A 238,638-nucleotide genomic window follows, 5' to 3' on the forward strand; every position below is an offset into this window, starting at 1 on the left:
AATATAGGACAACACACACATCACGACAAGAGAGACACCACATATAGAGAGACCCAAGACGACAACAACACATAAACACAGCATGGCAGCAACACATAAACACAGCATGGCAGCAACACATAAACACAGCATGGGAACAACACCACATGACAACAACATGGTAGCAACACAATATGGTAGCAGCACAAAACATGGTACAAGCATTACTGGGCACAGACAACAGCACAAAAGCAAGAAGGTCGAGACAACAATACATCACGCAAAGCAGCCACAACTGTCAGTAAGAGTGTCCATGACTGAGTCTTTGAATGAAGAGATGGAGATGAAACTGTTTGGTTTGAGTGTTTTTGCAGCTTGCTCCAGTCGCTAGCTGCTGTGAACTGAAAAGAGGAGCTACCCAGGGATGTGTGTGCTTTAGGGACATTTAACAAAATGTGACTGGTAGAACAGGTGTTGTACATGGAGGATGAGGGCTGCAGTAGGTATCTCAGATAGGCCTAAGAGGGTTTTATAATTAAGCATCAACCAGTGGGTCTTGTGACGGGTATACAGAGATGACCAGTTTACAGAGGAGTATAGAGTGCAGTGAAGTGTCCTATAAGGAGCATTGGTGGCAAATCTGATGGCTGAATGGTAAAGAACATCTAGCCACTCGAGATTACGTCTCTGTAATCTAGCATGGGTAGGATGGTCATTTGAATCAGGGTTAGTTCGGCAGCTGGGGTGAAACAGGAAACCAAGTCTAGATTTAACCTTAGTGTGCAGCTTTGATAAGTGCTGAGAGAAGGACAGTGTACCGTGTAGCCATACTCCCAAGTACTTGTATGAGGTGACTACCTCAATCTCCTAAACCCTCAGTGGTAGTAATCACACCGGTGGTGAGAGGGGAATTCTTCTTACCAAACTACATGACCTTTGTTTTGGAGGTGTTAAGGGCAGAGAAAGCTTGCTGGACACTGAGAAAGATTTGTTGCAGAGCTTTTAACACAACATCTGTGAGGGGCCAGCTGAGTAAAATACTGTATAATCTGCACATAAATGGATGAGAGAGCTTCCTGCTGCCTGAGCTATGTTGTAGATGTAAAGTGAGAAGAGTGTGGGGCCTAGGATCAAGCCTTGGGGTACTCCCTTGGAGACAGGCAGTGGCTGAGACAGCAGATGTTCTGACTTTATACACTGCACTCTTTGAGAGAGGTAGTTATCAAACCAGGCCAAAGACCCCTCAGAGACACCAATGTTCCTTAGCCGGCCCACAAGAATGGAATGGTCTACCGTATCAAAAGCTTTGGCCAAGTCAATAAAAATAGTAGCACAACATTGCTTAGAATCAAGGGCAATGGTGACATAATGTAGGACCTTTAAGGTTGGAGAGACACATCCATAACCTGAGTAGAACCTGAGAGTTGATTATTGGCAAGTTTTTCCAACACGTTCGATAACCAGGGCAAAACAGAAATAGGCCTATAACAGTTAGGATTAGTTTGATCTCCCCCTTTAAATAAAGGATGCCAAATGGAGTAATTCTGCCAGATCACGGTCGAACCAGGGGCTGTTTTTTCTATATGGGGGCATGTTTGTAAACAATACCACTGAAAATATAGACAAAGAAGGTCCAAGCATCTTCGACAGAGGGGATCTCTGCCAATTTATAGATGCCAGGTCATGACCAAAGGCTTGCACATTCAAGTTTTTTAGCAAGCGTCTATGACACACCAGGACAGATCGTTTCACTGAGCAGACATTACGAACACAGGCTGTAAAACAGTGATCACTAAGGTCATTACAGAAAACGCCAGACTGATACCTATCAGGATTGTTTGTGAGGATAACATCAAGGAGAGTAGTCTTTTTGGGGTGTTTAGAGTCATCCCCCCAAAAAAATTGTATGGAGTCCCATTGCTTTAGGACTTGATCAGGTGGTTTAAACATGTCCCAGTTTAGGTCACCTAGCAGGACACATTTAGACTTAGTGTAAGGGGCCAGGAGAAAGCTTAGGGCAGGTTGGGTATAGGCCGGTAATGATGGTGGACGATAACACAGAGCAACAGTCAACAAAGAGCTATTTGAAAGTTGAATGTTTAAAACCAGCAAATCAAATTGTTTGGAGACAGACTTGGTGGAGACAACTGAACACCACCTTTGGAAGATCTGTCTTTTCGAAAAAGGTTCTAACCAGAAAGGTTAACATCAGTGTTCAAAACACTTCCTTAACCACGTCTCAGTAATGACCAAATATCTGGATTGGAGCTCTGAACCCACACTTTCAATTGATACATTTTAGGTAATAAGCTTCTGGTGTTAACGTGCAGAAAACCCAAGCTTTTACGAGAGCAAAAATCAGTGAAACAGATATCAGAGCACAAGTCAGAATTAGGGCTAGCAACAGCAGATGGACCAGGGTGTACATGGAGAAAGAAGGCTGTGAATGGAGCGTGAAAGCAACATTAAGGATGACTCTGAGAACAGAGAGCTAGGGAGAAAAATGAAAAGAGGCAACGATGAGAAGGGGAGGAGTGGACTGAGTGTGAGGAACTGTGACAGAAGGTGATAGAAGTGAGGGAGAAGAGAGTAGCGAGGGACTTGGAAAATGCATTTATTTTTGCAGTCAATGGCAGGAGTCTGACTGAGGATCAGGTGTTTGTGTTTGGTTTTACTCTACTTGTGGGGATCAGGAGGACATCTCGCCGGTCCCCACAAGGAAAAAGCTATTTTACGCTTAGGGGTTAGGGTTATATTTAGAGTTAGGGTTAAGGTTAGGGTAAGGTTAAAGGTTAAGGGTTAGGATTAAGGGAGATGTCATGCATCCTCTGAATATCATTATTGTTCGTCCACAGAGCACCGACATATCCTCCAGGGAAGGCAGGGGAGAACACACACACACACACACACACACACACACACACACACACACACACTGTGCTGTTGCATAAGCTCCTTGAGATGCGAGAACAAGGGCTCCTTATGGTACTCTTCAGGGTGGCTGATGAGTATGGGAGGATCAGACAGAGGACGAGAGGACGAGGAAGATAGATCGATATCCCCTCCAGACCTCTCGCAAGATCACTAACAGTGATTGTGTAATTGCTGTGATATCACATTAGACCGACAGTGTGGTAGAATGATGCTAGGTTTTCGAGACAAGTGCCACAGCTTAGCACAGCAACTACTGCTATTATTGCTGAGCACTTGAACACTACCAGCGTCATACTACTACTGTTAGGAACAACACCATTACTACTACTACTACTACAATTATTAGTATTAATAGTACTACTGCTACAGCTCTCTCTCTCTCGCTACCCCCTCTTTATTATTGTGCTTAATCTGCCTCCAGCTGTTTTTCTGTCTCCCACCCCCTCCCCTCCTTTGAACCCCCCCCTCTCTCTCTTCCTGCTGCTGTCTGCTCAGCACTAATCATTTTCCCAAGTCATTTTTGGGGTATATGTGGCCATCAGACGTTGACACTATGGCATTTTGGGGAGCACACAATTAGCAGGAATCTTTCTACGCAAATGACAGAGGATACCTCAAAAACGGATATCATTCATAACCTGGGTCTTTGAGCTCTAGATCAAAATATGACATCATCGACGTTCTATCTCGATGATGTCATCTAATTCAGCCACTAGGGTGCCAGACTTCCGCATTTAACAACACAGTATTCTTTCCTTGCTTTGTCATAAGATAAGTAGAAACCTGGCCCTGGGCTAATATATTAAGCAGTACATGTACTATATATTAAGTATATTATATTGCTTTTAGGGAAAGTGAACGGGGATAGCTAAGTCAGTTGCACAACTGAACGCATTCAATTGTGTCTTCCACATTTAACCCAACCCTGTAGTTGTACTTTGTTTGTAGCTTTGTGTGTGGGGGGAGGGAACGGATAGTGTTTCACTGTGCCTTTAAAGAGGTCACGCAATCCATACTAGAGTGGCCCATCACTACCAATAGGGAGTTCTCATACATAATGGATTGAGCTGCCAGCAGTGGTGACCACAATATGGTGTGATTCCATTCTCTCTTTCTTTCCCCCTCTTTCACCAATAATCTCTCTCTCTCTACTCTCTCCTTCTCCACATCTCTCTCTCTGCATCACCCTCCCTAAACTCTCATTGCTACTCTCTTTCCCCATCACTCTCTACTCTCCACCCTCGCTCTTCCACTTTCTTCAGGTTGTCTTGCTCTCGCTCGCTCGCCTGCCCGCCCGCACCCACCCAGCCATCTAGCCATGACACACTGGTTCTGGCGGAGCATGAGAAGTACTGTGAATCACTTTTGGGGAGAGTTTCTGTATTAGTTCAATAATTCACGTGTGTGTGTGTGTGTGTGTGTGTGTGTGTGTGTGTGTGTGTGTGTGTGTGTGTGTGTGTGTGTGTGTGTGTGTGTGTGTGTGTGTGTGTGTGTACCACGTGATCCCACACCCGTTGCACGAGCCATTCAGGTCTTTGGGACTGAGTGCAATGTCGGGTTGGCTCCATGCAAGCTGACGTATTGGATCGACTGACTGACTTGACATAAACCTCTTGGCACCGTTGGGAGCATAGGGCGTCCACCATGACCCTCAACCTCACTCTTTTCTGAGCAAGGGCTTTTTGCCTCGAGCCAGGAGATCCCTACTTTACTCAGTTCTTGAAGAGTGGAGCATCTCCAGTTGGTTTTTGGCCTTCCCTGCTTCCTTTTTCTGTATGGGTTGTAGTCTTATGTTTGATGTGTATGTCCAGTCCATTTCCTTCTCCTGATTACATTGCTGATGGCCTCCTGTTGAATTTATTTTCTTCTACAGGTTGTGGTTGTATATTTTGTTTGGCCACCATATCCTCACAATGTATTGCGGGGAGTTTTCGATAAAGACTACTTTATTGATAAGGGATTGTGTGGTTTTCCATGTTTTACAGCCATAGAGAAAAACAGATTTTACGTTTGTGTTGCAGATGTGGTTCTTGGTGTTTATGGAGATCTGTGATGAGACCCACATTGGGGCGGAGCTTCCTGAAGGCATGTCGAGCGTTGATGAGGTGTACTGTAGCTCGACATCCTTGTCAGTCCCTCGTCAGTGCTGATGTTGCTTCCAAGATAGAAGAAGTCAGGCATGCACACCTGTATTTGGGGAGTTTCTCCCATTATTCTCTGCAGATCCTCTCAAGCTCTGTCAGGTTAGATGGGGAGCGTTGTTGCACAGCTATTTTCAGGTCTCTCCAGAGATGTTTGATCAGGTTCAAGTCCGGGCCACTCAAGAACATTCAGAGACTTGTCCAGAAGCCACTCCTGCCTTGTCTTGGCTGTGTGCTTAGGGTCGTTGTCCTGTTGGAAGGTGAACCTTCGCCCCAGTCTGAAGTCCTGAGCGCTCTGGAGCAGGTTTTCATCAAGAATCTCTCTGTACTTTGCTCCGTTCATCTTTCCCTTAATCCTGACTGGTCTTCCAGTCCCTGCCACTGAAAAACATCCCCACAGTATGATGCTGCCACCACCATACTTCACTGTAGGGATGATGCCAGGTTTCTTCCAGGCGTGATGCTTGGCATTCAGGCCAAAGAGTTCAATCTTGGTTTCATCAGAACCAGAACCATCGTTTCTCATGGTCTGAGAGTCTTTAGGTGCCTTTTGGCGAACTCCAAGCTGGCTGTCATGTGCCTTTTACTGAGATGTGGCTTCCGTCTGGCCACTCTACCATAAAGGCCTGATTTGTGGAGAGCTGTAAAGATGGTTGTCCTTCTGGAAGGTTCTCCCATCTCCACAGAGGAACTCTGGAGCTCTGTCAGAGTGACCATTGGGTTCTTGGTCACCTCCCAGACCAAGGCCCTTCTCCCCTGATTGCTCAGTTTAGCCAGGGGGGGGGGGGGGCAGCTTTAGGAAGAGTCTTGGTGGTTCCAAACTTCTTCCATTTAAGAATGAATCAAATCAAATTGTATTTGTCACATGCACATGGTTAGCAGATGTTAATGCGAGTGTAGGGAAATGCTTGTGCTTCCAGTTCCGACAATGCAGTAATAACCAACAAGTAATCTAGCTAACAATTCCAAAACTACTACCTTATAGACACAAGTGTAAGGGGATAAAGAATATGTACATAAAGATATATGAATGAGTGATGGTACAGAGCGGCATAGGCAAGATACAGTAGATGGTATTGAGTGCAGTATATACATATGCGATGAGTATGTAAACAAAGTGGCATAGTTAAAGTGGCTAGTGATACATGTATTACATAAAGATGCAGTAGATGATATAGAGTACAGTATATACTTATACATATGAGATGAATAATGTAGGGTATGTAAACATTATATTAGGTAGCATTGTTTAAAGTGGCTAGTGATACATTTTACATCATTTCCCATCAATTCCCATAATTAAAGTGGCTGGAGTTGAGTCGGTGTGTTGGCAGCAGCCACTCAATGTTAGTGGTGGCTGTTTAACAGTCTGATGGCCTTGAGATAGAAGCTGTTTTTCAGTCTCTCGGTCCCAGCTTTGATGCACCTGTACTGACCTCGCCTTCTGGATGATAGCGGGGTGAACAGGCAGTGGCTCGGGTGGTTGTTGTCCTTGATGATCTTTATGGCCTTCCTGTGACATCGGGTGGTGTAGGTGTCCTGGAGGGCAGGTAGTTTGCCCCCGGTGATGGAGGCCACTGTGTTCTTATGGACCTACAATGCCGCAGACATTTTTTGGTACCCTTCCCCAGATCTGTGCCTCAACATAATAGTGTCTCGGAGCGCTACGGACAATACCTTCAACCTCATGGCTTGGTTTTTGCTCTGACATGGACAACCTTATATAGACAGATGTGTGCCTTTCCAAATCATGTCCAATCAATTGTATTTACCACAGGTGGAGTCCAATCAAGTTGTAGAAACATCTCGATGATGATCAATGGAAACAGGAAGCACCTGAGCTCAATTTCAGGTCTGATAGCAAAGGGTCTGACTACTTATGTAAATAAAGCATTTATTTATTTATTTTCATACATTTGCTTTGTCATTATGGTATATTGTGTGTAGATTGGTGAGGATATTGTTTTATTTAATCAATTTTAGAATAAGGCTAACGTAATAAAATGTGGAAAAAGTCAAGGGGTCTTGATGAGAGAGAGAGAAGTAGAGAAGTAGAGAGGTAGAGAGAGAGGTAGAGAGAGGTAGAGAAGGAGAGAGAGAAGGAGAGAGAGAAGGAGAGAGAGAAGGAGAGAGGGAAATGTAGATAGGAAAGGACACATGGGATGCAGCTGGGAAGTTTGATAGGCTATGTTTTCTCCCTGCCTCTCAATGCAATTCAAAGGGCTTTACTCTCTCCATTTCCCCTCCTCTCCTCCCCACCTCTCTTCCGCTCTTTGTAAAGCCTTGTCTGATTCCATGACAGAGTTGCACAATGGCAGTGAAAGAGACAGCGGGAGATAAAGGAAGGCTCACTGCAAAATAGAGGTGGAGCTATACTGTACTACACTGAAAATCGCATATACGTATATACGGGCTGGGTATCTGAAAAATGTAAGACACGGAAATAACAAATAATTCAATAAATCAAATCATGTATTAGAACCTCGATTTAACATCACATTATTAAAACAAAAATGTACAGCAGAAAGTTTTTTTTTTTAATATCAAGGCACTCTTCAGATTTTTTGCAACAGAAAAAAAAAAAAACTTGGTATTTTCACAAGGACATCAAAATCACTCTCCTGTCTCTCCTATTCCATTTTTTATTTATTTTTTGCGCTCAGGGATGCATTTCGTGAAGACATACCCATCCGTCAACGTGACGCTCCATTGGAGCGAGCAGCAGCGTGTTGTTGGGCGAAACCTTGAGATGAGCCATGGCTCCCTGAGCTAATGGGGAAGAACGCTGTCTGTACTTGGGAAAACAATACCTTTTGTGTAAGGGCCTGGTCTGGTCTGGTCTCTGTCTGTCTGGTCTGGTCTGGTCTGGTCTCTGTCTGGTCTGGTCTGGTCTGGTCTGGTCTGGTCTGGTCTGGTCTGGTCTGGTCTGGTCTGGTCTGATCTGGTCTGTCTGTCTGTCTGTCTGTCTGTCTGTCTGGTCTGGTCTGGTCTCTGTCTGTCTGGTCTGGTCTGGTCTCTGTCTGTCTGTCTGTCTGGTCTGGTCTGTCTGTCTGTCTGTCTGTCTGGTCTGGTCTGGTCTGGTCTGGTCTCTGTCTGTCTGTCTGTCTGTCTGTCTGTCTGTCTGTCTGGTCTGGTCTGGTCTGTCTGGTCTGTCTGGTTTGTCTGGTCTGTCTGGTCTGTCTGTCTGGTCTGTCTGGTCTGGTCTGGTCTGTCTGTCTGGTCTGGTCTGTCTGGTCTGTCTGGTCTGGTCTGTCTGGTCTGTCTGGTCTGTCTGTCTGGTCTGTCTGTCTGGTCTGGTCTGTCTGGTCTGTCTGGTCTGGTCTGTCTGTCTGGTCTGTCTGGTCTGTCTGGTCTGGTCTGTCTGGTCTCTGTCTGTCTGTCTGGTCTGGTCTGGTCTCTGTCTGTCTGTCTGTCTGTCTGGTCTGGTCTGGTCTGTCTGGTCTGTCTGTCTGGTCTGTCTGTCTGGTCTGTCTGTCTGGTCTGTCTGTCTGGTCTGTCTGTCTGTCTGTCTGGTCTGTCTGTCTGTCTGTCCTGGTCTGCCTGTCTGTCTGGTCTGTCTGTCCTGGTCTGTCTGGTCTGTCTGTCTGTCTGGTCTGGTCTCTGTCTGTCTGTCTGTCTGTCTGGTCTGGTCTGGTCTGTCTGGTCTGTCTGGTCTGTCTGGTCTGGTCTGGTCTGTCTGGTCTGGTCTGGTCTGGTCTGTCTGGTCTGTCTGGTCTGGTCTCTGTCTGTCTGGTCTGTCTGGCCTGTCTGTCTGTCTGGTCTGGTCTGGTCTCTGTCTGTCTGTATGTCTGTCTGTCTTTTCTGTCTGGTCTGTCTGGTCTGTCTGTCTCCTGTGTGAAGTAGGTCTCCCTACTATGGGGTGTAACTGGTTTATGAGAGACTGTACTGTGTCTACCATATGAGTCTGCGGTCTTTCAGACTTGAGTGTCTTTCTTGAGCATCTCTCTCTCTCATTTATGTGCCATCCCTGTAAATGTTTCTCCCTTTTTTCCCCCCAAGTACTTCCACACACAGGGTTTGACTTCCTCTGAGTTTGTCATTCCATCCACGATGATGACCCTGTCCATTTATATTGCGGTGATATTAGTCACACTGTGGTACCCAAAATACTTTGTGTTCTGACTAATCAAAAGGTTCTGGGATTTTCCTGCCACCCACCGGACCAACAAAGCCAATATCTCGAGACAAACAGTCTCCTGCCATGATCCAGAAATAACTGTCCACCACCCATCCTTTGGGAAACCGCCTTAGAGGCAATACTGAACTTTGGCCTTTGGGGGTGATCTCATCTCCCTCTCATCTCCCAATCTCCTGTTTCACTCTCCTCTGCCCCTCTCCTGTTTCACTCTCCTCTGCCCCTCTCCTGTTTTACTCTCCTCTGCCCATCTCCTGTTTCACTCTCCTCTGCCCATCTCCTGTTTCACTCTCCTCTGCCCCTCTCCTGTTTCACTCTCCTCTGCCCCTCTCCTGTTTCACTCTCCTCTGCCCCTCTCCTGTTTCACTCTCCTCTGCCCCTCTCCTGTTTCACTCTCCTCTGCCCATCTGTGAATGAAACAAACTGAGTGACTCAGAAAACAGGAAAAAAAGTTTAATTTTAGCATCAACACGTAATTCCCTCTCCCTTGCCATCGCTTCTATAAATACACATCTATTTTGTAGGGGATGGGGCGAGGGATGGAGGTTGCCTGGCAACCACATCCTGTCTTGCATGTCACATGAAATGGGTTTACTAGCACTGAATTCAGGAGTAGTAGCACACTGGTGGTATACAAAGCTTGGCATAGTTGCTGGCAGCAGGCATCACATCAGAAACCCACACACATTCAAACACACACACACAGCTACTAACAAGAGAGTCTCCTCACATCCATTTGCCATGGGGTGACAAAGAGGTGTCTGTCAACGATTGTATGCTTTTACTGTAGGCTAAATGTTCGATACAACTTTACGTGTTACTTAAGGCTGGAAAATGGAATGAAATGGAAGCAGAGGGAAATAGGGAACTGTGTGTACCAGATGACCTTTCTGCACATCATTCTGGATGACAGCACATCGTAAGTGGGCAGCAGAGCTGATATGTAGATGAGAGAGGAAGTGATTGCTTCACTTTGGTGAAGTGATTGCATATAGGTCGCAAGTGGGTTTGTGGGCATGACTTCGGAAAACTATCTAGCGTCTCCACTCGAAACCCACTCTCTCTCTCCTACTGTGGTATCATCACCACAGAAGGGGACTTTATTCAATGAAGAGCAGCACTTTAGCAGACAAGTGTCATTCGACATGTTCCGAGCGATGTTGAGGCGAGGAACATCGAATAAGGCTCAGCTCAGTCGGCTAGATGTACCAACGAGGAAGTGATCGAGGAAGTGAACGATCACGCCTCTGAGCATTCACATTCACGGCTGACGTCAGGCCCACCGCTCCCATTGGAGGAGAGGTAGAGCCACCGAGCATTCCGATTGGGTGTTAGGGGCCAGCCTGTTGCTGGGCTGTTTCCATGGTGATCGCTGTTTTTCCGCGCCACATCGGGAGCCAGGGAATTCATGGAAAAGAGGAAATGGTGGGCGAGAGAGGGAGAGACTGACACATGGTTCAATTAAGAGAGAGAGAGAGAGAGAATTCTGGGATTGTTGTAGGCAGTTAAGATGGCTGACTCAGATGAGAGACAAGGGGCTTAGCAGATAGTTAGCACTGATCTAGAATCAGTTGTGCTCATTTGCTCATAATTAGTACATTGGGTCTTTCCACTAAATAAGTGCCTTTTGCGTCCCTTTAATATTTTAAGTAGACATCATGCACCAATATTGTATTTTAAAACCATGTTACAAATGGAGTACCTTTTAAAATAGACTACATGAAGAATTCCATAAATCACATTTTTTTATATGAATAACGGCATCTTGACATGTCCCACAGCCAACTCGGTGTCACTTCTAGGAAGATTTTAACCCACGAGATCCCAACATTTCTTCAAGTTTCTCCATCACCGAACTCTCGTTTTAATATGGCAAAACTATCACTTTTTGAATATTTTTTCCCAAAAGAAACATTAAACATCTAATAGTTCTAACATCTAACATCTACTGTTTTTGGCAATTTTCTGGTGTTTTTTTGACCACCTGGGGACATTTTGTTAGTCCCCACAAGGTCAAATGCTACTTCTAGAGGGGTAAGGGTAGAGAAGGGTAGAGAAGAGAAGGGTAGAATAGAGAAAGAAAAAGCAGCTGGAGAGTGAAGCCCCTTATTCCCATTGAAAAAGCAATATGAAAATCTCAAGGCAACTGATTTAATGCCAGTAGTTAATCCTGTGAGATGGTGGGCCACTCAGCTCTACTCCCCACAGAACACAGTGTACAATACCACAATAATAACACAATGTAGCCATTTGTTTCCCTACAAGAAACCACTATTTGGGGGCTAGTCTAGGATTTTAACCCTGGGCCTCTCATAGCCCAGTATGCTGCGAATCACCAGAATGAGTTTGTAATAGTTTTGAAAAAAAACTTCTTCATCCCACTCAAAACATGTACACAACCCTATCATAACAGAAATACCTACTAGGTGTACTGATTGTGCTATAGTTAAATTGAGTGTGCTGCATTGAGGACCTAGTTGAAAACAGCACATGGCCTTGTCATGTGTATGACCGTCGGGTGTTTCCTTACAGACATTTCCATTAACAGAATGAGGTATGAAAAGCATCATTATCTTACCAGTCAACACACCCCGCCTGTTCACATGCACACAACATCATGGTTGATCTCTGCAACCCACTGCTCCCTCTGGTGGCCGGTCTGGGTAAAACGTTTCTCCTCTGATTTGGAATTACTGGATGGCGAAGTAATTATATGATGTATATGATGTAAACGTGATCATTTTTAGATTCTAACCATTAGGTAGTGTTTGTAAAAAAATATATATATACATAATTTAAAAAAAGTTGGATTCACTAAAGCGATAGTGCAGGAAAAGTACATATGTATATATTTGTTTCCTTACCTTGAGAGTTTTGGAGAAGGAAATCCACACTGTGATTTAGCCACTGCCACCAATGGCTAATATTTGCATTTTCAGACCAAAAACCAATCAATGTATCCAGATTAGCATGTTTTAAATGTCAGGCCCAAATATGCTACCAAATACTTTATTTAGTGTCACAAAGAGGAGCGATTTCACTGAAATGACATGCAAACAGAGAATATCAAATTAATAAAATCTTACCACCATATATCACTTCAACATACCAGACACATTCATATCAGTCAGTGTTTTAATTACTAAATCAATTCATTATATGATCTATAGTGTGTGTAGTTTAATGGAAGGTGGATATTGAGGTAATAGGAAGAGCAGGCACAACTATGATCTGAAATAGCTGCAGGCAAAAAGCTATTCCTGGTGATTTTCTTAAACACACCCCCCCCCCCTCCCACCCACCCCCACCCCCCACCCACCCACAAAAAAAAGCATGTTATAATCTGCTGTTATAAATCTGGTCTGTGTTGGCAACTCTAGCCATGTTGTCAAACTGTTGATCTACGGATCAGAGAAGGGAAGAAGTGTTGTTTGACTCCGAGGCCTACTTACGGATACAGCCACTGGTAGTACTTGGGTGAATATATTTCATCTCCATCACTAAGCACTCTAGCCATAATTGAAAGTGCTTTAATATCAGACACTTCCTTCATCTTCAACACAAGGGTTAGTGATGTAGCATTAGCATCATTTTGGTTCCCGTCTCATTTAAAACCGCAATCTGGGATATTTACAGCCATCATTAAGCATTTAAATTAATTATATAATATATAATATAAAATTATATATATATATATATATATATATCCATTGATTCCTGTGGAATATCATTTAGAAATGCATCATGAGTTTACCACAACTGTCTTCTATCATGCCCCAAAATGTAAGGTTTTTTTGTTCCATTATAAACAGTGTCTTTGTTAAACAATGCATAACTTTAAAGTACGTTTACAATTATCATGTGGATGTCAAGGACTGTCAGTCCTTGCAGAAAGAGCCCCGTTTATGAATTTGAGGATTCATTGAAGGGGGGTTACATGACCCCAGCCTCATCCCTCATCTGTATACCAAAACAAGTGACGGGCAGCACGTTTGGCTGGGGGGAAAAAACAAATCCCAGACTGCACCTTTAACGCTCCCTAGTCTGTTTAATATACGCTTCAACACACATCTGCATGCCTGGCTCAGTAGCTCAAAAAAAATGACAACACTTTTCACAAGCAGCACGTCTAGTGGTGCCTAAAACATTTTTTTGCGGCTAAAATAATACTCCTGGATTTGTCTGTGCTTGAGCCTCCGGAGGATATGTTTACACACAAATCTCAGGCATACTGTAATTTGCCATGTTTTATGTTTTTTGGTTTTGTTAAGTGTGAAAGTACCTGCCGCTTTGACATGTGCTCTGGGGCTGAAATGTTGGATGTTGTACTAGCTGAAAATGATCTTAAAACATGTTCTGTGATGTTGATCCCCCCCCCCCCCCCAGGAGGCCTATAACACTAATTAAAGACAGAGGTTAACAAATGCATGGTGACAGTTCTACGGTCAGGCTATATCACTTGGGTGCTGGCTTTAGAATGGTAACAGACACATACTTGTCCAGGGGCAACAAAGGGCAATCAGTGTCAGCTACCACTGGACATTATACTGCCACAGGATGTGATGCTGTCAGTGACACATGTTGGTTGGTCATTTAGGAGCCTTAAAGGACTCAAGGCCTGGAGGTCGTTGTGACTCAATAGAAGTTTAACAGAATACAGCGAGACATTCAGGGCCTTTGGTTTACATTTTATTCGACAAGACAATGATCCTTAAAACATATAATAGGTTTTCAAAAAAGCAAATGACATTTTTTTAAAGGGGGGGGGGGGGGGGGGGGGGAATTAAGAACATGTTTACAAAAAAAAAAAAATCACAATGATCAAGTGTTTGGCTTTCCACAATCAGAGGTTAACTCGTATTTTTTTTATCTCATATTTATTTTCTAAGACAGAAACAAATGTGTAAGTGAACAAGCTAAAAAAATAAAGTAACGAAGGCACATCTGGCTTGGTGATGAAAAAAAATGCGACAATGAATGTGAGATCATTAAACAAGCGGGGAATGAAGAAGACCGGATTCAGATTAGCGTTAATCGCTAACATTCACAGTTTGTATTTTTTGGCATTAAACCTATCGGGACGGAGGCAAAGCGCTTGGCAAACACACACTGCAACTCATGCTGCAGCGAGAAATCGTTATCAGATGCCTTGACTATAAAACAACAGAACTAAACAGAATGCTGACTCATTGGTCTCTGATAATAACAAACCCAAGGGGCCCAATGATTGTCGTTTTCTAAACTCAATATATCAACACATCTTACATTTTGAGGCTCTTTTTATAGGCAAAACACAAAACAGTACAATATATTTCCGACGGCAATATGAAGCAATAAATAAAAAAATAAGAAGATGGAATCACAGTTTATAAAAGCAAATTAAAAAAAATGCACAGTTAATTTCCCTTTGAACTCTGACCTGTGTAAGGGCTATAAAATTCAGATGTGATTGTCTGATACTGCACCACTTTATGCGAGCCCGCCGCCCACAGTCATACGTTTTCAAAAATGGCGGCACGAGTCTTTTTGCACAGAGAAGAAGTTGAGCTACCCATAGTTCCATGCAGCATGCAGACATTCTTTTATCTTTAAAAGAAACACCATAGAGACCCGAAGTGCCACCAAAAGCCAATGAAAGTTGTTTTCAAAGTGATTGTCACATAAAAAAAAAAACGACAATAGCGCAGTGGAGCACTGACTGTGATTGAATAAAGAACCGTGAGGTAGGCAGTTACTACTGTGTTCTATTTCTCTGTGTCCATATGCCCACCTAGCAGTCTATATACCATATCTATTTTTTCTACATCTGTCCAGCAATCATTAGTGTCATTGTATCTATTTATTTACTTACAAAGCTACATGTGCTTTTTTGTTCACGTTGTCTTTTTCTTTGCGTCTTTTTTTTATTATTCAACAAGCTAATGTACTTAGCGAGTATAGCCTCGCTTGCCTCTGTTGAGGTGACGCGGACAGATCAATGCCCTCGTGGAATTGTGCGACTCAAGCTCTTTGGAACGGCCAGAACCAATGATTTTTGTTCCCATTACTCAGCAAGAGTTACATACAACTCTTTGTTTATTGCGCCCTGCAGTAAGCACTCTGGACAGAACATGTATGCTGACTGACTTAGTATCAGCTAAAAGCTATCTCATGTCGTGCTGTGCGCCTTCTATACGGCCTAAATCACCCCGCTGCTCCACATCCATGTGTTTGTGCTTGAAGTAGACGATACAATGAAGGAACGCAAAGACATCGACAACATTCAAAAAGTATAAGCCCTGGTGTGTCTGTAAGTAGCCTTGGGGGGAAAGTGAGCCAACTGATTGAAACAAGCCACCGATCATGCCATGCAGAGTTACAAGGGCTAAAATCCCCACAGCATTTTTAGATTAAAAACATAAGCCTTGTGACTGACAACCTCAATACCCGTTAAAGTAAAATGTATACTTTTTTTTTTCCAATTTCACATGGAAACTGACACCCCTATACATAGAGGTTCTGAAAACACCTACACTCTTTTTTTGTTTTGACATTTTACACATTTCACCGACAATATATTAAATCAGCATTATTATTTACAGTGTTCGTTGATAATTTGGTTCACTTTGACATCTTTGACCAACTTGACACGGTCTCACATAATTGTTCATCAATGACGTTTTGCACATTTGTGTTTCGGTACATAAAAGAATAAGACTAAAATAGAAAAGATTTCAATTCATATTTTACTGCGTGTAAAATAAACAGCATATATTACAGCGTATAATAGCCACTTCATCTACATAAATTGGTACTAATGGCAGTATTTTCCAATATATGCTGGGTATTTTGACACTGAAAATACAATCGTTATAATTTGAATTTAATTTGACTTAAATGTTCATCTTTCCTGTGTGTGGGGGGGGGGGGATTGCACGCTCATTGATAATTGTGTTTGCATTGTGTGCTTTGCTGGAAACAAAGATGTCACACTTCGTTACCCTAACAACGTAGTATTGCCAGCTCTTGCAATTTAGATTGAACCCAAAACATGAGTTAGATTCTTAAACTTTGTCATGTTGCAATGTTATAAAGCAGTGACAACCTCATTCTGTTCATACTGCCATAAAACGGCATTTTGGTCTGAGGATGCTTACTGTACATTATAAACTGGGTGGTTCAAGCCCTGAATGCGGATTGGCTGAAAGCTGTGGTATATCAGACCGTATACCACAGTTCTAATTACGTTGGTAACCAGTTTATAATAGCATTAAGGCACCTCGGGGGTTAGTAGTATATGGCCAATATACCACGGCTAAGGGCTGTACCCAGAAGAACAGCCCTTAGCCGGGGTATATTGGCCATATACCACACCATCTCTGGTCCTTATTGCTTAAGTATAACACTGCAACATTCAAACAAACAGTTTCGAGTGATAATTCTGATGATATTTTGAATTGTGTTTCTGGTGATATTACCTTTCCGGAATCACAAGAGTAGTAAACACTGCATTTAGGTTCTGATCACATCGGGAGGCTGGATCGGTCCAGAGCCTTCCTGGGTCTACAGGCACGTTGTTGTTGTCGTCGTCACGGAGGCTAAAACGTCATCTGCTAAACATACATGGCTGCCGACACAAAGCTTTCTCCGCGGGCCACAGTGGTCGACGGCGGCTCATCAACGTGGTGACCGCCCGCGCCGGAGTACGGAGGCAGGGCTCCGTCATTTAGCGTGTCGTCGACATCGGCATACCGTATCGAGCCCTCCAGGACAGCAGGGCCGCCGCCATTAGCAGCCCCACCGCCGGCAGCGTTGTCATCGTCATCGTCGCAGGCATCCAGATCCTGTAACAGCAACAGATCCCGGTTGAACCAGCAACAACTCTCGAGAAAATGTCATCAACTGTGGTATGGTAGACAAAATCCACTCCTTGACCATGCACCGTTCAATAGTTTCACAATAGGTTCAAATAGCTTGTTTTGCTTACAAAATAGTCAAGATGTTGAGGGACCATGCAGGCAGAATGTTATAATATAGTACAAAAGGGTGAGTAATCGGACGATAGAGACGAATCCAGACTCTAGAAAGCAGCCGGCTGTACCTCATGAAGGGTAAAGGTCGTACAGGTAGTAAATCAACGACTATAAACAGCACTGTGTGAAAATGGAGACATTCCGGGTTGTGTTCATAAGGCACCCAATGGCAGACAACAGACTGAAACATGGAGCAACTACCTGGACTAAAGTACGATAGGAAACATTCCATTTTTTTTGGTTTTCTGGTGTGACCTAAAGATCACAACCCGGAGATTGGAGGATGTCCTCTTACCGTGACAGGCTCTCCGCTGGTCTCGTAGTAGACCTTACTTAAAGGCTGGGTCTCCGTCAACTCCTTCGTCACTGGGTCCGTGACATGCTTGTTCAGCTGTGGGTAAAGTCAGATAACTGGGCCACTCATCTCCAATCAATAGCCATTAGCCCCATTACGAACTGCACTCCGTGTGGTTTATGACCTTCAATAATAACGAGCCCTGAGTGACAGGGAACGTGGACCACTCACCATCTCTGTGGAGCTGCCGGTCTTCACAGGCGGAGGGGGCTTGTGCTTGGGAGGACCACTGATTGGATGAGAGAAAAGGAGGGCAGGGGGAGAGGTTAGTGCAACTCACTCTGTCCACACCTAACAGATATGGAGTGAGTAAAACTTAATTGATTGGAGGAAAGATATGGATTTGCTAAATCGTACATATTGAAAAAAAAATATGACTGAGAAATCGCTAAGAGTGTCCTGAAAGGACAATTTGCTGAGAGCGGGGACACTCACTCTCCGTTCTCTGCGTTCTGCTTGCGTTTGCGGACCAGCACGATGGCAGCGCCCACGATCGCCAGCAAGAGGACCACACCAATGATGCCTCCGATAATGCCAGCCGTCGACGGCCCTGCTGTTTTCTTTCGCTGCTCTGAAAGAGAAGACGACGCGGGGGTACTTAGGATTTCGTCCAATTCAAATATACGTGTCATCACACCTTGCGATAAGAGCTGGGGGGAACATCAGCTGTTAGAAATCAGAATCCAATCAGAAGTGTTAAATGAAAACAGCTGTACTGAAGAACAGGGGCCTGTTCAGGAGGATGTTACAGAACATTCAGATACAAACGCGTCACACAGAACAGACATGACTGTTCATTCTATTTCTCTCTGCAACATTCAGAACGTTTCTCACCATCGAACGCACGCCAGGAAATGAGCTGTTAGGCATTTAAATGCCTGCCACACATCTTATCATCCCCCGATGTTCTGCGTTGACCTCAGTCTCCTTGCTCAATTATGCCTATGTTTGTGATTTCCAGAGGGCATTGAGGCTGAGTGAGGCGTCTAAATTAAATGTAAAAGCCTCTCATTATGTTGGTTTTAACCAGCTTGCAGTTTCCACAGACTGCCACTAGTCCACTATTATCCTCAATATCACATTGGAGGATAATGGCGGTCGACTTCCTCTTTTCAGCCACATGGTGGTGTGCTGTTGCCAAGCTAGCACCTCGCTGCTGAGAGTGAGTGAGTGAGAGCATAAATTACTTTGTGGATTCTCACTCCGGCTTGCGTCCATATCACAGATTCCGACTACGGGTGATTCCACTGGGAACGGCGCAGACCCGCGCATCTGTTAGCTGTGTAGGTGTAGTGGAGTCTGCTGTTTCTACGCCGGGGACACGTTCAGAGACACACACTCATACAACCTCAGTCACAGCCGAAAAGAGACCGGTCAGCGTCAATCATTTGCTATCGCATAAACATGAAATGGAGAAGGGAAGATATGGGGCGGTGGCCAGGGCTCGGTCCTGAATTGCTCGCTCTCTCTCTTTCTTAAAGCTGGATCCACAGACACTCACACACACAAAAATCTATACAGACAGAAGCCCCCCCCTCCCCCAACCTTGGCATCCCTCTGTGGGTACCCTAGCTGCTGATCTGATGTGCTGTGCTTGATATCAGCGTTTACATTAGCAGCGTTTACCATTAATGTTCTCAGTTAAAAAAAGAACTGTATTTTCAATAATGAGTCATGTTAGTTACTGCATCAAAAACAAGCCGTCTAACATGGAGGAAATGAACTGGTCTTAAAACAATTATTGACGGAAAAAGAAAAACAAGCTGTTGTTATTGGTCAAGTCCAGATACACCCATCCCTGTTTCAGTCTGTTTTCTTATGTTCAGTCTGTTTTCTTATACCTGATGAATATAACCCTGTTTGAAGGGCGGGAGGGCTGAGTGCTGAGGGAAGGAGGTAAAAGAAACAGACGATTGTATTGGCTGGGAAAAGGGGGGTAACGATAGGGGGTGCCCACCCACCCGATACCCACGGGTTTGGCAGAGAATGAGGGCCAAGACAGGGTGGGGGTAAGAAGAGAGGGAGGGAGAGAGAAAAAGGATTTGGATCAGATTTTGTCAGGGTGGATACAAGAATGGGGCGTGGTGGAGTGGAGAGGGAGACGATGTCATTGGAGACTGATTAGCTCACAAAACAGATGTGATGTGAATAGACAAACCCCTTAGCACACTCAAACACACACTAAGACCCACCCCACACACACACACTCCTACCCAGTCATCCTAACATATTCTACCCCATATCTCTCCCAGTTCAGTCACTTACCAATACCATTCAGTGAGTAAAACCATTCTGTCAGCCCAGATTGAAAGAATGAGACTATCCCGAACCCACATTTTGTTACATTACAGCCTTATTCTAAAATTTATTAAATATTTATTTCTTGTCAATCTACACACAATAAACCATAATGACAAAGCGAAAACAGGTTTTTATAAATATTTGCAAATGTATTAAATATAAAAACAGATACCTTATTTACATAAGTATTCAGACCCTTTGCTATGAGACTTGAAATTGAGCTCAGGTGTATCCTGTTTCCGTTGATCATTCTTGAGATGTTTCTACAACTTGATTGAAGTCACCTGTGGTAAATTCAACTGATTGGACATGATTTGGAAAGGCACACCTGACAGTGCATGTCAGAGCAAAAACCAAGCCATGAGGTCGAAGGAATTGTATGTAGAGCTCCGAGACAGGATTGTGTCGAGGCACTGATCTGGGGAAGGGTACAAAAAAATGCCTGCAGCATTGAAGGTCCACACAGTGACCGCCCGGGCAAACTGAGCAATCGGGGGAGAAGGGCCATGGTCACTCTGACAGAGCTCCAGAGACTGGGGCGAAGGCTCACCTTACAACAAGACAATGACCCTAAGCATACAGCCAAGACAACGCAGGAGTGGCGTCGGGACAGGTCTCTAAATATCCTTGAGTGGCCCAGCCAGAGCCCGGACTTGAACCCGGTCAAAAATCTCTGGAGAAACCTGAAAATAGCTGTGCAGCAACGTTCCCCGACAGAGTTTGAGAGGATCTGCAAGAGAGGAATGGGAGAAACTCCCCAAATACTGGTGTGCCAAGCTTGTAGCGTCATACCCAAGGTTGTAATCGCTGCCAAAGATGCTTCAAAAAAGTACTGAGTAAAGGGTCTGAGTACTTATGTAAATGTGATCATTTTCTTCTAACACATTTTCAAAAAATTCTAAAAACCTGTTTTTGTTTTGTCATCATGGCGTATTGTGTGTAGATTGATGGGGAAAAAATGTAATGTAATCCATTTCAGAATAAGGCTGTAACGTAACAAAATGTGGAAAAAGTCAAGGGGTCTGAATACTTTTCGAAAGCACTGCATATACATAAGATTTGTGAGGCTAGAGAGAGAGAGATGGGAGGGAAGGATGGTGCTATGAGGGAGAGCGACAGGGGTGCGAAGGCTCTGAAGTGGGGCCAATAGAGGCAGACTGTAAAAGGTCCAGCGTCTCTCTGGGATACGGTTTAAGTAACAGGGAGGAACAACTAGCGAAACAACCCCTCACAGTCGGCCTGGCTCTCATTGCCATTGGCATTCTGCTGCTACACTCCTCCGCAAAACTCCCAACTGGGACAGCTCTCTCTATCTCTCTCGCTCTGTCTGTCTCCATCTCTCTCTCTCTCACAGTCCATTGCTCACTTTCCCTTCACTGGCAAGCAAGCTCTGAAATGTTCTCTTTTAGTCACACACTCGGTCAGACACAGAAGTACACACACACACAGCCCTTTGGGCCGAAAAATGTTCAAATTCTACATAATTACCTTATAGTTCAAAAACGAACCACTAAAAAAAAACAATTTCTTCCTCTCCTTTTTCAAAATAGGTATTGTACAGTAAGTGCTGGAGCTAGAGGGGGAACGAAGGAGTGAAAGAAAGGATAAAGAATGGAGAGGGAGAGGGATAGAGAAGATTTCAACGTAACATGAAGTCAAATACTGCCTTGTGCTTAGAGGCCAAAACTGGATTACCCCTGACATCCTCCTCCCTCCATGTGTTTTTCTTTACCCCTTCCTCTCTTCATCCCTCTCTCCGTCCCTCCCTCTTTCTCTCTCCCCGACCACCTTAGTGACCTAGCGTGTTCTCGGCTTCCCGCCTGCTCCACCAACCCAAGCCCTCACACCTTCTTACACACACACTTACTTTGCGGGGCCGTCTGTGATTGGAGAACAGGCTCGCAGGAGTGTTGCTCTCCTGGACTCTTTAGCGTCCAATGAGCCTACATCTTATCTTTCCCCATTGCTCACCAGTGAGCAATACAACGCAAGGCACACACAAAACACACACACACACACACACGGAGACCTTCAGCCCCAATAGTCATTGGATCATGACGCCTCGTGGTAGTACTCAGAAACAAACCCTGCATGTGTACGTGTGTATCTGTGCGCTTTGAGTGTCTCCGCGTTTTATGTCCCTCTTTGTCTTAATAGCTACACTTTTAAACCCTATCAATTGCCAGAGATTCTCTTTTTTTCCCGTGCCGGTCAACTCTCCCCATGCGTTTTGGTTTCCCTCCATCGTTCTTCCACTTAGTGGATTAAAAACACTGAGTTCGCTTCCTCAAATAGCATGACTGGACCAGAAAAAAAGTGTTTCTCACAAAAATAAAACTGAAATGAGTTTATCGTCATTGCAAACGCCTCCAACCATTCCATTCCCAGGGATCAAACTGGGTCAAATAGGCGCGAGACAGCAACAGCCACTTCATTTCGGCTCCAGCGTGGCCCACGTCCCCTGATCTTTGCCTTAAAACAGATCACGTACCCAGTGACTGTCACTTATCTGGGTCAAGTGGACCAGGGTTGGGTTTCGGGGGCCGCGGCTGCCGCCTTTTACCGGGCAACCTTCCGCATAGGTAATGAGGCCTGGGTGTTTGCGGGGCCACCGAGGGTTTGTCAGGTCAAGAGAGCAGTGTGTGTGTGTAGCTCAGAAGGGCATGAAGCAGGTTTACGCTCCACTGAGCTGGGTGTCTTCCAGACCAACAGGCACTTATACTAGCCTGTCTTCATGGGCACCGCTGCTTGTGCCTAGTAGCATCAAGCAGAGCCAAAGCGAATTTACTGCGATCCCTCCCCTGTTGGCCCCTGTGCATTTTAACTGTCTGGAGATTAAGCTGAGGTCAGTCAGTGACACTGCATGTTTGTTTTGTCAGATTGTGTCGCTATATCCTTCTGTCTGTTCTTCTCTGTGTGTGTGTGTGCGTGCGCCCTCACTGTGACACTGATCTCCTCTACTACCTCCATGCCCCCCTCCCTCCCTCCTCCGCAGGCAGCAGTATGCTTCCTGCCATCCAGTGCCACAGTGAATCACAGCCCACACACTCCCATCCAGCCACTGCTGGCCCTCTAGCCCTGGGTAGACAGGCCTCTTACCCCCCCACTGAGTGACCTTCCTCTCGCATACAAACACACACAAAAGGGACACAGAAACACGGCAGAAACACAGTCAGACAGACAGACGAGGACAGCAGAAATACATACTTCCACCAAGTCCCCTCCTCCTGCTGCTACATGCCATATCAGTTTCTGATATAAACATCGGCAGTTGCAACGACACAGGAAACATATCCCGGGCTAAAACGGTTTAATAGGCTTAAACCCTGATACACGCTGTCAGTGTGTAGGCCTTTTTTCCGTTCACTTGATCTTTTTAGAGAGAGGCCGTCTCTTAGGAATTGTTTTGACTGCATGCCGTGGATTCTACGTCGTGTTTTGACACCCCAGGTATGCAGGTACTTTCACTAGCGGTCATACAAAATGGCCACCTCGTTCTTCCCGCAAAACAACATCACAACTTGTTTATCTGCGAGTGATTTGTTGCAGCTGGAGATGCTAGCATTGAACTTTGTAACCTCTCAAACAGAAACACTGCCACTCACTATAATTCTCCTCACATACTGTGAAAACACACACACACACACACACACAATCCCTGCAGGACTAACAGCTGATTTGTCTTAGCCTGCCTGGTATGCCTGTCGAGAACCAGACGTTTCATCATCCTCCACTCCCTCCCTCCCTCCCTCCCTCTCCCCTATACACTCATCCATCACCTCACACCTCTCTGTTCCGCTCCTGTAAAACTCCTCTTGTTTTACCACAATGGAGTTTCAGAGAACGGACAGATCAAGGGAGAAGCCCGGAGCGCACTTAAACCCCATTTCTGTGTCTTTCAGCATCTAATTTGCGTTTCCCGGACTATGGTTAGGAGGGGAGAGTAGGAATGAAAGAGAGAGAGAGAGAAAGACCAGAGAGAGCGCGAAAGAGGGTGAAATGGTTTTATAGAGAGAGAGAGAGAGAGAGAGATGAGCTACCTTGAGTGCATCGGTCTGAGATGGTGGTTAGTGGTTAACAGACTAATAGTGTAGTGAGCCGTGAGATTTTGCTACGCTAACGACGGTAAAGGTCTCTGGGATGGCTAGCCGCGGCGGAACTAAAGGGCAGGCCCTGCGAGGCCACGGTTGGAGTGTGTTTAATGGACAGAGAGAGGTAGAGGAGGAGAAAGATGAGCGGAAGGAACAGGGGAAAGAAAAACCAGAGAAAAGGAAAAGGAAAAAATTGAAATAATTATATATTCATGACTTCTGCGAAACCATCTAAAAAAAAAAAATGAATCGCTAGGAGACTGGAGAAAAAGGAAAAAAACTCTGAATTTCACATTGGAATGAACTGCATTCTTTTCTACCTGTGATTTCCTATAATTGGACTCAATGAAAGGATTGAACCTAGGGGTGAACATCAACTCTGTTGTTATGACAGCAGTGAGAAGCTGTTGAAAAGCAGTGTGTGTGAAAAGCTGGGAAAAGACCAACAGTCATAGGAAAAACCGGAAAAATAGCCATGATCTGTACATATTGATATATGACTGAGGGGAATGTACAACAAAACCATTCCCATGGCAACACCGGCTGTTTTATATACAGAGGAAGTGAGTCATCATTGAATTACAGAATATTGTGTATCAAATGTATATAGAACTCTAAATGCCAATGCATTCTAAACAATATATACCTTTTATATTAAAACGGTACCCCACATTGTTTGCGACAAAGACTGTATTAACTACTAGGCTATTGCTGATTACCAGCAAGCACACAGCAATCTGTATGGCGGTTTACAGCATCAAAAAATATATACTCCACGGCTTATGGTTTGGAAGGTACTACTGAATAGAAGGAACTCACCCAATTAATTCCATCCAAGTGTTTTGATAGAGCATTTCGCTTTCATTACATCAATACATTCTGTGAAAGCCACACCTATTCTCTTGTGTGGAATAAGTGCTTCTGAAATCGGTTTAATTGCAGATAGCATTTTTTCTCTTTGTGGTAATTATCCACCTATGACAACCGCTGCATACTAATGAAATCTGAATCCATATTTAAAAGGCCTTAACTGATAGCAAAAACTCTATTTTCTCTTGTGTCTTTATATAGATCGTCTAACCTCGGGTTGCTGGGGGCTTTTTATTAAAAAAAAAAAAACTGAACACTGATGTTCAGGAGCAGTGTTAATGAATGACAGAGCGCAGATGTCACATGTAAGGTACAACACACACGCACGCGCACTCAACAAAAACCCTGTTAATCACGTCCCCAGAGAAAGAGACCCAACGCCGGTACTCATTCTAACAAAACACACATACCTCTCTGTAATCGACATACTAATCAAAACGCACGCGCATAACATACAGGTTACACAAGCCCGGGCGGCAGCCAGACGTATTAACGTCTTTAAGTGGGTTCCGCAGCAAGCATTATGTTGGGCTGAAAACTAAGCAGCGGAGTAGGAAGACTCAGTAAAGACACTGAGTGCCTCAGAGAGTAAACAGTAGCGGCTCATTAGCCCTGATCAAACCACATTAAGACGAGGATTCTAAAATCACTAGCTCGGAACAACGCGACTGTGTTTTATAACACATCTACAGACTGACTAACAGCTGCTGGCCACACGGTTCAGAGAGATGCGAACTAAATCGATTCAGACACAAAATGTCCACAACATTCAAAGAATGTTCCATCAAAACCTTCTCCGGGGAGCATTGAACCGTTGGTATATTTTGCCATTTAAAACGCCTACTGTTGTATGTAGTACATTCTTCGTAATCAGAGGGATTACGAATTGAGTCTCAGAGTCAAAGGTCACAGCTTTATTAATCACAGACACTTGGTTTATGAGCAGTGCTTGATGCTAATGGTTACTAATGATTGGGCCTAATTACTGTGGTGACTAGGCTGGTGTGAAGGAAAACGAGCCCCCGACTGAAGCAAACAAACACTGGTGTGGTAAAATGGAAGCCGTTTGACAAACTCTACTTGGAGATTGTCACACTAGTGGAAGGAATGCATGGATGTCTATGGGCCCTGACAGATACTTAGTGGCTGCTCTCGATATCACCCAAGACCAGGAGTATCCCGCAAACACGACTCGTGTCAAACACTTTCAGGCCACATTAAATTATGGGCACACAAAACAAATAGTTTTACAAAAATATGAATTTTTGGAATCTGTATGTAAATAGTTATAGTCACCTTGAAAGTAGCTATTTGCACCCCATAAAAAAAATGATTACTTTCCACGAAGCATAGTTAAAACTATAGCTGTCCCAGGTAGCAACACATCTGCCATGCTGATCTTCAACACTGTAGCTCCCCAGGGGCGCATGCTCAGAGTCCCCTCCTGTAGTCCCTGTTCACCCACGACTGCATGGCCAGGCACGACTCCAACACCGTCATTAAGTTTGCATACGACACAACAGTGGTAGGCCTGATCACCGACAACGACGAGACAGCCTATAGGGAGGAGGTCAGAGACCTGGCCAGGTGGTGCCAGAATAATAACCTATCCCTCAACGTAGCCAAGACTAAGGAAATGATTGTGGACTACAGGAAAAGGAGCACAGAGCACGCCCCCTTTCTCATCGACGGGGCTGTAGTGGAGCAGGTTGAGAGCTTCAAGTTCCTTGGTGTCCACAACAACAAACTAGAATGGTCCAAACACACCAAGACAGTCGTGAAGAGGGCACAACAAAGCCTATTCCCCCTCGGGAAACTAAAAATATTTGGCATGGGTCCTGAGATCCTAAAAAGGTTCTACAGCTGCACCATTGAGAGTATCCTGACCAGTTGCATCACTGCCTGGTACGGCAATTGCTCGGCCTCCGACCGCAAGGCACTTCAGAGGGTAGTGCGTACGGCCCAGTACATCACTGGGGCAAAGCTGCCTGCCATCCAGGACCTCTACCGGGCGGTGTCAGAGGAAGGCCCTAAAAATGGTCAAAGACCCCAGCCACCCCAGTCATAGACTGTTGTCTCTACTACCGCATGGCAAGCGGTACCGGAGTGCCAAGTCTAGGACAAAAAGGCTCAACAGTTTTTACCCCCATGCCATAAGACTCCTGAACAGATAACCAAATGGTTACACGGACTATTTGCATTGTGTTCCCCCCCAACCCCTCTTTTACGCTGCTGCTACTCTCTGTTTATCATATGTGCATAGTCACTTTAACCATACATTCAGGTACATACTACCTCAATTGGCCCGACCAACCAGTGCTCCCGCACATTGGCTAACTGGGCTATCTGCATTGGGTCCCACCACCCGCCAACCCCTCTTTTTACGCTACTGCTACTCTCTGTTCATCATATATGCATAGTTACTTTAACCATATCTACATGTACGTACTACCTCAATAAGCCTGACTAACCGGTGTCTGTATATAGCCTTGCTACTGTTATTTTAAAATGTCTTTTTACTGTTGTTTCATTTCTTAACTCACCTACACACACACACACCTTTTTTTCCCGCACCATTGGTTAGAGCCTGTAAGTAAGCATTTCACTGTAAGGTCTACACTTGGTGTATTCGGTGCACATGACAAATAAACTTTGATTTGATACCACAAAATCCACCAGTGAGAAGTGGGTGGCAGTTTTCCAAAACCTAAGCCAACTTGATCAACATGTTCAGGGTTGTCTCATTTGTCCTCAGTGTGCCAGGCTCAAATGCCTTTGTGGAGAGGATTTTCTGTCTGATGAACATTAAATGGTCAGACTCAAGAAACAGATGTAGCAGTGCTTCAAATATCCGTGAACTGTGACTTGTCATGTGAGGACTTCTCTCTGGCTTTGCAAAAGGAGAAAGGACTGCTTGAATCAGTCAAGAGCAGCAAACAATGTGGAATATTATTCAGATAAGTTTACATAATGATACAGTTTTAGTAAAGCTATAGAGTAAATGGAATATAAAAAGGTTTTGCCTTTCCAATTGACTAAGAATATGATATACATACCCACACCGCCATGGCACTGTGCACTGGCACACCACCTTTTGTCCCTTATTTGGTAGTGAGAAAGTTGGCAACCCTATTAGAGCTTGATATCAAATGTTACTGTATTACCTTATGTCTCACTCATTATGAAAATATATTAGTTAGTCATTTTGAAGCTGCAAATGTAGTCTACTCTAATGTTGAGGTGATTCAATGCATTTACTTATAGGCTATAAACCAGTTGTTGTCGATCACCAAACATTTCTGTAAAAAAAACAACATTAAAGCCTTTGTTTCTTTTTTTTGTTTTCGTGCTGTTGGCGGTGCACCTGATTCAGCAGCCCTCGTGCCAGGAAAGCAAAAGTGTTCCCATTTTTAACCAGTTCATGTGTCTGAAGATAGAACTGCGCCTACCAGGCAGGCCCAGAGAGCAAATCAAACGCACCTATATAGGCCTACCGCTGGCCAATCAGAGAGCTCAGACCACCGTGTCTGCACAGTTTCCTCGAGCGGTAGGCTGCAAAAAGAAGCCTAGAGCGCACAGCAAAGTTGCTACTTTGCGATATCACCGTTTTAAAAACCATGACTAGAGAGACTAGATTAATACAGCAAAGAGCTGCTGGTTTAATAAAAATAAAATAATGGTTATGTTGTTATTCAGCACTGTTCAACACTTTTACAAGCAGCTGCAATGAATGAGTATATCAATGTGTTCCGATAAGCTTACGTTGTTATTATTAGCGACTTGTGTTTTTTTTAATATCAAGGAATATTTCAATTTCTCTGGTCATAGGAGTAACAACATTAATTGGTTCATGAGGCAGAAATAACGCAGTGCGACTTGAGTTTCGCCATCAGCTGGAAGACTGTCCCCTTTCCTCAGCAGAAGGGAGGGAGAGAGGAGGGACTGGTGAGGCCCGCTGCTCCCTCCCACCCTTCAGACTGACCATCAGTTGCAGGCCATCAGTCCAGTAAAATAAAAAATAAAAAGCAAATTATTATGCTCCCTCAGCTGTGCCTCACAAGTAATACAACAAATGATCTATTACCAGTGTGATCATATACCTACAATTACAAAATGGACTGAGCGCAACAACATTGGCAGTGCACTTCAAGCATAGCCAATAAGCAGTGATCATTTATTGGGCCAAGAGCAAACTGCTACAGAACTGTTTTTAAATCGGTTAATGTTGCACACAGTAGGTATATGTTTTAAAAAAAGTCATTAAAAAACATTTCCTGAGCGGTTGATCTCGGCTTGCTTTTGGACTCTTGCCTCAGAAAAGGCCACTGCTATAGGCTATATTAAGATTCATATCTGAGAGCCCTACAAACCGAGTGCTATTGTTGATATATTTAGACTAATTAAACTAACTGTTGGAGTTTTTGGTTCTTCATAAAATATATGTCTGCCATCAAATAAATATTTATTGTGTTTTCAAATCGGTATTCAAACACCCTGCGTGTCCCCAGGCACCCTCATTTGTTGACTTCTGTGATCGAAAAAACCTTGGTTTCATACATGTTAACATCAGAAGCCTCCTCCCTAAATTTGTTTTACTCACTGCTTTAGCACACTCCGCCAACCCTGATGTCCTTGCCGTGTCTGAATCCTGGCTTAGGAAGGCCACCAACAATTCTGAGATTTCCATACCCAGCTACAACATTTTCCGTCAAGATAGAACTGATAAAGGGAGAGGAGTTGCAATCTACTGAAGAGATAGCCTGAAATGTTCTGTCATACTTTCCAGGTCTATACACAAACAGTTTGAATTTCAAATTTAAAAAATTTAAGAATCCAGAAATAAGTTTCTCACCGTTGCCGCCTGCTATCGACCCCCCTCCGCTCCCAGCTGTGCCCTGGACACCATTTGTGAATTGATCGCCCCCCATCTAGCTTCAGAGTTCGTTCTGTTAGGTGACCTAAACTGGGATATGCTTAACACCCCGGCAGTCATACAATCTAAGCTAGATTCCCTCAGTCTCACACAAATCATCAAGGAACCCACCAGGTACAACCCTAAATCCGTAAACATGAGCACCCTCATAGACATTATCCTGACCAACTTGCCCTCCAAATACACTTCCGCTGTTTTCAATCAGGATCTTAACGATCACTGCCTCATTGCCTGTATCCGCTATGGGTCCGCGGTCAAACGACCATCCCTCATCACTGTCAAACGCTCCCTAAAACACTTCTGCGAGCAGGACTTCGCAGGACTTATCCTGGAAGGATATTGACCTCATTCTGTCAGTTGAGGATGCCTGGTCATTCTTTAAAGTAATTTCCTCACCATCTTGGATAAGCATGCTCCGTTCAAAAAAATGCAGAACTAAGAACAGATATAGCCCTTGGTTCACTCCAGAACTGACTGCCCTTGACCAGCACAAAAACATCCTGTGGCGGACTGCAATAGCATCGAATAGTCCCCACGATATGCAACTGTACAGAGAAGTCAGGAACTAATACACGCAGTCAGTCAGGAAAGCAAAGGCTAGCTTTTTCAAGCAGAAATTCACATCCTGTAGCTCTAACTCCAAAAAGTTATGCGACACTGTAAAGTCCATGGAGAACAACAGCACCTCCTCCCAGCTGCCCACTGCACTGAGGCTAGGTAACACGGTCACCACTGATAAATCCATGATAATCGAACATTTCAATAAGCATTTCTCAACGGCTGGCCATGCGTTTATCCTGGCTACTCCAATCCCGGCCAACAGCCCCGCCTCCCCCGCAGCTACTCGCCCAAGCCTCCCCAGCTTCTCCTTCACCCAAATCCAGACAGCAGATGTTCTGAAAGAGATGCAAAATCTGGACCCGTACAAATCAGCTGGGCTAGACAATCTGGACCCTCTCTTTCTAAAACTATCCGCCGCCATTGTTGAGACCCCTATTACCAGCCTGTTCACCTCTCTTTCGTATCGTCCGAGATTCCTAAAGATTGGAAAGCTGCTGCGGTCATCCCCCTCGTCAAAGGGGGTGACACCCTAGACCAAAACTGTTACCATCCTGACCTGCCTATCTAAAGTCCTCGAAAGCCAAGTTAATAAACAGATCACTGACCATTTCGAATCCCACCGTACCTTCTCCACTGTGCAATCCGGCTTCCGAGCCGGTCACGGTTGAACCTCAGCCACGCTCAAGGTACTAAACGATATCATAACCGCCAACGATAAAAGACAGTACTGTGCAGCCGTCTTCATCGACCTGGCCAAGGCTTTCGTCTCTGTCAATCACCGTATTCTTATCGGCAGATTCAATTGCCTTGTTTTTTCTAATGACTGCCTCGCCTGGTTCACCAACTACTTTGCAGACAGAATTCAGTGTGTCAAATCGGAGGGCATGTTGTCCGGACCTCTGGCAGTCTCTATGGGGGTACCCACAGGGTTCAATTCTCAGACTGACTCTTTACTCTGTATATACAGTGCCTTGCGAAAGTATTCGGCCCCCTTGAACTTTGCGACCTTTTGCCACATTTCAGGCTTCAAACATAAAGATATAAAACTGTATTTTTGTGTGAAGAATCAACAACAGGTGGGACACAATCATGAAGTGGAACGACATTTATTGGATATTTCAAACTTTTTTAACAAATCAAAAACTGAAAAATTGGGCGTGCAAAATTATTCAGCCCCTTTACTTTCAGTGCAGCAAACTCTCTCCAGAAGTTCAGTGAGGATCTCTGAATGATCCAATGTTGACCTAAATGACTAATGATGATAAATACAATCCACCTGTGTGTAATCAAGTCTCCGTATAAATGCACCTGCACTGTGATAGTCTCAGAGGTCCGTTAAAAGCGCAGAGAGCATCATGAAGAACAAGGAACACACCAGGCAGGTCCGAGATACTGTTGTGAAGAAGTTAAAAGCCGGATTTGGATACAAAAAGATTTCCCAAGCTTTAAACATCCCAAGGAGCACTGTGCAAGCGATAATATTGAAATGGAAGGAGTATCAGACCACTGCAAATCTACCAAGACCTGGCCGTCCCTCTAAACTTTCAGCTCATACAAGGAGAAGACTGATCAGAGATGCAGCCAAGAGGCCCATGATCACTCTGGATGAACTGCAGAGATCTACAGCTGAGGTGGGAGACTCTGTCCATAGGACAACAATCAGTCGTATATTGCACAAATCTGACCTTTATGGAAGAGTGGCAAGAAGAAAGCCATTTCTTAAAGATATCCAGACAAAGTGTTGTTTAAAGTTTGCCACAAGCCACCTGGGAGACACACCAAACATGTGGAAGAAGGTGATCTGGTCAGATGAAACCAAAATTGAACTTTTTGGCAACAATGCAAAACGTTATGTTTGGCGTGAAAGCAACACAGCTCATCGCTCTGAACACACCATCCCCACTGTCAAACATGGTGGTGGCAGCATCATGGTTTGGGCCTGCTTTTCTTCAGCAGGGACAGGGAAGATGATTAAAATTGATGGGAAGATGGATGGAGCCAAATACAGGACCATTCTGGAAGAAAACCTGATGGAGTCTGCAAAAGACCTGAGACTGGGACGGAGATTTGTCTTCCAACAAGACAATGATCCAAAACATAAAGCAAAATCTACAATGGAATGGTTAAAAAATAAACATATCCAGGTGTTAGAATGGCCAAGTCAAAGTCCAGACCTGAATCCAATCGAGAATCTGTGGAAAGAACTGAAAACTGCTGTTCACAAATGCTCTCCATCCAACCTCACTGAGCTTGAGCTGTTTTGCAAGGAGGAATGGGAACAAATTTCAGTCTCTCGATGTGCAAAACTGATAGAGACATACCCCAAGCGACTTACAGCTGTAATCGCAGCAAAAGGTGGCGCTACAAATTATTAACTTAAGAGGGCTGAATAATTTTGCACGCCCAATTTTTCAGTTTTTGATTTGTTCAAAAAGTTTGAAATATCCAATAAATGTCGTTCCACTTCATGATTGTGTCCCACTTGTTGTTGATTCTTCACAAAAAAATACAGTTTTATATCTTTATGTTTGAAGCCTGAAATGTGGCAAAAGGTCGCAAAGTTCAAGGGGGCCGAATACTTTCGCAAGGCACTGTATCAATGATGTCGCTCTTGCTGAGGGCGATTCCCTGATCCACCTCTACGCAGACGACACCATTCTGTATACTTCTGGCCCTACCTTGGACACTGTGCTAACTAACCTCTAAACGAGCTTCAATGCCTTACAACAACTCCTTCTGTGGCCTCCAACTGCTCTTAAAAAGCTAGTAAAACCAAATGCATGCTTTTCAACCGTTCGCTGCCCGCACCTGCCCGCCCGACTAGCATCACCACCCTGGACAGTTCCGACCTAGAATATGTGGACAACTATAAATACCTAGGTGTCTGGCTAGACTGTAAACTCTCCTTCCAGACTCATATTAAACTTCTCCAATCCAAAATCAAATCTAGAATCGGTTTTCTATTTCGCAACAAAGCCTCCTTCACTCACGCCGCCAAACTTACCCTAGTAAAACTGACTATCCTACCGATCCTCGACTTCGGCGATATTAGCTTACAACACTCTATTCAGCAAACTGGATACCCACCACTGCGACCTGTATTCTCTAGTCGGCTGGCCCTCGCTACATATTCGTCGCCAGACCCACTGGCTCCAGGTCATCTATAAGTCTATGCTAGGTAAAGCTCTGCTTCATCTCAGTTCACTGGTCACGATAACAACACCCACCCGTAGCACACGTTCCAGCAGGTATGTCTCACTGATCATCCCCAAAGCCAACACCTCATTTGGCCGCCTTTCCTTCCAGTTCTCTGCTGCCAGTGACTGGAACGAGTTGCAAAAATCGCTGAAGTTGGAGACTTATTTCCCTCACCAACTTTAAACATCAACTATCTGAGCAGCTAACCGATCGCTGCAGCTGTACATAGTCCATCTGTAAATAACCCACCCAATCTACCTACCTCATCCTCATACTGTTTTTATTCTATTTACTGGTGTGGAAAAGAGCAGAAAAGTATCTCTACTTGCACATCATCATCTGCTCATTTATCACTCCAGTGTTAATCTGCTAAATTGTAATTATTCGCTCCAATGGCCTATTTATTGCCTACCTCCTCATGTCTTTTGCACACACTGTATATAGACTTTCTTTTTTCTACTGTGTCATTGACTTGATTATTGTGTTATTGGCTTGTTTATTGTTTACTCCATGTGTAACTCTGTTGTTGTCCGTGTCACACTGCTTTGCTTAATCTTGACCAGGTCGCAGTTGCGAATGAGAACTTGTTCTCAACTAGCCTACCTGGTTAAATAAAGGTGAAATATATATATTCTTTCTGAGACCTGTATTTGAATATCAAAGAAAATAGTTGCGTTTTAGTTGAAACTATCAAAACTATATTCGGCTACAGAGTATTTGTAACTTGGCATATTCAAAAAAAACTACAAAATACAAATATTTTCTTCCCTTGTCTGCCACACCCCTACACTCTGCCTAATCAACAGGGTCATTAGCATAATAAACTGGGCTGCCCAGGGTCACTGCGACTAATTAATAGCTTCATACGCGACTGCTGTGTCACCAAGGTAGGAAGATGGGGCTGGGCGTTCAAGCCTGCAGACAAAGACGTTGCTAAAACAGCAGGGGGGGGTCCAAAGAGGAAAAGGAAGACATCCTGTATGTGTAGACAAGTCACTGGAAATACACCCCTTAGGGTACAACCTGGTTCAACTGCCAAGCCCTGTGTGCTACAAACTGAGAAAATCGCAATCCTCTCCTGTCTTTGCATATGGGGAAAAACACACAACGCGGTTTGTTTTTTTAATGCAGAAAGGGAGCTGCAAAACTCTTCCCCCTGACATCTTGGCAGGTTAGAGCAAGCCTGCCATTCCAAAGCGAGGATTTTGAAGCATGTCAAACCTGGTTACCTGTGGGTAAAAGGGAGGCGCGTGGCGTGTTAACGAGGGGGTGACACGAGCACACACACACACACACACACACACACACACACACACACGATACACACATACTCAAATGCGCATATACTCAGATACACAGCCTCCGGGCTCACAGTAGCAGCCAGGTAGCACCTTGGTAACAAGCACGCAACGCCTGCCACTGGGCCGTAGCCCCAAACATCAAGACTACAACAGAAAATCTATACAGTAGCATCAAAAGCATATTTCCAGTGAATATCATACATCAAAAGACTCACAGGCGCATCAAAGCTCACATTTCCTAATATACTGTGTAATACCCTTGAACCAACTAGGTCAGCTGGTTATGTGTAACACATTACCGTAGCTGCTATTCTGACAGTGCTAAAAAAAAAAAGTGGGGCTATTACCAAATATGGCTGTAATATTTCAAATATAAAAATGACCGTAATGTTTCAAATATAAGTGCATGGTACTTAAATCTAATACAACAGATTGCATTTGCATTGCGTGTAAAGTTCATAACTGGTACGTTTGAATGGGTTTTAACCCACATAAAATGATCAAAGGCTTTTCATAGCCCTCTTTTACAGTTTGTGAAATAAAAGCTGGGGTAAGTACTGCATCATGAGTAATACATTCTTTCTAGAATAATCTCTGCATGCAATTTCTGAGCTGTCTCATAACTGGGGCCAAGTCATGAAAGAATCTTCCGACTAGCTCTCTCATCCCGGCTGAATGGTAATACAATGTGCGCTAACGCTGTTACAACGAACACAAACAAGGCCATCTTGAATACAATGGTCCTCTCCACATAATCAAAACAATTTATTTTTTCTACCTTGTGGCTAAATGTGCCAAAGAAAACAGTTTCTTTCCTTGTTGGAGGAATGCGAGGTAGTGTCAAGCAGTCATGTGAAAACTGGACTTAGAAGGAATGAAATGTTAAGGCATCCGGCATCAAGCAAACAGTGATTTATATTCAAGGCCATGTTAGCGGTAGCCTCGGTGCTCAAACAGCCTAGCTAAGCTAGCGCTAACGCTAAGGCCCGGGGAGGAGACTGGAGCCTTTCAGGGGGAGCCAATGACAGGAGGAGATGGGTGAGAGGAGCGGATGCCAGGAACCTTTCGACGGAGGTGAGATGAAACACACACACACACAGTGAGCAAGAGAGCGACGTGGCTACACACACACACACACACACACACACCGTGTCTCCACCGCTGCTCAACAGTGCAAAGGGTAGATGGAACACACACAGACAAATCGATATCTACAGTTTACACACCCACACAGGCGAATACATAGACAACCTGAATGACCAAAAGGTGTATTCAACAGGTAGGGCACAACACTGCAGCTCCACAGCCCTTTAACAGATAAGGAACACACACATCCCCTTTTCGCCTTCACACTCCACAGCCCATTGGGCAGAGGGTAGAAAGGCTCCCCAGAGACGCAGCACGTTTCCACAGCAAGAAAGTGACTACAGGAGGGAGAAGGGCTACTCAGTCAGGAGCACAGAAGGGGGGTGGGAAGGTAGGGGAGTCAGGAGGGGGAGAGAAATGTGTTGGGAGTCAGGCAGAGAAGACAGGGGGGGGAGAGTTGGGTGACAACTCGTCAACTGGGGAAACGTGAACTGAAGCCCACACCGGCCCCCAATGGCCCCTCAGGTCACACCAAGCGCTCCGTAACCCTCCTCTCCTCCATCTGTCCTCCTCAGCTGCCAGGTTGCTTCAGACATCTCCCTCCTCTCTGGGTCTCTCCTCAGATTTATGTATCCCTTTCCCATCTGGCATGTGTGGAATATGTGTGGATCTGTGTGTGTGCATACAGCATGTAAATGTGTGTGTATATGGGAACTGTCGTGGCACACTTGGGGACTGGTTTCACCCCCATCCTCCCATCCCGTGACACACACTTCTCCCACCATTCTCCCCCCCACTGAATATTAACATGGAATATACTTAAATTGCCAAGGTGTGTGAGAGGCATGCAGAACCATGGGCGCACACACGGACGGATTCAGGCCTGGATAGAGAATGTACAGTAGATACCACGCACAGCAAGGGGCTGCACTGCCTATTCCACACACAGCAGGCAGACAGAGAGCACACATAATGCTCACATGCAGTACACACACACACACACACACACACACACACACACATAGCCGGCATGAAAAGAAAACTAGTCCATCTTGAATTCTCATTGTTCAATTGTTATTTTAAACTGGGTGGTTCGAGCCCTGAATGCAGATTGGCTGACAGCTGTGGTATATCAGACCATATACCACAGGTATGACAAAACACTTATTTTTACTGCTCTAATTATGTTGGTAACCCGTTTATAACAGCAATAAGGCACCTCGGGGGTTTGTAGTATATGGCCAATATACCACGGCTAAGGGCTGTACCCAGAAGAACAGCCCTTAGCCGTGGTATATTGACCATATACCACACCCCCTCGGGCCTTATTGCTTAAGTGACACACACACACAATATGAAGTGGATTTCCTTTACCATTCACACTGCCTTCTGCTGTTGTTCGCACAGCAGCATGCAATCACACGTTGCTAAGAGTACATGCAGCAACAGACACGTACATGTAGACAGAACAAAGCGAGCTGGAACCGACAGACTCCTCAACCCTCCCAGTGAACACAGTACAGCACGTCAACACAAGGCATTAGCACGCTTGGGCGTTTTGCCATTTCATGGCAAGCAGCAGGTTGTTGAATTATTTATAGCGTGTGTGTCTGTGAGTGTGTCTGAGTGAGAGAGAACACTGAAACAGGAGAGAGAGAACACTGAAACTGGAGAGAGAGAGAGACCTGAAACAGGAGAGAGAGAGAGAGAGACCTGAAACAGGAGAGAAAGAACACTGAAACAGGAGAGAGAGAGAGAGACCTGAAACGGGAGAGAGAGAGAGAGACCTGAAACAGGAGAGAACTGAAACAGGAGAGAGAGAGAGAAACACTGAAACAGGAGAGAGAGAGAAACACTGAAACAGGAGAGAACTGAAACAGGAGAGAGAGAGAGAAACACTGAAACAGGAGAGAACTGAAACAGGAGAGAGAGAGAAACACTGAAACAGGAGAGAACACAAACAGGGGAGAGAGAGAGAGAGAGAACACTGCAACAGACTTGACGGATTCTGGGCCTGTAATCATATGCGGCACGCTGAAATTGGTCGCACACCACAAATGACCATCATCGGCAAGGCAGAGCCAACGCTCGCTTAAAGCGTGCTCAGACACTGCGCATGGAAACGCCTTTGTGGGCGAAACAAACTGAAGACGCTCGGAGCACACAACGCAAGTTCAAGTGCGTACTGTGTACATATCCCAACGCACAGAGGACTCGTGTTAAGTACACAGAAATGGTAGTGTTTAAAAAGGTCACAAGCTATATACAGGGCGCTAGGCATTAGTGTGGACGCTGCTACAAAACTGCCCCCAACCCCCCCAATAACAAACACACAACGATGAGAATCCCATGGGGCACCTCAGTAATTATCTCTGTCGTTATGTGCACGGCGCCAAGGACCTGACGGGGAATCTTCTTGGCCCAAGACATGATCCAGACAGACAAAGCGCACTACGAAACACAGACACATAAAAAAGGTCAATAGTGTAATTCCTTTTGAAACAAAAAAATGGGGACTACACTTTAAACCCAGGAGACGTAGGATACAGAGACCCACATGGCAGTTTGTGGGGACTTATGGAAATGTGTGGTAAGCCACTGACATGCCCATTGAGTAACAGGTGTTTCTTCAAATGGGCTTGCAGACGATGCCGAATTCAGTCAGTCGGACCCCCAATGTGAGAAAATAAAAAATGTTAAGGTGCTTCCAAAAACAATGTAACTACAGTCCTTTGAATAAATATGAACATGTCATATAGTTGACTTTCATTTTGTCACTTCAACACAAGGCCTGTTTTCTTTAGTATTTAGCCCTAGGGCACATGTCAAACTCATTCCACAGAGGGCGGAGTGTCTGCTGGGTTTTCGCTCCTCCCTTGTTCTTGAATTAAGGTCGCTAATTAATAAAAGACTCCCTTCACCTGGTTGTCTAGGTCTTGATTGAAAGGAAAAAACAAAAACCCACAGACAGCAGAACCTCAATGAAATGAGTTTGAGACGTGTCTAAAAGGATTATCATTCACGGTAGTCCTGATTTTTATTATTTTCTACAGTACTTCAAAAAATATCCACAGGGAACCCTTTTTTTCAATTTTCTCCTAAAATGACATACCCAAATCTAACTGCCTGTAGCTCAGGACCTGAAGCCAGGATAAACATATTATTGATACCATTTGAAAAAGGAAACACTTTAAAGTTTGTGGAAATGTGAAATTAAATGTAGGAGAATAAGGGGTTCAAACTTTAGAACTCAGTTCCTACATTCGAATCTCAAAATGTATTTTATCAAACAAAACTACATTTTATCTCCGGGACCCATAAGATGACAAATCAGAGCAAGATTACTGAATGTAAGTACATTTACCTTCAGATGTGAATGTATCAAACCAGTTGCCATGATACAAGTTTTTGCTGTTGTGCACTCTCCTCAAACAATAGAATGGTATTTTTTCACTGTAATAACTACAGTAAATTGAACAGTGCAGTTAGATAAACAATCATTGAAGCTTTCTGCACATATAAGACATGTCTATGTCCTGGAAAGTCGGATGTTACTTACAACGTCATTCTAGTCACATTAGCGCACATTAGCAACAACCATCCCGGTATAGGGAGTTTAAATGTTTTATTTTTATTTTTTTACAATAGTCACTTTTGAGGAGTTATTTTCTATGCTACAGGAAGTGTTACTTTTACCAAGAAAAACTTACAAAAGGAATAATTCAAGGTAAAAAAGGAGTTGGATATGGATGAAATTAAGCAAAAATAAATCTAATTGTACGGGATGCGAACAGGTGACTGATGTTGACGTCAAGCTGACGTATTCCTCAGAGTGACCTGACCTTTGCACTTTGCTCCCATTTATAGCCTAGTGGCTCATTGAGACACAACAACGTAAAAAAGAATCCTGTTTCAAGCTAAATCGCAAATTACAGCACCAAATAATAAGAGAAATAGCGTGTGTCAAAATATACATAGGCCTGTAAATCCAGAGACACAGAGACCCCCCCCCCAAAAAAAAAATTATACAAAAAAATCAGGGCAACAGCATCCTTGTTTAGCCCCTTTGGATCCACAATGGGTAAGGAGTGTTGTCAGAATGCCTCTGTGTTAGTTAATGTATGATGTCACATCCTCTTGGTTAAATGTGGATGTGTTCTATGGCTGCAAAGAGCAGGGAGGAAGGGGAGCCATGGTTGGCGTCGATGCAGTGGTGCGCAAAAGCATAGTCCATGTTTTATTTTGAATAGCAGCCTTATGTTCTGCAATGTGAAGTTTCGATGCTCGTTTGGTCCGGCCAATACAAGCAGCCCCCTCAGATTCATTTGAACATGTACAGTGCATTTGGAAAGTATTCAGACACCTTGACTTTTTCTACATTACAGCCTTATTCTAAAATTGATTAAATAGTTTTTTCCTCCTTATCAATCCACGCACAATACCCCATAATGACAAAGCAAAAATATGTTTTTTAAAAATGTTTGCAAATGTATACAAAAAAACCAAACTGAAATCACATTTACATAAGAATTCAGACCATTTATTCAGTATTTTGTTGAAGCACCTTTGGCAGTGATTACAGCCTTGAGTCATCTTGGGTATGATGCTACAAGCTTGGCACACCTTGACTTGGGGAGTTTCCCCCACTTTTCTCTGCAGATCCTCTCAAGCTCGGTCCGGTTGGCTGGAGTGTCAATGCACAGCTATTTTCAGGTCTCTCCAGAGATGTTCAGCTCTGGCTGGGCCACTCAAGGACATTCAGGGACTTGTCCTGGAGCCACTCCTGCATTGATTTGGCTGTGTGCTTAGGGACATTGTCCTGTTGGAAGGTAAACCGTCTCCCCAGTCTGAGGCCCTGAACGCTCTGGAGCAGGTTTTCATCAAAGATCTCTCTGTACTTTGCTCCGTTCATCTTTCCCTCAATCCTGAATAGTCTCCCAGTCCCTGCTGCTGAAAAACATCTCCACAGCATGTTGCTGCCACCACCATGCTTCACCGTAGGGATGGTGGCAGTTTTCGTCTAGACGTGACGCTTGGCATTCAGGCCAAAGAGTTCAATCTTAGTTTCATCAGACCAGAGCATCTTGTTTCTCATGGTCTGGTGCCTTTTGCGGGCTGTCATGTGCCTTTTACTGAGAGGCGTGGCTTCCGTTTGGGCACTCTACCATAAAGTGCTGCAGAGATGGTTGTCCTTCTGGAAGGCTCTCCCATCTCCACAGAGGAACTCTGGAGCGTGCCCATCGGGTTCTTGGTCACCTCCCTGATCAAGGCCTTTCTCCCCCGATTTCTCAGTTTGGCTGGGCGGCCAGCTCTAGGAAGTCTCTTGGTGGTTCTAAACTTCTTCAATTTAAGAATTATGGAGGCCACTGTGTTCTTGGGGACCTTCAATGCTGCAGACATTTTTTTGTACCCTTCCCCATATCGGTGCCTCGACACAATCCTGTCTCGGAGCTCCACGGACAATTCCTTCGACCTCATGGCTTGGTTTTTGCTCTGACATGCACGTTCAACTGTGGGACGTTATATAGACAGGTGTGTGCCTTTCCTAATCATGTCCAATCAATTGAATTTACCACAGGTGGACTCCAATCAAGTTGCAGAAACATCAAGAATGATCAATGGAAACAGGATGCACTGGATGTCAATTTAAAGTCTTATAGATAAGGGTCTGAATACTTATGTAAATAAGGCATGTTCATCATTTTTAATACATTTGCAAACATTTCCAAAAACCTGTTTTCGCTTTGTCATTATGGGGTACTGTGTGTAGATTGATGAGGAACGTGTTTTATTTAATACATTTTTGATTAATTTGTAGTGCTACAATTAATGAAGCTTTGTTTTTTGGTCTTCTTTACCTGTTCTCGCATGGTAAAAAAAACTAAAAAAACTTTAGTATTGGTCATATTGTCACAATGAACACATTGTCCACACTTGTAATTGCCAGTGGATGGGCCTGGGAGCCAAGTCACACGCTTCTTGGTAGCTGCATGCTGTGCATAACGGAATCGGCCTGATTGCCTCCATTTGCTTCTGTGGTACGCTCAATGTCGTTAACTCTAGTAGATCTGGATCACTTGAGGGTGTTCCAGTGTTCCAATACAATGGATTTGACGTGACCGGCACATGGGCTGTACTCCTTGGAAAAACACAAACGTGGGGGAAACACAAACCCCCTGGTTTCTATTAGTGCCAGTGAGTAGAAGTTCAGTCTCTCTAGCACGGGTATAGATAGGCCTGTTCAATGACACTCTTATCATACCCGCCTTGCAGGAACCTGGTGCACATATGAATTGAATTAAAGCCATTGTGTGTACAGTATTGTACCCCACAAGGCTATTGTATCTATAGACAGCGCATGGAGTATAACATTAACCAGATCCCGATCACACTCCTATCACGCTGAATTAGACTGATTAGATTGGGCCTCAAAATGGAAATAAAGCATTGCGTAAGATATTGTATAGCATTAACAGAGTATGGCATTAACAGAGAGATAAAGATCCCTGTTGCGCTCGTCGCTCCATTTCATTTCCCTCTGGCCTGAAGGTCTTTCTCCCTCTCTCCCTCCTCTTTATGGGTGACAAACTGCGAGACGCTTGCTCTGCCAGGCGAGTGTCGAGACTGGCGACCCAGGGGGAATCAGGCAGCCAGAGAGCCAGGCCGTACAGATGGCATCTCAAGACAGACAGAAGCCACCGCATATATCACAACACGGACGCTAGTGTAGTAGCTAATAGGCCTTGGGGCATAATAACGAGGGTACGAGGCGTGTACAATGGAAAGGGTAGAAAAGACATTCAAATATGGTTTTTACCCGTGCTGCCACCCAGTCACGGGGACAACAGGTCATGAATTGTGGATAGAGGCAAGGTTAAGACTTTCCTATTAGTCACTGTGTTAGAGGGGAGGAAGGAGACAGTCTGCTCTCAGTGCAGACAGTCACGAGATGTAGATCTGTGGGGGGGAGGGAGGGGGGAGGCGAAGGGAAGAACGATAGAAAGATGTAAGAGAGAAATTAAATGAGTGTTTCTGTACCTAAAACAAGACAAAGCAATAAAAACACCAACACTATTAACAGGAATCGACACATGAAACCGAGACACGAAAGGCCAAGAATACTTCGAATGGATCTTCGCCTAGGCGCGCGGCTCCGCATGGGTGCCCATTACCCAGGAGTCCGTGCTTTGAGACCGCGGGGCCGGACCGCCCACTCAGGCTTTCGAGTGTAATCAGGCCGAGTAGGTGAGCCACGCTCGCTCGCCGTCTCTACTCGTCAGGCTAATGCAAATGGATGGATGGATGGACGGCGTCCCGGACGGGTGATAGAATGAACGAGTGACAGCTGGGTCAACGGCAGGGAGGGAGTAATAGAGAGAGAGAGAGAGAGAGAGAGAGATGGAGGGATGGGAGTCATAGGACGGACTGGTTTATTAAGACGGTAAAGATGGTGAAAGGTAGTGGCAAGATGTCTCCACGTGTCCTGAGGGAAGAGCCCCCAAGAACCGTAGCCCTGACGTGTTAGAGGGCGGGACAGTGTGGGTGTATGTGTGCGTGAGACAGAGAGCTAGAGAATACAGAAAGAAAAGGAAATGGAAAGAGTAAGAGAAAGAGAGAATGTGTGTGTGTTTACTGCACGTGAGTGTGTGCGTGTGTTAACCAAATAAAGATAGTGGAGATGGATTGAGTGATGTGAAAGCGGATATGAGACTCCATTATATCACCCTCACGTTTGTCGGGCTAAGCCGGTCGCGAGACAAAGACACAGGGGATGAAAGACAAAATGAAACTGATATCCCGGGTGAAGATGTTCTCAGTAAGATCCTGACAATGAGATATGATCTGTCGGCTGGAAGAGAGATGGAGAGGGGATAGACGGACATGACAATGCCTCAGTCTTCAAAATGAGAAAGCGAGTGAGCGTGTTCAAGGAGGTAGACGGATGGATAGTTGGAGAAAATGAGAGAGGGAAATACAAGACATGAAGCAATACGGCGAGCTGCACATGGAGGAGTTGTGCGAGTCTGACTGATACACAGAGTAAGGTGACGGGAGAGAGGTGGTGATGAAGGGAGCGAATGAAAAGAGCGATATGAAAGACGGGTGAAAGGATGAGGAAAGAAATGAGAGCGATATGAAAGATGAGAGTGGACTGAGGGGTTGAGTGGCTATTCATCATGCACTGAATAGATGGGTAAATATTTGAGGAATGAAAAGGCTTCTCTCCCCCTCTCCTTCTTGCTCTCTCTCAGATGGAAAGGTATAGGATAAACAAACCAAGCTGTTTTTGTTCAAACTAATCCTCAAATTCCCTAGAGGCTGATATTGATTTTCAACAAACAAATGCAAAGGCATCCCCACAAATTAAAAACATTTTTTTAAAGGCATTCCCACAAAAGTTAATAAAGGGCATTCACACATACTGTAGAAATGGTTCTGTTCGGTACAAGAGTAAATCCAATGAGACAAACACACACACACACACACACACACACACACGCAATCATCCAGCCACACACACGCAATCATCCAGCCACACACACGCAATCATCCAGCCACACACGCAATCATCCAGCCACACACACACACACGCAATCATCCAGCCACACACACACACGCAATCATCCAGCCACACACACACACGCAATCATCCAGCCACACACACACACGCAATCATCCAGCCACACATACGCACGCAATCATCCAGCCACACACACGCACGCAATCATCCAGCCACACACACGCACGCAATCATCCAGCCACACACACGCACGCAATCATCCAGCCACACACACACGCGAGCAATCATCCAGCCACACACACACGCGAGCAATCATCCAGCCACACACACACGCAAGCAATCATCCAGCCACACACACACGCAAGCAATCATCCAGCCACACACACACGCAAGCAATCATCTAGCCACACACACGCAAGCAATCATCCAGCCACACACACACGCAAGCAATCATCCAGCCACACACACACGCACGCAATCATCCAGCCACACACACACGCACGCAATCATCCAGCCACACACACACGCACGCAATCATCCAGCCACACACACGCAATCAACCAGCCACACACACGCAATCAGCCAGCCACACACACGCAATCATCCAGCCAAACACACACACACGCAATCATCCAGCCACACACGCACGCAATCATATCCAGCCACACACGCACGCAATCATCCAGCCACACACGCACGCAATCATCCAGCCACACACACGCACACAATCATCCAGCCACACACGCGAGCAATCATCCAGCCACACACGCACACAATCCATCCACACACGCACGCAATCATCTATCCACACACGCACGCAATCATCCAGCCACACGCACGCAATCATCCAGCCACACACACACACGCAATCATCCAGCCACACACACACACGCACGCAATCATCCAGCCACACACACACGCACCCAATCATCCAGCCACACACACACGCACCCAATCATCCAACCACACACACACACACACGCACCCAATCATCCATCCACACACGCACGCAATCATCCATCCACACACACACGCACGCAATCATCCAGCCACACACACACGCAATCATCCAGCCACACACACACGCAATCATCCAGCCACACACACACGCAATCATCCAGCCACACACACGCAATCATCCAGCCACACACACGCAATCATCCAGCCACACACACGCAATCATCCAGCCACACACGCGCAATCATCCAGCCACACACGCGCAATCAACCAGCCACACACGCGCAATCATCCAGCCACACACGCAATCATCCAGCCACACACGCACACACGCAAGCAATCATCCAGCCACACGCACACACGCAAGCAATCATCCAGCCACACACGCACACAATCATCCAGCCACACACGCACACACGCAAGCAATCATCCAGCCACGCACGCACGCAAGCAATCATCCAGCCACACACGCACGCACGCAATAATCCAGCCACACACACGCAATCATCCAGCCACACACGCAAGCAATCATCCAGCCACACACGCACACACGCAAGCAATCATCCAGCCACACACGCACACACGCAAGCAATCATCCAGCCACACACGCACACACGCAAGCAATCATCCAGCCACACACGCAAGCAATCATCCAGCCACACACGCACGCAAGCAAGCAATCATCCAGCCACACACGCACGCAAGCAATCATCCAGCCACACACACACGCACGCAATCATCCAGCCACACACACACGCACGCAATCATCCAGCCACACACGCACGCAATCATCCAGCCACACACGCACGCAATCATCCAGCCACACACACAATCATCCAGCCACACACACACGCACCCAATCATCCAGCCACACAGGCAAACCCATCTACACACAGATCTACGCACACATCAATCACCCATCCCACTCCACACACACTCCCACCATTCATCTCATCTTTGATTCCCTCTGCAAAGATGATGATTAGAAGAAAACACAACCCCGGGATATCAGCCCAGAACGTACAGAAGTGCGTCATTTTTCCCTCTCTTTCTTCTCTTTGGTTAGGATCTGGAGGAAGTAGCGCAACTCTAGCTAGAGTGGGAGCTGCCTGTTGGGAATCGTGCTGGCGGGGGAAAGCGCTGGTTTAAACATGGAAGGATCTGCAGAATGCCGGGAGCCACGCACATAACACACAATCACGCGCACACCCTCCACTTCGCATTAAAATCATTTCCGTTTCGCAGGTCTATTCTTAGGCGCTAGAAACCCACTTCCTCCTTCCCAACACGCATAAAGCAGCAGTAGAATGCTGGAGAACCAGAGGCCCTGTTGAATAGCTCTCCTAAGAACGAGCCATCAATCTTCTCCATTACCCTTCTTAGAACGCCAATTAACCGTGGCTGGATCTAAGTGGAGGGAATAGAGCGCTATGCTACTAAGCGGTAGGTAGCCTACCGGCTACAGCGTAGGGCCAGTAACCAGTGCCTCTGGGGTGTCATACTAAACTCTGTCGATAACAAAAATATCTTGGTGAATAAATAATTCTAGCTAATTGGGGGACAGAATATATTGTAACGACCCTGGATTTATAAGCGCGGATATCGACTCTGCCGCACGAGCATGCTTTTACCGCACAGTGGATTGCGCGCCGGATCTCGTGCTAGAAGGTTGAGGGTTTGAGACCTGCTCCCTGCCTGTTTCATTACAATACGTTGAACGGTACACTAAAGACCGTGTTCTGGATGGGGGAGAAAGCATCATGGCTGTGGATTTAAAGGGGAACTCCGTAGCTCAAACAATAACTAAGCAGGCACCCCACCACTGTTTTGGTAAACAGCTGGAGGGATGGGGTTGGATAAATATAACCACTTGTTTACAAATACACAAGCTTATAAGCTTTATATACACACAAAGCTTCAAATGATTGGACAGGTGTATAAAAATTGAGCATACAACCATGCAAATCTCCATAGACAAACATTGGCAGAGGAATGGCCTTACTCAACGTGGCACCGTCATAGGATGCCACCTTTCCAACAAGTCAGTTCCTCCACTTTTTGGACAAATCTTGGTTTGGCGGATGCCAGGAGAACGCTACCTGCCCGAATGCATAGTGCCAACTGTAGTTTGGTGGAGGAGGAATAACGATCTGGGGCTGTTTTTCATGGTTCGGGCTAGACCCCTTTGTTCCAGTAAAGCTAAATCTTAACGCTACAGCATACAATGACATTCTAGGTGATTCTGTGCTTCCAACTTTGTGGCAACAGTTTGGGGAAGGCCCTTTTTTCCTGTTTCAGCATGACAATGCCCCCGTTGCACAAAGCGAGATCCTTTCAGAAATGCTTTGTCGAGATTGGTGTGGAAGAACTTGACTGGCCTGCACCGAACCCTGACCTCAACCCCATCAAACACCTTTGGGATGAATTGGAGCACCGACTGTGAGCCAGGCCTAATCGTCCAACATCAGTGCCCGACCTCACTAATGCTCGTGGCTGAATGGAAGCAAGTCCCTGCAGCAAATGTTCCAACATCTAGTGTAAAACCTTCCCAGAAGAGTGGAGGCTCTTATAACAATAAATGGGGGACCAACTTCATATTATTGCCCATGATTTTGAATTGAGATGTTCAACGAGCAGGTGTCCACATACTTTTGCTCATGTAGTGTATTTCGGATTACGACAGTTGAACTAAGCTCGCGAGGCATGTATAAGTTATATTCTTCAAGAATCACTGGGTATACATATATCATTCATTTAATAAGTAAAAAATGGATGCAGCAATCACAGATTGACCGTTTAAAATATATAATTTCAATTTGACATTAAAGATCTTCTTGATGGGGGAGAAAAGTATATAAAATGATAGTGGATTTAAAAGGCCTCTAGACAGTATGGCTGAGAGCAGTGGGGCAGGACTGAGCACGCCTATCACTTCGCAGCCTACATAAAAAGGGTTCGAGAACTGGTGAACTCTGACCATCATTTCGCAGGGAACGACGGGGACCTGAGAAGCGATGGTGCAGTGGTGTGTTTCAGAGGTGTCAGTCTTATCTTCACAAGCCAGAGAGAGAAGAGAAAGAGAGAGCAGCCGTCTGGTATCGCTCCCTCTGCTTTAGTCACCGCTGTGCAGAGAGCCAAACCGAAGATGACATGTCCGGTCTCCAAGTGCTCCAACCTCCTCTCCTTGGCTCAGTGTCACTTCCCTGGTTCAACATTCTGAACCTTGTCATTGTAGTTAGCGAGCCGGCGCTATCCATTACCCACGGTCCTGGGATCAGTTCGGATTGGCAACTTTAACCCGCTTAACATCACATACCAACTGGTGACCACTTTACTGGGTGGTAGGTAGATGCTGATTCTAGATCAGCTGGAAACGTGTTGAATCCTGTTGCTGCCGTAGCCTTCTCAAAAGCTGCTGTAGCGAGGTGCGCTTGCCGAGTTCTCCCTCGTGCGCACACGTACGACGACGGGACACCCGCGAGTGTGAAACAGGCACAGCTGACGAAGTCACAAGGCTTTTCTTAAGAAACGTGCGTTCTAATAAATAACAGTGAGTGACATGTGATCTTCACACATTACTGTAGGTTTTCCCTGGCAGCTGCTGCACATCGACTCGGTATTGGCACTCTCTGTATGGGGCGGCAGCGTAGCCTAGTGGTTAGAGCGTTGGACTAGTAACCGGAAGGTTGCAAGCTCAAATCCCCGAGCTGGCAAGGCAGTTAGCTGTTCCTAGGCTGTCATTGAAAATAAGAATTTGTTCTTATTAACTGACTTGCCTAGTTAAATAAAGGTAAAATAAAAATAAGTGGTTAAGAGTGTTGGGCGAGTAAACGAAAGGTTGGAAAAGGACTCCTAAATAAGCATTGTACCGTTAGTACCTGTTGTTTACAAAGCATGCGACAAATAACATTGGACTTGAACTCGCAGGTGCTGTGACAACTGACGGCAAAACTGTTCACACAGAGACAAATGTGAGTTTCTGACGAGAAACAGAGAGAACAATTCAGGAGGTGGTGAACTGGACAGGATTTTCTCCCTGGCTGACTATCTGTCCATCTCACTGAGAGACTGGCCTGGAGAAAAGACGCTGTAGGCCATTTATCTGTCAATCTGTGTCAATCCACTCAGCCCGAGTGGCGCGGGAAAGGTGAGAGAGGGGTGTCAGGTCCCAGGGTGGCTCAATGGAAGACCCCCCTGCAGCTGTCCACAGTTCTGCCGGTCTATTAATACTGGACAGCAAGAGCCATTAGTGGCCTTGTCAATATACTGTGGGCAGGGCAAGCAGCCGGCGGGCCCGAACATAGTAGGCAATCAGGCGTTTCTGATAGCCTTGCTCGGACACCCTCTGGTTAAGATCACAAGCCCCAAGGTAAATAACGAGCTACTAGGTCATGTGGGCGAGACACTTATTGACGAGTTGAGCATTCCAGTGCAATTTTATGGGCTACCTAGTACAAACAATGACATTCCACAAATAACAGTTTCGACTTTTATTATCTCTCATTTAAAAAATAAAAAACATGTAAATGATAGTTTGGCATGGAATTTTGACATGCCTGGGAATGCAGACCTGCCCGTCTTCCATTCATACGTGGGGATAAAGGAACGCTTTAAATAAAGAAAAACGATATGCATAGATGGCGGCCGACAAAATACATAATTCACATTCTCTCACACATTGGTCTCGTGAGGAAAAATAGGTCCAACAGTCACTGTTAAAAGAAAAAAAAACGGGGAACTAATAGAATAATATGCACCAAAATAAATAAATAAATAAATAAATAAATAAATGGAGTGTCAGCTAATGACATGATTTCGCATCGAAGCAGAAAAACGACATCCCATTACTATGACATGTGGGTCTACTTCAGTCGTTAATGTGCCCTGCTACATTATTTAACATTCTGCCTGTATGCCCCGCCAGAAACAATTGGTATCCTTCCACTTTGACAACCAAAGGACTGTAGATTGTCTGAGGTACACTAATCGTTTGTTTCTTGCCACAATCCCACCTTCCAAAGCCATTACTAAGATTTACATGCCAGCAGACTTGAGGTAGATTGACTTTTGTAAAATATGACTCTAAAAACAAAATCTTTAAAATAAATTTAAAAAAGTAATTTTTTTCAGTAGCGTTCCCTGAACTAAAACTAAGCCATTTGTGTCACAATCACCTGCATTAGGTCAACAAGGATAAAAGGCCCGAATGAAGAGGGATTGACAGAGTGCTGCAAAGAGGCGTAGTCAAGGCAACAGACGAGGACCTAAAGTGGACTCAGGAGGACCATAAATGTCTCGACTGCAGTCAAGAATTTTGCGGGGCAATGTAGTACCACAGGTTTGGGCTGAATAAGCCACCTTATTTTAAGTCCATACATTTTTTTTTTGGGGGGGGGGGATCTGCAGTCAACAAACATCATCCAGCCCACATGTTGTAAACAACACACTCAGCGAACCACGAATGCATCTATTTTAAGATACTGACAACAACGAGCAGTATTCTTTGCATGGCGGTTACGCTCCGCTAATCACGTCGCATTGTTTCCCCATCAATAACCCTATCGTTTCTCTAGCACTTTGGGTAACTGCACTTGTCTCGATAGGATGGTTGTCGAAGCATGTGATAAAATGTAACCGAACAGACCGTCCTGTGTGTGTGTGTAAACAACGAGAATCATTTCATTCCTGTAATAAAGCTACACCTAATAACCGCAAGGGCCGAAGCAAAAAACATTGTCCATGTGACATACGCAATCAAATCCGCAGACGGATCGCTAGGCTGGCTGAACGTCACACATAACGGACTCAAAAATCATATTTAGAAATCCATCATACTTTAATAAAACACCAGAATACAAAAATAAATTTTGACAGGACGAACCGGAACGAAAGGTTCCAAATGAAAAACCACCCACACACACAGTCAGACGGTGATACAGAAGACATTGTTATTCTAGCAGCTTGTAGTGAGGAGACACAAACATCTTGGAATATAGGAACATTTTAATATTATTCATATTCTCCAGGTCACCGTCCTGTCAATATTGTACACAACAACAACAACAACAAAAAAAACACTGTAGAATTTACCAGAAAAGATGAATATCTTGTTATACCAGCAGCTGGGCAGGACAGATGCACTAACGTAACCACATCAATTAGTAATGCATGTTGCAAGTATGTTGGATTTATTTATACTTTGTACACAAGGGACACGGGGAATAATGCATGTGGCGAAACTGTGAATTTAAGGCTTTGTTTGGTGGTCTTGAGATTAGAGTCGGACAAGAATTGTAGGATGTCGTGACCCATTTATGCTTTTTAAAACCACCACCACCACCACCACCCTTACACAGGGCTGGTAATTGCATGCCAGAGACATTGCTTTTTATTCTGACATGGTCCTTAGAAGCTGGAGCACCACTTCCCACAGAGTGAAATTGGTGCTTGTTTACTTACTAAAAAAACAGGGGAATGGCGAATCAAAGGTTTTAAGACTCTGTAGAGAAAGACGTTGCCTCTCTGTTCATCTTAATAACAAGATGGAGAGTGATGGAGTCACAGGAGCCCAACGAGGAACAATCTTGCCCCCCCCCCCGCTAATGGGAGGCATCGAACTCAAAGTGTGTGGCGGGTCAGGGAAATATAGTGTGTGTGTGAGAGAATTCTATGGGTGAAACAGATCTGCATGGGTGTGTGATTATATGCTCTCTTGTGGGAGTTGATCTGTGGAAGGGAGCGAGAGAGTGTTTGCGTTGGAAAAGATGGTCAGAGCAGATTGGAGAGCAAGGCCCTCGATAATATACACCTCTACATACCAGCAGGCTACAAGATACATGCCTTGACGCACATGTAATTAAATTAAGGTCATTTGTAGTCATTGGTTATTTTCCAACCATCTCCCATGATAGTAGTCTGTGACGTTTACCATTACCCACACTGCACTTATAAATAACATCTCTTAAGGGAGTATTGAAGATACACCTACTTCATTAAATGGATATCTTACATCAAGATATACACAACCAACACCTCACATAAGAACACTTATTTTTCTTAATTTGAAAAAAAAAAAAAAAAAAGGGTACCCATTCGCATAAAACATCATAAGGAAAAGAGTTCATTTGAACACAATGGTGATGATCTGATAATGTGATAGGAATCTGTGATTAGAGGTCGACCGATTAATCGGCACGGCCGATTTCGAGTTTCCATAACAATCGGTAAATCGGCCTTTTTTGGACGCTGATTATGGACGATTACATTGCAATCCACGAGGAGACTGCGTGGCAGGCTGACCACCTGTTACGCGAGTGCAGCGTCAAAAGGACCTTGTGGCTGCAAGGAGTCAAGGTAAGTTGCTAGCTAGCATTAAAAACTTATCTTCACATAATCACTAGTTAACTACACATGGTTGATGATATTACTAGGTTAACGAGCTTGTCCTGCGTTGCATATAATCAATGCGGTGTCTTAATTTATTATCGAATCACAGCCTACTTTAATTTCGCCAAACGGGTGATGATTTAACAAAAGCGCATTTGCGAAAAATGTACCTAGCCATAAATAAACATCAATGCCTTTCTTAAAATCAATACACAGAAGTATATATTTTTTAAACCTGCATATTTAGTTAAAAGAAATTCATGTTAGCAGACAATATTAACTAGGGAAATTGTGTCAGTTCTTTGCGTTCAGTGCAAGCAGAGTCAGGGTATATGCAACAGTTTGGGCCGCCTGGCTCGTGTGAAGACCATTTCTTCCTAACAAAGACCGTAATTCATTTGCCAGAATTGCATTATTTAAACCAAATTGAACATGTTTCATTATTTATTTGAGACTAAATGGATTCTATTGATGTATTATTATATTAAGTAAAAAGTGTTCATTCAGTATTGTTGTAATTGTCATTATTACACACACACACACACACACATATATATTTATTTTTAATTATAATTTTTTTTAAATCAATAAAATAAATTTAAATTTAAAAAAAGTTTTTTAATTTAAAAATAAGAAATCAGTATTGGCTTTTTTTTTGGTCCTCCAATAATTTGGTATCGCCGTTGAAAAATCATAATCAGTCGACCTCTATCTGTGATAAGAAAAAGCAAAGGAGGGGGAATGGGTCACAATATTTACAGAGCAACGGCCCGGACGCCAATACCCAATCAAGTTTCCATCTGGCCGGGGTGGCACAGGAGACCACTCCAAAGGCCCTTTGAGCCAGCCCGGCTTCATCCCGGCTCCGCCAGTGTAATATTCATGTCCACGCGGGTCCCCGTGCTAAGCAGTTTCCTATCACGGTCCTCCAACCCCTTCATCAGTGAGGTTACTGTGCATGAAATGACTGATGAATGACTCAGAGATAGGCTTAGCCATCCATATGTATGACATTATGCAAAACTCCTCCTGCATAACATTGGGCTATTGCGCGATGAATCAGCATGTGGGATATACACAACTCAAATCTGTACAATCACGCTACATACACCCTTGCACAATACACACACACACACACACACACTAGGCCACTACGTTAAAGTGAACTGCGGCAATCTGACAGTGGAACATACTGCGGGTGGGGTTAGCCCCTTAACCTCGTTCCAAGTCTGGCAGCGATTCAAATTCGGTCAACTCAGAACTCGAAAAACACATATGCCAGCCAGGCTTAGAACTAATGGGCCTCGCACATGGTCAGAAATATCCCCACACACAGTCACAGGCGTATTTTGTGTGTTTACTGCCCCCCCTTAGAAGGCCCGGCAGAGATTTGCCCATTAACATACAGCAAAAAAACTACTCGACTCAGCATTTCGCCCTGCTAAAATAATGATAATACTGTATTTTGAAGTAGATTAATCGATCGTTGACGGTCGACCTCATAACACTTCATAACTCCTACTGTGTTCGGGAGTGAAGCTTCGCAATTTCAGCCGTATGTGCGGCTTGTCTTATTATTAATGCTTGGGCTTATCTGCATTAAAAAAAAAAAATCTCAAAAGCGCTCAATACCAGCCAGAAATCAGCCTCTCTCGCTTTATACCTCTACATAAGATAATGCGCAACACTTTTATGCTTCTTCTACTCCTGAATTAAACATGTGGGCTAGGAACAGTTTGTTCTGGTATAAAAAAAATAAAAAACGAGGGAAATATTCCGCCTCCGGTCCCTCGAGCATCAGCGGCGAAACATTTCTTTACCATTAAATAGACGGCGCGTTTATTGACTTGCCGGGGAAATGGAGTCCGCTTCCTTTTTGTTTTTTAATTGGTCAAACTGACAGGCAGAGCAAGAGGTTCAGTTAGAGCTGGGTGTGCATGTTCGATCTGTCTTATGCTATCGCTAGGCAGACTAGACGTGGCTCCGATCATTACAGGAGCTGGCTGGTCCCTCAGCGTGGAAGGTCAGTACAGCCTGGCACTGGGCCCAATACCCTGGGATGGTGCCAGCTGACCCCGCTGCCCTTCGCTCCAGCAGTGACGTTCCACCAACATGAACCGCCAACAGACAGTTGGAAAAACAAACAGATCTGGTCGCACTATTTCTCTCATCCAAACCCCAGCTCCAGCTCGGTCTACCACGTCGCTGGCCTCCCATATGTAAAAGAAAATAATGAAGAGAGAAAAAAAAGAAAGAAGGAAATGGAAGTAGGAAACTCTACCTAAGTCATTATATATGAGTCATTAACACCAAATGTGGTTTCAACAAGGCCTGAAGGCCCAAACATCTTGATAATACAAAATACAATTTTTACGTAACACTGTGCTATGGAACGCCTGTGATGATGCACACGAAGACAACAAGTTACAGCTCGGTTCCTCGTCCTCCGCACGGCGGTCCGCTGGAGGACGTCTTCAAGCAGTAGCCGTGGTTATAGAACGAGTGTGACCGTCTAGGAATGCGTCTAAAAGTTGTACCATGAAGGCGACATTGAACGGTACGTGTCCTTAACGAGAAAAAGTCTTTAGTGTTTGCAGTCCTGTGGATTAGTGGGCTACTAAACGCAGTCACATGGTCACTCTTCACGTTTCACTTGCTAAGATGAAATGGAGCAGTAAGCAGCATTGAAGATGAGTTACATTGTTACAATTTATTTTGGTAGACTGACTGACTTATCGAGATGCCGAGTCATTGACCAGCGCACTCAAGTCATCATTCCGCTTGTTCCTCAGTTACAGTTCAGTTTCAACACCTTCTTTTGTTTCCGTAGTTATTTTTTTGTGTAAAATTACCATAAGCGTAGCATGTCTATTTAGTATGCAGGGGGATGGGTGGTTGTTGGTGGACTCTCCACCCTGTCCTCAGCTCTCCCTCCTGGACCCTGTTGGTTGACCGCCCCTCTCTAGACGTAGATGGCAGTCCGGGAGATGACCGACCCATCCCGCTGTGACTCCATGTCGTCGTCGAGGTACATGCTGACCCCTCCCATCTCTTCGTTGTGCCGGTGGATGTGATAGGCTGGAACCATGCCCACGCTAAAGCTGTCGTAGCGCTCCTCTTCCTCCTCCAGGCTGTCGTCGAGGGCGTCAAATTTCCTGCGCTCCGCCTCGTCCATCTCGCTGCTCAGCAGGATGTCGTGGGCGGTGGGAGTGGAGCCTGGCGGGCCGTGGAAGTCGTTGACATTCTCCGCCAGCGCTCCGGGGTCACTCTCGCGGTACGTATAGATGGGCCCGTTGATGTTGGCCCCCGTGCCTTCGTTCTTGTTGCCAGCTCCGCCGAAGAGGCGGGCTTTGTTCCCGTAGGCGCCAGGCTCTCCGTTGCCGGGGTAACCGCGCCGTTGCCGGCGACTGCGGGTCACCAGCACAGCAATCAGCGAGCTGACCAGCAGTAGGGCCAGCAGGCTGCCGATGATAGCCCCCGCCACCACGCCCGCGTTGGACGGGTCCACTATGGCCTCTGAAAAGGGGGGAGGAGAGGAGCAAAAGGTAGAGGGAGAGACAAAAAAAAATGGGGGGAGGAAAGAGGGGGTTGGTCGGTTTTTAAATGGGCCTCTTTCCATAGGAGTAGTGTTGTTGTTCTGGTGCTCTCCTGGTGAGATGCGGTCAGTGAGGTGGTGTCTCGATTAGTGTTGTAGCGATTTGACTGGGATTGATTCCTCCCCTTTAGTTGCAGTTTTTGAAGCCCCCCGTTGCCCATTTCTACGGTCCTAGTACGGTTGGTGTGAGCCAAGTTTGAGCCGGTCCACTCTTGTTTCGGTAGAGAAACAAAAATGAGGAACACATTTTGTGACCCACGATGTGATGAATCCCTGGTCTGAGACTTTGACCGAGGCGTACATCGGGCACAACAACGCAGAGACGAGAGACAGGGAAAGAGACAGGAAAAGGGAAGTGAAAGGGGACTATCGAAGTGGAAATGACTAGCACACTGTGGTCATGCATGATGGAACTGAAAAATGGAACACGTCGACATACTACTCTGCCGCCCCCCCCCTTGCACCTAATCGGTCAGTTAGTTTAACCCCGGGCTATGAGCGCTCCCCCACTGTAAACCAGAAACCAGTGTAAACGAAGCAACTCAACTCAGAGTCACACGAGGCTATAAGAGGCAAAAACCCACCTGCAGTTTGATCCATTCCAAAAACCAGACCCCATACAGGGCAGCTTGGAATGCACTGCCAAGACAGAGGGCTAGGGAGATGCAAGGCCCTGATGTCCATATCTAAATCTGGGTATAGGGAGGTGAAAACATCAAAGCCACAGCACATGGAGAAACAGGACAGGGGTAGTTGGGAGTCGGGACTAAATTAACCAGAAAGGGGTAATTAATGTCAAAAATGATCACAGCGAGCTTATATCACCGCCTATATTACTGTCACTCATAGAGATTAGGGGGAAGGTGCACAACAGCCAACCTGAACCATATTTTCCTGTTTCAGCGAATCACAATTTAGCGAACAGGAAAAAGGCAGGGGAAATAAAATGGACCTGGAATGGATGTTGAAAATAATGAGGAGTACGATTTCAGGTTCTTGCTGTACAGTACAGGTAAAGCACCCATATGTATAGAACTGTAAATATCCAATAATGTTTATAAGGTTGACGCACTCAAGGCACTTAACGTGTCGAGAGGGAATGTACAGAGTTGGGCTGCCAGTGCTGTACAGTGTGAACTCTATCAATTGGGGTAAGAGCACCTTCTCAACCTCTGCATGCACGTTCACCTCAAATATTCCGCCCCGTCTCCCCCTCCCCTGAAAAGCTCCAGTGTTTCCATGACAATCTCAATCATTTCAATTTCAAGTAGTCTAGTCTGAAGCGACCGAGGCGTTTCTTCAAATCACCCCAATTCCCTCCCTCTCTTTCCGTGTTGGAAGCAGACAAAAACGAGCACACACACTTTTTTTTTTTACTCCTCAGTTTTCCTCAGTTCTCTACAGCCCATTTAATCCCCCTCTCTCTCCGGAGACGTGGAAGTTTCTAAACAATTTATTTCGGAGAACGCCGGGCAGATGTGCTTAAACTAACACACAGAGCTCTCACACACACACACAGAATTTAATTGCGGTGCTCTTTCTTCCCCCTAGAGGTGAGAAACGCTAGGAGGCATCCCCCCACCTCACCCCGGTGACATCCCCACCCTTAAGTCAATCTGCTTCCTCATCCACCGACGCCTTCTTCCCAGCTGCAGTCTCCACGCAGCAGTAACATCGTATTCACACAGACGGCAAGCACTCTTAAGTGGCCTTGCTGGCTGCTGTGAGGATGTGTCGACAGCACACAACAAGGCGGGGGTGGACTAGCGTAGCGCCGAGGGCGCCCCTCCCAGTCTGACACGCCACCACAACAACGTAAGCTAGGAGTTAATGAAAAGAAACGACTGCATTGCATGATCGTAAAATAAAAATACATCCTGGAAAGCAGATGGGTGAATCTGGATCGGGTATTGATTTTCCAGTGTTGGTGTCTGGCGGTACGTGGCTAGATGTAAACACACCGCATTTCATAGCTGCAAAGGATAAGCATCTTGTTAACGGCTATACTCTGCATACTGGATAATATAAACGTTGAGAGGTCCATCAACAAATATTATTTGGTTACCGTCTAAACACATCTGATGGTTTAGCTTACGGCACATCATTTAGACGCCAATGTTACAGTACACGAGGCACACAATTTACACATTTGTTAGCACCTGTTTGTCTTAAGACTCAATAAATTCATAACATGAATTTCTATTCTTAGATAAAGGACTCGGATTCTCAATCAGTTCTGCAACTACTGTACCAAGACTGCATTATACACAGGCATGCATTTCGAGACCAATTCTAAGTTGGACAAATCCTGCTGCGATGATTGAATCCAGGACCTTGGCTGTTGATAGAGCTCAACAAACCGACACACGGTGAATAACAATGCTGCAATCGGCCTCAAAATGAGTTATTCTGTGTTTCCATGAGTCATTCACGAGGGGAAGCTGAAGGGACAGAGAACAGGAAAGAGCGAGAGAAAATGAAGTGTGTGTGGTTCCAGCTTCATTCTTCCAGTACAGAGTGAGGAGGCCCAAAAGCTAGGGTCGAGGGGGGGGGGGGGGGGGGAGCAATCCCAGTACTCATCCTGAAGGATTTAGGGCATTGGGTCTTGCGTTGACTACCCATTGATTCATGATGGGGGATTATTGAGACAGATAGTCATCTGATAAGATGACTGGCTAATTGAAAAAAGGTAGCTTCATGACCCTGGAGGATTACAGAGCTATGCTCCTGCCTGAGGTTATGCAGATAGTGCAGCCTGTTTCTGCTGGGCCAGGCCAGGGGGCAGTTGCATTTACAAGCCTGGGGGGGAAAAAATGAGGAAAATGACAAAGCACAAAATGGCAGGGTGTGAGCGGTTAATGCAACGGCAAAGCGTTCGGGCTTTTAGACTTTATCATTCAAATTGAAATGCAGCCGCTCGCAGGCAAGGCAATCATTGCCCTCTGCTTGGGTCTGTTAGACGTCTGGCAGTGGAATGACAAATCAGGCATATCATTCTGTCGCTCGTTGACGTCAAACGGCTGAGGCAGAGCGGGATTGGAATTGGAGGGGGGGGGGTCTCTCCTGAGAAAGTCTGGCTGCTACCTCAGGTAGGGTTGGTGGAGAACCTGACCACCAGAGTAAAATTTAAAATGTGGCCCAAGTTCAGTGAAGGAAGCACAAGGTGGTTGCTGACATTTGAATGAAAGACAAAGTCTTCCTGACTAGTAAGTCATGAACCACCAATTTCCATCAGAAATATTTAGGAGATATACGGTGCATTCAGACCCCTCCACATTTTGATACATTTACAGCCTTATTCTAAAAGTGGATTAAATTAAATGTTTTTTTCATCATCAATCTACACAGAATAACCCCATAATGACAAACAGCTTTTTTATAAATGTTGGCAAATTTATAAGTAAATAAAAAACAGAAATACCTTTTTTACATAAGTATTCAGACCCTTTGCTATGAGACTCAAAATTGAGCTCAGGTGCTTCCTGTTTTCATTGATCATCCTTGAGATGTTTCTACAATTTGATTGGAGTCCACCTGAGGTAAATTCAATTGATTGGACATGATTTGAAAAGGCACACACCTGTCTATAAGGTCCCACAGTTGACGATGCATGTCAAAGCAAAAACCAAGCCATGAGGTCAAAGGAATTGTCCGTAGAGCTCCGAGACAGGATTGTGTCGAGGCACAGATCTGGGGAAGGGTACCACAAACTTTCTGCAGCATTGAAGGTTCCCAAGGACACCGTGTCCTCCATCATTCTTAAATGGAAGAAGTTTGGAATCACCAAGACTCTTCCTAGAGCTTGCTGCCCGGCTAAACTGAGCAAATCAGGGAGAAGAGCTTTGGTCAGGGAGGTGACTATGAACTCGATGGTCTCTGACAGAGTTCCTCTGTGGAGATGGGAGAACCTTCCAGACAACCACCTCTGTAGCACTCTACCAATTAGGCCTTTATGGTAGAGTGGCCAGACAGGAAGCCACTCCTCAGTAAAAGGCACATGACAGCCCGCTTGGAATTTACAAAAGGCACCTAAAGGACAATGACCATGAGAAACAAGTTTCTCTGGTCTGATGATACCAAGATTGAACTCTTAGGCCTGAATGAATTCCTCCCGTCTGGAGGAAACCTGACACCATCCCTACGAAGAATGGGAGAAACTCCCCAAATACAGGGTTTAAATGGACCAACCTTAGACATCAGCATTCCACCAGACTGGGTTAGCATGCAGAGCTTAAAGGGATAGTATGACATTTTGGCAACTAAGCCTTTTTTCTACTTACTCAGTCATATGAACTTAATGAGCATGTTCTGGTAGACTTCCAGTTATTGCGCTAATGCTAATTAGAGACATAAAAATGGCATCCATGAGTTCATCTGACTCTGGGTAGGTAGAAAAAAGGCTTAGTTGCCAAAATGGCATACTATCCCTTTAAGCTCTGCATGCTAACCCAATCGGGTGGTGCTAATGTCCAAGGTTTGTCAATTTTGCTAGTTCTTTGGGCTTAGTTCTTTGTAACACGCCTCTTCAGGCTACAGGCAAGGTTACTGGGTCACATTGGACTAGCACTGCAAACTACCTCCAGTACATCTAGTATCATTGGAGGCAAATGGGCAGATGTTCATGGTAGATATTCTCTAACTTGTTTATTTGTACCTTCCCGCCAGGCTCTCCATTGGGCAGGCTTAGCCTCTTTCTGAGCACCACGGGACAGTCTCTGATAAACCACCATGGCCAGGTGCCTGCCTCTCTCCTTATCTCCCTCACAGAGATGAAACCTCACGGTCTGGCAGTTCTCACTACAACCCCCTTAACATGGCCTGAGGTGGGAAACAAACATCTGATAAATGGAGGAGGATTAAAATCGGCTCAATGGAGACGGATTAATCAAGATGTGACAATCAATTAAAGGAAGAACTTCCAGTGGCCTGCAGCCATTCCAGCCCTGAGGACAAAACCAGAACTAAGGTTACAATACTAGCACCGGGTTTATGTCAGCAGCCATTCAGTGCCAGCATTTCTCTCTAAGCTAGATTAGTTGATTATTCTTTCCCTGTGGAGGAAAGTCTGTGTAAGCCCAGAGGATGGCTTGCCTGAGGCAGTAGAGGAAGTCATGTGTGTGTGTGTACGCGCTGGTCCCTTCAGAAGTGTTCCAGTGCACAGTAAAAATGGACAGAGCCAGCTGGACAGCCCACAAAGGGAGGGGGGGGGTCAAGGGAGACAAGGGGTCGCGAACCCCCGCCAGGCCTTTGAAAGTCTAGCAGGAGTCATCTAAGAGTTCTATGGAATGTTCTGTTATTGTTTTTCCCCCTCTCTGCCGCTCTCTCTACGAGGACAGATCCAGCTGGCACCTCGTCGACACTAACACGCCATCTCTGGCACGTGCCCGCTGAGCAAGTGTCGAGCGAGAGACCGGCGCATTTTCCTCTCCTGTCAGCAGAACTCAGTTCTGTATTTTACTCAGAGGTCGTGGGTCACATGACCGAGCACTCCTCTAAAACGTAAAGGAGAAACGTCATCTTCTACTTTGTGCTCGGCACCTCCGCCAACCCTTGCTACAATCACAACCTCAAAAGGGGTGTTACGAAAGCCACCCCCAGACAAATAGAGCTTGGCGCTTTCATCTGAAGTTAAAGGGAACAGAGAGTGCTTTTAAAATGGTTTCAGGAGTGAAAATTAAGGGAGCCGATTGCGTTTGTGCTACAATTGGTTTCATTTAGAAGAAGAAGAAAAAAAATGTCTGGCACCATCGCTTGGGATGAAACTGGAGGTTGGACCAGATTCTCTCAAGTACTTGCAAAGACGTGGTGCTGGTGGGAGTGGCAGCCAGCCCTAATACAGTGGTCACAAGGCAACGCTGCTAGCCAGAGCTCACTTCTTCCCCACCCCCACACGTTTCAGTGCCTACAAAGCACCTTGGAGAACAAAGGGAGACAATTCAAAATCTCTGAAAGGATTCCCACGGATTCTAAATGTAGGTTTCACAGCGTCTTTGGTGAGAACAAGTGCTAACTGCACTGGCTCCACTGATCCAAAAGGCAGCACCCGTTTTGACCAGGCAGAATCCAAATGTGACAAAGCACAACTGACATCTTGCAAACCATAACTGACGCCCAAGTCGAGGCTAGCCAATGTAAGGCTGTTTTTGTGTTCATTGGATCAATGTGTGAAAGCAAGAGAGGAGAAACCGCAGCATATATGAATACAGGAGAAATCTGTTGAAAGTGCATGCAGAGGAAGAGCGGACTCTTATTTTGAAGGGAGGGGGGGGGGGGGGGGGGGGGGGGGAAGAGATCCAGACCTACACTAAGGATGTTAGTGGGGAGAAAAGAAAACCCGGCAAACTGGCTCACACCAACTGATTTCCCGCATGAATAGAAGAACCCTTCCAAGAACCCCTAAAAGCCAAACCTTCACCCCTTTTAACCTGCCCAGCAGACGACAGAGTTAGCTGTGAGAGAGCGTTGGTCTCTCTGACAGTGTAAATGATGGAAAAGACCCCTGTGTAGCTCTGATCCCTGTGTGTGTGTGTGTGTGTGTGTGTGTGTGTGTGTGTGTGTGTGTGTGTGTGTGTGTGTGTGTGTGTGTGTGTGTGTGTGCGTCCACAAAATGTCCGCACCTGTGTTCGCTCGTGAGCTGGAATGTGTGCATCAGTGTGTGTTCATAAGACTAAGTAAGAGTACGCAGGCGGCGGTCACGTGCTCAGTGGGCTTGACTCACCGATGACCACCGTGGTGACCTGGTGCTTGCTCACTCCCAGCCGGTTCTTCACCTCGCAGACAAAGGTGGTGTTCACAGCCTCGTCCACCTTCCGCACGATCAGCTTGTTGTCGGCGATCTGTACCGTGTCAGGCATCCGACCAGACATGCTGTGTGTGTGTGTGTGTGTGTGGGGGGGGGGGGGGGGGGGGGGGGGAGCATGGGGTGAGAGAAGGAGGACAGAGATTAACGACTTGGAAGAAGCACAGCCTGGTGACGAGTTCCTAGCTGGTCCCATATTCAAGACCTCAACTGGAGGAGCAGGCTGTAACAGTCCAACCGCCGTCTGTCTATCACCGCCAGACGAAATTAAGACCATGTGGATAATCAACAAGAGAAAAACAAATTAAATATGTTTTTCTTTTCCATATAACCGATGCAGAGATACTTGTGTCCCCCATTAAGAGATGAAGGCAAGCTGCTGGGACCCAGAGGACGGGCAATATTGGTGCTCGAGCAGATCAGATTGGAATTGCTAATTGATTGTTTTTGGATGACTGACTCCCTTCTGTTGTCTGGGATAGATCGGGGAGACGCTGTCTACAATCGTTCTCCATCTCAGGGTAAATAAAGACCAAAACGGGTAGGGATATTCCTAAAGTCTGGGATAGTCATGAGATGGGTAATCACTGAGTCAGGGACTGCAATGGGAGGGATACTCCAAATGCCTGGGACTGTCATGGATACCCCAATCCAAATGCCTGGGACTGTCATGGATACCCCAATCCAAAAGCCTGGGACTGTCATGGATACTCCAATCCAAAAGCCTGGGACTGTCATGGATACTCCAATCCAAAAGCCTGGGACTGTCATGGATACTCCAATCCAAAAGCCTGGGACTGTCATGGATACTCCAATCCAAAAGCCTGGGACTGCAATTGGGGGGACGGGGGTGGGACGGGGGGGGGGGTACTCCAAAGATCAGGGGCCAGCTATGGGAAGATTAACTCACGCTGTCCAAGTGACGTTGGCGGGGGCAGGGTTGCCCGTGGCCTGGCAGGTCAGGACAGCGTCGGTCCGGCCAATGTACCAGTTGTTATCATAGCCCACTATGGACACAGTCGGGGGATCTGAGAAAGAAGGGGAAAGGAACAGAGAGAGTAGAGAGAGAGAGAGAGAGAGAGAGAGGAGAGGTGTTACTGTGAATTGGAGCAACCAAGTGAACACTGATTGCCTACTGGGGTGCAGGAGTGGGAGAAGCTTCAACACAGAGGTTTTCACAGCGAGACTTGTCCTACAAAGCATCACTGAAACTGAAACCTACCGCTGGAGGATTGCAGAGATATGACTGGGGACCGATGAGTCACGCCAGGTAAAAACAAACACAGGGAAGTACCAAAATGCTTCAGAAATGGAGGTGGTGAACCACGCTTGTGCGATGAGTAACCCAACCTTGTCTGAGACCTGAGACCTAATGCAAATATTCTGTGCTCCCCCCCCCCCGCCCACTTGGTTGAATAAGACGGTTATTCAAACATTTTTTATTTGAGTAACGCCGAGGGTTAACAATCTTGTGGTCTGGGTTCGAAACACTTACACTCGACAGACAGCTTCATGGGGAAGGTCTGCGGCTTGTCCTGAGTGCGCTGGCTGATCATGCAGGTGACCTCCTTGCCGTTGTCCTCAGGCGTGGGCACCAGTAGGTACACGCTCCTCACCGTCACCGTGCCGTCCAGACCTTTTTTGGAGGTGGTGTTATCGGTGCCACCGACTTCTCCCATCCACTTGATGCTGGCTGCTGGCTTGCCGTCAGCCGCCTCACACTGGGCCACGACCACTGGTTTGCCGCTTGTGCTGGCTTGGACGACAACGGGGGATGCAGAATTCTTGGGTTTCGCTGAAAGAGAGACGGTAAGCGAATGCATGAGTGAGTTTTTTGTTGTGCATATACAGGAAGTGTGGTCCCTCCTAGAGTCTAATAAAAAGACAACAGTGCAAGAGAAAGGCAGCAGAGATTCAGCTGGCGAGGGGGGAAAGTTGAGGCCATCGTTGCGGCGGCTTAACATGGTGGCCGCTTCGGAGCGGATGCGTTTCGTGACACCGCATTCGTTTGAGGACACCATTAGTCATCGCACCGGAGCCCTCTCTTCGCCGAGAGCAATTAGGGCGCAGACTGAAAGAAAACAAAAACACCAGCTGCTCACCAAGTATGACCAGATTGGTGGTGCCTTGCTCATTGCCGCTGGGGTAAGTGGCGTACTCGCAGGTGTAACGCCCGGCGTCGGCCATCTTGAGGCTGCTGATGGTAATGGAGGGGTTTGTCAAGGTGCCTTGGATGAAGCGGACACGCCCGTTGAAGGGCGATTCGGGGAAGCTCTCGCCGTATATGGGGTGAAAGACGGCAATGTTGTCCCTCTGGCCCTCCGTGGGCTCCCATATCCACGACACCTGCGTCCAAGAATGATAAGGAATTAAGAGGGTTGCAGGATGGCAGGCTATGCACATACAGTCTATTCACATACAGTCTATGCACACGTCCAGTCGATTTCATGAAATAGCATGAAGAACACCCACACTGACAGCATTTCAATGCAGCAACGTTCGACCACAACGGTTGCTACATTAAAACTATAGAGAACATCTCTACAGTACTGTCCTTCCTTTTCAAAGAAATCAGAGGGCAATATTTAATGGTTCCCTGCGTCAAGGCCGACATGCACCGCAGGCTCTCTCGTGTGTTATCTGGCTACCTGTGTGAGCTTGGTGTTTCCTCCGTCGACAAACTGACAGCGCAGGTCGACCGACTCGGTGGGGTACGCCTCCACCTCTGGTACCACCCTCACCCGCTGACACGAAGCAGCTGTGGATGGAGAGAGAAAGAGTGAGTGAGTGAAACACATATCAGCCTCTCCAGTTTCTGCCTGTGGCTCACACGTACAGAACCCCCACCCAACCCCCTCTTATAACCCATACTAATGCTGAGTGTAGTGATTGAGAAGTGCTCTGCCATTTGAACCAGAATTCTCCCCCGCAGGGAGACAATGGGGGCCGGGGGCTGTCAAAAGCAGCAATCAGCCAGTCTTCACAACCCCTCCTCCCCAAAACGACATATTAAAATCACTGGGATCAAAATAGACCTAGATCTAGTTTCAGGACATTATGCAGTGTGTAAAGCTCTCTCGGACTCAGGTATAACTACCACCTGGGCCATAATACTGAAAGAGAAATAACCACTTATCACTAAAGACTGAGCCTATTATTTACAAGTATCGAAATGGAAGGCTCAGATTCACCCCTCACATCCTGATAATGGCTGTCTATGATTTCCAGTAAACCGATTTCCTTGTATGCCAGCGTTTTAGATAAACGAGATATGACTATAGTGGAATTTAAAAGGTGCATTCAGAGGTGACGCTGCATGCAGGAAGTAAACACAAAGCGGATCAATTTCCCCAACAACTAAGAGCGTTGAAGCGCGAAGATCAACTTCTCCGCCGTTTTGGTCCCGTAGCAGCGTAAAGCGCCCCCGTGCACATGCGCGGACACACCGTGTGACTGTGTGAGAGCAAAGTCTTGCATCTCTCTCATCTCAATATCTGCGGTGCGGTTTGTTGCGACGTCATCTCGCCGAGTGTGCCTTTAACCGTGCTCCGCAGTGCTGTGCATGAAAGATCCGAGGAGCACAGCCTTGAACCGGTGCCTACTGTAAGCTAAATTGACATGAATAAAAAGCGACAGATTAAGATCTCTTACGTCTTTCGTTCAAAGCACTTCAGTGTGAGCTTTGAGCTGGCAAGCACGGAAGGAGGAGTTCCTTTGAAAAACAATGACTTCCAGCGTCAACAGAAAACAGGTATTAGATCCGAGTGAGCGCACCGTCGAGAAATCAGCTCGACAGTATCACAAAAGCGAGAGCTGTGCTTCAGCTCAATACGGGCTGACATAGACATATGTTGGAGAACAGCAGAGGAAAACCCACATCATTATGCAGTACTGCACAATTAACCATAATATCATGGAAATGTATATATTTGTTCTCCATGCTATAGTCCTGTGACACTCTTATCAAGGCTACTCCTTTCATGTAGACATTTAATCAAAAAGATTCCTGCATTAGTCAGGAATCATTAGGGTTCATTAGCATCACTAAGCAAACGGGAGTGAGCAATAGCCTATTGTCACTGGGCTCATTATAATAATATAATACACGCAGAGTCAACGTCATATAAATCTTCCGGCTTGTAAAAGCAGCAGTGAACGGGAGAGAAAACACAATTAACACCTCAGCCATAAAATCAGTGGCGTTAACCACACTGGGGCAATTACAGGTTTCAATGCAAACACTTTTCCCCTGCTGCCTAGTTGGCCAAAACGCTGACCTCGTATGTACAGTGTTGATTTGTTTCCCCAACTTCATCAAATGCAGTTTAGGTCAAAGTGAACGTGGGAAGAGAAAAAGCGGTCGAAATGGGAGAAATATTAAGAGGAAGCTTTACGACCTGGAGTCTGGGTCGTTTAAAGAGTGGGATCGGTCAAGTACGTGGAGCACCCTTGATAAACACTCCCGAACTAGCCAAATCAAATCCAATTTTACTCGTCACACGCTTCGTAAACAACAGGTGTAGACTAACAGTGAAATGCTTACTTGCGGGTCCTTCTCAACAATGCAGGATTGGTCATCAGCACGTAAAAACGGCTGCTATCCACTGCAGCGACTAGTCAAGCGCAAAGGTATAATTACCGATATTTCTGCCTGAATGATGTAAAAGTGGCAAGTAACGGGATAAGGGGGGGGGGGGCTGGATTAGAGACAGAAGAATAGGTTCAGGTGCTGGCCGAGTTGAGGCACCCGAAATGAAAAGAGAGAGACCGAGGGAGGGAAAGAAAGCGAGAGAGAAGGAGGGAGAGGAAGATGGAGAGGGAGAGAGACACACAGAGAGGGGGAAAGAGAAGGAGAGAGAGCCAAGGCCCGCAGAGGCAGTACTAGAGGAGGGTGGAGAGCACAGGAACAGAGAAACTACAGAGGGAGCTGGAAGAATTGTATGTGGGCACTCTGTTCTTTCTTTTACACCAAAATAGATGAAGAAAGACAAAGCAGGAAAGAGAATCGAGTGCTGCTGTGTACTTCAGGCCAGAATGTGTCGAAAGCAAAGGCACTTTTCCCACCCGCCACTCTTTATGTGACCCCTGCGATGAGCGTTGGCGCAGTGATGACATCGCTGCCATATTAAAGCAGACCTCCGGTAGTGCCGGCCTATTCGTCTCCCTCCTCCCTCCCTCATCTGAATCCATTAGCTCTGCAGGTACACTGATCACAGCCAAATGGCCATACTAGAGGATTAGGCTCTGGCAGCTAGGGTCATACCTCTCTTTCCCTCTGTCCTTCCCCTTTCACTCTCCCCATCCCTCTCACTTATACAAACACACACATAAAGGCAAACCGCAATACAGGCAGAGCAAACTCAGTAAACACACATCATGCAGAGACAAAGACACACACCTCACAAAAGGACACACACAGAGAGAGACACACAGATTGGACACACACCTCACAAAAGGACACACACACACACTCAGAGTGCCTCCAGCTGTTTCCCTCACTCTCCTGTCGATCTGACAGACACTAAGCAGACTGATCCTCTCAACTCTGGCTGTCACCGACTGCCGGCTAGCTCTTTCGCTCTCCACTGCACTCTTTTTCTCGCCTCCTCTTCATCTCAAGGTCAAAGCAGTGCTCCCTTCCATCTTCTCTGTACTCCCCAATCCTTTTGTCCCCATCTTTCTCATCTCTACCATTTTGCTCCGTGTCAGTGCGCCTCTCCATCTACCTCCCTTCCACTTTTCACTCCCAGGGTCTCAAGTCAGCTCTCTTTTACATCCAATGTCCTATCACGTCATTCACTCTCTTCTTAAGCTTGTAGTCTCCGACTCACTTTTTTTCCCCTCTCTCTTTGTGCTGTTCTCCTACCCCTCTGTGCTGTCTTTGTACAGGGAGGATGGTAATATGTGGAGTGTGTGCGCACACGCTGCGATGCATTGGGAAAGTATTCAGACACTGACTTTTTCCACATTTTCTTACGTTACAGCCTTATTCTAAAATGGATTAAAGGAAAAAAAGGTAATCATTCCACACACAATACCCCATAATGACAAAGTGAAAACAAGTGTATACATTTTTGCTAACGTATTCTACATACATACATACATACATACATACATACATACATACATAACATACATAAACATAGGGGCAAAAGTATTTAGTCAGCCACCAATTGTGCGAGTTCTCCCACTTAAAAAGATGAGAGGCCTGTAATTTTCATCATAGGTACACTTCAACTATGACAGACAAAATGAGAGAAAAAAAAAATCCAGAAAATCACATTGTAGGATTTTTAATGAATTTATTTGCAAATTATGGTGGAAAATAAGTATTTGGTCAATAACAAAAGTTTCTCAATACTTTGTTATATACCCTTTGTTGGCAATGGCAGAGGTCAAATGTTTTCTGTAAGTCTTCACAAGGTTTTCACACACTGTTGCTGGTATTTTGGCCCATTCCTCCATGCAGATCTCCTCTAGAGCAGTGATGTTTTGGGGCTGTTGCTGGGCAACACGGACTTTCAACTCCCTCCAAAGATTTTCTATGGGGTTGAGATCTGGAGACTGGCTAGGCCACTCCAGGACCTGCTTCTTACGAAGCCACTCCTTCGTTGCCCGGGCGGTGTGTTTGGGATCATTGTCATGCTGAAAGACCCAGCCACGTTTCATCTTCAATGCCCTTGCTGATGGAAGGAGGTTTTCACTCAAAATCTCACGATACATGGCCCCATTCATTCTTTCCTTTACACGGATCAGTCGTCCTGGTCCCTTTGCAGAAAAACAGCCCCAAAGCATGATGTTTCAACCCCCATGCTTCACAGTAGGTATGGTGTTCTTTGGATGCAACTCAGCATTCTTTGTCCTCCAAACACGACGAGTTGAGTTTTTACCAAAAAGTTATATTTTGGTTTCATCTGACCATATGACATTCTCCCAATCTTCTTCTGGATCATCCAAATGCTCTCTAGCAAACTTCAGACGGGCCTGGACATGTACTGGCTTAAGCAGGGGGACACGTCTGGCACTGCAGGATTTTAGTCCCTGGCGTAGTGTGTTACTGATGGTAGGCTTTGTTACTTTGGTCCCAGCTCTCTGCAGTTCATTCACTAGATCCCCCCCCCGTGTGGTTCTGGGATTTTTGCTTACCGTTCTTGTGATCATTTTGACCTCACGGAGTGAGATCTTGCGTGGAGCCCCAGATCGAGGGAGATTATCAGTGGTCTTGTATGTCTTCCATTTCCTAATAATTTCTCCCACAGTTGATTTCTTCAAACCAAGCTGCTTACCTATTGCAGATTCAGTCTTCCCAGCCTGGTGCAGGTCTACAATTTTGTTTCTGGTGTCCTTTGACAGCTCTTTGGTCTTGGCCATAGTGGAGTTGGAGTGTGACTGTTTGAGGTTGTGGACAGTCTTTTATACTGATAACAAGTTCAAACAGGTGCCATTAATGCAGGTAACGAGTGGAGGACAGAGGAGCCTCTTAAAGAAGAAGTTACAGGTCTGTGAGAGCCAGAAATCTTGCTTGTTTGTAGGTGACCATATACTTATTTTCCACCATAATTTGCAAATAAATTCATTAAAAATCCTACAATGTGATTTTCTGGATTTTTTTTCCTCATTTTGTCTGTCATAGTTGAAGTGTACCTATGATGAAAATTACAGGCCTCTCATCTTTTTAAGTGGGAGAACTTGCACAATTGGTGGCTGACTAAATACGTTTTTGCCCCACTGTATATATATTTTTTCCCCGATAAGTATTCAGACCCTTTGCTATGAGACACAAAATTGAGCTCAGGTGCATCCTGTCTCCATTGATCATCTTTGAGATGTTTCTACAACTTGGAGTCCACCTGTGGTAAATCCAATTGATTGGATATGATTTGAAAAGGCACACACCTGTCTATATAAGGTCCCACAGCTGACAGTGCATATCAGAGCAAAAACCAAGCTATGAGGTCGAAAGAATTGTCCGTAGAGCTCCGAAACAGTATTGTGTCGAGGCACAGATCTGGGGAAGGGTACCAAAAACTGTCTGCAGTATTGAAGGTCCCCAAGAAGTGTCCTCCATCATTCTTAAGTGGAAGAAGTTTGGAACCACCAAGACTCTTCCTAGAGCTGGCAGCCCGGCCAAACTGAGCAATCAGGGGAGAAGGGCCTTGGTCAGGGAGTTGATCAAGAACCCGATGGTCACTCTGGCCGAGCTCCAGAGTTCCTCCGTGGAGATGGGAAAACCTTCCAGAAAGACAACCACCTCTGCAGCACTCCACCAATCAGGCTTTTATGGTAGAGTGGCCAGAAAGGAGCAACTCCTCAGTAAAAGGCACATGACAGCCGGCTTGAAGTTTGCCAAAAGGCACCTAAAGGACTCTCAGACCATGAGAAACAAGATTCTCTGGTCTGATGAAACCAAGATTGAACTCCTTTGCCTGATTGCCAAGAGTCACGTCTGGAGGAAACCTGGCACCATCCCTACAGCGAACCATGGTGGTGGCATCATCATGGGGATGTTTCTCAGAGGCAGGGACTGGGCGACTAGTCAGGATTGAGGGAAAGATGAACAGGGCAAAGTATAGAGATCCTTGATGAAAACCTGCTCCAGAGCGTTCAGGACCTCAGACTGGGGGCAAAGGTCACCTTCCGACAGGACAACAACCCTAGGCACACAGCAAAGACAACGCAGGAGTGGTTTCAGGACAAGTCTCAATGTCCTTGAGTGGCCCATCCAGAGCCCGGGCTTAAACCCGATAGAACATCTCTGGAGAGACCTGAAAACAGCTGCGCAGCAAAGCTCCCCATCCAACTTGACAGAGCTTGAGAGGATCTGCAGAGAAGAATGGGAGAAACTCCCCAAATACAGGTGTGCCAAGCTTGTAGCATCATACCCAAGACGACTCGAGGCTGTAATCGCTGCCAAAGGTGCTTCAACAAAGTACTGAGTAAAGGGTCTGAATACTTACATAAATGTGATTTCTGTTTTGTTTATGAATTTGCAAGAATTTCTAAAAACCTGTTTTTGCTTTGTCATTATGGGGTATTGTGTGCAGATTGACGGGGGGACAATTTAATCCATTTTAGAATATGGCTGTAAGGTAACAAAATGTTAAGGGGTCTGAATACTTTCCAAATGCACTGTATATAAAAAGAGACCATGTGAGAACATTAGAGTTTGTGTGTGAGAGAGATAGAGAGAAAATGTATTGTGTATCTGTGTAAAACGAAAGGAACAAGAACTGGTGTGTGTGTGTGTGTAGAGGACTGGTGATTGCAAGATCTGCATAATATACAATGTGATTCACTCCGAGTGAACCCTCCTCCCATAGCACCCTGGGTGGTTCTGTAGCCGTGCATCACGTCTGTGGAATGGCTCTCCAGCCCTACGGCTACAGCTCTACTGCCCAGCCCTTCTATGATAAATGTATGTGGGCCTCAGCACCTCACACAAACCTGCTAACATACCCCCAAACACAGTTATCCACACAGCCCATCTATACACACAGAAAATAAAAGAAGCTATTCATTTGGCTACAGACGCATGCTTCTAAAACATGCATGAATGAGGCTGTGCCTGCCACAGTATGTACATGCTCGTCTTCATACTTCTATATACAATTATTTAATCATTCCTCTTCACAAAAGCCCAAACACAGCCCCGCAGCATTCCAAATAGTTAATAATTCATCCGCCTGGTTATGAGCGAGTTCTCCCGCTTATTAAATTATTGACAAGCAACATCTATACTGCACCTGACCAGGGGAGAGAGAGGAAGAGGATGTGGGAGGAATGAGATGAGGAAAAGGGTGGTGGAGTTGGATCGGGGAGAACGCTGTGTGTGTCCCCCCCCCCCATTTGTTTCGATGCCTTGTCGATGCCTTGTTGCCATGGACTCCACTGCTTCTGTCACGAGGGCCGCGATATTCATTTGAGAGCCATTAGAGTCGGTCGCTTGTCTGTCAGGCACACAGCACTGGAAGTTAATGACTGAATGGAACAGGCAGCGCAGAGTGAACGTCGGCTGACGGGAGAGCAGCACTTAAGACGAATGGAGTCCAGGTGCACACCGTTGCAACCCAGTGGCTTTGACAAGCTGTTTTGACGCACGTCAACAATCGTCCCTATTAAGAGCGGTCAACTACAAGCCAGACCCCCACCCATGTAAATGTCTTTGATAGAGGAGGTCTGTTGAAAGAATGGACGTCACACCTTCCTTCGAACAAATATGAAAGGTAAAAGATATGTAGGAGCTGGAGAAAGTGGAAGGGAGAAGTCCTTTTGGGACAATTGACATTGTTTGGACAATGCCTATATTCCGTAGTGGGGAAAACCCAGCGAACCCCCCTCCCATTACCGCATGTCAAAGCCATAAAGAAAAGCCACACCACCACAATTACAGGGCACCCACTTCGGGTTATTTTTGCCAGAAATCCCAGACTGTGGGCTTAAAGTTCCACAATCCATCCAAAAACAAAACTTCCCTGAATCCTGCTTGGGCTGTACATTATTTACAATGACAGTTTGTCTCTACGGATGTTACACCTCCCTTTGCCCTCAGAACAGCCTCAATTTATCTGGTCTTGGACTCTACAAGGTGTCGAAAGCGTTCCACAGGGATGCTGACCCATGTTGACTCCAACGCTCCCCACAGTTGTGTCAAGTTGACTGGATGTCCTTTGGGTGGTGGACCATACTTGATACACACCGGAAACTGTGAAAACCCCAGCAGCGTTGCAGTTCTTGACACACTCAAACCGGTGACCTGGCACCTACTACCATACCCCATTCAAAGCCACTTAAATATTTCGTCTTGCCCATTAAGCCTCTGAATGGCCCAACACACACAATCCATGTCTCAATTGTCTCGAGGCTTAAAAATCATTCTTTAACATGTCTCCTCCCCTTCAGCTACACTGAATGAAGTGGATTTAACATGTGATCTCAATAAGGGATCGTAGCTTTCAGCTGGAATCACGGTGGTCAGTCTGTCATGGAAAGAGCAGGTGTTCCTAATGTTGTGCACACTCAGTGTAGATCCGTCATGTGGCGAGGCAAAGACCTATTTAGCTAGGGATTAACGTCAGGCATGATATTTATTCCTGAATCTAAAGGGTTACCCGTATAATAAAACTAGCTCTGCGAGCGCGAGGAACAGCACCGGGTAGGGGAGGGGTTGGTTTCTAACACCGAATAGGGCGAGTTTCTAAAGAGCACACTACTGTCACCGAGCCACAGGCAGCAGTGTCTACATTTATAGTCAATCATCACGGTAAGAAAAGCCACCCAGGAGGGGAAACGCGGAATTACATTAAGGGCAAGAGACGTATCCACTAGAATGAGAAAAGGCAGCTTAATCCAAGTTTGCATCATAGACCAATCACTCTCCTGAGCGCAGATGAAAAGATCCTGGGAAAGGTTCAGGCAAATACATTGGCGAAGGTCCTTGGAGGTATATTCAGTCCTGCTCAGACTGGGCTTATTTCATTGTTACAGTTCAGACAGTAAGCCATTAAAGAAGGTTGATTAAACAGAGTGCGGGTTGCTGCGTACTCACCCTCTCAATTGCCTGGCTATGGATTTTGTACAACGCTCTTTATTATCTGGTAGACTTTGTAGACCGGAGTACTCCACTGCACTCCATTGGGAGACGTCGGGTTATGTGTATTCTCTTGCCTGAGTGAGCGACCGCACCGCAGAGGTTAGCCAACGGCAGTTGCTTTGTCTTTTAAGTAAGCGGGTTGAAAATACAGCTCAGATATTGCGCAATTGATTTTATTTCTTCTTCTTTTAACACAATGTTCCGTCAATTTTTTTCCCCCGCACTGAGCAAATTTCATGGCTGCTGAGTGCAAACTTCAACATTGTGAGAATTCTGTGTTCTGTGCAACGTTTACTGTGAACACAGGCTATACCCGCTTCAAGCTACAGTTTTAAACGGCGGACAAGTAGGCAACCTGATCATAATAATGTAGGCCTACCTGAGTGGCCTACCATCAAAAACAATGAAGAAAATGCATCCCATAACATTTTAATGGAAATAGCCGTTCTATCATTCAGCCTACAGTAGCAGCCAATGTGGTGTTCAATCTGGGCCTACATTCCATGAGGCTGAACGAAGAAAACATGCAGGGCTTGACATTAACCTGTTTAGCCACCTGTCCTTCAGACAAAGGCGACGAAAATGTTGTGTTTGATGCAAGAAACCACTTTACAAAATAAAATGTATTATTATTATTATTATTATTATTATTATTATTATTATTATTATTATTATTATTATTACCATACCATTATTACAGAAAAATCAGACAAATTATTCTACCCTCTGCCTATTTTCTACTAGGGACCCAACGGCTTGGAAACGATGATGATTCAAATAGCAGGTGATTCGCCCCAAGCAACCGGGCTATCCCTAAGGAAGATACTTCCCCTGATTAGCTTGAAATGGATAACGAAATGTGAGCAATGTAAACAGCCCCAGATGATGCCATCAGTTAGCTAGCTAAATACCAGGAGACTAATGTATTAAGATACTAAGGCCTCTGAATGGGATGTAACATGCAGTGAGTACACTATTCAATTGAAACAGCCTCCGTTTCAACTCCAGACAGCAGTCAAAGGTCACACTGTGCCCACCATTTCTTTTTTGTACTTTTAAACCCTTTTTTCACCCAAATTTCATGATATCCAAATTGGTCGTTATAGTCTCGCCCCATCGCTGCAACTCCCGTACGGACTCGGAAAAGGCGAAGTTCTAGAGCCATGCGTCGACCCCGCCGAGCTGCACTGCTTCTTGACACACTGCTCGCTTAACCCGGATGCCAGCCGCACCAATAATGTTGGAGGAAACGCCATCCAGCTGGTGACCGAAGTCGGCGTGCATTCGCCCGGCTCGCCACAAGGAGTCGCTAGAGCGAGAGTTGGCAAGGACACCCCCAGCCAACCAAACCCTCCTCTAACCCAGACAAAATTAGGCCAATTGTGCGCCGCCTCATGGGTCTCCCAGTCGCGGCCAGCTGCGACACAGCCCGGGATCGAACCCGGGTTTATAGTGACGTCTCTAGCATTGCTATGCAGTGCCTTAGACCGAGAACACTCGGGAAGCCCTGTGCACACCATTTCTGTCAACTCAACAAACCTAACATGCATGCACAGTGTTTTCATCAACATGCCATAGGTATAGATTTGTGGACGTCGGATGTTTAGAACTCCGTCAAGGACGTTGCCGTAAGGGCAACACAGCGGTTCAGGACTGGAGCTGCATTAGAGCCAACCTGGCAGAGGTTTATCTCGGCTGTGTGTCAGGAGTTCTCACAAACACACAGGTGGCGAAATCGTGCCGGCTTTGTGACTTAAGTCCTCAAATTAGGGGTCTTGCTGCTTCAAAAAAAATGACCTTATTGAGGGATTCACACCGATTAAAAATACCCAAATCTCTCGTCTCTGGCTTCGAGGCCGGGGCCGGGCTGCTCTCTCCCGTTGATTACATACATATCTGACTCTGCTCTGATCCCTGGATTTCCAGGATCACAGGCACAATCTGTCAGATGGGTGGGGAGGAAACATAACGGGAGAAATTTAATTAAGTAACAGCAGGTCCTTGGGCTAAAAGATACTCTTTAAGTCTAGCACCCTTTTCACCTCTACCCCGATAAAACTGACATGTGATAGGCCGGTCACAAAGTTCCAGTCACCTCTTCTTGAATAAAGGAAAGATACGATTGACAAGGTCAAGGTCCCTGAATGTCACAGACTAGCTGCTCACACTGTGCGCCAAAATGAGGAGGGCCGTCAACCTTGTCCGATTCTATAAATTCAGTTTTGGTTTCTGGCCACATCAAATGTCTTAACTTTCCTCACAGTTCCATCTGGTTAGTAATCCTAAACTATCAAACACAAACACAATATTGTACCAGTGCCCTTCAATCAAAACATATCAAAATGTCCTTGGCTGAGATTAGTCTGGACGAGAAACTGTCCAAATCCCTCCCCTCTCTCCCGGCAACAATATCAATATTTTCACGACTCACTCAAGCCAACCGTAAATAAGTCGTAAACAGACTGAAATTCGATCCCAACCCAGCTCGTGATTTCCAGGAACGCATGCTGGGCTATTGGTCGTCAAGGAGATGTGATGGAGTCACTGTGGACGAGGAGAAGCAGCTGTGAAGCTGAGCAACATCTGCTATTTCTCAGTCACATCTGGTGACAGCCCCGCTCATCACAAAGCAGACAGGCTGCCAAGAGTGGACCGGGGATGGGGAGGGGCAGGAAAGGGGGAAGGATAGGGAGAGATAAGGGGGTAGAGTTGGAACAGACCATAGTCCTATAGACCTGTACAAGGACAGATAATTGCATAGTAAATTAACATATTTGCGAAGCTGTTATTCCATCCATGACAGCAATCAAGAAAATACGCATTCACTGGCATATGTTACAGACAGATGATCAGGAGCAAGTTCAGAATCTGAGGCATGGCAGTTGTCACGTGTCGATATGCCGACCAGTGAAACTAAATGTACGGATGGCGAAGAACGACTCCGTACAAGACCATACATTTCAAGAGAGAGCAGGTAGGTAGGTACGCTTTCTTCAAGAGCATTGACATTTCAAAAACAGGCTTCTCCCCAGGAAACCTGATCACTTGCTAAGCCCGTCTTCAAGAGAGACTCTTCACTCCTCCTCTACACACTCCCACCCACTGCATCTGTCATTCACCGGCTGTCCTTCCTCTCAGTCACTCGCTTTCATGGTTCCCCTCTCGCTCTACACCACATCAGTCTCCCCTCAAAGACAAACAGAAAATACCACGCCAAGCCTGTAGAATATCCATCCATCTGCATTTCTTTTAACACCTTGCCAAGCCTCTGTCACAGCACGGATAAGGCAAGCAAAGAGATCATCAATAAAGTGACAGGGGAACGCACAAACAGAACAAGAAGGCTGTACATCTGCATTGCTTGCTGTTTGGAGTTTTAGGGCTGGGTTTCTGTACGGCACTTTGTGACATCTACGGATGTAAAAAGGGCTTTACAAATACATTTGACTGATTGATGTGGTTGCTAAATACATTTGATTGATTGACAGGGTACACTCACATGACAGTTTATTATGTACACCCCCCCCCCCCAGGTTCACGGAAATGGCTCGCTCCTACAGACAGTGAGACATATGGCCGCCGTGGCTTGCTACACAGTGCATTCGGAAAGTATTCAGACCCCTTGTCTTTTCCCACACATTCTTCTGTTACAGCCTTATTCTAAAATTGATTAAATTGTTTCCCCCCCCCCCCCCCCCCTCCCTCAATCAACACACAATACCCCATCATGAAAAAGCAAAGAGGTTTTTATACATTTTTGCAAATGTATTAAAAATAAAGAACTGAAAAATCTAATTTACATAAGTATTCTGACCCTTTACTCAGTACTTTGTTGAAGCACCTTTGGCAGCGATTACAAGTCTTGAGTCTTCTGGAGTATGACGCTACAAGCTTGGCACACCTGTATTTGGGGAGTTTTCCCCCACTCTTCTCTGCAGATCCTCTCAAGCTCGTTCAGGTTGGCTGGAGAGTGTCACCGCACTGCTATTTTCAGGTCTCTCCAGAGATGTTAGACTCTGGCTGGGCCACTCAAGGACATTCGGAGACTTGTCCCGGAGCCACTCCTGCATTGTTTTGGCTGTGTGCTTTGGGTCGTTGGCCTGTTGGAAGGTAAACCTTCACCCCATTCTGGAGGTCCTGAGTGCTCTGGAGCAGGTTTTCATCAAAGATCTCTGTACTTTGCTCTGTTCATCTTTCTCTCGACCCTGACAAGTCTCCCAGTCCCTGCCACTGAAAAACATCCCCACAGCATGATGCTGCCACCTTGCTTCACAGGATTCACCAGAGCTCAATTTCAAATCTCATAGCAAAAGGGTCTGAAAACTTATTTACATCAATTAGTTTTTTATTTATTTTAAATACAGCTGCCCTCCAGGGCTTTTCACTCACGATAGTGTCTAGGGTTTACCGAGAATGGTGCAAAACAAAAAAACATCCAGTCAGCGGCAGTCCTGTGGACAAAAACAGCTTGTTGATGAGAGAGGTCGAAGGAGAATGGCAAGAATCGTGCAAGCTAACAGGCCACAAACAGACATAACGGCACAGCACAACAGTGGTGTGCAGAACGGCATCCCAGAACGCACAACTCGGTCCTTGTCACAAATGGGCTACTGCAGCAGACGACCACACTGGTTTCCACTCACATCAGCTAAAAACGAGAAGAAGCGGCTCCAGTGGGCAACACCATCACCAACACTGGACAATTGAGGAGTGGAAAAACATCACCTGGTCCGACGAATCCTGGTTCGTTTTGTGTCATTCTGATGCAGAGTCAGGATTTGGCGTAAGCAGCATGAGTCCATGGACCCATCCTGCCTGGTGTCAACGGTAGGTTGGTGGATGTGGTGTACCGCCATCCTGCGTGATGACATCGCTTCGGCATGGTCCAACATCCCAGTGGAACATTTCTGACTTGTAGAATCAATGCCCCAAAGAATTCAGGCTATTCTGGAGGCAAAGGTGGGCCTGACCCAGTACTAGATGGTGTACCTAATAAACTGTCTGGTGAGTGTACACCTTCACTGTTGTCTACAATGGACTTTACTGTCTGATTGTAACATCCTAATATAAAAATACCAGTGAAGAGGTGCTCTACACAGTCACCCACCTCTTTGGGTAAATGTGCCCTGTGTAGGTATCAGCTTACATAGTTAATGGAACTTGACCCCTTTTTATGTAGCAGTACGTTCACCACTATGACCGTGGGACTGATTTCTCACATACAGTGGGGAGAACAAGTATTTGATAACCTGCAAAATCGGCAGTGTTTCCTACTTACAAAGCATGTAGAGGTCTGTAATTTTTATCATAGGTACACTTCAACTGTGAGAGATGGAATCTAAAACAAAAATCCAGAAAATCACATTGTATGATTTTTAAGTAATTAATTAATTGCATTTTATTGCATGACATTAGTATTTGATACATCAGAAAAGCAGAACTTAATATTTGGTACAGAAACCTTTGTTTGCAATTACAGAGATCATACATTTCCTGTAGTTCTTGACCAGGTTTGCACACACTGCAGCAGGGATTTTGGCCCACTCCTCCATACAGACCTTCTCCAGATCCTTCAGGTTTCAGGGCTATCGCTGGGCAATACGGACTTTCAGCTCCCTCCAAAGATTTTCTATTGGGTTCAGGTCTGGAGACTGGCTAGGCCACTCCAGGACCTTGAGATGCTTCTTACGGAGCCACTCCTTAGTTGCCCTGGCTGTGTGTTTGGGGTCGTTGTCATGCTGGAAGACCCAGCCACGACCCATCTTCAATGCTCTTACTGAAGGAATGAGGTTGTTGGTCAAGATCTCGCGATACATGGCCCCATCCATCCTCCCCTCAATACGGTGCAGTCATCCTGTCCCCTTTGCAGAAAAGTATCCCCAAAGAATGATGTTTCCACCTCCATGCTTCACGTTTGGGATGGTGTTATTGGGGTTGTACTCATCCTTCTTCTTCCTCCAAACACGGAGAGTGGAGTTTAGACCAAAAAGCTCTATTTTTGTCTCATCAGACCACATGACCTTCTCCCATTCCTCCTCTGGATCATCCAGATGGTCATTGGCAAACTTCAGACGGGCCTGGACATGCGCTGGCTTGAGCAGTGGGACCTTGCGTGCGCTGCAGGATTTTAATCCATGACGGCGTAGTGTATTACTAATGGTTTTCTTTGAGACTGTGGTCCCAGCTCTCTTCAGGTCATTGACCAGGTCCTGCCGTATAGTTCTGGGCTGATCCCTCACCTTCCTCATGATCATTTATGCCCCACGAGGTGATATCTTGCATGGAGCCCCAGACCGAGGGTGATTGACCGTCATCTTGAACTTCTTCCATTTTCTAATAATTGCGCCAACCGTTGTTGCCTTCTCACCAAGCCGCTTGCCTATTGTCCTGTAGCCCATCCCAGCCTTGTGCAGGTCTACAATTTTATCCCTGATGTCCTTACACAGCTCTCTGGTCTTGGCCATTGTGGAGAGGTTGGAGTCTGTTTGATTGAGTGTGTGGACAGGTCTTTTATACAGGTAATGAGTTCAAACAGGTGCAGTTAATACAGGTAATGAGTGGAGAACAGGAGGGCTTCTTAAAGAAAAACTAACAGGTCTGTGAGAGCCAGAATTCTTACTTGTTGGTAGGTGATCAAATACCTATGTCATGCAACAAAATGCTAATTAATTACTTAAAAATCAAACAATGTAATTTTCGGGATTTTTGTTTTAGATTCCGTCTCTCACAGTTGAAGTGTACCTATGATCAAAATGACAGACCTCTACATGCTTTTTAAGTAGGAAGACCTCAAAAATCGGCAGTGTATCAAACACTTGTTCTCCCCACTGTACATAAAAAACAACTAGGGCACAAAAACAAACGAGGTAAAACAGACTGAGCAGGAAACCAGGCTGGCCTATTTTCTGTGTGTTCTGACATACTAGCCTGTCCAAGGTCTGAGAGTTGAGCAAATGGCTCCACGCCGCGTGAGGTCTTCACCAGAGGAAATGCTCATGATGCAAAAAAATGGTGTTTTGTTATTCTGTGATTTTATCTGGTGGGGGGTTTATTTAGTAGCCCACTTCCAGAGGTCTACCCGCCTCGGCACGAGCAGTCAGTCTACCCACTCAGCAAGAGCAACAATGGGCATTTCCTCACTGTCCATTTGCTCTACCCTAATTGAATTTGTCTCGTGAAGGCAGCTGGACAGAGCCCTTGCATCACCTGACTCACGGATAGAAATGCACAGTGTCGAGTCTATCCATTTCACTGTCAGAAAGATAGATGGCTAGCTATGCACAGACACAGTTCAATACAATTCTAACCAATGAGAGCTGTGCAAGAATCCTCACATCATTTGGATTTACTGATGTCGATTCACAGGGGGTGTTCGAGTCCATCCGTTCAGCGTCAGATCAGTAGATCTGTGCAGATTGACGCGGAGTTCAGACGATGTGAGACAGCCCCCCCGACTCTCCCCACAGGCTTCTGCGGGAATCTCCCACGCCAGGCCTCCCTAATCATCATCACCCCAGTTTCTTCCCTCTCTGATGTGCGCTCACGAAGCACAGACCTTCATCACTTCAGCTCATTACAGAGAACAGTAGACACCTTCCCTGTCAGCTTAGCACTCCCCCCCTCCCCTCCCCAGCCCCCGTTCCTCGTTTCTAGATTCCATTACTTATAATGAGGCAACCCCACCCCTCTCTGCCTTCTGCCCTCAGTCTCAGTGACAGATCATCTCCTCCATTATCTCTACCTTCTCTAACTACTCTCTTTTGTCTGCTGCGGCAGCTTCTCTCTTTCCTGCTGTTAGCATTCACCCCATTCTGGTTCTTCACACGGTTCCCTCCAGCTCTTCTTTCTCCATGTCCTCTCCTCTGATTTCTTCCTGTCAGATCTCTCACTTTCTCCACCTCCCCATTCATCAACACCTGGGTCATTATCCCAGTGGATAAGCAGCGGCAGATTGCGCAACTGTTTTCTCTAAAAGCACAGTTTTTCCGAGGTCAGCCGAGCATCACCTGATCCAAACCTACAACACAGTATGAAGAGCCTTAGTTCTGATTCTGGGTCAGCCGTTATGGACACCTCTTCAGGAGGATGCCTGTGTGGCGAAACAAAAGCCTCTGCTCGGGCTCCCGGTGTGACCGCTAATTAGGTGCTCGTCAGCGTCAGCCTGTCCTGTTCAATCCGGCACAGTCCCCCCCCCTACAGTGTCCCCAGAGTGTAGGTACTGCCTAATGAAGTCCTGTAGCCATCACTGCTAATGGAGCCGTCACATTGCTTATTCCAACAGTGCCAGGGCCTGGACCCTCTCCAGTATCCGATGGGAGGCGGCACCGCGGCACAGTTTATCTGGCAGACTACTGGAGTGACAAAGATCGAGAGGGACAGTCTGTGTGCGAGTGTGTCTGTCGGGGTCAATGGCAGAGGTGTCACTGGAGATTCCCAGCGATACGGTGACACATTAGCCCACATTTGATTTCCGGAAGGAAGGAAAGTGTCCACTGAGCGATACTATACTGCCGCCGAGACGGTGGCCCTGGGTAGTGTGACTGTTCATTCATAGTCCGACGGCGATTGGGATCTTCGTTCACCAACTACCAAATGCAAAACGTACACCGCCTCCGCCAAGCTCTACTCACTGAGGCTTCACTCATTGAGAAACTGTTGAATTCCGTTGGCTTTAGATTGGAAATCGGTCATCTTTTACCCCTTCTATCTGGAGGCTGACCGTCCTAACGGAGAACGGAATGCCAGAAATGCTCACTTCATGTTGGTTGCTCTGAGGGAGAGCTCATTGCGTTTCCCTGGCTCCCCTCCCTTGACACCCCCACCTTCGCTACCTCCCTCCCTTACTCTCATTTGCTCGCCTTCACATCTGAATAAATAAACATAGGGAGGGGTGGCGGAGTGGGAAAGTAGGGCACTTCAACCTGAAATGTACTGCACCAGTCTAACCAATTTGCAGAGATTGGACAAGGAAATACAGTGGACAGACAGACAGACACACAGAGAGAGAGAGAGAGAGAGAGTGCATGTCTGCTAAAGAGGGGGATGGTTTGAAACAGGAAAATAAACCAGGCAGTCTCTGTCAGGGTGAGCTAAAGAGGGAGAAAAAAAAATGGAAATATGAGCGATGGAGGCCTGGGTTGAAGAGGTGAACTGAATCAAGGGAAGTGGAGAGGTGGCCTGAGAGGAGAGGTAGATGGAGAGAAAAGGAGAGAGAAAGAACAGGGGAAGTGGGGGGAGAGAGAAAGCGGAAGGGGAGCGTTTCGACATGGGGTACAGAAGGGACACATTTCCACAGTGCATTAATAATCTATGCCGGTTCCTGTGGGCATGACGTGCAGGCACCGTCCCCCTCCTCTCTTCTTCTGCTCCCTCCCAAGGCAGAGTCTATTTAAATGTGTGTTTAAAATCGGGGAGTACAATAGCTCTAATGGCGGCTGGCGTCACAGCCCTCCCTTCCCCTCGCTTATCTCCCCTCTTCCTCTCTCTTCCTTCCTCTCTCTGGAAGAGAGCAGGAGAAAAGAGGGCGAACAGGGAGAGGGAGAGGGTAAAGCAGTCCCTCGGCCCCTGAGCGCCAGGCCTTGTGGTGATGATGAATTAATGAATCGCTGACAAACTCTTAGGCTGCAAACGAGTGTAAGCACTCGCCGAGGGGACGTGATGGGGGAGGGGGGGGGGGGGCTAAAAGCATTGCGTCTGAAATTAGGAAATAATAAAGTTGGGTTGCAGCCAACAGGGTGGCGCCTGGGGGGGGGGGGGGATTCAACCCCCCCCCCCCCCCCCTCACTCTTCCAGCTCCCCAAAATACTGGCATGCGCAGCGCCCATGCCCACCAAGCAATCATAAACACAGCTCGGCTGCAACGTGAGGCCCAAATAAAAGGGGAACCAGGGAAGAAAAAGGCCCTTGGGGGCCCACGGGGTGGTTTTTAGTTCAGGGGAGGTCCTCAGCAGCACGCACCAATGCTCTCCACAGGCAGAATGTGCAGCGAGACGGAAAATAGCAAAGCTGGGAGATAAAAAAAAAAAAAGAGGATATATGTCTCTCTTTTACATGCTGCTTCACTCATCCGGTTTCTTCATCGACAACTCCAAGGCACAAACCCCCTCAGAGTCCTCGGGCATCACATTCTCCTAATGTTTCTCCGGTCATCGTCCGTCCACAGTTCTCTGTCGGAGGGAGATTCTGGCGCCCCGCCACCGTGACCTTATCCTATCTGACCTCCGTTAACCTTTATCTGGTATGGTTTCCCCGTCTCCTCTTCACTACACATGGATCGGGGTCTGACTCGAATCCTGTCAGCGCAGTAGCTCCATTAAAGGGATACTTTGGGATTTTGGTAGTGAAGCCCTTTATCTACTTCCCCAGAGTCAGATGAACTTAGGGATACCATATGTCATGTCTGTGTCCAGGACATGCTAATAGATACCTGTAGACTTCCAGTAGTTAGCGTTGGCTCGCAAAACTACCTCAACTGCTTTCCTATACTGGACACAGAGACATAGAAATGGTATCCACAAGTTCATCAGACTCTGGGGAAGTAGATAAATGGGCCTTTGCCAAAATCCCGAAGTATCACTTTAAGCCATAAACGATATCTTGATTTAGCACCGGGGGGGGGGGCATGGTCTGTTTGTCCTCCATTGGGGGGGGGGGGGGGGGGCATGGTCTGTTTGTCCTTCATGGGGGGGGGCATGGTCTGTTTGTCCTCCATTGTGTCGCTGGGAAAGCTCTTCTAATCTGGTGGCAATTCTTATCCTGGGTATATAATTAGCAACAGGGTGGGGAAAATGGTCACAAAACCCAGGGCTTTTTGTCTGGGAATCCCCCCTTTGGATTGCGTCGTCTGCCTCGACTTCGACGGCGCACCAGTATCATTATCTCTCATCGGTAATGGTTATTTCTATGTATCAACAGGGCGGCTTAAATATAAATGTTTTTTTTTTCTCTCCCTCCCACATGAATAACATGTACTTCTCCCCAGTTACGCTGGCCTTCAGCGATAATGAATTAGTGCTACGTTGCTCTTAAGACACGGAGGACTGTTATTTATCCTCACAAAAAGAGAGCGTGAAGTACCGTGGATGCTCTCTACCCTGTCGCCTATTGGCGGTACCGCTTGACAAAAACATGGTTCTTCTAAACCAGGTCCAGATTGAGTGGCTGTCGCTACAGTAGATTCTAGATATGGAACACAGGTGTTCTTTGCCACAAGGACTATCGTTTGAAACGGAATCTCTATGGAAGCGAAGCTCGTCCTTCACACCATAATGGAATAAAAAGGTCTAATGCCCACATCAACAGGCCGGGCCACTTACAAACAGTGATGGTCCAATGGGAACAAAATCCTAGCAAAGTATATATCCACCCCCATTCATGAGTGGCAAAAAAACAGGAAGCTCCTCTCTGGAGTGCTGTTTGGCAGGATAAAACATGAAAAAGAGCCACTCAAAAGGTTGATCTGGAGCCAGTTTGTTTTTGGTTTTTTTTTTTTAAATCTATGAATCCCAGGGGCCAGTTTGGGCAGTGAGAACAGATCCCAGAACAGTGTTACCGTGAACACTGATCCAAATGACTTATGGAAAGCTTGTCTCATACAGGTTAGGCGCACAGGCTTCAAAGGGCCTCCCTCTCAATACTCGGTCACAGCGAGAATGGTGGGAGGGAGAACATTCAAAGTCTATTTCTGTCTGAAGAGGCCAGGGCTCCATTTTCCCAGATAGACTAGGACTACATGATGAATAGGACAGCGGACGACCTGTCACAGAGTCCGCCCGCAGGCACGGCACAGGACTTCGTGGACTGGAAAGCCATCTGTACATCATAGGGGCACGACACTCAGTTTAGGTGGCAATTCAGCTCCAACCCAGAGGGAGTCTGTCTGGCTTCTTCCAAAGGCAGGACAGCAAAGGGCACCAGGAAGAAAGTCTTGCCTGCAGGACAGGTCTGTCTAGATCCGCAGGGTCATCTTTTACTGTCCTCTTAGTGCAGACACACCCTGTGCTGTACAATACCCATCCTCCTGCTCGTACTAAAAGTCTGCAGTCGGAGTCAGGCAGCAGTAGAGGTTCTGAGAAGCTCTGACACACCGTGTTAAATCAATCGTCAAAAGCGACACTGCAAATGAGTCTGTGCTACATTTCATCTGATGTACGGCGCAAAGGCAATGTTTGAGCTGTCATGTGTTTTCTGGCGTAAGAAATGTTGTTCTCCTCATCTTCATTCCTTGCGAATGGGGAGACGCGTCGTCCCAGCTACGCCGGCACAGCGCTGATAAGACGCAACGCTATTGACAATACGTGTTCAAAAACTAAAATGCTAAATTGTGAGAGGAAATCAACATTAGCCTAGCAAACACAGACGGGCAAGAACAGCGATTGAACAAACAATATTAACTGTCCTCATTGTTGGACGTTCTGGGGGGGACAGTGTAGACAGTGTGGAGAGAGACAGCTGGAAAATCAGGGATGGTGGGGGGGGGGGGGGGCAGGAAAGTCCTCAGGGGAAGAGAGTTAAAATAAGCACTTCTTCCAGCCTTTTTGTGCTATAATATCTGGGTTCAACGACTCAGGCTGAAAATCATGTGTCAGAATGATAGATTATTTTTGTCTGCTCCCATAACAGAGAACTGGGAAATTGGAGAACAAGATAAGAGGGGGGAGAGGCGTCTTATCTTTGATAGTACAATATTATGTACATCGTTTGGCAAAATGAGCGCACATGTATCATGACAAGACGGTACACTCAATTGAATTGAGCAGGGGGGGGAAAGGGAGACCGTCAAACTAAACCGCTCTACTGTGTGTAGTCGCCTAGACGCAGGGTGTGCAGAGGAATGGCTTGAAAATATAGGAGAGAGAGAGAGAGAGAGAGAGAAGGGCGGGATAAGGAAATGGTGGCTGGAGAGGCAGAGCAGCACAAAGGGAGAAATATTGGATGTGGTGAGAGGAGGAGAGGGGGGGGGGAGTGACGAGAGACCGTAATATATGGTGGCTCGGTCTGAGGGTCACCGTTACAGATAAGCACTAAAATAAACATGACCATGCCTGACCCTCTCTGCCGCCGAGTCAGCGAGAGATGGAGGGATTTCAGGGGGAGAATATGAAAGAGAGAACAGATAAAAGAGAGACAGAGCGAGCTAGTGAGGGTGCCGGGGATTAATCTTAGAGGACTGGCTTTAATGTGCGAGGGAGAGAGAGACAGAATGGGAGTTGGAGAAAGACCGAGGGCAGAAAGCCAATTTAGCTTTCACAAGTAATCACACTGGTAAGCCTTTTACAGGAAAAGAGGACAAAATTATTTTCTATGACATGGTCATTTCAGGCAGTATTTCTCAGCACTGAGCAGACAACACTCAGTGTGGCGCTCTGTGTGGCGCTAGCTGAATATCAACAACAAACCAATCAATATATACCTAGTCCTGCTATAGAGGCACATTAAGCCTGCCGGGAGGATAAATTCCTGGGAAAATATTCAATGAAACATTTATTCATCACCTTTGTGCAGGGCCAAGGAATCTGTTGCGTGCCTGAAGAGGCACAAGTTAACGCCGTCCCCCATTACTTTTCGCTTGGCACTGCTTATCTGATCGCACTTTGAACAGAGGAGTGGGAGACGTGAACGAGAAGAGATTGAGCACAAGAGAGATCTTGAGATAGAGAAGACAAAAGAGGAAGGGAGGGATGACGAGCATAAACGCGAGAGTAGAGAAAGACAGCGGTGAGGAGAGAGAGGCTGAGAGAGCGATTATGTTAAAACAACCCCGCGGCCCACGGTAATTGTGCTGTCTCGCTCCACTGCCCAAATAAGGCAATGGAATGCGTGAGCAAAGGGGTAAGGATAACCTGTATTCGATTCAAAACCCTTGCTACGGTGCTTTCCAGACAAACAATATATTCACTGTGTACAGAAACTAGTGCACACACACACACAAAAGACTAACAAACAGAAAATGGCATTTCCAATGAACTTGTGAACCTCGCTGCGAAGCTTATCTGGAAATTCTTCAAATTCTGCCAGAAAGGCAGATGACCTCCAGCGGTGACCTCACCAGAGGGGGTGCAATGAGCATCACCCCATGTGACACACACCGACTGAGCGATAGCAACTGATGGAAGTGGGAGGCCTGCCATGTCTTCCCTTAGGCAGTGTCCAGCCTGCATCATCTGTGAGTCACAGACAGACATAAACCTGAATGGAGGAATTCAACCAACAAACAAGCTGGCAGGGAGGAGAGAGGGGGGGCACGGATATGGAGGCATAATGCGCTGTCTGGAAGCAGGCGTGCCAAAGACGCCGTCACTGCCATGCCTTACATAGCATGCAGTCACCTTGGCTTGTTGTGGTCGGTGTTAACCCACCGCCAGTGCAGAATTCTGGGTATGTGTTGCATATCAGAGGGTGAAAACAACCAAGCCTGTTGAGGGTCGCTGCCATCGACTCCGACTCTCTGTCAGAGAAACAGAACACACTAAACGCCTTAACCGTTTTCCCCCTACAGTGCTGTGTGCTGTCATGAGCCTCAGAGCAGTGTCTTCCTCCAGACGCTCCAGTGGATACCTTCCCGAGGCGGAGGCGTCCAGCTCCCTCTGACACTCTCCGGATGGCTCATTCCGGGAAAACCAGAAACATTTTGACACTCAACAGGGTTGCAACAGTGTCACAGTGCAATAAAACCCAGATACTAGAAGAAAAAAAAGTTCCAGGAATAGCGAGAGGCTGACAATCCCCACAAACTTGTCAAGTTCAATGCGGTGTGTTACAGACGGAGACACGATTCCAAATCCATGTAAGGTGAACTCGTAAAAATTTAAAACGAATGCGTTGACAAGAGGATGAATTTTTTTTTTTTCTGGACAGTGTTTCGTTGCCATATGTACACTGAACAAAAATGTTACAAAAGCAACATGTAAAGTGTTGGTCCCATGTTTCATGAGCTGAACTATAAAGATCCCAGAAATGTTCCACAAAAAGCTTATTTCTCAAAAATGTTCACACATTTGTTTACATTCCTGTTAGTGAGCATTTCTCCTTTGCCAAGGTAAGTCATTCACCTGACAGGTGTCACATCAAGGAGCTGATGAAACAAGATGATCATTACACAGGTGCACTTTGTGCTGGGGGCAATAAAGGGACACTAAAAATGTGCAGTTTTGTCACACAACACAATGCCACAGATGTCTGAAGTCGAGCGTGCAATTGGCAAGTTGACTGCAGGAAAGTCCACCAGAGCTGCTGCCAGAGAATGTAATGTTCAATTCTCTACCATAACGTTGTTTTAGAGAATTTGGCAGTACTTTCAACTGGCCTAACAAATCGCAGACCACGTCAGCTCAGGACTTCCACATCAGGACAGCTGATGAAACTGAAGAGTACCTCTGTCTGTAATAACGCCCTTTTGTGAGGAAAATTCTGATTGGCTGAGCCTGGCTCCCAAGTGGGTGGGCCTATGCCCTCCCAAGCCCACCCATATTTTGTTTCAGTATATTTAGATCTTCTTGCAATTGAATTACTGTTTCATGAGTAAATTAGAGCAGATGTTGTTAAACTATATAGCCTTGTTTAAAATCAAAGCACATTCTGCCTAGTAGCCTACAGTCGCATGCTGTTGAGTTTTGACCTCGTTCGATTTTCGTTGTTGGACTATTCAGCTAACAATCACCTCACAATCACTTAATTTCTTCTGAGATTTTAGGTTATTTTTGGTGTAACAGTGACATTATACTCTGCTATTATATGGGTCTCTGTAGAATACAAATGAATCCTTATGTGATCTTCCAAGACATGAATTCATCTTTGATCTTAGACACTCCAGTGGGCTCTGGCAGTACCACTACACCGCCGCAGTGCGCTGCACTGAACTAGCTAATAGCGCACCAGCCGCACCTAGTCTATCCTTTTTCCTCGTCCAAAATGTGAAACGAGACCACGCGTGGCCGTTTGATGAACATCCGGGAATATGTGGACAAGGAAACGTTGGTTGGTCTCAGTGAATGTCAAACAGTGGAGACAAGGGAGACTTCTAAAAACGGGATCGAGTGACGTAGCAGCATATATGTTGAATGAACAACTAATGAGCATGGAGACTGGAGAGCCTCACGGAGACTGGAGAGCCTCACAAGTTTGACAAAAAAAGTACCTTATTGCTTTCAGTCTAATACGGCCAGTGGCGGTTGGTGCCGTTTAAGATTAGGGAGGATGATTTTTTTGTAATGAGCATGTCCTTATTTCTATCACAGCATGTTGGATGACTGTCATTCATATTCCATTCACCCGGTTCAGTGCAACAACGATAGGTTTAGGCTACTACATGATACAAAAATGTTCCCCAACCCATCAGGTTGCTACAACCTAGCCTACGAATGAAAGTGTACAATGTAGGTGCAGAGATCGAGAGACATTTTTTAGTAATCAAGGTGACAGTCAGGGACACATTCAATACCACCTTGCACACTCTTGCCTGCATCTAGCTGATCTAAGGTGTAATCATTAGTGCAAATGAGTTTCTATTAGACAAATTCAGGTATTTTTATCCCAGTTTTGTTTCCGTTTAAGAAACCTTTTCAACAGAATTAGCGGAATGAATACACCCCTATCACCTGCACACGCAGTTCACTTTCATAGCAGCCACATACAAAACAGCATGATCACTTTGCTCGTTGTATAATTCCTTCTCGCATCTGTCCTCTCACCTTTTTCCTTTGATTGTGGACTTCAGTGCACAACACAACAGCTGTCTGTGACCAGGCGAAAAAAAACTTTCCAAGCCAAACCTTCATACCATAACCACTACGCACAGTCTACATCGTTTTCACCATTAGCTAACTTCAAAGTCAGCATAGCTACTGGGACTAATATGTCAGTAAACCTGCTACAATCATGCAGTGCAGTGTACAGCAAGTAGTTACACCGGCAGGCCCCGGTAGCAAAACATTTATAAAAACCAAAAGCTTACATAAACATGGAAGAGTTCCAGTGTTGGATAGCCTTAGCCAGCTAGCTAACATAGCACCCCTCTCTGTTAGAGCCAGGTGTTTAAACTAGCTAGCTGCATTCACTAGCTAAATAAGTGAATCAAATACCACAAAATATAGCTAGCTCTGATACGTTGGAGGACATCCTCTGGAAGTCATCTTAATTACTGTGTAAGTGTATGGAAGGGGGTGAGAACCATGAGTCTCCAATACAAAACCTAGAAGTCAATATACCCAGGGACACCATGTGCTAACCCAGGAAGTACTGTCGAGGCTACAGACGACTTTCATTGCAAAAAAGTATGTTTTAATCAATTATTTGGTGACGTGAATATATTTAGTATAGTTATATCTCAGAAGGATAACTTCTGAAAATGTTTTAACGTTTTTATGAAGTTCACTGAGGATGGGCCTCCCCTGAATACGGCTATTGACTTACTTTTGTAGCTCTGTCAGAAGCACGCTTTTTGTAAGTGGTGAGGCCTAACTGTCCTCTCAAAGTTTAGCCTGAAAGGATTTGAGAAATGTGATAGGTATATCGTCAACCAATGACATTGGCCTACGTCTCCTCTTGCGCTGCGCAGAACATCAGAGCTCAACAACGATTGGAGAAATGTTGATCACCAGTACAACATCCTTATGATACAATATATAGAGTGCGTTCAGAAAGTATTCAGACCCCAGGACTTTTTCCACATTTTGTTACGTTACAGCCTTGTTCTAAAATGGATTGAATAGTTTCCCCCCCCCCCCCCCCATCATCAATCTACACAGAACACCCCACCATGCCAAAAGCAAAAACAGCTTTTTAGACATTTTTGCTAATATATTAACAAAGAACTGAAAAATCACATTTACATGTATTCAGACCCTTTACTCAGTACATTGTTGAAGCACCTTTGGCAACGATTCCAGCCTCGAGTCTTCTTGGGTATGACGCTACAAGCTCGGCACACCTGTATTTGGGGAGTTTCTCCCATTCTTCTCTGCAGATCCTCTCAAGCTGTCAGGTTGGATGAGGAGCATCACTTTCCCATAAGTGCAACGTGACTGCAAGAGACATGTTGGAATGTCTGACTGAAATATGGGACAACTACCTTTTTTTTTTTTTTTTTGCGGTGTTTGAATTTGTTGATAAAATGCGGGAGATGATTGTTTGGTCGCGGGACACGGAACAATGGGCTGAAATGCGGGACTATCCCACACAATCCGGGACATGTGGTCACGCTTACTGGGAGGCTGTTTTGAGTTATTCCAGTTGTTCTGTATTCTAGTTGGATCAGATCATGCCCTTGTGTCTCATCAACGGTGTTCAGTGCCGTGTGCCGGAGGATTCCGACAACCTCCTGTCAATGTGCAAGAACGTGTGATGCTGCGAACAGCAAGTCTCCTTAGCATGTGCCCACATCCCTTCTGCACTCGCGCTCACCAGTTAAACATTCTTAACTGTTTAAACATTTGTGTAGGCCTGGATTTTATACGCCTGGAACATCGGATCGGGCCTGCTGGAAATGGCATGCAAAAAATGTAACCGAGCATACTTGAAAGAGAATGCATCTTATTGGCAACCTCTGCAGCAATCACTCACCCAGTGTGACAATTGGGTGCCTATAAGTCACTCCTCCTGTAAGTAAAAGACCAATAGAAACATCAAGGTATTAGGGTCTCATCGTCACATTTGTAAAAGCCTCTGCACTGAAAATAGACTCTGGGGTTAAGACTGTCAGGCCTAGACATGCCTGTCAGTTTCATTTGCCAAGACCACAGGAAAATGGAAGCAAAATGTTTATCTTTTTGTTTGCTACCCAAGACAGTCATGAAAAAGCCTCGATGTTTTCTGTTTTTCCATGCATATCATTTCATTCCATTTTTGCTTCGATGCCTAGGGAGTTAAGGGAGCTGCCCAAATTAAAATCAGAAGGAGGTGGAAGTGGTAACAAGATCTCTTTACAGGAAGCAACTAGATCCATTTTCGTTTCGCCTCCCGGGTTTAAATTTCGCCTCGACTCCACAAAAGTGAACTGATCCAAAAGTGATGGAAAAAGGGACGGTGCTCAGCTCCTGTTTGAGCCAGACCAGAGACGGGTTACGGCGTCGACCATAAAGACACCATGCGTTTGTCCTGCCTTTTAACAGCCAGACAGAACGGTCGGCCAGGCCTGCAGAGATGACACGTCGTGGTGAACTGCTCGAAGGAGAGCACACCGAAGTGGCGAGGACTTGTTGTGCTGCAGCTGCCAGGCACAATTTTCAATCAACCCTAGAATTACTGAGGGATATAAAAGTAATTAATAAAGATTGCACTGGACCGGCGGGATTTTTATTTTATTATATTCTGTGTCTGTTTTACATAGAGAGGTGCTGTGAATACATTTTCAGCCCGACACTGGTGGAGAGAGATGTCGGTGTGCAGTATGCAAATGGGAATGACATGCTAAACGCAGGGGAGTCGCAGGGAGCCAAGTCAGACATTCTGATTTAGACAGAGGGCACATGGAAGGGCGAGAGTTCTCCTAGCCCACTCAGAAATCCATCTCTTTAGCCTCCGTTTCATCTCAAACTGCAGGTGGGTGGAGGAGTTTGAAAGAATAGGAGGGGGGGGGGGGGGTTATCTGCCACCATCTCGCTTGCATCAGCAGGAGGGGTTGACCTCAACAACTTGTTGCAAGCGATTTAGAAGTTACTTGGTGGTGGAGAGGGTGTTTATTTCCGGTGAACCCATCTCATTACTCCAGCATAGCGCTACTCGTTTATGTTTCTAGTTGCATGGATTACTCCTCTGCATGCATTTGTGAAGGTGCCGTTCCGTTCCGTTTGCCTGTAAGATTATCTGGGTTATTCCACAGTAAATCCTTGAGACGGCTTGACCGGTCAGAAAAATTCTAAATGTATCATTTATCTTTTCAAATTGTTGTTATAATAGAGAGTTGGTCATTTAATTTGACCAGGCCTGAAAACCTCTACATATAAGACTGAGTAAATCAGGAAATCATAGTTGATACCTTCCCCTTCAGCGAGAGGCATGGTTTGGGTGAGTTGAGGACATGCAGGAACTTTTGGCTGCAGGAACCCCCCCGACACACCACACGTCTATAAACAATGGGGCCCAGAACTCCGGTTGGAGAGGGAGGGGAAGGGGGATATCGGACCAATAACTAAAGCTGCTCCAACAAAGGGCCCGGACAGGAGCTGGAGCAAAGTCTGAAAATAGGCTAGAAAGAGAGAATGGGCATACTGTGAAAGGGCTGGGATTTTTTTTGGATGGGGGTATTGGATGGGGGAGTGTGGGGGGGGATAGAAGTTTGTTATGTTCAGTTTATTCAGGGTGCTTCGAATGTTGATTGAGCCCTGAAATCGTAAACATTCAGAAATATATGCGCAAGCAAAAAGCCTGTTTTTTTGGGTTGTTGCTTAAATTCTACTGCAGGCTTTACAATACTGACACCTGTTTGCAATGAGGATTTGTATGGACATAAAAAATTGCTAAATGGATTCCTAAAAAACTGGAATTTACTTTACGCTTACTAAAACATTACACAAAACGGATGTATTTTTTTCCCCACATCCCAGGCCTGAATTCAAGATGTATCAAACGGTATACGAGCAAAGCCACCAGACAAGTTGGACATCTCAATGTCCCAAATTCATGCTGCCACTCAGGAGTATCCATGACAACCAGCTCAAAATATGAACTATAAACCCAGGCAAACCTCTACCCAGAAACTCTTAATAGAATTAAAAGCATCAGGCTACAGTAAATGTACAGTAAACACAAATTACGTAGGCCTATGCAACACTGTGCAACACTCTGCGATCAACCATCAAAAATCAATACATTCCTCAAATCTAGTAGCCCTAAACCCTGAAAGGCTCAAGACATCTATACTCTCTCTGGTCAAACACCAGTCCAACCTTAGGAGAAACCTTATTTTTCATGTCCATGCTCAGGTTTTGGCAGTGATGAGGCTTGCAGTCAATGCACTCTTCAATTGTGCTGAATGCAGGAGACATGACAACTGAATGGTTTAGAAGGCTAACATAACTAGTTCATAGCCTACATTAGCCATCTTCATTTGACAGTTTTGAGGCTACAATAGATTGATATTTGGTTGGTAAAAAAAAAACAGTAGAATAAATACACATGTAGGTGTCCATTCTCGGTTTTTTCCCCTTGTCACAACGGACCAGTCAGTCAAACCACACAAAACGCCCATAACCAAGTGTCTTTGCTGACAATGTCTTGTAGCCTACAGGAACACCCTGTTGCTTTTTCTGACTTCATTTCAGTTCAGTTCTTGTAAAATATCAGCTAGATCACTATTGGCTGAATGAAACTTGATCTGCGGATACCAACAAACAAAACAAAACAAAATCAACCGAGACGGTGTCGAAACAGACCACGACTGGATTAAGGTGATTCGGAACAATCACACCTGCGCTGCAGTCTGCGCGCTCTGAGAAATAAATACCCCGGGAGGCCACACCTTGCATGCATAACATGGCGAACCGAAACTCGGGAGGAACCAGACGGTATTGTGTAGAAATAAACTTCCATAACAAGTCTTGAGAAATCCAATACCGCCACCTCTGAAATCATGTATGACCGTGTTGATGAGCCACACAATGTGCATGCGTTTCATATGGGACTGTGGGTGGATCTATGGCACAGTTCGGTTGCCGATACCGAACATTTGAATGAACGTGACCCATTGAAACACATAAAGAAAACGTAAACGTAATAAAAGGACTGGAGAGTACAGAAAACAGGGTCAATGTCCATGGTTCTTACCTTGAATAATCAGAAGTATCCCTGCTGTCACCAACAAACTGTTTTTCATTGGTGATAGGGGGCAATGTTTAGCGTCTCTCGCCATTCTTCTAAAAAGACGAGGTGGATATAAAATCCCCAGCACCACACCACAACAGACTTAATATTCCTTGACTGATTGCTTCTCAATACAAATATATAATAGGAACTAGACCGCAAAACAGACCGGAGTCCGTAAACTATAGGTTTGATCTTCAGTCCGACGTCTTATTTTCTCGATTTCAAATTAGAGTCGACTTGACAGTCACACAAAAACATTCAAAACCCCTCCCCGTCTGGGGCGGACGTAGTGCGTACAGGTATGTCTCTGGTGTTCGCTAAATGGCACCAGAAAAAAGTAACACTCATGTTCTGTGTGTCGGTTATCTCCACTAAGCATTCGCACGCATTCTGAGTGGGGGAGTGGTTGTGATGTCACAATATGCCGCCTAAAACCAGAGCCATATATTAAGGGTGCGTTCGTAAATTCAATCTGGAGTGCCAGAGTACACCCAGAGTGCCCTCTGGTCGTTCGTAAATTCAGAGCGTTGTCAGATGGTCCGTTCGTAAATTCGTCAGTTATTCTGCGCTCTGACACACTCAGACGAGATTACTCTGAAATCGGAGTAGATAGTCAGAGTGAATTTACGAACGCACCCTAAAATAGTTAGGCAAACTTTTAGAATTGTGAATATTGTTCTAATTTTAGACATTAAATTGCATAGCATGGTTTAAATATTCCCCATGTAATGTTAATGGTAAACTAACATGGCTCCAACAGAACGTTGAAGTATCATGTTTATGCATCGCAATGCTCATTCTATACATTCCGTTTTATAGTATTTGTTTGTATATTCCCATGTAATATTAATGGGGAGCTAAAACGGCTGTCATCGAATGTAAAATGTCATGTAAAATGCACATAATGCAGAAACCGCATTGGCTTGAAGCCGCGTTCAAAATAACTGGAATCTCGGAAATCTCAGACTTTCGAATCCAAAGCGTTCAAGACAACTGGGAACTCTGAAAAAAACAAACTCCGACTCGGAATACCAAGTCGGTAACTGGGGCTTTTTTATAGCGCTCAGACCTGAAGATCACTGACGTCATTATTTGACCTCGTTTTTTCCCGAGTTCCAAGTTGTCTTGAAAGCACGATGAACGTGTCTCTAATGGTGCTTTAATCACCAACTGGGAACTCAGAAAAGAACGAGGTCAAATCATGTAGGCCTATCTTGTTATTCCATTTATTTCAACATTCTGTCATAAAGAGCACATGTTCAACTTAATTTAAATAACAGGTTTTCCCATCTCATGAAGTTACATTTTTAAAATGGCTGTAGAAAGTGCATATTTATGTGCCAAATAAAGGAACAGGGTTGACGATTTCATCTTAAATCACCCATAAATCTTGTGATAAGGGAAACAAATGGAAGATTGTTGTGTGTAACAGGGAGGGGCAAATGAATGCAAGCTTAAAAAAAATACATTGTAAAAATGGTTTAAAAAATGTTGAGCACGTCTAAGACTAACATAGTTGATGGATAACAGTTGTTATGCTGGACCCACTGAATTTTCCAACACAAAACACCATAAAATGGCGGAAAAAAAAGAGTAGAACCAGCTCACCTTCTTTTACACTATGATTTGACTATTAGATGTTAAATGTCTATTTTGAAAAAAGAAAATAAAAAACGAACAGTTTCACCATATTAAAAAGAGAGTTCAGTTAATATAACAGAGTTGACCTTAAAATTAATCACTAATCACATGAAATAAATAGTCATCTTCAGAAATGACTGTCAAAGCAACAAAATAACTAGGGATCTACAATGCCGGTGGAAATTTGGGAGAAAAGTTGGGGTTAAATGGATTCAAATCTTCCTGTATGTCACCGAGGGTGCATGGAGAGGCATGTCAAAAGCCTTTATTCATATACAAAAAAAATGATTTATTGAATTCTCCATGTGGTATATATTAAAGAGAACTTCACTGAATATAACAGGCTTTTAAAATGTCTACTTAAAATATCAAAGACACTCATTACAAAAATGTAAAAAATCACAATAGAGAACATTCTTGCATATTCTGCGGACTTATATGGATGGTTGATCCATTTTCTGTCTATTCGTCTATACATTTATCACTGTAGGATATGGCATGAATGTTATCATAGTGGTAGACTACACAGAGGATAATTGGGCTATTTTGTGGGTGGGACTCATGATGAATATATCTATGCTGAGACCACAGGTTGAGAGGCAGCATAGAAATCAAAATGCTTCAGTTAAAATGATCATGTTGTGAAAAGCAGTGAAGTTTAGGGATTTTCCAACCACGAACATTCATTCCTATGAAACATGACATTCAGGAACTTCCCCAAAATAATATTTGCAGAACAAATTTTATAGCTGACAAGCTATTTCACAAGTATTCAGACCCTTTACTCAGTACTTTTTAAGCACCTTTGGCAGCTATTACAGCCTTGAGTCTTCTTCGGTATGACGCTACAAGCTTGGCACACCTGTATTTGGGGAGTTTCTCCCATTCTTCTCTGCAGATCCTCTCAAGCTCTGTCAGGTTGAATGGGAAGTGTCGCGGCACAACTATTTTCAGGTCTCTCTGGAGATGTTAGATCGGGTTCTACGTCCGGGCAGTGGCTGGGCAACTCAAGGACATTCAGAGACTTCTCCCAAAGCCACTTGTGGAATGATTTTGCTGTGTGCTTAGGGTCGTTGTCCTGTTGGAAGGTGAACCTTTGCCCCAGTCTGAGGTCCTGAGTACTCTGGAGCAGGTTTTCATCAAGGATCTCTCTGTACTTTGCTCCGTTCATCTTTCCTGGGCCTGATTGGCGGAGTGCTGCAGAGATGGTTGTCTTTCTGGAAGGTTCTCCCATCTCCACAGAGGAACTATGGAGCTCTGTCAGAGAGACCAATGGCTTCTTGGTCACCTCCCTGACCAATGCCCTTCTCCCCAGATTGTTCAGTTTGGCCAGGTTGCCAGCTTTAGGAAGAGTCTTGGTGGTTCCAAAATTCTTCCATTTAAGAATGATGGAGGCCACTGTGTTCTTGAGGACCTTCAATGCTGCAGAAATGTTTAGGTACTCTTCCCCAGATCTGTGCCTTGACACAATCCTGTCTCTGGACTCCACGGACAATTCCTTCGATCTCATGTCTTGGTTTTTGCTCTGACATGTACTGTCAATTGTGGGACCTTATAGACAGGTGTGTGCCTTTCCAAATCATGTCCAATCAATATAATTTACCACAGGTGGTCTCCAATCAAGTTGTGGAAACATCTCAATGATGATCAATGGAAACAGGATGCACCTGAGCTCAATTTTGAGTCTCATAGCAAAGGGTCTGAATAGTTATGTCAATAAGGTATTCTGTTTAAATGAAACCTGTTTTCGCTTTGTCATTATGGGGTATTCTTTGTAAATTGATGAGAATTTTTGTTTATTTAATCCGTTTTAGATAAGACTGTAATGTAACAAAATGTGGAAATAGTCAAGAGGTTTGAATACTTTCCAAATGCACTGTACATTCATTTAAATCCTCTGTTGATCAAATGTGGTATTGATTATAGGTTGGTGTTGTTCGTCCTTACCTCATTTCCAAGATGTCACCTATTGAAATATTTGGCATAAACACACCTTCAGTAACCTTCTTATGTATACATGTCGCTCAGAGGAGAATGTTGCCTCAGAATATGGCCCTGTGATTGGTGGTCGTGGCCATAAGCTATGAGATACTTCTCTATCAGCAGTTCATTATCACCGTGGTCACCAGCTGACTCTTTGTCTTGGCAATACTCTCAATCAAACACTCAAAACTGGTGGAGCATCGAAAACCTTCTGTCCTCTAAACTAGTGACCCCCCCACCCCCCTCCCCCGTGTGGGTGTACACAGCATACAAATCACCAACTACAGTGTGCCATCTGTTGTCAGTTCGATGCAATTGCGGCCACATATACCACCTCGTGTTCAGGTCATCCTGGCCTTTGCTCCTCAATCTCCTTCCAGGAGGGAATATAAATCAACTCCCACCCCCTGACTGGCTGTCAGCTTGGACCCCTATTGTGTTACTTACCCAAGATGCTTTGATCCACCGCTGGAGCCAGGCAAGCTAACAAAGTGCTCTCTCCCTTATTGTTTTCTTTATACAGGAGCCCATGAATTTTATATGTGGCCCTCTGTTTTCACTCCCATTCCAAGAAGCCACAAGGCCCATATGGTTTCCATGTGATTTGTGTGGATATAGATTCATATGTTTTTCTATGAGGGAAGGGGACCTGTAGCTTGCCAGATAATCTTTCAATCTGCAAACACATGGAGCGGTGGGTAAGAGGTGGCTGTCCATCACGATAAGGAGCCTGCTGACATGGCTGTGATTGGGGGTCGCAAACAGCAAACGGCAGGGGGCCAGAGCTGTGCCTGAGCAAAATGGAGGCAATGTTCACCATCACTCAATGAAGGGTAGATTGGGTTGGCCATATCATCTGCCACATCTAGCCGGTACAGATGTAGGTCAAAAGGGTCTTAATGCTTAACTTCAGCCCTGGGGTTTATTAGGGTTTGTGTTGGGGTTATCTCCATGGAGACCAAGGGGTCCATAAACAACAAAGTTAATACCTCCAACTACCACTGGAAATGAGTTCTGCTCGTGAACTGTAAACACTGAAATATTGCACTGTTCAATGGGTAATCTTTTTCAACTAATAAAATATTGTGTTTATCTGTCCCAAAGCTTTGCCAATTGTCTGACTGGCAGCACTGATGGCTCGACCCAACATTCTGCAAGGAGGCTTCAATGGAAGACTAGTCCTTCTACTGTGACACGCAGAGCAACAGAAACACCATGCCTACAGTATCTCCGGGGAAACTAACTGCCCGCCAAAAAGTTGATTTGGTAAAACCATGTCATCAAAAGAGATGACTACAGTAAATGCATCTAATGTTTACTGGCCTCTTCCGTCTCCCCCTCTCTGTCAGACCCTTTCCGTGCCATTTGAGAAATTGCCCCTGTGGCCAGAGATCGGCTCAGAGGAATGAGAGCGATTTAACAAGCTGTCGCTTAAATGTGATCGTGTATCAGCCGGAGCAACACATTTAAGCGCCGTACGTCTTAGCCGGTGGCAGCCTCCTTCATTTTCTGAAGCGTTGCTCTCCCATCTCCCTCCTCCTCCCTCCCTCTCGATATGACTTCCGTCTTCCCCCTTTCTTTCCCTTCCGTCATTAGAGTTTACCCCTCTCCCTTTCCCCTCCCCTATTAGCTGAGCTGTAGCTAAGTGTCGCTTTGGTAAACGCACTCCAAGGGAGCAGCAGATAATACTGTTCGCTTTAATTAAAGACATTAAAGGGCTAGAGAGACATGGAGCCCCAGGGAGGAAGTGTTCTCACACCTCCTGAAATATTCTTAATTTCTTCCCCTCCCGCTTTCATCCTCTCTCTCTCCCACTCGTTTCTCTATCTGTTTCTCTCTCGGTGTCTCCGCCACCTTCTCCTTGGTGTTCTCCGACTCGTGAATATCTTCATTAGTTTAGTACCGTGGACTTTGTTTACAGTTAATGAGTGTTTTCCCTGCTCATTTATTTCCAGTACGCTTGTTGCTGGATTTAAGAAACTGTGTGGGTTTGAGTTTCAGGCACAAGGGTGGTAGTTGTGTGTTTGTGAATATATACTGAAGCCCATATGGATGGGTGTGTGTGTGTGTGTGTGTGTGTGTGTGTTTTTACAGCTTCTGTGAGTTGGCATTTGTCTCACCTAAAGTGTAGGCTTTTGACCTCATGCTGAGAGAGCTTCTCCTAGAAGGCGTTGTTGCATCTGGTCCGTCTTGTTTCTCCATATTTTGCCATTTTACCCATAATCATTGTGCATCTGTTCTGTTCCCCGTACGGCGTCACCCGCTTCCTGTTTGTGTGTTCGCTCATCCACTCCTCATCTACAATGCACAGCTCACACACAAACGCAACACCAGGAAGGCACTTTCTGATTGTCTCACGTCCGCTCAACACTGCTCCATAAATAGAAAACCAGCTCCCCAGGGGTGAAGACAATGTTTGGTGGACAGATTAAAGGGTGGAGAGCTCATTGAGTGAGGGGCTGACTGGCTAGATGGGTGAGTCTGGTGAGATAAATTATCCTGTTTCATCTCCTCACATTCTCCCAGTGTGAGAGGGCCTGTGGGTTTTTACATCCCTTGTGCTTGACTCATGTTCGCTGCTTGGCCCCTCTGCCATGTGAAATAGTAGGCCTTTTACTCCCATCTCATATAGACTTAGCAAAAACAATTACTGGGAATGGACCTACCCTCACCGCCCCCAAGTGGTGAGGGTAGGTAACAACATCTCCACCCTGCTGATCCTCAACACTGGGGCCCCATAAGGGTGCGTTCGGAGCCCTCTCCTGTACTCCCTGTTCACCCACAACTGCATGGCCATGCACGCCTCCAACTCAATCATCAAGTTTGCGGACGACACTACAGTGGTAGGCTTGATTACCAACAACGACGAGACGGCCTACAGGGAGGAGGTGAGGGCCCTCGGAGTGTGGTGTCAGGAAAATAACCTCACACTCAACGTCAACAAAACAAAGGAGAGGATTGTGGACTTCAGGAAACAGCAGAGGGAGCACCCCCCTATCCACATCGACGGGACAGTAGTGGAGAGGGTAGTAAGTTTCAAGTTCCTCGGCGTACACATCACGGACAAACTGAATTGGTCCACCCACACAGACAATGTTGTGAAGAAGGCGCAGTAGCGCCTCTTCAACCTCAGGAGGCTGAAGAAATTCAGCTTGTCACCAAAAGCACTCACAAACTTTTACAGATGCACAATCGAGAGCATCCTGTCGGGCTGTATCACCGCCTGGTACGGCAACTGCTCCGCCCACAACCGTAAGGCTCTCCAGAGGGTAGTGAGGTCTGCACAACGCATCACCGGGGGCAAACTACCTGCCCTCCAGGACACCTACACCACACGATGTCACAGGAAAGCCATAAAGATCATCAAGGACAACAACCACCCGAGCCACTGCCTATCCACCCCGCTATCATCCAGAAGGCGAGGTCAGTACAGGTGCATCAAAGCAAGGACCGAGAGACTGAAAAACAGCTTCTATCTCAAGGCCATCAGACTGTTAAACATACACCACTAACATTGAGTGGCTGCTGCCAACATACTGACTCAACTACAGCCACTTTAATAATGGTAATTGATGTATAAAAAAAATGTATCACTAGCCACTTTAAACAATGCCACTTAATATGTTTACACATCCTACATTACTCATATCATATGTATATGTATATATTGTACTCTATATCATCTACTGCATCTTGCCATCTTTATGTAATACATGTATCACTAGCCACTTTAAACTATGCCACTTTGTTTATATACCCTACATTACTCATATGCATATTCTGTACTCTATACCATCTACTGCATCTTGCCTATGCCGTTCTGTACCATCACTCATTCATATATCTCTATGTACATATTCTTTATCCCTTTACACTTGTGTGTATAAGGTAGTAGCTGTGGAATTGTTAGGTTAGATTACTCGTTGGTTATTACTGCATTGTCGGAACTAGAAGCACAAGCATTTCGCTACACTCGCATTAACATCTGCTAACCATGGTGTATGTGGCCAGTAAAATGTTATTTGATTTGATTGAGACAAGAACGCTAATTTACTGTCAGCAGTGGCGCAGATGCAGAGCAAGTGTATCACATAATTGGCAGTTCAATAGACTTCACTCAATCACGTAAAAGACTTAAATCAATTACGGAGAGAGATCTGATACAGCCTACTGGGAGGATGCTTTCGCTTTCTTCATTACAAGCAGCGGATTTAGAGAACATGTGCCACGTAATTGGGTAGTTCAACAGCAGTTTGCCCTTGTGGAAGACGAAGTGGGCACTGCTTCACATCCCACAATAAAGCCACCTGCCATTGCCCCCATTTACTTTCATCCACTGAGAAATAGCCGTGCGACCTGTGGGAAGGTGAGGTGGGAGCCGTGGAATGATAACAAAGACAATTTATTTTTGCATTCCCCAAAACAGAACCCCATAGGTGCAGTTAAGTACAACCTTGTTTTGATGACCCCAGAATTCTCCAACACAGACCCCCGTAGGTGCAGTTAAATACAATCTTGTTTGTGAGATTCACAATAATAATGAACTGCTCTTGCGATGTTAACCTCAACACCCCAGATCACTCAAATACCAGATCACTCAAATACCAAGACGCTGGAGGGTTGATATAGCCAAATTGATTAGAATAATAATGAACTGTTCTTGTGATGTTAACCTCAACACCCCAGATCACTCAAACATTACCGTGCAGATGTAGTCCCATTTGTTTAGAGATTAGGATAGACTGGCGACTGATGGCTGTTCTGTTTACCACCTGTGGACTGAGTTCAGAGAATGAAGCATGCCACCCACTGTGAGATGCTGCTGTGTGAGTGATGGCGTGTGAGTGTGTGTGTGTGTGCGCACACGCATGTTTGTGAGACAAAGCATATGTGTTCTTATGGGTGGCATAACTGGTCATTTCATTACATGCTGTGATACCAGGGTGTGTTGTATGCTTGGGCAGCGTGTTAAACCCTCTCTGATGAGCCTAATGACAGATAGGCTGCCATTAAAGTGGCATGTCCAATTACCGCTACACTTACTCTCCCCTCCCTCTGACACCAGGGCCATCCATCAAAGTTAGTTATCAGCGACATAAAGCCTGGTCATGTGCGATGACCATCCTCCTACAACTGGCATATTAAGGATAAGGAAAAAGGGGGAGACCTTTTTTTGTACAATTGAATGCATTCAACCAAAATGTGTCTCCTGCATTTAACCCAACACCTCAGATTTATAAAATGTTTAATATGTGTTCCAGGCTTATTCGATCCCAAGTTAAGTATCTGACTACAATTTTGGTCAGCTCGAAACAGGGCCATGAATGTATGAATGGACTCTATCCCATTGCCCACCTGTGGCGATAAGTAATGCATACATTCTCCCCTCGGTTCTACCAAAAGTGATTTATTTAAATCTTTTCTAGAATCATACTTTTATAACCTGTTGTTACAGGCCATGTTTTATTCATTATTGAGAGAGTTGCAACTTGGAACCGCAAGCATTATAACCCAGCAAGTCCTATCAGACATTCATTTCCATGGCCCATTAATATTGTCTGAGTGTAATTGATACACTCATTAAATTGAAACACAAGGCTTATGAACAGTACGCTCATTGTGTTCCAGGCACTTACCTCTCAGGCTGTACTAGTGAGTAAAAAGGTTTTCCCCTCTGGAAGCCCACCAAACCAGGGTCAGGATGGGGGTCGGGAGGAAATAGTAAGCGTCTCATATCCTGCGCTGAGGGCAGAAACAGGTTCTTGGGGGAAGTGGCGGCTTCTCCAGTGATCCCATTAGGCTTTGGTTAAGCCTGTGTGTCAGTCACACCACACCTCTCAGGAACCAGGGCACATACGGGCCAAACTCAGTTTGTCTGGGGTGTCTGACAATATTCCGTGGCAATAAATGCACTGCAATCCATCCATTCCAAGCCTATTTTGGCCCACGCAGTAACTTCTCACCCGCATGCGTTCAAAAGATATTGAATTCTCGTTGAATTGGGTAATGAAAACATATGATTTTCATTGAAAATAATTGGGAATGGCTGCATAAATATATCCAGACAGGTAGTTTTACACCAGACACTTTTAAGCCATGTCAAAAAGCCATAGAGTTCACTTAAAAGAACAAGACAGCCCTCTGCTGGTAACGAACAATAACAATGTGAAATAGCTTTTCAGCTCCATGTTCTCGTTACCACCCTCCCGATAACAGTGCTGCATTTTCCCTCAGACTACAATTATCCGAGTCAAATAGATTTCCTCCCTCCCTACCATCTCATTTCCAATCGCCTCCAAGGTTCCCAGAATTAACACTGCCTGTTGCTGTGGCTGGCCGAAAAGTGTTGCCATGGAAACACAGACAATGTTATACTCTCCCTTGAGAGTCGGGCAGCTCTATAATCTATTCCCCTGGCCGTCTGAGGCAGTCTGCAGAGATCTGACTTGGTATCACATTAACCAGGGCTTCAGGGCACACCTCACTAACCCGAGAGGAGACGTACTCCAATTGGTGAAAGAAAATCTGGATGAAAAGCTATTAGAAAGGACAGAGAACGTTACCACGACTCACAACCCAGAGCCATAACCAGATGGATATGTACCCCCAGAGGGCCGAAGTACGAGTCATTGATAATATCATGGTGAATTGAAAAGAAGCTGACACTGGTGATCTTGATGCTCCGCAGAAGATCAATTAAATCCGTGAAGCTGCTGCGTCAAGATCACCAGTGTGCTGAAGTTCCTTTTCAATTTAGCACCGTTTTTTTAAACCGCGCACCTGGTAATTCAATAGCCACAACAGGTGTGCGTTATACTTTCTCAATGCGACTCACTGCGAACAGACGGACTTGTGAACTACAGGATGGAAAATATACTCCATCAACACATTTTTAAATAGATTTTATTTTTTTCCCTAATAACGTTGAGAAAACATCCAAACTGTAACGCTCTCCCGCGAGCTGATCTTTATAATCATCAAAGTGAAGACGGCGTGAAGTCTTTTGTGACCATACATCAGGTGTGGCAAACCCTCCTTCCTGGAGAGCCGGCTTTTACTCCAGCCGTCCTACGTCAGCCAATCAAGATCCGGAAGGAGCAACTGGTGAGCTATAGTAGGGCGGGAACAAGCAGTCCCTGCTCCACAGCTGAAATCTCGTCGTGTTTTGGACCGATACGGATACATCGTTAGATATATGAATCGAAGTCGTCAGACAGAAGAACAAAATAAAGTCGGCATCAACACAACAGAGAATGAAAGCAGAAAACCCACGCTCATCTTTTTTTGAGTGGACATCTTTACCGCACAGGATAGAATCAAGCTCAAGCAGATCGCATTGTGCGATGAGAGCATTGCGATGCACATTGTGTTACGGCAGATAAGAATTTGGCGAATTCTCCCAATACCACCTTCATTTAGCCCCATCAACAGCAGGGTTTACTCACAACCCAATATGAAAGTGCTTCGTACAGGAAGTTAGAAAACCTGCAGCCCGTCACTGTCAGCCAACTCGTTTCGAGACTTGTACTGTTCACCAGAGTAGCCTGTGTGCGGCTAAAATAGTTCAGTTCATATCAGTCCCCGGGGTTACCAGCGCTAACCCAAGTACAAGCTTTCATTGTAATTCCTCAAACCGTTGCTCAGCGTCAGAGCGAGCTTAGATGAGCACTTTGAAACATGTCAGTTAAGGGCAGCCTCTAACCATTAGGTACGAGACCCATCCTACTGTTCATAAGAGCCTCAGTCGCAACTTTTTTTTTTACCTCCACAAACACTGTACAACATCTATTTTGATCATATAATCCCCATTATACAAGAATAACGTGTATTTCTCCCCCCCCCCCATAATTCATTGTGGTATGATTAAGACATTAAGTGTACTCTGGTGTAGGGGTCTGTGACCCACTCCTGCTGTATCAGCGGCAGCCACAGTGGAAGTCTGCGTTGGGGTCCAGCAGGAGGTTCTTGCGGTCGCGGTGCAGGCAGTCCAGGTGGTACCAGGCGTCGCAGTCGTCACACTGGACCCACTGCACTGTGTCCTGCTGGGGCAGGCTGCAGCGAGGTGCGGCACATGGCTCCACCCCCTGGGACACTCCCTCCACCTCGTCTTCTGAGGACGACGACGAGGAGCTCGAAGAGGATGACGACGAGGAGGAGGAAGACAAAGGAGGGGGAAGGGAGGGCCGCGGAGGAGGGTGCTTCCTTGGTCTGCCCCGCAGCTTGCTGGGAGGGAGGGAGAAGAGCGAGGTGTGAGCGTCACATTCGACTTTCAACGTATTCACTATACAACACAAAAAAATACATATTTGAGAATGTGACGTGAGAACGGAGCGTATTCGTTTCCAGAGAAGGAAAATGTACAATGAGAAATAGTCATATATGATAGAGCAAAGTCACTGTAGTTTGGATGCCGTCACACGAGGGCATTCTTACCCAGAGGTGATGTGAAATCTGGCAAACTGCCCTGCCCGTTCTCCATCCTCTTTGCAGATCCTCAAGGATGGAGACCCCAGGGTGTAAGTCTTTCCTCCCACCACCACAGGGGAGTAAACTGGGGCGCTGTGAGCCCGTTGCCTTCCCCGCCCAGAGGATGGCGGCGGAAAAATATGCTGCTGGCGAAACACAGAGACGTTTGGGCCAGTTCTTTGATTGTTTGGGTCAATCTCCCGCCTCTGACTGATGTTGAAGGAAACATGGTTGAGTTTGCCGTTAGCGACGATGGTGTGACAGTTTGCGACCGGTTTGGGCACAGGCACGTGTTTCAGTTCAAACTGGCGTCGTACATCCTGGTCCGTTTTGGGTAAATGAGCGTGGAAACCCTCAGATTCTGACTTGTAGAGGCGCCTTCTCTTCGTCCCACTCGGTCCGTCTTTCACTCTTCGGTGGTTCCCGGGCTCGTCCGAGCTGTCATCCTCCAGAAGGACAGTGTGGGCTGACTTGCGCCTGCTCTTGGATGAGGGCGGGAGTGACTTGGATGAGACCACAGAGGTAGTGGGTGGAAAGGGAGGAGGGGTGGAGGGCGGGACCAAGGATGTAAAAGGAAAGAAGGTGGAGCTTGCGTCTGTGATATTGCCGTCACACCTCCTCTTAAACGTCCAAGGAGTCCCAGTCATCTTGCTCAGGCTTCCGATGGAATTCAGAATGACGGTCGCCCTGTTGATATCCAAGTTGGCCACCGCCTTGCGGTCCAGGCTCGTTCTGATTCGGTTCTTCAGGTCGGAGGAGAAGGTGCCGGCCTTTGGGATGGTGATGGCGTCGAAGTCCAACGGCCGCACGCTAACCTTCTGGAAGAGGAAGTAGAACTCTGGGCTTCCTCTCTCTGATTGGCCTCCGAAGGTGAGCGTGTCACCATCTGAGAGCTCCCATTGGACACCTGGCTGCAGCCGGACCTCATTCACCCAGGTACCTGGCATGGGAAGGTGGAGAAGAAAGCTCAGATGAAAGGCTAGTAGAAGAGTTGAATGAGACCTAAGGAAACGAAACACAAGTGTGTGTAGTTCTAGAATATGTGACAAGAAAAATAACAAAATAAATATTAAATCCCTCCCAAAGATAGAATGACAGACATCATAGACTACATCACAGTTTAATGTCTTTGGTGGTGATTCTTCAAAGAACGGTGTACTGTAATCATGTGGGATGGTGTGGAACTCACTATGGCTGCTCCGATCCTTTATCTGCACCTTCCAGCCCCCCTCGGCTGCTCCCTCCGCATGCAGCTCGGCGTGGATCCGAGACACAGACGTCGAGTCCAGTGTGACGTCACACAGCTCTGCCTCACGGCCCAGCCGGAACACGGAGTGGGTCAGCGCAGGCCGGAACGTGTACAGGTCCCGGGCTGAATCCGTAGAGGACGAGCCGATTCTCAGCAGCTGGAAACACGGCTGGACGCCGGACAGCATGGCCGCGACTAACTGATCCCCACCCCAGTCAGTAACAGCTACTTTCTTACATAGAGCTTTCCATTGCTTAAATAGCACTTAAGTCAGTGAATGTGATAACAAAAACATCTGTCTGTAATGCTGGTAAAAGCTTGGTTGTTAGTATGTGGTGTTGAATGAATTTGAACAGATTAAACATTAAAACTCTCGTTTTAACAGTCAAACATATCGTATACAATCTATAACCTGCACGGTTATTTGCTGAGTAATGTCACCAAAATATCAGTTGTAAGGCCGTGTACATTTGACTAAGCTAAGTAATTCAGAAATTGACACGTAAAAGGCTGGGAGCTAGTGCTGGCAGCTTGAGGTGGTTCAATCTGAAAAGACAGAAGAGGGAACGTTTGTAAGACAGCATGCCCATATGACTCACTCAACCTGTCTACACCATAGATAGTTAACTTGTTTATATTGCTAATATAATCAATTATGACCATTTCATATTTAACAAGTGACAATCTATGGATTGATGGCAATTTAGCATCCTATTGCCTAGTGATGGGGAGCAAAAAAGTAGATAGTTACTACTTTGGACGATATTATATCACTACTTTGGACGATATGTCGATACTTTGACTACAAGTATCGATTTGTACATCTACCTTTTGCTAGGTAGTGTTAGCTAGCGCTAGTCGGCAGGACCGGTGCCAAAACTCTGGTACAGTATTTTTTTTATCCTATAGCTTGTTCTCCATCTTTTTAAACATTAACCTATTTTCATTACTTATTTCCCCGACTGATCAAAGCCAATTTTCTCATGCTCTCTGCAGAAGACATAGTGAGCAATATGTTTGAAACATTGAATCACAATACATATGATATTGGCACCTAAGTATTGTGTTGTGAGGTCCCTGGCAATTCCCAGCTCTATTGCCCTATCTGGCAGCCCTGGGCCCCCCTTTTGTAGGCCCACATATCAATTTCCAAAAACGAATACACACACACTTCCAAAAATATATTTTAGGAACTCAAATCGGGATCTCAGCTTACCGTTGAGAGTTAGAAGACACCAATGCAATTCGAAATGTGGTTGTGCATCAGCAGTTTCTCTTATGATGTAAGTCAGAATTGCAGAAAGGCTACGGCCAGGCCCTGATCACTGTGGCCTCTCATGATGAGTTCAGATTGTGGCCCCCATCAAAGTTGCCCATAGCTGCACCTCAGAAAAGTTGTATAAATTTTAAAAATGCATCAAAATAGACTTTACATGTAGTTGAATTGTAGGTACGACCTTGCCGTTATGAGCGTTCACCAATATGATGCACATTGTTCTACGAAAAACGAACAAACTGCATGTAGCTAATAGCTAACGTTACTGTATGCCTGACAGTGCTGCTGATTTGCTAGTGTAGCACAAGGCTCGTGTGGTGAAATGGCACAGGGACAAAGCAGTGGACAACAAGTGAATCACTTTTGTTAGGTAACTAGCTAAATTACAACGAATAGTTTTGCCAAGATGAATATGCAAATGTCAACCAACTAAACCATCGTTACACCGCATCATATTAAGATGTCAAAATACACTACTTGGGAAAAAGCATTTCACAATCAAGGCGTAGACAGCCGGATAGTTCCTGTAATCCACATTGAAAGTCATACCTCCACAAAAGTGGCTCGAATCTGGCGCACTTGAACTCTTATCCACTGTCTAAATATGATGCTAACGCCGCCGATTGTTTCAAACTGTCTATATACTTTGGTCTTTTGATAATTTATGTCCAATTTAAACGTCGTTGTTTGCTGAACGGAGATTTTCGCGTTCTTTTCCCCCAGGAAGTCCTTTGAAATTTGGCGCGCCATCCAGGCTTCCTTGCGCTTGAATCACGCCATTTCCGCCCGCCTCTGCTCTGTCACTCACAGCTGTGGCATAGTTTTAAATGAAACTCAGTCACTGCAGAGTGACTCGCAGGTGAAGTGTAGGTAGGTAGTTAGTTAATTGACAGGCTGTGGTGTCTGTTGATTTAAGAGTTTTCCTGTAATTAAGACAGGAAATGATTCAAGAAAAATAAATTGATAAGGTTTTTAGAGCGTTTCATACCACGTGGCTTCCACCTTAGAACAGTGCACTGCAGAACCTGCAGTAGCAACAGGTTGTAGGCCTACTACACCAGATGATGTGATATAACCAAAGGTTGTTGGTGTCCATTACTGAACTTAACAGGTTTGCCTATACCAAACAGCGCCATAGATTTTGCATCTAATCTGCAACTCCCTTTGTTCTTGATTCTGGAAAACAATTTCTTATACATGAGACATGGCCACACGTAGAAGTAGGTGACCGGGCGACTAAAACAGATGCATGCAGTAAGCATATCTCACTCGATACAAAACATGTATTTACTATCTTCCTGAGTTTTATATGGTGTTTGTAGAACCACCTGCAATTGGATACAGACATTTTATAAAGTTTTCCTTTATAAACTGTTTTCCTGAATCGAGAACAAAGAAGAGCATCACCAAATGCAGGTTAGTAGAAAGATTGTTGGTGAAGTTTTGTACAGGCAAGCTTATAACATTCAGCAATGGACACCAACAATCTTTGGTTATATCACATCATCTTGTGTAACAATCTGTAGACACACCTCCAGTAGGCCCTAGGTCTACTTCATTATGGAAATGACTTGCCCAACCCTCCTACGCTAAGAATGTTCCCTAATGAGTTTACCTCAGCTCAGTATTTTCATTATATTGGAAGAATATTATTGCAGATATGGCACTGACACAAGACACAATTATGGCATCCTTTTCCATCTGTCTCTTCAAAATCCTTTAATGTACACTGCTCATTCATTACAGAAGAACAAAAATATTCCTAAAAATTCTGTGCATGATGCCAAAAGTATAACATTTTCGAAACGGTTAATTCTAGCACACAAGGGCATAGTTGTTTGTACGTGATAGCGAAGTATTATAAAAGTCAACGATAATATAGCTAGAGAGCCAACAGTATGAATTCTGGACTTAAACCTAACAGGCAAGTTTGGGAAGTAATTCATTTGAAATGAAACAAAACAATAAAATGCAATCATAATAGCCAAGGTTAGCACGCATCATTTCATTTTCAGAAGCAGTTTTCCTGATTACATCTGACATCTTTTCCCACCAAGGTACCTGAACTAAACCTGCCAGGTATACCATTCAGCTGAATTCAGCTATGGACTTCGGCCTTGTGAACTCAACCCTGAAGTAGATCAAATGGACATAGATTGCTGAATACTAAATACTACTAATAATGAATTACTTTGTAATGAATGGTCATACTTTGTTGCCGAAATCCCACGTTTTCTACCGGTACATAGCATAAAGTCACTCCAGACTTACTCTCAACTCTGGTTGACCGTTTTTTTACATACCATGTTGGCTGACATCAATATTAAGGAAATAGAATCATTGTGAAAATTGCAGAGGTGATTTTGTAATGGCTTTTGCGGGCGACGTGTACATTATTCCAGTCTGAGCCATAGTAATATTGACAATGAGAATACCTCTTTGACTGCATGAACAGACACCAAAAAGATAGTATTTAAGTTGCATTTTAAATATGGCAATATTCCTGCTGTCTCACAGGCAACCTACGGCTCAACATGCAGCAGTAGTTTTTGGGTACACTATAGCTGACAGCAGTTATCTGCATAAGAAGAAAAAAGTGTAGTATTAGTTAAAGTAGTCGTGATACTAAGAGTTCTTATGAAATGTTCAAGCATGTCTAGCATTTTCCCAAAAAACATTCTGAGGTTCGGATACTATCGTGTGATACTCTAGGTAGATGATGTGTGATGCAAAAGAGAGAAGAGAACGAGAGACAGAAAAATAGGCATTTTACTGCTATTATGTCTCCTCGATCACTCAGTCTAAGGCATCTCCTACATTACGTGTATCAGTATAACTACTGTGAACTTAGTGAAAGGATAAATTACCCAACTTACCCAAGGGATATAAAATATTGCATAACTTTGCAGTAAGAAACAGTATTGGCTATACACATGCAATATATCTCAGCTATATACAAGAGTGCTTTAAAAGTGAGCTTTGGGTAAGATTTGTAAGGTAAGATTTTTAGATATATATATCTTTGTTTTTCGGTGCTAAAGCGCAGATATTGCTCAAGATTCAATTAAAAAGCAATCCCCTTTAATTAGTTAAAATAGGAATGGGTCAAATATACCTCATCAGACTATGGATTCAGTAGCTTGTTACCTGATATGAAAGGGATAGCTTTAAAGGTGGATTTTACATTGTCTTTAGTCAAAGTTGACATCAATTCTAAATAATTAGTACAAATGAAACACCAATTGAACACAAATCTATAAATAAATGATATTCTACAAAACCAATATAATAGCCGATAGAATAGCAACGATCAAGTAGCTACATCATATATGATGAATTTACACGTAAGACATTTATTTACGCTGTCCGGCATTCTCATGTTGCATTAAAAACGATTTAACCTTCATTTTCAACCAAAAAAAGGAATGTAGAATCATACTTTTTATTTTGTCGGTAGTGTTATTTACAACAGCTGCAATTCAATTCATTTTGAACATTTTTGTTATACTTTTAACTGTTTCTCATGTTATAGTTGTGCTTTTTCTTTCAGACACCAATCATGTCTGCCTTACTCAGTTACTCTTACTCTGTGAGTTCCACTCACAGACATCCTAAATCGGTCACAACACGAGGTAGCGATATTGCTAGCAGACGCTGTCCCCCAACAAATTCCTGGGACTGTTACACCCCTTCATTCCCTTTGTTTTGACCTTTTTAACATGATCATGTGTACACACACCAATTATCGACATACAGAATGCCCTCGTTAATAATATGCCGAACCTGATTGGACTAGAGTTGAAACCAATGGGAATCCTTAGTGGAATGGTTTGTCAGGTGTTGTAATGGGTGTATTAATATAGTGTTACTGAAGAAAATGGATGGTGGATGACTTTACAATATATATTTGCAGCAAATGGACAAACGGACATCTCTCACTGATGTTATCTGAGCGGTTGGCGAACGGTTTCTGCGTTTTTCCTGTTCAGACTGAATATATTGAATAGATCCGGGATATTAGGCCTATTTTACAGTACAATTCTCATAGGATTTAAGACAATACAATAATCTTGAAATTTCAACAGTTCAGCAACCACGATGTTGGATTAAGAATCATGTTCTGTTTCTTATAATCTAGTCGTGCATCCTCACCCATCTGAAATACAATGCGTTTGAAAAAATGTTGTACTGAATTGAGATGAAGTAGCGACTGTTAGTCGTTTAGAGATTCTGGGTGGGATGTTTGGTTCAAATAAATGAATCTGACAGTACATAATGTGTTGAAAGGAAATGTGCAAACCTTCTCCCATAAAGACTTTGATGAATGCAGCGGCAAGTGCATTGAATCGTAATAACTTTGCTGGCTTTGTTGGCGCGCCAATCTCAGTAAGCGATGTGTTTTCAGTCTGTCAGGAAAGTTGGCTTAATCGCTAGCATTTATCAATTTAGCACTCATTTTGGGCCGTGGAGTCAGGCAAAATAGGAATGAAAAAAGGGGGCTTCCCGAGTGGTGCAGTGGTCTAAGGTACTGCATCGCAGTGCTAGCTTTGCCACTAGATATTCTGGGTTTGAGTCCAGGCTCTGTCGCAGCCGGCCGGAGACCCATGGGGCAGCACACAATTGGCCCAGCATCGTCCGAGTTAGGGGAGGGTTTGGCGGGCAGGGATGTCCTTGTCCCATCGCGCTCTAGCAACTCCTGTGGCGGGCCGGGCGCAGTGCTCTCTGACACGATCGCCAGGTGTACGGTGTTTCCTCCAACACATTGGTGTGGCTGGCTTATGGGTTAAGTGGGCATTGTGTCAAGAAGCAGTGCTGTTGGGTTGTGTTTCGGAGGACGTGCTCTCGACCTTCGCCTCTCCCAAGTCCATATGGGAGTTGCAGCGATGAGACAAGACTGTAACTACCAATTGGATACAAAAAGAAGGAAGGGTGACATCATGCAGGTCATTCATTGTCAATAGGTCTGCCTCATCATCTTATCACTCCCGAGTCTGTCTTTATTAAAGGGCAACAATCCAAATGTTTAGGTCCCTTCCAACCAGAAGTCCCTGTTCCAAGGCTTTTTCTGCAGTGGCTGGGGTTGTAATGAGAAACATGCCCTTATGTAGATGGGTTCAAAATGGAGTGATGTGAAGTTGCCGTTGTATTAGTTCCGGGTCATTTGTGTTGCAAGCTAAGGGATGTTTAAAACATGTGTTTTACTGGATGATGTCATCAAAAGTGGCAGAGATTTGGAAACGTTGTTACATGCCCAGGGACACTACAAGCTTTCTTGCATAGCATGGTGATATTCAATCTACGAGGCTTGTATCAGTTATCAAGAATTAGCTCTCTATAGAGGCTATATGCTGAGACAAGCGCTTTCTCTGAGTTGGTGCCAAAGCCTTGCCTGTAATTTCTGTCATGTAATGAAATTGTAGCGGTATAGGCCTATGTCAGAAACTATGGGCTTGTGGTTGTCAGAAGTGTTATTTACCTTTTGTCTTTATTGGTTTTGTTAGTCTAGTATTACAATTTTATTTGTAAAATTAAGTTGGTCTATTACCCTGGGCCTATGTCATACATTTTGCTGCTATGTCTATGGCCCCACATACATAGTATCAGTGGTAGGGACATTCAATGCTAATAAGAAAGATGGATTAAATATGTTGTAGATCTGTCATTTTTGTCATTATAGGAAATCTGGGATACATTTTTACAGGATTATTTAAAACATTTTTTACTTTGATATCAGTGTGCACTCGTTCCTTTTGGACATTTTAATCTTGCATTTTCCCTTAGTCCACCAAGTTATCTTAGATATTATCTCTGAGTCTGTGGTTCTTAATACTTAGTACTATCAGTAATTAATACTATCAATTCCCTCTTGGGCCAGCTAAGGATACATTCTAGCTTTAAGTCTAATTTAAAAACATGTGTAACGGGGGTCACTGCCACATACTGGGCTCAAACCAGTGATCCTCTGCTTCACAACACACGTGACCGCCCTCCTTGACAACATGCCAACGGGTTGAGCCACCCAGAAGGTGCCAAGTGGATGGCTCCATCCGCGACATTTCAACCTAGCTCTTAACACCGTTACACATGCATTTCCTGTATGCACAGAATTCATGTGTTCTAATGAGCTAAGTTCTTGTATTTTTCCTCTTTAGAAAGTCTAGCGCATTTAGACTGGCTATTTTTACACCAAGTATTTTTTTGTAGCTTTAGGTTAAAAAAAAAGAAGCAGTGATCGGGATTTGGGTCGTGTCTGTGTGAGTGGGGGAGTAATTGAGGCTGAAGAGTAAAGATTGTTAGGGTGTCCGGTGGTTTGTGTCTGACTTTTAGGAATACAATGCAGGTGCTCTCAGGTGATGGTGTTCTCTGCGGTGGCACTGGGAATCAATGGGCTGCTTGCTTAATCGCCAGGCTCAGCAACACTGTCGGCTGCCTTAAGTCCTCCAGCCAGCTCGGCGCCCCTGGATGTCATTTCTGGCGTGCTGTCACCCATCAGGTCTTCTTCAGGGGCGTCGGCCTCAGAGCGGGCCTGGGTCACAAGGCTGGGGCTCATGGCCGAGTCGGGGTTCCGGTTGGCGCTTTGATCTCCCTCTGGGATGACAGTGGCTGCCACGCTGTCAGAGTTGTTGAGGAGCAGCTTGTGGGAGGTGAAGGTCTGGGGCACGTCCGTCTCGTATTCGCTGTCTAACGGGAGGCCAGAGGAGTTGAACTCTACCCCCGAGTCGCTCATCTCCAGGAAGTTCTTGTCCGAGGAGAGAGTGTGGTAGCGGCCTGCTTTAGATACCTCCAGACCCTGTGGAAGAAAAGTCGTGTGGGGGGAGGGGTGTGTAAAGAAAGGGTAAGCAAAAAAAAAGAACATGAATGATTCATGATGTTTCTGCAAATGTCGTTTAGGTACTGCTTGGCATGGAGGTTATTTTCAGCCTTTTATGGAAACATTACCCCCTGTATTTCTGTTTATGTCTGTCTTTACAATTACATTTGCAATTGTAATGGTGGAACCTGTTTTTCTGTTGCAACTCAACACGCGCACCGGTAGGCAACTTCCCACCCCATAATGTTTCCCTGAGCCCTGCTTACCTTAATAGTGACCTCCGTGCTTTCAGTGGCATTGCTGTTGTCCCACGTAGACGTCAAAGTGGACTCCTCAGCGAACCGCGTATAGGCCTCTTGAACAACCTACCAACAACAGCACAAGAGGGTCGTATTTTAGCAGGAAACCACGGCAAGCACACATTACAGTAGCAATCACAGGTTCACTTCATCATGTATACTGCGCGTCATAAAAAACACATACGGGTAAACAGGAGTTGGCGGGAAAAAATGTACATGTACTGCACATTAAGCTCTTATATCGATGTATAAGATCGTACGGTGTGTGTATATATATATAGAGTGACAAGTTGAGCGACTGGAGTTGTTGGTGTGAAAAGAACACCCTGGAGGTTTAGAGGAGCAGGCTTCGGGGAGCCATCGTTCTTGAGGGACAAGGAATCGCATTCTAGTGTGTATGTCAGGAGAGAGCGAGAGATGAGGTAGATCAATCGATTTTTATGTCGGAAACGCTCCGGAAACTGCTGTGGGGAGCGCAAAGGCAATCAGACAGGCTGTCCAGGTTTTGTCGACCTAGTCTCCAGAAATCCATAATGAAGTGGGACATGAAGCCTCGCTGCATATTGATAGTGTCGTCTAAGCCTCCAGAGCAAACACCTTACAGGGGAATTAGAACAGTTGAGGCCCCTCACATCATGTCACAATATATACATGTAAGTTATCTACGGTACACCACTTTCAAACACAAAAATGTATAGCATCAGGTGTACAGAAATTACACAGACACACACGTAGACACAGACAAATAGAAACAAACAGAAATGGCACAGCTTTGACACAAATGTCTGTTGGGCTAGTAGCTGATTAAGCAATAGAGTTCCCTTAAATTTTTGGCAATCAAGAATACAATCTTACTTGGACGTACAGTATCGCATACTTTGAATAATTACTACAGTACTTGAATTGGCCCGGCTTCTCGAACCCAGATTAAGCCTGTAACTGGACTAAAAAGCATCCTCAACAGAGATTCACCGTTGAGCATGTGTTTTAGACCAGGAGTAATCTGTGTCCAGAGAATCCACCCAGTGTGTACTCTTAAACTACATGATCTCATAATACCTAATGCTCTTGCTCGATGTACAGTACAGTAGTTATTTGATGCACTAATTCATGTCTATGTACTCATCTCCACAGTATTCCGTTACTAGAGAACACTAATTGCTATAATGCCGTACTGTACAGCTGTGATAATCTTAGTCCGGGTGGCAACTTAATCCAGTGTATTATACAGCCTAAACCCACATTATGTCTGTATACTCTGCATGTAGGCTACTGTAAGTGTGCCACTAACTAGGTGGACATATGTACCACTGCATGTACCACTGCATGTACCACTGCATATAATCAAGAAAACAAGTGGTAGATCTAGTCCAGTATCACCAAGCCAATTGATATGTTAATCGCCACTGCCCCGATCTTAGACAGACGCACAGTAGATTCACACACGCACAAATCAGCACATACTCACACATACACATAAATACATTTTTACCTTGTAACTCTGCCCCCCCCCCCCCCCGAACAACAACATATGTGCATGTGTGCTTGAGAATAGCTGAATCGTATTGGACGGCTGCATCTGTATGCTTATTTGCACTGAGGCTATGCCTGCAGTTATCATGAATTATCATGAATGAGTAACTGCAGTTATTTGTCAGCTTGGAGATTTGGCGAAAGGAGGGAAGGGTGAGGAATGGATGGCACAGACAAATAATCACTGACGGTGGTAGGAGGCCCACACAGCATAGTGACGCTATGACCATCCCCAGAGCGTTAGTACAAACACCAATACAGATTCATCCACTTAACACTACGGAATGAAGCCAGAACACAGTTCTCTCACCAAGCAGAGGCTCCGTCGGAGGCTCCTTTAAGAGGGAGAAACGTAACCAAAGGCAAATCGTTAACTAGATTTTCCCCAAACTTGTAATTAGGCTGACATCTATTGGGTGGACCAAACACATAAGGATTGAGATAAAGATGATGGGGGGACAATGGCAACATTGTGGGCTGCAAATGTAAAAAACACTTCAAGTTGCCACTGATGGGTTCTGCGATATGGAGCGAGCGATGATATATGTGTGATCTCATTGTGTGACAACGGCAACATTGTGGGCTGCAGACAAAACACTTGAAATGGCCACTGTGATGGAATCTGCCGTGTGGAGAGAGTGATGACTAATGATATGTGGATGATCTCATTTTGTGTGATTCAAAGCGCCACACATCCAGGAATCCGACAATGGGCAGGCAGGTTTTGTTCCATGGTGAATTCCAGCGAATTAACAAACGTAAATTAGGACCTTTAAGTGTAGTCAAAGCTATATATCTGAGACTAAAAGACGAACACAGGAATGCACTCTAAGGAAAAGAGAGTGGGACAGAAAAAGGTGCACACGAACACTCACAAATACAGTTAGATGTCCACTGACATCTTTCTTTGACCATATTTAAAAGTGATAATTTTACAGAATTACATGTTGTTTTCCTTACCCTTGTAAGCAGTCTATGGACAAGGGATGACAGCAACCCATGCTTTAGCTTTGTTCAACTTTTTAGCATTTGTGGCACAAATCCAATGCAAGTCAATGGGAACAACGTCAACATTGTCATGTCCAAATCATCTCTAAGTAACTACACGGAGTCGCAAAACCAATTTTAAGATACTTTAGGATGATGTTGTTTGCATGGACTTGCATTGGAGTCGTGCCACTAATGTTAAACGGTTAGCAGTTGAAACAGCGGCCAGGTAAACTAAACCAAAGCATGGGTTGCCGTCATACCTTGTACATAGACTGCTTACAGGGTAAGGAATCCAATATGTCTCACTATCCCTCTAAGAGGGGTTACCATCACCAATATTTCATAGCAATATAGCATTTTCATTTTGGAATCATATTGAGCCATTGTCGCAGTGTGCTATGTTCTACGAGGATATTAGGCTTACAATCAGAATAACATGGTTCCAGAATACTCATGAATAACCAAAACGTGAAAACTGCGCTCTTGAAGAGACAATGGCCGATAATTGTTCATAAATGTAGGTGTTTCGACATGAGAATAGCACACAGGTTTAATAAATCAGATGCTGCCTAACTATAGTAAAAGGGTTGCATCGTGGTGTCTTGAAGTGTTCACCCCTGTTGAGGAAGCGTTTTGGGTGAGTTACCTTGACAAATGCGTCTCCATCCCCCTTGCCCGCCTGCTGGGCGATGAGGGCAATTTGCCTCGCCTTCTCCGCCCGACGGCGCACACTGGTCAGGCAGGAGAACAGGCACACCAGCAAGAGGAGGACCAGGAAGCCCAGTAAGGAGAGGATTGCAACATACAGCGCGGGTAACTTATAAGCTAAAAGAGAGAGGGAGGATGGAGGAAGGAAAGGGAAGACAAGGAGGCAGAAAGGAGGAAAGGAACACCAAGAAAAGAGGAGAGACGGATGACGGGGGAGGTGAATGTGGAGAGTTCCAACATGAAAACAATAGAGTGAAATAGACAGTCCGATCGATGACAATAACAAGAAAGAGAAAGGAAAGACCATTAAAAGGGGTGATACATGGATCCATATGCTAAAGCCCTAGTCTCCTCTCTGACAACCCACGGTTTACCTTCTACCTCCAGGTAGATGTTGGTCACAGGGAACCCCAACAGGTCTGTCACTCTGAAGAGCCCCGTGTCACTGAACCGGACCCTCTCCAGAATGCACATGGAGCCTTCTACAGTCAGCCTGCCGTCCAGTGAAGGGTCCAACGGCACCACCAGCTCTCCTTGCTCCAGTATGACCCGGTCCTTCCGGTCCCAGTCTGGAGTGTACAGGAGGTTGACTTTGGTGTGGTCCACAAACAGGTTGATCTTCAAAGTACTGCCATATGATAGGTGGACGAAGTTCTGGTGCTCTTTGGAACAAAGGGGCGGGACAAAAAAAGGATCAAAGTTGTCAAATAGTTGTTTTTGCTCTTACCTTGGCCTGTGTCTTTCAAGCTTTGTTTACCATATTTTGGCCACACCACTAACCACAATTTCAAAACCCCTGGATCAAGTATTATCTCCCTTCCATCTCTGGCATTGACCACTCCCTCTCGGACTGTGGTCTTCCTCCTCTCACCTTTCACGTTCAGGCATGACCTCCTCCTGACCCTCCCGTCGCGGTCCAGTACGGTGAAGCTACCTTCGTCTGTCCCCTGCACCATGCTTAGAGTCACCCTTTTCTCGGACACACTCAGACGGCCCTTGTACTCTTCCGCTGGGATGGAAGTCTGGTTGAGCAGCACCACCGCCGGTGGCTCCGTGGTCTGATTGGCCTGGGCTTGACTGGGCCTGAACTCCAGGGTGATAGGGCCCAAGATGTCGCTGAGCGGGATGTGGTATGTCTCACCGTACTTAACCACCTGCTCCAGCGCGCAATCTGCCAGGGAGCACACAACGGCACAGTACTGTCACTCTGGGCTCAGGGGGAGTATTTTATTCCTATACAGTTGCACTTGCATCAGAACAGTGATCGTAATCGATTGCAGGCCAAAAAAAAATGCAAGGAACTCTCATTTAGATCGATATCTGCGTCTAAGAAATACAATCTTAGACAGTGAATGTATTGGATAAACCCCGATAAGTAGGAGGTTACAAACAAGTCGATTTCAACGTTAGAAGAAAAGTTAGAAGAATTTAAAAAGGACAGAAGATTATTTAACTGTACGGTGATTGGAAGAACAGTACCCCTGACGAGGAGGAGGATGTGTTTGACATCGGCAGGCGCCTCGGTGTTCTTGATCACGTACATGCCCTCGTCCTCCTCCCCCACATCCTCCAGGATGAGGTGCTTGAGGGAGTTGAGCTGGGCCCGGTGGCCCACCACCCGCCCGTCCCTCATGAGGACCACCTCGGCGGTTGGATTGGAGGCGGGCTTGAAGAGAACCTCAGTGCTGTCTAGGGATGGGAGTGGGATGTGCACATCCTCGCCGAAAAAAGCAATCCTGTGTTCTTCTTTGACTGAAGACAGAGAATGGAAAGGAGGGTGGAGATTGATAAGGGGACTCCAGAGTATAAGGAATAATATGTCTGAATCAGGGAAACGTTAGTGATGGTATTCATATTCAATCTTCAGGTTTTGACAGTCATAGACAGAATAAACTGTAGATCATGCGTGACTTTACCTTTCAGGGAAGCAGTCAGAACTGGAGAGTAAAAGAGAGGTTTATTTTAGTATTACTTTATGTTCTTTGTCAAAGATCCTTCAAGAAGTTAGAAATGCTTTGTTCTGCTGGAAGAGAAACCACAGAACTTGGCAAATATCTCAAAGCGTTTGCAATGTAAATGCCCTAGATTCTCACCGCCAAAAATAGAACTGCTGTCAACAACATCAAACCCTCCATAAATTAATGAGGGGGAAAAGGAACAGATAATAAATGACTCTAGCAATTTTGTACTCATGTGAATCAAATCTGATGTAATCATGTGACTGTGTCAAACTTTGCTTTATGCTCTTTCAACCTCTCAACCTAAATCCCTGGTGACTAATTCTCCAATATACTTACCAGTGCAGAACATGGCTCCAAACACAGCAACACCAATTATTTTCATCTTGATTGAATCTCTGAAAACACCAAATAAAAAGTTTGTTTTTTTTACAGCAGGATATTGCTTATCTAAATATGGATTTAATTATTGTACATGCATGTAGAGATATGAAGATTCACTAAACATAATAGGGTGTAGTTTCAATCTGGACATGAAGAGCTCATATTCAATCATGTACTCCCAGTAAATTCTACTGTAACTGAAGAAAAAAAAGCCAAAAAAAACAAGGTGTCTGCAGTGGTATTGACATCATTTCCTGAGGTTAACAGGAGTGGCTTGTAGTTCCCCAGGGCATTAGTCAGCTCTTTTGTATGATGATGAGGCTGACCACCATTAGACTAGAGTGGACATGAGCCCAGGCTCAGCCCACCATTCTGCTTACAGTGACAGGAGATGGGAAGGAGAAGGAGTTAAGTGGCTCCAAAGATCTAGCGTACAACCATGAAAGAACACAGAGTGCTGTTTAGCAAGCATTGTCTCTTTCAGCGGCATAAATTAAGAAATTACAGCACTAGCTCTTCCCTATTTGCATCTCATATTCAGGACAATCAAAGTGTAGCCAGAGTTTTGAAAGCAAATGATTTACAATGGGTTGTCTTTAGTATCTGAGAAGAAGGATGCTAATCTACGTTCGAGTGAAGCTTGCCTTGAGCCTGTCGCATGCAATAACAATGTACATCAATCAGAACTCTGAAAGGTCAGGAGTCTATTTAACAAATTCAGAGCTGAAATTGTTCACCCCAATTTCTCGCACATATATCATCAGTTTGACATCCCCGTGCTGCTCTTCCTCCACTACACACTCTCGCGCGAGCAGCATCCTCTTTCTTGTGCTATCTCTCAGTAAAACAGTGTGCAGTCTTATACACCCGTGGTGCGACAAGGGTGTGTCACGCTCCGCTGCATGGGCTGTCCCAACAAGATAATACACTGTTGTAATGATGATGACTATATTGCTCTGAGGAATCTGAAAGACATAGAGGAGACTCCTCCTCGCTCCAGTTAGGATTTTTGTCACGCGTGTGGATTTGTATTCTCTCTTCAGTACAGTGAATATGTGATCATACCAAACACTTGCTCAGCGACTATGCTACATTTGCCATCTGTCGTTCCCATTAATTACGAAGCGTAACGATTGGGTGTCCAGGCAGGGTGTCCACGCATTAACGCATTGGGCAGGACATCAAACGAATAATGAAGAATCACCAATTTCACATTGAACTACCATTCGTTCATCAATTACATAAACGATTGAGGGGGGGAGAGGGGTGGACGGACCCTCCTCATAGTGTTTGTTCTGGTGTTCATTGTAAGGATATAGGCTACAATCTGTAGATGCAGAGAGGGCGTTCAACCTTCCCAAATAGCATAAGTAGCCTATGAAATGCTGCCTGGTGCCCAACAATAGTCATTGTCCCCGTTTCTATCTTCTATTATTAGCCTTTGTTTATGGGAAGTGCTATACTCTACATGTAAAATAATAATGCTTTTTTAAAATGTGTTCTAGGTGAAGATGAAGGTAATTACTGTCATCCTACCCGATTCTGCTGCGTTATTACCGGTAACACGCCCTAAATCACGCATATTGGATATAGCTGTTAGACATGCATAAAAAAACAGCCAAAATACCAGCCAGCAAACGAAAAAACTGTCAAATTTAACCCATACATTTCCCGGTAAAATAAAAAACCGCTAGAACTGAGCAGATACCAATGAATCATAATTCGATGCTGGTAAATACCTTTCAGACAGGCTTGGATCCGAAAACAGCAGATGGGACGGGCGGGGCATAGGAAGTAGGGTTTTCTGCTAAATTATTATTTTTTTCTTCTTAATATCGTCCCCCTCTCCCTCACCCCCAACCCGTCAAATAAAGGGACTTCAATGGTGTAACGAATCGGGATGATCTGGAGAGCCTCGGTAGGTGTCGGTTTGTGGTCTATTAATGATCGGTGGAGCTCGTGCAATTTCGTTAGAATCCGGACTCCGGAGGTTCGGCTCTGCATGATATCCCTTTATAAACTAGGTGGTTCGAGCCCTGAATGCTGATTGGCTGACAGCCATGGTATATCAGACCATATACTGTTAAAGGTCCCCAAAGCACACACATCCCTGTGACGCTCCTCTTTTCAGTTCGCTGCAGCTAGCGACTGGAACGAGCTGCAACAAACATTCAAACTGGACAGTTTTATCTCAATCTCTTCATTCAAAGACTCAATCATGAACACTCTTACTGACAGTTGTGGCTGCTTTGTGTGAAGTATTGTCTCTTCCTTCTTGCCCTTTGTGCTGTTGTCTGTGCCCAATGATGTTTGTACCATGTTTTGTGCCCCTACCATGTTGTGCTGCTACCATGTTGTTGTTATTATGGTGTGTTGCTACCATGCTGTGTTTTTAATTTTTTAAATGTTTTAATTGAACTTTTATTTAACCAGGTAGGCCAGTTGAGAACAAGTTGTCTTTTACAACTGCGACCTGGCCCAGATAAAGCACAGCAGTGCGACAAAAACAACAACACAGAGTTACACATAAACAAACGTACAGTCAATGACACAATATAAATATATATATATACAGTGTGTACAAATGTAGAAGATTAGGGAGGTAAGGCAATAAATAGGCCATAGAGGCAAAATAATTACAATTTAGCATTAACACTGGAGTGATAGATGTGCAGATGATGATGTGCAAGTAGAGACACTGGGATGCAAAAGAGCAAAAAGATAAATAACAATGGGGATGAAGTAGTTGAGTGTGCTATTTATAGATTGGCTGTGTACATGTACAGTGATCGGTAAGCTGCTCTGACAGCTGATGCTTAAAGTTAGAGAGGGAGATATACTGCAAGTCTCCAGCTTCAGTGATTTTTGCAATTCATTCCAGTCATTGGCAGCAGAGAACAGGAAGGAAAGGGGGCCAAAGGAGGTGTTGGCTTTGGGGATGACCAGTGAAATACACCTGCTGGAGTGCAGGCCCCCCGATTTGGCACACTGAACTCTATCAGAGAAGTAGTTGGTGAACCTGGCGAGGCAGTCATTTGAGAAACCAAGGCTATTGAGTATGCTGATAAGAACACAGTGATTAACAGAGTTGAAAGCCTTGGCCAGGTCGATGAAGACGGCTGCACAGTACTGTCTTTTATCGATGCCGGTTATGATATTGTTTAGGACCTTGAGCGTGGCTGAGGTGCACCCATGACCAGCTCGGAAACCAGATTGGATAGTGGAGAAGGTATGGTGGGATTCATAATGGTCGGTGATCTGTTTGTTAACTTGGCTTTCAAAGATTTTAGAAAGGCAGGGCAGGATGGATATACAGTGCCTTGCGAAAGTATTCGGCCCCCTTGAACTTTGCGACCTTTTGCCACATTTCAGGCTTCAAACATAAAGATATAAAACTGTATTTCTTTGTGAAGAATCAACAACAAGTGGGACACAATCATGAAGTGGAACGACATTTATTGGATATTTCAAACTTTTTTAACAAATCAAAAACTGAAAAGTTGGGCGTGCAAAATTATTCAGCCCCTTTACTTTCAGTGCAGCAAACTCTCTCCAGAAGTTCAGTGAGGATCTCTGAATGATCCAATGTTGACCTAAATGACTAATGATGATAAATACAATCCACCTGTGTGTAATCAAGTCTCCGTATAAATGCACCTGCACTGTGATAGTCTCAGAGGTCTGTTAAAAGCGCAGAGAGCATCATGAAGAACAAGGAACACACCAGGCAGGTCCAAGATACTGTTGTGAAGAAGTTTAAAGCCGGATTTTTGGATACAAAAAGATTTCCCAAGCTTTAAACATCCCAAGGAGCACTGTGCAAGCGATAATATTGAAATGGAAGGAGTATCAGACCACTGCAAATCTACCAAGACCTGGCCGTCCCTCTAAACTTTCAGCTCATACAAGGAGAAGACTGATCAGAGATGCAGCCAAGAGGCCCATGATCACTCTGGATGAACTGCAGAGATCTACAGCTGAGGTGGGAGATTCTGTCCATAGGACAACAATCAGTCGTATATTGCACAAATCTGGCCTTTATGGAAGAGTGGCAAGAAGAAAGCCATTTCTTAAAGACATCCATAAAAAGTGTTGTTTAAAGTTTGCCACAAGCCACCTGGGAGACACACCAAACATGTGGAAGAAGGTGCTCTGGTCAGATGAAACCAAAATTGAACTTTTTGGCAACAATGCAAAACGTTATGTTTGGCATAAAAGCAACACAGCTGAACACACCATCTCCACTGTCAAACATGGTGGTGGCAGCATCATGGTTTGGGCCTGCTTTTCTTCAGCAGGGACAGGGAAGATGGTTAAAATTGATGGGAAGATGGATGGAGCCAAATACAGGACCATTCTGGAAGAAAACCTGATGGAGTCTGCAAAATACCTGAGACTGGGACGGAGATTTATCTTCCAACAAGACAATGATCCAAAACATAAAGCAAAATCTACAATGGAATGGTTCAAAAATAAACATATCCAGGTGTTAGAATGGCCAAGTCAAAGTCCAGACCTGAATCCAATCGAGAATCTGTGGAAAGAACTGAAAACTGCTGTTCACAAATGCTCTCCATCCAACCTCACTGAGCTCGAGCTGTTTTGCAAGGAGGAATGGGAAAAAATGTCAGTCTCTCGATGTGCAAAACTGATAGAGACATACCCCAAGCGACTTACAGCTGTAATCGCAGCAAAAGGTGGCGCTACAAAGTATTAACTTAAGGGGGCTGAATAATTTTGCACGCCCAATTTTTCAGTTTTTGATTTGTTAAAAAAAGTTTGAAATATCCAATAAATGTCGTTCCACTTCCTGATTGTGTCCCACTTGTTGTTGATTCTTCACAAAAAAATACAGTTTTATATCTTTATGTTTGAAGCCTGAAATGTGGCAAAAGGTCGCAAAGTTCAAGGGGGCCGAATACTTTCGCAGGGCACTGTAGGTCTATAACAGTTTGGGTCTAGATTGTCTCCCCCTTTGAAGAGGGGGATGACCATGGCAGCTTTCCAATCTTTGGGGATCTGAGACGATACGAAAGAGAGGTTGAACAGGCTAGTAACAGGGGTTGCAAGAATTTCGGCAGATAATTTTAGAAAGACAGGGTCCAGATTGTCTAGCCCAGCTGATTTGTAGGGATCCAGGTTTTGCACCTCTTTCAGAACATCAGCTGTCTAGATTTGGGTGAAGGAGAAGCGGGGGGGGGGGGGGGGGGGGGCTTGGGCAAGTTGCAGTGAGGGGGTGCAGAGCTGTTGGCCGGGGTAGGGGTAGCCAGGTGGAAAGCATGGCCAGCCGTAGAAAAATGCTTGTTGAAATGATCGATTATTGTAGATTTATCGATGTTGACAGTGTTTCCTAGCCTCATTGCAGTGGGCTATTCGATGCTAATGCATAACTCCACAGGATGTTTTTGTGCTGGTCAAGGGCAGTCAAATCTGGGGTGAATCAAGGGCTATATCTGTTCTTATTTCTGCATTTTTTGAATGGGGCATGCTTATTTAAGATGGTGAGAAAAGCACTTTTAAAGAGCAACCAGGCACCCTCTACTGACGGGATGAGGTCATTTTCCTTCCAGGATACCCGGGCCAGGTCGATTAGAAAGGCCTGCTCACTGAAGTGTTTTAGGGAGCGTTTGACAGTGACCCATTACGGACGCAGGCAATGAGGCAGTGATCACTGAGATCCTGATTGAAGACAGCAGAGGTGTATTTAGAGGTCAAGTTGGTCAGGATGATATCTAAGAGTGTGCCCATGGTTACAGATTTAGGGTTGTACCTGGTAGGTTCCGTGATCATTTGTGTGAGATTGAGGGCATTTAGCTTAGATTGTAGGATGGCTGGGGTGTTACGCATATCCCAGTTTAGTTCACCTAACAGTACGAACTCTGAAGATAGATGGGGGGCAATCAATTCACATATGGTGTCCAGGGCACAGCTGGGGACTGAGGGGGGTCTATAACAAGCGGCAACAGTGAGAGATTTGTTTCTGGAAAGGTGGATCTTTAATAGTAGAAACTCGAATTGTTTGGGCACAGACCTGGATAGTATGACAGAACTCTGCAGGCTATCTCTGCAGTAGATTGCAACTCTGCTCCCTTTGGCAGTTCTATCTTGGTGGAAAAATGTTGTCGTTGGGATGGAAATTTTAGGATTTTTGGTGGCCTTCCTAAGCCAGGATTCAGACATGGCTAGGACATCAGAGTTGGCGGAGTGTGCTAAAGCAGTGAATATAACAAACTTAGGTAGGAGGCTTCTGATGTTAACATGCATGAAACCAAGACTTGTAAGTTTTCAGAAGTCAACAAATGAGAGTGCCTGGGGAATGAGAGTGCCTGGGGAATAGGAATAGGAATAAGAACTGGTCGTCTAGTGCGTTCGGAACAGAGAGTAAAAGGAGCAGATTTCTGGGTGTAGAAGAATAGATTCAAGGCATAATGTACAGACAATGGTATGGTAGGATGTGAGTACAGTGGAGGTAAACCTAGGCATTGAGTGACGATGAGAGAGGTTTTGTCTCTAGAGGCACCAGTTTAGCCAGGTGAGGTCACCGCATGTGTGGGAGTTGGGACAAAAGGGCTATCTAAGGCTTATTGGGCAGGGCTGGGGGCTCTACAGTGAAATAGGACAATAATAACTAACCAAAACAGCAATAGACAAGGCATATTGACATTAGGGAGAGGCATGTGTAGGCGAGTGATCATAGGGTCCAATGAGTAGCAATAGGTGAGTCAGGGAGCCGTTCAGTAGTCACTACCATGCTAGTCGAGCTGGAGACACTGCGATTCAGACAGCTAACAGACATGGGGCTAGCAGATGGGCCTTCGGCGAATGGACGAGCCTGTTGAAACCACCTTGGACGATAACGTCGGCAGACCAGTAGTGATGGATTGGCGGGGCTCCGTGTCAGCAGTAAAAGGTCCAGGCCAATTGGCAAAAGAGGTATTGTAGCCTAAGAATTACCTGGTGGACCTCTTTGGCTACCCGGGAGATGGGCCTAGCTCGAGGCTAGCTCAAGGCTAACTAGTGCTTGCTTCGGGACTGAGACGTTAGCCAGGAGTAGCCACTTGGATTGCAGCTAGGTAGCTGCGATGATCCGGTGTAAAGGTTCAGAGCTTGCGGTAGGAATCCGGAGATGTGGTAGAGAAAAAGCAGTCCGATATGCTCTGGGTTGATATCGCGCTGTGCAGACTGGCAGGTATTGACCGAGCTGAGGCTGGCTGGTGTCCAAGTTAACGGTGAAGACCGCTAGCAGTGGCTAACTGACTACTAGCTAGTAGCTAGTTAGCTGTGTCATGACGTTGCCCTCTTTGGGGATAGCAAGCCCCATCCCCCTCTCCCTGCCTCCCCCTTTCCTCCTTCAACTAGGCTGCTGTGGTCAGAGAGAGGTCGTAAATTCCTGAGAAGACCCTGCCACATAGTATTATAAGAGGCAGAGTCAATTTCCATAGAGCACAAAGACATTTCTTCCACCTCACAGAACTTGAGGTACGAACAAATTTCATGTTCCGGAGAAAGTATAAAAGAACGGTGAAGAATCCAGCTACGAACTGGTCCATTTGTTACAACTTGGGGAAGCTCATGGGAGACGGTGTGGCCACATTACCATAACACTGTTTATATAATAGCCTCAGATATGAGGTTTACATCTAATTGATATATAATATGAATGAGTGAGTATGATACTGTTTACACAATTTTACAATGTGATTTTGGACTGTTTAATGAAGGAAAACTCAAAAAGGGAATTGGAGTTAACTAAATCAGAGGACCGCCCCTGAGCCCAGTTAGGGTCAGACGTCCCGGGACAGCCCTTTTCTGCCATTCCGAATAAAACCCAACATTGAAAAATTATCATCAGACCATGTTTTTCTCCATTAGGAGGGGACAAAGGTTGTAGACCATTGCTGAATCTTTTAACCATACCACATGGTTAAACTCTTAGACTATCGATACCGACAGAATAAGAACAAGTCTTTGATATTAATTACTAGTCTGCAGCTAGGAATTCGGTATCATTGAACGCGAAGAACAACAACCGCCGAAACATCCATTCTATAACGAAATGAATGAATGTCACTCTGAACTGTCCACTATAACCACGACAGAGAGAGAGAGGGAGAGACACGGACAATTCTACAAAAGAAACAAACTTTTCACCAGCGATCAAGACGACACACTGAGTGTAAATATATATATTGATTGCAATTGTTCCCGAATGAGTGAGCGTTCATGTGTAAAGGATTAGCATTTCAATTGTTATAATTATCACTCTGTAGTGACTTCTCATCTGACCCCCAGTCCCCTTTTGTCTAACAAGCCGCCATGCCAGTTTAGCCCACTAGGGCACATTCTCCTATCATTTCATGTAACCATATTTACTGTTTGTTTATGCATTTCTGTGAATTACTTAGTTAGTAATAAATAAATGATTTAAGACAATTGGTGTATGGATGACTCATAGTGAAGACTGGGTTCGTGCAGATAACCAACAATTTACGAAGTTTGGAATGAGACTAACGTGAGGTAAAGTAAATCATTAATTAATTTGAAGACTAATTGATCAGATAAAATATCTAAAAGTTATTTTAGGAAATGATAACTTTATAATCTGAATATTTTTCCTTGGTGCCCCGACTTCCTAGTTAATTAGTTACATGATTAATCAGTTGATCGCGTAATACTAATTACAGAGAATCTTTGATAAAAACTATAAGTCTTCAATTTAATGATAGTAAAGACATGACAGCTGTCTAGCTGCTGATGGGGGTTCCGGTTCTAAAGTATAAAAATAGCAGATCCGTACCACATTGGGTGAGGCGGGTTGCAGGAGACTATATTCAGTCCGTAGATGGAAAGTGAGATTAAAATATATACGGAAAAAAACGAGGAAAATGATATTTACACGGGACGGGACAAGACAAAACACACGTCCGACTGCTACGCCATCTTGGAGGATGTTAAGTGTTGTCATGTGTTGCTGCCTTGCTATGTTGTTGTCTTGTGTAGTGTTGTGTTGTCTCTCTTGCCGCAGGAGGCCTTTTTCCTTTTTGTATGCCGTCATTGTAAATAAGAATTTGTTCTTAATTGACTTGCCTAGTTAAATAAAGGTTAAATAAATAAAATACAAATATACCAGGGGTGTGACAAAAAAATTATTTTAACTGCTCTAATTACATTGGTAACCAGTTTATAATAGCAATAAGGCAACTCGGGGGTTTGAACTCAAGGTAAGTAACCATTTATATTGCCTACTACACCAACTGAATCAACATAGACTCTGAAACAATAATAATAACAATAATAATAATCCAACATACTGTTACTTTTCAAACAAGGGATTCCAGCAACTCAGCTTTCACTGTAGAAATAACATCTTAACATTTCAAACAAATACAATACCCAAGCATTTCAAGTGAACTTTCAATAACAAGTTTACAGTCTGGAACTCTTTTAGGGCAGCGATCCGCCTACACCCTTTGACATTTCACAGGTCTAGGACAGCTGTGGGCTTGACCTCTCTTCATGACCTTGTGCGATATGATGCTGAGCATGCTTCTGTGTCAGTCAACAGTTCTTGTGGTTTTGCAGGTAAGCATGGTGTATGTTGTGCTGTGTGTGTGTTTAGTCCATCACATTCTCTTTCAGGGAAACTGTTCATCTCATCAGTGTGTTGTTCTTTTGTGTTCAGTAGGTGACGACGATTGTGGCGGTACACCGCTCCTTCTGTGGTGCGGATGTGATATGAACATTCAGTGTCAGCTGGCTGGATGACGACTGCTGGCTTCCAGAGCCCATGCTCCTGGATTCTAACTGACTCTCCATTGATCAGTGGTGGCAGTGGTCTAGCTGACCTGTCGTAGTATCGTTTTTGTTGTTGTTGTCTCTGTGCACGTTTTTCATGCATTTCCTTGTAGCTGACGACCTCAGGTTGCAGCTGCTGGTTGGTGCTGGGAAGAATTGAGCGAAGTCTGCGCTCATCAACAGCTGGGCTGGTGATTTGAAGTTGTCAACTGGAGTGTTGCGGTATTCAAGGAGACTGAGGTAGGGGTCTCTCTTGTCTGCTTTTGCTTTGTCCATGAATGATTTAGCAATCTGCACAGATTTTTCAGCAAGGCCATTACTTTGAGGGTAATGTGGGCTTGTGGTGACATGTGTGAACTCCCATGCGTTTGTGAAGGATTCAAACTCATTGGATTTGAACAGGGCCCATTGTCAGATATTAAAGTCTCTACAATGCCATGCCTGGCAAAGGCTGCTTTCAGCTTGTGTATCACAGCTGCAGATGTTCACCACCATAACTAGTCAGTCTGGGGGCTGTAGCTCGCACTCAGATGTCAAGCTGTGGTACTTATTCAGAGGAATAATGTTTACTTGTGCACCAGTGTCTAGTTTGAACTTTAGCTCTGTGCCTTGTGTTCCTATCTCAATGTCAGCAAAGGCTTGCTCTGTCTCTGATATTTGACTTTTCTGTGTCACTGAATCAATAAACAGTTCATCAGCGTTTGACTTTTTGATTGACATTTCATCTTCACTCACTGTGTGTACTGTTTTTCCACGGTAAGCTCTGCACACTTTTGCAAAGTGGTTCCATTTTCCACATTTATTACACTCTTTACCTTTAGCTGGGCAATTTCCTTGTTCGCCATGCACTTTGAACAAAATAATAATCCCACTTCTGACACCATGTCTTGTTTTGCACACTTTGTACAAAATAATAAAATGCAGTACTACAGGATATTTATTAGCATAGCTCTTTATTAGCTAGCTATAACTGACATGTTCACATATCGCCAACCAGGATCAAACTGACCATGACCTAACCATTTGGGTGGTCACAGTATGATATGGCGGTAAAATGCATCCAATTACAATTCAGTATGTTTACACATATGAATATTACATGGGGGTTGTGGTAATTGGCCAATATACCACGGCTGTATCCAGGCCCTCAGGTTTGCGTGTCGCTTTAAGAACAGTCCTTGTTAGCCGTGGTAATATTTACCACACCCACTCTGGACTTTTTGCTTAAATAATGCACAGAAGGCCTATCTTTACACGGTAGAATTCAATGGCTATACTTCTTACATGTTCTATGTTTGAGCTGCTTTTGAAAGCAAAAGTTGAATTGAAAACATTATTGGCTTTGTTGAATTCGATGTTCATAAATAGCAAGCTAGGACTGATGGTTTGGTTAGCTAAACTAGCAAGTCTATTTGTTTGGTTACCAAGGGAGCTACTACTGTTTCTATCTAGTAAACTTGCTAGCTACTTCAGTGAATGTTGAACACATTTCTACCTGCAAAATAACAGATTTCTAGATTACATTTGTTAAAAAATCGCCATAGTATGTGTTCCACACATTATTTCCCAGAGAACGCATAGCCCGTCGTTGGTTGTCCCTTGCTTATTATGACTTCACATCTTGTTTGCCTTGATGTTTGATTAAAAAAAGAACAAATATAACTGTTTTATACCAACAAATGTTTCAAAATATATAGTTTTACAGCTTTAGATATCCTTTAGGCTACAATATCACACTTATGGCCAGGTTAGTTACAGTGGTGGCTGATGATTTAAACAAATTCAAAATGGCCCTACATTCATGACCTAATTCGTTTTTCATTTATCTGTTTTGACTCTTTTTTTCCCTCCCCTTCTCTGAGTTTGTACTAACATAAGAAGAGCCAAGGTATTCTCCCATTCCAAACCTGTTTTTTTACGAAGCATGATCTGACAGATACAATTTGATTCGTCTGCCACTGCTTGTGCCCTTTTGGAATTAATCACAGACCCAGGCAGAGGAATCTACATATGCTAATCTAGTGTATTAGACAAAGGCAAAACAAGATAGCAATATTTTGGAAGATCATTTGGGTTTATCTGCTGTTTTCAAGTGCTTATTCATATTCTTTTATAATCTCGTTTACAAATAGCCTAAACACCCAAAGGATGTTTTGCCTTTTTCAAACAGTTTATTGATATATATATATTTGTTTCTATATAACTGATTTTCTAAATGTTCAAAGCGAGGGTGTTACAGCAAATGTTTGCAATGGTTTCATTGTGAATGTATTATTGCTTCATTATACCACAATATTATTTTCCAATAAAAACACCAGAGAGGTTTTCTAAAAATGACTTTTTATTTCTCCCCAGGGGCACCTTGCTTTTCACTTTCTCAGAGATCATTTTTTTAATCATCAGAATAGAAAAAAACGAAGAAAACACATACAAGAGAGTTGCAGTTTCATCCCTTCATAGTGCAGTACAGATGTCAACAATACCTGACACTATAGCCGGGTTTGGACATGTAGATAACCTGGCTTGGACCTAAAATAACAATGACAATCTATGTGAATAGTGGTTAAAAATGTAAACATTTACTAAAATGTTCTGTACACACACATTTGCAGAGGTTCCTTCAGATAATCTTGTTTCAAAAACTTGCTATGGTCAAATGGAATACAATTCCTGGACCTCTCCCCATTAGGTTCCAGTTCCACTATCACTGAGATTGATAATACTGGTAGAACCCAACACATGTTCACTGGTCATTGCCATGATATTGTTGTCTGTTATAAAGCTCCATTGGCACTATCAAACTAAATCCATCGATTCATTTTCATCCCATCTTTGTCTATGTCATCCTGTATTCACAGACGTTGGTTGGCGTCCTGGGGAGGGCGGCTCCAGGTGGCACAGACACCTTCATTAAAGTCAGGCCAGAATCGAGCCACCGTTCAGAAGTTAATTCGTTTGATCCCAGATCTGTTTGCCAATGACGTGGCAATGACCATAGAAGTTGGTGGCAAGACAGCACAAACAGATCTGGGACCAGGCTATAAGTTAATAACCATAGTCTCAAAATCAGAACTGTGGGGTGAGAGGTCCTGTAGTGCTTATGTGGTCATATTCACATTTATTTGTGACATGATTAAATGCAAAATCATGGCAACAACAAAAATAATACTGAAAATAACAGGAACAATTTTGTCATAGGCACAGGCTTCTTCTTTAACTTTCTTTCAACAATTTTGTTTCTTAACGTACTTATTTATTAAATGGTGTCACAGTAAATGGAATGCAGACTGCGTCCGGTTTATTTGTTCATAATGCTGCTTGTCACTCCTCTCCTCCTCTCTTACTTACATTCATTCTCCCTTGTCCAGTCACATTCTTCAGTCATTCTGTTCTCGTTGAGCCATTTCAACCATTTTCAGATTTGATCCTCCATTTCTGGGTGTGCAATTGGGACCCTCCACTTCTCAGCTACGTTCTATAGTATTTCTCCGGTTTTCTTTTGGCACTTTTCTTGTTTTCCTCTTTTTGTGGTATTTTGTTATTTTCCGGCTTTCTGTAGGACTTTTCTTCATTCTTCCACCTCGCTCATGTTGCTTCACTCCGTCTTTAAGCGTCCTCCTCAGCCTCCTCCTCAAACTCACCTTCTTCCTCGGCGGTGGCGTCCTGGTACTGCTGGTACTCAGACACCAGGTCGTTCATGTTGCTCTCTGCCTCAGTGAACTCCATCTCGTCCATGCCCTCTCCGGTGTACCAATGGAGGAAGGCCTTGCGGCGGAACATGGCGGTGAACTGCTCAGAGATACGCTTGAACAGCTCCTGGATGGCCGTGCTGTTGCCGATGAAGGTGACGGCCATTTTGAGGCCTCTTGGAGGAATGTCGCAGACGGCGGTCTTGACGTTGTTGGGGATCCATTCAACGAAGTAGCTGCTGTTCTTGTTCTGGACGTTGAGCATCTGCTCGTCCACCTCCTTCATGGACATGCGGCCACGGAAGACAGCGGCGACAGTGAGGTAGCGACCGTGACGCGGGTCACATGCGGCCATCATGTTCTTGGCGTCGAACACTTGCTGGGTGAGTTCCGGCACGGTGAGGGCACGGTACTGCTGGCTCCCCCTGCTGGTGAGGGGGGCGAAGCCGGGGATGAAGAAGTGGAGACGGGGGAAAGGCACCATGTTGACGGCCAATTTACGGAGGTCGGCGTTGAGCTGGCCGGGGAAACGCAGGCAGGTGGTCACTCCGCTCATGGTGGCCGACACCAGGTGGTTGAGGTCTCCGTAAGTCGGCGTGGTGAGTTTGAGGGTCCGGAAGCAGATGTCGTAGAGAGCCTCGTTGTCAATGCAGAAGGTCTCGTCCGTGTTCTCTACAAGTTGGTGAACCGAGAGGGTGGCATTGTAGGGCTCCACCACCGTGTCTGACACTTTAGGGGAGGGCACCACGCTGAAGGTGTTCATGATGCGGTCGGGGTACTCTTCACGGATCTTGCTGATGAGCAGGGTGCCCATGCCCGAGCCAGTGCCCCCACCCAGGGAGTGGGTGAGCTGGAATCCCTGGAGGCAGTCGCAGCTCTCAGCTTCTTTCCTCACCACATCCAGGACTGAGTCCACCAGCTCTGCTCCCTCAGTGTAGTGGCCCTTTGCCCAGTTGTTTCCTGCGCCGCTTTGACCTAGAAACATAGGAGGAAAGGGGGGTCATTTGAAGGAGAAAAGGGGAAGAGAGGAGAACACCTCAAACCCTATTTTACTTCAAAAATGACAGGCCGGTTACATAATATGTATTTTTTTTAATCACACAGTTTAATTTCCCTATGTGCTAACTAAAAGTGATATGTCCCATACATTTCCAAGCAGTGCTAAACTCATACCCCTCTCATTCCTTACCAAACACAAAGTTGTCTGGTCTGAAGATCTGTCCGAAGGGTCCGGATCTGACAGAATCCATGGTGCCGGGCTCCAGGTCCACTAGGACCGCTCTGGGTACATACTTGCCACCTCCAAGAGAGACAAAGATAGAAACACACCAGCTCAATACTGCAGGGAACAATGGGCTATATGATGTCAAGGGGAGAGGAGTTCCTGTCTGTCCTCCAGGGGGAGGACAAAATATATCACGTCCTGTACACCTCCATTAGTCTTCGAATTGAGTGATCCTATTCAGTATCCCTTGCCACGTTGATATTTTCACCCATTACATTACATTATGGATATCATTTAAATGAATCTCAATTTCAATAGAATAAATGCATATATGTATGTTTGCATATACAGTACCAGTCAAAAGGTTTGACACATCTACTCATTCAAGGGTTTTTTCTTTATTTTTTACTATTTTCTACATTGTAGAATAATAGTGAAGACATCAAAACTATGAAATAATATGGATCATGTAGTAACCCCCCAAAAAGTGTTAAACAAATCAAAATATACTTCATATGTTACATTCTTCAAAGTAGTCGCCCTTTGCCTTGATGACAGGTTTGCACACTCTTGGCATTCTCTCAACCAGTTTCACCTGGAATGCTTTTCCAACAGTCTTGAAGCAGGTCCTACATACGCTGAGCACATGTTGGCTGCTTTTCTTTCACTCTGCAGTCCAACTCATCCCAAACCATCTCAATTGGGTTGAAGTCGGGTGAGTGTGGAGGCCCTTACAATAGCCCTTACACAGCCTGGAGGTGTGTTTGGTCATTGTTCTGTTGAAAAACAAATGATAGTCCCACTAAATGCAAACCAGATGGGATGCAGAATCGCTGCAGAATGCTGTGGTAGCCATGCTGGTTAAGTGTGCCTTGAATTCTAAATAAATAACTGACAGTGCCACCAGCAAAGCACCCCCACACCTCCTCCTCCATGCTTCACGGTTGGAACCACGCATGCGGAGATCATCCGTTCACCTACTCTGTGTCTCACAAAGACACAGCGGTTGAAACCAAAAATCTCAAATTTGGACTCATCAGACCAAAGGAAAAGGCCTGATTCATGCAGTCTCCTCTGAACAGCTGATGTTGAGATGTGTCTATTACTTGAACTCTGTGAAGCATTTATTTGGTCTGCAATCTTAGGTGCAGTTAACTCTAATGAACTTATCCTCTGCAGCAGAGGTAACTCTGGGTCTTCCTTTCCTGTGGCTGTCCTCGTGAGAGCCAGTTTCATCATAGCGATTGATGGTTTTTGTGACTGCACTTGAAGAAACTTGAAAAGTTCTTGACATTTTCCAGATTGACTGACCTTCATGTCTTAAAGTAATGATGGACTGTCGTTTCTCTTTGCTTATTTGAGCTGTTATTGCAATAATATGGACTTGGTCTTTTACCAAATAGGGCTATCTGCGTATCACCCCTACCTTGTCACAACACAACTCAAACACAGCTCAAACACATTAAGAGGGATAGAAATTCCACAAATTAACTTTTAACAAGGCACACCTGTTAATTGAAATGCATTCCAGGTGGCTACCTCATGAAGCTGGTTGAGAGAATGCCAAGAGTGTGCAAAGCTGTCATCAAGGCAAAGGGTGGCTACTTTGAAGAATCTCAAATATAAAATATATTTAGATTTGTTTCACACTTTTTTGGTTACTACATGATTCCATATGTGTCATTTCATAGTTTTGATGTCTTCGCTATTATTCCACAATTTCGAAAACAGTAAAAATAAAGAATAACCCTTGAATGAGTAGGTATCTCCAAACTTTTGACTGGTACTGTATGTACATGTCTGTGTAAGCACCAAAAACATTATTCTTTTGAAATGTTCTTTGTAACTGTAGAGGGTGGAAATGTGCTACCTGAAGCCTCGTTGTAGTAGACACTGATCCTGTCCAGCTGCAGGTCGCTGTCTCCGTGGTAGGTGCCTGTTGGGTCGATGCCATGTTCATCGCTGATCACCTCCCAGAACTAAAGTGGTCAGATCGATAAAAGTCAACAAGAGGCTTGAATTGACACAGGCCAGCACTCCTAAAGTGCAGGTTGCGCTAAGAGGCTGAACTACCAACGTAATGTAATAGCCCATTCACTTGAGGGGTGGTGTGAGGTCAAGTGGTTGAGAAGCTGAGCTATTAATGCATATTTGGTTGTTGTTACTATATTATTACATTAGAAATGTAATGAAAAAAAGGACTCTTGCTGTAAAGATGAACATGGCCATATACCATATAAGGTCACTTACAAAATATCATGCAAGACAAACTATTATGTTAAGTTGAACCATATACCATATGGATATTCAATACGTTACATAATTCCAAAACTATTCAAAATGTCTCCCAGTGGCATTGTCTATCCTGGCACAGATGTGTGCTCTTGACTTCCCTGGTTTCACACAGGTGAAAAATTGCTGTCGAATTCTCTCAGGGAGTGTAGAAAGCAGGTGTTGGCATTGGCTCAGAAACAACCCTCAGTTCCATCCCTCCTGAGGCAAATCCAATAAATAATTACCTTCGCAGTCACAAGACATTATACTAGAATAAGGACCATCCATGAAGATTCATTATAAGTGGCTAAGAGAGAAGCAGTACTCTGTAGGCTACCACATAAGCAGGAAAAGTATAACCATCCCAGAGGAATTAGACTGCTGGGACAGATTGATGGGGTGAGACGTTAAGGCGAAACTTCGTTAAGGAAGTGGCACAGACTGTCACACGAACTCAACTGACCCTATTCTGAAATGGAGAGAGAGGACACTGTGTTATATCATGCACCTATTGATCTTTCACTCCACTTTGAAATCCAAACTTTAACCCCTCACAATAACAAGAAAGATTAGCGACACGACCAATTCTTGTTCACCGTGCTAATACAAAATTCTCATTTAACACATCAACAAGTTAGGGCTACCAAATTAGGCTAGTGACACACTCCGTTCCCATCCACCACAAAGGGTAGGGCTGAATAGACTAATCTAGCGAACCGGTATAGACAGCATATTTAAAGAGAGTAATTGAGGCCTTGTGTGGATATTAAATTATGTTGATTACATTTCACTGGACCCTCCATGATGGTGTTCCCAAATGGTGTTGTGTAAAATAACTAAGTTGAGGATAGAAATATATAGGCTACACTAAAGCGTCCGCTCGGCTCTGTATATCACAAAGCGTTGAGTCATTTAAATGACGTCATCTGCTCTGCTAGTCTACCACTTGTTCATATCCCTCCCCCTCGCCCAGATGCCCCCGTCTCAGAGTTTTTGGCATTCGTTCCTCGCTCCTGCCTGCCTCAGCAACTTTCCCTTTTTTTTCTTCTTAAATGACGTTTATTCAGCTCCAACAATACAACGGCTATAGTTTCTCCGCTATTTTACATAAATCGCCATTGTGACATGAATATCATAGCGTTAATAATGGTTTATTTTACTGGTCTATTATGCGCACTCAGCCAAGAGCCGGCGTGTAAATGCGCAACAGGGCATGAGTTTCTGTCGTAAAATGCCCGTTACTCTTTTAAAGTTTGACTTTAACGTAAGTAACGTTACTTATGTAAATGTGTAATGCAAGGGAATACTGAGACTAAAATTATAGGAATCCTTGACTTGGTAAACCACAATAAAAATGAAATAAATTGTCTCGAAAATGCTATATTTGTGCGTCAACATCTGTAAACGCGGAGGGGGGGTGAACTATATGAAACTATTGTTTCTTGCCAGTGTCATAACGGTAGTCCTAAGTGTCTTTTTAGTTGACTTATCATTTGTGTTTTAAAGTCTTCATTTTAGACATTTGTTTTTCGTAGTCGTAGTCTGTCGAAGGGAAGGCTATTCCAGACACAAAAACAATGAGCGTGGCAGAGAGAGGCCAGACAGAGGGACACAGCCACACGCCCAGCGAATTCCTGCCTCGATAGACCCGTTATCTCACTATAAGAAAATAACTGTCAGCGTTCTTCCAGTTTCGCTTTCTTCTACGACTAGTTCACATTGACAAATTATACATTTATATCCCATAAAGAACAAAACTAAATAGAAGTTTTACAACAGGACCGAAAAGGAGAACAAAAGGGATATTCTTTCCGGTGCTCTTCATCCATTGAGATAACTTTAAATGGCCACCTCATGTTAGAAAAGACCATAACGGAACATTCTGCATTGAATCATTTCGGCTAAGTGGAACATTTCGACTTAAAATACACATAGCCTAGAATACAACTTTTTGTCTCGAGAAGCAACAAATGGTACAATGCATTATTGATTAATTCCCAAATGTAAGCCTTGTTCATTTCAGTTTTCGAGATTCTTACCTTGGCCCCAATCTGGTTACCACACTGGCCGGCCTGAATGTGCACGATTTCCCTCATTCTGTATGCTAGTTATAATAGAAAATACAAGCGAAGATGTGGAGTGCTGCTATTGCCACAGTTGACCCACTGACCACTGTGAAGTATGTGGATGCCACCTTTGAGCAAGGCGGGACAAAGAATTTATAAGTCTGGATCGTGCCCAAACCGAGGCTTGCGCTAATGATTGGTCACGGTCTTCGGAATCCCAATCTTGATTGGCTGAGGAAAGAAAATCTAAGGGGTTTCTCTGCCGTAATGAAAGGGGCCGGAAGTAGAGAGGGAGTGCCGCGTCCCGTCCTGTCATCACTGTCCTGTTGGAGCAGGCCATGGAATCAGCACACTTGCTGTCAAAGATTTTCTAATGTATGACTTTCCTGCCATGCATCATGTAAGACTCCTATAGAATTGGCTATTAATGTAAAAATATTTTGTTGGATAATATTTTTCCCCCTATTAGATGTGAAAACAGTCCCTATAATAACAAACTAAAAAGGGATATTATGTACAGTTATTCATTACCTGAAATCAGATCAGCCAAGACAAATCATTGACATATTGATAACCTTATTACAATAAATGCAAATATGTTCATCATCCAAAATATGAGTTTAAAACAAATATGATTTAATGACACTGTAAGTAACATAAACATTTCCAGGACATAGACATGTCTTATATGTGCAGAAAGCTTAAATTCTTGTTAATCTAACTGCACTGTCCAATTTACAGTAGCTATTACAGTAAAAAAAATACCATGCTATTGTTTGAGGAGAGTGCACAACAACAAAATACATTTATCACGGCAACTGGTTTGATACATTCACATCTGAAGGTAAATAATGTACTTACATTCAGTAATCTTATTCTGATTTGTCATCCCGAGAGTCCCAGAGATAAAATGCAGGATAGTTTGATAAAATCAATTTTTATATTAAAATGTAGTAATTGGGTTCTACAGTTTGAACCACTGCTGTCTCTGGCTCCACACCCACCCCTCCCGGCCATCTAGATGTGTGAAAGTTAGTGTATAAGCTAATGATCCATCATATATGACATCCCTGGGAGTGTGTAAACTTACATTTTGTTGTACCATATAATTTCTGTATGTTCTCTAAAATGTTCTTGAAAATGTATTAATTGACCAATTCGGCACATTGTGCAGTATTACAATGCTCCACTGGATAAATAGGAAACTTTGCACATACACTGCTTCCATCTAGTGGCCAAAATCTAAATTGCGCCTAAACTGCAATATTATATTATGGCCTTTGTACTGCATTTCAAAGATCTAACATTTGTATTATTATTTTTTACCAGATCTAATGTGTTATATTCTCCTACATTAATTTCACATTCCACAAATTTCAAAGTACTTTCTTTCAAATGGTATCAAGAATATGTATATCCTGGCTTCAGGTCCTGAGCTACAGGCAGTTGGATTTGGGAATGTCATTTTAGGCGAAAATTTAAAAAAAGGGTCCGATCCTTTTCTGAAGACAATCATTCAATGCGGTGGTTGCATGAAGCAAAACATTCAAGTACAACCTGTCACATTGGTGCCGTGTCCCAGATCACAGCAGATTGGTCTCACTTGAAAGAAGTTGGGTTGCCATCAGAATGAGAGGCTATGGGGTAGACAATTTGAGGACACACACACACACACACACACACATATATATACACACACACACACACACACACACACACACACACACACACACACACACATATATATACACACACACACACACACACACACACACACACACACACACACATAGGCATGATGCCTCCACATCCATCTAATGAGATACTGACACAACAAAGAACAAAAGGCAACTAAATTGCATAAAGTCAATAACTTTGTTGATATAGCTATGTAATTCGATTGTGTATCCTAAATGCAAAAGTATTTCACACTGATCATTGAATGAAATCCAATTCACCACCCCACCACAAGATGGCGACAGCACATTTTGCAATGGGCGTGAGACGATGGATAGACGCTTTTGACGGGAAGAGCTATAACGGGACAGAAGCTTCATATATACATACTGGCATTGGACAGACGACAGCAAGAATAACACTGCTGTATTTTGAGAGCCAAAAACAGTATTGTTGCAACGCATCTATACATTTGCATTCTGCATTAGTTCATTCTGTCAAATTGGTAAGTGATCGGATATATTTTGACTAATCTTTAGACTGATTTGATGCATCTCGGTTTGCAACATAAACAAACATCTGTGGAGTCTGGCAGAAATTATACATTTGTATCATTGCTAACACACCCCTGCATGTTTTATGAAAATCCTATTTGCATGTGTGTTGATACATTTGTTGATACAGTACATGGGCGTGTCTTCTATGCGCTTAATCAGCTAAATGTTCTGGGTGTGCTCGTGATACGGATGCTGCGCAACATTTACGCAGATTCAATTAACTGCAAGTGATGTCTGCTGACCCCTTGGATTTTCATGGGGAATGCTACAATAGTTGTAATACTGACTATCCGCTCAGATTCAGATGAAATCTTAATAGAATATATAAAAAATGTAGTAACATTTAGTTACGTACAGCAGCTGTACCAAATTGTTATTATTAAACCAACTGTATAGATTTCATGCTGTCAAGCATGACTGATGAATTACAAATGCTTCAGCAATAGGCCAATGTAAGGCTCTGAAGTAATCCACTGTCAGGCCCACTGCCTGGCCCACTGCTTGGTATATGAAATGGTTTAATTAAATGGTGTGTTTTTTTTTGTCTTTACAGCATCTGAGGAAGAAAAACATGTTCTACACGTGTGGTCCAAATGAGGCTATGGTGGTGTCAGGTCCATTCTCTAACCCAGTGTTTCCCAACCCTGGTCCTCCAGTTCCTGTAGTGCACATTTTACTTGTAGCCCTTGACAAACACACCTTGTTCAACTCATTGAGGGCTTGATGATTAGTTGACAAGTTGAATCAAGTGTGCTTGTCCAGGGTTACTCGAGGACCAGGGTTGTGAAACAGTGTAAACATGTACAATTAAAGAGCTGTAGGATGGTAATAATACTCTCATGTGTATCTCACAATCCCCCCCCCCCCCCCCCCCTCTCTCTCTGTTTCCCAGGGTGCCTCCGTTCTCCTCCAGTAATGATTGCTGGAGGCAGAGTGTTTGTGCTTCCCTGTTTTCAGAAGATCCAGAGGTAAAGTTTCTTCTCCTGGTCATGTCTGCAAACACACACAGTAATGATCTGGCCATGTATTGCCATCTGCCCTTGTTTTGGATATCATACCACGACACTGTGGAATGACCATATCTCTCCCTCCTTTCCTCTCGCCCAGGATCTCCCTGAACATTCTGACGCTGAGCGTGAAGAGTGAGAAAGTCTACACCCGACGTGGGGTTCCCATCTCGGTCACTGGTATTGCCCAGGTTAGTCTCTCCGTCTTTCTCGGTCTCCATTTCTTCCTGAGCCAATGTAAGTACACCATTCTGTCAAATCACCAGTCATTTAGACCTGTTTAGACACCCTAGTTTTGAACACAAGTGTAAGGGCTCTCTTTGATTAGGTAGGTAACAAGTAGATCATTAAAACTGGCTTGTGTCATTCATTTATGCACTGGCATTAAATTCCTAAATACCTCACTCTCTTGTGTTATGGACAGGACAGAGTAACCTTGCCTGTTGCAGTGTTGATACAGCTACTGCTGCTGTGTAGTTGGGTAGTGTACAGCAGATGCTTCTGTTTGTTTAGCACTGTGCACACCTGAGTCGTGTTCATTAATTACCCCAAAAAGACTAAAACTACCTGAACTTGCTCAGAAATGCCTATTTTCGTTTTCTGCTTAAAAAAAAAAACATTTTTAAATGTTCATTTGCTATTATGTGTTCCCTCCTCCGTCCAGATGAAGATCCAGGGGCAGAACAAGGAGATGCTGGCCGCAGCCTGTCAGATGTTCATGGGGAAGTCAGAGGGCGAGATCGCCCAAATCGCCCTGGAGACGCTGGAGGGCCACCAGAGGGCCATCATCGCCCACCTGACTGTGGAGGTAAACTTGACAACACGAGGGGGGCGTGGGTTTTGACCTTTTTAGCACAGCAGTGCCGCGGTCGTAGGTACAAGATGAAGCCGAGTACCGCCGGCTACCCAATCACAATGCTTGTTTTGACCAACCCGTTGTAAAACAACTGTTTTGCAAGATGTCACAAACAGATCTGGGACCAGGCTACATTAAAGCAGTACACTCATTTTAGTGCAACATAGAAACATTTCGGGCACTATTTTGCCTTCTTCATCGTTACATGAGGTAAACTGGACAGCACCCTTACTGGCCACATCCACAGTTACAGTTGCAGATAAATAAACAGCACATTATAGCTGCTCACTCATTTCAATGCAGTGAAGCCATGACCAATGCCAAGAGCTATGGCCAGAGACACACTCCCCATACTTATTTATATGGACAGTGAAGCTAAAACTTTTGATTTGGCTCTATACTCCAGCATTTTGGAATTGAGATCAAATAATTCATATGAGGCGACAGTACAGAATGTCGTAATTTGATGGTACTTTTGTATGTACCGTAGTCAGCACATTGCACAGCGGGAACTGTCTTGTTACATAACCGTAACAAACAGACGATGACAAACAACACATGCAACAGTTGTATGTACATCAGAACCATAGTCACATGGACATCTCTGTCTGGCTATGTGTTCAACAACTTGTACATAGTAACACGAGGGAGCGGGAACACGGCAACTTTTTACTGTCATGACAATTGCACTAAACACAAGCATATCAACATCGGTACGAACCCAGTTATTTCACCCCCTCCAGGAGATCTACAGGGACCGTAAGAAGTTCTCAGAGGAGGTCTTCAAGGTGGCCTCGTCCGACCTGTTCAACATGGGCATCAGCGTGGTCAGCTACACGCTCAAAGACGTTCACGACGACCAGGTGTGCTTTCTCGCGCTCTTCTTTCAATGGAGACTCCATTGATTCAACTACTCCAATGCTGGATAACTAATGAAGCCTAAACTACAAAGTAACCAATGTTGTTCTCTTACTCTCTGTGGTTCAGGACTACCTCCACTCCCTGGGGAAGTCCAGGACCGCCCAGGTGCAGAAAGACGCCCGCATCGGAGAGGCCCAGTTCAAGCGGGATGCTGTGATCAGGGTGAGCCACCTGTCCCTTCTCTCTGCTCTCTCCTCTTTTCTACCTTCTTCTCTTCTTGCGCACTTTATCCTGTCCCTTTCTCTTGTTCATTTCTGAGTTCTCCATCACGTTCCTTCGCTTGGTTTTCCCCTATCCGCTCTTGCTTTTCTCTTTTCTCATACTCCATCTGAACCTTTCCTTCTCCAATCTCTCCGTGTTCCCTTTTTATACTTCCTGGGGTTCTCTCTCTCTCTCTCTCTCTCTCTCTCTCTCTCTCTCTCTGTAGGAGGCCCATGCCAAGCAGGAGAAGATCTCAGCCCAGCACGTCAATGAGATCCAGATGGCCATGGCTCAGAGGGACTATGAGCTGAAGAAAGCATCCTACGACATCGAGGTCAACACCAAGAAGGCAGAGTCTGAGATGGCCTACCAGCTACAGGTATGTCCATAATATTGCACTGATACTTGGATGTATTGTAAAACACATAGAAATGGTCATAGAGAGTACTACTGAGATCTTGGGCTTACCATTTGAACCCTCCCCGTCAGGTGGCCAAGACCAAGCAGCTCATCGAGGAGGAGAAGATGCAGGTCCAGGTGGTGGAGCGCTCTCAGCAGATCATGCTCCAGCAGCAGGAGATCACCCGCAAGGAGAAGGAGCTGGAGGCCAAGGTTAAGAAGCCTGCTGAGGCCACGAGATACCAAATCGAGAAGCTGGCCGAGGCCCAGCGGTGAGTACCAGATAGGGTTGGGCCGAAAATGATTAAATCGAATGTTGTGGTATGCAAGACGATATATCGTGATGTGCAAGACTATATCAAATCAAATGTATTTATAAAGCCCTTTTTACACCTGCAGATGACACAAAGTGCTTATATAGAAAAACAGCCTAAAACCCCAAACGGCAAGCAATGCAGATGTAGAAGCACGGCGGCTAGGAAAAACTCCCTAGAAAGTCAGGAGCCTAGGAAGAAACCTGGAGAGGAAACAAGGCTCTGAGGGTCTGGCCAGTCCTCTTCTGGCTGTGCCGGGGGAGATTATAACAATATATGGCCATCAAACATTTCTTATGGCTGGGGGGCAGTATTGAGTAGCTTGGATGAATAAGGTGCCCAGAGTAAATGGCCTGCTCCTCAGTCTCAGTTGCTAATATATGCATATATATATAATATTTGCATTATTATTAGTATTGGATAGAAAACACTCTGAAGTTTCTAAAACTGTTTGAAAGATGTCTGTGAGTATAACAGAACTCATATGGCAGGCAAAAACCTGAGAAGAAATCCAAACAGGAAGTGAGAAATCTGAGGTTGGTAGATTTTCAACACAGTTCCTATTGAAATCCTATTGAGATATGAATAAAGTTGCACTTCCTATGGCTTCCACCAGATGTCAACCGTCTATAGAAATTTGAATGAGGCTTCTACTGTGTTGTGGGACTGAATAAGAGCAGAATGAGCCAGGTGTCTGGCATAGAGCCATTTCCTGGTCATGCGCATTCCACATGATATCCACTTGCGTTCCGTTGCTCCTCAAGACACAAAGGAATTCTCCGGTTGGAACTTTATTGAAGATTTATGATAAAAACATCCTAATGATTGATTCTGTACTTAGTTTGAAATGTTTCTTCGACCTGTAATATACATTTTTGAAGTTTTTGTCCGAAGTAACACTCGACCAGAATGAGCGTTTGGATATATGATTAAATCGAATGTTGTGGTATGCAAGACGATATATCGTGATGTGCAAGACTATATCAAACGCGATAACAAAAGGAGGTATTTGGACATAAATAACGGACATTATCGAACAAAACAAACATTTATTGTGGACCTGGGATTCCTGGGATTGCATTCTGATGAAGATCATCAAAGGTAAGGGAATATTTATCATGTAATTTCTGGTTTCTGTTGACTCCAACATGGCGACTAATTGTATTATTTTTCTGAGCGCCGTGTCAGATTATTGCATGGTTTGCTTTTTCCGTAAAGTTTAAAAAAAATCTGACACAGCGGTTGCATAAAGGAGAGGTATATCTATAATTCCATGTGTACAACTTGTATTATCATCTACATGTATGATGAGTATTTCTGTTGAATCGATGTGGCTATGCAAAATCACTGGATGGTTTTGGAACTAGTGAACGTAACGCGCCAATGTAAACTCAGATTTTGATATAAATATGAACTTGTTTGTATTGTGTAACATGAAGTCCTATGAGTGTCATGTGTCATCTGATGAAGATCATCAAAGGTTAATGATTAATTTTATCTCTATTTGTGCTTTTTGTGACTGCTATCTTTGGCTGGAAAAATGGCTGTGCTTATTCTGTGGCTTGGTGGTGACCTAACATAATCGTTTGTGGTGATTTTGCTGTAAAGCGTATTTGAAATCGGACACTGTGGTGGGATTAACAACAAGATTACCTTTAAAACGGTATAAAATACATGTATGTTTGAGGAATTTTATTATGAGATTTCTGTTGTTTTGAATTTGGCGCCCTGCACTTTCACTGGCTGTTGTCATATCGATCCCGTTAACGTGATTTCAGCCCTAAGAAGTGTTAAGGCCAGATTGTTCGTCAAGATGTTTAAACGTTCATAGATGACCAGCAGGGTCAAATAATAATCACAGTGGTTGTAGAGGGTGCAACAGGTCTGTACCTCAGGAGTAAATGTCAGTTGGCTTTTCATAGCCGAGCATTCAGAGATCGAGACAGCAGGTTCGAGAGAGAGTGATTGAGAGAGACAGCAGGTCTGGGACAAGGTAGCACGTCCCATGAACAGGTCAGAGTTCCATAGCCGCAGGCAGAACAGTTGAAACTGGAGCAGCAGCATGAGGGACAGACAGTAGTCATCAGACAAGGTAGTCCTGAGGCATGGTCCTAGGGCTCAGGTCCTCCGGGAGGGGAGGGAGAGAGAGAGAATTAGAGGGAGCATACTTAAATTCACGCAGGACACCAGATAAGACAGGAGAATTACACCAGATATAACAAACAGACTGACCCTAGCCACCCGGCACATAGACTATTGCAGCATAGATACTGGATGCTGAATTAGAGGGGGTCGGGGGACACTGTGGCCCCATCAGACGATACCCCCGGACAGGACCAACCAGGCAGGATATAACCCCACCCACTTTGCCAAATCACAGCCCCCACACCACTAAAGGGATATCAACAGACCACCAATGTACTAGTCTGAGACAAGGCTGAGTATAGCCCACATAGATCTCCTCCACTGCATAAGCCCGAGGGGGCGCAATACCGGACAGGAAGATCACGTCTGTAACTCAACCCACTCAAGTGACGCACCCCTCCAAATGATGCACCCCTCCTAGTGAAGCACCCCTCCAAGTGACGCACCACTCCTAGTGACGCACCCCTCCAAGTGACGCACCCCTCCTAGTGAAGCACCCCTCCTAGTGAAGCACCCCTCCAAGTGACGCACCCCTCCAAGTGACGCACCCCTCCTAGTGAAGCACCCCTCCAAGTGATCCACCCCTACTAGTGAAGCACCCCTCCAAGTGACGCACCCCTCCTAGTGACGCACCCCTCCAAGTGACGCACCCCTACAAGTGACGCACCCCTCCTAGTGACGCACCCCTCCTAGTGAAGCACCCCTCCAAGTGACGCACCCCTCCAAGTGACGCACCCCTCCAAGTGACGCACCCCTCCTAATGAAGCACCCCTCCAAGTGACGCACCCCTCCTAGTGAAGCACCCCTCCTAGTGAAGCACCCCTCCTAGTGAAGCACCCCTCCTAGTGAAGCACCCCTCCAAGTGACGCACCCCTCCAAGTGACGCACCCCTCCTAGTGAAGCACCCCTCCAAGTGATCCACCCCTACTAGTGAAGCACCCCTCCAAGTGACGCACCCCTCCTAGTGACGCACCCCTCCAAGTGACGCACCCCTACAAGTGACGCACCCCTCCTAGTGACGCACCCCTCCAAGTGACGCACCCCTCCTAGTGACGAACCCCTCCAAGTGACGCACCCCTCCAAGTGACGCACCCCTCCAAGTGACGCACCCCTCCTAGTGACGCACCCCTCCAAGTGACGCACCCCTCCCCTCCTATACTCTATTTGAACTTTTATAATCAAAACAGTGCAGTTTTATCAGTTAGGCAGTATCAATATGTTGAAAATTAAGTCGAAATGAATTAACTAAGCCTTATTGTTTTGCCTTACTAAGGTTATTTAATTAGAATGTGACTAATATCGTAAATATATATATTTTTTAATTGCCTCGTCTGGAAATATCTAGTCATTAATGGCACAAAACGATTATATTGGATATATTGCAATATTTGGAGTAGCATAACGTAGAAGCGCTCTCCCCAAATATCGCCCCAGCCCTCGTACCAGCCACAGGTCTCAAAATGACCTTTCACAAATTATATATAGCATTTTGTGAACAATTTATTGCATAGACAATGAAAATATACTAGATATTAATGCGTTCCATGAAGTACGAGACAGACAAACAAATATACAAACTATACTGAATATGTACTATACAAATCATTAATCCAGACAGAAAATATTTACACAAGAAGCAATCTAATATCACACAGTCATTCTGCAATTCTCATTCTCAAGGTGTAAATAAATGTTTTTTTCCCCACAGTGCACAGCTCATTATGGAGGCTGAGGCTGAGGCAGAGTCCATTAGGGTGAGTGTGTCTATAAGTATCACATTGTTACTATAGGACTGTTACTGCTCCAAGCTTGTTTTAACCCTAAAAGCAGTTCATTCTTGTGTCTGGGACTCGTATAAGCAGAGAGCACTTTCACAGTAAGAGAAGGCCATGTTTACCACACGCAAGTCTTCTAGCTTGTTCCATCAATACTACTAAATCCTGCCGTTAACTTATGATAAGTTACACCTAAAGAAGCCGTAACAACATAGTATGTCACAATGATAAAATCAAACTGTCAAAAATGTTCTTCTCTCTCTCTCTATCTATCTCAGATTAAGGGTGATGCGGAGGCCTTTGCTGTGGAGGCGAAGGGGAGAGCCGAGGCGGAGCAGATGGCCAAGAAGGCCGAAGCCTTCCAGCAGTACAAGGAGGGAGCCATGGTGGACATGCTGCTGGAGCAACTACCACTAGTGAGAAAACCTTTTCAAGACAGAGCTCAAATACACACTTAGGGGGGAATCATCATTTGAGGTGTGCGCATTAAAATATTGCGCAAGTCATGCATTGAATTGAAGATTTGCGTGAAAAAGTCATACAACTCAAGTGAAGTTAGTTTGAATGCAGAATTGCACATTGTTATATAGTCCAACATCTGAGCCCTGGGGCGAGCTTTTGGGCGAATAACTGTATGTTCTCTGACCTCCTCTAGATGGCGGAAGAGATCAGCAGGCCTCTGGCGCAGGCTCAGAAGATCACCATGATTTCCAGCGGGGGTACCGAGGTGGGCGCGGCCAAGCTCACAGGAGAGGTGCTAGACATCATGACCCGCCTTCCGGCGACGGTGGAGAAACTGACGGGAGTCAACATCTCACAGGTGAGACAGCCTAACCAACGATGTGTGACGTATTATATAACAAGAGGACTATTATTTGTCCGAACAACAGTTTTCTCAGTAGGTCTCCAATTAATGAACCAGTGGTTACCCCCACACAATATAGTTTTATTGTCACATACACCGGATAGGTGCAGTGAAATGTGTTTTACAGAGTCAGCTGTAGTAGTACGGTGCCCGTGAAGCAAATTGGGGCTAAATGCCTTACTCACGGGCACATGGGCAGATTTTTCACTTTGTCAGCTCAGGTATTTGAACCAGGGACCTTTCGGTTGCTGGTACAGCGCTCTAACCACTAGGCTACCTGCCACCCCTGATCCAGAGTTATATTTCACAGATTATGATGTACAAAATAACTTGCCAGATAACTGTGACAAACACAGATCTATATGTATAACTCTTCATTCTACGGTTGATAAAGAATGCTAAAGATTAATATGGTCACCGTAAGCATCAAGTACAGGATAGTACATTGTGCACATTTCCGGTTCCTATTGTTCGTAATGTTAGTTAACCTAGTTGGCTAATTCGCTGATCCAACTTTGTGAATCCCTGCTCCTGTTGGTGTTCTATGCTAAGGCTTCATTTTCTCTCTTTCTCCACCCCCCCCCCCCCCCCCCCCCCCCACACACCCTCTCACTCTCTGTCTCTCTCTCTCCATCTCCCTCTCTCTCAACCTGTCCTTCCATTCTCTAGGTGACAACTCATACGGTCTGAGGACTCCGGTGCTCAGGCAAACCTATTTCACAACCCTGCCTACTACCACAGCCTTTAACTCTCTCCTCAAGTATGTTATGCCAAAAAAAACATATGGTGCCCTACGTAATTATTGGGACCGTGAAGCATTTTTATCTTCTTTTGGCTCTATTCTCCAAAAGTTTGGATTTGAAATCAAACAATGACTGAGGTTAAGGTGCAGACTGTCAGATTTTCATCCATATCGGGTGAACCGTTTAGAAATTGCATTTTGCATTTTGGAGTCACTTTTATTGTAGATGAGAATATAATATGCTTCTAAACACTTCTACATTGATGTGGATGCTACCATGATTAGGGATAATCCTGAGAAAGTGAGAAAGTTACAGATGCACAAATATCATATCCCAAAGACATGATAACCTCTCACCATAACAATAACAGGGGAGGTTAGCATTTTGGGGGGTTATTATATTTGTGTGTCTGTTACTTTCTCACTCATCATTATTCACGATTCATTCAGGATTGTCCCTAATCATGGTAGCATCCACATTAATGTAGAAGTGTTTAGAAACATATTATATTCTTATTTACAATAAAAGTGACTCCAAAATGACACAATACATTATTTACCATTAATTTCTATTGGGAACAAAATTATCTGAAACCCAAAACGAACAACAAATTCATCCAACAGATTCGTAGGGTCACAAGCTTGATGTGGTCATTGCGTGCTATGAATATGGAAACCAATACTAAACATTTTACTACTTTTGAAGTATAGAGTCAAAATAAGAAACAATTATTCACTGTCCCCATAGTTACGGAGGGCACTGTGCTGTGTCTAGTATCTACCCTTCTATCAAGCCCCTCTTCTTTCCATGTGCCTTAATACCCCTTTCTCTGCCTCGCTCACCTTTCACCTCTTTGCGTGTATATTTGTCACTTGATTCCCTCCTTCATAACTGGCTGTGTCCACTGCCTTGCTGCCAAACCCTAAGTGCATCTTAACTGGCGAGTTCAATGTAAACGCACAGTCAAATCCTTCACCCAGTATTCATTTTTCTCAGTGCTCAGTCTTACTTATCAGAAGCAAAGGTGACCTGACCAAATCTGTATTTTTCTTTCGTTGTTTTTAATGTTACTGGTGGTCGTTTTATTCTGACGAAATGTCTTGGCTTTGTTCGTACTACATTTGAGTAACAAGGAATGTGCAAAATATGAACCATTCAAAGTATTCATCGTGCTAATCTATACCTGCAAAGGCTCTTAGGAGAAGTAGTGTGAAATAAGCCAGTCAATTTAGCTGTTGTTTTTCTATATATTATTATTTTCTATGGATTTCTATCTGCGAAATGTGTGCTTTCCCATTTACGTGTGTCTACATTCACTGTTACAACACGCTATTTACGTGTTTTTGATGTTTTCGTTGTACTGCCTGTGTCTCGCACCCTGAAGGATGCAGTTTAATCGCTAGTCTTTAGAAAGGTCAAGCGGATTATGTAGCAGCTCTCACAGATGTGACTTGTATTCATTTTGTCCAGAGTGCTAGGCGACTGGTTTACTGCTCTGTTATAGCTGTCAAACCGGTCATTTGACGTTATAATCATGGAACTATTGCACTTCTGGCCAACACTACATAATGTGATGTTATTCTATCGATGTTCATTGAGATGTACTGTTAGCATTGAAGCTACGCTGTTATTAAGGTGGTCCTCAGATCAACAGAAATAGTAGCTGTGGAAATAAATGATAAAGGGAGGAATTTTCAGTTACAAAAAAAGTGATTGACATCAGAAGTAAAAAGAGAGGAGGTGTCATATGTAAAAAAGGACTTCTGAAATCAGGTTGCTGTCTCTATTTGAGAACCTTTCGTAGCCTTAACTGAAGCTAGCTGTGTTGTATTGTACTGCTAATAGACGTAACTACTAGTACATAATAGTATGATATACAAGTATTGAGTACATGGCACATATGTCGTGACATTGCATTTCATCAGAGGAAAGGCAAGCGGTCCTTCCTCATGTATACTGTATGTATTGGCTGGTTCAATCAAATGCCCCCTCTGGGGGTTGAATAAAGTACTATCTTACCGTTCAATCAATGCCTCAGATCAGTATGTTCAAGGGAAATAAGTCAGATAGCATAGCTTGCTAGCCCTGTGTGTCTCATGGCATTATAGGGTCTAATGAGACGACTGACTCGGTATAGGAAGTGAGGTTGACAACTAACTTGCCTTATCTCCACACTGTCACCCTCTGCCTCACCGTCGCCACATAAACTCCCTCTTATGAGCAGATTTTTTTTTCTCCTTCATTTTATTTATTTATGCGAAACACGAGACATTTGTTATATTTAAGTGTTTGTTTTTTTCAATATGATTTGTCAGGAGCCTGAATGCATGTGTCCGAACAGGTACTATTACAGGTCAGCAACCAAACCAGGAACTGTACCAGATGTTCCAGTATGGGAATATTTTAGATGTTGTAATTATTGTTGAAATGCTACTACTGTACCCATTTTAGTAAAGTATTATCCCATTTTCTGTTCAATTTAGTTTGAAACATTTTATACTGTACACAAAGAAAAACTGATTTCAAACATATGATTTTGTTATGTCAAGTTGTCACATTTATCTTCATTTATGAAGGGCCTTCTGAGCTCAGCGTGTTGGCCTGGTGTCCCATTCAGTTGTATCAGAAGACCAGAGTAATCAAACATCCTTATCCTTACTAAGTGTTACCTTGTTTCTGTGTTGTATCTCACTTTAAACAGGATATCATCTATTTTCATGGTTGTCCCTTGTTTTACCAAGAAATAATACCAATAGTTGCTTTTTTATATATTCTTCTTATTCTATGTTAAGCTTATTTCAGTGAAAACCAAAGAAAGCTTGGGAAAAAGTTACTTAATGTACATTTAATGAACAGAATGGGATGAATTCCATGGCGAGTAGATTGTATCCAGAGTTATATCAGAGTTGTATTAGAATAGTGTGTTTTTTACTTTGTTTTTGAGGACTTGCCAAAATGTAAATGTGCCTCTATTGTTTTCAAATTGCTGTGCACTGGTGTCATGAAGAACCCTGTAGTTTGTAGGAAACGTATACCCTTAAATTATATCAAATACAGCATTCCTTTGATTCCAAAACCACTACCCTCGTCTTCTTTGGTGTGTGTGTGAAGGTCATGAAATGGGCATGGCACAGGCAAATTAATGTCCCAAACACAATCACCTAGCGAACCATTCCAACATACAACATAATATTTATATTATTTTAATGTATAATTGACCTATGTACTGTACATTGATACAATACCTCCAAACTGACTTTCCACAGCATGTCTGCATGCAGTAAAAGGAGAATCTGACAGCAAGCTTGTCATCTCCGACTGTCTCACTTTATTGTCCTTACAAAGAGAAACAGTCTCTTCAGATGAATGTGTACTATGCATATACAGCACGTGTAGCATAAGGGTAGTTAATAACAGTATTAGGAGCAATAATAACGACACTAATAAGAATATTGAGAACTGTGTTATTTCAAAAGACACAAAGTACAAGGAGTATACATAAGATAACCGGCCAATCACGAGCCTGCTCTATAAATAGAGAGAACAGAATAGAGCTCTGTGATTGGACGGGTTAGAAATACATGTCAACGATTCGTTACTTTTGGAGTTCTTGTTTTCTGGTTTACTTTACAGAGGCAGAGATTAGGAAGTACATCATTCCCTTTTTTTTGAATGAAAAAAATCATTTCTATATATATCTACATAGATTACAGTATCTTCCAATTGATAATAATGAGGATAACATTGACACAATAAGAATAATGCAATATTCAGTATGAAAGGTTTAAAAAACTAAACTTAAAAAAACTTGTTAACAGTACCTGACAGCCATTTCCATGTTTCAACAAGATGCTCCTTTCTCCCCCTCACCCCTTGCTTTGCAAAATTGTTTTGGGGAATATACAAAATGATCCTTCTTAAATACAAAATCTGCTGTTCCTAGATGTTTCTTCTCACTCACATTCTTTTTGCTTTCCCACGCCGTTCGCTGACACATTCCACTGTTGGTAGAAAAATACATACATATATGATAATATACATACAACAACTAAATGAAACAATGAGAAACCGAAAAAATACGAGATTGATCAAGTGCCTTCTTTATATCAGACCCCCCCCCCCATTTTTTGTTCTCTCTCTCTCCCTTTTCGATGTCTTCTCCTTTAAGTGCATTCTTTGAACCATTCATATATCATCTCTTCATTCAATACTGGACTACATATCCCATGCTTCCTCTTCATCTCAGGTAGTCCCTTCACGCCCTCCTTTCCTTATCCTCTGATTGGGTCTTGCATCGCCAAACCTCATTCTTCCATTCATTCCTTCGCCAACCCCAAGGCAGTGTAGTTTTTACTTAGTACTTTCTCCCTCCCAGTGGAGGCTGGTGGGAGGAGAAATCAGTGGACTGCCTCATTGAAATAGCTGGTTTCAAACACATTTAATGTGTTTGACACACGTTCCATTCCAGCCATTACAATGAGCCCATCCTCCCATTTAAAAAGTGACACCAGGCTCCACTCCCTCCCTCCCTCTCCATTCTGTCCATCCTCTCGCTCTATGAGTTCATGTGCTCCACCTGAATGGCTGAGGTGGACACGGTCAGGCAGAGGTCCTTATGGGCCGACAGGTCGGTGACGCTGACCGTCTTGTACTGGTGCAGGTCGAAGGGGCACGGCACGCCCTCCGTCTGCGGGTAGCTGCCTTGCTGAGGGTTGTTGGGGTTCTGGGGCTGGTTCTGCCCTGGGTTCTGACCTGCCCCTCCGGGACCACCGCCTCCTATGTTTGCCCCGCTTCCTCTGCCACGACCCCTCCCCCTGCCCGCTCCTCCAGGAGTGTGACCCTGGGCCTGCTGGGCGGCGACGGCAGCCGCCACTGTGAGGGGGTCCGGGTTGTGCTTCCGCATGTGTTTCATCAGGTAGGTCTCCTGGAGAAGAGGAGAGAAAGAGGGTGAGCGAGAGACAGTGCATTGAACAATTACCATGCAGTGGGTCTTGGGAACAAAATGCAAGGGCTCGGCAGCACATACACTACCGTTCAAACGTTTGGGGTCACTTAGAAATGTCCTTGTTTTTGAAAGAAAAGGGCCAGCATCCCAGAGTGATGGTTGCTGATAATGGGCCTCTGTACGCCTATGTAGATATTCCCTTAAATATCAGCCATTTCCAGCTACAATAGTCATTTACAACATTAACGATGTCTACACTGTATTTCTGATCAATTTGATGTTATTTTAATGGACAAAAAAAACCTGCTTTTCTTTCAAAAACAAGGACATTTCTAAGTGACCCCAAACTTTTGAACGGTAGTGTACAAACAAACTCAGTAATATGTAGTCTATGCAAATGACTGGGAGGAAATATGGGCAGAGTGTATATAAACTACAGTGGAGGGGGGAAACTGTTTTTAACTACATAGCCAAAGCCTACCTGTCCTATACAACCCTATGGGTTACAATCAAGCCAGACTACTGCTTGTACTTGTTGTTCAACTGTTTTCACTACCAACCAACTTACAGTTACCTGAAGTAGTCAATTGAGTAATCTAATACTGCAGTTACTGAAAGAAGTACATACAATGAATTAGTCTCCACCCTCGCAATTCCCTAGCCCCTCCACTAAATGATGACATTGCTGAGCATCCCTTCCATGCAACAGGCCCCTCTCGCAAGTGGAGGCCTTGCACCTAGAAAGCAAAAAGTGGGTGTGACACTTTAAGGGGTGGGACTATATGTCGTTTGAGGAGGGTAGAGGGAGGAGTTTTAGGGTGATTGGCAGGCGTACCGAGGTGTAGGCGCGGTTGCACAGGCCACAGGAGTAGAGCTTGGCGTGTTTGACCGTGTGAGTGGACAGGTGCACCTCCAGACTGGCCGCGTCTGTGTAACCGCGGTTGCAGTTGTGGCACTTGTACGGCTTGTCTTTGTTGTGCTGCCGGCGGTGAGACTAGGGGAATCCATGAAAGAGTTAATACATTAGGATTATTTTGACTATGATGTCATCACATCATTATGCTTCCGTTATTAACTGTACGTAATGATTTTAGCTAAGCAACTTTTTGCTATGAGAAACGTACAACCAAATAAATGGAAATTGAGGTGATTATTGTCCAAATGTAAGATCTATTGGACTTGTGAATTGGATGTTGAGATGTAGAAGGCCTACCTGCAAGTTGGACAGCTGAGTGAACGCTTTCTCGCAGCCAGGATGGATGCACTTGTAAGGTCGGTCCCCAGTGTGAATCCTACAGAAGTGAAACACAGTTTGTAATGAACTACAGCTCCCACAAACCCCAGTAGCCTGACTACTTCCGTTACAGCGTCACTCACTCCAAGGAACTGACAGGAACAAATAAATCAAAAATTCAAACAAAAGTATCTCTTGAAGGGGGCGGCAGCGTAGCCTAGAGGTTAGAGTATTGGACTAGCAACCGAAAGGTTGCAAGATCGAATTCCCGAGATGACAAGGTACAAATTTGTCGTTCTGCCCCTGAACAAGGCAGTTTAACCCACTGTTCCTAGGCCGTCATTGAAAATAAGAATTTGTTCTTAACTGACTTGCCTAGTTAAATAAAGGTCTAAAAAAATTAAAGATCGAGTAAAAAGGCTATCACCAGGAAATGTCTACAAAAAGACCCTCCCACAGTGACACAATGGATAGACATCGAAGAAGAAATACACCACATGGAGCGTATGACCTTTGCTTTAAGAACACAAGAGGAGAGAGGTCAGGAACACTGGGAAAAATTGGTTTCGTACTTGAAAAAGGTCTAATTCAAAGATGTCAATGTAACTAATATGATGACGGTATGATGTGCACTGTAACTGACAGATCTTTTTTGTTGTTCTTTTACTTTATTTGTGCTCTCTTTGTGTTCCTCAATAAAAACAAAGTATTAAATATACAGTGCCTTGCGAAAGTATTCGGCCCCCTTGAACTTTGCGACCTTTTGCCACATTTCAGGCTTCAAACATAAAGATATAAAACTGTACTTTTTTTGTGAAGAATCAACAACAAGTGGGACACAATCATGAAGTGGAACGACATTTATTGGATATTTCAAACTTTAACAAATCAAAAACTGAAAAATTGGGCGTGCAAAATTATTCAGCCCCCTTAAGTTAATACTTTGTAGCGCCACCTTTTGCTGCGATTACAGCTGTAAGTCGCTTGGGGTATGTCTCTATCAGTTTTGCACATCGAGAGACTGACATTTTTTCCCATTCCTCCTTGCAAAACAGCTCGAGCTCAGTGAGGTTGGATGGAGAGCATTTGTGAACAGCAGTTTTCAGTTCTTTCCACAGATTCTCGATTGGATTCAGGTCTGGACTTTGACTTGGCCATTCTAACACCTGGATATGTTTATTTTTGAACCATTCCATTGTAGATTTTGCTTTATGTTTTGGATCATTGTCTTGTTGGAAGACAAATCTCCGTCCCAGTCTCAGGTCTTTTGCAGACTCCATCAGGTTTTCTTCCAGAATGGTCCTGTATTTGGCTCCATCCATCTTCCCATCAATTTTAACCATCTTCCCTGTCCCTGCTGAAGAAAAGCAGGCCCAAACCATGATGCTGCCACCACCATGTTTGACAGTGGGGATGGTGTGTTCAGGGTGATGAGCTGTGTTGCTTTTACGCCAAACATAACGTCTTGCATTGTTGCCAAAAAGTTCAATTTTGGTTTCATCTGACCAGAGCACCTTCTTCCACATGTTTGGTGTGTCTCCCAGGTGGCTTGTGGCAAACTTTAAACAACACTTTTTATGGATATCTTTAAGAAATGGCTTTCTTCTTGCCACTCTTCCATAAAGGCCAGATTTGTGCAATATACGACTGATTGTTGTCCTATGGACAGAGTCTCCCACCTCAGCTGTAGATCTCTGCAGTTCATCCAGAGTGATCATGGGCCTCTTGGCTGCATCTCTGATCAGTCTTCTCCTTGTATGAGCTGAAAGTTTAGAGGGACGGCCAGGTCTTGGTAGATTTGCAGTGGTCTGATACTCCTTCCATTTCAATATTATCGCTTGCACAGTGCTCCTTGGGATGTTTAAAGCTTGGGAAATATTTTTGTATCCAAATCCGGCTTTAAACTTCTTCACAACAGTATCTCGGACCTGCCTGGTGTGTTCCTTGTTCTTCATGATGCTCTCTGCGCTTTTAACGGGCCTCTGAGACTATCACAGTGCAGGTGCATTTATACGGAGACTTGATTACACACAGGTGGATTGTATTTATCATCATTAGTCATTTAGGTCAACATTGGAACATTCAGAGATCCTCACTGAACTTCTGGAGAGTTTGCTGCACTGAAAGTAAAGGGGCTGAATAATTTTGCACGCCCAATTTTTCAGTTTTTGATTTGTTAAAAAGGTTTGAAATATTCAATAAATGTCGTTCCACTTCATGATTGTGTCCCACTTGTTGTTGATTCTTCACAAAAAAATACAGTTTTATATCTTTATGTTTGAAGCCTGAAATGTGGCAAAAGGTCGCAAAGTTCAAGGGGGCCGAATACTTTGGCAAGGCACTGTATATATATATATTTTTCAAATCCCAATATCAAACAATTACTCTGATCAGAATTGGATGGGAGAGGTCAACATTGGAATAATATTCATATCTATTTTTCATGTAGGCTACATAAATAAAAAGCCTACAGGTCAAGTGTAGGTGATATGCACATTGTCTACAGCCTCATGTCCAAACCCATGCTGACATGAGGGAGGCCCCAGAACATGTATTGAGACGTTCAATTACACATATATAGGCTGAGCGCTTTTATTAAAGAAGTCTGTGGGGATTAGGGGGAGTGTTGAACTTGAACTAGAAGATAAGAGGATGTGAGAGACAATGAGTGAGAGGGAACCAATTAGAAGAAAAGAGGAGTAGATGGAACTACAGAGGTTGTGCCCTGATGTGACTGCCCACTGTCCCTGTTTAGTAGTGTTTACCTGTGGTGCTGCTGTAAGTGACTGAGCTGCCTGAATGTTTTCTGGCAGAAGGAGCAGGTGTAGGGCTTGGCCCCGCTGTGGATGCGGATGTGCTGGGCCAGGTAGCTGGAGTTGGCGAACGATTTGGAGCAGTGGGGACACTTGTGCGGTTTGCCCTCAGTGTGGTTTCTAACAAGGGGATGGGGAGATGGAGAGAGAGAAAAAGAGAGAGAGATTGATAATGTATCAAATCAGCGACGAATGATCCAGAGATCAAATCATAATCAAATCCCCCCAAATCAAGTTTTAGCGCAGTTTGATTGACAGTGTGCACTTTTTGGTTGTAGGAAAACAGACAGCAGGCACAGTCCCCCTTTCCTTTCTCTCTCTTTCTCGGGTCTCTCCACCTATGGTGTGCTACTGATGTTCTGTGGTCATTCTACAGAGGCCTACTGCTAAGGAATTTGAGTGAAGGCAAGCTCTTGTGTCTATCTTGACACCAAGGGCGAAACATCGAGAGGGGCTTGTGAGGGAGGATATGTAGCCTAATAGAGAAAGCAAAGGGTGCACTTCACTCTAACAGAATGGAGAGGCTGGGAGGAGGAGGGGGAGGAAGGGAAAAGCCATTCATTTAATTCCTCATAAATGTTCAAGAAACCAAAGACTGGTTGAAGAGATGACAGAACAGATAGAACTGAAAGTGTCAGGGAAAGAAAATGAAGAAATCAGTATGGAAAGATGTGGTCGTAGGATAGCTAAATTTACAGGTCACGTGTCTGACAGAATTTTTTTTACATTATGAAGCTGTTTCTGGTATAGTTTACCCAAAATTGCATCCTTTCCCCAAGGATGGAGGTAACTTATTAGTCTTTGCTGTGGTTGTCCGGGTATCTAAAAGGTTAGAATGCAATCTGTCACTTTAAAGGGAGTTAACTCACCCCCTTCAGATCAAATGTGGTGTTACACAGGGATCGATTCTTGGACCTGTACTATTTCTAGTTTACCAAACGTATCAAAACAACTTTCTCAGATTCTGTTTGCCAATAACATTAGTGACTTGAATTCCCAAAGAAATCTGCAAACCACACATAAAAAACATAGCCTCCAAGACAGCAAACAACGCCGATACAACACTTGGCAACAGAAAAACAGCACACACTCTACTTATAAAAGGGTCACTAACTGTGACATTTCAACAGAAAAAAAAGGTGGTGCTGCTGCTGCTTTGTCAAACATCACCAGAAATATAAATATTGGGTTTGTTTATTCTAAACCTGCGGTCATAGATATAGTTAATGGGCTTGTTTATTCTAAACCTGCGGTCATAGATATAGTTAATGGGCTTGTTTATTCTAAACCTGCGGTCATAGATGTAGTTTTGTTGGGCTTGTTTATTCTAAACCTGCGGTCATAGATGTAGTTTTGTTGGGCTTGTTTATTCTAAACCTGCGGTCATAGATGTAGTTTTGTTGGGCTTGTTTATTCTAAACCTGTGGTCATAGATGTAGTTAATGGGCTTGTTTATTCTAAACCTGCGGTCATAGATGTAGTTTTGTTGGGCTTGTTTATTCTAAACCTGTGGTCATAGATGTAGTTAATGGGCTTGTTTATTCTAAACCTGCGGTCATAGATGTAGTTTTGTTGGGCTTGTTTATTCTAAACCTGCGGTCATAGATGTAGTTAATGGGCTTGTTTATTCTAAACCTGCGGTCATAGATGTAGTTTTGTTGGGCTTGTTTATTCTAAACCTGCGGTCATAGATGTAGTTATTGGGCTTGTTTATTCTAAACCTGCGGTCATAGATGTAGTTAATGGGCTTGTTTATTCTAAACCTGCGGTCATAGATGTAGTTTAGTTGGGCTTGTTTATTCTAAACCTGCGGTCATAGATGTAGTACAATAAGAGGTTTTGTAATCAGTATTATTGGGAGCAATACTGTCTCATTTGATTTGTCGCAATAAAACCCTATGTATCTAATGCAGAGTGGTTATTCATATTGTATTGGTCAAATTCAAAGTCAAATATAGATAAGTACATTGGTATCACTAGCACTGAATTTGTAGTGATAGTGATTGTCTTTTACTAACAATCCTTCAATCTTGTGTGACAGTCTATATTCTGCAGTCACCTATTCCCTGAAATCAACCACCACACACACACTCATACACATACACGCCAGGGAGGCAGCAGTACCGTGTGTGCTGCTGTAAGTGACTGAGCTGCCTGAATGTTTTCTGGCAGAAGGAGCAGGTGTAGGGCTTGGCCCCGCTGTGGATGCGGATGTGCTGGGACAGGTAGCTGGAGTTGGCGAACGACTTGGAGCAGTGGGGGCACTTGTGCGGCTTGGCCTCCGTGTGAGACTTGGCGTGGATCTGCATGTCCGACTTGCTGAAGAACGTCACCGCACACATCCGGCACCTGGAGGATGGGTAAGAGAGAACGGTAAGGGATGGAAAATGAGCGAAACAGAGATATACTGTTTAGAGATGAGGATATGTTGAATGGGGAAGAAAAATCTAGGGTCAACTTGGGTAACAAATGATGAGTGTTAAGGAGTAAAAAAGTATGTAAACACAAGGCCTGCAATCTACCTGTATGATTTGGTCCCGTCTTTGTTACCATGCTCATCCTCATCATTTGATAAGTCATAATGGTCTGCAGTGTGGTGCTATAAACAAACACAAAACAATGTTGTTTGTTTAATGAACAACGCTTTGCTTCACTAATCCTGAAGTAATGACACTACGATAAGTAGCCTTAACACATTTTATCACTATGGATTGACTGGGGAGATGCAGTGATCTAACCCCCACGTAATACTGAAGATAACCTCCGTAGAGGCAGCAAGTCCCGCCTCTCCCCTCTCCTCATTGGTTCTTAGGATCATATACCCACATGGGTGATTGAAAGATGAACGAGGTCCACACTCCAGTGTTGGTTGCAGTAAGGCACCTTAACGTTGGTTGCCAACCGCCATATAAAACCCACAGAAATTACTAGAAACTAACTAGGTTTCTCCATTTATCTGTGGATTAATTGTTGGAGTAGAGAACACACGATTTTGTGTGAATCAAAATGGGTAAAAATTCTACAAAATCCAGCAAAAAAAAAAAGGACCATGTACATCTAATGTAGAATAACAATCCAGTGTTTATATCCCAGGACAAAATAGCAGCAACAGCAAGCTAGCTAGCTAAATGTCCATGAATGTTTATGTGTTTCGACCTGTCCTCAAAATCAGTTTTGTTCGTTTTGATATTTCAACCTGCGTGTCCTGACCGCGTCTGGTGTGGATGGACATTATCAACATGCGCACGATGGCATGTGCCCGGGTAGTCAGCATGTTAGTTCTTTTGTGACGTCACTTAAAAACTCAAATCACCTGCCCCCCAGCAGCCAGGTGAGCCAGAATCAACGCATCACTTCCTGGGGGGAGGTTGGCGCCAGCCCTCTGCATCATCGACTTCTTCTTCCTGCCCCGCTTCCCGGGCGTTGGCATGACAACAGGAGGGATGACCAAATCCTCTTTCTTGTCTGAAACAGGGACATAAAAACGGGATGGGGAAAGGAGGGATGGAGGGAAGGGGGGAGAAAGGGGGCTTGATTAAAAGAGACCAAAAACCATACAACATACATATCCCATGGGCCTCTCTGCTTGGTGAGTAACATCCAAAGCGGTCTCTCCTGGTATGCAATGGTGAAAGCAACAACACGTGAGTGGTAAATCACCCCACAACACAGAGGCATTTTAATCTCTTCATATACTGGAAGACTTCATCGCTGCAAAAAAAGAATCGGTTACACCCAACTGCCTATTTGGACAGTGTTGCACAGCTACATAACTAAACCAAATTGATTTAGCTTTTTTGAATGGGCCAGATACTGTAGTTTGTATGTTTTGGATGTTATTCCAAGACAAAGACTTTCATCAACTTTTGGATGATCACATTCATGGATGGAATTGCACCCCCAGAGAACATAGCGGCATACTCTGTTTGGTCCTCCAGATAACTTCCTTGGACCATTAGTGGAAGGGCATCAGATCATATTCTTCGACATTCAGATTGGTGTTTTTGGAGTCAATATAACTCATAACTATTGGACCATCTTCATATGTTGTGCAATTTATAGTGTGAGCTTAAATACAGTCTTCAGTAAAACACTACATCCAAGCATCCTGCATATATGAAGACATTTTAGACATTTTCTTCGTAGCTTATGACAGGGCTTACTGCAGCGTTTCCCAAACTAGGGGTCGCCTGACTTGAAAATGGGGTCGCGCTTGGTTCAGAGGTGCGTTTGGTTCAGTGACCTCTGGTAGCCGCTAGATGCGGTTGTAATAAACAGGAGTGGTTTCTCTTTTCTTCCTACACATATGGCTTTATCTTTTGAACGGTTTTAGCTGCAACATATTATGACCCCGTCACTGAAAGACAAGACTCCACATGTGTGGATGTGTCTGACGTTTCCCTCTATAATGCCCACATGCCGCGCAGGAGTCATTAGAATAGAGAGGACGGGACCAGACACTAAATCCTTTCTACACAGAAGATCATAGTGGGCGGCTGGTAGCCTAGTGGTTAGAGCGTTGGACTAGTGACCGAAAAGTTGCAAGATCGGATCCCCGAGCTGACAAGGTAAAAATCTGTCGTTCTGCCCCTGAACAAGGCAGTTAACCCACTGTTCCTAGGCCGTCATTGAAAATAAGAATTTGTTCTTAACTGACTTGCCTAGTTAAATAAAGGTAAAACACAAAATATATATATATATATATATACACAATTATTGCCTGATGGTCTTCTGAACTTCCCAATACCTTTCTGATACATGTCAGTCACTTCAAACCATACTTCATTACTGTTAGACTGATTTGTTATAGACTGTCATAGCCCCAATTAAAATATTATACAACAAAAAAAAGAGATCAAAATGGGGTCGCGGGCCAAAACAGTTTGGGAACCTCTGCCTTACATTATCTCAGCACAGACAAGTCATTTAAAAAGCAACTCAACTGCACATCCAAACCAGGCATCAAACAGTCCAGAGTGCAGGTAAACACAACCACAGGACTGGCCATAGGCTAAGGCTGCAGATGCTTTACTGCTAAGCAGTAGGGATGGATGATGGCATACGGGGAGGAAGTAGTAGGCTAGGTGAGGCAGGGTGGAGGGGAGATGGAGCTGGGTACTCACTGTGGCTGTAGAAGTAGAGAGAGGAGTGCTGGCTGCTCTCTGACAGAAACCGAGAGAAGAGGAGAACACACTCAACACACGGAGCTCACTACCCGGCTCGCTCCCCCTCTCTCTCTCACCGCAGAGGGTAGGGGGGCTGGATCAGGTCAAGGGTTAGTGGCTGGCTGCTGGCAGCGTGTTGCCGGGGTTAGCTCAAGCAGCAATGTGTGTGTTACTGTGTGTTTGTTTGTGTGCATGTAATGCATGTCTGTGAGTGTTGAGGTTTGAAGTTTGTGATAAAAATAAAAATAAAAGACTAGAAGGTGGTTCCACCTTTGCTGGGTCAGCCTATATCAACAACGGGATGAAATAAAATACAAATAAATGCTCAAATTAATGTATGTCTGTATGTGAGTGTGTGCCAGTGAGTCTGCTTTGCTTGTTGATAAGCCAGGAAAGGTTTGCAAGCCACTCGGACAGACAACCTATCACAGTGCGGGTTTTGGGGAACGGGTTTTGGGGAACGGGGGAATGCGGTGGAGGTTTTACCTGTGTTTGTGGGGTGTAGTGCGGACACTATCATGGTGTTGGCAGGGGGTCCGGGCACAAAAGATTGTGTGGAGGTGGGTTGAGAGACCAGGGTGCCTTGGGGAGTGGTTATCACTAGCCCCGCTGAGAGGGAGAGAGAGACGGTGACCTGACTGCACCACACCCCTCCCAGGGAGAGCCGAGGCACACATTACACACACAATGAAATACTGAGAATGTTTAAGTTGGTTCTTTCTGTATCTTTCAATATATAACATGATTAGACCAGACAGAAACAGGGAGGAGACACGCATAGAACAACCACAGAGGATAGCCAGACAAACTGACACTGGCAGCGTGTCTTGTTTACTCACCTGCCGTCATGATGCCAGTGGACTGGACGGGCACCACCGTGATATTCTGTGAGGTGTGCGGCTGGTGCAGGTGACCGCCTACGGCGTTCAATTGGACACCACCGCCTCCACCTTCCTGTTTGGGCACCACCCGGCCTCCCGTGTCCATGGTGAGCACGGCGGCGGGATAGTGTGAGGAGTGAGGGAACGACGGAGAACCCTTATTGTCCGGACCCAACTGCTCCTTCATCTTGTTCAGGAACATGGCGTTTTCAATCTATAGTGGAGGGGGTCGTGGATCATAAAGGAGGGGTAGAAAAGAGAAAGACAGGCAATAGAGAGAATGGGGTGAGATGCCAAAAGGAAATGAGTAGCGGTGGTAGAGGTTGATAAGGGAAGTGGGAAAGAGGGGCAGAAGTGATCATTTGGGGAGGCCCGTTGTTTTGTTACTTACATATGTATTACAGTGGATTTGATGTTTTGCCATCCTCACCTAAGGTGTAAGCTCATTATTTGTTAGCGTTAACTAACATGTATTATTTCTTTATTTGCGACACCACCATGTACATTTCAAGATAAGGTCCAGTAATAAGGTTTCTACCTGTCCTTGTACTGTGGGAACGGGAGACCAAAAGTATGATGAGTTGAAATGGGATTCTTCCATTATTTCTGTAATTGAAAAGCAACATAACTTATAAACACTTGCTCGCTCTGCATCGTCAGTTGAAACGAGACCACGCCCATCTCAACTGATGTCTGGCCAAAGTCCTTGGTCTCTCGCAACTGCTAAGTATATCCAAGAAGTTGAGTAAAAGAAATGTAAGAGTTTTGCTCAAGGGAATGGGGGACGTTGAACGATACAAATGCTGAGCGAACACTGTTTTCTTCACTGGCATGCATTTTGTCCACTGCCAATAGATTTAACTAAAGATAGAAAAGTGTGAGCCATATTGATTGCAAGTCTCCATGGCCCCCGGACAGAGAGTGTCGTTGTTGGTCAGGATTGTAAATGGCATGTTTCTGTTTACATACAAATAAATGCATGCAGAGCGCAGTAGTGGGGGTGTACAGAAAGCATGTTTCCTCAATGGCTACGTATAACCTCTAGCTGTCTACAGAGATCATAACAAAAAAATATGCATACATTGTATTGAATGCACAATAGAATATTTAGCTGAAATATGTTTAAATGCCATGCAACTCCCTGAAACCTATTGGATAGCTTCTCTCACTGAGCTACATGGCAGGAGTGGGCACTATAAATAGCAAGGAACAATGGCAAGTCTGTCATGGAAAACCATCTCGCTAGGTGTATAACGGGGAAGTTATTTATTGGAGCTTTGTAACACAATGCACCAGAAACAGAGACGTGTCTGCTAACAATTCTGATGGTGGAATATTGAGTTAAGTTATAGTATTTCCTATCCCATCCCACACATAAGACAGCTTGCCAGCCAACGGGATAGCCAACACTACCTACAATAAAACACTCTCTAACCTTTATTTTAGCTAACTGGCTGGTGGCAAGCTTGATAGACTACTATTGATGTTCGCTGGCAACAACAGAGGAGTGAAATCTGAGCTAGTTAGCTAACGTAGAAGCTACCTAGCTCCTTGAGGTTAGCTAGCTAACTGTAGCTAACTTGCCTCCATTAATTTCAGTATTATTAGCTAGCTGGCTACTATGCGGCCTATTTTTAAGTCGACAATAAACAAATAAACTTCCGCTTGAAAACAACAATGTCACAACCCCTACGCCTCCATCCCTCTCCCTGTTCGTCACACTGTGAGAATAAAAAAAAAACGAGAAAAAAAAACGTCGACGCCAATGCCCCTGTGCGAGACGCAGTTTCATGTAGACTTCCGGCTATCCAGACAGAGGGGAGTAGCAGCTCATATGAGTTGCTCTGTCAAACAGAAATAATTAACGATTGAGTAAAAACTCGATGTTAATTACCGGTGTTGGCGATTCCCTCTCAACCCTGGGGCTCCCTCGGGTTGGGACAGTTCGGAAACTCAGTCCAAATCCGCCCAAACCCTCAGATTCTCCGAATTTTTTTTCCTCGATTTTTTTCTTTTTCCCTCTTGTGGGTCTGCTCCGCTCTACACTTCCGGTGCCTAGAAATTGATTTCCGGTCTTTGGGGACGTATATAACTATTAAAATGAATATGATCATATATTATATGATTATTAATATGAATTTATGATGATATGGAATGTACTTGTTATTGCTGGTAGCCTTCCACTATTAATGATGGCTGGTAAAGGTATACCACAGACTAGGCAAAGAAAGGGGTTCTCAAACTGGTTTCCCTGGTCTTATTCCAGAAAGGTGCAATATTAAAAAAAAAAAAAATTATGCTCCCCCATCATATCTGTTTTGGACTCTCTCTCTACCGCACCTGCTGTCTCTATCTCTGAATGATCGGCTATGAAAGCCAACTGACATTTACTCCTGAGGTGCTGACCTGTTGCACCCTCTACAACCACTGTGATTATTATTATCTGACCCTGCTGGTCATCTATGAACGTTTGAACATCTTGGCCATGTTCTGTTATAATCTCCGCCCGGCACAGCCAGAAGAGGACTGCCACCCCTCAGAGCCTGGTTCCTCTCTAGGTTTCTTTCTAGGTTCTGGCCTTTCTAGGGAGTTTTTCCTAGCCACTGTGCTTCTACATCTGCATTGCTTGCTGTTTGGGGTTTTAGGCTGCGTTTCTGTACAGCACTTTGTGACATCGGATAATGTAAAAATTGCTTTATAAATACATTTGATTGACATATTGTTCCCTCATTATATTGTAGCGAACGGAGGGAGCAGGAGGTGCACCCTGGTCTCTGGCATGAATACCCTGGTCTTCCATTTGGTAGGAATTGTAATGTAGCACAGATCGCTACACTGCCCTCTCCAAACGGGAAGCTACATCCCCTTGCTTTCCCTAACCTCAGCCCCCTTACATCCTGAGCTGTGTGTTCCTTCTGACACCAGTGTAGTTAACAGAAAAATCTGGAAGCAAACCCTGGTCTCTGGTGTGAAAGGAAAACACCCTACTCATCGTGCTATGGGTTAAACCACTTTAAATGGCCATCGCAACAATATACTGTTCCCTATCAGATATGGCTTTCCCATCACATAGGCCTACTGTTTTTCCCCCATCATGGCCATCATTGACATTGCTACCAGTGACGTGAACAACAGCTGGACATGATGGCCTTAAACCTACTTCATTCCTGCTCAGACATTACCATGCACCAGACAACCCTGAATAGCCTGGGATACATGGGTCCAAGCCAGCAAAATATCACTAAACCCATCTAAATGCAAAACCACCTTCGCCAAAAGACCTCAACCCATAGTATCTGATGGGGTAACAGTATATGATGAGAGAACAATGTATTTTAAAACAGTAGGTTTTGATGAATGTGAAAATGTTTAGAATTTATGTATTTAATCTATAACATAATAATAAAAGTAATCATCATCATCATAATCCCTCGACTAACCGGGTGCCTCTGCACATTGACTCTGTACTGGTAACCCCTGCATATAGCCTCGTTATTGCTATTGTTATTTTACTGCTGCTTTTTAATTATTTGTTACTTTTATTTTATTTTTTTACTTATCTATTTTTTACTTAACACGTTTTTTTTCTTAACTTCTTAAAGCATTGTTGGTTAAGGGCTTGTAAGTAAGCATTTCACACTTGTATTCAGCGCATTTGAAAAATATCATTTGATTTGATAATCATCATCATTTATAGAAAATATATATTTTGCCAATGTGTTGTGGAAATATTTATCGGGGGAAAAGCTAGATTTTAATGAATTCAAACAGAGAATAAAAAAACTGGTTTACATAATATTTAAATGTGATTGTTTTTCTTATCTTTCAATTCCAGGTATTCCATCTTGACAGTATCTGACTCAAGATTCATATTAAATCTGCTAATATTTAACTAAATATAGTTATTTTATAGAGCCACGCTGATGAATCAGAGCTATATTTATATTTTATATTCGATATTTAATTTCAATGATCCCACCACGACTGATCAATGGATGTTCTGTATCAGGGTTCCACGAATGGAATTGCGGAAAATTGTACATCCCCTAAATTACTAAAATTTAAATTTGATTGGGTAGTAAGGCAAAAGAGAAGGCGGGATTGTGTTTCATATAACGCGATTGGGCTAAGGTCAGCCAATTACGTTGGACGGTGTAAAGCGCCATCAAAACATTTCAATTTGAAATTCAAACGGCTGTTGTGTTTGCAGCGAAACGAGTGTGAATGCCCGTATTGGTAAGTAAATAATAATAAACTAAAATGTGTGAAATGTTTTGTTTATATGTTTATAATTACGAAGAGTGGTTCAAATGAACGGCTGTTTGAATTTTGTTTTTCCTGCTATGGCTTTTCCGTTACACCAACGGTAACGTAATTTTAGCTACACTCCTGCTAACATGCTATTGGTTTATTCACACAACTAAAGCACGAATTTCTAGCTACAACCTTTACACAGTTAGTTTAATTCCACCCACCATTCCACTTGCTAACTGGCCAATGTTATTTTCTTTTTAGCTAGCCTATGTCATGCCATTGATGTATTTATGGTCAGCGTTACATGTTGCTCCCTCTGTTTCAGGTACACATTCAAGCCATATGAATAAAGAGGTGAGTGGGACTATAACTAGCCAGCTAACTATCAACCTAACGTAAGCTACCAATCTGAATAGGGTGATTTTGGATATAAACAAGCTTAAGCCAGGAACTAGTTAGTTTAGTCTCTTTCTCTATTGGCATGTACAGAAAAATAACATGCAGCTAAATGGACTGCCTGCTACAATCTGTTGTCACTTTGTAAAGTTAGGTGATTTTTTCCTTCACTAACCTCTGCAGAATCACTCCCGACTACCAGTCATGTCTGGTAAAAGGGTCCTCTCCGCTAGCAGCAGTGAGAGTATAAACTCCTGCTCAGACCAACAACCTGCTCAGGTGTGTAAAAACCTTTTGCAAAACTAATAGACAGTGATGACGGACATGTTCAATTCCTTTAGAAATGCACCACAAACACAAGTTAGACGTGTCCTTTTGTTTTCAAATTATCCTTAGTTACCAGTAGTAAATGTTTTTTTTCTCTCCTTTAGAAAAAGATGAGAAGGGTTGATTCAGACCCAAAGATGAGACAGACAGCAAGTGCGACGGGAACAAAGTGGCCCCTTCCACCAAAGCGCGCTGTTGGTGAGTGTCCTCAAAAACTTCAATGACTGGTTTGGCCAATGTCATCTTGTTTTTCATAGTTTTAGCACTGTTTTTCTGTATTAGCAGTATTTATTTGTATTTTATAACCCTCTCTCTTAGCAGCCAAATTCATTCGGCATACAGGAGCAGCCACTATAGCTGCTGGTCCCTCTAGAGGTGAGATGCTGTGTATTGAGAAATATGAATGCATGTGATATTAATAGCCAGCCTTGTAAGTTTCTTGTTTGGTAATATTTCTTCACGTTGTCTTTTTTTAAATATATATATTTATAAATTTAACCCCGAATAGGGTTTCAGAAGCCGCCCATTGCCTCTGTTGCTAAAGCAGGTAGGTACCCAAGTCCCTTTTCAATCACATGGTCCTTCCTTAATCACATTTTCTGTATATTGCATCCACAAACATTCTCTTCCATATCTGAAAACATGAGGGTGTTGAATGTGTTTCCCTAGCACCAATAGCAGCTGTTGGGGGTTCACGGCGGCCTGCATGGGACCTGAAGGGAAAAGTTACGGACATGGAGGGCAAGATTTCCAATTACCAGAGAAAAGTCAAAACGGTGGCCCAGGAGAACGAGAGCCTGAAGGAGTCTGTAGCTAAAAGCAGGCAGAAGGAAGCACAGATGACTTCAGACCTACAAGAACTCCACACACAGCTCAGGTACAGAGTACCAGGGAACATGCAGAGGGTTGACTATTATGTGAAAATGGGTGTAGTGGCATGGGAAAGGGCATTGTAACCACATAGGAAAGAGTGACTTATTTTGCATAAGGAACATCAAAGGAGAGTGTTAATTTAGCAAAACAAGTGGGCCTATAGCTGACATGATCTCTTATCTTTCTTCAGTCGAGTACTAGTCATAACTTTATGCATACATTTAGCCAGTAGTGTTGTAATGGTAACTTGTTACTCTTTTTGTCCTTCTGATGTTTGTCAATCTTAGCCATGTTTACTGTGTTGCAGCCAGTATGAACTGGAGCTGGCTGCCCTGTCTGGTGTCAAAGAGCAGCTGGCCATTGTGTCCAGTGAGAAGGCCTCCCTGGAGAAGAACTTATGCAACCTCACCGATGAGCACAAAGTTCTTCTGGGCTTGAGGGAGAGTCTGGAGGCTGAGCTTCACAGTGTGCAGGTAGGACATGTTCTCCCACACAAGAAGTGAAATGGCAGGCAGGCCTACTCATTGTGACAACGGATCACCTTGACTGCTGTGACATGAGATGCATGGAGTATAGCTGGTGTTCTAATGTGTCTCTGCTCCTTGGTCAGTAGTATCTAAGGAGGTCTGGCATAGCCCTTTTTGGCCCAGCCTCATTCAAACTCACTGCCTTTACGGCTTGTCACCAGCCCCCGTTGCAGCCCAAGATTTTGTTTTGTTTTTAGTGCATAGGTGTCTGAATTCTCTCTTTCTACCAGACCCAGCTCTCTGTGCAGGCCTCCACTCTCTCCCGTTGCCAGACCACCCTGAGGGAGACCCAGGACACTGTCCGCAACTTGGAGGAGACTGTGGCCCGCCAGACAGACGAGATTCACTGTGGAGAGATGGAGCGCAGGGAGCTTCACAACACAATCCAAGAGCTCAAGGCAAGGGGGTGTTTCAGTATGGGGAATATTTTTATATTTCTGCTTCAAACTGTATGCTCTAGTTAGCTAGGCCCCTGTCCATTTGTAGCTCATGATGGAGGAGCATAAAGTTGCATTCATCTTCTCACACTAACAAGACTGACCGCTCTCTTATTTCTATAGGGAAACATCAGAGTTTTCTGCAGAGTGCGCCCCCTGCAGGCCGGTGGGCAGAGTGACCATATTCAGCTCCCGGCCCACGACAACCAGGCTCTCACACTGGCCAAGACTGAAGAGGTAACAATCGCACACCTGAAGCACAATCATGAAATGGGTCACTAATCATTTAGGTAATTGTATGTTTTTCAGTGTGGACCTCTAATCTTACTCTTCTTAAATGGCAAAAATTGCAAACAAATCATCACTTCCTCATTCCCACGTAGTCTCACATAGGGCGCTCTGGAGACACCCAAAAGAGCTACAACTTCAGCTTTGACCGGGTGTTTGGGCCCTCCATCCCGCAGAAGGATGTGTTTGAGGAGATATCCCTCCTTGTGCAGTCAGCCCTGGACGGCTACAACGTCTGCTGCTTCGCGTACGGCCAGACGGGCAGTGGCAAAACCTACACCATGGAGGGTGGTGAGATGGAGGACATGCGTGGGGTCATCCCCCGGGCTGTGCAGCAGATCTTCCAGGCCTCCAAGAAACTGCGGGAGCAGGGATGGAAGGTACCAATGATGCCATTGGTTTTCATCTGAATGAGTGGTAGCTGTTCCTACAGCTGGACATTTCTATTATAGTGAACAGGGAATTTGAACATGTTGTTTTGACTTTTGCTGTATTGATGTGTTTCTGCTTTTCAGATCAGATGATACTGTATATTTCCCATTTTGATATTTAAGTGGAATGAGTTAAAGCTTGTGTAAATGCATGGTACTTTTTTTGACCTGATTCCGGTACACCCCCCCCCCCCCCCCCCCCCCCCCCCCAGTTTACATTTACTGCCAGTTTCGTTGAGATCTACAACGAAACTCTGCGTGATCTCCTCTACACTGGAAAGGCCAACAAGAGACCGGAGCATGAGATTCGCAAAAGCGCCAACAACGAGGTCACTGTCACCAATCTGACCTACCAGAAGGTCAACTCTGAGGATGAGGTGGGCATTTCAACACTCATATTATCTTAAATTTAACTAATGTTTGATTTTCATTTTATTTGTTGTTTTAGATTTAAAGGTAGACTCAGCATTATGACCTATGCAGAAAGTAAACCGCCTAGCGGGTAAATTTCTGCAACTAAGAGGGGCGAAGCGCTGTTTTGGTCTTGAGGCAACATCATTTCGCTATGTCGACCTTTAAGTAATTTGGATGGCACTTATCCATAGAGACAGCGACTTGTGTAGAATTAAAGTATAGGTATGTACAAATGCATACCAGTAAGTGCATAATAATTACCTCAATAGTGCTACAGTAAAGAAATGATGTGAAGTAGCCTCTTGTTTAAAAAAGTAAATAATAATAATTGTTGCCCATTTAGGACCTGAATTGTCCTACATGTCAAACACAGGGAGGTAGAGCAGTTGTCTGATAAACCTGTATGGGCGGTTCAAATCCCTCTGCAATAAAGTATCCCCCTAGCCTATAAACTAATCTAATGTGTCCATTTTGACCGACTGTTCATCCAGGTCTGTAACCTGATTTCACTGGCCAACCAGAACCGATCCACAGCCCGGACCAACATGAACGACCACTCCTCCCGCTCGCACTCGGTGTTCCAGCTTGACATTGAGGGAGAGAACTCTGGGAGAGATGTCAAGTGCAAATGTAATCGTTTTGTCTGCGTTTTGTACATCTGCAACCAACACAGGCTGAGATGTTAAATTAGAACAAATGATAATCCTGTTGTCTGATTGCGTTCTGTTATGAGAATCCTGACGGGTGTTCCTGTGTCTGTCTGCAGCCTCTCTGTGTTTGGTGGACCTGGCTGGCAGCGAGCGGGTGCAGAAGAGCCAATCCCAAGGGGACCGCTTCAAGGAGATGACGGCCATCAACGGCTCCTTGACCAACCTTGGGATTGTTATCGCTGCTTTGGCTAATAAGGTATATGTTTGCAGCCCAATGCCTCTAGGCTGGTGGCTTGCTTATGGAGCCACGGGTGCTTTGTAAGTTATAGCTTGGTTGCGTTCACTTACCCTCCCACTCTTTGTCTATATTCCAGGAGAGCTATATCCCGTACAGAAACTCAAAGCTGACGTATCTTCTCCAAAGCTGCCTCGGAGGAAACAGCAAGACGTAAGTTGGGTTATGAGCGAAGTTTGAATGGGATTTGTGCTCAGATTAGTCTTTTTAATTGACTGTTGGTTGTACGGTTGTGATTATGAGCAGATCAAAGTATGTAACCTTTTGTCTCTGCTCTTCTAGCTTGATGTTTGTCAACATTTCCCCAGAGGCAGACAGCTTCCCAGAGACCCTGAACTCTCTGCGGTTTGCTAGCAAGGTGTGTGACCTCGCACATTTTATTTTTTTAAACAACATACAATTCACTCTGGAACATGTTCATATTAATGCTGTGCATATTTTGTTTAAATATATGAATAACAATGGCTTTTCTTTTTTTTTTTTTCTGTATATTTATTCTGTTGCAGGTGAATGATTGTGTTATTGGCACAGCATCAGCTAACCGGAAGTAAATGTGCATCCTGTGGAGAGAAATGAATGTGGTGTCTGTACATTGTGGTTTTTAGACATATGCCCTTGTATTAGTGGTTATTTTATATTATTCATTTTTAATCAATTGGATCAGAGATACAACAGTCAAAAGCTATTTTTGTTTTTAAGTCTTTGTCTTGTAGTTAATAATCATAGATGGATGTTGTCAGTAGTGCAGGGAAAACAGTTTACCCACCTTTTTTTGTTTGCCCAACCATTTACCCACAGTTTGCTGAAAAATTCTGTTTTGAGTATAAAAATAATATTTTCATTTTAATAAAGCTACATACAAACATTGTCTCCCTTTTGCTTTCTTGGGCAAGGCAGCTTCAAAATGCAGATGTTTCAGCCTATTTGAGTGCTTTCTGTGGTGGTGGGGCAGCCAGTGGAAAATATGGAGTGTAGGGAGGGGTTGGTAATTTTTTGTTTCGCCATAATTGGCTCAGTGTTCTGTCACTCATGGGAACACCACTGTACCACACCTTAAATCTACATGTAGAGATCTTGGGTGTTGCAATAGACTTATGTTAGAATTGACCATACAAAAAGTCTCAAGGTCATTAGCCACAGGTCAAATCAAGTTATATCTACAGTAGCTTTGATTGGACTGATGTCAACATCATACTTTCAAAATCTTATCAAGCTAGATAAGCAGTCAACATGCATCAAGTCAGCAATCTACTGGCAAATCCTTTTCTAACCTTGTCATAAGATAAATTATAGATACAATGTATTGGCCATTGATTGTAAACATTTCAAGATGGAAATTGCAAATTCAACAATGAGTGCTAAGACATTACTGCAGCCTGAGGTTTGATCCCAGGCTGTGAAGCGCACGATTGGGTTAGGGGAGGATTTGGCTGGCAGGAATGTCCATGTCTCATTGTGCTCTAGCGACTCCTTGTGGAGGGTCGGGCACCTGCAGGCTGACGATCTTCAGTTCGACAGTGTTTCCTCTGACACGGGTTAAGCAAGCAGTGTGTCAAGAAGCAGTGCGGCTTGGATCTCCACCTTTGCCAAGTCCATAGGGGAGTTGCAGCGATGAGACAAGATTGGAACTACCAATTGGATATCACGAAAAAGGGGGTAACTCTATGGGCCATAAGTTTGAATACATTGGCCAAGCTGTCAATTCAGCATGACTTCTGCCGTGTTCAAAAAAATTGGAACCTCAGAACTGGGAAATCTCAAACTTAAGTGAGTTCAAGACTACTGGGACCTCGGATAAAACTAGCTCAGACTGGGAATATAATTTAACGGTCATCCAACTTGGAATGCCAACTCCGGATTTCGGGCCTCTTTCTAGAGCCCACAATTAGGACCGCCGCGCCACCTTCCTGTTCAAGTGAGCATAGCACAACAAGGTGAGTCCAAAAATGTTGTGTATGCTGCTGCATAAATTATGTAATATGTCAAGGAGATATTTATACTGTAGCCAAGAAAGTAATACTAAGTATGTTGTGTAGTAAGCTGTTAGTAGCCCATGTGCATCACCCTAATAATTTAGCCTACTGTTCTGACTTGATGTTGCAGATGTAGCCTATAGCCTGTTTTAGAGAAATGTAATCATTGAATATTGTAAGAGCTTTCCTAGTCTGTTTATATGCCCCCATTTATTTATCCTACGGTTCTGGCTTGGTGTACAGGGAGAATACTGCAAGGATGAACCATGTTCTGAATTCTGTCGCTGTAGATTTCAAAAGCTGAACAAATAGTTATATTGACTACGTCTGTCCTAGCATTAACGTCTTAATCGAAATTACGGATCGCCTCTTATCTGCTCGCCGTCCCCTTATACCATAGTCTGTACATCTTAACTGTCAGTAGAAACCACATTTGTTTAATCAAGTCAGCCATATCAGCTTTGTTTTTCAAAAAGGCAGTAAATGAGGCTGAATTAACTGTTTCGCTGCCAGACAAGGCTCTGCTGATAGCCATGTGTAAGGATTCACTCCATGGTGCTGAAAAGAAAGCTCTACTGTTAGGGCCTACATAAAGCTGTCCCAACAGTTTGTCGGCACTGTTTTGTCACGGTTATAGCGCAATGAATGTATTGTTTAGTGTTGTGGCTTTGCTGGCATGCATAAACATTTGTTTGCCCCACCAAGATTCACATGCTAAAATCTCCCCCGCTAAGCAGAATGGTTATTTCGTCTGATAATGTTACCTTCCAGATCTGTTTCAGAGAGGTTAAACTGAAATACAATTTATTCAGAGAGGAAGAGGCGAAGTGAGAGCGCTCACTCTCCACTAAATATGTTCAAAATAAGCCCAATGTGTTTCTATGGGTTTAATATGCAGACCTAAACTTGCCGCAAGCCTTCCCGCCTAGGGCGGAGATATGAGCATCTCATTATATCCACAAAAATATAAACGCAACATGTAAAGTGTTGGTCCCATGTTTCACATGCTGAAATAAAATATCCTAGAAATTTTCCATTTACACAAAAAGATGATTTCTCTCAAATGTTGGGCACAAATTTGTTTACATCCCTGTTAATTTCTCTTTTGCCAAAATAATCCATCCACTTGAGGGGTCACTAGACATGTTACCCATAGAGCATGTTTGGGATTCCCTGGTTTGACGTGTACGACAGTGTGTTCCAGTTCCCGCCAATATCCAGCAATTTCGCATAGCCATTGAAGAGGGGTGGGACAATATTCCACAAGCAACAAACAGCCTGATCGAGTCTAGATGTGTCATGCTGCATGAGGCAAATGGTCACACCAGATACTGACTGGTTTTCTGATCCACGCCTCTAGTTTTTTAAAGTAACTGTGACCAACAGATGCGTATCTGTATTCCCAGTCATGTGAAATCTATAGATTAGGGCCTAATGAATTTATTTGACTGATTTCCTTGAACTGTAACTCAGTAAAGTCTTTGAAATTGTTGCGTTTATATTTTTGTCCAGTATACATCTGGTTTAATGAACTAACCTCTTATTTGACCACTTTCACTAAACGCCACAAGAGGTTGAATTAGCTTGGTTGCTATGCTACCTCCAGTGTCTAGTCGGTAATCGAGACAACCCTGCTACTTTTTTAGTCGTCTGGCATTTCTTCAAAGGCGGCGCATGATGGGTTGTATGCAAAACACGATGGAAAACAAATCATACCATTGGAAATGTATATGTAAACAACGGAGAGAGGGTAGCTTGTCGGTATAGAGTCTGGCTTGACATAATTGTTTCAAAGGTGCACATTCTGAAACGGTAAGTTGTGTTTAGCTTGCTAGCTAGATCCGTTTTAACAAGCCAATGTTAGCTAGCTACCAGTAGATAGACATTGAAGGCAGTTTTTAGTTGTAGCTAAATGATGCTCTCACGATTAAGAGCTTGAAAATTACTATGCTTTGTAACGAGAGAAACTCAAAACACTGCCTTTTCAACGCATGTCCACCGGCGCAGACTGTTTACACACCAGCATGCTTTACTACTAGCTAGCTAGATTGGCTACAAATGCTAGCTGGTTAGAATAATTGCATTGCTATCTGTTATTTTGCTATGCATGTGACAACTTTGATTTATAGAACCAATCTGTAGTCTGTAACATTAACCCCAGCAAAATGTTAATACATGTTTTTGAGTCTCAAGGTAGTGTCTGTCATTCAGAGAAATTTGAGTCAATGTATTATAAGAAAGAATCGGTTGTGATCTGTAAAGCTTAGCTTACATTACATTAGTTTTGATTGGTTGATTGACCACCTAGTGCAATTTCATAATACTGTTTCGGGAAGGTGGTTGAACAATGTTTTGTGGTAGGCATTAATAAGCACTAATAAAGGGTCAATCTTAGGAAAACTGCCTACTTGTAGGTAAATGAAAGGATATAAAACATTCATCCACCACTTGATATAACGTGGCCTTTGAATTATTCTGTCACAAACTTAACTTTCCATCTCTTCAAAAGCTTAGATGCATTCTCTGTCAATGGGGCAGGGCTGTAGCAGCTCAGGTGCCCCCTCTGGCTCGGTGGTCCAGGTGTGCTTCCCCAGCTCCCAGGCGTCTGTACTGGACAGCCTGAATCGGCAGCGTGAGGAGGGCCAGCTCTGTGACCTCTCCATCCAGGTCCAGGGGAAGGTGTTCAAGGCTCACCGCTGCGTGCTAGCTGCATCCTCACCCTACTTTCACGACCAGGTGTGTGTCTTGTTCTGCTTGCTGGTGCGTTGCAGAGCCAGACTGAACTTAGTTTAACTCTAACAGCCTCTCATAGTGTCTCATGTAAATAGTTTTTGTCCAAGGCCTATGGCACTATGCAACTTGCTGCATTAAAGTGAGAGCTTACGATAACCTTGATTCTGTGCATTGGGATGTCACCAGCCATCATTAACTGTCCCCCCCCCCCCCCCCCCCAGGTGCTCTTGAAGAACATGTCCACTGTCTCCATCCCTGCCGTCATGGACCCGCTGGCGTTCGAGAGCGTCCTGAGCTGCGCCTACACGGGCCAGCTGCGCATGCTCCGCGAAGACATCGTCAACTACCTCACCGTGGGCAGCGTGCTGCAGATGTGGCACATCGTGGACAAGTGCACAGAGCTCCTCAAAGAGGGGCGGGTGGTGGGTAGCGCATCCCAGGGGGTCATTGGGGGAGTGCAGGGGAACCCTGGATGCAGTAGCAGTGAAAGCTCCCTAGGGGCTGGGAGTGCCCAAGCAGGTGGAAGCAACACCCAGGCAGCCCCTCACCCTCCCAGCCGCCCGTCCCTGAGTGAGAGCCAGTCTCCCAGCAGCACCAACTACTTCAGCCCCAGAGATGTCAACTTCGGAGGGGGGGCAGCTGGAGCTGCAGGGCAGGAAGGCGTGAACGCCACTCCCAGCTACTGCACCCCTTCTGGGGCCGAGGAGGCCTTCCTGATCGAAGAGGAGGATGAAGAAGAGCTCCTGTACCATAGGAAGCAAGGGAGCAGCAGGAGGAAACGGACAACCTCTGTCTCGGACCAAGAGGTTGGAGTCAGCGACAGCTTCGGAGTGTCGTCCTACCAAGACGGGGACGCCTCCCCTCTCCAGAAGCGACCCACCTACAGCCAGCCCAGCATCATGCCCCGGAAGCAGTGGTTGGTGGTGAAGACGGAGAGACCACAGGACGATGACCTGATTGTGGTGTCGGGGGAGGAAGGGCCAGATGAGGAAGAGGAGAGAGAGTTGGAGATGTTGAGGGAGAGGACGTTCAACATATCCAATGTCAGGACTCTGTCTGGAGAGCTGAGGAGCAGAGCGGACCATGAGATGGAGACACAGGTTAGTCAAACCCTTGATGCGAAATGTTTGTCTGTGTATGTGGCTACTTACCATTCTAACTTATCAGGAGGACAACTGTCAGTTTCTGTATTTTTGGATCGTTACCAAACTGAATCAGTTTTTCTCATAGATGGATTACTGCCAATCTTCTGAAGATTACCTCAAGTTTGACAGTGGTTTGATGGACCAGACTCCCCCACAGCACCTTCATGACAGTGCTGGTCAGAGTGGTGGCAGAGCTGTTTCTGCCCTACTCGGCCAAGTCCAGTCTGCTGCTGCTGTTAGAGCTCAGCTCTTTCCCATAGACATGCAAGGCAACCAGATCCTCATGTACAGCCAATCCTCTTTAGACTCCTCTCAACCCATAGGAATAGGCATGGCTGGGGCACCATTTAAAGGGCCAAACTTAGAGCATGGAGCGGTCCATTTGTCAGCACAGGGGGGTTTGGGCGGTGGCATAGATGGACTGGATGGGGGTGGTGGCGGGGGTTCAGGGAAGGTGTTCATGTGCCACTGTGGAAAGACCTTCACCCACAAGAGCATGCGCGACCGCCACATCAACATGCACCTGGACCTGCGTCCCTTCAACTGCCCCGTCTGCGCCAAGAAGTTCAAGATGAAGCACCACCTGACAGAGCACATGAAGACCCACACAGGGCTCAAGCCCTACGACTGCCACGGCTGCGGCAAGAAGTTCATGTGGCGCGACAGCTACATGCGGCACCGCTCCCACTGCGAGAGACGTGGCGGGGCGGCTGGCAGGCGCGAGGATGGGGGAGGGTCCGACCGCACTGATGGCGTCTCCCCTCAGCACCTCTCTCATCTCCCCCTCTCGGCCAGTCAAGATGCCGTTGGTGGCAGGACTGGGATCTCTGTCTTGTCGCCACATCATTCCAGTACAGGTAGCAGCAGCAATGCCGTCTCTTGCCTGACCATGGCCAGTGCAGGAGCGCACTTAGGGGTCAACTCTCCGAGCGTGTTGCAGGGTCAAGGTTCTGTGTTTGGTCTGGGGGTCAGCCAAGGTGGGTGTGAGGAGGAAGTGTCTGAGGTTGGTGATAATGATAGTGTCACTTGACCAAACGGGTGAACACCATTTGTGTGTTTAAGACAAGGGGCTTTGGAGAGGTATTCCAATGACCTCTGGAAAGTGCCCCTCCTTGGAAAATGGCTATGGACCATTGTACAGTTCAGTGTACTGGACATGTCAAGGTTATTCTCTGTATGACTGTTTTGTGGCACATGCCAGTAAGAAAACCAAAAATCAAAAGAGATAATGACTCACCAACAACACTTTTGGCAAAGTCTAAACTAGAAATAGAGAGGAAAGTTGAAAGTGATGTGTTCTACAATATTCTACACTTTGTTCTGCCAGGGAATGAGTGCTTTTCAAGTAAGTGTCTGTGAAGAAGACCCTTGCAGTACTGCGGTCTTGTTTCACAGGATGCCCTTCCACATGGGTGATGTGTTCAATGTCCAATTCCAGTGTTACGGTACAGTATTACATCACTTACTAATCTGCTCCCATTATGATAGGTGCAAAACTATAAAGTGTATAGTGTGTTTACAAGTCATCCTCGTTTAATATTGATCGTAGACAACAAAGCATTACAGTCTGACACTTGGGTTACTTACGGATCATTCCTTACTCAAACTGCCAAATTCCAATGCATGCCTCGAGACAGTGAGTACTATTAACAGTAGGCAGGCTCAAGAAAGCTGTATCCACCAGGATTCTGTATGTTTTTACCAGGGTTTTACCTTCTATGAAGGTTGTGGTTATGTTTTTATTCAGGAGAAAAACTTGTTGCTTGTAGTCTTCGTGTGCTTATCTGTTAAATCATGTGGTAAAATGTCATGATTGCAGCAGTTGAGGAAATTGCATTTGAAGTGAGTGTAAACTAAGTGTATATAATGAAAGATATGTTTAGATTTATCAAATAGGGAATATTGAACTATTTAACACTAATTTATATACTTAATTTGACTGCCTTACTAGAACATACAGTGGGTGTAGGGTCTGAAAATAGACACCCTTGATAAAAAATGAGTATAAATGTTAATACTGAGCTATATTGTATGCAAAAGAATTTGAAATATTAGTTTATACTAATACAATTGCTCAGAGAAAGATTGTCTTAAAAGTCTCAAACAATCATTTTACTCCTGACGCCCCTTTTTTCAATACCCCACCTTGTGAGGATAACTGCACAGAGCCTTTTTCTAAAATGTTTTATGAGTTGTTGAACACTTTGGGAGGGATTTTTGGAACATTCCTCCATTCAAAACTCTTCCACATCCCTGATATCCTTCGTCTGCGCTTATGGACTGCCCTCTTCAATTGGGTTTCAAATCCGGAGACTGAGAGTTGAGCTTGACCCAGTACCAGGACATTTTGGCCAGGAGGAGGAAACTTCGCCACAACTGGATCTTCCAGTGAGACAATAACCCCAAGCACACATCAAAATCCACAAAGAAATGGCCATCTGTCTCCAGACAGAAAAGGGCAGTCCATAAGCGCAGACTAAGGATCTGGAAAGATTCTGTATGGAGGAATGGTCTAAGATCCCTCCCAATGTGTTCTCCAATCTCATGAAACAGCTCAATGTCATTATCCTCACAAGGTGAGGTATCAAAAACAGGGGTGTCCATTTTTACCCCTACCTTTTGAGGGAAAAAAAATATTAAACAAAATGGATGTCTCTTAGCATTGTATTAGCATATAATATAGCTCAGTATTTAAAATGTTTTAGTCATTTTTCTCATGATCAAGGGTGTCAATTTCAAACCCCACTGTTTATAGAGAAAGTGCTTTTGGTCAATAGTGAGTTTCGTATTGACTCCCTCTTAATTCTCAAGTTGGCTGCTATTTGTGAGATTGAAAAGGAATTCCATGGACTGTTTCAAGACTTTACAGTATGGTTTCAATAGAGGTCTGTTCAATAACTTTCCTGGCTGCATTTCATAGCATTTACATCACATAAAAGGATTCAACTTCATGTAACACGTTTTCATCAGTTGATCTTAGTCTGTACTATTGTATGACACTTAACAGCCAGTATCCAGTTGTCATCTTTATGGCAGGATAAATACCTTTTTTTCATAAAGGGAAAAATTGTGAGGTTAAAATATAGAAAGCTTGTTGCTACTGTACACTAGGTCTGAAATATACTGTTTAACTTCTGAATAGTGCATATTTTGGGTTACATTATTTGATATTGAACACGATTGTTGTTGCACATGCGTGTGGAACCGGAGTTGTTGCCTAATGCCTTCGATCACACCTACAGCGTCATTGCGCAGCATCGTCGATGTGTGCAACAAAAGTTCAACATTCACCTTCTATAATGTCTGTCAAGCCTTCTACGCATACCATTTTATGCATACGTTCGATAAATCCAACATATGCACCACACAGAACGCACTGCAACTGCCATGTTGCAAGGCAAACGCAGTGTTCCATTGGAAATGAATGTACTTCTGGTGTACCAAAACACAATGGCGCAGTCGGTGTGAGCGAGGCGCAAGTCTTTCTTAGACATTGTTACTTTAGGCCAAGTACATCAATGTGATCTTTATCAAAAGGCTAAATAAAATACCTGGTGTAATTTAGCAAGCTGTGCCTTGTTCCCATGTGTGATCTATGTTACATTTGTCTTTATACAGTCTTGTACTAAACTGCCCCCTCCACAGATTTGATGTTGAATGCTCTACAACAAAGCTTTGTGTCCAGCAAGATTACTCTGCCCTTAACCTTGTTCTGAACACCTCCAAAACAAAGGTCATGTGGTTCGGTAAGAATGCCCCTCTCCCCACAGGTGTGATTACTACCTCTGAGGGTTTAGAGCTTGAGGTAGTCATCTCATACTTGGGAGTATGGCTAGACAGTACACCATCCTTATCCCAGCACATGTCCAAGCTGCAGGCTAAGGTTCAATCTAGACTTGGTTTCCTCTATCGTAATCGCTCCTCTTTCACCCCAGCTGACAAACTAACCCTGATTTGGGTGACCATCCTACCCATGCTAGATTAGGAAGATGTAATTTATAGATCGTCAGGTAAAGGTGCTCCCGAGAGGCTAGATGTTATTTACCATTTGGCCATCCGATTTGCCACCAAGGCTCCTTATAGAACACATCACTGATGCTTATTTATAAAACCCTCAAGTCTCACTCCCTTCTGAGATACCTACTGCAACCCTCATCCTCCACATACAGCACCCGTTCTACCAGTCACATTTTGTTGAATTTGGGTATGTCATTTTTTGCAAAAATGACCCCCCCCCAGGGTTGGATCTAGGTCCACAAAGCACACATTGTTCTTAATAGACTTGCCAAGTTAAATAAGTATAAAGTCAATTTCTGTAATCTGTTTTCGCATTTCCAAATGTACAATTAATGTTTTTCTATGCCTTTACCCACAAAACACCTGTGGAGTGTTCAGATAGAAATATGGTATGTAGAACAAACACGCATTTCTGACATGTGATTACTAATTCCACGTTGGCTTTATTCATGGAAAATCTGCCTGCCTTGTTCAACAACGTTGGGCAACAATGTGGCGCTTTGCTTGCAAGGACAACTTACCTAATTGCTTTAAATGAGTTACCACAAAGCACTTTCATTTATCAAAGTTTATTTAAAAGGAAATGTGATCTTTGCTTCTCAGTGTACTAAAAGGAAAATTAGAAAACAAATAAGTGACCTTCCCCGTAACCCTCTTGAATTGGTCAAAACAACGGAATCCAATCAGTGTCTTAGGGAGGTTTGAAAAAGAATGAGTCTGATTAAATCATTAACACCGTTTGCAGTCTCAAGCAAGAGGCGCTATGAACGTTCCTTTGATGCAAAATCAACCTAAACACCTACCTGCTTACTACATGCCGAGATGAACTTCCCCTACAACAACACCCATCAGCATGAACACAGCTATTTCTGCGAAGTCAATGTGAACATTTCTTCAGGGGGGGGTTATGCCTGCATAAAGTAGGTCACTGCACTACATTTCACGTTAACGCAAAGCTGTACCTGGCAGTTTACGTCAATGCATCTGCTCAATTATGTTCATTTGGCACCTTGAACACAAATGGCCAATCTGCCACCAAGTTGCTCTTGTAACTACTTGAGAGAAATAGCGTTGTTCAGGCCATTAGGTTGCACTATGTGGACACAGCAAATGATCCATGATTACGCTGACAGTTGGACATGTAGATTGTGTATTGGCTCTGTATAAAATCTATGATACAGTACTTCGGTGTTCCGCTGGTTCATCTTCTATTGCCGGCATTCTAGAATACGAACAGACACCCATTCATTCACCCACCTAAAAGGATTGACAAAAGAAATATATAAAAACGGGTAAAATAATATCTAATTGAACTCATTTTTACAGCTAAAATACAAAAATAACCTGACGTGATACTGCTCCCTCACACAATCCAGACGCTGGGCAAAAATTGGCATATAAATACAAAATGTAAACACTGGTGGTAAACTACCACGTCCATTGCCAGTTTCAATTTGTAATGAAAAGTTTGCTCTCTCCCATCTGAAAATGTGTGCATTTTCAAGAGTTCACATTAGCAGGCACTGATTTGGAAGTCAAGAGGCAGTAATGGGATGGCCTGGTCCCAGATCTGTTTGTGCGGCATAAACAGACCTGGTTCCAGGCTAGCAATGGGAAGCCTGAACACCCAGTAGGGTTGGGGCAGAGGTCATTCCGAGTCCGATAGGACGATCACTTCGTCCGGGTCACATTGAGTGGCCACGTTGACCTGAAAATGACACAAAGTGGAGATTGTTAAGAGGTTTGTATAGTGTACACAAGTGACGTCATCACAAAAATGTTTGGTGATATGTCATGGCAGTGGAGTTAGAGCATGACACACACACACTGCATTCAAAGTATTCTGATCCATTGACTTTCCCCACATTTTGTTACAATCTTATTGTAAAATTGATTCAATTGTCCCCCTCAATCGACACACAAGTTTAGAAATGTTTGCAAATTTATAAAAAGTAAACCGAAATATCACTTTTACATAAGTATTCAGACCCTTTACTCAGTATTTTGTTGAAGAACCTTTGGCAGCGATTACAGCCTCGAGTCTTCTGGAGTATGATGCTACAAGCTTGGCACACCTGTATTTGGGGAGTTTCTCCCATTCTTCTCTGCAGAGCCTCTCAATCTCTGTTAGGTTGGATGGGGAGCGTTGCTGCACAGCTATTTTCAGGTCTCTCCAGAGATGTTAGATAGGGTTCAAGTCTGGGCTCTGGCTGGGCCACTCAAGGACATTCAGAGACTTGTCCCGAAACCACTCCTGCTTTGTCTTGTCTGCGTGCTTAGGGTCGTTGTCCTGTTGGAAGGTGAACCTTCACCCTAGTCTGAGGTTCTGAGAGGTCTGGAGCAGGTTTTCAATCAAGGATCTCTCTGTACTTTGCTCTGTTCATCTTTCCCTCGATACCGACTAGTCCCCCAGTACCTGTAGCTGAAAAACATCCCCACAGTATGACGCTACCACCACCATGCTTCACCGTAGGGATGGTGCCAGGTTTCCTCCAGACGTGAGGCTTGGCCATCATGCCAAAGAGTTCAATCTTGGTTTATTCAAATGTTATTTGTCACACGCGCTGTGAAATGCTTACAAGCCCTTAACTAACAATGCAGTTAAGAAAATACCCCCCAAAAGATAAGAATAACAAATAATTAAAACAGCAGTAAATAATAGCGAGGCTATATACAAGGGGTACCGGTACAGAGTCACTGTCCAGGTGTCGAGGTAATATGTACATGTAGGTAGAGTTAAAGTGACTATGTATAGATAATAACAGAGTAGCAGCAGCATCGAATGCATGTTTCCCTCCCTATAGCACTTGTAACATGAATGCGCCACAAGAGGAATATTTAGGTATATGTGTGTGTGTAATATATATATATATATATATATATATATATATATATATATATATAAGCTGTTCTATGGGGTTGTTTGATTTTTCTATGAATTACTTGTTTTGTTTGCAGAGGAAAAGTACATGTGGACTGTTCTAGCATCCTCAAAATGCGCCTCAGCAAAAATATTTGTTCATGTTCCATATTTTTGTTGTTGTGTGGCGGAAATGATTCTGCTGCGGCGCAAGCACCACAGCAAAAAGGAGAAACACTGGACATGCACTGTCAACTGTGGGACAGGCGTGTGCCTTTCCAAATCATGTCCAATCAATTTAACTTACCACAGGTGGACTCCAATCAAGTTGCAGAAACATCTCAAGGATGACCAATGAAAACAGGATGCACCTGAGCTTAATTTTGAGTCTCATAGCAAAGGGTCGGAATAATTATGTAAATAAGGTATTCTATTTAAATTAAACCTGTTTTCGCTTTGTCATTATGGGGTATTGTGTGTAGATTGATGGGTGGGGGGTGGGGAATACATGAATCCGTTTTAGAATAAGGCTGTAACGTAACAAAATGTGGAAATAGTCAAGGGGTCTGAAAACTTTCCGAATGCACTGTATGTTTGATATGCTGAGCATACGTGGAAAAAAGGTGTCGTGTCATGATACTTAAACATCAGCAATCATCATTTACCCTCACCTTGTTTTTCTTGGGAGGCGGGGTGCACTGGGAGCTGGTGACCATCTCCTGGGTGGGAGAGTCTGCCCTGGTGGAGTCCGCCTGCAGGGGGCTACTGGTCACCACATCCATGTCCAGAGGGAGGTCACGGTCACTGCACACGGACAGAGAGAATTCATTCATTCAAGTCTCCACATTTGAAAATGGATAGGTATCTCCATGGAATTTTTTTATTCCATCATTCATTTTGGTGCTACAGCCTTACCTCCCATTGTGGTGCCTTAGAACCCCGTTGTAAGACTTCCTGGATTTCACCTCCTCCTCTTTTCTCTTTCTCTTCCTGCCTCTGCAGGTGTCTTTGGGACTGGGTGGCCTGGGGCTGCAATTCGCTGACCTCGTCTCAGTGATGACCGTGCAGGAGTCCTCATTGGTCGAAATCAGCACCGGTGACGGTGGCAAAGAGACCTGATTCGCCGCCATGGGGGAGGCTGAGGAGTCCTTCGTTTCCACACTAGTGCTTATTGACACAGCTGAAACGTGATTGGAGGAAACAATGTCCTCCTTTGTCAGGTTGGTATTGGATGATTCGTTCCCCTTGTCTACCTCCATCGCCTCTGATTGGCTGGGGCTGTCTGTGGGGGATTCGTCGACTAAGGAGGAGATCCGTGGGGTGTCAACCCGGGAAATGGGGCTGATTCCGCTCATCACGGAGTCTTTGTCCACCTCAGCGTTCTCTTCATCCTCTCCTCCATCCTGGTCTCTGTCACTCCCACCATCCACCTCGTTCTCACTCTCGTTTGCTGCCTCTACTTCGTTGTCCTCCTCCTCATCATCCTCTGAAAAAAAAGAAAACCCAAATCAGTTGAAAACAGATTTTTAAAATTTGATTTCTCCATGTTGTTGCCAAAACCCAGGATAAACCGGGTTAAAACACTGAATTTGAGAAAGGTGCCGTGTAAATGCAAATTATCATCCTCATCACCTGGCCCTGCTTGTGATTTGCTGGCCTGGATCTCCTCCTCGATGTCTGGATCAGACGACTCGTCGTCTTCATCATCATCCTCCTCCTCAACTTGCTCCTCACCATCCTCTCCCTTCTTCAGGGGATTGTCATCGGCTGTGGTGGCCTCCAGCGCCGATGACTGACCCTTCCGTTGACACACACAGAAAAGACAGACAGTGAGTGGTGACAGATATAGTAATTTATGTAAATAAATACCATGTATTTTCAAAGCAGATGTAGTCAGCCAACGCTTTTCCACAACAGGTCAGAATTACAAAACATTTTTAAAATGTAAATTGGTCTCCTTCAACACCTTTCTCCTCCTCCTACCTCTTTCTTCTGCCTCTCTCTCTCTATCCGTTTAGCCCTCTCCTCCTCCTCTGTGTCATCCTGCTTCAGGGCGTATTTGGAGATGACCTGCTCCAGGCTGGAGAGAGCCACCTCCCGGTTAGAGCGCAGCTTACGGGCCAACGTGGGGTCCAACAGGGCAGGGTCAGTGGCTGGTAAGAGTGGGCAAAATGAAAAGGGGGGGAGGAAGTGAGAGAGTTAGTGACTTTGTAGTCCATCAACTTATAGTTCCCACACATTCAAATCAAATCAAATTTTATTTGTCACATACACATGGTTAGCAGATGTTAATCCGAGTGTAGCGAAATGCTTGTGCTTCTAGTTCCGACAATGCAGTAATAACCAACAAGTAATCTAACTAACAATTCCAAAACTACTGTCTTATACACAGTGTAAGGGGATAAAGAATATGTACATAAAGATATATGAATGAGTGATGGTACAGAGCGGCATAGGCAAGATACAGTAGATGGTATCGAGTACAGTATATACATATGAGATGAGTATGTAAACAAAGTGGCATAGTTAAAGTGGCTAGTGATACATGTATTACATAAGGATGCAGTAGATGATATAGAGTACAGTATATACTTATACATATGAGATGAATAATGTAGGGTATGTAAACATTATATTAGGTAGCATTGTTTAAAGTGGCTAGTGATATATTTTACATCATTTCCCATCAATTCCCATTATTAAAGTGGCTGGAGTTGAGTCGGTGTGTTGGCAGCAGCCACTCAATGTTAGTGGTGGCTGTTTAACAGTCTGATGGCCTTGAGATAGAAGCTGTTTTTCAGTCTCTCAGTCCCAGCTTTGATGCACCTGTACTGACCTCGCCTTCTGGATGATAGCGGGGTGAACAGGCAGTGGCTCGGGTGGTTGTTGTCCTTGATGATCTTTATGGCCTTCCTGTAACATCGGGTGGTGTAGGTGTCCTGGAGGGCAGGTAGTTTGCCCCCGGTGATGCGTTGTGCAGACCTCACTACCCTCTGGAGAGCCTTACGGTTGTGGGCGGAGCAGTTGCTGTACCAGGCGGTGATACAGCCCGCCAGGATGCTCTCGATTGTGCATCTGTAGAAGTTTGTGAGTGCTTTTGGTGACAAGCCGAATTTCTTCAGCCTCCTGAGGTTGAAGAGGCGCTGCTGCGCCTTCTTCACGATGCTGTCTGTGTGAGTGGACCAATTCAGTTTGTCTGTGATGTGTATGCCGAGGAACTGAAAACTTACTACCCTCTCCACTACTGTTCCATCGATGTGGATAGGGGGGTGTTCCCTCTGCTGTTTCCTGAAGTCCACAATCATCTCCTTCGTTTTGTTGACGTTGAGTGTGAGGTTATTTTCCTGACACCACACTCCAAGGGCCCTCACCTCCTCCCTGTAGGCCGTCTCGTCGTTGTTGGTAATCAAGCCTACCACTGTTGTCGTCCGCAAACTTGATGATTGAGTTGGAGGCGTGCGTGGCCACGCAGTCGTGGGTGAACAGGGAGTACAGGAGAGGGCTCCGAACGCACCCTTGTGGGGCCCCAGTGTTGAGGATCAGCGGGGTGGAGATGTTGTTGCCTACCCTCACCACCTGGGGGCGGCCCGTCAGGAAGTCCAGTACCCAGTTGCACAGGGCTTGATGACGAGCTTGGAGGGTACTATGGTGTTGAATGCCGAGCTGTAGTCGATGAACAGCATTCTTACATAGGTATTCCTCTTGTCCAGATGGGTTAGGGCAGTGTACAGTGTGGTTGAGATTGCATCGTCTGTGGACCTATTTGGGCGGTAAGCAAATTGGAGTGGGTCTAGGGTGTCAGGTAGGGTGGAGGTGATATGGTCCTTGACTAGTCTCTCAAAGCACTTCATGATGACGGAAGTGAGTGCTACGGGGCGGGGTGGTAGTCGTTTAGCTCAGTTACCTTAGCTTTCTTGGGAACAGGAACAATGGTGGCCCTCTTGAAGCATGTGGGAACAGCAGACTGATATAGGAATTGATTGAATATGTCCGTAAACACACCGGCCAGCTGGTCTGCGCATGCTCTGAGGGCGCGGCTGGGGATGCCGTCTGGGCCTGCAGCCTTGTGAGGGTTAACACGTTTAAATGTTTTACTCACCTCGGCTGCAGTGAAGGAGAGTCCGCATGTTTTCGTTGCAGGCCGTGTCAGTGGCACTGTTTTGTCCTCAAAGCGGGCAAAAACGTTATTTAGTCTGCCTGGGAGCAAGACATCCTGGTCCGTGACTGGGCTGGTTTTCTTCTTGTAGTCCGTGATTGACTGTAGACCCTGCCACATACCTCTTGTGTCTGAGCCGTTGAATTGAGATTCTACTTTTTCTCTATACTGACGCTTAGCTTGTTTGATAGCCTTGCGGAGGGAATAGCTGCACTGTTTGTATTCGGTCATGTTACCAGTCACCTTGCCCTGATTAAAAGCAGTGGTTCGCGCTTTCAGTTTCACGCGAATGCTGCCATCAATCCACGGTTTCTGGTTAGGGAATGTTTTAATCGTTGCTATGGGAACGACATCTTCAACGCACATTCTAATGAACTCGCACACCAAATCAGCGTATTCGTCAATGTTGTTATCTGATGCAATACGAAACATATCCCAGTCCACGTGATAGAAGCAGTCTTGGAGTGTGGAATCAGCTTGGTCGGACCAGCGTTGGACAGACCTCAGCGTGGGAGCTTCTTGTTTTAGTTTCTGTCTGTAGGCAGGGATCAGCAAAATGGAGTCGTGGTCAGCTTTTCCGAAAGGAGGGCGGGGCAGGGCCTTATATGCATCGCGGAAGTTAGAATAACAATGATCCAAGGTTTTTCCAGCCCTGGTTGCGCAATCGATATGCTGATACAATTTAGGGAGTCTTGTTTTCAGATTAGCCTTGTTAAAATCCCCAGCTACAATGAATGCAGCCTCAGGATGTATGGATTCCAGTTTGCAAAGAGTCAAATAAAGTTCGTTCAGAGCCATCGATGTGTCTGCTTGGGGGGGAATATATACGGCTGTGATTATAATCGAAGAGAATTCTCTTGGTAGATAATGCGGTCGACATTTGATTGTGAGGAATTCTAAATCAGGTGAACAGAAGGATTTGAGTTCCTGTATGTTTCTGTGATCACACCACGTCTCGTTAGCCATAAGGCATACGCCCCCGCCCCTCTTCTTACCAGAAAGATGTTTGTTTCTGTCGGCGCGATGCGTGGAGAAACCCGCTGGCTGCACCGCCTCCGATAGCGTCTCTCCAGTGAGCCATGTTTCCGTGAAGCAAAGAACGTTACAGTCTCTGATGTCCCTCTGGAATGCTACCCTTGCTCGGATTTCATCAACCTTGTTGTCAAGAGACTGGACATTGGCGAGAAGAATGCTAGGGAGTGGTGCACGATGTGCCCGTCTCCGGAGTCTGACCACAAAGCAGCATCCACAAAGCAGCATACTGGTGTCACTCTTTCTGTAATTGTGTGTCAACTACCAGGTTCACAGCTTCACACACAATGTTTCTCATTTATGTCTCTCTGCAGCAGAGGGTGTGGGGTACACACACACACATACATACATGTATTTTTTTAAACCTTTATTTAACTAGGCAAGTCAGTTAAGAACAGACATTCTTATTTACAATGACAGCCTAGGAACAGTGGGTTAACTGCCTTGTTCATAGGCAAAACAACAGATTTTTACCATGTCAGCTCGGGGATTCGATGTCGCAACCTTTCGGTTACTGGCCCAATGCTCTAACCACTAGGCTACCTGCCGCCCTAATGTGTATGGGGGTGTGTTTGTCAATTCAATTTTGAGTGCCAGAGTGCCCTCAGGGTGTTCGTAAATTCAGAGCGTTGTCAGATTGTCCGTTCGTAAATTCATAGCGTTCAGAGAGCACACTGGACACTCTGGCCGAGGAGTAGGGTTGATCTGAGCGTTCTGACCTCACAATGCCAGTCAAGCACCCACGCTAACTGGCTAACGTTGGCTAGCTACTTCCAGACACAAACGTGGGAACAGCTCACTGACCATTTTACTCGCCCTAGCAGAGCTGGTTAGGCTGTTTTCATGTTATCCAGAGTGTTGATGACTGTAACTGTGCTGCTGGCAACAATATAATTATGCGTTTTTCCCGACATTCGTGAATTCATCAGTTATTCTGCGCTCTGGCATGCTCAAACGAGAGTGCTCAGAAATCTGAGTAGATAGCCAGAGCGAATTTACGAACACACCCATGGTGAGCAATATGTTTGGAAACATCGAATCGCAATAAAATCACAGTATCGAATAATACATATAGAATCATGAGAATCCCAATACATATTTTAAATCGGCACATAAGTATAGTGATAATATCGTATCGTAATTTCCAGCCTAGTGTGTAATTCTCTTTATTCTCACACACAGAAAGACAGACATCGCACAGACGGAAACATACAGCTCCAACTAGGAATGTAAAGGTGTGTGTATTACGCTCTCTTACCGGGCTTGTAGAGGTCTGTGAGGTGCGAGCCGAAGTTGTAGACCATGTCGAGGTGGCGTCTCTCCTGTAGGCGGTTGCCGGTCTCGCGGAAGGCGTCCTGAGCGATCTGGGTCAGCTGCTTCTTGCTGAGGTTGAGGCCGTGGCGCTCATTGGCCCGGCGGATATGTTGCAGGATGTCTGTGTAGTCGGGGGGATTCAGCTGGGCCTCGGGACTGTTGATGAAACGCTCAATCTGCAAGTGGGGGTGGGAAGAGCAGGATGAGGAGGGGTCTAGTGTACTGTATCGCCATGAGCAAGCACTAAGGACAGCAAAATCAATTGCTAGGAACACAAGCATTTCGCTACACCCGCAATAACATCTGCATGCGACCAATACAATTTAAATGGTTATTGTTTTCATGCATTTATTTCTATTCCTTGATATTATCTCATACTGGGGTTAGTTTTAAATCTAATATTCATCCATAGTCTATATAACATAAATTAGCAGTGGTCAAAAAGCATTGGGTTGTCAATAAACAATATGTTGGTTACCTTTCTGTTGACCTCAGGGTAGCGTGTCCCTTTGTATTGGATCCTCTGCTCGATCACTCGGCCTGTCAGACTGCTGCAGCCCTTCAGCTCACAGAGCTTATCATAGATCTTCATCATCTGAGAGGAGAGAGAGGACTTCAGTGGCTTCTATCTATCAAAGTCATGTACAGTTAACACATTTAGTGTTGTGGCTCAAGCAGGAATCAAACCCACAGCTCTGGTGTTACAAGCGTCACACTCCAACCAACTGAGCCATTGGAACCAATAGGCCTCAGTGATCTGACCTTGCGCTTGAGCTTGTGCTCCTGGATGTAGCTGGAGTCCTCCTCTTCTAGCTCGTTGACACTCAGCTCCTTCTCCTGCAGCCGCCGGATCTCATCATTGTACATCTTCAGCAGGTTCTCCAGGTACGCAATCTGAGAGAGCGAGCGAGATATGAAGATATGCCTGGCACATTGCTCCTTATGATGAACTATCAGATGCAAAACATTATAGTAATCTACACCAAATCAATGCTTTTAAACCCTTGAGGGTGACCAAGTGCACACTTTGGGCAGAAGAGTAATAAAGCTATAGAGTAGTCATGGACTCTGTCCATTCTTGGGGCTGCTGACCTGTCTCCGGGAAGCCTTCTTCGTCTTCCTCTCCTCCTCCTCCTCGTTCTTCTCTTCCTGCTGCCCCGAGGTAGACGGTAGCTCCTCTGTCGGTGCCTCCTCTTTCATCTCCTTCTTCTCCCCGGCGGTAGGCTCCACCTTCACGACAGTCTGCCTCCTCTTGTCCGAGTGCTGTTTGAGGACGGTGCACAGCTCGTTGATGTAGACAAAGGTCTTGGTGCGGCGGGCCTGGGCGCGCGTCAGGCAGCGGCCCAGCGTGTTGCGGAACTCCACCGAGGCCAGGAAGTTCGGCGAGGCCTTTGAGTGCTTGGCGTGCAGGAAGGTCATGACCTCAGGGCAGTCCTGTGTGTGGGCCGAGCAGTACTCTACAAACTGAACAAAGCGAGGGAGGGGAGTGAACGAGGGAGAAGGGTTTAGAAGAATGTTGTTCAATCTTTCCACTGGGGGGGACACAGGGTTGTTGCAGACTTTTGTTCCTGCTCAATACATGGGCTTAAAGATGAGTTATAATCAGGTGTGTTAGTGCTGGGATTGAGCAAAAGCCTGCAAAACTATGGGATTTGAAAAAACACGGATTAAGAGTGATGTGGGAAAGCCCAAATTCGAAAGGATCACGCACAAATTCGTTATGATTTCCGTGATCTGACATGATCGTGATGGACTAATAGCCTGCAAAGACTCAAAGCCACAGCCGTAGTTGTGCTTTCCAGTGTTGCAGCTCCACTGACATATTTGTAATGTGACTGCACCAAACATCTCCACCATCCATCCATGTACACTCTTACCTCAGTAAATAGCTTCTGGTTTTCTGCTTTAAGAACATGGCTTTCTTTCTTCACTGTGGCAAAAGGAGATTGGGTGATGTGAGTTGGAGCGGGCTGTTGGATTTTTGGGGGAGTACGATGATTGGCTGAGGGTTTAGAGGAGGTGGATGAAGAGGGTTGAGGCCTCTCCTCTTCCTCATCATCATCAAGGATTACAATGCTGTCCATCACTACTGCTGAGGCAACCGCCATCAGATAGGGACTATTCTTTGCTGAGGGACGGCAAAAACAACTGTGTTAAAATGATGCCTTGGGTAAATTCAAAAGTACCATACCACTGTCATGCCATCTGGTTTAGTGAGTCTATCCAATACAATGAATGGTCAACCATTTTTACAATACGACAATTACACAGGATCAGGCACAAACATCACTGCTACCTATTATCCATTGTAAACCCCACCCTGTCCCTTTTCACCAGCACGATTTAAAACAAATGTTATAACAACAAACATTGTTTATATTTTGTAGGCTCATCTACAACGAAAACAGACACTGACCGCCAGTAACGTGAGCTAGCATGCTAGGCTAACGTCGAGGACTCTTGCTAAGTAGTTAATTACTAAGTATTTTTTTGATTAACTAGATTTGAGCTGGTTGAAACTTCTGTCAGGAAAAAAAACACGTTTACTGCAAAAACACTCCAAACACCACTGTTGTGTTTGTTGTTTCCTTGTTGGCTGGCTAGCTCGCTAACCTCAGTTAGCAACAAGCTAATGTTAGCTGCTGCTCAGGAAAGCGCCAATCTCTCCGGGGTTAAAATGGTAGGGGTATGACAAAGACAACATGTAAACAAATACTTTTACTATCTTTATGTATGAAATGCAGATGTATATAATAAAGCTAATGTTTTAAGACCGTGGTTAGACGGTTAGCTATGGACAAAACAATGATAGTCAACTTACCCGCTTGATACCGAAATGTCTCGCCCCGAAGAGCTCGGGAACATTCAAGCCTACCATTGGTTGTTGGTTGGTTGTCGCTCAGTAACATCATCGATCATTGGCTATTCACTTTACTCCAGTTTCACATGTCAGGTGTTTTGTCCAAATTGTCTACATTTGCCCGTCAGCTTCTTTAAAGCTGTATAAGTCACTTTTTGGTCGACCCGAACAAATTCACATATAAATGTGTGTTATGGAACTGTCATTCTTCATTGAAAGCACGTTTAAGAAGTGCTAGAATTGTTCTATGTGCGCTATTTCTATGCTTCTTGTTCTTAAGTTTTTTAGTCTTTTACTTTCGTTTTTGTACACCAGCTTCAAACAGCTGAAAATACAATATTTTTTGTTAAATACTATATTTCACAACAGTTTAAGAATAGACTGGTAAAATGATTTTCTACATATTATACTTGCTTGTTTTATCACATAAACTGAAACTATTAGAATTTTAGCAACCATGAAATGGCGGAGCGATTTCTGCATAGTGCATTTACCTAAACAAATTCGTTATTTTGTTTTTCTGAGACTCGTACGATAAATATTGATAGCATTAACATAAAAAAATAAGAAGAATGTGTATTTCATTTGGATTAAGTGATTAGGCGAATACAGTTGCGCTCCTTGCAACTGACAGTACAACCATATGGTTAAAACTAGGCCAACTCCAGCAGCGACGAGTTTGGGCTGAATACACTTGTCAGTCTATACTTGTAAAAAAAAAAAGAAAAAAAGGCCATTCTTTAATGCCTACCTTGAGACTGTGTTCGTCCTGTGTATCTGCGTGTGTTTCAATCATTTATATATATATTATTATATATTATATATATATATATATATATACAGTGCCTTGCAAAAGTATTCGGCCCCCTTGAACTTTGCGACCTTTTGCCACATTTCAGGCTTCAAACATAAAGATATAAATCTGTATTTTTTTGTGAAGAATCAACAACAAGTGGGACACAATCATGAAGTGGAACGACATTTATTGGTAATTTCAAACTTTTTTAACAAGTCAAAAACTGAAAAATTGGGCGTGCAAAATTATTCAGCCCCTTTACTTTCAGTGCAGCAAACTCTCTCCAGAAGTTCAGTGAGGATCTCTGAATGATCCAATGTTGACCTAAATGACTATTGATGATAAATACAATCCACCTGTGTGTAATCAAGTCTCCGTATAAATGCACCTGCACTGTGATAGTCTCAGAGGTCCGTTAAAAGCGCAGAGAGCATCATGAAGAACAAGGAACACACCAGGCAGGTCCGAGATACTGTTGTGAAGAAGTTTAAAGCCGGATTTGGATACAAAAAGATTTCCCAAGCTTTAAAGGAGCACTGTGCAAGCGATAATATTGAAATGGAAGGAGTATCGGACCACTGCAAATCTACCAAGACCTGGCCGTCCCTCTAAACTTTCAGCTCATACAAGGAGAAGACTGATCAGAGATGCAGCCAAGAGGCCCATGATCACTCTGGATGAACTGCAGAGATCTACAGCTGAGGTGGGAGACTCTGTCCATAGGACAACAATCAGTCGTATATTGCACAAATCTGGCCTTTATGGAAGAGTGGCAAGAAGAAAGCCATTTCTTAAAGATATCCATAAAAAGTGTTGTTTAAAGTTTGCCACAAGCCACCTGGGAGACACACCAAACATGTGGAAGAAGGTGCTCTGGTCAGATGAAACCAAAATTGAACTTTTTGGCAACAATGCAAAACGTTATGTTTGGCGTAAAAGCAACACAGCTGAACACACCATCCCCACTGTCAAACATGGTGGTGGCAGCATCATGGTTTGGGCCTGCTTTTCTTCAGCAGGGACAGGGCAGATGGTTAAAATTGATGGGAAGATGGATGGAGCCAAATACAGGACCATTCTGGAAGAAAACCTGATGGAGTCTGCAAAAGACCTGAGACTGGGACGGAGATTTGTCTTCCAACAAGACAATGATCCAAAACATAAAGCAAAATCTACAATGGAATGGTTCAAAAATAAACATATCCAGGTGTTAGAATGGCCAAGTCAAAGTCCAGACCTGAATCCAATCGAGAATCTGTGGAAAGAACTGAAAACTGCTGTTCACAAATGCTCTCCATCCAACCTCACTGAGCTCGAGCTGTTTTGCAAGGAGGAATGGGAAAAAATGTCAGTCTCTCGATGTGCAAAACTGATAGAGACATACCCCAAGCGACTTACAGCTGTAATCGCAGCAAAAGGTGGCGCTACAAAGTATTAACTTAAGGGGGCTGAATAATTTTGCACGCCCAATTTTTCAGTTTTTGATTTGTTAAAAAAGTTTGAAATATCCAATAAATGTCGTTCCACTTCATGATTGTGTCCCACTTGTTGTTGATTCTTCACAACAAAAATACAGTTTTATATCTTTATGTTTGAAGCCTGAAATGTGGCAAAAGGTCGCAAAGTTCAAGGGGGCCGAATACTTTTGCAAGGCACTGTATATATATATATATATATATATATATACAAGAGTATAGAGTGGTAGTGCATGAAGTAACTTCCTTCTCCATTCAAAAACAGTGCAGTTTGACAGACATCACATAAAACGGTACTTTTATCAAAAACGATGGATTACAACACACACAGAAAATAACACAGTGACACAGGACAAACATGTACAGGGTGGGAAGAATGTAAATTTTTACAAGAATCCACTGACTTGAGACTTGATGCACACACTCGTCGCCGCTCAACTCCATTCTAAATCGTGGAGTTGAGTTTAGTCAGCTAGGTTATGACCAAGGAAAACGTAGAGTATTCACATCCTTGAGTAAAGTTGTGTGGAAGCAGAAGCACCCCTAATCAAAAGATCCTAGGATTTTCATATGATAAGTACTTCTTATCTACTTATCACATGACCAATAACACAAATTCAACAACGGGGAAAATGCTTTGAAGATTAAGAATTTATTACATCCCATCACAAATAGTCCTCATTTGCTCAAAGTTGTTGCTCATTCCTGGCAAATACACTAATCTAACAATTCTGATGTGGTGGTAGCAACATCAATAGCAAAAACAAAACATCACTATTGCCTATATACCGTCTATACAAGGCAAGATAAAATTAAATAAAACCCTAAACAAACTAAATGAAAACAATATATAAACACACTCCCAGGGAATTACTAATTCCAATTGAAAGGATTTAGTCTTATGTTCACCTTCAGAATCAATAGAAGAGCCAATAATGACAGGGTTCAATCTTTAATTCCAGGGTCAATTAACCCAATAGAACCCCTAATAACACAACACACAACTATCTACATCCATATGTACACACGCTCATGTGCACAAGTCTCTTGAGTTCTTCTACAGAGGAATTGACAGTTGTATAACCGTATTTAAATATGTCAATATTTAAATCAGTCACCCAATCAAATCTTTTTATTCCCCCGACCACTTGTTAGATCGTTCATTTTCAACTGCTGTCAGAAACTCAATATCTTCTTTCCGTGTACCACCTTCCACAAAACGGTGCACTTTTATTCCTGAAATTCCAGCTTTGTTGGTTCCATTACACACTCACCTGGGAATCCCAGGTGTTTCCACATTTACTTCACTTTCTGTAATTGAGAGAGGATAAGGATGAGCCCAAAGTGTGTAAACTAACAAAAAAAAGACAATGGGAGAAATCCAAGGGCCTACATAACAGATAATGTCATCATATTACATAGTAACCCATAGTAAATACATTTGATTGATTGACAATCCAGGGGCTGGAGTTTTAACTAGAGGGATACAGCTTGAGATAGAACCAATTTGGGCAAGACAGTGTTAGCTGGGAAATATACATAGACACATAGTAGTTACACTTAACTACAAAATATGTCTGACGACATTTACGAAAGCGCAATTACCTTCTCTTGTGAGTTAGTATCATCGGACCCTATAAAGGCAAGAAAAGATCAAGCATTAGATTGACACACAAGATCCAAATTAATTCGAAAGATCCAAATTCACACTGTAGCTTCACGGCTTCAACATATTTTTTTGTGTATCTTAGTTCAAACCGATTGTAGTTACCAGAGCTAAATGTCCAGGAGACGATCTTGATTAAACCATAGAGCCCCAGGGCCACGGCAACCATCGCCATGGAGTCTTCAATGGAGGGACCATTAACACCTGATTGGGATGAAGAGATAGAGTACATTTAAGACATACTCAGGATAAGTTGTGTTGTGTCAAGTCAAATGTATTTGACTTTTCAGATCAATGCAATTGCATATCAGAAATTATAACCTGGGCTGTTCAAGCCCTGAATGCTGATTGGCTGACAGCCGTGGTATATCAGTAGGTATACCACAGGTATGACAAAATATACATTTTTATTGCTCTAATTACATTGGTAACCAGTTTAAATTAGCAATAAGGAACCTCTGGGGTTTGTGGTATATGGCCAATCTACCACGGCTAAGGGCTGTATCCAGGCAGGTGGCGTTGTGTTGTGCAAAGAACAGCACTTAGCAATGGTATGTTGGCCATATACCACACCCCCTAGGGCCTTATTGCTTTATTATACTGGTAGGCCTAGAGACACTGCTATATGGACCCATGTATGGAATGTAAAGAACATTGCTTGAGGTAGAAATTGCCCCTAACCACAGATTGATTCCCTTACCCCAATCCTAACCTTTACCGCTACAGGGATACAAATATCAGGCTCTGAATCAGTGAACCCAGGAGCAACATCCATCAACTCAATGCAGCTCTATTAAATTATCTCTCACCGATGACATTGAGGGTGACTCTGGCCCGCCGGGTGCCTCCAGGATGGACGGCCACACAGGTGACCTCCCCTCCACGGCCAAGGTCCAGCTTGGCTGAGTCTAACTCCAGACGGGTGGTCTGGCTGTAGGTGTTGTCTGGGCCCTGCCTGTGGCCTGTCACGCTGCCCTGACCCAGGGGCCTGACCTTACCGTCAGGCCCTGTTAACTCCCAGTAGAACTCCAGGGAGAGGGGGAAGAATCCTGACGCCTCGCATTGCACCTTCACCACCTGTCCGGGCACGGAGAGAGGGAGTGGGGAGGGGAAGATGGAGAGGGACGGAGGCTCTGGGAGAGATAGAAGGAGAAATAGGAGTGAGAGAATGAGGTAAGAGGATGATACACATAAATGCCATGTTTTCTAATGTACTGTATATGGAGTTACAGTAGTTATTACAGTGAATATACAATACATGTAAATACATAGTGGTTGAAATTCTACAGGTCTAAAACAAACATTGCAACGCTTTAGTATTGGCAGACTAATCAAGCGTATTCATCTCTCCTCACCTACAATCTCCAGCTCCACTGCCACCTGAGCCAGGAGATAGGGCAAGTACACCGTGCAGATGTAGGTCCCTGTGTGGCGCACTTCAGCTTCCTGCAGGATCAGTGAGGCATTTCCTGTCTCGTGCAGAGCCGTGAAGTCTAGCCCCGCTCCCTTTTCCTTGGTCTCTGCAAATCGGTCAGTCTTGCCGTCGTAGGCCAGGACCAGACGGCCATCGCCCCTGAACTGGTAGCGCCACTCCACGGCGAAGCCCGAGCCAGAGAGAGGAGAAGAGGTCTCCGCCCAGAACCCACAGTCTAGAACCACCGGTTCCCCGAGTCTGGAACGGACCAAAGGGGTACGACTGGACACACTGAGCACCACTGGGAGAGAGAGAGGGAGGGGTAGGAGAGATTAAACTTTCACACTGCTTTATCTGTGACATTGCGTAGTAATAAACATCACTGGATTCTATACTTCTTCATGGCATATGACAAATTCATTTCAATTACTTTCTTTTCAATATTTTACAAGTCAGTTAAGAACAAATTCTTATTTACAATGACGGCCTACACCTGCCAAACCCGGACGACGCTGGGCCAATTGTGCGCCGGCCTATGGGACTCCTAATCCTGGCCTGGATTCGAACCAGGGTGTCTGTAGTGACGCCTCTAGCACTGAGATGCAGTGACTTAGACCGCTGCGCCACTCGGGAGCCCCGGTTAATAATAAGTCATTATCACTGTGGTGTTGGTAACTGTATACCATTTTGATTAGAAGTCCATATTTAACACTTGTAATGGTTAAATACAACAATCTGACTTTAACAACCCTTGCTCAAGAAGAATGTAATTATTTTTCAATCATAGGGCTCTTTACCAGTGGGTTCCTTGGTTGCCGTGGGAGCACGCATGACACTGGACAGGGCCAGCTGTCCGTCCAGGCCCTGTAAGGCTGCAGAGTACCAGTCAGCTTGCAGGTAGATAGGACTGTGGGCAGAGTCAGTGAGCGGGACTGCCCATTGAACAGTGGAGGGCTGGGGCATGAAGGGGTTTATCTCACACTGTGGTTTATGGACTGAGCCCTCTGGTGGGTGCAGAGAGGAACTGCAGAGGATGGCTGCTGGGTCTGATGAGAGAGAGGGAGATTTGTCTGTAGAGGTGGTCCTTTCAATGAAATAAAATTTATTTTTCTGAAACGCTCTGCCTAAAACGACAACACTCTTGTAGTCTTGTATAACTTAAATGAGAGGCTTGGTGTTAGAGGATGGCGAATTGTTGAGCTGTAACACCAAATTGACGGAGTGCACCTTTAACAGCGACTGGTTTGTCATTCAAATCCTACATAATTTCTAAAGAGATTGTCCTACATAATGTACAATGTATAAGTACTGACCAGTGATGTAGTAGACTCTATCATGGCTGATGTCTGCAGATGGTCCTTGCTGTGACTTGGTTTGTTCACTCTCTGGGTCTGTATTGATATACAGCAGTGACTTCTCCTGAATCATTGCAGCAGGGAATCCCCCACCTCGACCTGGTTTCTCCTGGACAAACCAGCACTCCAGAACTGGACAGCTGGTCCCATAGACTGGAAGGGAGAAGGAGGAGAAAGTTGTGTGAATATGTGAGACCGTCAATGTGGACAGGTGAGAAGATAAAACTACTGTAGATTAGCTTGGTAAGAATAGATATGAAAAGGCAATCAAAAGAGCAAATGGAGATGCTTAGTATTCAGACAGTGAAAACAAAAAATATTGTAAGTCCCTATTACTGTAAATCTCTATTATTGAACTGTAATACATTTTAAAAAGCAATTGCATTCGTATGAATGAGGCTGTTTATGTGTGCTCGTCATTTCACACAATGATCTAAATGAATCCACCAAGTGCAATGCATATACAAGCGACAAAGTACAAAGTATCACAGATCAATGCAGATTAAGTAGATACGGTAGCAGCAGTTGTTTCAAATTGTATCATATATTAAGTCATGTTCAATATTCTTCAATATATATATATATTTAAAAGCTACACACCACAGATGCCGGATAGTTGAAAGGAAATACACGGAAGAAAAGTCGATCATTTTACCTTGTATGAAGTAAGTAAAGGCGAGAAACGATAGCTTGTAAATTGTTGAAATATTGGCCATGGTTGTCTTCGACAGTGTTATCGACTGTTCTGGTGTAGTTTGGAGTTGTTAAAGCATGGAGAAATATGATTTTGTCTTCGGACTTCCCCCGTGGCCTGCAGAAACTGCTTTCACTTTCATTTTTCAGGCCGACATTTGCATAGCTAGACGAGGCATAGATAACGATAAACCATCACGGTGTCCAATATTAGGTTAAGTCAATACACTGGTTTTATGAGGCGCAAATTGCATGAACATGTTGTGAAAAATAAACTGTTTTACAAACTCAAGAGAGCTTCGTGCACAACATGATTTGCCCTGCAAAGAAATACGACGACGTCACACATTGCAGAATGCACACTCAACACTAGATGGTGCACCAACACTGACGTTACTTTCAAACGTGCCCCAGCGTGGTCAAGATCACTTGATTTCTTTGAAACTGGAATCTGGGAACATGCACACCATTGGAGTTTATACCTGGCTGGCTGCTTCTGTTCGAAATTACGAACGTCATATGGATTTTGGTACAGTGGCATTAATTAATAAATGATAGGTCATTATTTTATGAAAGAGTTAGCCCCTGGCTGTCTTGTATTTCCAGTCAACAGGTGAAATCTGCTACCTTTTAAATATAACATTTAAATAGCTTGTTTTTCATTCTTCCTGAATTGGAATGTCACAGAGTTGCCTGATTCTTTGCAGAATGCAGAGAAACAAGATGGCAAGAAGGAATAGGGTAATCTGATCCAAGATTTGTTTGTGGTGAGGGAACTTCTACTTTGATGTTGAGGGACGGAGTAGGGTGAAGTTGCCCTAAAACGCTGATCTTGGGTCAGATTTGCATTTTCCCAACTAATGGTTAAGGTTTGCAATGGACGAGGGGAAGCTGATCCCATATCTGTTCCTAGAGGAATCTTTACCCCAGAGCGACAGATACCCAAAAGTCAAGTGACTCATCATGTGATTTCTTTGAAACAGTAGTGAGGAGAGTTACAGTCTACATATAGATGGCACTGTGGCATTGTTTATCCTTCACTGTAGCTGGTTTTTTGACTCTTTTATTGTTCATTTCAGGGACTTTCCATTCACAAACGGAACTTGCTTTGGTTATTCCCGTCACTCACATACCAGAACACACTGGGAGTGGGCAAGAATTCCAGAACACATTTTCAATGGGGAGAGAAAATGTGAAAATATGATCAAAGATGACTTGGTTGGATGTGTAGGCTTGTTACTGTAGTTATGGTCAACACGTTTTCAGCTGGTATACGCTGGCTCTGTTTTAGTTCTTTCAGTAGCCTAGTCTTAGTGAAACAAAAACACTTTTTAATTGAAAAGAACGTGTCAATGTAATAGTCCTACATCCCACTCATCAGTATAAATATGAACAACCGTGTATAGGCTACTAGAACTAGATGATGCTTCAGTGTGTCGGCCATCTTATGATTGAGGATAGATAGACACAAGATGGCTGCATACTGACGCTCTTATTGGAAAGGGTGTGGGACTTACCTCAACACTGTTTGACTCCACTTTCCATTGCATTTCTATACTATATGATTTTATTGCTGTTTTTTTCAAACCATTTCCTATCAAATGGAGCTAGATCCAACACAATGTACATACTTCAATGGCTCCCATCCAGTATGCCAAATAAACCTCCATTGACCTTAGCCTGAGATAGCTCTATTGTGTCATCCTCCCAAACCACAAGCCCTCTGAGAACACTATAGGAAGAATACATTGTTTCTCCTCTTTCACATCATCCTCCCATGTTATTGATTTGAGTCAAGGCCATTGTAAGAACTAAACCCACAGCAGTAGATTGCGGGAAGACCTCCCTGTATGTAGGCCTACCACAAAACGCTTGCAGGTTATCTAGATTGTCTTAGATGAGAAAAAGTGCATTCGGAAAGTATTCAGACCCCTTGACTTTTTCCAAATTTTGTTACATTACAGCCTTGTTTTAAAATTGATTAAATAAATACAAATCTTCATCAATCTACACACAATGCCCCATAATGACAAAGGGAAAATAGATTTTTTGACATTTTAGTAAATCTATTAAAAATAAAAACAGAAATACCTTATTTACCTAAGTATTAAGACCATTTGCTATGAGACTCGAAAATGAGCGCAGGTGCATCCTGTTTCCATTGATCATCCTTGAGATGTTTCTACAACTTGTTTGGAGTCCAAATTCAATTGGTTGGACATGATTTGGAAAGGCACACACTTGTCTTTATAAGGTCCCACAGTTGACAGTGTATGTCAGAGCAAAAACCAAGCCATGAGGTCGAAGGAATTGCCGTAGAGCTCTGAGACAGGATTGTGTCGAGGCACAGATCTGGGGAAAGGTACCACCACATTTCTGCAGCATTGAAGGTCCCCAAGAACACAGTGGCCTCCATCATTCTTAAATGGAAGAAGTTTGGAACCACCAAGACTCTTCCTAAAGCTGACAGCCCGGCCAAACTGAGCAATCAGGGGAATGGCCTTGGTCAGGGAGGTGACCAAGAACACAATGGTCACTCTGACAGAACTCAGAGTTCCTCTGTGGAGATGTGAGAACCTTCCAGAAGGACAACCATCTCTACAGCACTCCACCAATCAGGCTTTTATGGCCACTCCTCAGTAAAAGGCACATGACACACATCTCTGGTCTGATGAAACCAAGATGGAACTCTTTGGCCTGAATGCCAAGTGTCACGTCTGGAGAAAACCTGGCACCATCCCTACTGGGAAGCATGGTAGTGGCAGCGTCATGCCGTAGGGATGTTTATGAGCTGCAGGGACTGGGAGACTAGACGAGGGAGAGATGAACGGAGTACAGACAGATCCTTGATGAAAACCTGCTCCAGAGCGCTCAGGACCTCAGACTGGGGCGAAGGTTCACCTTCTAACAGGACAATGACCCCTTAGTACACAGCCAAGACAACGCAGGAGTGGCTTTGGGACAAGTCTCTGAATGTCCTTGTGTGGCCCAGCCAGAGCCCGGACTTGAACCCAATCTAACATTTCTGGAGAGACCTAAAAATAGTTGTAAAGCAACGCTCCCCATCCAACCTGACAGAGCTTGAGAGGATCTGCAGAGAAGAATGGGAAAAACTCCCCAAATACAGTTGTGCCAAGCTTGTAGGGTCATACACAAAAAGAGTAGAGTCTGTAATCGCTACCAATGGTGCTTCAACAAAGTACTGAGCAAAGTGTCTATTTGTTTTTTGCAAAAAAACATTTTTTAAAACAATTTAATCAAAAGAATAAGGCTGTAACGTAACAAAATGTGTAAAAAGCCAAGGGGTCTGAATACTCTCTGAATGCACTGCAAATTACTTTATTATCAATTGTCACAAAGAGACGGATGTGTCTTTTTCCTTTATCCCAATACATCTGATATACAGGGCCTTCAGAAAGTATTCACACCCCTTGACTTTTTCCACATTTTGTTGTGTTACAGGCTGAATTGATAATGGATTCAATTTAGGTTTTGTGTCACTGGCCTACAACACAATACCTCATAATGTCTAAGTGGAATTATGTTTTTGGAAATTTCTGCAAATTAATCAAAGATGAAAAGCTGGAATGTCTTGGGTTAATAAGTATTCAACCCCTTAGTTAAAAAAAGAAAGAAATTGTAATGGTTTTTTTTACCCCTTTTTCCTGATATCCAATTGGTAGTTAAGGTCTTTTCCCATCGCTGTACCTTCGGTACGGACTCGGGAGAGGCGAAGGTCGGGGGCCATGTTCCCTTCAAAACACGACCCCGCCAAGCAGCACTGCTTGCTTAACCGGGAAGCCAGCCGCACCAATGTGTCAAAGGAAATACCACACAGCGGGCGACCGACGTCAGCGTGCACTGCGCCCGTCTGCCACTAGGATTCGCTACAACGCGATGGGACAAGGACATCCCAGCCGGCAAAACCCTCCCCTAACCCGGACGATGCTGGGTCAATTGTGTTCCACCTCATGGGTCTTCCAGGCTGTGCCACAGCCCGGGATCGAACTCGGATCTGTAGTGACGCCTCTTGCACTACGATGCAGTGCCTTAGACTGCAGCACCACTCGGGAGGCCAAACCCCTTTGTTATGGAACACCTAAATAAGTTCAGAAAGAAAGATGTGTTTAACAAGTCACATAAGTTGCATGGACACATTCTGTGTGTAGTTAGAGAGTTTAACAATATTTTTCAATGACTAACTCATCTCTGTTCCCCACACATACAATTATCTGTAAGGTCCCTTAGTCTAGCAGTGAATTTCAAACATAGATTCAACCACAAAGCCCAGAGAGGTTTTCCAATCCTTTGTAAAGAAGGGCACCTATTGGTAGAAGGATAAAAAAAAAGCAGACATTGAGTATCCCTTTGAGCAAGTTATTAATTACACTTTGGATTGTGTATTAATACACCCAGTCACTACAAAGATACAGGCATCCTTCCTAACTCAGTTGTCGGGGAGGAAGGAAACCACTCAGGGATTTCACCATGAGGCCAATGGTGACTTTAAAACAGTTACAGAGTTGAATGGCTATGATAGGAGAAAACTGAGGATGGCTCAACAACATTGTAATTACTCCACAATACTAACCTAAATAACAGAGTGAAAAGTAGGAAGCCTGTACAGACTAAAATATTCCAAAACATGCATCCTGTTCGTAACAAGGCACTAACGTAAAACTGCAAAAAATGTGTTGAAGAAATGAACTTTATGTCCTGAATACAATGCGTGGTTGTCTAGCAATGATCAACAACCAATTTTACAAAGCTTTAAGAATTTTTTAAGGAAAATATTGTACAATCCAGGTGTGCAAAACTCATAGAGACGTACCCAGAAAGACTCACGGTTGTAATCGCTGCCAAAGGTGATTCTAACAGGTATTGACTCAGGGGCGGGAATGCTTATGTAAATGAGATATTTCTGTATTTCATTTTCAATATATTTGCAAAGATGTCTGAAAACATTTCACCTTGTCATTATTGTCTAAAATGTGTAGAAAAAAATAAATTTTATCCATTTTGAATTCAGGCTGCAACAACAAAATGTGGAATAAGTCAAGGGGAATGAATACTTTCTGCAGTCACTGTATGCCAGAGAATGAACTGTCAACACTTTGAGGTGAATTTCAGTGATGGGAAAACTGCAACTACACGAACCTGGTCAAGATCAAGATATGGCTTCTCATTGAGGTGGTGGCCTTTTACTCTATGTTTCTGCATGAAACCCATTTAACTATCACAGACTTAATGACATTATGACTGTCATCAGACCTTTTCTTCTGGTTCAGATCAAATACAGTTTTACATTAGTCTGCTTGTCTGCTTGTCTCAATCTTACGGCTGTCTTTCTGTCTGTCCATATTTGCAAGAGTTGCAACTAAGCCATCAAAGTCAGTGAAAATATCCAGATCACCAGGCTCCAAGGAGAGCACTGTTTTGGACCTAATGGTTGATTGATATTCATATAACTTACTTTCAGTTTTGTAAATAAATAAATAAAGTTCACCTCTGCTGGTTGGTTCCACCTGTATTTTATGCTACTAAATTCTCATCGGCTCTAAAACGATGTACAAGCTAATATCTTGGTGCGAATAGTTTTTCCAGATAATTTGTGTCTGGACGCCTGAAGAGGGAAGATTACCAGAGAGAAAAAATCGGGAATTGACTGGCCAATGTCAAAATGAAGGGTTTTATCCTTCTGGTGCTGGGAATAGGCCTTGTAACAACAGTTCATGTAATAACACTAGTTAATGTAATAACACGGGTTAATGTAATAACACTGGTTAATGTAATAACACCGGTTAATGTAACAACACTGGTTAATGTAATAACACCGGTTAATGTAATAAAATGTTGAATGATTAACATAATAACTTTTTCTACTAAATGTCAAAGTTATTACATTAACCAGTGTTATTACACTAACCGGTGTTATTACATTAACCGGTGTTATTACATTAACCGGTGTTATTACATTAACCGGTGTTTTTACATTAACCGGTGTTATTACATTAACCGGTGTTATTGCATTAACCGGTGTTATTACATTAACCGGTGTTATTACATTAACCGGTGTTATTACATTAACCGGTGTTATTACATTAACCGGTGTTATTACATTAACCAGTGTTGTTACATTAACCAGTGTTATTACATTAACCGGTGTTATTACATTAACCTGTGTTATTACATTAACCCGTGTTATTACATTAACCCGTGTTATTACATTAACCGGTGTTAATACATTAACCTGTGTTATTACATTAACCGGTGTTAATACATTAACCAGTGTTAATACATTAACCAGTGTTAATACATTAACCAGTGTTATTACATTAACCGGTGTTAATACATTAACCAGTGTTATTACATTAACCGGTGTTAATACATTAACCAATGTTATTACATTAACCAGTGTTATTACATTAACCGGTGTTAATACATTAACCTGTGTTATTACATTAACCTATGTTATTACATTAACCCGTGTTAATACATTAACCGGTGTTATTACATTAACCGGTGTTAATACATTAACCGGTGTTATTACATTAACCGGTGTTATTACATTAACCAGTGTTGTTACATTAACCAGTGTTATTACATTAACCGGTGTTATTACATTAACCTGTGTTATTACATTAACCCGTGTTATTACATTAACCCGTGTTATTACATTAACCGGTGTTAATACATTAACCTGTGTTATTACATTAACCGGTGTTAATACATTAACCAGTGTTAATACATTAACCGGTGTTAATACATTAACCAGTGTTATTACATTAACCGGTGTTAATACATTAACCAGTGTTATTACATTAACCGGTGTTAATACATTAACCAATGTTATTACATTAACCAGTGTTATTACATTAACCGGTGTTAATACATTAACCTGTGTTATTACATTAACCTGTGTTATTACATTAACCCGTGTTAATACATTAACCGGTGTTATTACATTAACCGGTGTTAATACATTAACCAGTGTTATTACATTAACCAGTGTTATTACATTAACCAGTGTTAATACATTAACCTGTGTTATTACATTAACCTGTGTTATTACATTAACCGGTGTTAATACATTAACCAGTGTTATTACATTAACCTGTGTTATTACATTAACCAGTGTTAATACATTAACCAGTGTTATTACATTAACCGGTGTTAATACATTAACCAGTGTTATTACATTAACCAGTGTTATTACATTAACCAGTGTTATTACATGAACCGGTGTTAATACATTAACCAGTGTTATTACATTAACCAGTGTTATTACATTAACCAGTGTTATTACATGAACCGGTGAGTAACAACTTTTGGGATGAATAATGTAATAACGTCCACCATAATACCAAAATCAATGTTTTATGTACTACTTCCCTCAATATGATTCACATACCACCACCCACTGCCAATTACAACACAAACAAACTCATGCACATCCTGTATGCTCATACATAGAGACACTCACAAGCACACGTTGAAATGTACACATGCACAGTCACACACACACACACTCTCTCTTTATCTCTGTTTCTTTCTCTCTCTTTCTTTCTGTCTGTCTGTCTCTCGCTCTCTCACTCTCTCTCTCTTTCTGTCTGTCTGTCTCTCGCTCTCTCTCTCTCTCTCTCTCTTTCTTTCTGTCTGTCTGTCTCTCGCTCTCTCACTCTCTCTCTCTTTCTCTCTTTCTGTCTCTCTTTCTCTCTTTCTGTCTGTCTGTCTCTCGCTCTCTCTCTCTCTTTCTCTCTTTCTGTCTGTCTTTCTCTCGCTCTCTCTCTCTCTCTCTCTCTCTCTCTCTTTCTTTCTGTCTGTCTGTCTCTCGCTCTCTCTCTCACTCTCTCTCTCTCTCTCTCTCTCTCTCTCTCTCTCTCTCTCTCTCTCTCTCTCTCTCTCTCTCTCTCTCTCTCTCTCTCTCTCTCTCTCTCTCTCTCTGTGTGTGTGTGTGTGTGTGGTTATGATCAAAAGACCTTTGGGTTCGGCTAGGTATGGGGGTATGGACATGAGTATGCAAGTGTGAGTGCGTGTGTGTATATGGGTGCAAGTGAATTGTGATTATTTACTATAAGAATGTTATTATGAGAATTTGATTTTATTATTTTATATTTTCTTTCATCACCCCCCTCTCTCTCAATTCAATTCAAGGGCGTTATTGGCATGGGGAACATATACTAACATTGCCAAATCAAGTGAAATAGATCATAAACAAAAGTGAAATAAACAATAAAAAGTACAAAAGGGAAAATAAATAAACATAAATATGGGTTGTATTTACAATGGTGTTTGTTCTTCACTGGTTGCCCTTTTCTTGTGGTTGTGGCAAAAGGTCACACATCTTGCTGTTGTGATGGCAACACTGGTATTTCACCCAGTAAATATGGGAGTTTATCAAAATTGGGTTTCTTTTCAAATTCTTTGTGGATCTGTGTAATCTGAGGGAAATATGTGTCTCTAATATGGTCATACATTTGGCAAGTTAGGAAGTGCAGCTCAGTTTCCACCTCATTTTGTGGCCAGTGTGCACATAACCTGTCTTCTCTTGAGAGCCAGGTCTGCCTATGGCGGCCTTTCACAATAGCAAGGCTATGCTCACTGAGTCTGTATATAGTCAAAGCTTTCCTTAAGTTTGGGTCAGTACCAGTGGTCAGGTATTCTGCCGCTGTGTACTCTCTGTTTAGGGCCAAATAGCATTCTAGTTTGCTTTGTTTTTTTGTTAATTCTTTCCAATGTGTCAAGTAATTATCTTATTGTTTTCTCATGATTTGGTTGTGTCTAATTGTGTTGCTGTCCTGGGGCTCTGTGGGGTCTGTTTGTGTTTGTGAACAGAGACCCAGGACCAACTTGCTTAGGCAACTCTTCTCCAGGTTCATCTCTCTGTAGGTGATGGCTTTGTTATGGATAGGTTTGGGAATCGCTTCCTTTTAGGTGGTTGTATAATTTAACGTCTCTTTTCTGGATTTTGATCATTAGCGGGTATCGGACTAATTCTGCTCTGCATGCATTATTTGGTGTTTTACATTGTACACTGAGGATATTTGTGCAGAATTCTACATGCAGTGTCTCAATTTGGTGTTTGTCCCATTTTGTGAATTCTTGGTTGGTGCGGACCCCAGACCTCACAACCTTAAAGGGCAATGGGTTCTATAACTGATTCAAGTATTTTTAGCCAGATCCTAATTGGTATGTCGAATTTTATGTTCCTTTTGACGGCATAGAAGGCCATTCTTGCCTTGTCTCTCAGCTCATTCACAGCTTTGTTGAAGTTACCTGTAGTGCTGATGTTTAGGCCGTGGTATAGTTTTTTGTGCGCTCTAGGACAACGGTGTCTAGATGGAATACTTATTTGTGGTCCTGGTGACAGGACCTTTTTTGGAACACCATTATTTTTGGTCTTACTGAGATTTTCTGTCTGGCTGAATCTGTGCAGAAGATCTAGGTGCTGCTGTAGGCCCTCCTTGGTTGGTGACAGAAGCACCAGATCATCAGCAAACAGTAGACATTTTACTTCAGATTCTAGTAGGGTGAGGCCAGGTGCTGCAGACTGTTCTAGTGCCCTTGCCAATTCGTTGATATACAGTGCCTTGCGAAAGTATTCGGCCCCCTTGAACTTTGCGACCTTTTGCCACATTTCAGGCTTCAAACATAAAGATATAAAACTGTATTTTTTTTGTGAAGAATCAACAACAAGTGGGACACAATCATGAAGTGGAATGACATTTATTGGATATTTCAAACTTTTTTAACAAATCAAAAACTGAAAAATTGGGCGTGCAAAATTATTCAGCCCCCTTAAGTTAATACTTTGTAGCGCCACCTTTTGCTGCGATTACAGCTGTAAGTCACTTGGGGTATGTCTCTATCAGTTTTGCACACCGAGAGACTGAAATGTTTTCCCATTCCTCCTTGCAAAACAGCTCAAGCTCAGTGAGGTTGGATGGAGAGCATTTGTGAACAGCAGTTTTCAGTTCTTTCCACAGATTCTCGATTGGATTCAGGTCTGGACTTTGACTTGGCCATTCTAACACCTGGATATGTTTATTTTTGAACCATTCCATTGTAGATTTTGCTTTATGTTTTGGATCATTGTCTTGTTGGAAGACAAATCTCCGTCCCAGTCTCAGGTCTTTTGCAGACTCCATCAGGTTTTCTTCCAGAATGGTCCTGTATTTGGCTCCATCCATCTTCCCATCAATTTTAACCATCTTCCCTGTCCCTGCTGAAGAAAAGCAGGCCCAAACCATAATGCTGCCACCACCATGTTTGACAGTGGGGATGGTGTGTTGCTTTTACGCCAAACATAACGTTTTGCATTGTTGCCAAAAAGTTCAATTTTGGTTTCATCTGACCAGAGCACCTTCTTCCACATGTTTGGTGTGTCTCCCAGGTGGCTTGTGGCAAACTTTAACCAACACTTTTTATGGATATCTTTAAGAAATGGCTTTCTTCTTACCACTCTTCCATAAAGGCCAGATTTGTGCAATATACGACTGATTGTTGTCCTATGGACAGAGTCTCCCACCTCAGCTGTAGATCTCTGCAGTTCATCCAGAGTGATCATGGGCCTCTTGGCTGCATCTCTGATCAGTCTTCTCCTTGTATGAGCTGAAAGTTTAGAGGGACGGCCAGGTCTTGGTAGATTTGCAGTGGTCAGATACTCCTTCCATTTCAATTTATCGTTTGCACAGTGCTCCTTGGGATGTTTAAAGCTTGGGAAATCTTTTTTTATCTCAATCCGGCTTTAAACTTCTTCACAACAGTATCTCGGACCTGCCTGGTGTGTTCCTTGTTCTTTATGATGCTCTCTGCGCTTTTAACGGACCTCTGAGACTATCACAGTGCAGGTGCATTTATACGGAGACTTGATTACACACAGGTGGATTGTATTTATCATCATTAGTCATTTAGGTCAACATTGGATCATTCAGAGATCCTCACTGAACTTCTGTAGAGAGTTTGCTGCACTGAAAGTAAAGGGGCTGAATAATTTTGCACGCCCAATTTTTCAGTTTTTGATTTGTTAAAAAAGTTTGAAATATCCAATAAATGTCGTTCCACTTCATGATTGTGTCCCACTTGTTGTTGATTCTTCACAAAAAATACAGTTTTATATCTTTATGTTTGAAGCCTGAAATGTGGCAAAAGGTCGCAAAGTTCAAAGGGGCCGAATACTTTCGCAAGGCACTGTATTTCTCTCTCCCTCTCTCTCTCTCTCTCGCTCTCTCTGAGGACAACCTCAGAGTTCCATGAGTGATTTTTTGTTGTTTACATTTAACTATAAACAACGTGAGCAGGTCTGATTGTCAACAATAGCGAAGCAGGTATTGTGACGCAGAACAATCTGGGAAGAGTTTTTTCGTAAGGTGAGTTGGTGACACAGTACCTCAATAGAACTATTAGGAGCTGGCAGGGTGAAAAACGCCCTAAAATAAGGCCTGTTTTTTTGTGATCACTTCAAAACTCGACGGAGAGCAACTAGGAAATATGGTCATATTATGAAACTGGGCTCCACGGTGGATGCAATGAACTGTCTTTTATCAGAAAAAAGTATTGTTAAAAAATGTCATGTGTCCAGCCTTCTACTAGGGATGTTCCTAACATTTCCTGTTGTTCTGTTTTAGTGGACTCTCTGCCACAGAGGCTTCCCCAAGCAACAGAAGTTGCAACAGAGTCTGAGAGGGAAATGGCAGAAATTGCACAATCTAACAGGTACACCATTGTATCAATTCTCTAAGCATAGAATGTCAGTATTGATTAGAATTTGTTGTCACATCTGTCAATGTCCTTACGTTTTAGAAACACTGGATACCATTAGAGATTGTGCCAGAAATGTCAGTGTCACACTTGAGAGGCAATATGTTGCAATTCTCCAGCAACATACAATTGCAATGTATGTAATTAATTTCAGATGACTGAACAAAGTTATTTTTTTACATGCATAATTCCCTGTCTCATCCATTGTTTTTATTTTCAGGGCATAGCAGGAAAGTGGCGATGGAACTGCTGTTGGTCAGCTTGTGCAGATCAATAGGTACTTCCTCAGTTTGTAACAGTGAAATATTGTTAGATCAATGAATATAATTGCTCTCCCTGGTAAAAGTATTTAGAACCTTTCCGATGACCGAAAAGGCGTGGAGAGGAGGAACAGCATCCCCCATCGATGGTGCCCCACCAGCAGTCGCTTCAACTCAAATCAGTTCTATGATATTTCTCGGTGGGCAAACACAATAATACATTTTATTCTTTGCTGTTTCTGAACTTGTTTCGTTTGGTAATGGTCGATTGTCGGATGGTAATAGAGTAATTGTATAGCAGCTCTTGTCATTTTTCAATGTTTTGCCTTTGTCTATTTGTTGTGTGTTTCTTGTTTATTGAACATGTCCATTCTGTTTTAATGTATGTCATTGTATTCCTGTCCTTTGTTTAAAATGTAAGTATCTGTGGCCATTTCTGTGTAATTGTTAGATGTGAGCCTGGTATACCCCAACCTGAGTCGAATGGAATAGACAGGTTTGCTTCTTCCAAGGTATTGTGTTTTCATTGACCTGTTAGTTGTGGAGTTTGTGTATCAATTTAGATAATTTTGTAAATATTGTCATTTGAACATCTATATCACCATTGTCATCTTTAAATAAAATAATTACTTCTACACCTGATCCTACCTGCCTCCTGCAACATTTAACTGTCCAAAAATGGATTTAGCAACTAAGAATTCTTGCTTTAAGGGTTAAGTGTGTAGAGGAAAAAAAATAGAGATGTAGACTTCTGATAAATTGACTACTGGAGAGAGGAGACACGAGGCCATGGTATGGTTGAAATGTAATAAATCATTATTCTGGGTACATGCATTTATTGGGCCATTCCTCGAGGGCCTGATTGGTGTCACAGTTTTGCTGCAGCCCCAGCTAACACACCTGACTCCAATAATCAACTAATCATGAGCTTCAGTTTAGAATGCAATTTGATTAATTAGCTGTGTTTGCTAGGGATGGAGAAAAAGTGTGACACCAATCAGGCCCTTGAGGACTGGAGTTGCCCACCCCTGATTTAGGGCCTAAATTCAACATGCAAGAAGCAAGAGCAAGTTAATCCTACATCTTAGATGTAAGGGCATAGTACAAAATTAATAGCATGGCATTTCCATCTACAGTTGAGTGTCAAGCTGTGGCTAAAAATAATTGTATTCTTTACAGTGTACACTATGTTTAAACAAACGGCAGAAGGGGTTAGAACTACAATTTCGGCGCCATTTCCGGTCGCCGCCGCTGGACACAATGCAACGTGAAACAGGGAGTTGTAGTTCACAGAAAGCATAGGTGTATTCGAACTATTATACTTACTAAGCACTGAAGTGACCCGAGATAGAAGGGAGTTCAGTATGGCCATCTGAACTCTGACTCTCCTACTGTACCCGCTGATGATGGAACAGGTTTAAGGTTATTCAATCCGCATCGCTGAAGTTCAGCTTTACAGCGTGACTGAAATTGAAAGGAAATGTTCCCAAATCAAATTTTATTGGTCACATACACATGGTTAGCAGATGTTAATGAGAGTGTAGCGAAATGCTTGTGCTTCTAGTTCTGACCGTGCAGTAATATCTAACAAGTAATCTGACAATTTCACAACAACTACCTTATACACACAAGTGTAAAGGAATGATTAAGAATATGTACATATAAATATATGGATGAGCGATGGCCGGACGGCATAGGCAAGATGCAGTAGATGGTATAGAGTACAGTATATACATATGAGATGAGTAATGTAGGGTATGTAAACATTATATAAAGTGCCATTGTTTGTGACTAGTGATACATTTATTACATCCAATTATTAAAGTGGCTAGAGATTGAGTCAGTATGTTGGCAGCAGCCACTCAATGTTAGTGGTGGCTGTTTAACAGTCTGATGGCCTTGAGATAGAAGCTGTTTTTCAGTCTCTCGGACCCAGCTTTGATGCACCTGTACTGACCTCGCCTTCTGGATGATAGCGGGGTGAACAGGCAGTGGCTCGGGTGGTTGTTGTCCTTGATGATCTTTTTGGCCTTCCTGTGACATTGAGTGGTGTAGATGTCCTGGATGGCAGGTAGTTTGCCCCCGGTGATGCGTTGTGCAGACCTCACTACCCTCTGGAGAGCCTTACGGTTGTGGGCGGAGCAGTTGCCGTACCAGGCAGTGATACAGCCCGACAGGATGCTCTCAATTGTGCATCTGGAAAAGTTTGTGAGTGTTTTTGGTGACAAGCCAAATTTCTTCAGCTTCGCTGTCTGTGTGGGTGGCCCATTTTAGTTTGTCCGTGATGTGAACGCCAAGGAACTTAAAACTTTCCACCTTCTCCACTACTGTCCCGTCAATGTGGATAGGGGGGTGCTCCCTCTGCTGTTTCCTGAAGTCCACGATCATCTCCTTTGTTTTGTTGACGTTGATCGTGAGGTTATTTTCCTGACACCACACTCCGAGGGCTCTCACCAGCTCAATCTGAAATGACCTATTCATTTCTATCGCCTATGTCTCAGCTGCGATTCTGTCTGATCAACCCTAGCTCGGTTGATCTTCTTTATCAATATTTTCATCAATATCATTACAATTGATGTGTAACATGAAATGTACCTTCATTAATACCTAAATAAAATTGTACCACATCAGCACATGCAATTTCAAGGTTTTAAGTGGTGCATTTAAAAAAAACAAATGGGTCATTAAAATTATATGTCAATCTATTCATGATTTACAAATCATAAAAGTGTGGTTAAAATGTACCTTTGGGGAGCGCCACTGAGCCCCCCCATGTGCCCCCGAGTTATGGGGTTGGAAAATTATCCCAGAATCACCCCAAAGATGTATTTGTGCCAAACCCCAAGTCTGAGCTACAAAATACAAGAAAGTCTGTTTTTGCATACATGACCAGATCTGGCTTGATAAACACATAGGGCATTACTGCGCCAAAAGCTGAATAATAGGTCAAACAAGTATTTCAATGTAAATATAAAACCAAAATTATATCGACAAACTAACAAAAATACATGATTTCTGTATTATATTATATGTGTAGCCATTGAACCCCCTATAGCCTATACAGGCACATTACCATAGGCCCTATATGTCTATTTTAGATATTGCGTGACATTGATCCACTGAATTGCCATGATATGTGTTCTAACTTTTGATGACGTTTGCCAAGGACAAGTAGGGCTCAAGCAGAAGGTCACGTTTTTCACCCGCATAAATTGCCTATATGCTGCAGCGCCATATGATGCAAGCAGCCTAGCACCATACATGTTAGAACATACACTTATTTGCATGGTTTTAATATAGGCTATGTTGACATATAGATGTAGGTCAATGTCCAGTCATGTCCTATAGATTTAGAGCCTAAGCAGATAGATGCACCTGTCGCATCCTTGTCACGCCCTGGCCATAGAGAGGCTTTTATTCTCTATTTTGGGTAGGCCAGGGTGCGACTAGGTTGGCCATTCTAGTTTCTTTATTTCTATGTTTTCTGTTTCTATGTTTTGGCCGGGTATGGTTCTCAATCAGGGACAGCTGTCTATCGTTGTCTCTGATTGGGAATCATACTTAGGCAGCCTTTTTTCCCTTTTGTTATTGTGGGTAGTTGTCTTTGTTAGTGGCACTATAGCCCTAGTAAGCTTCACGGTCGTTTCTTTGGTTCTTGTTTTGTTGGTGACATTTACAATAATAAAGGAAAATGTACGCTCACCACACTGCACCTTGGTCCTTTCCAGGAAGACGGTCGTGACAACACTTGTGTTTTGTATGTAACACTTTCCATACCCAACAGGAGAAAACCAGGAAAAACATTCAGTAAGATAGAGGGTTTTCTGTACAAAAATGAAAGTGGCTCATTCTTTCAAAACTCTAAACACAAAGACAAAAACACATGCAAAATGTAAGGAAGACACGAGGCTGCATCCTGCCTCCTATTGTGGTCTGGTCACAGCACCTCATCTACATCACAAGCGATGTTCTTCCTGGCTAAACAGCGGGGAAACAATCTTCTGGAGTGACGGATCCAGCCGTCGAAAGCCCCCACATCAACTTCACCTCATGCATCCTCCATTGCCTGGAGAAGAGGCAAGTGTGCGAGGGGATGGCGGTCATAGACCTTCCATCACCATGCCGAAAAAAACTTTTCAATTGGGTTTAGGAATGGGGAATATGGTGGGAGGTATAGAACAATACATTGCGGGTGGTCGATGAACCAGTTGCGGACCAGAGCAGCCCGGTGGAAACTCACATTGTCCCAGATGACAGCATACCTGGTTCACTCTGGTCCACCCCTCTGCTCGGCTGGAATGAGGATGCCATGTAGTGTGTCCAGGAATGTGATGAGAAGGGCGGTGTTGTAGGGACCAAGGTTGGCGTGGGGATGGAGGACACCTTGCTGGCTAACGACTGCACATGGTGATATTCCCTCCACGCCGTCCAGGGACATTCACAATGGCCAATAATGTTCCATTCCCGTCCCTTTCTTTTGTCTAGGTTGAAGCCAGACTCATCAATGAAAATATTAAACGTGCTGAATTGCAATGGCATGCAGCTCCAAGACTCTCTGAAACAGACAAGACAATGTGTGACATAGACCCAGAGCAGTCAATATGGTGAGGCACAATACACTGGGTCACAGTGCTGTAATGTGTCTATACAGTGCTGATATGATAGTAAATTCACAGTATAGTACTGACTTGCACATATTCATAGCGCTGTTCTTTAACCCTCTCTGAGTTTCGCTCAAATGGCAACTTATAGACCTGTTTCATCTGGCTTCGGTTGCGCTGTAATACACAGTCCAAGCCCACCTGGTGAATGTTATTGAATATTGTGTTGTCTGCAATTATGTGGTTCTGGATTTTTCTCGTAGTCTAATGGTATTGTTTGCCACCACCATGTTCACAAAGGAGGTCTCCTGTTCTGGTGTGAACAGCCGGTGTCTTCCACCATGGTCTGGCCGTCTCTCAGTTCTGCAGAAGATCCACAAATATGATATGATTGGTTATAGTAAGCTAAGATAATCTATTTTCTTTCAATATGAAATTACATTACTGTAACATTGGCCAACAATCATTGAGTAACATAGGCCTACTGATATGTTGGACTGCAGTATGCTACAGTATACATACAGAAAGAGCATAGTGTAGATGGTAGGTAACCTACCGGTTGTCATTTCTGAATGTATGGATGATAGATGTAACCGTGTAGCGGTTGGGCTGAACTCTGCCCAGCCTCCCTCATACTCAATCCATGGTTAGGCACATGGTCAACCAATATGGCCCTGATCTCATCTGAGACAACTGTCCTTCCTCATCCTCGTCCTCCTCATCCTCTTACTCTCACTCTCACTCATTCACCTGCTTCACCATTGACTTCCATTTTCCTCCAAAACAGGAGAGCTCATCTGTGGCCTTTTATAGTGTTAAAGCTCAGATTTCTAAGTGAACAATTCAGAAACTAGGGTTTACACCTGTGAGGAGTGGGTGTTGCCAATTGGTGTATAGAGCTTGGCATTGTGATTGGCATTGCTTTCCAAAGGGACTAAAGAGATTTTAATTTTGAATGTTGTGCCTAATGTAGAGAACTGTGTGTCGTGTTTTGCAAAAAGTGTGATATAGAATTGAAAACTGAGTGTAAAGCAGGAATTGTGCTTGCAATTTAACAGGCCACAATCAACAGCCTGATCAACTCTATGTGAAAGAGATGTCGTGCTGCATGTTGCAAATGGTTGTCACACCAGATACTGGCTGGTTTTCTGATCCACGCCCCTACCTTTTTTTTAAGGTATCTGTGACCAACAGATGCATATCTGTATTCCCAGTCATGTGAAATCCACAGATTAGGGCCTAATGAATTTATTTCAATTGACTGATTTCCTTATATGAACTGTAACTCAGTAAAATCTTTGAAATTGTTGCATGATGAATTCATAGTTTTGCTCAGTGTAGTTAGCCGTAGTCATAGTACTGGCATATATTATGGTATTACAGTACTGTATCGGCCATTGGAATCTTGTTAAAGCAGTGTGAACCCCCCCCCCATCAAAAAGACAACTTCGTTTTGGATACGCGTTTCTTTCTTGTTTTGGACTTTCTGAATAATTTGCATATTGGTATTGTATTGATATTATATTACTACACTGTAGGAGCTAGAAACACAAGCATTTCGCTGTACCTACGGTAACATCCATTAATCTGTGTACCCAACCAATAAACTTTGACATGATTTGTTACATACAGTACATCTCTGATCTTGTCATTATCAGATTTTTTAAAATACTTACTGTGAAGTAAAATTCTAATAGTCCTCATCACAGTAGTACATTTGAGTATACAGTTGAAGTCGGGACTTTTCATACACCATAGCCAAATACATTCAAAATTCTTGACATTTAATCCTAGTAAAAATTCCCTGTCTTAGGATCACCACTTTATTTTAAGAATGTGAAATGTCAGAATAATAGTAGAGAGAATTATTTATTTAAGCTTTTATTTCTTTCATCACAATCCCATTGGTTCAGAAGTTTATACACTCAATTAGTATTTGGTAGCATTGCCTTTAAATTGTTTAACTTTGGTCAAGCGTTTCGGATAGCCTTCCACAAGCTTTCCTCAATAAGTTGGGGGAATTTTGGCCCATTCCTCCTGACAGAGTCAGGTTTGTAGGCCTCCTTGCTCGCTCACGCTTTTTCAGTTCTGCCCACAAATCTTCTATAGGATTAAGGTCAGGGCTTTGTGATGGCTACTCCAATACCTTGACTTTGTTGTCCTTAAGCCATTTTGCCACAACTTTGAAAGTATGCCTGGGGTCATTGTCCATTTGGAAGACCCATTTGCAACCAAGGTTCAACTTCTTGACTGATGTCTTGAGATGTTGCTTCAATATACCCACATAATTTTCCAACCTCATGATGTCATCTATTTTTTGAAGTGCACCAGTCCCTCCTGTAGCAAAGCACCCCCAACAGGATGCTGCCACCCCCGTGCTTCACGGTTGGGATGAGGTTCTTCCCCCTTTTTCCTCCGAACATAACAGTGGTCATTATGGCCAAACAGTTCTATTTTTGTTTCATCAGACCAGAGGACATTTCTCCAGAAAGTATGATCTTTGTCCCCATGTGCAGTTGCACACCGTAGTCTGGCTTTTTTATGGCGGTTTTGGAGCAGTGGCTTCTTCCTTGCTGAGCGGCCTCTCAGGTTTTGTCGATATAGGACTCGTTTTACTGTGGATGTACAGTGGGGCAAAAAAGTATTTAGTCAGCCACCAATTGTGCAAGTTAACCCACTTAAAAAGTTGAGAGAGGCCTGTAATTTTCATCATAGGTACATTTCAACTATGACAGACAAAATGAGAAAAGAAATTCCAGAAAATCACATTGTAGGATTTTTTATGAATTTATTTGCAAATTATGGTGGAAAATAAGTATTTGTTCACCTACAAACAAACAAGATTTCTGGCTCTCACAGACCTGTAACTTCTTCTTTATGAGGGTCCTCTGTCCTCCACTCGTTACCTGTATTAATGGCACCTGTTTGAACTTGTTATCAGTATAAAAGACACCTGTCCACAAACTCAAACAGTCACACTCCAAACTAAGACCAAAGAGCTGTCAAAGGACACCAGAAACACAATTGTAGACCTGCACCAGGCTGGGAAGACTGAATCTGCAATAGGTAAGCAGCTTGGTTTGAAGAAATCAACTGTGGGAGCAATTATTAGGAAATGGAAGACATACAAGACCACTGATAATCTCCCTCGATCTGGGGCTCCACGCAAGAACTCACCCCGTGGGGTCAAAATGATCACAAGAACGGTGAGCAAAAATCCCAGAACCACACCGGGAGACCTAGTGAATGACCTGCAGAGAGCTGGAACCAAAGTAACAAAGCCTACCATCAGCAAGGGCATTGAAGATGAAACGTGGTTGGGTCTTTCAGCATGACAATGATCCCAAACACACCGCCCGGGCAACGAAGGAGTGGCTTCATAAGAAGTATTTCAAGGTCCTGGAGTAGCCTAGCCAGTCTCCAGATCTCAACCCCATAGAAAATCTTTGGAGGGAGTTGAAAGTCCGTGTTACCCAGCAACAGCCACAAAACATCACTGCTCTAGAGGAGATCTGCATGGAGGAATGGGCCAAAATACCAGCAACAGTTTGTGAAAACCTTGTGAAGACTTACAGAAAACATTTGACCTCTGTCATTGCCAACAAAGGGTATATAACAAAGTATTGAGATAAACTTTTGTTATTGACCAAATACTTATTTTCCACCATAATTTGCAAATCAATTCATTAAAAATCCTACAATGTGATTTTCTGGATTTTTTTCCCTCATTTTGTCTGTCATATTTGAAGTGTATCTATGATGAAAATTACAGGCCTCTCTCATCTTTTTAAGTGGGAGAACTTGCACAATTGGTGGCTGACTAAATACTTTTTTGCCCCACTGTAGATACTTTTGTACCGGTTTCCTCCAACATCTTCATAAGATTCTTTGCTGTTGTTCTGGGATTGATTTGCACTTTTCGCACCAAAGTACGTTCATCTTCAGGAGACAGAACGCGTCTCCTTCATGAGCAGTATGATGGCTGCGTGATCCCATGGTATTTATACTTTCATGCTATTGTTTGTACAGATGAGCGTGGTACCTTCAGACGTTTGGAAATTGCTCCCAAGGATGAACCAGACTTGTGGAGGTCTACACATTTTTTTCTGAGGTCTTGGCTGATTTATTTTGATTTTCCCATGATGTCAAGCAAAGAGGCACTGAGTTTAAAGGTAGACCTTGAAATACATCCACAGGTACACCTCCAATTGACTCAAATGATGCCAATTAGCCTATTAGAAGCTTCTAGACCATGACATTATTTTCTGGAATTTTCCAAGTTTACAACTTAGTGCATGTAAACTTCTGACCCACTGGAATTGGAATACTGTGAATTATAAGTGAAATAATCTGTCTGTAAACAACTGTTGGAAAAATGACTTGTGTCATGCACAAAGTAGATGTCCTAACGGACTTTTCCAAAACTATAGTTTGTTAACAAGACATTTGTGGAGTGGTTGAAAAATGAGTTTTAATGACTCCAACCTAAGTGTATGTAAACTTCCGACTTCAACTGTCATACTTTTGATGTATACTGTCCATTTTCATTATGTAGTTCTCAAAATCCGTAGTAGACAAACCAGTTACATGTCAAATCTATAGGTTTACCAAACATTTAGGTGATCATCAATAAAGAGCAGTCGGATGAAGCAATATTAACATGTATTTTAACAAAAGAAGACAATCTTATGAAAAGTAATGTGAACATTTCATTGTCCAAGGCAATTACTTTATATGAATGTATAAATGCATATATGTATTGCAATGAGATTTTTTTCTTCTTTTCTAGATGAAACTGATTACGTTTGGTGAAAAAGTGACAGTATGATTTTGTGTGTTGTACTTTGTCAATTGAAAATGTGCTTAAGAGTTTTGAAACAACTGCCTTTTTGCTTTGACAGTAACTGGGTTGGATATTGTGGTTATTGTTATTTAAACTAATTCAAAACAGATGGGGTTTCAAAGGAGAAAAAAAAGCATCATTTATTCACCTAAATCTGTTTCTATTGGTTTATTAACAGTCTCTTGATGTATGTCTGTTTTTGATTCATTCTGATTTACATACTGTAAATAAATATCAGGATGTATCTTTTCTGTTGCGATGTGATGATGTCTCCCACATTTTGAACAGAAATGACAAGTTATGAAAACAATGCTGGAAAAAAACTATTCACTTTTGCTAGACGTTACAAACTAAGTGCTATGCTGTAACACACTGTCAACACGCTGGAAGAAGGAGTATCACTACTGTCTTAATGAAGACTATATTAATAACTTTGAGGTTTTTCTTTAGCTTTAGGATTATATTTCTGCTATACAGGTATACCAATAAAAAAAATGTCATCTGGAAATTGTTAACATCAATGTAAAACTAGTGATAAAACTATAATGATGCCACCTTTTTAGGCTTCAAATATATCCCTGGGTTTTTGTGATACATATTCCATGGTGTCCAGTAATGCGCTACATCATTGTATAGCCATTTTAAATCAAATCAAATCAAAATGTATTTGTCACGTGCGCCGAATACAACAGGTGTAAACCTTATAGTGAAATGCTTACTTACAGGCTCTAACCAATGGTGCAAAAAGGGTATTAGGTGAACAATAGGTAGGTAAAGAAATAAAACAACAGTCAAAAGACAGGCTATATACTGTAGAGAGGCTATAAAAGTAGCGAGGCTACATACAGACACCGGTTAGTCAAGCTGATTGAGGTAGTATGTACATGTAGATATGGTTAATTTGACTATGCATATATGATGAACAGAGAGTAGCAGTAGCGTAAAGGATGGGTTGGTGGGTGGTGGGTGGTGGGTGGTGGGTGGGACACAATGCAGATAGCCCAGTTAGCCAATGTGTGGGAGCACTGGTTGGTCGGCCCAATTGAGGTAGTATGTACATGAATGACTAGTTAAAGTGACTATGCATATATGATAAACAGAGAGTAGCAGCAGCGTAAAAAGAGGGGTTGGGGGGGAACACAATGCAAATAGTCTGGATAGCCATTTGATTACCTGTTCAGGAGTCTTAAGGCTTGGGGGTAATAACTTTTGAGAATCCTTTTTGTCCTAGACTTGGCACTCCGGTACCGCTTGCCATGCGGTATTAGAGAGAACAGTCTATGACTGGGGTGGCTGGGGTATTTGACCATTTTTAGGGCCTTCCTCTGACACCGCCTGGTGTAGAGGTCCTAGATGGCAGGCAGCTTAGCCCCAGTGGTAGTGTAGTGCCTTGCGGTTAGAGGCCGAGCAATTGCCGTACCAGGCAGTGATGCAACCACCAACCATGCTCTCGATGTTGCAGCTGTAGAACCATTTGAGGATCTCAGGACCCATGCCAAATCTTTTTAGTTTCCTGAGGGGGAATAGGTTTTGTCGTGCCCTGTTCATGACTGTCTTGGTGTTTGGACCATTCTAGTTTGTTGTTGATGTGGACACCAAGGAACTTGAAGCTGTCAACCTGCTTCGCTACATCCCTGTCGATGAGAATGGGGCCGGCTCGGTCCTTCTTTTCCTGTAGTCCACAATCATCTCCTTAGTCTTGGTTACATTGAGAGATAGGTTGTTATTCTGGCACCACTCAACCAGGTCTCTGATCTCCTCCCTATAGGCTGTCTCGTCGTTGTCGGTGATCAGGCCTATCACTCTTGTGTTGTCTGCAAACTTAATGATGGTTTTGTAGTCGTACCTGGCCATGCAGTCGTGGGTGAACAGGGAGTACAGGAGGGGACTGAGAACGCACCCCTGGGTAGCTCCAGTGTTGAGGATCAGCTTGGCAGATATGTTGCTACCTACCCTCACCACCTGGGGGCAGCCCGTCAGGAAGTCCAGGATCTAGTTTCAGAGGGAGGTGTTTAGTCCCAGGATCCTTAGCTAAGTGATGAGCTTTGAAGTTACTATGGTGTTGAATGCTGAGCTGTAGTCAGTTCTCACATAAGTGTTCCTTTTGTCCATGTGGGAAAGGGCAGTGTGGAGTGCAATAGAGACTTCATCATCTGTGGATCTGTTTGGGCGGTATGCAAATTGGAGTGGGTCTAGGGTTTCTGGGATAATGGTGTTGGTGTGAGCCATTACCAACCTTTCAAAGCACTTTATGGCTACAGACCTGAGTGCTACGGGTCTGTAGTCATTTAGGCAGGTTGGCTTTGTGTTCTTGGGCACAGGGACTATGGTGGTCTGCTTGAAACATGTTGGTATTACAGACTCAACCAGGGACATGTTGAAAATGTCAGTGAAGACACCTGCCAGTTGGTCAATCCGTCTGGCCCCGCAGCCTTGTGTATGTTGACCTGTTTAATAAAGGTCTTACTCACGTTGGCTACGGAGAGCGTGATAACACAGTCGTCTGGAACAGCTGATGCTCTCATGCATGCCTCAGTGTTGCTTGCCTCGAAGCAAGCATAGAAGTGATTTAGCTCGTCTGGTAGGCTCGTTTCACTGGTCAGCTCGCGGCTGTGCTTCCCTTTGTAGTCTGTAATAGTTTGCAAGCCCTGCCACATAAGACGAGCATCGGAGCCATTATTCTTAACAATTCTGTACAAATGATCTTCTCATATCATTACAGTTTTATAACAGACACATTGGGGGTGGCCTGAGTGCCAGTAGGTTTGTGCTATCATGACAAAGAGTTGGTAAGAGAGCAGAAACAGTACCCAGGCTATTTAAAAAATATACTTTGTGTGATTTATTTTTCTATGTAACTGTTAGGTTGAGGATTACAATCATAAATGTGTATATACGGTTGATTTACTATCTGATGACATCACACCTCATCAGATACTGTCCCCTTCATTCTCTGGTACACAGGCTATACTGTTGCCCTCACAGTTCATCTAGTTACTTGACCTTTGACCCCTCAGGCCAGACATCAACATGGCTGTTAAGACACAGTTACTGTTATCACTAATCAGACATGTATGAAAAGAAAACACACAACTACAACCCTCATTATAGTTCACCCATGGGAACAAACATGGCAGACAAGGCAGATCTATGTAATAGACAGGATCTGAATGACCAGTTGTCTACTGGAGAAAGACTAGTGAACTGGTGTAGATTATGTAAGCATTATTGATGCCTACATATCAGTGGTTCTCAAACCTCTCCCCAGGAACCACTATAATTAAATGTATTCATCAGTATCACCATTAAAACATCTCAATAATCAATTACATTTACTTGCACTTTCTCTTTCAACTTATGTTTCTCAGTTCTGCCTGGTGCCTGATGACATTGTAATTCTTTCATCTCCTATTGGATCATAATTCCTCCACTGGTGTGTTTTCATGTCATCTACTGCATCATACCCAACAGTCACTCATTTTTATTTTTTATGTGTGAAATAAACATAACACCATAGCAAACATTTGGTGACTGTATTGGCAAAAAATAGTAATTATACAATATATATAATTAAGTGATCCTATTAAGCTTCTAATGTCATTCAAAATGTAATCTTGCTGAAATATTTTTATACATCCAATTAACAGAAGAAATCAGATGCCTAATAAGGGAAGCTCACCCTAGATCGATAACTAGGGGAAACTTCACCTGACAGACACCAACATTTAAAATGACTCATCATGTGATTTCTTTGAAACAAGTAGTGAGGAGAGTTACAGTCTACATATAGATGTCACTGTGGCATTGTTTATCCTTCACTGTAGCCTGTGCTACGGCTGGTTTGTCTCTTATTGTTCATTTCAGGGACTTTCCATTCACAAACTGAACTTGCTTTGGTTATTCCCGTCACGCACATACCAGAACACACTGTGGGAGTGGGCAAGAATTCCAGAACATGGTTCCATCTGGTAGAGAATGTGTAATTATTGGTGAACAATAAGATGAGACCTGGTTAGTGCTGTAGTTACTTTACAACATGGTCAAAGAGTTTACATCTATTATCTCCTGCCACTGTATTTAATTTAACATGTACGTATTTACATAGAGTGAGACAAAAAACCCTTGTTGAATAGCGAGATTGTATGTTCATGACAACAACAAACAAATCATATTTATCAATGCAAAGCATCCCACTCAGCAGTATGGATATGAACAACCATGTATAGGCTACTAGAACTAGATGATGCTTCAGTGTGTCGGCCATCTCATGATTGAGGATAGATAGACACAAAATGGCTGCATGCTGACGCTCTACTGGAAAGGGTGTGGGACTTACCTCAACACTTTTGACTCCTCCCACCTCTGTATTTACAAGGTACTTACCATTGCATTTCTATGTTGTATTATTTTATTGCTGTGTTTTTCAATGTGATGATATAAAACCATTTCCTTTCAAATGGAGCTATATCCAACACAATGTACGTCCTTCAATGGGTCACATAATTATGCCAAATAAACCTCCATGGACCACAGCCTGAGGCCGTGTCTAGACTTGACAGTTTATGCAGCTTTATTATTCTGATCATAGAGTTCTGATCATGGAAATCAGAACGTATCATGCTTCTACACCTACATTTAAATGTGTCCACAGTGTGTTCGGATTCCCTTTTCCCGCACTATATTCAAATGACAGTATGCATTCTACAAATGGTTGAATAGGCTAAATATGATAATAACACAACAACAACTGATGGCAGTAGCTAACCTTTGTAGCTAGCCAGCAAGCTAGCAAGCAACGCTAAAGGGATTGTAAACGGGTTAGGATAACTCAAACTCTAGTGCTGATGACCATGAAAATGAATCAGCATACTCTAATCTAGACTTTCAAGGGGCATATGAGGTAATGAGATAGATATTGACATAAAAACTGAATGACGTTGGTTGACATTCATACAACTTACTGTCAGTTTCATAAAAAAATATATGTTTTTATTAAGGCTAGGCGGGACAATTTCCGGTGAAACTGGAGGGCGCGCAATTCAAATAAATAATAATACAAATTATGGATATTAAACATTTAGGTACATACAAGTGTCTTATATCGGTTAAAAGCTTAAATTGTTGTTAATCTAACTACACTGTCCGATTTACAGTAGGCTTTACAGTGAAAGCATGCCATGCGATTGTTTTAGGACGGCGCCCCACATCAAAATATTTTTCCACCGGCACATGTTTCATAAATTCACAAATAGCGAATATTCACTTACTTTAAAAAAAATCTTCCTCTGATTTGTCATCCAAAGGGTCCAAGCTATAACATGTAGTGTCTTTTGTTAGATAAAATCCTTCTTTATATCCCAAAAAGTCAGTTTAGTTGGAGCCATCGATTTGAGTAATCCACTCGTTCAACATGCCAAGATAGGAATCCGAAAATGTACCCCTAAACTTTGTTTCAACAAGTCAAAATGCGTTTCTATTTAATCCTCAGATACCCTAAAATGTAATTAAACTATAATATTTCTTACGGAAAGAAGTATGTTCAATAGGAAAGTGATTTTAGCAGGTGCGCGTCATCTTCATTGCGCGCGCATACACAAATTTCCATGTCTGTGTCCCTGTAACTATTGTTCTGATTAAAGAAGCAATTAAAACTGGCCTTTAGACTAGTTGAGTATCTGGAGCAACCGTTTTTTGTGGGTTCGATTACAGTCTCAAAATGACCAGAAACAAAGAACTTTCTTCTGACACTCGTCAGTCTATTCTTGTTCTGAGAAATGAAGGCTATTCCATGCGAGAAATTGCCAAGAAACTGAAGATCTCGTACTACTCCCTTCACAGAACAGCCCTTCACCCGGAAGCTTATCCCGTTATGCCCTCTGATGAACCATCAAACAGGCAAAGCATCAATACAGGACAAAGATCGAATCGTACTACACTGGCTCCGACACTCGTCGGAACTTGCAAGTTATTACATACTACAAAGGGAAGCACAGCCGCGAGCTGCCCAGTGACACAAGCCTACCAGACACGCTAAATTACTTCTATGCTCGCTTTGAGGCAAGTAACACTGAAACATATATGAGAGCATCAGCTGTTCCGGACGCTCTCCGGAGCCGATGTGAGTAAGACCTTTAAACAGGTCAACATTCACAAGGTCGCAGGGCCAGACGGATTACCAGGATGTGTACTCCGAGCATGCGGTGACCAACTGGCAAGTGTCTTGACTGACATTTTCAACCTCTCCCTGTCTGAGTCTGTAATACTGTCACGACTCCGACCGAAGGTGGCTCCCCTTCCCGTTCGGGTGGCGCTCGGCGGTCGTCGTCGCCGGCCTACTAGCTGCCACTGATTATTTCCTCCCCGTCCTTATGTGTTTCTTGAGTGCACCTGTTTTGAGTTGGGTATAATTAGTGAGGCTTTATTAGTCAGCCGGCCCGCCTGGTTCCTTGTGCGGGATTAATTATTGTGACCTTCTGTTTTGTGTAAACTTGTGTGCACGTCTATGGGTTACGTGTTTTCCCATTTCGTGGGTTTTGCTGGACAGTTTAAGTCCCCCTGTTTGGGGCGTTTGTTGTATTATACGCCCTGTGTTTTCGTGGGGTTGGCTTATGTTCGCCGTTTTTTGTGCATTAAAATAGCACTCCCCCGAACTTCCTGCGCCTGACTTCTCACCCACTACACTCAGAACGTTACAAATACTTACATGCTTCAAGCAGACCACCATTTTCCCTGTACCCAAGAACATTAAGGTAACCTGCCTAAATGACTACCGACCCATACCACTCACGTCTGTAGCCATGAAGTGCTTTGAAAGGCTGGTCATGGCCCACATCAACACCATTATCCCAGCAACCCTAGACCCACTCCAATTTTCATACCGACCCAACAGATCCACAGATGATGCAATCTCTATTGACAACAGCTCAGCGTTCAACACCATAGTGCCTACAAAGCTCATCACTAAGCTAAGGACCCTGGGACTAAACACCTCCCTCTGCAACTGGATCCTGGACTTCCTGACGGGCCACCCACAGGTGATAAGGGAAGGTAACAACACATCCGCCTTGCTGATCCTCAACACGGGGGCCCCTCAGGGGTGCGTGCTCAGTCCCCTCCAGTACTCCCTGTTCACTCATGACTGCATGGCCAGGCATGACTCCAACACCATCATTAAGTTTGGTGATGACACAACAGTGATAGGCCTGATCACCGCCAACGATAAGACAGCCTATAGAGACCTGGGAGACTTGGCCGTGTGGTGCCAGGTCAACAACCTCTCCCTCAACGGGATTAGGACAAAGGAGATGATTGTGGGCTACAGGAAAAGGAGGACCGTGCACGCCCCCATTCTCACCGACGGGGCTGCAGTGGAGCAGGTTGAGAGCTTCAAGTTCCTTGGTGTCCACATCACCAACAAACTATCATGGTCCAAGCACACCAACAAGACAGTCGTGAAGAGGGCACGACAAATCCTATTCCCCCTCAGGAGACTGAAAAGATTTCGCATGGGTCCTCAGATCCTCAAAAAGTTCTACAGCTGCACCATCGAGAGTTGCATCACTCCCTTGTATGGCAACTGCTCGGCCTCCGACCGCAAGGCACTACAGAGGGTAATACATAGGGCCCAGTACATCACTGGGGCCAAGCTTTCTGCCATCCAGGACCTCTATACCAGGCCGTATCAGAGGAAGGCCTTAGAAATAGTCAAAATCTCCAGCCACTCTAGTCATAGACTGTTCTCTCTGCTCCCACACGGCAAGTGGAACCGGAGCGCCAAGCCTATGTCCAAAAGGCTTCTCAACAGCTTCTACCCCCAAGCCACAAGACTCCTGAACAGCTAATCAAATGGCTACCCAGACTATTTGCTCTACCTACATGTTACTTTTATTTCTTATTTTTTTCTTATCTATTTTTTACTTAATGTATTTTTCTAAAAACTGCATTGTTGGTTAATTAATTAAGGGCTTGTAAGTAAGCATTTCACTGTAAGGTTTACAAATGTTGTATTCAGCCCATGTGACAAAATTGATTTGATTTAATTTGCTCTGACCATCTTACTTCCTGCTGTATGTGCCAAATGCCAGTTCTCTCTTGACAATAAAAACTGACTATGCCAGAGGGAGTCGGTAAAAGTTTCTACAAACCACTTATACAGGGTCAGCTATTTGTTTCACCACCCATTGTTAATATTAGGATTGGAAGTAGGGTAATCTGATCCAAGATTTGGGCTGAGAGGCAACTTCTATATTGAGCATGACCGAGACGGAGTAGGATAAAATTGCCCTAAAACGCTAATCTTAGGTCAGTTTAGCATTTTCCAGAATAATGGTTAAAGTGATGATTGGGGCAGGGGAAGCTGATTCTAGATCTGTACCTTGGGGAAGCTTTACCACAGAGCAACAGATGCTCAAAAGTCAAGTGACTCATCAGGTGATTTCTTTGAAACAGTAGTGAGGAGAGTTACAGTCTACCTATAGATGGCGCTGTTGCATTGTTTGTCCTTCACTGTAGCCTATGTTACTGATGGTTTGTCCCTTTTATGATTCTTAACAGGGACTTTCTGTTCACAGACTTATTAATTAACTGATCTAGATTTGGTTATTCCTGTCACACACATACCAGAACACACTATGGGAGATTAAAAAAAAAAAAATATGACCAAAGTTTACTTGGTTGGACGTGTAGGTCTGTTACTGTACAGTAGTTATGGTCAAAGATTTTCAGCTAGTATCCACGGGCACTGTTTTAGTTCTTTCAGTAGCCTAGTCTTTGTGAGACAAAATATTTTTTAAATGAAAAGAACGTGTCAATGTAGTAGTCCTACATCCCACTCAGCAGTATGGATATGAACAACCATGTGTAGGCTACTAGAACTAGATGATGCTTCAGTGTGTCGGCCATCTCATAATTGAGAATAGATAAACACAAGATGGCTCATGCTGACTTTCTTACTGGAAAGTGTGTGGGACTTACCTCAACATTGTGTCCCTTACGAAAAAAGATTGCAGTCAGAGTGCATTGCTGTATGACTGCAGTACACTGTAGTATAACTGCAGTATACAGTATATAGCAAATACTGCATCCAAAATAACATTTTTTTTTACTGCAGAAAATTTGCAGTGTAACTACTGTTAGAGTGCATTATAACTGCAGCAATTCTAAAGAGTGTTAGGACCTCTCCCCTTACAAAAAAGATTGCCGTTTTGAAACTGCTGTAAAAGTGCCAGTATCCGCAGTTGACTGGTATTTTGGACTGCGATCTGTTTTCGTAATGGTCAGTGAGATTGTGGACTCTTACTGTATGTTTCTGCATTAACTCAATATGCCTATCATAGACTTGGTATAATTACATGACTGTCATCAGCTGTTTTCAATTAGTTTGTCTGACATTCAGGGATTTGTATT

The 238,638-nt window shown here is 44.0% G+C and overlaps 10 protein-coding genes and 1 long non-coding RNA gene across 23 annotated transcripts; 4 read left to right on the top strand and 7 right to left on the bottom strand.

Moving 5' to 3' along the window:
• Positions 1 to 13,865: 13,865 nt before the first annotated feature.
• On the bottom strand, positions 13,866 to 97,045 carry pvrl2l (PVR cell adhesion molecule related 2 like). 2 transcript variants are annotated; one of them, XM_036952772.2, is made up of 10 exons: positions 96,505 to 97,045; positions 65,804 to 65,913; positions 65,258 to 65,501; positions 64,651 to 64,950; positions 64,066 to 64,183; positions 63,075 to 63,223; positions 17,992 to 18,127; positions 17,728 to 17,785; positions 17,497 to 17,592; positions 13,866 to 17,012 (listed from the first exon to the last, which is right to left on the bottom strand). In XM_036952772.2, exons 1-10 carry the CDS (start codon positions 96,587 to 96,589, stop codon positions 16,782 to 16,784), a joined length of 1,527 nt encoding a protein of 508 aa, XP_036808667.1. In that variant the 5' UTR covers positions 96,590 to 97,045; the 3' UTR covers positions 13,866 to 16,781. The 2 variants fall into 2 exon arrangements, with proteins under 2 accessions (XP_036808667.1, XP_036808666.1); XM_036952771.2 differs by lacking the exons at positions 13,866 to 17,012; positions 17,497 to 17,592; positions 17,728 to 17,785; positions 17,992 to 18,127 and adding an exon at positions 51,361 to 56,277 and having other exon boundaries at positions 96,505 to 96,961.
• Positions 97,046 to 107,054: 10,009 nt separating this feature from the next.
• LOC110496213 (transcription factor 19) lies at positions 107,055 to 111,966 on the bottom strand. Its single transcript, XM_036952773.2, has 5 exons — positions 111,708 to 111,966; positions 111,099 to 111,261; positions 109,823 to 110,428; positions 108,601 to 109,573; positions 107,055 to 108,390 (listed from the first exon to the last, which is right to left on the bottom strand). Exons 3-5 carry the CDS (start codon positions 110,067 to 110,069, stop codon positions 108,084 to 108,086), a joined length of 1,527 nt encoding a protein of 508 aa, XP_036808668.2. The 5' UTR covers positions 110,070 to 110,428; positions 111,099 to 111,261; positions 111,708 to 111,966; the 3' UTR covers positions 107,055 to 108,083.
• Positions 111,967 to 112,852: 886 nt separating this feature from the next.
• On the bottom strand, positions 112,853 to 125,827 carry LOC110496214 (uncharacterized). 2 transcript variants are annotated; one of them, XR_016488503.1, is made up of 10 exons: positions 125,581 to 125,800; positions 123,797 to 123,855; positions 123,416 to 123,436; positions 122,979 to 123,251; positions 122,371 to 122,670; positions 121,874 to 122,161; positions 121,438 to 121,616; positions 120,112 to 120,136; positions 118,236 to 118,334; positions 112,853 to 117,948 (listed from the first exon to the last, which is right to left on the bottom strand). XR_016488503.1 is itself a non-coding variant. In XM_021571985.3 (9 exons), the coding sequence occupies exons 1-9, from the start codon at positions 125,628 to 125,630 to the stop codon at positions 117,556 to 117,558; spliced, it is 1,662 nt and encodes a 553-aa protein (XP_021427660.3). In that variant the 5' UTR covers positions 125,631 to 125,827; the 3' UTR covers positions 112,853 to 117,555. The 2 variants fall into 2 exon arrangements, 1 of the variants encoding a protein (XP_021427660.3); XM_021571985.3 differs by lacking the exon at positions 120,112 to 120,136 and having other exon boundaries at positions 125,581 to 125,827.
• Positions 125,828 to 135,959: 10,132 nt separating this feature from the next.
• Positions 135,960 to 143,213, bottom strand: LOC110496215 (tubulin beta chain). Its single transcript, XM_021571987.3, has 4 exons — positions 142,864 to 143,213; positions 140,421 to 140,529; positions 138,515 to 138,625; positions 135,960 to 138,300 (listed from the first exon to the last, which is right to left on the bottom strand). Exons 1-4 carry the CDS (start codon positions 142,918 to 142,920, stop codon positions 137,243 to 137,245), a joined length of 1,335 nt encoding a protein of 444 aa, XP_021427662.1. The 5' UTR covers positions 142,921 to 143,213; the 3' UTR covers positions 135,960 to 137,242.
• A 1,684-nt stretch (positions 143,214 to 144,897) lies between these two features.
• Positions 144,898 to 153,560, top strand: LOC110496217 (flotillin-1). The gene is given in 13 exon segments (XM_021571988.3): positions 144,898 to 145,072; positions 145,678 to 145,738; positions 146,017 to 146,092; positions 146,232 to 146,322; positions 146,796 to 146,939; positions 147,731 to 147,850; positions 147,975 to 148,070; positions 148,336 to 148,488; positions 148,599 to 148,780; positions 152,676 to 152,721; positions 153,021 to 153,158; positions 153,398 to 153,469; positions 153,471 to 153,560. Coding segments are annotated over 12 exon segments (1,194 nt in total). The 5' UTR covers positions 144,898 to 145,072; positions 145,678 to 145,695; the 3' UTR covers positions 153,504 to 153,560.
• Positions 153,561 to 157,537: 3,977 nt separating this feature from the next.
• On the bottom strand, positions 157,538 to 171,449 carry LOC110496218 (zinc finger protein 384). 4 transcript variants are annotated; one of them, XM_021571989.3, is made up of 12 exons: positions 171,283 to 171,449; positions 169,927 to 169,994; positions 169,347 to 169,602; positions 168,994 to 169,116; positions 168,466 to 168,504; positions 166,656 to 166,807; positions 165,865 to 165,941; positions 165,467 to 165,691; positions 163,295 to 163,462; positions 160,509 to 160,587; positions 160,131 to 160,289; positions 157,538 to 159,274 (listed from the first exon to the last, which is right to left on the bottom strand). In XM_021571989.3, exons 2-12 carry the CDS (start codon positions 169,987 to 169,989, stop codon positions 158,906 to 158,908), a joined length of 1,710 nt encoding a protein of 569 aa, XP_021427664.2. In that variant the 5' UTR covers positions 169,990 to 169,994; positions 171,283 to 171,449; the 3' UTR covers positions 157,538 to 158,905. The 4 variants fall into 4 exon arrangements, with proteins under 4 accessions (XP_021427664.2, XP_021427665.2, XP_021427668.2 ...); XM_021571990.3 differs by lacking the exon at positions 168,466 to 168,504 and having other exon boundaries at positions 171,283 to 171,447; XM_021571993.3 differs by lacking the exon at positions 163,295 to 163,462 and having other exon boundaries at positions 171,283 to 171,446.
• Positions 171,450 to 173,500: 2,051 nt separating this feature from the next.
• On the top strand, positions 173,501 to 179,143 carry kifc1 (kinesin family member C1). 2 transcript variants are annotated; one of them, XM_036952776.2, is made up of 17 exons: positions 173,501 to 173,624; positions 173,968 to 173,996; positions 174,222 to 174,317; positions 174,470 to 174,563; positions 174,684 to 174,740; positions 174,874 to 174,912; positions 175,035 to 175,242; positions 175,546 to 175,711; positions 175,996 to 176,163; positions 176,326 to 176,439; positions 176,586 to 176,870; positions 177,134 to 177,298; positions 177,827 to 177,965; positions 178,102 to 178,241; positions 178,360 to 178,433; positions 178,563 to 178,638; positions 178,787 to 179,143. In XM_036952776.2, exons 2-17 carry the CDS (start codon positions 173,985 to 173,987, stop codon positions 178,829 to 178,831), a joined length of 1,878 nt encoding a protein of 625 aa, XP_036808671.2. In that variant the 5' UTR covers positions 173,501 to 173,624; positions 173,968 to 173,984; the 3' UTR covers positions 178,832 to 179,143. The 2 variants fall into 2 exon arrangements, with proteins under 2 accessions (XP_036808671.2, XP_036808672.2); XM_036952777.2 differs by having other exon boundaries at positions 173,514 to 173,624; positions 174,687 to 174,740.
• A 2,269-nt stretch (positions 179,144 to 181,412) lies between these two features.
• Positions 181,413 to 187,695, top strand: LOC110496221 (zinc finger and BTB domain-containing protein 22). Of its 2 annotated transcripts, none has more exons than XM_021571996.3 (4): positions 181,413 to 182,065; positions 182,768 to 182,989; positions 183,208 to 184,086; positions 184,217 to 187,695. In XM_021571996.3, the coding sequence occupies exons 2-4, from the start codon at positions 182,768 to 182,770 to the stop codon at positions 185,159 to 185,161; spliced, it is 2,046 nt and encodes a 681-aa protein (XP_021427671.3). In that variant the 5' UTR covers positions 181,413 to 182,065; the 3' UTR covers positions 185,162 to 187,695. The 2 variants fall into 2 exon arrangements, with proteins under 2 accessions (XP_021427671.3, XP_021427670.3); XM_021571995.3 differs by having other exon boundaries at positions 181,471 to 182,065; positions 182,763 to 182,989.
• Positions 187,696 to 188,701: 1,006 nt separating this feature from the next.
• On the bottom strand, positions 188,702 to 200,694 carry LOC110496222 (uncharacterized). 3 transcript variants are annotated; one of them, XR_005037471.2, is made up of 12 exons: positions 200,332 to 200,592; positions 199,388 to 199,638; positions 198,603 to 198,974; positions 198,273 to 198,404; positions 197,989 to 198,105; positions 197,455 to 197,686; positions 192,992 to 193,161; positions 192,641 to 192,806; positions 191,924 to 192,494; positions 191,680 to 191,812; positions 189,742 to 189,856; positions 188,702 to 189,405 (listed from the first exon to the last, which is right to left on the bottom strand). XR_005037471.2 is itself a non-coding variant. In XM_036952779.2 (11 exons), exons 1-11 carry the CDS (start codon positions 200,420 to 200,422, stop codon positions 189,797 to 189,799), a joined length of 2,295 nt encoding a protein of 764 aa, XP_036808674.2. In that variant the 5' UTR covers positions 200,423 to 200,694; the 3' UTR covers positions 188,702 to 189,796. The 3 variants fall into 3 exon arrangements, 2 of the variants coding, with proteins under 2 accessions (XP_036808674.2, XP_036808675.2); XM_036952779.2 differs by having other exon boundaries at positions 188,702 to 189,856; positions 200,332 to 200,694; XM_036952780.2 differs by having other exon boundaries at positions 188,702 to 189,856; positions 200,124 to 200,333.
• A 2,583-nt stretch (positions 200,695 to 203,277) lies between these two features.
• tapbp.1 (TAP binding protein (tapasin), tandem duplicate 1) lies at positions 203,278 to 207,868 on the bottom strand. The gene is given in 8 exon segments (NM_001124553.1): positions 203,278 to 203,952; positions 204,247 to 204,275; positions 204,413 to 204,511; positions 205,117 to 205,440; positions 205,663 to 206,022; positions 206,519 to 206,767; positions 207,035 to 207,229; positions 207,732 to 207,868. Coding segments are annotated over 8 exon segments (1,329 nt in total). The 5' UTR covers positions 207,793 to 207,868; the 3' UTR covers positions 203,278 to 203,940.
• Positions 207,152 to 220,431, top strand: LOC110496223 (uncharacterized). 4 transcript variants are annotated; one of them, XR_016488507.1, is made up of 4 exons: positions 207,152 to 207,287; positions 219,397 to 219,484; positions 219,750 to 219,806; positions 219,876 to 220,431. It is a non-coding gene; the product is annotated as an uncharacterized LOC110496223 (long non-coding RNA). The 4 variants fall into 4 exon arrangements; XR_016488506.1 differs by adding an exon at positions 219,572 to 219,665 and having other exon boundaries at positions 219,750 to 219,879; XR_016488504.1 differs by lacking the exon at positions 207,152 to 207,287 and adding an exon at positions 208,171 to 208,298.
• The last annotated feature ends 18,207 nt before the right edge of the window (positions 220,432 to 238,638 follow it).

The sequence above is a fragment of the Oncorhynchus mykiss genome, chromosome 18, assembly GCF_057628025.1.
Source record: "Oncorhynchus mykiss isolate SJ-2025 chromosome 18, ASM5762802v1, whole genome shotgun sequence".
Lineage (NCBI taxonomy): Eukaryota > Metazoa > Chordata > Actinopteri > Salmoniformes > Salmonidae > Oncorhynchus > Oncorhynchus mykiss.

Bases quoted from the DNA above. Each gene is read 5' to 3' on its own strand.
- LOC110496222 (XM_036952779.2), bottom strand. From the start codon at position 200,422: ATGATGTTACTGAGCGACAACCAACCAACAACCAATGGTAGGCTTGAA. The intron at 199,639-200,331 runs GTAAGTTGACTA...GCCGTCCCTCAG, and splicing joins GACATTTCGGTATCAAGCGG to CAAAGAATAGTCCCTATCTG. The intron at 198,405-198,602 runs GTCAGCAGCCCC...TCGCTCTCTCAG, and splicing joins AGAAGGCTTCCCGGAGACAG to ATTGCGTACCTGGAGAACCT.
- LOC110496218 (XM_021571989.3), bottom strand. From the start codon at position 169,989: ATGGAAGAATCCCATTTCAACTCATCATACTTTTGGTCTCCCGTTCCC. The intron at 169,603-169,926 runs GTAGAAACCTTA...CCTCCACTATAG, and splicing joins TTCCCACAGTACAAGGACAG to ATTGAAAACGCCATGTTCCT. The intron at 163,463-165,466 runs GTACTGCTGCCT...TCCCCTTGTTAG, and splicing joins CACTTACAGCAGCACACACG to AAACCACACTGAGGGCAAAC.
- LOC110496221 (XM_021571996.3), top strand. From the start codon at position 182,768: ATGCATTCTCTGTCAATGGGGCAGGGCTGTAGCAGCTCAGGTGCCCCC. The intron at 182,990-183,207 runs GTGTGTGTCTTG...CCCCCCCCCCAG, and splicing joins CACCCTACTTTCACGACCAG to GTGCTCTTGAAGAACATGTC. The intron at 184,087-184,216 runs GTTAGTCAAACC...TTTTTCTCATAG, and splicing joins ACCATGAGATGGAGACACAG to ATGGATTACTGCCAATCTTC.
- kifc1 (XM_036952776.2), top strand. The intron at 174,318-174,469 runs GTGTGTAAAAAC...TCTCTCCTTTAG, and splicing joins CAGACCAACAACCTGCTCAG to AAAAAGATGAGAAGGGTTGA. The intron at 176,164-176,325 runs GCAAGGGGGTGT...TTATTTCTATAG, and splicing joins ACACAATCCAAGAGCTCAAG to GGAAACATCAGAGTTTTCTG.
- LOC110496214 (XM_021571985.3), bottom strand. From the start codon at position 125,630: ATGCCCCGCCCGTCCCATCTGCTGTTTTCGGATCCAAGCCTGTCTGAA. The intron at 122,671-122,978 runs GTACTGTTCTTC...GCTCCCTGGCAG, and splicing joins CATCCTCCTCCTCGTCAGGG to ATTGCGCGCTGGAGCAGGTG. The intron at 118,335-121,437 runs GTAACTCACCCA...TGTTGTTGGTAG, and splicing joins ATGGAGACGCATTTGTCAAG to GTTGTTCAAGAGGCCTATAC.
- pvrl2l (XM_036952771.2), bottom strand. From the start codon at position 96,589: ATGGCGAGAGACGCTAAACATTGCCCCCTATCACCAATGAAAAACAGT. The intron at 65,914-96,504 runs GTAAGAACCATG...CTCCATCCACAG, and splicing joins GATACTTCTGATTATTCAAG to CTGCTTCGTGTCAGCGGGTG. The intron at 63,224-64,065 runs GTGAGTTAATCT...ACACACACACAG, and splicing joins GCCAACGTCACTTGGACAGC to CATGTCTGGTCGGATGCCTG.
- LOC110496215 (XM_021571987.3), bottom strand. From the start codon at position 142,920: ATGAGGGAAATCGTGCACATTCAGGCCGGCCAGTGTGGTAACCAGATT. The intron at 140,530-142,863 runs GTAAGAATCTCG...TGACCACTTTAG, and splicing joins GTAACCAGATTGGGGCCAAG to TTCTGGGAGGTGATCAGCGA. The intron at 138,301-138,514 runs GTAAGGAATGAG...CTATGTTTCTAG, and splicing joins ACCAGACAACTTTGTGTTTG to GTCAAAGCGGCGCAGGAAAC.
- LOC110496213 (XM_036952773.2), bottom strand. From the start codon at position 110,069: ATGCTGTCCGGCGTCCAGCCGTGTTTCCAGCTGCTGAGAATCGGCTCG. The intron at 109,574-109,822 runs GTGAGTTCCACA...TTCCCATGCCAG, and splicing joins AAAGGATCGGAGCAGCCATA to GTACCTGGGTGAATGAGGTC. The intron at 108,391-108,600 runs GTAAGAATGCCC...CCTCCCTCCCAG, and splicing joins AGATTTCACATCACCTCTGG to CAAGCTGCGGGGCAGACCAA.